The sequence below is a fragment of the Sphaerodactylus townsendi genome, linkage group LG04 (genome assembly GCF_021028975.2).
Source record: "Sphaerodactylus townsendi isolate TG3544 linkage group LG04, MPM_Stown_v2.3, whole genome shotgun sequence".
Lineage (NCBI taxonomy): Eukaryota > Metazoa > Chordata > Lepidosauria > Squamata > Sphaerodactylidae > Sphaerodactylus > Sphaerodactylus townsendi.
The window spans coordinates 181768-458797 of NC_059428.1; the positions used below are offsets into that span (position 1 = coordinate 181768).

The 277030-nt window shown below is 50.5% G+C and overlaps 5 protein-coding genes and 1 long non-coding RNA gene across 14 annotated transcripts; 4 read left to right on the top strand and 2 right to left on the bottom strand.

Moving 5' to 3' along the window:
• Positions 1-24971: 24971 nt before the first annotated feature.
• On the top strand, positions 24972-42675 carry COQ8B (coenzyme Q8B). Its single transcript, XM_048493972.1, has 14 exons — positions 24972-25208; positions 26956-27264; positions 29164-29230; positions 32239-32316; positions 32586-32708; positions 33075-33160; positions 33919-34059; positions 34202-34283; positions 34742-34835; positions 35688-35829; positions 36311-36418; positions 36531-36596; positions 36774-36860; positions 38722-42675. The coding sequence occupies exons 1-14, from the start codon at positions 25116-25118 to the stop codon at positions 39022-39024; spliced, it is 1779 nt and encodes a 592-aa protein (XP_048349929.1). The 5' UTR covers positions 24972-25115; the 3' UTR covers positions 39025-42675.
• Positions 42676-83872: 41197 nt separating this feature from the next.
• On the top strand, positions 83873-96560 carry NUMBL (NUMB like endocytic adaptor protein). 3 transcript variants are annotated; one of them, XM_048493678.1, is made up of 10 exons: positions 83873-84032; positions 85745-86975; positions 89961-90108; positions 90363-90437; positions 91525-91599; positions 91876-92016; positions 92686-92890; positions 93272-93553; positions 94345-94506; positions 94597-96560. In XM_048493678.1, exons 2-10 carry the CDS (start codon positions 86902-86904, stop codon positions 95178-95180), a joined length of 1746 nt encoding a protein of 581 aa, XP_048349635.1. In that variant the 5' UTR covers positions 83873-84032; positions 85745-86901; the 3' UTR covers positions 95181-96560. The 3 variants fall into 3 exon arrangements, with proteins under 3 accessions (XP_048349635.1, XP_048349637.1, XP_048349638.1); XM_048493680.1 differs by lacking the exon at positions 85745-86975 and having other exon boundaries at positions 83875-84032; XM_048493681.1 differs by lacking the exon at positions 83873-84032 and having other exon boundaries at positions 85024-85905.
• Positions 96561-98422: 1862 nt separating this feature from the next.
• DPF1 (double PHD fingers 1) lies at positions 98423-111043 on the top strand. Of its 6 annotated transcripts, none has more exons than XM_048493939.1 (13): positions 98434-98715; positions 98844-98912; positions 102589-102749; positions 103133-103240; positions 103690-103817; positions 104199-104288; positions 105402-105480; positions 105709-105840; positions 108030-108080; positions 108796-108858; positions 109182-109294; positions 109996-110077; positions 110182-111043. In XM_048493939.1, exons 1-13 carry the CDS (start codon positions 98684-98686, stop codon positions 110250-110252), a joined length of 1179 nt encoding a protein of 392 aa, XP_048349896.1. In that variant the 5' UTR covers positions 98434-98683; the 3' UTR covers positions 110253-111043. The 6 variants fall into 6 exon arrangements, 5 of the variants coding, with proteins under 5 accessions (XP_048349896.1, XP_048349894.1, XP_048349895.1 ...); XM_048493937.1 differs by having other exon boundaries at positions 98440-98715; positions 108739-108858; XM_048493938.1 differs by having other exon boundaries at positions 98441-98715; positions 103133-103225; positions 108739-108858.
• Positions 111044-111353: 310 nt separating this feature from the next.
• SIPA1L3 (signal induced proliferation associated 1 like 3) lies at positions 111354-206639 on the bottom strand. Of its 2 annotated transcripts, XM_048492634.1 has the most exons (23): positions 206529-206639; positions 201161-201278; positions 139028-140705; positions 138491-138618; positions 127931-128119; positions 127463-127637; positions 127194-127297; positions 126650-126807; positions 125321-125897; positions 124938-125212; positions 123979-124236; positions 123477-123626; positions 121945-122069; positions 120976-121094; positions 120526-120890; positions 120245-120278; positions 120072-120136; positions 119043-119199; positions 118654-118825; positions 116944-117087; positions 113900-114023; positions 113460-113541; positions 111354-113296 (listed from the first exon to the last, which is right to left on the bottom strand). In XM_048492634.1, the coding sequence occupies exons 3-23, from the start codon at positions 140421-140423 to the stop codon at positions 113147-113149; spliced, it is 4947 nt and encodes a 1648-aa protein (XP_048348591.1). In that variant the 5' UTR covers positions 140424-140705; positions 201161-201278; positions 206529-206639; the 3' UTR covers positions 111354-113146. The 2 variants fall into 2 exon arrangements, with proteins under 2 accessions (XP_048348591.1, XP_048348590.1); XM_048492633.1 differs by having other exon boundaries at positions 120072-120278.
• On the top strand, positions 164485-164991 carry LDOC1 (LDOC1 regulator of NFKB signaling). The gene has a single exon (XM_048492845.1). It carries the CDS (start codon positions 164485-164487, stop codon positions 164989-164991), a length of 507 nt encoding a protein of 168 aa, XP_048348802.1.
• A 34098-nt stretch (positions 206640-240737) lies between the features above and the next one.
• On the bottom strand, positions 240738-243353 carry LOC125430435. Its single transcript, XR_007244167.1, has 2 exons — positions 243199-243353; positions 240738-241730 (listed from the first exon to the last, which is right to left on the bottom strand). It is a non-coding gene; the product is annotated as an uncharacterized LOC125430435 (long non-coding RNA).
• Between the last annotated feature and the right edge of the window lie 33677 nt (positions 243354-277030).

Genomic DNA, 277030 nt, shown 5'->3' on the forward strand with positions numbered 1-277030 from the left:
ACAAGTGAGATATGTGTGATAACCAATTGGGTTATATATTAGGATATCATCAGTGTACACCATCACAAAAGCTTGGCACTGGCTAAAGGCTGTGTTTACCGGTCATTGGAAGGTAGCCACGGCCCCGTGTAGCCTGAAGGGCATTACCTTGAATTGAAAGAGCCCCTGGGCGGGGGGAGGGGGGGTGACGAAGGCCATCTTTTCCTTGTCTTGCTCCTCATGAGTACCTGCCAGTAGCCTTTAGTGAGGCCCAGGGCCAACAGGAAGTGAGCAGTGCCCAACTGGCGCACCAACTTGTGCACCAAGGAGCAGCAGTGGCGTGGTGGTTAAGAGCAGGTGTACTCTAATCTGGATAACCCGGTTTGATTCCTCGCTCTGCCACAAGAGCTGTGGAGGCTTATCTAGGGAATTCAGATTAGCTTGTGCACTCCAACACACGCCAGCTGGGTGACCTTGGGCTAGTCACAGTTCTTCAGAGCTCTGTCAGCCCCACCCACCACAAAGGGTGTTTGTTGTGGGGGGGGAAGGGAAAGGAGTTTGTAAGCCCCTTTGAGTCTCCTACATGAGAGAAGGGGGGATATAAATCCAACTCTTCTTCTTCTTCAAGTGATTGGCTCGGGACATTGAATATGCATCAAACTGGGCTACTGCATTAACCTCCTGGTAATCTATACAAAATCTGGTTTGGGGACCAAGGCTATTGGGCTCCTCCAGGGACTCTGAGGAGGCTCAATCACTCCGATCTTCCTTCCTTCTTGGTCTATGACCTCCCAGCACTGTTGCAGGAGGGGCCACCACCTGCTCCGGGCTACCTGACTGGGGATTGACCTGATCTCATGCTGGATGATGCTGGTACACCTTGGTGTTTTCGAGAACAGCCCCGGGAGCATCGCCAGCATCGCCAGCAACCCAGAATTGGTCGTCTACCTTGGGTGGGTCCCCGGGTGCCGCTTCTCCTGACCAGGGCAAGTTCAGGCTATAAGCTTTCAAGGGTATAAGGGTATAAGCTTTCAAGCTTTCACAGCTCCCTTCAAATACAGGAAAGAGCTGTGCATGGCAACAGTGCACACTGGCGCTAGGGGCCACCCAGGGAAAGCCCTGCCATTCTTCATGTGAAGCCAACCAAAGAGCTGCTCACAGCTCACACATGGAGCAAGCAGGAAGGGACTATGGTTCTGGAGAGACCCCTCATAAGCTCATGCACTGCTTAACCCCCAGCAGAAGTTCTCCTGAGTACCCTCCTCTGGCTCACAAATACACTGTGGGCAGCAACCAACAGCCCTGGAGGAGCTTTCAGCAGCAGAGACACCAGACGTGCCTGATGCAGAGTTTCCACTGTGGGCTGAGGTCAGCTTTGAAGCTGCTGTGAAGGACACTCCTCTTCTCCCCCATGCAAGGCCTTCTTGGAAATCAAGCCATCTGTCCCAGTAGCACAGGAACAGTACGCTGCACACGTGCAAAAGCACCAGCATTTTCATGACAAAGAAGAGAAGAAGAAGAGGAGTTTGGATTTATATCCCCCCTTTCTCTCCAGCTGGAGACTCAAAGGGGCTGACAATCTCCTTGCCCTTCCCCCCTCACAACAAACACCCTGTGAGGTGGGTGGGGCTGAGAGAGCTCCGAGAAGCTGTGACTAGCCCAAGGTCACCCAGCTGGCATGTGCTGGAGTGCACAGGCTAATCTGAATCCCCCAGAGAAGCCTCCACAGCTCAGGCGGCAGAGCTGGGAATCAAACCCGGTTCCTCCAGATTAGATACACGAGCTCTTAAACTCCTACGCCGCTGCTGCTCCAGAAGAGGAAAGAGGAGCAGGATGAGGTGGAGCAAAACAGTGACCCAGCCGGGGATCAGCCCCTTCCTATGTATGCTTGCACACTGAGTGAGGGATGGGGACCAAAGCCCACCCACCAATTAAGGCACAGTGTTTCCGAGCATATACAGGTTGCCTTTCTTTCACTATCGGGAATAGAGCCAGAGAGCTGGGAATGGAGCTCCCCTCCTAGTTCTGAAGGTTCGAACTCCATAAAAGTGCCCCTTTGCTCTCCTTCTGAAAAGGACCCCAATGCAAACGTCAGGCCTGTGACTTCCAAAATCGCCCGCCCCCCCAAGAGCAGCAGGTGCCAGGCACTTACCCTGGACCCCACCCCCACCACTCAGCACCTCCAGCTCCTGGGCGCCTCCATCACAGCAGGGCTTGGCTTGGGAGGGGGCAGGAGCCGGCAAAGCTTTTCACGGGAAATGACAGCCCCCAAAGCCTCAGGACAGCCTCCTGCGGGTGGCAGCAGGAAGTTTGCCACCTGTCCATCGTAAACAAGCAGCCCTTTATTACCTATGGAGAAGAACCAGAGGAGACGCTGAGGCACACCCAAGCCGCCATCTTCTGGCAGCAGCAGGCTGAGCCTTGGGCACAATGGGTGCAGCAGTGGCGTAGTGGTTAAGAGCAGGTGTACTCTAATCTGGAGGAACTGGGTTTGATTCCCCGCTCTGCCACTTGAGCTGTGGAGGCTTATCTGGGGAACTAGATTAGCCTGTGCACTCCAACACACGCCAGCTGTGTGACCTTGGGCATGTCACAGTTCTTCTGAGCTCTCTCAGCCCCACCTACCTCACAGGGTGTTTGTTGTGAGGGGGGAAGGGAAAGGAGTTTGTAAGCTCCTTTTGAATTTCCCACAGGAGAGAAAGGGGGGATATAAATCCAACTCTCCTCCTCCTCTTCCTCCTCTTCTTCTTCCTCTTCCTCTTCCTCTTCCTCCTTCTTCTTCTTGGACCCTGTTCTGGGACAAAACTGCCTGCAGGAATATCCAACAGAGTTTAACTGGAAGCAAGGCTTAGCCCCTGAGCCTACGTCAAGTGCCTGGCTGACTCTCATAACATAGTATCAATATCTACAATGATGCAGCGTTTTACAACACAATCAATGACAATTCACGCTGCATCAACCGCTCTTTATGCGAACCAAAGTGCATACATAACTGTGAATAAAGTGCGATAATAAAATAATTACAAAACAGTTGTGCAATTTTTTCAGGTTGGGAATCTATCCTCGTATCCTTAAAGAGACAAAGTCTTTTCATTTTCTAAAAAGTCTATAAATATAAATGTTAGTCTGTACAAAGTTAAAGTATAATGTGGATCTTCTGGATGTGTAGGCTTTATCCCACATAACAAACATATTGGTTTTGCATAGACCCCAGAAATGGCTGATGATAAATATGAGAATCGTATCTGATGAAGAATGATCAAAAACGGTGTACTCTGTTCATCAATTCCGTGCAGACGGGTTCGCAGGATTCTCTAGATATTGATAGACTTTTCAGAAAACGAAAAGACTTTCTGATCTAAGGGGGGGGGGGGATCCATGCCCTGCCCTTGCAAAGAAGCCAGGGGGACACGTTGCCACCAGCTGCTAAGCAGGCCTTATTGGAACCAAACCACAGCCCCAGAACCAGTTTGCACTGCCAAAGATCTGCTCAAGAACATGTGAAGCATAACACAATACACTGGGTCTCTGAACACATGCAGAGTGCATTTCCTGCATCACTCATTATGGCTCTAAAAGCAGAAACCCACAGAGAGATCTCAAGGATCCACTCACCCTAATCCTACAATACAGAGATGCAGACTCCCAGGAGACAGGAGTGCCCAAAATCACACCACTCTGCTTTTGTGACGATTTCCAGTGGCTTCATATCCCATTTTGCCTCTCTCCACAGGACAAGTGGCCCGAGAGACTGACAGGAAGCCATGGGGGCGGGGGGGGGGGCGGTACTTACCCGGCCAGGGCTCCTGTCTGGCTTTCGCATGGCCTCCCCAGGGCCTCGAGTATCCAGCAGTCCCAGCTGCTGTGCCAGAGAAAACGTGCACATAACAACCTCTGGCTATGTGCCTGCATCACTTTTATGTGCTTCCCCTTCTCCACCCCACATAATATTTACAAGATGGGATGCCCCTCCCTTTTGCAGAGAGGAAGGAGGGAGAAAAGTGTGCAGCGATGATGCCAGCAAATTGCCAAGCAACCCGGGATCTTGCCAGTAATTTTCCATGACAGCAAAACCAGACAGAAAGAAAACATGAGAGAACAGGGCCGGTGCATTGTCAAGACTGAAAGCCTTGAGTCACTGCTCCTACATGCAAGATAGAGTAGACCCACACACCCTCAAAAGGGATGGCTAGGTTAGACCCTAGCGTGCCCCTGCAGGACTTGGGGAAGGAGAGATTATACCAATTCTCAGAGAGGTGTCCAAAGTCAGACATATGAATGCTGGTGTTGGTGATCTGGTAAATCAAATCCAACAAAACCTTTGGGTGCAACGTGCTGACCAGGCAAGGAAAGAAAGAAGACGCGTTGCATGCCAACTGCTGTCTAAATTGAATATGTGTGTCAGGGCAAAACCTATACTATAAATAGAAATAAACTATCTAAACATCATGCAAGAATACATATATTCAAGGTACAAACAATAACATGTGAAACAAGCGTGATAACTATAAGTTATATCCATGCAACCGCAATATTTGCGAAATGGAACATAAGTCTTTAAATACAAAGAAGTATTCCGTGGAAGATCCTACAAATACTGGTTCATATTATGAAAGATGGATATAGGAGAGAGTCTAATATCCATATTTTGGATATGTTCCAACACCTACTTTGAGCACAAACATAGAGGAGACTCCCAGAGGCCAGCACATCTCAAATCTGTTCACAAAACTTGACCAGAGCCAGTCCCGTGCAGAGAAGGGCAGCAGGCCACCTCATCTTGTCTTGAGGGCTACCACGTTCTCAGCCAAACACGCTCACTCCTAAAATCACAGACAGGCACAGCCTCGAAGACTCTGGGACTTTCCACATCCAGCCCTTCAGTGACAAAGCTGGAAAAACATATTCCACAGCTCAGGAATTCACAGCTCAGACACCACCTCAGCCAGCAACGGCAAAAGGCTTGCAAAAGATCCTCTCTTTAAACACCCCAGGTTCTCCCTGCCCTGCATCCTGAAGAAGTTGAGTGGGGTGCAGCAGCTTCTAGGATACTCCCCCCCCCCCATACAATTGCTTCTAGAAAGTAACTAGATGGTAAATTCCCAGGTTGGCAGCAGTCACAAGCCAGGCCTGGCCATTCCCGTTTTTCTTCCCATGAGGGAAGTGCTTAACCATTCTTCCTCCCATCAGCACAGCTTAGCAAGACAAAACGTCAACACCCATTTTGGACATACCAAAGACCCTCCAATTTTCTCTGCAAATGGACTGCGTAACTATTCTAAAACATGTGCTGTCGAAGGCTTTTACAGCTGGAGTTACTGGGGTGTTGTCGGGTTTCTGGGCTGCATGGCCATGTTCCAGTAGCATTTTCTCCTGACGTTTCACCTGCGTCTGTGGCTGGCATCTTCAGAGGAGCCGCAGATGCAGGCGAAACATCAGGAGAAAATGCTACTGGAACACGGCCATACAGCTGGAAACCCCACAACACCCCACATTCTAACACATTTTATAGTGGAGCTGGTCGAGTATTTTGACAATAAGGGGAAAGTCTGCATTCAAAATTGCACAGAACATTTTTCCTCATTCAAACCTCACATGATGTTCTGGCACAGTCTGCTTCAGCTCTCTTCGTGCAAGTCACACAAAGAGTATGGTGGCACCCACTGGATGTCTATCCACCAGATGTGGCCCACTGTTGTGGACATGAGCATGTGACAAAGGCCTATTCACGTTTCTAAAAAACATTCTTGTACCACGTGTTCCTTCCAGCCATGTTTGTGCAATGCCACACTAGAAATGGACCCGAGGTTTTTGCACAGTCCCTTCAGTCCAAATATGACCTAACAGAACACACCTGGGCTGAGACATTGACTGGCTATGTCACCAGCCAGGTCCCACCCTCTTCCAGGGCGTGGTGAGTCAGCCAAGCCTCACAGACCCATCACATGGACCTGGTTTCGGAGCAAAGAATTAAAGCCTGAACTGGGCAGGACCAAGTCTGAACCATGGCTCACTTGGCAGGAAGTGGGCATGGCTCACCTGGCAGGAAATGAGTGCCAAGCAAACAGAGACTCTGGGAGTATCAGCCACGCCTTGTGGCATGCTGCAACCTAGAGACCCCTGCTCCTTAGCACCACCTTTGCAGAGAGTGGGCGTGAGGGCTACCAAGCAGATTAGGAAGGCCACTGGACACGTTCTCAAGAGGACTGGGCAGGACATCCCCCAGTGGATCATTCGCTGAAGATTCCCTCAGCCCACAAATCATTCCAGCAAGGGACACCTTGGAACAACAACAACAAAAGCAAAAAAAAAAGTGCTTCTCTCTCAAATCCACCTGACCTTATCTAGCAACTAGACAAGTCACTCCCCCACCACCAGGAATAACAACACCCCCATCTTGACTGGGGACCCCCACAGGTTCAGGCTGTGGAAGGAAATGCTGCGTGTAGGCCAAAAACTGAAAACCCACTAAAATATCAAAAAACCCACAAATGAACCCTGCATTTTTGGCGTCCACCACAAGGGGGGGCCCTGGGCAACTGCCCACTTTGCCTAATGGGCATTACGCAACAGCAGCTGCCAGTTGAATCTGCTGCAAGGGAGAGAGCAAGAGGGGCAGGGTGGGGGCGGCTCCTCGCACGGTGGGTGTAAGGTTGCAGTTCAACATTGGAAAAGTTCCCTCTGGAGTTTCTGGCAGAACACCCGGGAAGGGGAGTTTCGCTGCTGTGGTTTCTTGCTGTGCTTTTGGTTGCTTGCCTGTGTGAAACTGTCTGTGTGAGATTCTGTGTGAGAACCTGAGTTGTTTATCTTCTTTTGGCGGGAGCTTGTCTGAAGCCCGTATAAGCGGCTGTTTGAGATCTGGGGGTTAGTTCTCGCATTGCCTGTATCTGACTAAGAATGCCAGCTCAATAAAGAACTTAACATGGTTGCTTTTGACTGGACTTTACTCGTTCGTTACGGTGGGCCCAGCAGCCAGCCAGCTTTCCCGGTGGCAGCTCCAAGCTCAACCAGGGCCAGCAGGAAACCTCCCCACGGAAAACACGCGGCGGCACGAAATGGGGCGAGTTCGATGCGATTCAGAAACTGACTGGGTTTTGCAGGGGTGTGTGTGTGTAACAAACGACTTTTTATGGGAGGGGGAAAGGCAGCGAGCCTGGTGGGAGCCAGAAGGCCCACTGGCTGCCCTCGTGCCCTAGGGGGGAGGGGTCCAGAGCGGGGCTCCCCCCTGGGCGAAGAGGCTGTGATGGTGGGCGCCTCCGCCTCGCTTTGCCCCCTCCTCTTCCTCCCGGCCCTCGCCACGCCCGCCCCCTGGTCACAGAAGCCCCTGCGGGCAGCCCGGCGTCACCCACCCGCAGTTGGAGCCCGGCTGATGCCCCCGGCTGGACCTTGCTTCCGGGAGCCTCGCCACTATCTGAGGGTGGGGGTCACTGATGGGCCGGTCTGCCTCGGGCGCGCGCTCCTCCTTTCCAGCGGCCAAGCACTGGACGGCGCAGTTACCGCAACACAGACGGACCTGCTCGCCACAAGCATTTCCGCGGCCAGCGCAACAGCCCTGCATCTTTGAGCACAGATGCTCTCGATGAACTCCAGTTGAGTGACAGTCTAAGGCCATTAGGGGGCGTCTGGATGCATCTGTCTCCTTTGAGAGCCAGACTTTTTAATAATATTCTAGTGCATAACAAAAACATTACTGGACATTCTGGGGGTCTGTATTGTATCGCACTGTGGAGTTTGCTACTCTTTCCCGCCTGTTGTGGTGTATGCATATGTATGTATATACATATGCACATATTTAAATAATTTAAAAAAATTTTAATAGATCTAATGATTTAATAATTAGATAGATCTAATGGGAGGGTATTAGCAGTATAGCCAGGATTAGTTAATGGGTAGACTGTAAAATTGAGGCCTGCTTGTTGTAAGAATTAGTGATTAGATGAAGGTTAGTTGAGTGGCGAGGAGCCGGAGTCCACCCAAAGTGGAGAGTTTTTTTTTAGCCCGGGGTTGTTTTACTAGAGGGAACGGCGAATGGGGGGCACCCCTTTTGGGGTTAGGGGATCCCAGTTTTGATGGGGCCGGGGCTTGTATGGACCGGTAGGCCCGGAGGCCTATGAGAGAAGGTGGGTGAGATATGGCTATGCTTTCGCACACCTTCTGACCTCCTGAAGCTATCCAGCGGAGATCCGAAGGTGGTTGGGTTCAAGAAGTTACCCTGTTTTCGTCCTTTTTTTGGTGTTGATCAATGCCAGGTCCATAAATAATAAGACCTCAGTTCTCCTCGGAGATTTTCTCGGAGGTTCAGCCAGATGGACCTGCAAGAGTTTGTATCACTGCGAAAACCTGGAGTGCGAAGAGAGGTGAGACCCCGTTGCCTTGGGCGAGGAATTCAGCACCACCAGGTTTCCTCAAGGCGTGTCTCCACCGATCACGAACACGGGGCCGGGGGGGGTGGCGTGGCAATGTTCATCCGTGATTCCATCCCTTTTAGAGCGATCCTGTCACGGAGATCACTGGCATGGAGTGTGTTGGCTTGGAGTGGTTGGCTTTGGAGAGATTGGCTATCCTCCTGGTGTACCGGACGCCTAGCGCCCCAGGGGATAGCTGTAAGGGTGGGAGGTTAGTCGCGATTCAGCCCGCTTCCGACTCGAGTCCTATGGCACGTTCAGCTTGTATTAGCTGGGCTTGCTGCCCGAGTACTGACCTTGCTATGCTCATGCTTATCATATCTGTTTTGAAACTTACTTTTCGCTTTTCCTGTGTGAAACTATGCTTGGGAACTATACCAGGGGGAGGGGCAGTGCTCTCGTCTGTAAAAACGACGATTCTAGCCGAGGGGGGCCAGTTCTCGCATGGCGTGTATTGTGTTCATTGAAGTTTATGGAATAAACGAGCTGTCCTAAGTCGTTTTGTTTCGAGTCCTTCGAGTTCCTTACAATAGCCTGCCGTGGCTGCTGGAGGTGGTGGCAGACTGGGCGCTGCGGTTCCCCAAGCTTATTGTTTTGGGGGACTTCAACGTCCATGTCGACACCGCCTCATGTACGGGGGCCGCGGACCTGGTGTCATCCATGGCGACGCTGGGTCTCTCCCTGGTAAATTCTGGCCCCACTCATGAAGCTGGTCACACACTGGACCTGATCTTCGGGTCAGGTGTTGACGTGGTCATATCCTCCAATGATAGAGTGCCATGGTCTGACCACCACGCCCTGAAGGTTCGCCACAGATCGCGATGCCGCAATACCTCGTCTAGGCGACAGAAAGTGGATTTATATGCTTTCGCCCGAGGAGATTCTATCGATTCCTGCCGGATTCCTGACTGCTCTCGCGGGATCCTGAACCCACCGGCACCCTATTGATGGACTTGGTGGCAGATTGGAATACCCGCCTTTTCCAATGCCATCGAGGCTGTTGCTCCCCGACGCCCTCTACTGACCCGTTCTGCGGCTTTAGCTCCATGGTATACCGAGGGAGCTGGCATGCTGATTTGTTTTGAAAGCCCGGGGAGCTTAGACTGACTAGAGCGCAGTGTGGAGGAAGTCTCGTGATGGCGAGGCGGCGAGGAACGCATCTTATGGGGCGTTTATGAAGGCCTATGAGATGATGCCGATGAAGGAAGGCCCGAAGAGAGCATTCTTCTCCTCCTCTCTCGCATCTGCTAGCTCTCGCCCAGCACAACTGTTTTGCATTATTCAGTCTCTCACCTCAATATCTGAGGGTTCAAAAAATGACCAATTGAAAACAATGTAGCTGTGAGGCTTTTATGAGCTATTTTGCAGATAAGAGTTCGGCGATGCGCTCCGCCATGGGACCTCCCCTATTGCCACCTTAGAGACAATTGGCCGAACTGGAAACTCCCTTGCCGTCTTCTGGCCCTTGCTTCGGCCCAGTTTTTCCCTGCTCTCTGGAAGTCGCTGTTGACAGAATCCTGGCTGCTGTTAGACCTACTACCTGTCCTCTGGATCCAGAGCGCCTCTTGGCTTATTAAAACATGACCGAGGAAGGAGGTTACAACTCCCCACCTGTTGAATATCATCAACGAGCTCCCTTGAGCAAGGAGTTTTCGGGTGGGGTTGGAAGGAGGTAGTGGTCCCGCCCACTCTTTCTAAAAAAAAGACCGCTGGTAGATCCCTAGTGATCCGGCCAATTACCACCCGTCAAGCTCCGAATCTTTACCGTTTCTGGGGAAGCGTAATTGAGAGAGTGCGGTGTTAGAGCAGCTTCAAGGTTTTCTGGAGGATGCATCGGCGCTTTGATCCCCTTCCAGTCGGCTTCCGTGCTGGGCATGGGAGACGAGGATGACGGTTCGTCAAATTAAGCTGTCACAGATATGCTCGATATGCAGCTTGACCGAGAAAGGATCGGCGCTGCTGGAAGTATTATTGGATACTTACGCGAAGCGTTTGATGTGTAGTGCGCACCATGACCTTTTGACCCACCGCCTGGCGCTTCCCGAGATGCGCAGGCACTGTCCTTCAATGGATTGCCTCGATTCCTCGGGACCTGAGGTCAGCAAGTGTGGTGTGGGGACCGGGCCTCTCCGGGCGGTGCCCGCACTTCATTTGTGGGGTGCCCCAGGGAGCACTGCTGTCCCCGCTGTTGTTTAATATCTACATCGACCCCTTGCTCAGCTGGTACGGAACTTTTGGGCTGGTGTGCCATGAATATGCTGATGACACCCAGCTCATTCTGTCGATGGAGGGAGCGGTCACCGCCCCTGCAGCTCTACAGCATTGTTTGGAGGCCCCGGTAGCTGGATTTGGTTGAAGCAGAGCAGGTTAAAGCTGAATCCAGCGAAGACGGAGATTCTCTTGAGCTGGAGGCCGTGGGGAGTGGGGGATTTCCAGCCGCCCGGTGTGGGAGGGGGTCTCATTGGGCACCGACCCTCCGTCCGCAGCCTGGGGGGGTCCACCTGGATTCGTCTCTTTCAATGGAGACCCAGGTGGCCCATGTAACCCGGGTTGCACCTTCTTCCATCTTCGACAGGCCCGGGCGGCTGGCCCCCCTTCACTCTCCTGCAGGCGGACCTGGCCACTGTAATCCGCCAATGCAGCGGTCACCTCCAGGCTGGACTATTGCAACTCGCTCTCTGTGGGCCTTCCCTTGCGGCTGATCCGAGGAAGTGAAACTGGTCCAGCATGCAGCGGCACAGCGTCTGCTCACGGGAGGTGCAACTTTAGAGATCACATCATGCCCGTGTTGCATCGCTTGCACTGGCTCCCAGTTGAGTTCCGGATTGTCTTCAAGGTGTTGGTGTTAACATTTAAGCGCCCTACTGGCGGTCTGGGACAGCCGTGCCTAAGAGACCGATCTGGCCCCATATGTCCCCACGTCGATCTCTGGCGTTCGGCAGGCTGGCCAATCTGCTTGAGATCGCCCGCCCCTGGCGCGATGCGCGGCTGGCCTCCACTAGGGCCAGGGCATTTACGGCCCTGGCCCCTGCCTGGTGGAATGCTGTCCCACCAACTGTCCGGGCCCTGCGGGACCTTAATGAATTCCGCAGGGCCTGTAAGACTGAGTTATTCTGCCGGGCTTTTGGAGAGTCCAGCCACTGATAGGGGTGCCCGGAAAGAGCTACAACCCGCTGTTCCCTTTGTAGGAGTTTTAATAGCGGTACGCCATCTTTATTTTAATTGATACAGAAATTGGATGCTGCTTTTAAATTGTTTTAATATTTATTGTTTTATCACTGTTGTAAACCGCCCTGAGCCCTTCGGGGGAGGGCGGTATAGAAGTAGAATAATAAATAAATAAATAAATAAATAAATAAATAAATAAATAAATAAATAAATAAATAAATAAATAAATAAATAAAGGCAGGCTCCCCTCGAGCCGCCACCGGCAACAACCACTTCCTCGCTGGGAGAGCCTGGCTCGCAGCCCCCCATGCGCCTCTGTGCGCCCCGCCCGCAGCTCCACAGGTCCGAGCGACGACCCGCCGCTGCCCACTGTCGCCAGGGGAGCCTCCCTCCTTTTGTGCCCACCCACAGCTCGTTGATGCCCCGACCCTAGGAAGCTACCTTGGCAGAAAGACAGCAGGCCTCCTTGCTGCCAGCCGGATGGATGGATGCCCGCATCGCGCCCAGCTGTGGCCTGTGGGGCTGGATCTGGCCAGCTGCCTCCAGCCCCATCGCTGCTCGCTGTCCGCGCTGGAGGGAGGAATAGAAGCCCCCCCTGCAGGGTGCTTCAAGCGGAATTGGGACCAGCCAGCCCCTCTGAGCACGTGCAGAGCGCTTCCCCCAAAGCAGCGTTGCCTGCTTGGTGGTTATCATGAAAGCAAGCCTGGGAGAGCCACGCTTGTTTCAGTAAAATCCTTTGAGTCCTTTCCTCCAACCAGCTGAGGTCTCAACGATTTTTATTGAAAAAAAGAAATCAAAGAAATAAAACATAAATACAGTTAAGGAATTGCTTAGCTGGTTACATTCCTTTTGGTTCTTTGTCCCCCCTTCCGGGAACCCATGGTCCAGAGATGCTTCTCTGACCACATCTCAAGATGGAATCCAAAAACCCTTGTTTTCCTCTTCTCAGGAAAACTCTGTTCTGGCCACGAGGTAACTTAGGCCTTTGAAGTTTCATCCTGGCACCTTTGTATGGCTTTCTGTCCTCCCTCCAGGAGATCGAAAGGCAAAGATGCTTTTCACAGTCATGTGTGATTTTGCTAGTTTTACAGTACTATTCCATCACAGTGGTGTGTCGTGCAAGGGGTGGGTGCTGAGATTCAAATAATTTAACAACTGGTTGTTTTCAAGCACCATTTTAACAACGGGTTCTGCTGAATCCCATCGCTGGGTCTGTGTCAGGGGGATCCTATCTAGGTGAGATGCATTCCTACCTCATTGGAGCTGCTGAAATGCTACAAAGCAAATGCTGCTATAAGAGACATGTAGCCAGCCTGCTACATGTTACCACTGCCATTTGGGGCATTCATTTCTTGATCCTTATGGCTTCACACACTATGTAGATTACTTAAGCTTTCCCCTGACACCCTGATCCCATGAGAAAGGGTATCCATTATCTCACAGGGGCAGGAAGCCAGCCAGGTGGCTTTCTCTGACTATCTGCCACAGACCTTGGGGCGCCTCAACTTTGGGACTGTTTTTCACAACTTCTTGGGAATTCAGGAGGGGAGCTCACCAGGGATAAAGAGGGGGGCAAAAGCCAGGGTTGTCAGAACTGGCTTTGCCAAGCTTTGGTGCTCTGACGCTTCTCAATAAACGCTTCTGATCAACTATACAGAATCCGTTTATTGGCTTGTGGTTCGAGACCTGACAGTCCGCAGGCTCAGACCAAGGAAGACCCCCGCAGCCCAGCCTCCCATTTCCACGGGCAGTCAGCCAGAAGCTTGCAAGTGGGGTGAACCGACCCCAGAGGCCACTGCGACCGCTAGTCAACTGAAAGGCCACTTTAGTCCCTGAGCATCAGCACTTCATGGGGTAGTGAGCTTCACTGGCCAACTACCCTCACATGGAGTCCTTTTGTGTGTCTTAAGTCAACCCCCCACCATTCTCATAGGGGGACCCAAGTTCTAGAGAGGGAGTACAGCTTCTCTCTCCCTCTTTGCAGTCCAGTCTCAGGTGACTTCAGGCCACCCCATAGCTTTTTAAAGGCAAGAGACATTGGAAGACAAGTTTGCCATAACCCATGCATGCAGTGGCATAGTGCCCACAGGGAGGGGGGCATGATGCCCTGGGCAGAGCCACGGAGGAGGCGTGGCTGGGCAGTGGAGGGGGCATTCCGGGGCAGGGTACGCGCTGCAACTGGGGCGCAGGGTGTGCACACATTCCAAGAGCAGTTTCCCCTTGCTCTGCCTCTGCATGTATGGTCTGCACCCCTGTTGAAACACTCCTTGGTGGCCTCCCATCCAAATACTAATCAGGGATGACCCTGCTAAGTAGCTTCCAAGATCAGGCTGTCTTGGACCATCCGGGTCAGTATCTGCTATCTCTACACCAGGCAAAAATGTACAGTCCTGTGTCTTATCTCTTTTTTCTTTGGGGCTGTTTTTCACAACTCTTAACCTCCCTCTTTGGGACTGTTTTTCACAACTCCTATCCTTCCTATGGAGCCTGTAACCTGGTATAACAGCATCCCACTGGTTCTCCTCATTCCACCATGTCTCTGTAATGCCCGCTATATCAAAGTCCTCCTTCAAAACTCTGTACTCCAGCTCCCCCATTTTAGGTCGAAGGCTTCTACTATTAGCATAGAGACACTTGTATACTATGTCTCTGTCCCTAACCTGGGATTTATGTGTTTTGCCCTCTAGCCTTTTGTAGACACTATCACTTATCACATTGCTATGCTCCTCGCTTGTATGTGGTTGATTTAGAAAAACCTCCCTCTCTGTCTGCATCCCCATGGACTCTGTATTCCAAACCGAAGTCACCTCAACTCCTGTCGGCTTTCCCCCAGGGATCAGTTTAAAAGCTGTTCTGCCACCTTTTTAATGTTGAGCGCCAGCAGCCTATGGTTCCTCTTTTGTGGTTAAGATGAAGCTCCGCCCCTTTTGTACAGGCCTCCTGCCTTGTCCCAAAAAGGTTCCCCAATTCCTGACTTAGATCTGAAACTCTCTGCCTTAATAACCCACCTTCTCATCCATGCATTGAGACCTCTGTATCTCGGCACTTGCCTAGCTCCGGGCCTCTACCAAGGCTTGGCTGGATGGAACAGGTAGCATTTCGGAGAATGCCACCTTGGGGGTCCTGGATTTTAACCTTTTTCCTAGCAGCCTAAATTTAGCTTCCAGAACCTCCCGGCTACATTTCCCAATGTCATTGGTGCCAATGTGGACCACAACTGCTGACTCCACCCCAGCACTGTCTAAAAGCTTATCTAGACAAAGCGTGACATCTGCAACCTTCACACCAGGCAGGCAAGTCACCATGCGGTCATCATGCCTCTCACAAACCCAACTCTACATTTCTAATGATCGCATCACCCATTACGAGGAGCCCCCCACCTCCCCGAGGGGTATTCTCAGTGCGAGAGGATATCTGATCACCAGCTAAGGAAGGGGTCCCATCTAAAGGAGCATCTTCCCCCACCTCAGACTGGCACCCTCTGTCCCCAAGACCTTCATTCTCCATGACATATGAAGAGATGTCACCTTGGGAGTGGGATCCGGCTGCTAGGTCCCTGAAAGCCTCATTTGTTGCCCTCTCTGCCTCTTTCAGCTTCTCCAGGTCTGCCACCTTGGCTTCAAGAGAACGCACATGTTCCTTGAGTGCCAGGAGCTCATTGCAGCGAGGGCACACCCATAACTTCTGTCCTAGTGGCAGATAGTCATACATGTGACACTCAGTGCAAAACACTGGAAAGCCCCCATCCCCCTGCTGGCTTCCTGCCTTCATATCTGGTTTTGTTTAGATATTTAAATATTAAACTTTTAGTCAGTGCCCCCTGGAGCTATCTGTATCTACTATCCCTCAAGAAATCTCCTTATTTAAGAACAAAAAACAAAATTGCGCCTGTTAAGCTCCACCTCTCAGCAGCCTCAGCAGCCTCACCTCTCAGCAGCCTTACAAGGAGAAAAAGAGATAACCCCTGCTAACCCCTGCTAAAATACACTGTTTTAAAAGATGTGACTTCGAGAAAAGCCCTCCAAAATGAACACCAGAGCTCACTCTGCTCTTCCTGGCCCAGTCCTCTACTCCACTGCTACTTCTCTGTGCTGGTTCCAGAGACTGAACTCTGCTGGTTCCAGAGACATCAAGATACTGACAGGCATGGTCCTGACATTCCGCCCCCCTTAAGACCTCCCCCCTGTTTTGACCGATCGGGGTAAGCCTGGTGAAACGCCTTCACCAAGCGAGGGGCTCGGACATGTCCGGAATCGACCCATTCATTGTCCCCAGCCAGGAAATGGGTCCATTCGATCAAATACTATAGCCGTCCACGATGCACCCGGGAGTCTAACACCTCTTTCACCTCGTGGTGAGGCTTGCCCCTCATCGCAACAGGGGCAGGTGTCGCTGGATGGGGGTGCCAGTCATCCGGGGGAGGTGCCTTCTTGAGGAGGCTGCAATGAAAAACAGGATGTACAGACTTCAAGTTTTTAGGCAACTGTAACTCAGCTGTCACATCATTAATCACTCTGAGCACCTGAAAAGGTCCAATATATTTTTCCCCAGTTTTCTACACCCCTGCAGACCCTGCAAGTTCTTGGTGGACAAATATTATTATTATTATTATTATTATTATTATTATTATTATTATTATTATTATTATTATTATTATTATTATTATTATTAATTTGACTTTTATACCGCCCACCCCCGGAGGGTTCTATACATCCAATCCCCAACCGCAAGGGTGAATGGCTGCCGTTTTTTATCACCCTGCCGCTTGTAACCCTGCACTTCTCCAGGGCTTGCTGCATCGAGCCACACGCTTGCTGGATGGTCTGCACCCATTCCTGCAGTTCCATGGACCCCTGCTGGACCTTCCCCAGGAAAGGAAATGGCTTAGCCAACTGTCCTGAAACAACCTCAAAGGGGTTTTTTTCCCGTGCTGCTATGCACCGCATTGTTGTAGGCAAACTCAGCGAAAGGCACCAATCGTCCAGCTGGAAATTAATGTAGCACCGTAAGTATAGTTCAAGAGTCACGTTCGTATGTTCGCTCTGACCATCGGTTGTCACGTGAAATGCCGAGGAAAGAGCCTGTTTGGTGCCCAGCAACTTCAGAAAGTGCCGCCAGAACTGTGAAATAAACTGTCCACCGCTGTCCGATACGATCTTATCAGGGACAGCGTGCTGCCGGTAGACTAGGGTCACAGACGAGCCAACTTGCTCGCTGTCGGCAGCGATGCGCAAGGGACGAAGTGCGCCTGCTTCGAAAATAAGTCCAAGACCATCCAGATCACTGACTTCCCTCTGCTGGAAGGGAGATTGGTAATGAAATCCATGGATGGATGTGGGGTGGGGGGGTGCTGGCAGGGGCTGGAGGAGGCCAGGCAACTTCCCTTGCGCCCTCTTGGCCATTGCACATGTGGGGCAACCTTTAACATAAGCTTCCACATCCCCCCTCAACGTCCTCCACCAAAACTGTCTATGGGCCAAATGCAATGTTTTCACAAACCCAAAGTGTCCTGCCGATTTTACATCATGACACCCCTGCAATGCTAGAAGGCGCGCTGCTGGAGGCACATAAAGCCAATCCCCCTTCCACCAGAACTCTCCCCGTTTCTCCAGTTGGTCAGCACCCTTCTCCTGTGGCACTTCAGGGGCCCCCGCCCCCCTGAGGGCCTCCGCCAGCGATGAGGGCACGGCGGGGAGACTGGAGCAAAACGCCGCCTGACTATGGGTGATGACCGCCAAGCCCAGTTGGGACGGGGAGAACACTGTCCTGATCGGGGCGGGGTCCCCCAGGGAGGGATCAGGCAACCAAGACAGGGCGTCGACCAAGCAATTCGACTTCCCGGGGAGGAAGTGCAGCGTAAAGTTGAAATGGGAGAAAAAGTCAGCCCAACGAAGTTGCTTGGCGGACAATTTCCCTGGGGCACAAAGCACTGCCAAGTTCCTATGGTTAGTCCACCCCTTGAAAGGGAGGGCCGTGCCCTCCAACCAATGGCACCAGGCAGTCAAAGCGCACTTGATCACCCCCGTCTCCTGGTCCCAAACCGTCCAGTGATGCTCCGCCCCCAAAAACTTGCAGGAGAGATAGGCACAGGGATACAACCTCCCATCCTCCCCCCTTTGCAGCAGGGCCTTGTCTGAAGCATCAACATGAACAACAAAGGGCTTGGAAGGGTCGCCATGGCGTAGGATAGGTTCTGACGTGAAGATGCATTTAAGTGCCTGGAAGGCCGCCCCGTACTCCTGGGACCATGGCAGCTAAGGCTTGGTTGCCATTGGCCCCTTCTCCTTTGTGCGCAGCAAATCAGTGAGGGGGAGAGCCAGCCGGACAAAATTAGGAATGAAGTCCCAATAGAAATTGGCAAAGCCCAGGAACGACTGCAACTGACGCCTGGTTTGGAGCTCCTGCCACTGCAACACATCCTGCACCTTAGCCGGGTCCATCTCTAACCCCTGGCTGGAGATCCGGTAACCCAGAAAGTCCAGCCGCTCCTTATGAAAGTCACATTTGAAAAGTTTTACGAACAAGTCATTGTCGAGGAGCTGCTGTAGCACAGCCCGCACAGTCTTAACGTGCTCCTCCCCCATCTGGGAGTAAATAAGGACATCATCCAAATACACCACCACCCCCTTGAACAGAAAATCCTGGAGAACCTCATTTATCAAACACATGAAAGTCCCAGGAGCCCCAGATAACCCGAATGGGAGGACGCGGTAGGCAAACTGGCCCATCCTCATGTTGAAAGCCGTTAGGTGCTCGTAGCCCTTGGCGATCTGCACCCGATAGTAGGCTTCCCGCAAATCCAACTTAGTGAAAAATTTACCCGTCCCCAGACAACTCAGTAAGTCCTTGATCAGGGGCAACGGATATTTGTTGCACGCAGAGACTGCGTTCAGTCCCCGATAGTCAGTACACAGCCAAAGGGAGCCATCCTTCTTCTGCACAAACAGTACGGGAGCAGCAAAATCACTTGTTACCCTTTTTATGAAACCTCGTTTCAAGTTTTTGTCCAAAAACTCCTGAAGCGCCTGGGCTTCCAACAGGCACATGGGGTAGAGATGGCTTTTCGGGAGCTCAGCACCAGGCAGCAGTTCGATCTTACAGTCAGTCTTACGGTGGGGTGGCAGCTTGTCGCACTCCATTTCCTTGAACACCCTCCGGAGGTCCCGGTAGGGTTGAGGGATGGCCGAGACGTCCAGTGCGCTCCCAGCCACCTCGTGGGAATCCTCCGCCTGCAGCGGCAGAAGACTGGACATATGGTCGCCGCAAGGGGGGTCAACAAATCAGATAGAGTTGGATGACCAGGAGATATTGGGGTCGTGGTCCCATAGCCAAGGCACTTCCAGCACCAGGGAATATTTGGCCATCTCGGCAATGATGAACCGCCGCTCTTCCCAGTGCCCCATGTATTGGATAAGGACAGGTTCCGTCCGATGCATGGCTGATGCGCCCCCTAATGTACCCCCGTCCATCTGCTCAAACATGATGGGGCAGCATGGGGAACCCGCTGCAGCCCCAACTGGTCCACTAGGGATGACTGCATTAGGCAGCGGGTGCACCCTGAGTCAATGAGTGCCTGCGTCTGCACACTAGTCCCACAAGTCTGGTTTGACACAGTCACAGAAAGAAGGAACGGGCCGTTGGTTACACTCACCCACAGTTCCGCGCCCTTAGAAGGGACCTGGCATCGGGTGTGCTTCAGGCCAGGTCGCTGTCGTTTCCCGCTGACTCCTCACTGGTCTCGGGGCCACCCACCTCCTCGGAAGCTGAACTCGCCTCACGCGGCTCCACTTGTAGTCCCGAACCCTTCTTGAATGGGGACTTTCTCTCTGGACCCTTAGCCGTCCTGGCCTTCGTAGCGCTGCTGGCAGGGACTACCAAAGGGTCAGGTTTCTTGCTAGGGCACACGGTCGCTTTGTGCCCCTCGCCACCGCAACTCAGGCAAAGTCCTAACCATTGCCACTAGGCGTAAAGAGATCCCCCTGCCTCCTTGCCACCGCGAGCCAGAGAGGTGCCCCCTGACGGGGGACGGGGAAAAGCCAGTGGGAGATTGCCTCGCTGTTTCAGTAGCTGCACTCTGCACAGACGGACCCCTGATCGCCCGCCCGCGTGTACTACTCTGCCTGGGAGGTTGGCTCCATAGTCACCATGGCCCACTGTGCCACCTCTGGGTGAAGCCTCTCTCGGAAGAAGTGAATCTTCACCTGCTCCGGCCAATCCTGGACCACCCTGGCTACTGGTGGAACTCCGAGATGTACTCTCTCACGGATCAGGACCCTTGCTGATTTGCCGCAATCTTGCATGGACCTGCTCTTCCTCAAACAGATCCTCAATCTGCCGCCGCAGTGCCAACATGAAGTGGGGGAAGGAACGCAGCTCTGGCACCCGGCCTTTGTAAAGTCCCATGTACCAGCCGGCTGCCACCCCCTCTAGGAGGCCCCCCTCATGCACTTGCTCGATCTCATCCTCATAGTCACCACTGCACCTCTCCATATGTGCTTTCGACTTGCAAGAGGAAGTAGGGTAGCGTCTCCGTCATCCCATCAAAACAGGCCTTCAAGTGCCACCGCCGCTGCAGGGGTTGCGGTGGCTTTGGCCCAGGCAGCCCTGGCGGCCTGTCGTTGGGGGGCGCAGGCACCGGTTGCTCCCTTTCCAGAGGCAGCAGTGTTGGCAGCTGCAGTGGATCCTGGCGATCCCGCTCTGCCGCCTCGGCGCAGGCCAAGAGGAGTTCCATGTTGCGCCATAGGAAGTGTATCTTCTGCCGCATCTCATCTCACTCCTGCCGCCAGGCCACCGCGCCTTGCTCAGGGGCCCATGCCCCTGCCTGGACCTGGACCCGCGACCACTTGCTTTGTGCCACCGGGTCCCACTCCGAGTAGATGTCCTGGTTCATGGGTTGCGTGAGCCAAGTGGACTCATGCTGCCCAGCTGCCTTGGCTCCCCAGCACAGCCGCCGAGAGGGGGCCCAAGAGTAGGGCGATCCCATGCTCTCCTCACCACTGGTGCTTCACGCAGCACCCAAGTGAGGATCGTGTCGGTTGGGGACGGTAACATCCTTCTCCTCGTCTCCTAAGTCCAGGTCACGGGGCATCTCGTCCTTATCTGGGACTCGCCCCGTTCCCTCATCCAGGTTCGCCAGCCAGGGACCCGCCGGTAGCTCCATCCTTGCCAGCGATGGATCCGAGTGCAGGTCCAAATTTGAGATCCTGCTTAATGTCAGACTCTCGAACGTGGAAATAACAGAGACAGTAGGAAAGTCCAAAAGCAGTTTATTCCAGGTGATGTGAAGAGTAACAATGTAAAGCAGGATCTGAGCTAGAGATCTCAGATCCAGGACTTATATCCTTTAATCCCCTTCTCCCATTTCGCCCCACACCAAATGTCCACTACAGTTTCTACTACAAAGTTACAAAGGACCTGGGAACCTTTCACACCTCTTTGAAGATGGGCTGGCGCCAGGAGATTGCTAGGAAGGGAAGAGGGAAACAGGAAAACAATTGCAAATCACACACAGCGAGACATCAAGATACTGACAGGCATGGTCCTGACAACATTCCAACTGGGGAGTGACCCACCTGGGAGCTGGGCCAGGTGTCCCTGGGGGCTGGCAGCAACAGTGTGATTTGAATGAAACATCTTCAGTGCAGGCCCGGAAGTCACTGAGCTCTGCTCCCCACCCCCATGTGGCCTTATGGGAGCCCCAGTAAGGCAGCAGGCACAGCCACTGATGGGGTTCCTGATGCTCAGCCAGATACTCACCTGGAAGTCTCTCACAAGGCTGCTGCTTTGAGCTCCTTGGGTGTAACCAGGTGCTTTTGGATTGGCCCCACAGCAGGCCTCTCCCCCTTGACTGTGCCAGATCCCAGTATGACTCATCCTCCCAAGAAATCACATCAATCATCCTTCCTTGCCATGTGAGCTCTGGTGTCACAGCTCTCTTGTGCAACCCTCTCCAAAGTTTGCTCACGCTACATCACCCTCCCCAGAGGCAGCATGGAAAATCTATTGCACCTCCATGGCTTTCACAGGGTTGGGGGAGGGGGTCACTGTAGCATGGCACTGACCGAGCAAAATGTGTCCCAGACCTCCCCTCAAACACAAAACCAAGAAGACTTGAAATTTGTACAAGAATTCTTTTCTCTCTGGAATGTACCCATAGGAAATGGTCAATCTGTGTTTCGCAAATTGCCTGCTCATGATTCATTGCTTGAATATCTTCTTTTAGAAAATTCAGAAGTAGGAAACTTGCGGTTCTTGAGAATGGATATGTTCATGATGGCAACATCTGTGGCCAGGTGGACGTAGCTCACAAAAGCTGCTCTGCCAGAAGAAGTTGTTTAGGCTTTCAAGTGCCACTGTGCCCTGTCCGGGAGTCCAAGGAGGCCTCTTTGATGCCTGCCTGGTGTGTTTGTGTGTGTGTATGGGGGTGGGGGGTTTGCAAAGAAGGTCCCTCAACAGCCTTGGAAGAGTGGCTTAAAAGGCTGGGTGCTTTGTGGGGAGGTGATATTGCTGCATGTGCACCCATCAGAGACCACTTTGGGCAAACGAAGAAAAGGGTATCGGGAGGTGATTAGAAGAGGCATAGACAGCCATTTTTTTAAAGTGATTCAAACTGGTGAATGATGCATGGCCAGCAATGGGTGCTCCAGCTGTCTCCCTTTGCCCCAAGTACAGCGTGTCCTGCAGCCAGGAAGTGGCACACGTAGGCCTTGAGCAACTGGCTGTTGAACAGCTCTTGGGGGAAAAGTTCCTTCTTTCTACATCTAGAACCAACTCAAAGCTCACTCCAAATATCAGGAGGGAGGGGCCAGGGGTGAAGATACAATGGAGACATCCAGAGACAAATATCCCAGGCGCCTACCATTGGGAGTGCAGAAAAATTTGGGCTCATTTCTAATTTTTTTGGTATTTTTTAGTGTTTTTATATTGTTGGCCAGCAGGGGGCGCAGTTTTTAGGCTGGCAGCACCAAAATATAGGCTATCATCAGGTGACTCTCCTGATAATACCTGCCAGGTTTGGTGAAGTTTGGTTCAGGGGGTCCAAAGTTATGGACCCTTAAACTAAGGATTGAAGTCTACAAAATTATGCATGGGGTAGAAAATGTTGACAGAGAGAATTTTTTCTCTCTTTCTCACAATACTAGAACCAGGGGGCATTCATTGAAAATGCTGGGGGGAAGAATTAGGACTAATAAAAGGAAACACTTCTTCACGCAACGTGTGATTGGTGTTTGGAATATGCTGCCACAGGAGGTGGTGATGGCCACTAACCTGGATAGCTTTAAAAGGGGCTTGGACAGATTTATGGAGGAGAAGTTGATTTATGGCTACCAATCTTGATCCTCTTTGATCTGAGATTGCAAATGCCTTAACAGACCAGGTGATCGGGAGCAACAGCCGCAGAAGGCCATTGCGTTCACATCCTGCATGTGAGCTCCCAAAGGCACCTGGTGGGCCACTGCGAGTAGCAGAGAGCTGGACTAGATGGACTTTGGTCTGATCCAGCTGGCTTGTTCTTATGTTCTTATGTTCTAAAAGGGGTACCCCGTCCCGCATTGTTTCCAATGGGAGTTAATAGTAGATGGAGCTACCCTTTTGAGGGTCCATACCTTTGGACCCCCTGAACCAAACTTCACTAAATCTGGGTGGTATCATCAGCAGAGTCTCCTGAAGGTAGCCTAAAATTTTGGTACTGTTAACTTAAACATTGCTCCCCTGACAGGCACCCTCAAATTTTCCCCAGGTTTTCTCTTTAAATTCATCTCCTTTAGAGTGGATTTAAAGCAGGGGTAGGGAACCTGCGGCTCTCCAGATGTTCAGGAACTACAATTCCCATCAGCCTCTGTCAGCATGGCCAATTGGCCATGATGGTAGGGGCTGATGGGAATTGTAGTTCCTGAACATCTGGAGAGCCGCAGGTTCCCTACCCCTGATTTAAAGAAAGAATCTGGGCTCCCTAGATTAAAAAAAAATATTGAAAGTATTGTTGAAGGCTTTCACAACCAGATTCAACTGGTTGTTGTGGGTTTTTCAGGCTGCGTGACCATGGTCTGGTAGATCTTGTCCCCAATGTTTCACCTGCATCTGTGGCTGGCATCTTCAGAGGTGTATCACAGAGAGAAGTCTGTTATAAGAGAAGTCTGGACACAGTGTATAACAGACTTCTCTCTGCCATACACCTCTGAAGATACCAGCCACAGATGCAGGTGAAACATTAGGAACAAGATCTACCAGACCAGGGCCATGTAGCCTGGAAAACCCACAACAACCAACATAGGAAGTTATGCTGTTTCTGGGGTGGTTGGGGAATCTACCCTGAAACAGCATCAATTCCAATGTTGTTTAAACTAGGGAGGCCAGAGCCTCCCTTTAAGGTGAATCTGGGCTCCTTAGTTTAAGCAATATTGAAAGTGATCCAGTTTGGGGGTAGATTCTCCCCTTAAGCGGGATTTGAAAGGAGAATCTGAGCTCCCTAGTTTAAACAACATTGACAATTATGCTGTTTCAGGGTGGACCCCCCCCCCCACGTTGAACAGCATTTCATTCAATGTTGTTTAAACTAGGGAGCCCAGAGCCTCCCTTTAAGGTGGATTTAAAAGGAAAATCTAGGCTGTCTAGTTTGAACATTAAAAGTGATGCTGATTCAGGGTGGATTCCACGGGGCTGCTGCTGCTGCCTCTCCGGAGAGGCTTTTGAGGCCACTCCTCAGGCCCCCCACAAAGCTTCATTCGTCCCCATAGTGTAAGCCTCCTCCGCTCAGGACACACTTCAGGGCCGCACTCGATCCAGAAGGGCTGAGTCCATTTGGGCTCCTTTCGAGAAGCGCCCCCGACCACGCATCTAAGGGGCAAGGCTAACCCTGAACGGTCTTCTTTATTGTTTATTTACGTCCTTTCTAAACCTGCCATTCTCCCCACTGGGGGCACAATGCAGCTCACAGGGGCCTCTCCTCCACTTTAGCCTCATGAGAACCCTGTGAGGTAGGCTAGGCTCAAAGTCATCCAGCAACTTTCCACCATTTCATCCTCCCATCACAGAACTATATCACAGAGAGATATCTCTCTGTGATACACCAACCCCGCTAGGTAGGCCAGGCCGGGCACCCAGCCAGCTGCTTCCATGGCCGAGTCGCAGCAGAAGGTGGTTCTGGGACCAGCTGAGCCCCTACGGGTGCGCGGAAGGTCAACGGGGGTGGGGGAGGACGTGCGGCGGCGGCACCTCCCTCCCCTCCCTTCGCTCGCACCGCCGCAGGGGGCGCCACGGGGGTGCGGCGTGGAGGACGGGCGCGCCCGGCCGTGGACGGAGTGCGCGCGCACCGCGGGAAAGTAGCGTGGGCGGAGCCTCCGCGGCTGCAGGCGACCTGGTTGGCTCTCCCTTCCGGCGCTCCTCGCGCTCGTCTTCCGGAGAGCGGAAGTGGGAGGCCGGACCGCGGTGGGGACTGCTCGCCGGCTCCTTTTCCGTTTCCCGCCGAGTGACCCTTGACCTCGGCATCTGCGGCGCTGGAGGGCCGTGTGTCCAGGGGCGTTTAGGGCCGCAGCGCCCTCCTAGGCCCCCCCCGAGGCGGGGATGCGGTGGAGGGCGGCGGGGAGGGTCTGGGGGAGCCGCCCCCTGCCCGGGGCAGCCGGGCCTTCGGGACCGCAGGGAGGCCGCCGGATTAGGGTGAGTTTCAGGCGGGGGCGAGGGTGGTGGGGTCGCCAATTGGAGGACTCTCCGCATGGCCGCTCCCCTCCAGGCCATAGAGATCAGCTGCTCTCCTGGAGAGAGCGGCCGCTTCGGAGGGCGGGCTGCATGCATGGCCGTCTCCCCTCCCCAGGCAAACCCTCAGGAAAGCCCAACCCAGAGTGGGTCGCTCCAAGGAGGGGGTTGCCTCGAACCCCTTCCTCTTCCCTTCGAGGCTGCGTTGGCTGACAGGTGGGAGTCCTGAGGGACTGGTCGTTGTGGGCTGTCCTGGCCGCGTGGCCGTGGTCTGGTAGATCTTGTTCCTGCATCTGTGGCTGGCATCTTCAGAGGTGTATCACAGAGAGAGATACCTCTGTGATACACCTCTGTGTGTATCTCTCTGTGAGACACCCCTGAAGATGCCAGCCACAGATGCAGATGAAACGTTAGGAACAAGATCCACCAGACCACAGCCCAGAAAACCCACCACAACCAGTTGAACCCGGCCATGAAAGCCTTTGACAATACATAGTCCCGAGGGACGTTGCTGTGGGCGGTGTGGGAAGAAGGGCGCCTTTCATCCCCTTTGCCACCTGCTGCAGGAACTGCAGAAATAAAACACTGCCGCCCAGCCTTACTACTGAAATTGGGCCCAGTAGATAACTTAAGCCACCAGGCTGACTGAAGCTTTACTTGGAATGCTGCTCTTGCTCAATTGAGTTTGCAAAATGCTGCTGCCCTGAGAGCAACGCAAGAAGGCTCCTGTTGTCTTCAGCACCCAGAGGAGAAAATGTGGGTGATCTGCCAAGGGTGTGAGTGAGATGAACCGGGGCCTGTTGAATTCTGAGGGCAGCTCTTTCTTCTGTGACCTGTTCTTCTGGGGGGAAGAGAAGAGATTTTGCTCTTCCAATCTGTAGACACCTATGTCAGCAGTAGAAGAAGAAGAGTTGGATTTATATCCCCCCTTTCTCTCCTGTAAGGATACTCAAAGGGGCTGACAATCTCCTTGCCCTTCCCCCCTCACAACAAACACCCTGTGCGGTGGGTGGGGCTGAGAGAGCTCCTAAAAGCTGTGACTAGCCCCAGGTCACCCAGCTGGCGTGTGTTGAAGTGTACAGGCTAATTTAGTTTCCCAGATAAGCCTCCGCAGCTCAAGTGGCAGAGTGGGGAATCAAACCCATTTCTCCAGATTAGAGTGCACCCACTCTTAACCACTACACCATGCTGGCTCTCACAGTACCTGGTTTAATGCTTTGTGTTGTGTTTCTTGAATAGAAGGGGATGAAAATCAGATTTTCTAGTTTGCTGCTTCTGTAAAAGATGGGATAAAATGGGGAAACCAACTCTCAGTAAACTTCACTTTCTGTTGGAAATCCTACTGCACTGAGTTGTCCCCATTCTAGTGCATATTTTAAAGGAGGAGAAAATCAGGGAACACCCCCACCTTTTGTTTTCCAGCACCCTTAAGGTATTTCAGAGAGCTCTTCCTGCGATCCTTCCAAATCCTGTTTTCTTTTCTTTAGTATTAATAGTAACTATCTTGTATGCTGTCTTTCATTGCAAACAGCTGACTGTCCAAATGATTTTGTTAGTCCTGGTATTCACAAATTTGCTAGTGGTTTGTAGATGGCTGCTGTGTGCCTCAGATTAAAGCATCTTGGCTCCAAAAGTTGCTGCTAGAGCTGGGCTTGGTATGCAGGCTACAATTAAAACTAAGGAAGATCCACTGGTTTTCCTTTTCCTCCAGGGCATCGCAGAGCCAGCATCTCTACAAAAAGAGCAGCAGAATGTGTCTTACCAAGAAATATCCTCTCAGTGGGGAGCAAATGCTGGCCACATCATAAATCCTTTTAGGTGGACAGTGTGTCCTCTTGGAACCCAGCCATTTCCCTTTTTCAAAGGGAGCTTCCAGCTTCTGAAGGATGCCAGGTTTGGCTGTCTGCAGTTGATACATCAGTCTGCATCATTTAGGGGCCTCACAATAGAAGACATCCAGAAAGCAAGGGCATCTCGATCAAAAACCAAGCAGGAGAGCCAGGGTAAAGTAAGGCAGAAGGTAAGAACTGTCTGGTATACGAGATAAGTGGGTATTGGAGCACCTCACATGCCATCTTTGGGAAGGAAGTGGAATCTCTTGAGTGAGAAACCTGGGGTCAGCAATGCTGTATGGAAGTGATAACACTGATCCTGAGTGACACTGAGGGAGGGAAAAAGTGGTCTAGAATTTCTCCTGCACTGCCTAAGCACATGAAGTTGCCTTGATGAGTTGCACCACAGCCAAGTAGTCTTAGAGTTCTGGAGCAATAGAAAAGCCCAAGAGTCCAGTAGCTCCTTAAACACTAACAGAATTTCTGGCTGGGTATGAGCTTTTGTGAGCCATATGTCACTTCTTCAGAGGGAGCTAGAATGTGAGTCCATCTGTCCCTAAGTAGAGAAGAGAGAATTCAGGTACCCCGTGGCAATAGCATGTAAGTGGCTACAGTAGGCATGATTGGATCAAGTGTGATATGCTGAGGGTCATCTATACTTTACCCCCACCGAGCTCATTTTACCAGTCTCGGAAGGATGGAAGACTGAGTCAGACTTGAGCCAGCTACTGGAAACTGACTTCCATCAGGATCAAACTCAGGTCATGAGCAGAGCTTGGACTGCAGTACTGTGGCTTCTCACTGTGTTCCATGGGGCTCCTTGGAGTAATAGTAGGCATGGAGAAATCTGCTTTGGTAATGATGCCTCTGTCCAGTCCGGGAGAATACATTGTCCTTGTGCTTCATTATTAATTGTAATTCAGCAGCCTCTTTCTAACCTCCCTTCAAAATACCTTTGGAAGAGAACTGCTACTCGTCGATAAGATTTTTATCCCACTCTCCCTGACACAGAGAACACCGATTCAGAGCAGCTTCCAACATTGTTTTAATGAAACCATACACAATCCATCATGATGCCTTAAAGACCCAACCAAAGGCTCTTTAAACTGAAAACATTCCCCCAATCCCCATGCCACACAATTTAAACCCCATTGCTGCTTTCAGCAATTGGCCTGGTGGAACAGCTCCGTCTTACAGGCCCTGTGGAATTGAGATAGATCCCACAGGGCCCTGATCTCATTAGACAGAGTTCCATCGGGCTGGGGCCAATGCTGAGAAGACCCTGGCTCTAGTCAAAAGACTAGAGCCAGGGTCTGGCTGGACACTTTGCAGGCCAGGGATCACCTGTAAATTGTTCTTTGCAGAGTATAATGCTCTTTTGGGGAGATATTGAGAAACATGTTCTCACAAGTACCATGCTCCCAGACCATTTAGGGCTTTAAATGATAATACTGAAACCTTGAACCTGAGTCAGTATTCCACCTGGAGCCAATTTAGCTGATGGAGCAATGGTGTCCACAGTGCCCCCATAAGGACCCACGCAGCCTCATTTTGTACCAGTGGAAGTTTCCAGATCTGTCTCAAGGGAAGCCCCGCACAGAGTGAATTACTGTAATCCAGTCTGGAGGTAACCATTGCATGGATCACTGTGACTAGGTCAGAGCAAGACAGGTAGGGTGCCAGACCTGGCCTAGATGGAAAAATGCCACACTGGCCACATTCCCAGCAGATGAAGTCTTCCAGCAAGGGACAGCTGCCACTTATCCATTTTGAAAGCACTTTTTCTGCTGGAAAGGCCCCTTCCACCATTAGGAAGATTCTTCTAACATTCAGCCAACTGTCCCCTCCTGCAAGCAAAGCCTGCTAGATCTAGCCTTGCCCTATGCAGCAATAGAGAGCCAGACTTTGTTGTCTTGCATGAGGTGGTCCTTCAGGGAGTTGAGAAGCACAGCAGTGTCTCCCCTTGGGGAAGTCCCTCTGATCCAGCATCCTGTTTCCAATGGTGGTCAGCCACTCGCAAGCAAACCCTGAAGGAGACAGGCTCCCCAGCCCTTGGTGGTTTCTCTGACTTCTGCTTTGTTCTTCAGCTTAGCGAGCGAGCTCGAGAGAGGAAAGTGCCCGTGACACGAGTTGGACGGTTTGCAAACTTTGGGGGTAAGATTCATTGTGCTCTTTAAACTGAAAACATGAGAGAGGGAGGAACAGCCAGGGTGAGTCATAGTGGGGGTTGTACTTTGGTGCGTAGAAGCGGACTGATTGTGTATCAACCACAGGCTTTCTCACTGTTGGCATGGAGGGGTCCAAATGTAGGAGGCAGCAGTGCAAAGTGAAGTCTGCCTCTAAGGCAGCCCTGTTCAGGCTTCCCCAGCGCTGTCCTGAGGCAGACTATAAATAATGTAAATAAGTAAATGTAGTGTCAAACTGGGTACTACCTCATGTGTGCAAGTCTCCCTGCCATTGTCTCAGCTGCACCCATGGGAAAGAGTCTTCCCAAAATAAAAGCAGATGAGGGAAGCAGAATAAAATAAAAGCAGATGAGGCCCTGTACCATTCTGGTACAGGGCCCAGACTCCCACTTTTACAGGGGTTCAAAATCTTATAGGCACACATGCAGAACTAAACAGACATTTAAATTTATTTATTAAAATATTTATATCCCAGTTTTGCTCATAATTTGAGGCAGCTTCCAAGTCACGTTTAAAACCAACAGATCAAAGCCACAGTGAATTCCGTCCTGCCATAAGAAGCTGGCCATTTATGCTGCCTTAAAAGCCTTGTAAATAATAACATGTGCTTAAGGTGCTTGTTGGAGATCTTGTCAAATCAAGTCACAAGTTAGAAGAGGCCTAAAGACATTCCAGCCCAGTCCCCTGCGCCATGCAGGATGATCTAAAAGCATCCCTGACAAATAATCACCCAGTCAATGCTTAAAAACCTCCCAAGGCGGGAAAACCCACAACATCCTTGAGCAGCTGATTAGACCACTTTATCATTAAAAGATTTTCCTGATGTTCCATCATTCTCATGCATAACCCATTATTAGGAGTCCTGTCTTTCACTACCAGCTGGAGTAGTGCCCTTCCCTCCTCTAAATGATGGTCCTCAAAGTACTTCAAGAATGCTCATATCCCCTCTCAGCCTCTTTTTCTCTAGGCTGAACATTTCCAATTGCCCAGCCTTTCTATGTAAGTCTCCAAACCCCTAATCATCTGTGTTGCTGTCCTTTGCTATTTATTCCTAGAAGAAGCCCTCCAGACCTGGACTCAGTACTCCATAGAGTCATAGAGTTGGAAGAGGCCCCAAGGGCCATCAAGTCCAACCCCCTGTCATGCAGGAATACACAATGAAAGCACTCCCGACACATGATCATCCAGCCTGTCTTTAAAAACCCCCAAAGAAGGAGACTCCACCACTCTCCAAGGCAGTGCATTCCACTGTCAAACAGCCCTTACTGTTAGAAAATTCTTCCTAATGTTTAGGTGGAATCTCTTTTCCTGCACCTTAAATTCATTACTCCATGTCCTAGTCTCTGAGGCAGCAGAAAACAAGCTTGCTCCCTCTTTGACATGGCATCCCTTCAAATATTTAAGCATAGTTGTCATGTCCCCCCTTAACCTTCACTTCTCCAGACTAAACATCCCCAGCTCCCTCTCTTCGTAGGGTATGGATTCCAGACCTTTTACCATTTTGGTTGCCCTCCTCTGGACACGTTCCAGCTTGTCAGTATCCTTCTTAAATTGCGGTGCCCAGAACTGTAGGTGAGGTCTGACCAATGTGGAGTGGAGTGGTATAATTACTTCCCTCTATCTAGCCACTTTACTCTTATTGATGCATCCCAGAATTGCATTGGCTTTCTTGGCTGCCATATCACACTGCTGACTCCCATTCAGTTTGTGGTCTACTAAGACTCCCAGATCCCTTTTGTTTGCACTGTTGTCAAGCCAGGTGTTCCCCATCCTATATCTGTGGATTTCATTTTTTCTGCCTAAGTGTAGAATCTTACATTTATCTCTGTTGAAATTCATTTTGTTAATTTGGGCCCAGCTCTCTGTCCAGATCGTTTTGAATCCTACCTTTGTCCTCCAGCGTATTAGCTACCCCTAATTTGGTATCATCTACAGATTTGATTAACATGCCGTCTATTTCATTATCCAGGTCATTGATAAAAATATTGAATAGTACTGGGCCCAGGACAGAACCCTGGGAAGAGCTGCTCAAAAACAATTTCACATGCTTGCTTGAATGAATGTCAGAATACGCAGCAAGGGATTGGGGGGAGTGAGGATCACAATTTCATGTAAAATAAAAACGGAGGCATTAAAGAAGATCCCTTTTTCCCAAGTCCTTTTTTTGGGGGGAAGGGTGGGGGAGGTGTAGGTTGGGGCTGTAGTTGGGAGACGAGTGTTGCCTGGGGGGCTTGATTCCCCCGCTGTGCTGACGGAGGTGCCCTGCTGGACTCCAAATGGAATCTGACCAGTTACAGTGTTACTACCACATCTCTTATATTGTAAGATTGAATTGCTTAGCTGCCATATTGTACTTGATAAGTATGCTCAATTTGCAGTCTGTGAAACCCCAACATCCCGTTTACACATGCTGCTATTCAGAGGGCTGCACAAACAGGGTCTTGAGGTTTTGGTGGACTTCAAATTGAGTGTGAGTCGCCCTTTTGAAAGATAGTTGTCCTTATCCGACCTCAGGGAGCATTTTCCACAAAGTGGGTAAGGCCTGGGCTCTGGTTGATGCCAGACAGACCACCTTAAGTGGGGGACCAGCCAGCAGGGGGCAGGCTTTAGTTGACGCATGGGGCACATTGAAGAAGATGGTGCTTTATGAGAATCTTTGGTTGCAAACATGTTTAGCAAAAAAAAAAATCAAACACTTGCGCACAGCCTGAGGAACTGTAATTTGTGTTGGGCTAAGAAACTGCTGCAGGCAAATGTTGACCAGCACACCAATTGACCGTTCTGAGGGTTATATCCAAGTTACCATGACATGGTTGAGGATCATAGGGTAGACTTGCCGAGAGCTACCAGTGCTTAGTGGAGTTGGCCAGAGATGGCTGAGAGTTGGCCATCATACAGTTGCTGTGTTTTCCTTGCCACACCTTCTTTGGCCTCCTGATTCAGATAGCAAAACCCTCACAAATTCTTTCCTTCTAGGTCTGGCTGTGGGTCTGGCCCTTGGAGCCTTGGCAGAGGTGGCGAGGAGTTCCCTGAATGGACAGTCAAAGCCCAAGAGTAAGCAGCAGGATGGAGGGGACTGGGAAGAGTTGCTCATACGCAATTTCACATGCTTGCTTGAATGAATGTCGGAATACGCAGCAAGGGACTGGGGGTGGTGGTGGGGGAGGATCGCAATTCCATGTAAAAGAAAAATGAAGCCATGAAAGAAGATCCCCCTTTCCTTTGTTTTTGGTTGTGGGGGGAGGGGAGGTGCAGGTTGGGGCTTTAGTTGGGAGATGAGTGTTGCCGGGGGGCTTGATTCCTTCTCCCGGCCCTCTCTGCAGACGGAGGCCCCCTGCTGGACTCCAACCCCTTCCTGTCTGAGGCCAATGCTGAGCGGATTGTCGACACCCTTTGCAAGATGCGTGGGGCAGCCCTCAAAATTGGTCAGATGCTCAGCATTCAAGGTAAGGATAAGGAGGGCGGGGCGGGGCTGGCTGTCAGTCTGACTCTTGGGAGCTCTAGCGTTGAAAGGCTACCCCTTAGAAGACCAATTGGGTGGGTTCTGAAGTCACTCTGTGTCTCCCTCCCTCCCTCCCTCCCTCCCTGTGTCTCTCCTCTGGGTGCTCAGCATGGCCTGCGGTTCTGTACTGTGAGTTCCCAGGATTGGGCAGCCAGAAGCCGGAGCTTACAAGATTATGCTCTTAAAGCGAGCAAGCACTGGTTTCCCCACTGGCCTAATGAATTTGCTTCCTCGGAGCCTTCAGTATTGCTTGGGGGCAGCCATGGGGCCCATTGCGTGTGAAGCCCCCCACTAACCACTCTCTCCACAGACAACAGCTTCCTGAGCCCACAGTTGCAAGAGATCTTTGAGCGTGTCCGCCAGAGTGCAGACTTCATGCCTCCGACTCAGATGAAGGTGAGCAGCAGTGTTTTCAGAGGAAAGACGGTGTGGGGTGGTGTTTTCTATGGCATAAGCTGTTTGATGTGGGTGCTGAAGGCCAAGCACTTGTGGGTCTCATGATTCTGTTGACTTCCCAGCGAATCATAGAGTTGGAAGAGACCCCCAAGGGCCATCCAGTCCAACCCCCTGCAATGCAGGAACACACAATCCAAGCACTCCTGACAGATGGTCACCCAGCCTCGCTTTAAAACCTCCCAAGAAGGAGACTCCACCCCACTCTGAGGCAGCAAATTCCACTGTCAAGCAGCCCTGACTGTCAGCAAGTTCTTCCTGATGTTCAGGTGGAGTCTCGTTTCCTTCCCCTTGAACCCACGACTCCTGGTCCCGGTCTCTGGAGCAGCAGAAAACAAGCTTGCTCCCTCACCAACATGATATCCCTTTAGATATTTGAAGGGATATCATGTTGGTGAGGGAGCAAGCTTGGTGAGGGAGCAAGCTATCAACTCCATGGGCATTCAGACCCAGGTCTTGTTGGACTTCATCAGACATGCTAAGCACTATTCCTCAAGGTTTTTTGGAGTTTTTTAGTTCTGGGTCAGGAAGAAGAGGTTTTTGTGGGCCCTAGTTTGTGCCTCCATCCTGTGAACTGTTGCTGGGCAGCTGTGCGCCCCTCCCCTTCTACCCAACGCTGCCCCACAGCTTTCCTGCCTGTTGTGCAGTCAGCAGGTTTGTGCTGGCCCTGTCTGATTCTCCCTTTGTTGCTGGCCTTACAGGGTGTCCTGGTGGAAGAGCTGGGCAGTCACTGGTGGGAGAAAGTGGCCTCGCTTGAGGAGACACCGTTTGCAGCCGCCTCCATTGGCCAGGTGCACCAAGGAGTGCTGATGGATGGCAGAGTGGTGGCTCTGAAGATCCAGGTAGAGTGTGGGGGGGGGGCCTCGCAGAGGGGCACAAGGAGGTGTCATTGTTACTGGCGCACAGAGCGGGTGAGACTGGGCATCCTGGGGCAGGAGGCCTGGCTGGTGCCCTCCGATGGCCCCTCTCCTTCCTCCTCTACAGTACCCTGGCATTGCTCAAAGCATCCGCAGTGACGTAGACAACTTTCTCTCCGTGCTGAAGATGAGTGTGGTGCTGCCCGAAGGTGATTGGCAGGAGTGGGCAGGCGAAGGGGTGTGAGGGGACCCTGGAACAGATTGCAGCCTCTTAACTGGCTGGCCAGATGCCCTTGAAGCCAGGGCAATTGCGGGAGGAGTGAGAAGTCATGAGCCCAGGTTGACATCCTCCTCCACTGGAGCTGGGAAAGAAGCCGTCTGTCCTCTGTGTGCCACAGAGGCTGAGCAGCTGCGGGTGGCAAGAGGTTGACTGGGGGCTGGGATGTTGGTGGTCCAGAGTGGCCGGGCATCCAGCAGTCTGGGTGGGCTCGCAGATTTTGGAAAGAAGGAGGAGGTCCTCTGTGTGTGGGATGGCCCAGCTTTCCACGCAGCCTTGATGGGCCTTGGAAGGAGGGTGCTGAGCCCGATGCCTCCTTGCCAGTCCTGCAGATGCTCGTGGTGCAGCTGGGCTCACTCAGCATCTCTCTTCTACCCACCCCACCCCCAGGCCTCTTCGCAGACAAAACCCTGCAGGTCCTGCAGAAGGAGCTGGGCTGGGAATGCGATTATCTGCGGGAAGCTGACTGCGCCAGGAGGTTCAGGTGGGGGACGTTCTTGACTGGGTCGGTCCTTCTTTGTGTGCTGTTGGGCACTCTTCCATTGGTTGTGTGGTTGTGCACTGTTCCATAATGTCGGGCTGAGAGAGGGCATTGCAGGCTGAGTGGGGATTTGAAACGAGATCTCTCCCCCTGTGCCTGCCATGCCAGGTTGCGCCAGGCTGCCTTCAGCACCTCTGAAGCCCAGCGCAACAAGAGGCACAACCCTGCCCCCCTTTCACCTGAGGTGAAAAAAAGCAACTTGATTCTCCGCTGCTTTCCAGCAAAGTTCTCATGAGAGAGACGCCCACCCTTGCAAAGCAGGGCTGCTGCTGGAAAAAGAGGGCACGTGCCTGTTGTTTAAGTTTCTCCTTTGAGGGACAGGTTCCAAAATCTGTTTGTGATTGGCCAGACAGCACATTTCTTTGGATACCCACGAATTCCTTTCTCCCTCTTGGGACATGATCTGGCCCTTTCATTGCATCCCCAGATTGGGTACCTGGAGCTTTGGCAGTCGATGGCCTTTTTCTGCCAGCTGTGGAAATCCTCAACATTCTGGTTTCTGTCTCAAGTGTCCATCTAAAAACAAACTAGCTAAAAAGGGAGCATCCCTCCAGCCTTTCCCCTTGGGTTTCCAGCAATTAGTCCCAGAATCCAAACCGAAGAGGGGAAAAAACCCACCCAGGCCAGAACAGTGCAGCAGTTTTGTTAGTGATCTTCCCTTCCATTTGCAGCCTACCTCTTCCACAAGTGTTTTCTGTGGAGTGGGTGGGCTTACTCAGCAGTGTAAACCCAGTGGGTGTGGCAAGACCCTCCACCTCACAGCAAGCCTTCCTCTGTCACCTCCCCCTTTCTCAGGCAGCTCCTGGAAGGAGACCCGTTCTTTGAGGTGCCAGCAGTGGTGGATGAGCTGTCCACAAGGAGAGTCCTGTCTATGGAGCTGGTGGGTGGCGTCCCTCTGGACCAGTGCCAGACGCTGGACCAAGAGATCCGCAACGAGGTGAGGAGGAGCAATAGTTTGGATTTATATCCCCCCTTTCTCTCCTGTAGGAGATTCAAAGGGCCTTGCCCTTCCCCCCTCACAACAAACACCCTGTGAGGTAGGTGGGGCTGAGAGAGCTCTGAGAAGCTGTGACTAGCCCAAGGTCACCCAGCTGGCGTGTGTGGGAGTGCACAGGCTAATCTGAATTCCCCAGATAAGCCTCCACAGCTCAAGAGGCAGAGCAGGGAACTGAACCCGGTTCCTTCAGATTAGAATGCACCTGCTCTTAACCACTACGTCACTGCTGAGAGGCAGAACTGCTCGCCCTGCCTTCTGATAGAAACGTTCTTAGAAGGAGGTTTTTCCCATGGCTGGTTAGTCGCGGCTGGAGGGAGAGCCCCCCATTCTGGGGCAGGAGGGCTCCCCCACCAGGAGGACAGATGACCCCTCTTCCCGCCCACACTGCCTCTGGCTAACTCTCCCTCTGGCTTCTCCTCAGATCTGCTCCCACATTCTTCGCCTTTGCCTGCGTGAGCTCTTTGAATTCCGCTTCATGCAAACAGATCCAAACTGGTCCAATTTCTTCTACGACGCCCAGAAACACAAGGTGTGAAATTCTTGTGCTTCCTGTGAACCTTGTAGTGGAGGGTCTGAGGGACCGTGTCCCCTTCCTGTTGCAGCCCCCCTGTCTGTCTCACACACCTGTCTGCTTTTTCCAGGTGAGTCTGCTAGACTTTGGAGCCAGCCGAGGTTTCAGCAAGGAGTTTACTGACCATTACATTGAGGTAAGGGATGCGCTTCTGTCCAGAACTGGCTGCTGGTTTGGGAACAGAAAGCCTTTGCTGGCCAGGACCCAAACCTGCCCTATGGATGCCCTCCCTTGGGCGCTAGAGGAATCTGCAAGCCCCTGAGGTGGAGTGGGCTTTATCACGCAAACAAGTCCTTTTTCTGTGCCTGGCCAGGTGGTGAGAGCAGCTGCTGATGGCAACAGGGCCAAAGTGCTTCAGAAATCCAAGGACCTCAAGTTCATGACAGGGTTTGAGACCAAGGTGAGGACGTAAAGGCTTCCCCATGTGGGCTGTTTTTGGCCCTTCAGGGATCCTGACACCCTGGGGGTTGCAGGTGGGCACTGGGGAGTCATTTCAAAAGTTTGCAGGTTCTCGCTCTTTTGTCTTGGTAAGTCTTGCAAAGGCTGTACATATAACAGGGACCCCTGGAAATTGTGCTCCTTGGAAATGCATTGCCTTTTTGTCATCTTCCCAGAGCTACAGTTCCTAGCATGCCTTAGGAAAAGCCCTGGCCAATGAAACTAGTCTGAAATGTTCTAGGGCAGGACTGTCAAACTCATTGGTTACAATGACCAGGTATAACATAAATGTCCTTTTGTTATACCATAAAATGTCATGCAACATACCGGTGATGCAAACTTTATAGAAGATACAGGCAAAGTCAATTATATTTTTTACTTAAAATATAAACATGCTTAAAACAATAACACTCTCACAGTATTTTATTTAATAGTCTTTGATAATGAGCACCTCTTGCTGTGAACTACTGCATCTAAATCTGGAGTTGAAAGTCTCTGCTGCAGTAGTTTTGAGTGTGCCGTTCAGGTGTCTCTGTAAACTGAGATATTGCTTTAGATTTAGGGTTGGATTGCAAGAGAAGATCTGTTCACATACATATGTTGCCCAACATAGACAAAATTTTAGCAGCAAAAGCCTTAGGCTAGGAGTAATTTAGACTCCAAAATTGGTAAAATTTGTTACAACCAACTTCAGAAAATTTATGCTTCATCACGGTATCACAGTGCAGATCAATTATTTCCGTTTGGAGCTCCTTTGGAACCTCATAAAGAAAATGGATTACCAAAAACTCCAAACTCTCTATGTAGGTTGAGAGCCAGCGTGGTGTAGTGGTTAAGAGCAGGTGCACTCTAATATGGAGAACCTGAAGCTTATTTGGTGAACTAGATTAGTTTGTGCACCCAAAAACCAGCTGGGTAACTTGGGCTAGTCACAGTTCTTGCGTAGATCTGATCCTTCCTAGGGCTTCTCTGGAGGTGAGTGATTCTGCAGAATAAATATCCTTTTTTGAGGCACATCATGGAGTGGATTCACTCCATTCTTTCTCCAGGAAAACACATAGTTGTTGGATGCAAGTTGCAATATTTATTTTATTGGGGAAATGTCATTTTTCTCCTCCCAAATTAGCAATTCTATTGTAGTTACTGATAGTGTTTTTTTAACAAGCATTTAATTGGTTTTAGAAATTATATAAAAGTGGGCCAAGAGGAGGCTGATCACACGCGTGCACACACACACACACACACACAGACAGAGAGAGAGAGAGAACTGAGCAGGCATGCAAACTGTCTAGAGAGGCCCAAATTTCGTGCCTGCCTCATAAAACCACTCCCCAGCGACCCACAGAGATTTGCCGTAGGGGTTAATGTAGAAAATGTTTGGATACTCAGATAATCTGAGGGAAAAAAAACCCTAGTGCAGTGGTGGCGAACCTATGGCACTCCAGATGTTGATGGACTACAATTCCCATCAGTCCCTGCCAGCATGGACTACAATTCCCATCAGTCCCTGCCAGGGGCTGATGGGAAATGTAGTCCATCAACATCTGGAGTGCCATAGGTTTGCTACCACTGCCCTAGTGGTATGGGCATTAAGCTTTTTGTGGGCGGAGAGAGGGATTTTCTGGAAAAAAAATGTCTAGGCCAGGACAGACAATCAAGAGTCATGCCAAATTGCAACCCAGGAATACTCCCCTATTAGTCATTTGTACACATGATCTAGGAAGTGAGCGGCAGCAATACTTGGGGGTGGAGGTGGGGAGATGTAGGCTGGGGGCGGGTTGGATTGCGAGGCCTGAATCCCTTCTCCCTACTTTTTCTGCCAGGCATTTGAGGAGGCACACGTAGACATGGTGATGATCCTGGGTGAGGCCTTCTCTGCTGCTGGCCCCTTCAACTTCCGCACCCAGAACACAACCCGCAGTATCCAGAAGCTCATCCCTGTGATGCTGAAGCATCGCCTGTGCTCCCCTCCAGAAGAGAGCTATTCTCTCCACCGCAAGATGGCAGGCTGCTTCCTCATCTGTGCCCACCTGGGTGCAGTCATTCCCTGCCGGGAGATATTTGAGGATGCTTATACGCAGTACGCAGTGCGGGAGCAGGACGCAGAGTTGGCAAAGGGCACTTAATTCAAGGAAATGGCATGAGCCAGAACTGGAGAGTGGGATCTGTCCTTCCTGCAGCCAAACTGGGGCACTGTTGATTTGTGGTGCAGGATCTTCTTTGCAGCGGCCACTGTCTGGGATCACCAGAAGTGCTCCCAAGGAATGGACATCATGTTGGTGCTTTGCATCTTGCCATCTGCCCTCCACTGGGGCAAGGCTGGCCAGCACCTGCTGTGCCTCTCTCACCTGTAGCCACCTGAATTGTGAGAGACCAGCCCCACCCCCACCCCCAATGTTCCTGTCATTTGAGAGAGCCTTGTAGGAATGCAGTGGGAAGGTTCTCCCTGCTGCAATCCAAGGCCTCTGCCTCTCATCACCGCGTGATGTGTGCTGCTGCTCCCTCTGGAGAGGAAATCACCTTCCTGGGGCAAAGTTGTTCAGATATTGAACTGGCCCTGGCCCTCATGCTCCCAGTGGCTGTCAGCTGCCTTGTGCTCCCTTGTACACTTGACCTGTTTGTGTCCTGTATGGTGGAAACTGTTGCTGTAAACAACACAGGAATGGGGTAAAGAAAATAGGTGCCTTTTGGGAAGGCATGGCAGGGCTCTATTGGCCAGCCTGCCAGAACCAATTGAGGAACAAAAGCTGGTCAGGCTGGTGTGGGCATGGCCAATCCAAGCTCCTCCCTCTTACCTCTATATGGAAGGCAGAAGCATCGCTTGGAGGCTTCTGGGACCCAGGAACCAGATTTCTAGTCTGCTGCCTCTCATTTGGGACTGGAGAAGATAGGACAACATCCTGCTCTGGGGCTAGGGCTACTGATCTATATCTCCCTTTCCTTTTAAATGGGGTGGGAGGAGAACCAGAGCCAAGCCCTAAAGGGGAGCATAGAGGGGAGGTGCTGAAAGCCCCATCTGCCCTTTCCCAGCCTTTGCAGAGTGGATGGACTGTGCCTGTTCTGGCAGACCTGGGGGTGTGCCTCTGTTGACAGCAGTTGTTGTGTTTTTTTAAATGGGGGTTTGTGGGGGGACAGGTGATGAAGACAATTGCAGTTTGAAATGTTGGTGTGTGGGTGTTTCTTCACTGAGTCTGTGATCTCATTGGGTGCTAGATGAGGATCAGTGTCTGAATCAGCAGGACCACCTCCCCTCCATCCCCTCTGGCCGTGGGCCTGTTTCTGCTCAGCTTCTCTGAACAGTCAGGGACATCCAGGATTTTCAGTGTGGTTGTGAATTTGCTTGGATTGTATCGGGACTGCTGACGTTCAGCCATCAGCCTGCTTACATCCAAAATGAAAACAGAATATTTTAATAATTCAACTCATGTGACAGATCCAAAACCAGAAAAAGAAATTGGGCTGCAGTGCACATGGAATTAGGAGGGCATGTTGGAAAATGCTTGATCCGTCTGAATTTCAGCTAGCTGGATTGTTGACTCCTTTCAAAAAAGCTTTAGAAAGTCCCTTTCCCAGCAAAGTCACCATAGCAGGGGCCCTGCTGCCTGTACTCAGGGCTGATGTACCCCGGGCGGGGGGGGGGGGGTTGCTTCCTCCTTTCCCAGCCTCTGACAAGATCCTCTCCCACCACCCACTGACCCTGGCCCCAAATCTCCTTCTGCTTGGCTGTGCCTGAGACTTTGCCAATATTCTTGTGCCCGTCTTCCACAGCACTGGGCAGGAGATTGCTGATCATCTCTGGGGCCGAGTTCCAGGGCTCCTGTTTCTGCCCATTCCCCTTCCCTCCTGTGTGGGCTGTTGGCTGGCTTGTCAGAGGCAGCTGGACTTTGCTGTGCAGGACTTTGCTGTTCTTTGACCGTATCGTTCTAGTTGGCAGGTCCTTTATGCAGACTCCACTAAGGCAGCCTGTTTCAAGTGCCTCATAATATGGCAGTAAAACCACAGAATAATCATACAGAAGAAAACAAGCAAAGAGCTCTCAAAAAGTTGTATAAACCTGAATAAAAAATCTGCATAAAACTGAATAAAATTCTAGGGCCATAAAAATATGAAAGAAAGTGTGACTCTGTCACTCCAGGCCAGGGTCAAGAGAAATGTTTTGGGGAAGGGTGTTCCTAAGGTGAAGCCCCTCGTTCACCTGCCACATGGAGCTCCCGCTTCCTAAAAATTACTGCTTTAGAAAAAAGAACAAGGAAGGGGAACCAAAAATTCAGTAACTTAATTAAAAACGGGTGGGTGGGGAGTTGAAGCAAAAATATAACACCAGCTATGCCAGATTTCCATTTGTTTCTATGAAAATTTTCCAAATATCTAAAGATAAGGCCATGAGCAATTGTTGTCTATATGCCATGAGTTCAAATGCTGATAAAGATTGATTCATGAGAAGAGGGCATTTATCTCTCCCAACAGTTTTTTAGCTGTGGTAAGGGCATGGAGGGTCTATTTCCTTTGACCATCAGTTAGCCTCCAAGAGATGGGCAGATAGTTTAAAAGTACACTGGCATCCTCAAAAATCAATGAACACTTTAATATAGAATTGATATGAGCTATAACTTCCTCCCAGAAAAACTACATGACACACCCAAGTCACATCCATGTTTAAGGACTGCATCCTTACAGCGCCAACAGTTAGACTCTACTCAGTCTTTATTAAACTTGCTGTGGTGTCCAGAATGTCCTAAACATAATTTCTTTGCTGAATACATCTCAATTTATAATCTGTGGAGAGAGCAAGTCTGAACTTTCAGGCCCGATCGGATTGTACTGGCAAAACAGAACAAACTGGCTCCTATTCCATTCATTCCTGGGACCTGCTGCCTTAGGTTGGGGTTGGAGTTGCTACCTTTGGAAGTTTTTAGAGAAAGGTTGGGTAGCCATCTGTCAGAAGTGCTTTGCTTGTGCGTTCCTGCAAAGCAGGGGATTGGACTGGATGGTCCTTGTGGTCTCTTCCAGCTGTATGGTTCTATGATTCCGGAGACTGCATATTTATTAATTAAAAATTTATAAACAAATATTGACCGTTTTGTTTCTACATTGCTTCAATTAGAGTTTCCCAGCGCAAAGGGGGCTCTGAGGCGCTTGAAGGCATGGGGTCATATTTAGAGAGCAACAGATGCCATTGGGCTGACACTGCAAGTCCTGTCTAGGCCTCAGCTGAGACGGTGGCAGCAATGCACCGCTTCTGCCCTTGGCTGCCAGCTCATTCAGAGACCCTTGGGGAAGCCGTGGTTTTCATGACTTCAAGTACCCTTCCCACATCTGACATGGGGCTAATTATCTGCTCTACCTTTAAGAGCTGTTGCAGCGATTATGGTACAGTTCTGGAGCAGTGGGGGTGGGGGTGCTGTTTCTGCCTGGTTTGATACCCTCAGTACATCAGATTCTCTGTTCAGCTTGTGCATTTGGGTGACCTGAGGACTAAGATTTTTCCCACACACACTGTTAGGATGCCGTTGCTAGGTCGGGGGGGGGGGGGGGGGGCAGGAGCTGGGGAATGGCTTTGTTCTGTGCTTGTTGCATTTTGCAGGTGTTAATCTCATCGTCCTTGAAGATCTGAGATGGAGAAGTGTTCCCAGCCTCTGCCTTTGGACACACTGGTGACTGTATTCTCATGGGGGGTGGGGAATGCTACATTATATTATCACTGGTTTTGGCGCCCTTTTAACAGAACTCTCTTTGCTGATGCTCTTCTGTCAAGAATAAATTCCTTGGAACTTTAAGTGAGTTGTTAAGAGTCTGACATTAATCTGAGAGTCTGTCATTAATAAGACCATAGTACAATAATAAGACCATAGTACTCCGGGATTTTCTCGGAGAGCTACAGATGGACCTGGCTTGTGTCACCGAAACCTGGGTGCGTGAAGGCGAGACGGTTGCATACTTTCGGCGCCAGCATGACACCCCCAGGTTTAGCAAGTGCTCTCCCGCCCCTTTCAGCGTCTCAACACAGGGCCGGGGCGGTGTCAGCGTTAGTCTCTCGTCCGAGATTCTATCCCCTTTAGGGCTGCCCCTGTCCCAGAGATCACTGGCATGGAGTGTGTCGGCCTAGAGTGGATTTGGCCCCGGAGAGGTTGGCTGTTCTTCCTGGTGTACCGGTACGCCCTATAGCCGCATCGGAAGCCTGCCCGGTCAGAGATTGCTGGAGTGTAGTGGCGATCTGGGCATTGGGCGGGTTTCCCAGACTTATTGTCTTGGGTGATTCTCAATGTCCATGCCATTCGACACTGCCTCTTGTATGGTAGCTAAAGGCTTGACCTGGTGGTCATCCATGGCGGCATCTCCAGGCCTCTCCTTGAAACTCTGGCCCCCGCACTCATGAGGCCGGTCACACTCCGGGATTTGGTCTTTGGTTCAGGGGTTGATATGGCTGTATCCTTCTATTGATAGAGTGCCATGGTCCCACCATTATGCCCTGGAAGGTTCCCGGATATGGACATGCTCCCCATCCCACACCTCTGTCTTGAGGGGCGAGCATTGTGACTGATTTATGTCCTCCCGCGAAAGACTTATGGATCCACCCTTGGTTTCACCTGAATGCTTTGCGGGAACCTGAACCTGCCGGCACGCTTTGATGAGGCAGGTGGCAGATTGGAATTCTGCCGTCTTGCCGATGCCATCGAAACAGTGGCTCCCCGGCGACCTCTGCGCTCCACGTTCTCGGCTGGCCTCTGGTATACCGGAGAGGAGCTACGCCAGATGAAACGAGAACTCAGACGCCTTAGGAGCGAAAGTGGAGTGGAAGTCTCATGACGGAGTGGCGCGAACGCATCTTATAGGGACGTTTATGAAGGCCTCATAGAGTTGTAGCTGGTATGAAGGAGGCGAAGAGAGTTTTCTTCTCCTCTCTCGCGTCTGCGAAGCTCTCGCCTGGCACAATGTGTTCTCAAGGTGATTCGTCCTTAACCTTCTTTACCTCAGGGGGTCTAGGCAAAACGATCAATTGGCTATTAGCTGTGGGAGGCATTTATGGAGCTTTTCGCAGATAAAGTCACGTCACTCCGGGCCAGACCTTCCCGCTTACTTCGACGATACAATTAGTGGAACTGGAGGCTCCCTTATCGCCTTCTGGCCCTTTGTTTGCTGTCGGGTTTGCCCTGCTCTCTGAAGTCAGCTGAAAGTTGACAGGGCCCTGGCTGCTGTTAGACCTACTACCTGTCCTTCTGGATCCGTGCCTCTTCCTGGCTTGTTAAAGCTCTTTTGCCGGGAGGGAGCTACCACCCCACCTTGTTGAACATTATCAATGGCTCCCTTGGAGCAAGGAGTCTTTCCGGGTGGGTTGAAGGGAGGCAGTGGTCCGCTTCCACTCTTAAAAAGCACCATCGCTAGATCCCTGGAGATCTGGCCAATTACCGCTCGCCTCGAATCTTTCGTTTCTGGGGAAGGTAATTGAGAGAGTGGTGCTGGAGCAGCTTCAGGGTTTCCTGGAGGAGACATTGGCTTTTGACCTTTCTCAGTCCGGCATCCGTGCTGCAAGCATGGACGGAGACCAGTTCTCGTCGCCGCCACAGATACCGGTTTTTCTCGGTATGCAGCTCTGACCGTAGAGGCGGATCGGCGCTTCTGCTGGTATTATTAGATCTTTACCGCATGCGTTTGATGTGATCGATCATGACCTTTTGGCCCACCCGCCTGGCCAAGCTTTCCGGAGTAGCGGGGCACAGTCCTTCCGTGGATTGGTCTCGAACTTTCTCCGGGACCGGAGTCAGCAAGTGTGAAGATGCCCGAGAGATCCAGGCTGCCTCCTGAAGGTGCCCGCTTCATTGCGCGTGATGCCCCAGGGTGCGCTTCTTATCCCCGCCAGCGTTATTTTCTATCATCTATATGCGACCCTTTGCTCAGTTGGTACCGGAGCTTTGGGCTGGATCTCTGTCACTTCAATGCACGCCGGGATTGACACTCAGCTCATTCTGTTGATGGAGGGGGGAGCTGCCGCCGCCCTGCAGCTCTACAGCATTGTTTTGGGAGGCGGTTGCTGGTTGGTTCGCGACAGAGCAGGCTAAAACTAAACCCTATCAAAGACGGAGATCCTCTCCTGCTAGGGGCGTAGGAGGGAGAAGGTTGGGGATTTCCAGCCGCCGGAGTGAAGGGCAAGGGGCCTCTATTGGCACCGACCACATCCTCGCCCAGAGCCTGGGGGGTCCACTCTTGGATTCGATCTTCTTTCGGATGGAGCACTCCAGGTGGGCCCTTGGCTACAACCCGTGGAATTGGCGTTTTTCCACCTCCATCAGGCCCGATGGCTGGCCCCCTTCACTCTCCCAAGCGGACCTGGCCACTGTGATCCAGCCGCAACGGTCACCTCCAGGCCTAGGACTATTGTAATTCGCTTACGCTTGGCCTGCTCCTTGCGCTTTGATTCCGGAAGTTAAAGCTGGTCCAGCATGCAGCAGCGCATTTACTGGTACAGGAGGGTGCCTCTACTGTGATCATATATTCAGCTCTGGTATTACGCCAGCTGCACTGGCTGGCTCCAGTGGAATACCTCCTAATCATCCACAAGGCATGGGTGTTAACCCTCAAGGCCTTGCGCAGCTCTGGGGCCTCGTACCTTCCACCAGGACCTGCCTTACTCCCATATGTTCCTACACGGCCTTCCTGCACTTTCGGCAGGAGGCCAAGTTTACTGGTTGGTTCCCTGCCCCTCAATGACAGTATGCTCTGCTGGCCTCCTACCCGGGCCAGGGCTTTTACGACCCTGGTCTCCTGCCTGGTGGGACAACACTCTTCCTCCCAACTGTCTGGGTCTCTGCGGGATCTTGGAGAGTTCCGCAAGAGGGGCACTGTAAGACCGAAGGATTGTTCCAATCGAGCTTTTGGGAGGAGCCCGGCGCTGTTGTTGAGGGTGAGCGCCCTCTTTGCTTGCCTCCCTTTTTAACATCTGTGTGGAGCTGCCCCTTTTAACATCTGGGGAGTTGTGACACCTGGTAGGCCTGACCCCCGTCCCCCTCTCTGGGAGGGGTTTTATTTATAGTTCTAAGCACTTTCGACGCCAAGTACGGTATGCTGCTTAATTTTATGTTTTAATGACGCTTGTATTTTATATTACCTTATTCTAAGCATACGAAGCATAAGCATAAGCATTTTATTGTCCATTGTGCACGACAAATAGAAATTTACAGCAGCATTCCCTCGATGGCTACACAATTTCAGACTCATACATCATCATCCTCCACCCATCCCTACTACAGCCCCAAATACATCAATATGAAGCTTGGCCGGAGTTTAGCATAGCCACAGCCTCTAGAGTGAGAAGAGCTGGGTTCTCTAAACCTCTTTGGTCCGTAGTTCTGAGGGGTCCCTGTAATCGTCTGCCAGATGGTTCTGCAGCAGCGCTTAAAAAAGAGAGTGTGCTGGATGAGACGGGTCCCTCAGAATATTTTTTGGGGCTTTTATTTAGAAACTCTGGAAAGCACTTATAGATTTTCTCTCCAAGGAGGGGAGAGGGCAGAGCCGATAATCCTTTGTGCAGTGGGTGATGCACCCTTTGGAGCGCCTTTTCCTATTCGGGCCACTGTGCAACTGGGGAGGAACCATAGGGCACAGATGCAGTGGTGTTAGGGACACTCTCTATAGCACAGCGGTAAAAGCGACACCGGGAGTCTTTCCATCCAAGTTGCTGCTTCCTTAAAAGTCTCCCTAGATAGATACAGTCTTTGCTGGGCTTTCTGCCCAAATTCACCAGCGGCAGTCTGTACATACCCAGGTCAAATCCTCTTTAATCATAACGCCTGTAGAAATTTAAAAACTAGCCACCCGCTCACTTTCTGATCTCCATTTATAATCGAGGAGCTGAAATTTCTGAGCTATTCCTTCTATAGTCCACGATGAGCTCCTTTGTCTTGTTAGTGTTAAGAACCAGTGTTATTTTCCCTGCACCATGAGAGCAGTTCCCCGGTCCACTTCATTCCGACATAGGCAGACTCATCCCCTCCAGAGGATGAAGTTTCCTACGCACCGTTCGTGTCATCAGTCAAGCGGGCGTTTGATAATGGTATAAGTTAGCTATGATAGACAGGAGTACAACTTTCATTATGTATAAGCAGGGAATTGAACAGTAAAGTTGACTCCAACACACAGCCTGTGAAGGCGACCCGCATATTTAGAGTAGAAGAACTGAGGAAACCCGATTTCCCAGTCTAACCTTCTGGGAACGTCCAGACAAGAAGTCCCTAATCCACAAACAGATTGAATGTGAGAGTCCAAGGTCCACAAGTTTTGTCACCAGTTCTTTGTGGCGCAGATTGGTAAATGCGGAACTAAAGTCCGGGCAAAGAGCATTCGCGACATGGTAATTCCCCTGTTGAACTTCCAGATGCGTCAAAAGCTGTGTTGGAGGCTTAATGGCGTGCAGCAATGGCATTCCTCCGTAGATCTCATATTAGTCCTGGAGTTATGCGCGAACTGATGTTTATCAAATGTATCTGGAAGGCAAGAACTAATATGCCTATGGACCAGTTTAATATGCCTATGGACCAGTTTATTTTTACCTATTTATTGTTACGATTATTTATGTAACATTCTGTTGTTCGCCGCCCAGAGCCCTCAGGGGATGGGGCGGTATATAAATACGATAATAAATAAATAAAATAAATAAATAAATATAAGAGAGTTCTGCAATAAAGTGTCCTACTTCATGCTCCCATCGCTGGCTGAAGTAGCGCATGTTTCAGCATTTTAACAAGGACTAGTTGGGCCCCCTTTCAGGATGGAACAGTGCTCAACACGGGTGGACATTGCTACGCAGCAGATGGAGGATACAGCCTCAGCAGCCCCCCAGCTCAACACTCCTTGGAGTTTCAGGGGAGTATGTTTGATTCGGGCAAAGGGGCCTCATTCGGACCATTAAGTGGAGAATCGCGCGGCCTTGGAAAATGTCATGATATATAAAAAAGAGTGAAAAGTTCACATAAAGGTGATCTTCTAAGTTAGCAGAAAGTTTGCAAAAACCCAGAGGACAGAGACAGTCTAGGGGCAAAAAGTAGCAATGGTTGACCTTTAACATGATTGGTGAATTCAACTGAGATTCTAGACCAATGAGAGGCTGTTGCATGGGCGGGGGAAAGTATCCTAATGTATGCTTTGTATATGTTGAGATAGTTGAGTCAGAGTTAAGTTCTGTGTGTGTTGAACTTTGTTATTGCTGAAGAGTTCTGTATAGTCATATAGTCTTGTATAGCTTAAGGTAAAAGCCTTCCTATGGAAAGAAAATCTTGCGTGGAGAGTATTCTTTTCCAAGGTTGCAGTGAGTGCAAGAAGACTACAGATTTCTCATTTTACCAGAGTGACTCTGCTTTAAACTCTGCTGTAGTCCCCTTGGATTACAAATATGTGTCCCAGAGTGATACCGGAGGGGGATTGTGCGGCAATCACAATCCCTGGGTTACTCAGTGGGAGTTGAAAGTGGAACGGCACAAAAGTGCTGTGGCTGACCAAACCCCTCGCTACCATCAGAGAAGACGACCCGGGGGGGGGGGGTGTGTGAAGAAAGGACTGGGACCAAGAAAACCTTTGATAGCTGGGATTGTGAGGTGGGATTACCAGTCTGAAATTCGCCAACTCCGTCGGGACATGGCATTGATGGAGGTACAACGCAAGCAGCAGAGGCCGACAGGGACATACTCCTGGCCAGGACCCATGCGGCAGAGGCAGCTTGTGACCAGGCACCAGTGGCAACACCCCATCACAGCCGGGGACCCTGGCAGCAGCAGTGCCAGGGGGTACGCAGGCAGGTGGTGACCTGTTCAACCAAATCAGCCAGTCCCCCCAAATCAGCCCTCGCTGCCCAGGCAACCAGCGGCTCCGCTGCCCATAGTACCACCTGTGCCACCAATTCAGCCACCATTACCCCGCAGGCAGCTGAACGTTCAGTTCGATGGCACCCCCAACTGTCTACCCTACTTCCTGGTGCAGGTTGATGCCTATTTGCAGGATTATGGATGACAATATAACAGTTAGGTGGAACGAGTCCATGATGTTGGGGCCCTGCTGGGAAGGAATTGCTGTGGATTGGTATGTGGATTAATTCCACAGGCAGGCTCCAGAACTACATTCCCTGCAACAGTTCAGTGCCACTCTCAGAACCTTTTCCTTGGAGAACAAGTAAAATGGGAGATCATGCGGATGAGACAAGGCAGTAAACCATTCATGGAATTCTCTGACCGCTTCCGTGCTTTGGGCAGTACAATCCCTGACTGGCCAGAACAAGGACTCCTGTATGTGTTCAGTGAAGCTCTTAACCCCGAGCTTCGTAGATGGTCCTTGGTGTTGGGTGATCCTGATACTCTGATGGAATGGATCGCGCTGGCAGGGGCGTCCTGACAGCAGGGGGACCGAGATCAGAATGGTGGATGCACAAAACTATGACAACAAATCTCCATTCAGCCGTCATGCAGGACCCCCACAACCGTCCGGCGCCCATAAAGGAACCAGCCGTCAATCCACTGAACCCGAAGAAACACCCTATGCCAGATGCCACTGGTTGGGCTTGCGGCTGTATTGTGGGGAGAGTGGGCACATGGCCGCAGTCTTCCCAGCCAAAGCACATACTAAAAGTTCTACTCTTCAGCAGCCCACTAAATCAGGGCTTCCTAAAAGTGATTGTTCCGGCCACCCAGGACCCCACCAATTCTGATGAGGAGGCTGCTGGGATTGGATTTGTAGCAGAGCCTCGCCAATCGGGACAGCCGGGCGCTCCCATGGGATGGGTTACTGTTGGGCCCCTAGTACTACTCATGATAGTTAGAAATCAGCCCAAAGGAACCCAGATGTTGGTTCAGGCCCTATTGGCCCTGGTCGCACTGCTTAATGCATCCCATCCCCTTACAATCTACTGGCAACACCCCATCACAGCCGGGAACTCTGGCAGCAGCAGTGCCAGGGGGTACGGAGGCAGGTGGTGACCTGTTCAACCTACTGTTGTAGGTTGTAAGATCTACTGTTCAATTCTTGCAGATGGATGGCCGTCCAATGAAGGGGCCGTCTGCTGCTTTCAAAACAGAGAAAGTGTTGATACAGTGGGCTGAGCATTGGGACTTCTGGTGGTGTACGAGAGCAGGCAAGCAGCACCAAGGGTGCGTTTTCTCTCTATTTGCATGCAAATAGGGTTTGCAAATTCGAGCAAATCCCATCTTCTCTCATCAGAGAGAAGAGAAGCAAGCAGAGATAAGGGGGAGTCAGAGACTGAAAAGTCAAATATTAAAATGGTGAGAAAAGGAAATGACATCCCTTGCGGCTATAGAGAAGAGGAAGGTGTGTGTTTCAACCATGGCTTCCAGTGCCTGAGACTACACTACAACTCAAAGTTTGAGAGATACCAAGGTAACTCTCAAAATCAAATATTTTAACGAGAGCAGGCTCCAAAAGTGGTTGCAACTATCACGTAGAACCAGAAATATTCAGGAAGAAACGGAAAAAAGCAAAGACCCAGGTTATATTCAACTAACAGTGAGTAATGGGGAGTCGGGAGAACAAGCGGGCATAAGAATCAGAAATAGCACAAGAATAATTATGTATTAATAATGAACAAATAGTAAGTTACCTTTTAGAGAAAAATTGCAGACTCAGAAAGGGGAGGGAAGAATGAAAGCAAAAGAGAGAATGGTTCTGTTTGAGGCAACTTTCCAAGTGGTGGAGATTGTGAGAGTGTGAGACGACTGCGGACGGGGTGGAAACTTAAAAGGGAACGGGAAAAAGTGGCAGAAGGCGTTCGTGGGGGGGGGGGTTGAAAGCAATAGTGTGGTAGAGTGTAACAAGGCTAATAAATAAACGTGTTAAAAAGAACAAACGTTAACAAAATGTCTCTTCCCTAACTCCAATTACAGCAGGGGTGGAGATTAAAACCAGAAGCTTCCCCCCCCCCCCTACTACTGAAGGCAGGTTGGCAACACCACCACTTAAACAGCTAATTAAAAATAATTAGTTGAGATGGCATCAAAAAGAAACAATGCAAATGCCAGATCTGGGAATGGGGAAAACAAAACTCCAGATAAAAATGGAATGGAAGGCACCTCAAGAATAAAACAGATGCTAGAAAAAATTATGATGAACCAGGAAGGTACAAAGGAACGCCTATCTAAGATAGAAGAAGACCTCAGCACAGTTAAAAAAATTGAAGAATCAATCCTTCAAGTAAGTGCAGAGCTGAAAAATACAAAAGTGCAGTTAGAAGAAGTCAAGGAATATGTATACCAACATGACAAACATTTACATGAAATAGATCATAAAATGGCTTACTTAGAAATCAAACAAAAAGAAAAAACCCTAAGGCTGAAAGGAATAGATGAAAGGGAGAAAGAAAACCTAAGGGAACTACTGCTACCTGTATTGGCAAACTATGTAAACATGAAGGAAGAAGAATTGGAGCCTGAAATAGATGAGGTCTTCAGAGTAAACACAAGGTATGCAAAGGAAAAAACAACGACCTAGAGATGTAGTAGTTACTTTTGTCAAAAAAGCGTTAAGTAATGAGTTTTTGCATATAAAGGCAAAGCAAAATTTATATATGGATGGGCAAGAAATACAATTGCAAAGAGAACTTCCTGGAATGATTTTGAAACGGCGCCAAGACTGCCGCCCCCTGACAGACACCTTAAAGAAGAAAGGGATTCGGTTCAGATGGAACCTCATAGAGGGAGCAACATTTACATGGAAAGGAAAGGAAGTAATAATGGACACCCTGATAAAAATGGATGACTTTTTGAAAAAGAACAAAACAGATCTTGGGCAAATATAGGTAAGGAGGTGATGCTGGTAAGTGGTTAGATTAATTTATATATGAAAAGTTTCTGAAAAAAAGGTTTGTTGGTAAATACTGTAGAAAATGATGATTAAAATATATATTAAGACATTTATGTAGTAAAAGCTTAATAATGAAATAATATTTCTGGGCTTTGCCAACTTTTATCGTGATTTTATCCTGAACTTTGCCGAACTGGCGCTCCCCCTCCCCGACCTCCTACGTGCCAAAGGGAGGGGCTCCTCTGCTTCACGTCCCACCACAGTGCTGCCGTGGGTGTGTCAAACTGCTTTTGATTGCCTTTACTTCGGAGCCCATTCCGAGGCATGTGGATCCTACACTACCTTTTGTGGTCCACGTGATTCCTCTGATAAAGCTCTGGGGGCGACCCTGCTCCAGAGGGGGTTGGATGGGGTACTTCATCCCTATACTTATCTATCCAAAAAGTTTACTGGCTCCGAGGTGAATTGGACTGTGGGTGATAAGGAAATGGGGGCCATTAAAGCAGCTCTTTCCATTTGGAGGCACTGGTTGGAAGGAGCAGAAACTCCACTCAAAGTCTGGACCAATCACAAGAATCTGGCTGCACTGAGTACTCCTGGGCGCCTGCCTCCAAAACAACTCTGCTGGGCTGATTTTTCCCCCGCTTTCAGTTTACTGTTCACTTTTTCCCAGGCAAATCTAACCGCTTAGCTGATGCCCTTTCCTGCCTTCTGAAGTGGACTGTGGAAGGAGTGGACTTACGGGTGCCTCAGACCATCCTTTTCTCCAAACAATTGGGCATGGTCATCACCTGGTCACAGACCCGACTTACAAACCCACCAGTGACCACCCTTCTCGCTCCTTCTCCCAGCAAACTGCTCTGCATTTCTGGAGGCGGGGAAACACCTCCTTGATTCAGATTAGGGTGGGGACTCCCTGACGTTGCAAGATGGGCTGTGGAGGGGGGGATTTGCTGTTCGTACCACCTAATCGTCGTCAAACAATCATCCAGCAGGGGCATGATTCTAAAACTGCTGGACATTTTGGCTTTGTGAAAACATTGCACCTTTTATGCAGGCAGTTCTGGTGGTGTTCGATGCATAAGGATGTCGATGCATATATTAGGTGCTGCCCCACATATGCCATGGCTAAATCGAATCCAGGGAAACCACAGGATCTGCTGCATCCGATATCGGCTCCTGATGGTCCCTGGAAGGTAATTTCTATGGACTTTATCACTAATCTCCTAGCCAGCCATGGCAAGACTGTAATTTGGATGGTAGTGAATTTATTTTCGAAACAGGCATATTTCATTCCTTGTTCATCGATCCCTAGTGCCACCAAGCTGGCGAAACTGTTTATCCAGCATATTTATCATTTACATTCTGCCCCTGACAAAAATAATCTCAGGTTGGGGTAGTCAGTTTGTGTCTAAATCCGGAGGGTGTTCCTGAAACTGTTGGGAGTGGAGCAAGCCTTATCTTCATCTTATCACTCTCAATCTGACGTCCAGTCGGAACGCGCCAACCAAACATTGGAACCATACCTTAGATGCTATAGCAATTACCACCAGGACAACTGGGTGGATCTGCTACCCTATGCCGAATATGCTTACAATAATGCCATGCATAGTAGTACAAGAAAAAAACCTAGTGGATGGCTGGGATCCCATTCTATGTGCTCTTCAAAAGGTCAAAGATTCCCAAAAGAAACAAGTGGAAAAACACAGGTGCCCTCTAGTGCTCACTGTGGGAGTGCTCACTTTGCGTACTGCTATGAACGGCATTGTTATAGGCATATTCCGCAAACGGAATTAAATCGCACCAGTTGTCTTGGTGATAGTTGGTGTAACAACGTAAATATTGTTCAAGAGTTCTGTTCGTTCTCTCCGACTCACCGTCACTTTGAACGTGGTAGGGGGCGGCAACTGCCGGGGTAGCCCCCAACAAGCCCAGGAAAGCTTTCCAAAATTTTGAAATGAATTGGGGCCCGCGGTCGGACACCACCTTGAGGGGGGAGGAGTGTAGACGATATATATGTTGAATGAACAGTCGCGCCTTAATTCTAGGAGGCTTTGAAGGAATGGAGGGTGCAGGGATGAAATGGGCTTGTTTGGAGAATAGGTCCACTCACTACCCACAAGGCTGTCAGAGGTTCTCCCACAATGGTAAACTCCGTAATAAAATCCATTGAGATAACTTCCCAGGGACGGGAGGCAACCGGGAGAGGTCTTTAACACAGTCCATGGGCTTTCCCGGAATGGATTTGTGGCCTCCACTTTTACAAACAGAGCACCCTTTGATACAAGCCTCAATGTACTTTGAAAAGCATGGCGCGTACCAGAAAATTGGCCATGGCTAGCCGCAGTGTCTTGAGAAAGTTTAAAGAAATGTCCAGCGGCGGGCATCATGACAGGCTTCGAGAACCTGCGTTCGCTATGAAGGGGAAAGCACGTGCCAACAACTTCCCCCCGCTTCCGTTAACACCATTCACTAAAGCGTAGCTTGAAGTCGCCTTCCCTCAGCCGGCAGCTCGCGAAGACCCGCCTCCTCGAGTTCTTCTGCAGGAAGGGGGAGACAAAGGCTGGGAAGCGAGAAGCTGCATGGAGGAGAGAAGCCCGGATGTTCAATTCTGGGATCGAGTGACGGCCAGCCCCAGTTGGGAGGGGAGAGGATATTCGCGCCAGGATGTCTCGTAAAGCAGCTCCGCCCCCCCTCCCGGGGAAGTTTTGCGCGATTGTCAGTTCGCATCAGCTACGGATTTGTTGGTTTTCGGGGGAAAAATGGACGAGTGAAAGAAAGCGGGGAAAAGAAATCTGCACGTAGTTATTTTGCGAACATAATCTCCCGAGGGGGGTGGAGATGCTCGCCAAGTTCTTGTGATCCGACCAAACCCTGGAAGGGGTGTTTAGCCCCCTGAAGCCAGTTTAAAGGGTTTCGCCAAGTGGAAAGCGCTACCTTCGATGGCAGCAGTCTCTTTATCCCCTACGGTCCAAAGTTTGAGTTCTCGCCGGAGAATTTTTTTTGGATAAATAAAGCAATACGCAGGAACATGCCTACGCACTTTATCTTTTATTTCTCTCTGCAATGAGGACTGCGCCCAAAGCGTTTTCGTCCGAAGCATCCATTTTGAACCACGAAAGGAAGGTCCTGGAGTCGGGGTGTTTTGAACAGGCCTCCGGTGAGTGAAAGCCGATTTCAAAAGCTGGAAGGCTGTTTGACATTCCTGAAGAGAATTCCAATGGCGAGGTAAGCCCCGGGCTTCCGGCGAAGCTCTGTGAAGGTCTTTACCCCTTAGTGCGTAATAGGGTCTGTGAGTGCGAAGGGTCAATTCCATGCCAAAATGGGGTATAAAATCAGCCATGAAAAATGAAGCAAACCCTAGGAAAGATTAGCTAGCTCTTTCCGGTTGGTGGGGGCTGGCCATTTCGGAGTGACTGCTTCAAATTCTTTGCAGGATCCGCATTTGTAAACCCTCGGATGGAGATCCTGTGAGCCCAAATAGTCTAGTGGAGGATTGATGGAAAGCAGCACTTAGACAGTTGGTGCTCTCGCTACTTGAAGAGGGGAGTTGGCGAGCAAGCAGTTGTAATGCTATCAGACAAAGGCCTCATGCTCCTCCATGGTTTGTGAATAGAATTAAAAACATCATCGCATAAGTTACACAACTACTCCTTTAGAGTATAATAAGTCATACCAAAACTTCAGTTGATGAGGGCCATGGCGAATGCGCCGGCAGATTGCTAGCTTAACCCGGAATGGCATAATGGTTAGTATTCATACTGTCGAATTTCGAAGTATTAAATGCTGTCAAATGTTTGTAGCCTTCTGCAATCCTGCGACTCTGGCCAGTATTAGCTTCTCTCAAAGTCCAACTTAGTAAAGAATCAAGTCCCCTTGCCCAATGCATCCCCTAAAGGTCCTTGATTAAGGGCAAGGGGGTATTTATTGGACATGGAAACAGCATTTTAATCCTCGGTAATCAGTTGCAGAAAGTCTTAAAGACCAGTCCTTTTCTTTACAAATAGGACAGGAGGCGGCGTGTGTATGTTTAGTAGCCCGTCGTATGAATCCTGTGAGCAAGCAGTTTCTTTTTTTATCTTAAGAAGGCACGTGAGTTCTTTCTCTCGTTACGAAATTGGGGCTAATGCTGATAAATTCTACCCTTAGGCGAGAAAGTTGAGGCAGACTGTAATATGATTTTTTGCAGTCAGTGTCTCTATGGGGGGAGGCAATTGATCCCACATTCCTGTTCTTGAAACACTCTGGCTAAAGTCCTGAAGGCGAAGCTGGTAGGGATGTGCCTGTGGAATTGAAAGCCATTGGGATGTGCACCGCTGAAGAAACCAAAGGATTTATGTCATTGGATGGTGGGTTCTCCCTCCAGATTCATATGCTCTCCACAGGGGGGATCAGTGAAAATTCTAGCAATCTCGTTTCCTTCCAAATAATATTTGGTTCAGCTGTAGCTTAATAACCATGGCATGCCCATCGGTGACAATAGAATGTTTGGCCACTGGAGCAAGAGTATGAAAACTAATCTTCTCCCAATGGTCAAGCGCAACGAAGGGGAGAACAGGTTGCGATTTTTTGAATCGCAGCCGGGACCCCTCGGCTCTGAGGTGTAAGGCTGCCGTCCATTTGTGTGGAGCGGTATGGAGCTTTGCTAGAGGAACTCGGTCTAAACCGAGCTCTTCAACCACTTAGGGGCGCATTTAAGCAATGGGAGCAGTTTCTGCAGAATCTACGAGGGGCTGAGGCTATAGAATCAAAGTGCGGTATGCTTAGCAGGGTTGGCCAGAATAATCGCTTGAACAGTAATGGGAAGCTGCCTTCACTCACCGCGCATCTGGAGTAGGACCCACATCCATGGGCGATGATGACGGAGGCAAAACCGCCACTTCCCCTCTCGGGGGGTCACCCTCGCCGGTAACAGCTTTAGAGCCCGAGCCCGTTGGAGGAGAGGACCCGGATCTCCGTGGTGGCTTGGCAGAGGGGAAGTAAAGCGCAAGTAGAGGGAATTACGAGTCTGCGGTGGACCTTCTGGTATTTTTTTTTTTTTTTTAGGACAGTTGGCTCTGCCAGATGAAAGCCTGGTCCCCACTTAATAAAGGGCACCAATCCTAAAAGCGTCGACGGCCCAGTTCGGAGGTAGTTTCGGTAGAGAACGGTTGGAGAAGCAGCTTGCGAGTCGCAGAGGTGGTCGTAGTAAGCCCCGGGTTTTAGTGGGCGCCTCGAGCTGGCGTGTTTTAGTCCAAACGAGCCGCTACTTTATGCGATCCTAATCTCGATCCATTCAGCTGTATAGTGCACGGGATCACGGATGAGAGAAACACCATTTTCTTGAAGTTTTCACGCCTTCGATGGCATCAGGAGAAGTATTCACATTTCATGCGTTCAAGGCTGGCCACTCAGGAGAGAAGTCGAGCAGCCGCCGCTCGTGACGAACTCCTGAATGGCGCAAATTGACAAAAAGAACGGTTGCCCTGCTGAATAGAATTTTTTTATGAGTACGGATGGCTTCATTTTCAGCCTAAAGTCCGGATCTTGGAGGCGGAGCTCTTAGGGCTTGAAGAAATGCAGCCACTGTAATGCAGTATCTATCGCCTGCAACTCAAAGCCTTAAGGGTCACAAACCAGTCAGCAGCCACCCCATCCAGGAGCAGGACCCGATGTCCCGTATTTTTTTTCACGTTCAGATGCGATATAAGTCATCATATACTCCTCCATATGTGCACCGAGTTGCAAGCATGAAGTAGGGAGTTTAGTAGCAGTCCCCATCAGCTTAAACGGGGATCTGGGGCCTGTAGTATCCTCTCTCCACGGCTCCTTGGATCTTCCAGCTGGGGCTCGCGGTTGCATTGCAGGTTGAGGCGGTGGGGGCAGGAGGAGCCAGCGGTAATCGGTGGAGGCACGGGCCTGGCGCCGCTTGGTCCCCGTTGAATAGCTTAAGGACCTTGGGAGGCTGACAGGAGCCGGTAGATGGCAGGACCCAGAAGCGTCAGCGCAATGATAGGGCGGGCAGTGGTGGCTCGGGCGCTCGGGTAGCGGTAGTAGGCCTAAACTCGGGGTCATCCTGTCCCGCTGCTTCTTCTAGCTCCTGTTCCAAGGTGGCTAACTCCCTCTCTTCATGCGAGTCAAGGCATCTTGATGCGCGATGCAAGCTGCTGCTACTTCTCCCCGGCTCCAGTTTGCTATCAAGTTCGGTCTCGTTGAATAGCTGCAGTCAATTTCACTTCGCGTCCGGATGGCCTTAATGCCTCAGCGTTGACGTTCCAGAGGTCCATTTTAGGAGTGTTCCTAGGACCTTATCATTGGCGGACCCGATAAATTCTGGCATATATTGCTGTTGCAACGCTGGGCTCTTGGCTCGGTCCAGTTCAAAGTTGGACGTCTTTGCGCTAAGTTGTTCCTGACGTTCTCCTTTGCAGGTTTTCATATGCTCCCTTTTGTACGCTGTTCTCGTTCACTCTTCCTCACATAGCTGGCGTTCACGGGCCCAATGCCTCTTGGGCATCCCTTGCAGTCCGGGCCACTTCCTCTATCCCAGCTTTCTTTGGACGGGAGGGGAATAAATCCGGATGGGGGTTTGAGGCTCTCCCTCGGATTCCCCTTCATCGGAGGGCAACTCCTGCAGGGCTCCACCGATGGCTCCCATTTGGAGCACTCTTGTGCATCAGTTACCCTTAGTCCGGGATCTGGAGGGCTACCAATTCGGGTGTCGGCAGGGAACTCCCCTCCCAATCATCAGATCCCTACATCTCGACAAAGTCCCGGTGTTAACTGCGGTTTTGGGACGGGCTCTACGGCAAGTGCCCACTGTGGATTCTTGGGAGCATCATCCAAATACGCAGTCCTCCAGGAATCGATTCTATTGATTCCTGGGTTGCCGCATGAAAAGTGGTCAGGGACCCATTCTCCTCCGTGACAGGTTTCTGCATCTGAGGTTTGCTTGAAATCCAGAATTTAAAACGAAGTGCAGAGACCCGATCCACAGGCTATTTGCACGATCCATAGACTGGCGCCCCAAACGACTTCCATGCAAATCCACATGGTCGTTTCCACGTCCCTCATCCCAACGAAGTAAGGGAAGACCTTTCGTGTTGAGATGCAGGGATCGGGAAGAGAATCACCAGCCCGAGACCGGTTCCCCCGCTGGTTCCTCTCCAAATCCAGAAGGGAAAGCTTCGGAACTCCTCTATGGGGGAAGCTACTGTGCCTTCTCTCACAGTTTCGGGAATATTCAACCTCTGCATGCCGGAACACCAGAGATCCACTGTTATTTAAAAAGAAGATGAAGTGGATTCCTGCCACAATGTAAGGAATTCCATAGAGCAGAAATAAAAGGCTTTTTTGGTGAAAGACCGTTTATTCAGACATCTTAGAAAGCTCACGTACACGACGTGGCAGGAATGAAGTCTCCCGCCAGAACCACAGGTTATAACCTTCTCCGTCCCATCCCCCTCCCGGTTTCCCCAGTCCCATTCTCATGGGAACGGCATTCTCATCTCTCTCTGTGAGATAAGGCCTCTACCAGAGTAATTGCTGCCGATTCTGGCCCATCACCCGAGCCCTGGAATCCAGTCAAGGCCAAGCGGCTGTGCTGAGAATCAACCCCATTGAAACCTTTACAATTACGTGTATTTGTCCACCAAGAATCTCAAAGACATTCACAAATACACTAAGTTGGGACATAAGTACATTGGTCTATTCAAAATAACCCGCATGATAAATGTGATGACTGCTCAACTTGACTTGCCTAAAGTGTTGCGTAAAATCCATCCTGTCTTTCATTGCAGTCTCCTCAAGAAAGCCGCTTCTCCAGACACCTGGCATCCGGCACAACCTCCCCCCCCCCCCAGTTCTGACTGATGGTGCCAAGCATTTTGAGTTGCAAGAGATTTTGAATTCCCGCATCTATCGTAACTGCTTGCAATATTTGGTGTCTTGGAAAGGTTATTTACCTTTACCTGAGTGGCTGAATGCCAATGACATCAGAGCCCCTCGACTCATTAAAGCGTTCGGTCATGCCTGTCCAAGCAAACCGGGGGGAGGGCCCTAAGGGAGACAGAAATGTCAGGATGCCATCGCTAGAGGAGGGAAAGGAGCTGGGGGATGGCTTTGTTCTGTGCTTGTTGCATTTTGAGGGGTTAATCTCATCGTCCTTGAAGATTTGAGCTGGAGAAGTGTTCCCAGCCTCTGCCTTTGGACATAAATATGACTCTGTTTTCCTGGGGGGGGTGTGTGTGAGGAATCCTACATTATATTATCACTGGTTTTGGTGCCCTTTCCTGCCTGCCTTGGCTGCACTAGCAACCCACAGATCAAACAACCTTGTTCCTCTTCCCTGGTTTCCAGAACAGGTATTTCCTGAGAGGTGGAGAAAGGGAAGACTTTTGTTATGACCTAATCAGTTGTCTGGAGGGAGGGGGGTTAGCAGGGTCCCAGCGGTTTTGGGTTCTATATTTGGATTTGCTGCTTTCCCAAGGGATTCAATTCCACCCAGCCCTTTATTTTCTCATTGAGTGCCCAGTGTGCCAAACCTACCCTGGCACATATTCTCTCTTGGGTTTTGGGGTTGGCATGGAGCCTACAGCTGAACCATGTTCCCCAGCCAAGCCCTGAATGCTACAGCGTTGCTGGCAAGAGTGCTCAGGAATGGACTTCGATAGATGAGAACCGCATTTAGGGCAAAAACCATTAATGCGAGACAATCAATAAAGCAACCAGCATTTGGAGTGCTCAGTTCTCTCCAGACTGCTGGCTTCAGGAGGGTGGTGAGAGTAGGAATTTGCTAGAGCAGCAGCTCTGCTTGAGAAGTTGTCTCCTCCACCCCCGCCATTACCTGGATAGGATTGGAAGAACACTCTTCCAAGTGACAAGGAGGCAGGATCTTTTCCCTTTCTTGCAAAGTGTTTTGGGCTTCAAAAGAAAAACAAAGGGAGCAATAGGGGGCCAGAAGTGCTTCAGAGGGGTTAGCAAAATATCCAGAGGTCGGGGCAGTGGTGTGGGGAGAAAGTCTGTGGCTTGCCCAGCCCAGAAGTAGCAGCGCCCCCTGCTCTGGCTGTTGAGATTCCAGCCAGTGCTTCCTGACACACATCCTCCAGGTCTGAAGGCAAAAAAAGGCCTCCTGTGACTGGCAATTTTCCTGACAATTTACCTTTCCACATACGGAGAGTCCTTGTCCATATGGAACAGATTGTCTGCAAAGAAGACAGAAATGTCCGAGGGGTTCATGGGTAGGATCAGTCAGAACTCCCCCCCCCCTCCCCAAACTGTGCACATGAACCAGGGTAGATCTTTTTGGAAATGCTGGCTGGCTTCCTTGCCCACAAAACATGGCCGACTCGCTGCTCCCCCAGAAGGGAAGCTGTCAAGAGAACTGCAGCGTTGCTGGTGGCAGCATTCTCATTGCTGTCAGATGTTTAATCTCTTCCGAAGGGCCCCTCAAAGGCTCTCAGTGGCTTTAGAGCAGGGGTCTTCAAACTATGGCCCTCCAGATGTTCATGAACTACAACTCCCATCAGCCCCTGCCAGCATGGCCAAGTGGTAGGGCTCATGGGAATTGTAGTCTATGAACATCTGGAGGGCCATAGTTTGAAGACCCCTGCTTTAGAGGTTTGAACAGCTGTCTGGGTGATGACTCTGCAGGCCCTTCGGGGTGTGCGGAAGTCCTGAGCCTCGGCATTGACATGCCAGCTCCCGTGCAGTTTGGCCCAGTCAGGCAAAGCCTCTCCTGGAGCAACTGCAGCCCCTTCCCAGCCTCCTCCTTGGCCAGGTGCCCTTCAGCACTTCACAGCTGAGTTTAATCTAGGCAGTCTTTCCCGGAAAAAGGAAGAACACGTGTAACCTCCTTCTGTGGGTTCTGTGGGGCAGAACCTGGAATGAGTTGCAAAGAACCAAATTTAAACAACAAAATGGTTTACTTTTCTTTACAATTAACACTTTTAAAACATCAACATTTAACGTTACAATTCAAGGTCCTGTTCAGGTTGCATTTCAAGTCCTTCTATTTACAGTCTACTGATATTGCCAAGTCCAAATCTTCTTTGCAAGTTGGCTGGCTCCTGAAGACTCCAAGGGCTTGATGAACAGGTTGCAACATGATGAAGGTCTCCAGGAGAACTCTCACCCATTACAACCACAAAAGAAGCCCTTAACAAGGTGTTAAGGGCTTATAGAAATCAAGGTCCGAGTCTGGTAGCCTTGTTCTTCTGCAAAAGAGCTCTTTCAGCCTCTCTGCTGCTCCGAGTCTCCACCCCTTACTGGGTCAACCCATTCTGGGCCAACCCATTCTGGGCATGGGGGTTACACACGCAGAAATGCAAGGACAGGCGATCCCTTTCCTGCTCCCTCTTCTACCCCGCCAGTTCTACTGCCTTAATAATCCTAGATAGTCTTAACCTGTTTTGCCCCAGATCCATGCAAAAATGGGACACAGCAACACGGATACACATGCCAGCTGCAACTTGGCCCTCTGGCTATGGTTCAGCCTCTGTGGAAAGGAGGGAGAGGTCAGCCCAAGGTCATTGGCCTTTGGCAGCACTGCCCCTGGACCCAGACTCAGACTTCTGGTCTCCAGGATCTAAAGAGCTGTGCTGTTGCTGGAGAACCCTCCTCCCCGCCGCCCACCCCTCCGCAATATGTCTTCCCACCAGTTATTCATATTGCACAGCTTGTTTATGAGTTTCTATCCTACTTCATGTACCATGATGGCACATAACAAGTGGCCAAGTTGCTGAGTCACATCAGCCACAGGGGAAGGCCAAGCTGCCCACTCTTGGAAACAGGGTGCTGGTCTTCTTAGTGGTCCAGGCAGTCCAATGCGCACAGCCTCACCTCTCCCAGAGCATCACAACACTTTGCTGGTGCCTTAGCTGCCTCTTTTTTAATAATATTTTTTTTATTTTCTCACATAAAAAGATAACACAGAGAACACGTGAACATATAAAAAGAAGAAAAGAAACAAACATTATCAATTATACATCATATAATGACTTCCAGCTATCTCATCTTTGACTACAGGTTAACTCTTGACTTCAATGTATATAATTAACATGTTCATTCAGTAATTCTTTTTTAAATGTCTTCTGGTAATTGTAATCTACTGTTTTCTTCAGATTTCAAACTCTTACGCTACTACTTCTCCATTTGAATAGCTTTTTGAAAGATATTCTGTAAAGGGTTTGCAGTTTTGTAAAAAAATGTCCAAACTGTTAATAATACAGTCAGTTTTTTGCCATTTCGGCATATTCTGTAACTTTTAGACTCCAGCCCTCTTTTGTTGGTATCTTATTGTCTATCCGTTTTTGTGCATATAGAGCCCTTGCTGCAGTTGTCACATACACAGAGTTCTGTAGTGCTTAGGGAGGTCTTCGTCCATTATTCCCAACAGAAAAGTCTTTGTTATTTTTCAAAAAGTTTGCAGTTCCTTGAATATCACATTCCAAAAGGTCATAACCTTTTTACATGTCCACCACTTTGGGGGAAAAAAGACCCCTCTAGGTGTTGAGACTTCCAGCATCTATTTGACACACTTCTTTGCCAATTTTTTTGGCATTAAATACCATCTATACATCATTTTGTAATAATTTTATTTCAAACTAGCGGGGCCCAGCCACGCGTTGCTGTCCTTCTCATCACAGTCCGCGACCCACACAGATGTCCATGCAGGTCCAATGATCCGCAGCATAGCCTTTTGCGGTGGTCACATGAAATCCCTCTTTCCCTTTTCAATTCACATTGTTATATGGTGGTGTCTTTTTTTTTTTTAGTATAAGGTAACCCTTCCCATTCCACAACGGAGCTGTCCAGAGTGCGAATGCCGCTGTCCATGAGGCTGGTTGACACGCACAGTCCTGGCTTGGGTAAGGCAGAACTGGGGCAAGCAGGCTATCCCAGTCAGGCAGCAGAGGCAGGGGGGTGAGGCGCTCAGATCGAGAGCCAGCTCCCCTGGGTTCCTCAAAGGGCGATGCAAAAGAAGCAGAGGCAGTAGTGTTGGTTCGCTTCCCCACTCCCATGGATTTTCTTAGAAGAAAAAGGCAAACTCCACACTTTTAGTAAAAGAGAGCTGTGGTGAATATGGGTGAGGAAGTGGGTAAGTGGTGGTTGGATGTGAGGGAGGGCAGAGTGAGGTGTGTGAGGATGAGCTGGATGTGTTGTGTGGTAGCAGTGGGTGAGGCACAGAGGGTGAAAGTTACTTGCGTGTGAGGGGGGAACCCCACCTGACGTCTCACACAGCAACGTGTGTATGTGCTTCACTTCCACTCCTATTACCTAATAGTATTACCTATTTACTGTTTTCACTGCTCATCTCTGCCCATCTCTGCACGAACATCCTAAGCCCTCATCCCAAGCCCTCAGGCCACAGACAGACAGGCTGCACGGACATTCTAAGGGTGACAGTTAAACACAGCCAGCTTCATGGCCTGGTGCGCCAGGAAAAAGATGTTTTGCCTGGCTCAGGTATGGACTTTCGGCAATTTGAAGGTCCGAGTACCTGCCCACAACGGGGAGGGACATCATGTGAAAATTTGGGGGCGATCTATCCAGCCGTTTCGGCGTTAGGGCGTGACTAACAAAGTCACTGTTCGCTTTTTATATATATATAGATTATAATGTGCTATAAATTTTAAACCATTCTTCCACAGTCTCATCCAGTGTTCCATCAAGATGTCTGACCAACATTTCCAGACCATTTAATAATTACCAAATTTTCTGTATCCCATTGTAATAACATCTGGTGGAGTGGTTAAGAGCAGGTGCACTCAAATCTGGAGAACTGGGTTTGATTCCCCGCTCTGCTACTTGGAGGCTTATCTGGTGAACCAGATTAGCCTGTGCACTCCAACACATGCCAGCCGGATGACCTTGGGCTAGTCACAGTTCTTCGGAGCTCTCTCAGCCCCACCCACCTCACAGGGTGTTTGTTGTGGGGGGGGGGGGTGGAAGGAAAAGGAGATTGTCAGCCCCTTTGAGTCTCCTTACAGGAGAGAAAGGGGGGATATAAATCTAGACTCTTTTTTAAAATACATTTTGGTAATCAGTTTGTCATCATTTATACATAGATTGCCTTCAGTCTATCATTTGTGGATTAAAACCAGCATTCCCGTCATCTTTAAATGTTTCTAACAGTTAGTAATAATGACATCAATTTTTAGTTATATCTTTTAAATCATTCATAGGTTTAACATCTTATTTATTATCTTGAAAAATCAACAGTTCTCTGTTCATAGGCAATTTTTCTTGCATATTCACTTCTTTTCTCGCAAATGTTTTAACCATAGACAACCACAAAGGTGTAACTCCTGCAACAAATCTCTTATATTTCAGCCAAATGAAAAAGAAGGTGCTTATAATGAGTGGAAAAATCTTTGTGTATTTTCCCCTTCTCATACCACAAATGTCCATGCCGACCAAAGCTGTTATTGCATCCTTCCAAATCCAAGTTTCTACTGTTCTTCAAAGTAACCCATTCCCTTACCCATACCTAACAAGCAGCTTCAAAACACAATTTAAAATTTAGTAATGAGAGACACACACACACCCCTCTTTTCTTTGCACCCTGGACATTTTTATATTTAATTCTTGGTTTCTTGCCCGGCCAAATGAAGTTACTCATATCTTTTGCCATTGTTTAAATTTTTTTTAAAAAATTTATTGTATAGTTTGAATTTTCCATTGTGTATATGTACATGTTGTCTTACATTTTCAAACAATACATTTTCCCTTTTTACTCCCTCCCACCATGATCTCTTCTTCTCAATTTTGTTTTAAACAAACAGCAGTAAGTTCATTCTTTGTAGCCTCTTCTCCCATATTTCTTCATTAACTCCAGCTTCTTTCATCCAGTCCACGTATGTTGTCCATATCTTCAAAATTTCACTCTGTTTATCTTGCCACAGCTTATTTTTTGATATTATGTTGAAAATATCCAGTGTCACTTGTTCTCAAATATATTCCAGCCATTTCTGAATTTTCCATTTTTTTCTTTTCTTTCCAGCCCAACGCTATTGTTGCGTGTGCTGTTTTAATCATTATTCTATACATATGACTATATTTTTATCCACGCTTCCAACCTCCATTACACCCATAAACATTAAATCATTGTTTAAAACAATATTAATCTTCACCAGTTTCTCAATATATAACAGTACGCTTACCCAAAATCTTTTTGCCTCTGTGCATTCAATCCACATATGACTATAATATGCCTCTTGTTCTCCACTAAGTCCCTTTATCATATGAACATAAGAACATAAGAACATAAGAACAAGCCAGCTGGATCAGACCAAAGTCCATCTAGTCCAGCATTCTGCTCCTCGCAGTGGCCCACCAGGTGCCTTGGGGAGCTCACATGTAGGATGTGAACGCAATGGCCTTCTGCGGCTGTTGCTCCCGATCACCTGGTCTGTTAAGGCATTTGCAATCTCAGATCAAGGAGGATCAAGATTGGTAGCCATAAATCGACTTCTCCTCCATAAATCTGTCCAAGCCCCTTTTAAAGCTATCCAGGTTAGTGGCCATCACCACCTCCTGTGGCAGCATATTCCAAACACCAATCACATTACGTGCGTGAAGAAGTGTTTCCTTTATTAGTCCTGAATTCTTCCCCCTGCTATTCTCAATGAATGCCCCTGGTTCTATGGTATTGCTGAGAAAGAGAGAAAAAATTCCTTCTCTGTCCCACATTTTCTACCTCTATGCATAATTTTGTAGAGCTTCTAATCATATCCCCCCCCTCAGCCGCCTCCTCTCCGCAAACTAAAGAGTCCCAAAGCGGCTGCAGCCTCTCCTCATAGGGAAGGTGCTCCCAGTCCCTCAATCATCCTTGTTGCCCTTCTCTGCACTCTTTTCTATCTCCTCAATATCCTTTTTTTTGAGATGCGGCTGACCAGAACTGGACACAGTTACTCCAAGTCGCGTAGTCGCACCACTTGCTTTCGGATAGTAAGGGCATTGCCAACCAATCTTTGCAGTTTTATTATCAATTCCTTTCCTAATTATCCCCAGCATAGAGTTTGCCTTTTTTACAGCTGCCATGCATTGAGTTGACATTCCCATGGAACTATCAACTACGACGCCTAAATCCCTTTCCTGGTCTGTGACTGATAGCACTGACCCCTGTATGTGAAGTTTGGATTTTTTGCCCCTATGTGCATCACTTTACATTTTGCTACATTGAACTGCATTTGCCATTTCTGAGCCCACTCACCTAATATGCTAATTGTTTTGGTGCTCTGTACCATTTTAATATCACTTTTCTTTCTAACTCCATATATTTCTCAATCTTTATAGTTTTCCATTAATTTTTCAATTTTTCCACTATCCAGAGAACCCTCCTTTTCCCTTTTTTGATTCAATGTTCTTATCATGAATTCCTTATGTCTATCATATATTTATATATAAGCCCCAATATTTTTCCTTTACATTTTTCATGAAGTTCAAGACACTTAACCATTATACATTCTCCTTTTATTCTTGAAACCTTTATCCTTCCCCATCTACCTCTCAATACCAACCAGTTCTCATTTCCTCCTAATTCTATAAAGTTTTGTAATGTCATAATTTCTCCCCCTTCTCTAATCAAGTTTGCCACAGTCTGAATTCCTTGTCTTTTCAATATTTTAATCTCTTTTTTCCTTCCTTTCCAGTCACACTTGCCAAAGGTGCCACATCCAGGGTGCCAGGCATACATTTTCCCCTCCATTTTCCCCATATGCCAAGTAGCACCTTTCTTGGCCCTATTACCTTTTGCTCACCTCTCGTCAGCTCTTTAGTAAATATGCCATGTTTTCCAACTCCTTCATTAATTTCATTTTCAAACTTAACCCATCCTTCCGCATTATCTTCTTTTATACTGATCGGATTCTTTATCTGGAATGCTTCATAATATTCTTGCATTTTCGGGATCCCCCAACCTAAATAATTTTTTGCCATATATATGACTTTATTCATTACTCTTGGATTTTTTTGGTTAAACACCCATGCCTTCAACTTTCTATCCTGTAATGTATTGTATTGTTTTAAGAGTCTGCAGCTGTTGCACTGTAATTGGTAATCAGTAAGTGTGTTATATTGAGCACAGCTGCAGAGTGATTTTAGGCTATGTGTGAGTAGCAGCTATGGAATAAAGTACTATGTTTTGTTCCTCCGACTCCTGTTTCTTGAGACATGACATATTGGCGACGAGGATGAACTTATGAAAGGTCTTGGAAGGTTTTTAGTGAAGCGTGGAATGTGAGTAAATTATGGCCTTTCAAGGGCAGCTGGAACAGTTTAATTTGGAGTTTCCTTTTGAAATTGGCAGAGTTATGAGGCCCGATTGGAATTTTTTATCTTCTGGCAAATGGCACTAACAGACCCAGAAAGGAAAAAGAGCTGTGTTTTGAGCCTCTGTGGTGAAGGGGTGTTTTCGACTCTCGCCTTCAGCATTGATAGCGCCAAGAGACTTATCAGCAACACCACTTGTAGAGATATTGACTGCATTAAGTGAACCATTTCATTCCCCAACCGTCAGAAATAGCCAGACGATTTGAGTGTTTTTTTTACAAACGTGATCAGGAGGGGTCTGAAAGCATTGCAGTGATTATGTTGCAGCTCTTGCTTGCCCGACCGGTTGGCACAACAATGCAATACCTTCTCCGCAATTTGGGAAGAAATGTTAAGGGGATCGTTTGGTCTGTGGCCTGAGAGAGGCATCATTGCAAAAGTTGCTGCTGGCAAAGACAGACTCTGATCTCTTCCAAACGGCATACCAAGAAGCGCTTGAGATTTTGGAACTTGCTGCAGCCTTCTACTCCGGGAGGTCACGACAAGCCAGGCAGCACACAGAGACTGCAAACAGCTGGCAGTGGGACTGTAGACCCTGGGCAACGTGGTGAAATTCAGAGACTGCAGCATGGTGTAATGAAGATGGGGAGACCACCACAACAGAGAGGGAGGATGTCAACAGAGAAATGTTTGAGTTGGTGGAAATTGGGCCCCATGAGAGAGAAAGGTGTAAATTTAAAGAGGCACAATGTTCTTCGCTGCTTGTAAAACATTAAAAGGGAAGCATATTGGGAGGAAGTGTGCAGAGAAAAAAAAGGCATCAAGGACCAAGAAGACATGTTCCCCAGCTCATCTGCTACACACTCTGTGAGGATGCACCTTGCTGTCCCCATGTAGCTGAAAGCTTGGCTGTGCCAACCCCCACTTTGAGCAGTGTGATGGTGGTGTTCATGCAGCTGATGTAATTTAACCACGTGCAACCCGAGATCCAGCATAAGTTGACCGGTGACTCGTGAGGATCCAGGATGTCCACTTGTGTGATGGAAGCTGGATTCTGGGTCAGCATTCTCCATCCGATTTCTGGCGTGACACTTATAAGAACATTTTGCCCTACAGGATGGTTTGGACATTACCAGATCTTGGTGACTCTACCACTTACGGATTATCAAGGACATTACAGAGTACCCGTGTGGTTGGCATGTGTAATGTGCATGTGAAATATCATTATGTTTGCGATGGATGTTCTGCAATTGTTAATAGTGGAAGGAAGGCGGACAAGCTCTCATTGTGGGGGCTGGCACTGGTTCGGAGGTTGGGAATTGCGAATTACTGGGAATCGCCATGAGGTTATGCAAAGTTAACATGGGAGGTGCTAGTGGAAGAATTTAATCCTGGAGTGTGTTTGCTGAGGGACTGGGGGCAGTATAAGGGTCACCACCTATATCATGGCTGTATCTTGATTCCTTCAGTACCCCAATACGTCTTCAAAAATCACGCCGTATTCCATTTGCTTTGCGCTCTAAAATTGGATGCAGAATTAGATGCGGTTATTGGAACAGGGAATACTACTGGAACCAGTGGTAGAAAATGCAAAATGGGAAACTCAATTGTGACCCCTGAAGGCCAATGGGGATGTGCGCATTTGTTGCTGATTATAAGTGCACAATTAACAAGGGTTGCATTGCAGAAACATCCGTGCTCCAGTGCCAGATTGTCCAGTCAGTTGTTGTTAGCTTAACATTGTGGCAGGGGGGGAAAGGTTTTTGCAAGAAAATTAGATCTAAGCGCAGGCATACGCAACAGCTGGAAGTGGATGATGCCACTGCAGAAGCCTAGGCGATAGTGACTCACAGGGGGGCATTCCAGAGTAAAAGCGGCTGCAATTTGGAGTGAGTGTAGCTCCTGGGATATTCCAGAGCTTGATGGAAGAAATATTAAGAAACTTGCCGGGGAGTCATACCGTATTTTGATGATGTCTTGATAGTGGAGTGCAACTGAAGGAGGAAACTGATGACACCGGTACGAGGAAAGTACTTCGCAGTGGCTTCTCCAGATGTAGAGATTTGCTTGGCGTCAAGCGTGAAAAATGTGTAGTTTGGAGTGGAAGCGCATAAAGTAAGAGTTTTAGGGATACATGGTAGATGCAAAGGGAATCCACCCGGTATCAGCAAGGTATTGAAGGCCATCCAGGATGCCCCAGCACCACAGTCAAAGCCAAAGAGCTACAGTGCATTTTTGGGAGTTGCGTTAAATTTTTACCATTCATTCTTCAAAGCATAAGGCCACAGTGGTGCAGAGCCACTGCACCTGGCTTTTCCAATTAGATGGCGTTTGCAGTGTGGCAGTGGACAGAGTCGGCATGAGAAGGCATTCCGGAAAGATGTCAAAGCATTGTTACGTCATCAGAAAGTGTATTGGTTCATTTTGATGAGAGGAAGCCATTAATTTTGGCGATGCGATGCCTCCCCGTATGGAGTTGGAGCAGTGTTGAGCCATCAATTGGAGGATATGCTTGGGAAGCTCTCCAATTCGCGTTATTATTCCTAGTGGACGTTGTTCATACAACAGAAGGCGTAATTAAGCGCCAAATAGATCAAGCGAAGGCATTAGCAATAGTGAGCTGGGGTTAAGAAGTTTCATTGATTACGTGTATGGGCGACCATTTGTGATTGTTACAGACCATAAGCCGCATGTTGGACAGATTTATTTTCCTCAGAAGCGCCAGACACCACAGATTATTGTCCCCTTAGAATGCTGCTGGTGGGCAATGTTCCTGAAATGCATATGATTATGTCTTGCAGCACCTAGTCGGGAAAGAAAATTGGGCATGTAGATAAAGCGCTTTGAGTCGCTTGCTTGAAGTTACAAAGCGTGAGTGAGGAGAAGATCACTCCCCACTTTTTTGGAGGTTTTGATGTTTGGAATCATTATCAAGAGCCTCCCAGTGCAAAAGCCGGCAGAAATAGCCTTAGAGAGGTCAGCTGAAGGACCCAGTGCTTGCACACCTGAGTCTTAGAAATTGGGGCATGGAAGGGTTGGCCATTGGGTAAGTGCCAAGAGGAAAAATTCAGCGAATTTCATTTGGAATGAGGCAGCACGAGATATCTGGTCCACAAAGGCGGTGCCGCCATTACTGTGGGGAAATAGAGTAGTGATCCCAGCAGATTTAAGGATTAGGCGTGCTGGAGGCCTTGCATGCTGAAGGGCACCCTGGATAATAGTGAGAATGAAGGCATTACAGCCTTCGTAGTTATGTGTGTGTGGCCAAAGATGGGATAGTGAAATATAGAAGCGAATGGGTGGCCAGGTGCAGGAGTGTCAGATAGCAGCGACCTGCCCACCGCCAGAGCCCCTACCGGCATCAATGGGAGTCCAAGCAAAAGCACCGTGGTCAAGGCGTACATATTGATTTTGCAGGCGCCTATTCTCCCAAGAGGCCAGGTGTTTCTCATCGTTAATTGGATTCCAGTATTCCAAATGGCTAGCGAAGTAGTGCCCAGTAATGTCAATGACATCACCATGAAACAGTAATTAGGGCACTTCGCGTGAGAAGTTATTTGCGTAAACCCATGGCCTCCCTGATACGATGGTATCGGATAATGGGACAGCGCTTTGTATCCAAGGAGTTTAGAGTATTCCTGGCCTAATGGTCAGTTGTCGCCCAGGTTGCACCTGCAACCCCTTTTCATCCGGGCTACGAATAACGCGCAGGCAGAAAAGGATGGATGCGCATTTACAACAAAAGGATGCATTCGCGGCCCGAGATAGTAGAGAGGATTGGCAACTTACGTCGGTTGGCGAATTTTTTGTTAACACAGCACCTAACACCGTGCACAGCCACCGTGGGGGGAGGAGTCCTCTTGCGCGAGTTGCTAATGAATGGCGGAAACTTCACATTGACGTTGCTGGACGAATGCCATCCCGATTCAGTTGATGATAGATCCACGAAAAAGAAGGATCAAGTTGTTAAGAAAGCACCTCGGGACATTTGATAGAGATGATACGGATTGTATGTCCGAAATTATGGAGCAAGAGTCCGTGTTGGGTCCCAGCAGTTGTAGAGGCATTGGCCAACAAGGGCCCTTGTCTTATAGGGTGGAAACTGAAGAAGAGGCGTCGGTTTGATCCGCCAGACATGTTGACCAAAGCTAAGAAAGAGAGTGCCAGGTCCAATAGGTAGATCCAAAGAACCCCCCGGGTCCTCGAGGAATCCTAGGAAGCGTTAAGGGCACAAGATGGAGATGGCGATGGATAAAGGAAACGGCAAAATAGTCCAAATTGTCCCCGAGGAATCTGGAAGTTAAGGGGAGCAGATGGAGGATGCAGTGATAAGGAAACAGCAAATGGTCCAATTGTTTTGCAGAACCAGGAACAAACACAGACTCAGGAGCCAGAGCGGGAGCTGAGACGATCGCAGCGAAAGAGAATCCCACCAGATTATTACAGGAGTTAGGGGGAAGGGTTGTAATGTATTGTATTGTTTTAAGAGTCTGCACTGGCTGTTGCACTGCTGGTGGTATTGTGGTTAATCAGTAAGAGGTGTGGTTATATTGAGCACAGCTGCAGAGTGATTTTAGGCTATGTGTGAGTAGCAGCTATGGAATAAAGTACTATGTTTTGTTCCTCCGACTCCTGTTTCTTGAGACATGACAATCCCATTCCTCAAATTGCTTCTTTTTAATTTCCAAAGGAAGAGTTTGAAATAAATAAAACATTTTTTGGCATTATGCACATTTTTAATGCTTTAATTTTCCGTTATCTGAACACAGCAATGGGCCATGCCACACAGCAGAAATATTCTTTTGAAAACGTTTTCAAAATGCTTTCAAAATGTTTTATTACTGCTAGGAAAACATTTTATGGTGTTGTATCCAGTCCCCCCAATTGGGGGAAACAGCATCACTTTCAATGTTATTTAAACAAGGGACCCCAGATTCTCCCTTTAAGGTAGATTTAAAAGGAGAATCTGGGCTCCCTAGTTTAAGCAAGTTGTAGAAATGAGCTGCTGATCCAGCAGCGCCGTAAGTAGAGCGCTGGCACACCGGCGCTCCTACGGTCTTCTGGTCGCACCGCTCCCCCACTCCTCACCCCCCGATGAGTCACGGGTCATGAACCACCTGGCTCACAACCACTTGAGGCGTCCCAGCAGACAAAGGGACAATGGTCTTGCCCCCAGGTGAGGATTAGGCCCAGACGCTGATGCTCCTCTCCGCACGTAGCAGCCAGGTGAGATCATGCATCACATGATGATCTCTCAGTCTCCCGCTCTCGGCTTCTCCCGGATTTCCCCCCATTCCGCCCTTCTACACGCCCCCGCTAGAATCATAATAAAAGGTGCCAGGAACCAGCACGCGGCAGAGTCGCTAGGAACACGGACACCCGCGCTCCCGCTGCTGGTGCTCTCCACCAGATGTTATCACCGCATCTCGTCTCGTTCTTGCGCTGACCTCGCGGTCACGACTACAGCAAGTGATGCTGGAATCCACCCCCAAAAGCATTATTTCCAATGGTGTTTAAACTAGGGAGCCCAGATTCTCCTTTTAAATCCACCTTAAAGGGAGAATCTGGGGTCCCCAGTTTAAACAACATTGAAAGTAATGCTATTTTGGGGTGGATTCTCCCCCACCCTGAAACAGCATCACTTTCAATGTTTAAATCCGAGACTTAAGGATTCCTTCTTCCTGAATCCATGCCAAAGGCCAAAATGAAAATCAGTGGAAATTCTGGGGCGTGCCTACTGGCCACCGAAGAACTAGTTGTTAGCAGCTCCAAACTTTTAGGGTATCTTGATAGACTCTCCTAATGCGATGCCCATCCAGGCTCTTAAGTTTGGTTCAGGGGATCAAAGTTATGGACCCTCAAAGGTGTAGCCCCCATGTCCTATTAGCTCCCATTGGAAACAATGGGAGATGGGGGCACTCCCTCTGGGGATTCCATAACCTTGGACTCGTTTAAACTAAACTCCTCACTCAAACCTGGGTGATATCACCACCAGAGTCTCCTGGGCAGTCCCTTGAAATTGCGGTAAGTGCCACTAGTCCAAAAAAACTGCACCCTCTGCAGGCCAAAAATGGAAAAACACTGAAAATACCAAAAAATCCCACAAACAAACTTGCAGAGTTCTTGCGTACCTAATAAGCAAGCCCCTGGGCACCTGCCCTCGGCTCCTTTAAATTTCTTGGGAGGAACACCTCCATTATATTTCCAACATGACCTTTACTCACAGGCAATATCTCTACCACTTACAAAACCATATTGATCTAGTCCTATTAACTTCGGGAGGATCTTTTTTAATCTATTTGCAAATATTCTTGCAAAGATCTTATAATCTTGGTTTAATAAACGTATTGGCCTATATGACTCCACTTGCTCTGGGTTCTATCCTAGTTTTAAAATTGTGATAATTTCCGTCTCTCTCCATGTCTCTGGAACCTTCTGCCCTTTCAAAATTTGGTTAAACAATGTCTGCAACTCCGGTATTAATACCTCCAACATTTCCTTGTAATATTTGGCAGTAAACCCATCTAATTCTGGGGATTTATTATTTTTCAATTCTTTAATAACTATAGCTATTTCTTCCTGTGTAATAATCTCTTCCATTTGGTCTCTTTCTTCCTGTGTTATAACTTTATTAGGTTTATCATCATACTTTTCATTCTGGACATGACTAAATAGTCCTTGGCAAAACTCTTCAAACTTCTTCCTTATTTGTTATCTGTTATGTATTGATTTTTTATCATCCTTTATCCTTTTTATTCTGTTTCTCCTTTTTCTTTTTAAAATAATTAGCCAGTCTTTTCATTGAATTTTTGTTTGCTCCTTGAAATTGATTTTTACCCATATTTCTTTCTTCCACATCTCAGCTTTGTCTATCTAACTGTGCTTGTAACATATTTAGTTCATTTTTCAGTTTCTATTTTCTTACTGCGCAGATTGCTCTGATTTTTAACAAAGATATAATCAATAAATGTCTATTAGAGAAGTAGGTTGGTTGATGAGGTACATTTAGTTCACTATACATATTAGAAATATTCCATTTCTTTAATATTACACTTTCCCCTAAATCCATATTACAGTCTCCCATAATTAACGTCTCTCCTGAGTATAAACTTTGAAGTCTGCCAAACTGTTTCTCTAAAAACCTTTTCTGTTTTTTATTCGGGGCATATACATTCATTATTGTTATTTGGAATCCATGTATTTTCCCTTTGACTATAATCCAGTGTCCATTCTGATCCCTAATTACATCTTCTAACTGGAAATCAAGACTCTCCTGTATCAAAAATGCTACACCATTCTTCTTTACATTACATCTGGATTCACCAATAATTTTCCACCCTGGCACTTTTATTAAATCCTTCCCATCAGACTTTTTTTTGGTGAGTCACCTGAAGACATAAAAAATCCATGTGTTCTTTTTTAATAAACCTGGCAAGTTTATATATCCTTGAATCAGAGTTTAAACCATTTATATTAATTGAGACTATTTTCACCTTACTGCTAGCCATGTATTTGCTGTACTTTTATTTTGTCTGAACTCTGCTGTTTGTATATTTTTAGTTCCCCTTTTCCCTTTTGTTCCCCTTTTTCCCCTCCCTTCCTCCAGCTGGTCACACGGAGGATTGCTCCTCCCTCCATGTTGGAGTCTTCTGTTGGCTTCTGTGCACCCCGATCCCTCCCAGCATTTTGATACATCATATTTTTATTCAGTACATTTCCAGCAAAAAAAACCTTTCTCCAGCTGTTTATTACCTAATACAGGCCCCTTATGCCATTTGTTATTATTTTTCCCCTTATAGTTTTTATCTACTGTCCATGTTATTCTTCTTATTGTGCCTTCTGGGCATCCGGCCAGTTCCTGTGTTTAAACCAAAACTAATGTTATTTTACCAATTAATTTGTTAATGAACATTACAAACCAAATTAGTCTATTAGACATTTCTGTTAATATAAAAACATAAGAACATAAGAACAAGCCAGCTGGATCAGACCAGAGTCCATCTAGTCCAGCTCTCTGCTACTCGCAGTGGCCCACCAGGTGCCATTGGGAGCTCACGTGCAGGAGGCAGCGGAATGGCCTCTCTGCAGGCTGGTGCCAGTTCCCAAGCAGCTGGTTTTATAAGCTGCTAGCAACAGTGTGACAAAGTCACATAGACATATATAGGTTTTATACTATGGAAGTAGTCTTTACCTGGCTATTCCTGCTTTCTTCTATCTTCATTTTATTCTTCTCAGCATAAAAGCCTTGATTTCCGTCGTCTAAGTGACTGCTCCAGCCTCCATGGAAATGTACTGCTTCTGGGTTGCTTGCACCAGAGTCTGCATTCCTAACTTCTGTAGGAATGTTTTTGCTTGCTCAGACATTTGGGCAATTGGCTTCATTTCTTCTTTGAAATGTTTAGATTCCTTCAGCTTCCCCCATTTTCTTTTATTATTTCTCAAAACAGCCAGTTCACTTTTTGTTTGGGAGGTTTCTTGGGAATCACATCTCATCTTATCTTCCATTGCTTTAGCTTTTTCCAGGATCTGTCCAAATTGATCCCTCTTCATTTCTGTATTTTGCCCAAACGCACTTAGATTCAGCATTACTGCCTTTATATAAACCTTAATTATCTCCTTTTTTGTGACCGGCTGGTCGTTCTGCGTCATGATCTTTCTTTCTGTTTATTTGGCTTTTTAATGAGTTAGAACTCACCTTTCACTGCTTCCTCTCTCCTCGGCCTTTACAGATTTTTCCAAAGTGCTCCTTTCTTTGGAATGGCTGTAAAGATTCTTTCTTTGATCCTCTATATTCTCAATTTCTCCTTGCTGATGGCTCTTTTTTTTTCTTTTGTCAGGAGCCTTGGTTATTTTATGACTTTCTATCTAAGAGCTCATGCATGTGCTTCCGCATTGTTTAAAAGTTATAGATATTCGGAGTTAATTACTAGAATGGCTTGGAACAAAAATAACATCCTTGGCAGAACATTCATTTTATCACAGATATTCTTTCCAAAAAGGATAAATCCAATCTGTTCCATCACAACAAATCTCTCTTGAGCTTTCTATACTTTAACATAATTGTTTTGATGTAACATACAATTCTTGTTAGTCGCTGTCAAAGATCTGACTTGATCTTTGGGTAATAGAAATGCCAAGGCCTGGGCCCTGAGCTAGTACTGAAACCTCAAAGTAATTTTTTAAATATTTTTTATTAAAAGTACGGTTGTAAAACAAAGGTTTTAAAAAATACAGTGAACAGAAAATTATAAGGTGCATTTCAAGTACACAATAAAACAACAAAGAGTATAACTTACTTACCAGAAAGAATACTGGCTGAAAAGTTGCTATAGAAGTCCTCAGTACATGTGCAAAGTTCTTTAAGCAAAAAATAAAGGCTGAGAATCAACAAAGGAAAGGAAAATGAAGGAATAATTGCTAATACTGAGTAACTAATTTATGCTCCTAGCTAGCCACATCAGATGACTATCAATAAACCAATCAGGTTACATATTGGTAACCTTCTTGCAACAAGCTTGCTCTTCCCATCCACCCTCCAAAACTGAAACCTATCCAATTAAGAAACCAGCCAGACCGGAAGAAAATAATGAGTAGGGAAGTAATACCACTTTCGACGTAAACACTAGCCTGAGTAATTTAAGCTGTGAACAATGGCGAGAAAGGAAAAAAGGACATTTGCTAGGCCTTTCAGTATTCAAGGTGGAGTCTCTCTGGATATAGTCATTCTCTTGACAGACGCCACACTCCAAGATATTTTATTTTTTCACCATCATAAATCCAGATATCTGAGTGATTTTTGCTCCAGGTTTTTGGATAATATTTTGGTTTTATCCTTATTCAGGATAAATCCAGCCAGCTCTCCAAATTCCCTTATTTTACTTAACAATCTTTCCACGTTTTTAATAGGATCTTCCAATATAATCACCACATCATCCACAAATGCCCTCAGCTTTATATATTGTTTCTCTCTAATTTCCATCCCCTAATCTTAGTAACATTTTGAGATATATTGCCCATAGCCTTTCTACGGCCAGAATGATCACTGGGATTTTCACGTGGTTTCCAGGTTGCATGGCTGTGTTCTAGTAGCATTTTCTCCTGATGTTTCACCTGCATCTGCGACTGACATCTTCAGAGGATCTAATGGTATATATACCTGTGGAATGTCCAGGGTTGGAGAAAGAACCATTTGCCTGTTAACAAGTGTAAAGGGTGCAATCGGCAAGCTTGATTTGCATGTGTTGGGTAATAAGGGATAAAATAAGGGAATCCACACATTTAAATACGTGAGCAACTAATGAAGAGAGCATGCAATCAACAGCGAGGGCATCTGCATTGCAGCAGCCTGGCTCTTTGATCCCTTTGACCGCTTACCGCCTAAAGAGGTAGGGCCAAAGAACCTTTAATAATCTAAAAGAGCCATTTGGACCAGTTTTCCACAGAAAAGAAAACACTTGGAGCCGCAAATACTTTTTGACATTTAAAATGAAGATAACGGGCCAGTGGTATTGTTTTTTTACCTCTACGCTTTGTATAAAACAATTATAGTAAAGCTGGCGGAACGGCGGGAAGTGCTGTAGAGAAAATTATATTTTATTTATGTAAAAGAACATATTCTGAATATTTTGAACTTCTGAAAAATGATAAAAAACACACTGAGCAATGGTCTCTTTCAAAATGAATCTTTAAAAGTTTGAACTTAAATTATCCATGTAGCAAACAAAAAATGCCGTGAGTCGTCATCGGTCATCCAAGCGGGATAGACAGTGGCGGCTACACCAATGACGGCAAGTTGCACTTGGGACACGGCGAGCACGCCTCCTTCCCCGGCCCCTTCTCCCTCCCTCCCTCCCTCCCTCAGGCGTCCTTTCCCCTTCTTCCCTCATCTGGTGCCTGGGAAGGAGGGGAAAGGACGGCAAGTTGCACTTGGGATGCGGCGAGCATGCCTCCTTCCTCCCTCCCTCCCTCCGGCATACTTTCCCTTCCTTCCTTCGTCTGGTGCCTGCTGTCTCCTGCCTGGCTGAGGGCGTCCTTCATAGACAGCCCGGGGTAGTTGTGTGCTTGCTTTTATAGCAAAGCGTGGTCCTCAGGTTGCTCAGGTCCCAAGCCACACGGAAACTCCGCGAGTATTGAGTAGATGAAAGAGTCGCATGCGGCTGAGTGGAGGCCTGGGTTCTCTTTGGTAAGGACCCCCCTGGGCCTAGAGGACATCCTTTCGTCCGGGGTGGTGTCTAGCTAGTCACTGTTCCTGATTCTAGCATTTTTTTCAGTACTGCATTTCAAATCCTTTGTCCATTCTCTCGCTTTGCCTCTCTTCCTTTCTGCTCTAAAACTGTCTGGCGTGCTTGTGGATTTCAATGGCTTCTCTGTGTTGTCTGACATAGTGGTTGCTAGAGTGGTCCAGAATTTCTGTGTTTTCAAATAATATTCTATGCCCAGCTTGGTTTATCATGCTGTTACAGGAACAGCTGAGGTGTAGTGGTTAAGAGCAGGTGCATTCTAATCTGGAGGAACCGAGTTTGATTCCCTCATTTGGTTGCCGAGCCGCCGTGGAGGCTTTCATCTGGGGAATCTAGATTAGCCTTTGCATCTTGATGTTGCCACTCACCTGGGTGACCTTGGGCTAGTCACAGCTTTTTGGAGTTCTCTCAGCCCCACCTACCTCACAGGGTGTTTGTTGTGAGGGGGGAAGGGCAAGGAGATTGTAAGCTCCTTCTCTCCTACAGGAGAGAAAGGAGGGGATAAAAATTCAAACTCCTCCTCCTCCTCCTCTTCTTCTTCCTCTTCTTCTAAGAGGGATGCCCATGGTTACCCCATCTCTCTGTTCATAGAATTCATTATGCTATTGGAAGTAGCTTGTAGTGAAGCAATGTTGAAACAGGGCTGTAATGTCTTTAGGGAAAATCCAGTTAATGAGTGCAATGAAAATTGCAATGGGGACTTGGATGAATAGTGTCCCATCAAAGATGATCAGTTTGTCACTGGGGTTGAGTTTAAGATTGCTGATTTTTTTCTATGAAGTGCGCCGAGTCCTTAATGCAGAGTGTGTGGTAAGTCCAATATGGCTTTGTAATTGTTAGTAAATTTCCACAAATCATATGTAGGGATCCTATTTATTGAAGAATGGGTCTGGTTACAGTGGAATCCTTGTGGGTTTTTGGAAGTCCATAAAGTCTAGGAGGGAGAGCTTCCAATTTGCAGAGATGTTGGCATATGTTAGGATTAATTGAGTTCTTAATCAAAGTGTTGGTTTTTATGGTGATTTTGTTGCAGAACCTGGAATTCATTTTTTTTGCATGCTGTGGTGATCCTGTGTTGTCTGATTTTTTCCTTCTTTGTATACTTCTAATGAAATTCTGGTGGTGGTAACAGCAAAGTTGCCTCCTTTGGTTAGAATGGATGTTTCGTCTTCAGAGAATTTCCTCTCAGTCAGATTGATGATGGTCATGTTTCAACTGATGTTTTTTATATCTCTGTTAAGTATCTCTAAAATCAGTATAAACAATAACTATGGAAGAGGGCATCCCTGCCTAGTTCCCTTTTGTATCTCACATTTTTCAGACATTTCACCATTATTTTAGCATACTGTTCAGAATAATTGCCTCTACGTGTTTCATAAAGTTCTTTCCAAACCCCATTTTTTCTAATGCTCTTAACATAAACAGCCAAGAAATGTTATCAAATGCTTTCTCAGCATACATAAAAACCAAGGTTTATTGTTTATTGTTATGTTTTTCATAGTAGTCCACTAATCCAAAAGTGATCCTATATTTTCTTTCAGTTTTCTTTTGGGCAAAAAGCCACTCTGGTCTTCATGTATAAAAGATCTGAGAACACTTTTTAACCTTCTCACCAGTAATGTTGCAAACAACTTATAGGCATTGTTCACAAGAGAGATGGGTCTGTAATTCTTGACTTCAATTAAGTCTTGTCCTTTTGGAATCAAGGTTATATTGGCTTCTCTCCCTGTGTTTGGCAGTTTTCCTTTTTGTGAAATCTCATTAATCGTTACTAAAGCTGGGTTCACCAATATGTCTGCAAACTTTTAATAATATAAAGCTGGTAGTACATCTGGGCCAGGAACCTTCTTTAATTTCACTTGCTTTATAGAGTTCAGCTAATTCTATTGTCGAGATTGAGTGGTCCATTTTGTCCTTTTGCCTTTGAGATAACTGTGGTGAGTTTTGTTTAAGTACTCTTCAGTATTGTTCTCTTTCAACCTGATTTTCTTTCATACAACTAAAAGTAGGTATTTAGGAAATGGCCTCATGCTCTTCTCATCCGACACCATACTGTTCTTCCACTGCTATCTTTTAAAGATAAATCTATGTTATTTTGCCTTTCTTAATTTAGCTGCTAACAACTGTCCTGGTTTGTTGGCAAATTCAGAAGTCTCATGTTTTGCAAAATTCAGATTCAATTCCATTTATGGTAATGTCAACATTGATACTTGTAAAATCCTAATGCTCTGCATAATCTCTTTCCTATTGGGGTCTGCTTTCGACTCCTGTCCCTTCGTTGCCATCAAGTCTAGAACATTTTGTAATTTCTGTTGAGACATGTTTTTATTTAATACATTCTGTTGCATTAGGAATCCCCTCAGAGATGTTTTACTGGCATCCCATCTCACATTTAGATCAGTTCCTTTTCCCAAGTTTAACTAAAAAACCCCCCAAAACTGGGGTGTTTTGGGGGTTTCTGGGCTGTATGGCCGTGTTCCAGTAGCATTTTCTCCTGACGTTTCACCTGCATCAGTGACTGGCATCTTCCTGAAGATGCCAGCCACAGATGCCAGCTACAGATGCAGGCAAAATGTCAGGAGAAAATGCTACTGGAACACGGCCATACAGCCCGGAAACCCCCCAAACACCCCAGTGATTCTGACAGTGAAAGCCTTTGACAAAACTATCATTTCTGCTCTCCCTTTTCACAATCTCTGTTTTTTAAAGCAGTGTCACATTTAATCTCCTTCTAAATGTATAATCTTTTCTTTTCCAAGAAAACACCACTGAGTCATAGTCTGCAAAGGTTCTAGGTAAGAGATGCCCATCTTTTGTATGTTTAACCCTAAGAGCTTAGCAATCCTCACCAGTGGTATATCTATGGGGGGCAAGGGTGCCACATGGGGGTGCAATTTGGCCCCCTTCCCCTCTCCCGCAGCCAAGCCCAGACCAAACTCCTTGCCCCCTCCCTGCCAACCCCGCCATGCCCCCACAACTACTTCAAGCTCCGGTCTGCTGGGCAAATGTGACCTCTCCTTCTTCCCCTGCACTTTGCGGCTCTGGCGATTCCAGTTGCGCTTTCCCTCCCTGCGGAGAAGAGGGGAGGTCACAAAGCTCAGCCTCCCTGCTTCCCAAGGATCCAGGCCAACCCTCCCTCTTTGCCCTGTTTTAGCTTGCCTTACCATGTTCTGAGAACAGGTGCACTCTAATCTGGAGAACTGGGTTTGACCCCCCTCTCTGTCACTTGAGCTGTGGAGGCTTATCTGGGGAACCAGATTAGCTTGTGCATCCCCAACACATGCAATCTGGATGACCGGCCAGTCACAGTTCTTACGCACTCTCTCAGCCCCACCCACCTCACAGGGTGTTTGTTGTGGGGGCGGGGGGCAGGGAAGGGAAAGGAGTTTGTCAGCCTCTTTGAGTCTCCTTACAGAACAGAAAGGGGGGATATAAATCCAACTATTCTTCTTCTCCTCCAGGTGTGCCTGGGTCGGTGTGCCCCCCCCCCCCCACCCCGTGTGTTGCAGGCTGTGCTGCTGCTCCGATGGAGGGAAAGGTTTGGGATTGTGTGTGTGTGTCCATGCGGCAGTGCGGGAGTTCAGTGGTGGCATGTCACTGCTTGAATGAGATTTGTATCTTTCTGAGTAGTATGTTGTCAAGTCTCTCTTTAGCATCTCCATAAATCCTGCAAACTCAGATTTTCCACCAGGTCCCCCCAAAAAATCTTGGTTGCCGCCTTAGCCTCTTTGGCCAGTGAATGATGTCCAGGGGCGATAAAATTCCCCACGTGGTATTTCGTGACAATCGGACAGTGTGGAGAAGAAGAGCATCCAGTTATTCTTGGCTCGGCCTATCAGGGAGGAGAGCTCAGGGGTGGTGGCACGTTTATTTTCCAAGCGTCGATGAAAATGCTCTTCAGCGTGTTGTGGGTTTCTGGGTTGTATGGCCATGTTCCTAAAGAAGAAAATGCTACTGGAACACGACCATACAACCCGGAAAACCCACAACACCCACTCTAGTGATTTCGTGAAAGCTTTGGACAATAAGATGTTCTTCCCTTCCTTCCACTCTTGAGGGGAACCAGCTGACCAGCTGCGCCGGAAACGCACGGGTGGGGGTGGGGGTGGGGTCCAGAGAGAAAGGCAGCAGCAGGAATACTGAAAATCGGGGGTGGAGGAGGGCAGCATTCTCACGGACGCACACTGTGTGGTCTAGGGCAGAATGTGTAATATGGGTTGCAATTCGGTGCTCTGAAGAAGAGACCACGCGTTGAGCTGGCATGAAAAGGAGCGCTGGAACTCCCCGCAGGGCAGGGCATGAAAGGTCGGCGCGGGCTCCCCGGGCTTTCGTGGGCAAGGGCTGCGGAATACAGAAAGCGCTGCACGGTGCTGCGTCGCCGGCGCCAGTATCGCTGTTCTCCAGATCCAGGAGGCGCTCTGGCCATGCGCAGAGGACCTCTCCTTCACGGCCGCCGCCGCCGAGCCCCGCTTTGCGCAGGCTAAACCAGCGGCCTGCCGGGGCGGGGCTGGGGGATTTTGTAAATAACGCTGTGCGGGGAGAGGGGCGTCGTTCTGTTTGCATATTCATGAGCACAGAACCAATAAGAGGCGGGGAGGCGTCGCCAGACTCCCGTCTGCGTTTAGCTGCATAATAATGGGGCGGGGCCACCATCCGCGGGCCGGCGGGCGGGCGGGCGGGGAAGCAACATAGTCACCCAGGCTCAGGGGGCGGCGGCGGCGGCGGCGGCGGCGTGGGGGGGGGGGCGGGGGGCGCGCTGTGCCGCGCATCAGGCTGGGCCGCCCGCCCGCCGCGCGTGGATGCAGAGCCGGGAGGAGGCGCCGCCCGAGCCGGACCCCCGCTGCTCCCGGGTAAGGGGGCGCGCCCAACCTGCCTCTTAGCGGAGGGGTGGGGGAGGAGGAAAGGGGAAGTTGCGCCACCTGCGATGATGCGCCCCCCCCCCCGTCTCTTTCTCTCAACAAAAGCCTCGTGCGGGGTCCCCCCCCCTCCCTCCCTCCCTCCCTCCCGCTGCGACGCCGGGTAGCCGAGGCCGGCGGGGCGCGTCGAGGGGCGGGGGGGGGGGAGCTGGGGAGGGGGGGGCGTCACCATGCCCCGCGCGCCGCTTGAGGAAATTTCGGACGGACCGGAGAAGGGAGAGGGCTCGTTTCCTCCTCCTCCCCCCCCCGACCTTCGTCCGGGGAGAGGGCTTTAGGAAAGAAGGGCGAGCAGGTTTCCAGGCGGCAGCAGCAGCAGCAGCACCCCCCGCGGGACCGGGCGAGCGCGGATCCGGTTCCCCGACTGGGCTGCGACCTGGGCGCGGCGCCCCCGGCCTGGCCTCGGCGGGGATGATGAAGAGCGACGGCCGCCCCCCGCCCTTCGGAGGCCAGCCGACCGGATCCTGCTTGCTCGGCGTCTCCTGCCTCCGGAGCCCGGGCAGAGGCTGGCGAGGGGCGGCCTTTGTTTCCCGGGCCTTGCCGGGGAGGCGGGGGGGAGGTTGGTGCTGCAGCGGCCTCTGTCGTCGGGGGCTCCGGCCGTGTCCGAAGAAGAAGGCGCTCGCGGCGCGCGTCCGCCTGCCGGCCTTCGAGGGGCGCGCCGGTCTCGCCGTCTTGAGGGGAGGGGGGAGTGCCGTTCAGGCCTAGACGGAGCCTGGATTCCTCGGGGGTGGGAGTGGGGCCACATCTTGTCCTTTGCGGCAGAGTAGGGAGGCTGTGGTGCTGGAGGGGGGGAAACTCCCCTGGACGTGCTTGGAGGCCCTCCAGAACTGAGGCTGCTCAGTTCTCCTGCACTCACAACCTCCTGCTGCTACAATCCCAGCTTTATCGCTCTGGGGTGGGCGGGCGGGCGGGCATTGGAGGTGGCCTGAAACTTCGGGGGGCGGGGGGGCTGGCTTGTGGCTGCTGGGCCCACTGGCACTTGCCCACCCAGAATTCTCTTCTGGTAAGTGCACTCTGGGTCTTCACCCCTCTGACTGGAGATGTCAAGGATGGGGCGCTGGCAGGATCGCCTTCAGCCCTGGGTGGCTTGTGCTTCTCCCAGTGGGGAAAAGGAGTGTGAGAGGAGCGCACTCTGCTTGTATTTAGGAGAACCTTCTTCACAGGCCTCCTGAGCAGAGCCACATAAAGCCTTTGGGCGGCTCCGGCTCCCTCCCGAGCTCTGCCCAGCCGGAGTTCACCAGCCCTTCAAGCCACTGCCAGGGCAGGAGCTGCCTATTCGCAAGCCCCAGTTAGCTCTGGAGCGGCTGTTCTCAGCTGCTGCTGCTGCTGCTGCTGCTTCCTGACGCCTTCCTGTGATTGGGGGTGTGTGTGTGTGTATTTCATGTAAAGTCTGCCTTTCTTGCTGAGCCGGGGTAGAAGAACTCCTGGGTTCTCTCCAGGGAAGGAAGTGGCTTCCGTTGGGTTAGATCCTGGAGGGGAAGGGAAGATCCAGCTCTCCTGCATTTCTGATTATGGAATTGGATGGACCCAGGAGTTGTGCGTTGGCCTGCTGAGTCATCCGTTGTTCAGCTTTTTCAATTTTTGCCAATAGCTGATTTGGGTCCCAGTCTTGTTCGTCCCGGCAGATCGCCCTTGTGCCCATTTTACAGGTGGAATGAGGTGACAGTGGCACGGCCAGTCTGCTGGTAGAGCTGGGAGCTGTCTTCTGCCTCCCAGTGTGGGGACCTTGAAGCAAGACCACATCAATGCCTGGCAAGGTCGAGGAGGTGCTTTCTCCAAACTGTCCAGGAGTCTAGATCTGGCACCGTCGGTGGGTGTCTCAGCATCCTCTGTTACCTGGCAGTGGCCACATCAGAGGCAGGAGTCTGCGGAGGGGGATGGGCCACTGTGGTCTCCTTCCTTTCCTAGCCCAGTCTGCTGGGGATGTGTCAGGCAGCGCAGCCGTGACTTCTCCTGCAGAGCTCCCGTGACCTTTGCGAAGCTAGGGTTGGAAATAGGCAAAAGTCCCCTGGGTCTCTTTGGGGAGAACTGTGGCTTACACAAACTACGTGGGGGAGCTGTTGTGGGTCAGAGTATCTTAAGTGAGCCGTGGGGGAGCATCTGGCCTTTGGGCGGAGGCTGTTTGGCAGGCTCAGCGTTGGCGTGGACCAGGTGGGGCAGGCTGGAGGTTGGGGAGAGGGGCTGTCCTAGCCTCAGTGTGTTCTGTGTTGCTCTCTTGGGGCCAGAAGAGCATCCCTGGGGCTGGGGAAAGCGCTCCCCTCACCTCGGGGTCTGCGTTGATTTGGGGCTTGGAGGAAGGAACGGGCTCCCTTCCAAGGCGCTGTGGGTGGCAGGCCTTCCGTTCCCCCCCCTCTCCTTGGCAATTGATATGGAGATGAGGGGAAGAATGGCTCTTGCTTGGGCCACTTGGCATGCTGGTGGCAGAGCAGGCAGGAGGGTGAGGCACTGCTCAGGGAGGAGAGGTTGTGGGTCAGAGCTAGGAGCAAGTTGTGGTGCCAGCTGTGTGCGTGTCTGTGGGGGGGGGGGGGAGCTAAGGAATACAATCCCGTCTCTCCAAGCCTTGCCTTTCAGGAGGTGCTTTGATGTAAATTGCGGGCTTTTCTCGCAGGTAGAAGAGGCTGGTGGGGCTCTTTTATTCTAGAGGGGGATCTACAGAACTTTGGGACCGGGTCTGACATTCTGGCAAGCAGCTGGAGCTGGATTTGGGCTCCTCCCTTTACCTTCTCTGGATAACAGCAAAAGATGCTGCAGCTCCCGAGATGCTAAATGCCCTGGGAAGCCTAGAACTGTTTTCACTTCCAAATGAATGCCTTGGAAGACAGGCTGGCTGGTGACGGACTGGAGCTCACCTGGATTAGACCTAAAACGCAAACCCTCTGGGTTAGTATTGTCAAAGGCTTTCACTGCTGGATTCAACTGGTTGTTGTGGGTGTTCCGGGCTATGTGGCCGTGGTCTGGTTGATCTTGTTCCTAATGTTTCGTCGGCATCTCTGTGGCCGGCATCTTCAGAGGTATATCATAGAGAGAAGTATGCTCTCTGTGATACACCTCTGAAGATCCCGGCCACAGAGATGCCGGCGAAACATTAGGAACAAGATCAACCAGACCACGGCCACATAGCCCGGAACACCCACAACAACCTCTGGGGTAGCTTGGGGTTTTTTTTTGGGGGGGGGTGCCTGAATGCCTATTCAGGGGAAGGTTCACTTGGGTTTCTTTGGCTCTGTCTGCCACCTTCATTCTGCTTTTAGGTTCAGTTATGATGATCCTTTTTCTGCAGCAGGGACTGGGAACTGGTCAGTGAACCTCGTGGGCCCCCATCACCTTGGAGACCTCTCCCCCCTCCCCAGTGTCTGCCCCTCTCGCCAAGTGGGTTGAGGTCCCATGAATTGACCCAGGGCTGGGGGTCGCTGTGCCTTCTCCTGGTGTACAAATGCTGGCTTGCCATTAGTTGTGTAACGGCAGCATGCATGAGCACCTCTGGCCTGTTGTAGGCCTCTGCACGTGAGACCACGCCTGAGTTGCAGGAGTCCCTGCCCCCCGCCCCCATCCTCAGGGGGCCACCTTCAGTAGCAATTCCCTCAGGCTGTGGCCTGTTTCGAAACCCAGAGCTTGGCCCTTGAAGAGGAGAAGCAAGTGGGCATTATCAGAGGGTCCATCTTGACTGTGCATAACCCCCCCCCCTCACTACTGGGACAGGCCAACCACTCCCTCCTCTGTGTGTGTGTGTGTGTGTGTGTGTGTGTGTGTGTGTGTGTGTGTGTGTGTGTGAGAGAGAGAGAGAGAGAGAGAGGTTGCTTGTAAATGAGTCATTCTTCAGTCACTTGGACTAGTGGAGCTCCTCAGTGGGTCTGGCTGGATTGCCACTCTTCTGGGAGCCATGGATTTGCCTGGGCTGAGCAGTCTTGGAGACATCATTGAGGGCCAGAACCTGGAAGAGGTACCACCCATCACCCACAAATCCTTTTGCCGGTGAGGGTTCCCAGAAGACTGGGTAGGGGCACCTTTCCTTTGCTATGTCCCCCCTTTTTGAGGAGTGGTTGAGGTCGGGCCCTCACCCCTCTGGCTGAGAAAAACTTCCATCTGCCACTGGGAGGGGATTTTGCTCAGGCAGCAGCTGAGGAAACAATTCCGCTTTGGCCAAATGTTTGCCTGACTCAACCCGAGTCCAGCTGGTGTGTTGGAAGACGGCTGGGCTGGGGGAAGGGGGCCGTCAGGAGAGACACAGCTGTTGGGGACTCCCTTCTAGTCGTTCACTGGCAGCTGTCTCTTCCTGCCACCCCCCCCCCTGGCCCCCGTGTTGGCGGCTGCCACATTGCCCTTTCATGCCCCCAAGCTCAGGGGCAGTCCTTGCAAAGGAACCTTTGACTGGGGTGAGAAGCCTTCAGCCTGGCCCTGGGGCATCTACTCCTGGGCCCCCATTCCCTCCTCCTGCCCCACGGACACAGGACACAGGTCTGGAGTGGATCGGTGAGGCGAGGCTTGCCTGGTGTCGGCCCCCTTTTGTGTGTTTCTGTCATGTGCCGGGGGTGTGTGGAGGGAGGGGCCCTGGCCTTTGTGGGCATTGTGCAGGGCGCAGAGCAGAGAGGCTCCCAATTTTTAATCTTTGGGGAGATCTAAGGGCCCAGGCCATCTGTGAGACGGGGGGGGGGGGCGGGGGGGGGGGGAGTAGACAAGCTGCACTTGGGCCTTGCCAGCGGGGTGGCTTGTGGGGGCTTTGCCAGCTTCCCACTAAGCACTCAGTCAGTGCATTTGTTACAACTTAGAGTAGACTCGGAGAGTAGCACAAGTTGGTCTGAAACTGAAAAGGGCTTTTTTGCAGGAAGGCTGGCCTGGAGGAGGCCTTGCCTGGGGCTGCTGAGGTGGATGGGCACATCTTTTGCTGGCCTGTGCGTGCGTGGGGAGGGCGGAGATGGAGCACAACTTGGCCCCTGCTAATATTGTGCGAAGTTGAGAGTTAAGGGACACTCCTTCAAAGGGGTGCCGTTTTTGTGCGATGGGTGTCTGGGCCCAGAACCAGTGGAGAAGTGTGGCAGGAGAGGGCAACGTTGCCTGCCGCATGCAGATGAGGTCAAGACTTCCACATTCCTGGCCTGCTCCAGTTATTGTGGCCTGTGGCTCTCTCTTGCCCTCCTGGCCGACTGGGAAGGGGAGGAAGAGCAACTGCCAGTGCTTGGGTGCCAGCTGGCCTCCTTCCTGGCCTTGGCAGAAACTTAAACGTGGCAGCGATGTGTGCGGGTGGGGGGCACATTTGCCTCTCTTTCCCTCCGAGGTTCTGTGAGCGTCCTCAGACAGAGAACTTAAATCAAATAGAGGTTTGACCAGGGGTTTATGAAGAGTGCTTCTGAGTGTGTGCAGAGTGCCTATGCTGTCAAGGGTTTGGGGGAGGCTTTTGGGCTTGGCTTGCATAGCTGCATCCTTACTTGCTTGTGTGTTTTGTTTATTTTAGATTGTGACACCCCAGTTATATTGGAAAGGGTGAGCTCAAAGTGGGGTGGGGGTGGAAGTTGGTAAAAATAACCCTTCTCCCCTGTATTGGCACCACTTTGATCTTAGCAGCGTGAAGCTTGCTTGAGGCAGAGGAAGGGGGTGGGTGGCAGTATGGGGGTGCCCCCCTATCACTCGTGCCTGTTTCCAATCTAGGCATGGGGGACATTCACAATCCAGAAAGATGTGCCACCCCTCCCTGAGTACTTCTGCCACCCCTGGAGACAGGCAGCAGCATTGCCCCCCCCCCTCCCCCAAGGCAGACAGAGGCTTGATCAGGAAGGTGGATTTGGGCTCCCGGAATCCTTCGCTCCTGCGTTGGGGTCTCTGCTTCTCTTGCCAGCGACCCCCAACTTTGCCCCTTCCTTTGCCCCACAGGACACGGGGGAGGGGGCCAGCAATGAACAAGCTGCGCCAGAGCCTGAGACGCAAGAAGCCGGCGCACGTCCCAGAGGCGAGCCGGCCACACCAGTGGCAGGCGGATGAGGAGGCCGTGCGCAAGGGGCGCTGCAGCTTCCCAGTGAGGGTGAGTGGCACAGGGCTTGCTCTGAGATGCTGAGGGGGGCCCCCCACATTGGAATGTTTTCTGGCCCAGAAAAAAATGTGCTGAATATGCTTTCCTTGTTCGTAAGCTCCAGCCCTCCACAGCCTTTTTTGGGGGAGAGCTGGAGTAGCCCCGGGGGCTCGGCAGCGACTGTGTGAGATTTGCACTTGCCTCTTGTTTCTGCTGGGGGTGGGTGAAGAGCGGGAGCTTGCACTAAACCCTCTTCCTCCGAACAGTATCTGGGGCACGCTGAGGTCGAGGAGTCCCGGGGCATGCACGTGTGCGAAGAAGCCGTGAAGAAGCTGAAAGTGGTGAGTGTGGATGTGGGGGCCGGTGATTGGAAGCTCTGGCGGTTTCCATGGCCCACCTGGCATCCCCCTGAGACAGACTGTGTTGCAGCCAGGAGCCCTGTGTGGATCTCTAGGTGCCCTACAGGCTGCAGGGGGACAGGGGCAGGGTCCCAAGGCAGAAAGCCTGGCAGCCTTTCTTGAGAGGGTCCCCACACTCAAATCAGGCACCCTCCATAATTTGATTTCCACCAAATGGGAAGGCTCCTGACCATGACTTGTGCATGGACAGGTGGAATTTATGTCGTCTCATTTCGGCTCAGGTGGGGCAGAGAGGGTCCGTGGGCGGGGTCTCAGGAGAGGCCTTCCCTGGCTATGTCAAACCAGGATCATTCCTTCCAGTCTATGGAGCCTCCCAGCAGACTGCTTCTTCTCGTTGGAGCCTCTGCTGAGGAGGACAGGCCTCCTGCTGCTGCTGCTGCTGCTGTTGTTGTTGTTGTGGCCTCACCAGCTTCCCGTCCTCCAAGCAAACATAAAGGCTGGCCGAGACGCAGCACTGCCGAAGAGGGATGGGAAGGGCTGCCAGCCAGGGGCCGGGGCCAGGTCCTTCCACCACTCCCAGTCTCTCTTAGCCTTCTCTCCCCTTGCCCCCCTTTTCTTCTCTTTGGCACTCCGTTCCTGCCTGCCCCCGGGTTGCCCTTCTGTGCCCAGGGGCTCAAGGGCTGCTGCCTTGCAGGCCTACCCTGGACAGGGAGGCGACTCTGGCTCTCCACGTGATGTTTCTCATCTGTCCAGATAGCCTTGTCTCATAGACGGATCAATGCCTGCATCAGCCCTGTGCAACCGGGCGGGGCCACGGGGCTCTCTGCTGGCCCCAGCAACAGCCAGCTCCGCCACATGCCACGTGCATCTGGGCAGGTTGACTGCCAGCATCCTGAGCCCAAACTGGAAGTGCTGGGAGCCCCCTCATCCTAGGAGCCTAGAATTTGGGCAGGGGCTGCAGTTAAGGGTCTGGGGAAAGGGTGCTGTGCTGTGTGACGAGGTCTGGGGGCTCCTCTGCTCCTGTCTCAGTTGGGGCTTTATGTCCCCCCCCCCATCCTTGTCCCTGCAGAGTGGCCGCAAGTCAGTGAAATCTGTGCTGTGGGTCTCAGCAGATGGGCTGCGCGTTGTGGATGACAAGACCAAGGTATGGGGGGGGGAGGGGAGGCAGGAAGGACTGAAATGGGGGGGGGAGGGGAGGCAGGAACACTCCTTTCAAGCCCCATCCCCTGGTCAGTGCCCTGTGCTGCCGTCAGGGCCCTAAAAGTGCCTTCCGCTCCGCACCCCTTTTGACTTCCCAGGGTGTGACGGAGTTGGTGGAAATGGCTGCTGCCTTGTCAGGGTGGCAGCAGAGCCCCCCCTTCTCCCACCAGAGATGAAGGGGCCGCCTCTCTCCTTCACTATCCCCCCCCCCCCCCCCCAGGATCTCATTGTGGACCAGACGATTGAGAAGGTTTCCTTCTGTGCTCCAGACCGGAATTTTGACAAGGCCTTTTCCTACATCTGCCGGGATGGCACCACACGGCGCTGGATTTGCCACTGCTTCCTGGCACTGAAAGATTCGGTGAGTGGCACTGGGAAGGTGCCTCTTGGTTCCCTCCCTGGCATGTGTAATGTTGAGGCTTGGAGCCTTGCCCCTTGGGGGGAACCGCATTCTGCCTCTGCTCAGACGGAGGGAATGCTCAGACAGACGGCATTCGGCCTGGCCATACCTGACCGTTGGCAGAGGTTGCCTGTTTTGAACTCACATGGCCACCTGAGACCCACCTTAAATACGGTAGAAGAAGAAGAGTTGGATTTATATCGCCCCTTTCTCTCATGTAAGGACACTCAAGGGGGCTTACAATCTCCTTTCCCTTGTGCCCCCCCACCACAACAAACACCCTGTGACTAGCCCAAGGTCACCCAGCTGGCGTGTGTGGGAGTGCACAGGCTAATCTGAATTCCCCAGAGAAGCCTCCACAGCTCAGGCGGCAGAGCTGGGAATCAAACCCGGTTCCTCCAGATCAGAGTGCCCCTGCTCCTAACACTGCGCCACTTCTGCTCCCAATGGCTGCTCTTTGCTCCAAAAGACCTCAAGCCCACCCAGTTCACACACCGTCCAAGCGCTTGGCCTCCTTTTCGAGCTGGTTGGGTTTTTGGGTGTTTCGAAGTGTCCTCATCCCCCTTTGGCTAGGGCACACCCTTGCACTGTTCTGTGGTGCCATCTGCCTGTGCCCTTTGCCCCCTCCAGGGTGAGCGCTTGAGCCATGCTGTGGGCTGTGCCTTTGCGGCTTGTCTTGAGCGCAAGCAGAAACGGGAGAAACAGTGTGGGGTAACAGCCTCTTTTGATGCCACTCGCACCAGCTTTGCGCGGGAGGGCTCCTTCCGTTTACCAGGCCCTCCGGCCTCCTCCACCCGTTCCTCAGGAGCACAACCCCCACACGACAGGAAGAAAGGTAGGTGTGGGGCACTGTTCCATCTGTCCTCTTAGAATTTTTGTAGCTGCCAGGGGGCTCCCCTTTTCCTCCTCCTTCACAATCCCATTGCTCTTCTGGCCCCTGGATTTCTACCTTGCTATATGCTTAAGCTATTAGATGCTGGGGGGCATATTCGGGGTGATTTGTAAATGCTCAAAGTAAGAAAACTTGACAAATGGGTGGGGGGAGGGCAGCAGCAACAGGGCTACGGCTCCAGGTTTGAACCTAGACATTGCAACCCATGGTTGCTGCACACTCAGTCCTGAGAATGAGCCTTAGCAGGATGGGGGCGGGGGGCACCAAGTTGGGCACTTGAGGCTGTGGGCAGTGACAGCTGGAGTTTCTGCCTCCCTCTTGCAGCTGAAACCACCGTGATACCTGTAGCCGCTGCCCCAGCTCCTGCCCAGCCTGGCAATACCTCCCCACCTCAAGGGGCCACCTCGCCAGAGGAAAAGGCAGAGGTGGGGGGCCCGCATGCCATCCCGCGCCGTCATGCGCCCCTGGAGCAGCTGGTGCGCCAGGGCTCTTTCCGGGGCTTCCCTACCCTGAGCCAGAAGAACTCTCCCTTCAAGCGGCAGCTCTCCTTGCGGCTGAGTGAGCTCCCATCCACGCTGCAGCGCAAGGCGCTTGCGGGCAACACAGGTGAGGATAAACATGGGGGTCAGATGCTGGGTTTGGGGATGGGAAGGCCCACCCCGCCCTTGGAAAGAGGGCTCTCCCGAGCCTTGTTCTCTGGGGCTGAGGTCTTTCCCCTCCCCCATTGCCTGATCCTTTCAACTGGAGATGTCGGGGTAAAACTTGGAATTTCCTGCATGCGAAGGAGATCCGCTCGACCCCTGGGCACGGCCTTGCCTTACTTTTGGGACCCCAACCATTCAGGAGTCAAACTGACCTCAAATGAGAAGCAGGGCCTTCTTAGTCACTGCCCCAATGATCTGGAATGCCCCCAGGGGGCTGCTTACCCAACAGGTGTCCCATAGAAAGCTGAAACTAAGGATAAACCCAAGTATGAAGAGGCTAAAGAGGCAAGTTTCATGACCTTTTAAAAACCAAGCGGTAAATATGTCAAGTAAATGAGACAAGGTCAGGGAGGAGGGGAGTGCTAGCTCTGGGGTGAGGCTTCTTACCTCTCGTGGTGGGTGGGAGCTCCTCTGCACGCCAGGATTGAGGGAGGCGTCATGCTGGGGGGGGGGGGGGGACACATCAGTTGTGTCCTTTGCTTCGGAGCTTCCATGGTCCTGCTTCGGGACCCGGATAAGATGGAGTTCTGTGGCCTGATCCAGCCAGGCGGTCCTGAAGAGCAAGTGCGAGGGGGGTCCCTTTCCAACCGCGCTGGGATTTGGCTGCTGGGGGAGGCCTGCAGCTGCTGCACCACAGGATGGGGAGGGGAGCCACCCACGGTCCTCCCCTGAGCCTGCCTTTCCCCTCCCTAGTATTGGAGCTGATCTCAGCTGCCAACGGAGACTCCGACAGCATCAGTGCTCAAGGTGACACAAGCTTCTCCCAACCAGCGGGAGAGCCCCCTGGTGCTGCCCCCACCAACGGGGCCGTGGGGCACGCCCCTGCTGCAGTGCCCACAGGAGGAGCCAGCACAGGTATGGTCGCCTTGGCGCCAGGGCCCCCCTCCCCCAGTGCCCCGATGGCTGGCTGATCTAACTGTCCTGGTCTCCTCTTCCTCTCCACAGGTCCCGCCGAGTGGCCAGACTCCTCCGTGGGAGCTCCCCCCAGCCCCCCGTTCCAGCCAGGGCACAAGCGGACGCCCTCCGAAGCTGAACGTTGGCTGGAGGAAGTGGCGAAGGCAGCCAAGGCCCAGCAGCAGGCAGCTGTTGCTGTAGCGGGGATGCCTGCGCCGCTGCCCACGTTCTCTCTAGGCTTCGACGCCCCTGCCCCGCCCCTGGACGTCTTTGTGCCCATGGGCCCCGCCTACACGCCAGCAGTGCCGTACGGTGCTGTGCCCAGTGTGCCGGTGGTGGGCATCACCCCCTCCCAGATGGTGGCCAATGCTTTCTGCTCTGCCACGCAGACCCCTGCTGCCGCCTTGGGGGCCAGAGCCAGCCCTTTCCAGCAGAATCTCTCGGGGCCAGCGCGGCCCAAGCCCAACGGGACAATGTGGCCCCCAGAGCAGAGCCAGCCGGTGGTACCAGCCCCATGCCGTGAACCCCCAGATTCTTTTGAAGTGCAGTGGGCGGCCCTGGAGGGCAGGGCCCCCTCGGCTGCCCCCAACCCCTTCTCTGGTGACCAGCAGAAGACCTTTGAGATTGAACTGTGACCCCCCCTCCCCCATAGTGGCTGGAGAAGGTAGGTAGACCCCTCCCACTTGTCCCTCTGACCCGCTCACCTGCTGCCCACAGAAGGGCCCAACTACAGCCCCTCTTTCTGCGGCCGAAGCCCTCTGAGCAGGGAAATGCTATGTGCAAAGCGGGCGGGGTGGGAGGAATGTTCGCAGGCCCAACACCAAGGGGTTGGTTATCCAGGGAGTGGGGGGGGGGGGTTCTGAAGGGTGGGGGCTGGACAGTGGGATGAGTGACTCTTCCCCCACAATGCATAGGGCCCTTTTGAGGTGTGTTCGGTGGGCGAGGAGAATAGGGGGGAGCGGGCACAAGGAGGTTCTCTGGCCCTAAGAGTTAAAATTCTTGGGAGGAAGTGGGGTGGGGGTGAGCCCAGCAGGTCTGGTGCCCCGTTCATCTGACACCCCCCACAACTGTGCCTCTCTGTTCGTTTGGGCTTTTTGTGCTACCTGAGAAAAGCTGAAGATTCTTATTTCGCGGACAGGGATTTAGGGTTATTCTGCTTGGGGGTTCCCCCTTCCCATTCGAAGTCCCTACCCCAGCAATAGCTTCACAACTGCCTGCAGGACCGTCCTGCCATCCCCTCCCACTGTCCCCAAGCAGCACTTGCAGGACTTCCTTCAGCATAGCCCAGTCCTTATGGCAGGGAGTTCTCTGGGCTGCCCACCTTTCCCTGTCCTATGGAGGACAACTCCCAGCCTCGGCCAGGGGAGGGGGGGGGCTGGGCCCCTGGCAGGAGTGCAAGGCTCCTTCCCGCCTGTCCTTTGCTCCCCACTCTTGTCCAAGGGGCTGAACTCCACTCTCAAAGGGGAGGCCTGTGGGGCAGGGCCAGAGGGGACTCTCCAGCAGAGAGATCAGGGCCACCCTGCCTGGGAAAAATGCCGCCTCGTTTCAGTGTTGCCCACACTTCCAAAGTTGGGTTGCTGCTGAATTTCAGGACAGAGAAGGGGATCTCCCCCACAAATAATTTGAAAAGTAAATTTAAATTTGTAATAAGTGAGTGCTTGAGTGTGGTTTTAGACAGAACTGACAGTATCAAAATGGGACAGTATCTCTGAAACCAGTGGAACCTTTGGAATTGAGATGTGGCCCGCTTGACTAGTTGCAAGTGGGGGCTGGGGGGAGGAAACAAGGCTGGCAAGATGTGGGGGGGAGGGAGACAAGGGGCTTTTGTGGCATTTGGCAACAGCTGCCCACACCCTAGAGAGGGGACATCGATTTCCTGTCCTACCCAAACTGCCTGGTTATTGAAAATGGGTGGGGAGATAGTATTTTCTATCTTATTTCCAATTTTTTTAATCAAAGATTCCCACATATTTGTATTATATAATAACTAATAAAGCTAATAATATAAGACCCCACTTTTGGAGGTTTCTTCTGGTTTGTTTGGGGGGCAGCAACTTCTTTGGGCAAATAAAAGCAGAGTAAGAGACTTCCGGGCTGACCTGTCTGCTTGGGACTTCTCTGAACAAACAGCTCTGCTCTTTCCCAGTCGCCCAAATGTCTGAACAGCTTCCAGTTTTTAAAGTGGGTTTTTAGAAGATGGACCCTTGACTGCAGTCCTGTGGTGCCAGAGGGGGAACCTGCCACAGAGAGGGCAGCAGCAGCAGCAGTGGAGCGAGGCAATCTGCTCATGTTCTGGGAGCCTCTTGGTCAAGAAACAAACCCTCAAATCATGACCTGCCCACCCCACAGAGTGGAGACTGCCCCGCTAGAAGCTTGTCTGTTCTGCTTGAGGGGGTGTGTGTGTGTCTCTCCTGCAAAGACCAGAGGGGGTCGGTATAGAGGGGTGGTGCTTCCCTCCCCCCTGGTGCTGCTGCCAACCTTTAGGGCTGGTCTGGAGCTCTCCTAGAATTACAACAGGTATCTAAGCAACAGAGAAAGAAGAATTGGCAGCGCCGTTGGGTGGGTGGTCACATTTCGGGCTTCCAACAGGACTGGAGAAAAATGTGTCAACAAAGGTGCAATATGTGGAAATGTGGAGCTGCTGCTTTTCCGGGCAGGAAGGCCAAGGACATCCCCTGGGAACTAAAAGCCTCTCGGTCCAGGGGCCCTGTTGGACAGCTGCAGTCCTAATGGCCAGCCCTGCCTAATGTGCACGGGGTACATCCTGCCCTTCAAGCGCCAGGCTGCTGGAATCTGGCCCCCTCCCACCTCCGCTGGCCTGTAGGGTGCTGCCCTCGGGGTTGGGGGTGCAGCAGGCTCCAAAGTTTCTGGGTCCTCCGCGGCAGCGGAAACTCCTCCCTCGGGCACCGCCCGCCCGCCCCCCACCCCCCCCCCCCGCCAATGTCAGGCCAGAGGAGACTGCCAGAATATTGGCATCTTATTAGACTGCCCAAGCCCAGCCTCAGTTTCCGGGGGCGGGGGGGGGGGCTTCACACGAGACAAGGAAATTTAAGTGGGGGGACACCTCAGCACCCCTCGTGTGAGTCAAGGCACCGTCAAGGGAGGAGGAAGTGGAGGTCTCTGGCCGACTGCAGAGTGCCCCACCGAGCTTGGCGGGCCTGGCCCTCTGCAAGTAGGGATCCAGGGAGGGCTCCCCTCCACCGGGAAGCCCCCTGACCAGTCGAAGAGGCCAACAGCCGGCTGTCCCCAAAGCCCCGCCAAGGAGGGGGGACAGGGACACGCGCTTGCCTCTCCTGCCCCGGCGGCAGCAGTCAGCGTGGCAGACGAGGGGCTGAGCCCAAGCCAGTGGGACACTCTGCACCTAGTCAGGAACACACTTTCCACAGCAGTAGCATTGCGGGGGGCGGGGGCGACTGTGCGGTCACCGGGAGCCAAGAGGCTGCTGCGGCCCCTTTCTTGCTTCTCAACCGGCTCCTCTCGAGACAGCTTTCTGATCGCCCCCCCCCCCCCTCGCCGATGTTAAGCCATTCTCGCCCCGCCCTAACGATTCAGCCGCCTTTGGACGAGGTCCTTCCGGACCCCCGAGATCCCTGCAGCACCTGGTCTGAAAGGGGGGCGGGGGGGGCGGTCTCCCCTCGAAATGCAACTGCACGAAAAGAGGCGTCGCTGCTTGCAAGGGGCCAGGGGCTCATTGCACAGAAATCTGTCTCGGGATTTACTCCCCAGCCCCCCTCCATTTTTTCTATCACACACCCTTTGGAGGCAGGCTCCTCAGCTGTCAAACGCAAAGCCCTCTGGGAGTTGTAGTCCCCTTGTGGCAGTTGCCAGGCATCCACCCTCGTTTTTAAAGAGCTTGCAAAGGAAGGGGGGATAATAATGGGGGAAAAAGAGGGGTGGCGGATTCTGTAAATCCAAGGGACTACATTCCCCATGGTGCACCGGAGCTCAAAGGAGCTAGTCTGTGATTGGCCCCCCTTCCTGCAGGCTGTTGGAGAATGAATAAAATTGTACAGTATATTCTGATGTGAGAGGTAAAGAAAAAAAAGGAAAAGGAAAAAAAGAAAGAAAGAAAAGAAAGAAAATCCTCAGCCTCCCCAACCAGCCCAGGCAGGCAGAGAGATATTCATACCGTATCAAAATGGCCACAGCTGTGCACAAGCCTATCAAATGGTGAGTGAGTACCCCACATCTAGGGGTGGCAGGCTCCCCGCAGCAAGCATGGGAGCAATGACGGAAAGGGGGGAATTAATGCATTTTCTTCCCTTCTCCTCCCTCCCTCCCTCCCTCCCTCCCCCCAGCATTGTCGATTGCGTGGCTGCAGAGGGGCTCCTCCGGTCTGGTATCTGGTTCTCGCAGGGGGTGGCCAGGTGGGTGGGTTGCAGGGGGGAGAGGCTGGATCTAGTTGTCTTGCAGCCAGCAAGGGTGGGGGTTGCTGCTAGGGGTATCGATGGTACCAGGGTGTGTGTGTGTGTGTCCATCCCCACGCCTGGCACTACGAGATGTGTGCGCTGCTGGGCAAAGGCGACGGCGCTGCCTGGAGAATGGGCGCTCGCTCGTGTGCTTGCATGTTATGTGTGCAGAACTCCGGTGTGTGCACAGAGCCCAGGCACCGTGCACAGGTGCGTCCATGCATGACTTCAAAACCAAACAGGTGCCCCCCAAAGAATGTTTTTGTGTGGGGGGAGGGGGATTGTGCAATTTGTGTTTTTAGGTGTCAAAGGGAATGGAGCATTCGGCAGAATCCCGGGGCAGAAGGGCTGGGGGGGGGGGGGGGTTTCCAATAATGGTCCTCTCTTCTCGCACTTCCAGAAGACTGAGGGGTACCTGGGCAGCAGGCTACGTCAACCTCCGGGGGGGGGGGGCTTCTCCCCTTCCAAATGCTACCAGTTCTCATGTTTCTAAAATCAAACTGGGGGGGGGGGGGGCGGTCAGCACTATATCTGGGACCAGGAGATGGCTTGGCAGACTGAGGCCCCTCTCCACCGCGCTGCTTAGTGGGCAAGGGAAGGCTACCCTCTGCACGTGGTTAGAGGCCCTCTGCACTTGGCCCGTGAGCACTTTGTGCCTGACATGGATTAACGCTTGGGCATCTGTCAGTCCCCGGCCAGGAAATGTGGTCGACGAGCACTTAGCAGTGTGTATTTCCTGACACTGCAGCTTACCTGCCCCCACCCCCCATCGCCCAGCACACACTCTGAATGCTACAAAGAGATTTCAACCTTAGATCAAAAAATTCTCACTTCCTTGGCTAGATTGCTAATTCTTTATGAGGGGAGTCTGCCTTGGCACTTCACATCTCACAACAGTGGTGGAGCTGCCAGATCATTTTGGCTGTGCCCCTTCTTCTTGCTGGTTTCTTCTTGGTCTTCCTGCCATCCCTGCTTTTGCTTGAATTCCAGCCCTAACTAACCCCCCCGGCATCTGTGGGCTCCAGCTGTCTTTTGGCAGCAGGTTGTTGCTTGCTGAGGAAAGAAGTGCTTCTTTTGGTTCGTGCTGAACAGACTGACTGACCCCACATTCCAGCTGCTGTGTCCACTCTCTCTGCCCTGGGCATGTCTAAGCTGCCTTTTCACAAACCTGAGAAATCCCACCAGACTCTCCCGCCTTCTGGTTCTTGTGGGTTTCCCAGCCTGCGTGTGGCTGTGGGATCTGGTAGTTTTTGCTCTGAACGTTTCGCCTGCATCTTTGGCTGGCAGGTCACGGTCAGACACAGTGTGGAGTGATTTTGCTGTAAAGTCTACATTTTGTCCACTCCGCAGGGGTGAGGCCCATTTGCATGTGTCTGGGTGGAGTTCCATTCTAGTTGCATGGCTTCAGCCTCTCTTCACGGGGAAAGGATCCCAACCCGCTCATCACCTTGGTTTCCCTCTTCTGTACTTTTCCTTGCTCTGCAATAACGTTTTTGACACCCAAAATAAACCAGGAGTCTGCGGGGTCTGTAGAGACAACCAGCCATTTAGCTTCCTTGATCTCAGCTCAACACCTGAGTGCGTTTCATGAAGAGGGTCCCGCAGAAGCATCTTTTGGGATAAACGGTGTGAGTTTGTCTGACGGCCGTTCTGTTTTGCTGCTGCAGGCTGAACACAGCGGCCCAACTGGACTCTTTTTGACATATGGCAGCCAGCCAGAACTAGCGACAGTGCTCCACCGGCAAGTGCACCACAGCTCTGCACATGGGCATGAAAATACTGGTTGTTTTATTCTCAGTTGCCTTCCTAACAATCACCAGCATGGAGTCTGCCTTTTCCCAACACTGCCCCATTTTCATCAAGATTTGATGAACATCTGCAAAGTCTCTCTCATCCTCCGTTTCCGCCAGCTCAGACCACAAAAGCAAGTCCCTTGCTTGACACTTCTCAGCACTGATCTTCATTCACCAATTGGGTGGTTTCAGTGGCAAACCTGGCCACGACGCTGCTCACCCGGTTCCAAATGAAACAGTTCATTCCCCAAGATGGATTCTTGTGGGAACCCACAGCCTCCCTAGAGCCCATGCTCCCTCTCTTTCCCTTCTTGGCTCCCAGTTCTGGAGCCAATTTCTCACCACTGCCCAGCGAGCTCAACCACTGCTCCCCCCCCACCCCCAGCTCTGCCCCCTAAGCTGGCTCATGAGTCTCTGGCGAGGGATTGTGTCGAAATCCTTCCAGAAGCCCAAGCCTGTGATCTGGGCTAGATGGGTCTGATCTTAACCTTCCCCAGGCAGAAGCCAGGCTGAGCGTCTGGTTGCGGGTTTTGTTCCTCAGAGGGCTGAAGCTCAGGGGATGCTGAGGGGCTTGGTATTCCAAGGATCTTTTCTACACCCCTTTTAGACAACCCTAACCCTTGCCTATTCCCAGCAAGTGACATAGACTAGTTAGCTATTACAGGTCTGTCTTCCTTCACAGCCTTTGGGTTTTTGCCATTTGCATCCAGAGACTCCTGAACTCTTCTCTTCCCAGAACTGGGAGAAGCATAAGCATTTAAGCATTTTTATTGTCATTGTGCACGCACAATGAAATTTACAAGCCCTATGGGAGAAGCCCTATGGGAGAAGCCCATGCTCCTGCACAGTTCGACATCCCACCCCAAAAGAGATATTATTTTTAGAAGTCCACTACATTGACAGAATGGGTCTTCAGAAAAGTAAACGCATTTAGCATGATGAGCCAACATCGCTGCCTTCAGATGGAAGCACAAGAAAACTCCACAGGCTCCTGAGCAACCAATTCAGCTGGTAGAATCTTCTGTGGCTGGAATTAAGATACGGAGGATAAGCTTTGCAGAGGTTCAGCTGCAAACAGATTGATCGTAGAAATGCCCTGCAGAGCCTTCCTATGCAGTAGTTGGAATATGGGGAGGAAAGGAAGGGAGGGGGGGCAAATGACGTTTGAGCAAGATTTAGAACAGGGGTCCCCAAACTACGGCCCGGGGGCCAAATGTGGCCCCCTGAAGGCATTTATCCGGCCCGCCAGGCATGATGGCGATGGCTCCATTCATGTGCAGTGGGGGCTTGAGGGAGAGGAGGAACCGGCCCCAACGGCTGTTGATTGCAGTTACATGATGGCACCCCCAAATCTCCATGAATTTTCTGACCCAGAGTTGGAAACCTTACATGTGGCAACGCCTGCTCCGCCCTTCCCTCTCAGCTACTCCATGTGTTGCTCTCAGGCTTTCTGTTCCCCTCACTCCCATTGGCATCAGCCAGGCTGGCGAATTGCTCGCTGGCTGCTAGGGAGGAAAGAACCCAGGAAGATACCTGATCCTGGGTTAGATGGAATGCTGCATTGGGAAAGTTCTGCTTTTTTTTTTTTTTACAGGGGAAGGTATTCCACAGCCTCCCCAACAATATTTGGAGCCCACCCTGTACTTGACATACTTTGGTCATTGTTCTAAAAATAGACCATGACAGAAAGGCTGAAAGGTGAAATCAAACATTTGTGCTTAGGAATTTGTTCATAGTTTTTTTTTAGTCCGGCCCTCCAACAGTCTGAGGGACAGTGAACTGGCCCCCTGTTTAAAAAATCTGGGGACCCCCGATTTAGAACCTTGGCTCTCTCCTTCCAGCCTGGGCGAGGACTTCTACCGGGAGGCCATTGAGCACTGCCGCAGCTACAACGCCCGGCTGTGTGCTGAGCGCAGCATGCGCCTGCCCTTCCTGGACTCACAGACAGGAGTGGCCCAGAACAACTGCTACATCTGGATGGAGAAGACCCACCGGGGCCCAGGTGGGACATTGTTGGGTGGGCCGTGAACTGTGCTCAGCCCTGCATGTTGAAGTTTTCCAGGTGAAGGGGAGGCCTTAGAGGGGAGGGATGGGGAGATGGAGACGTTCCTCTTCATAAGGAGAAGAGCCTTGATGGAGTCAAGCCCTGGCAACCATTCCCCCACCCTGGCAAGTGTGGCCTGGGCCCTCCCCCTTCCCAAGTCTGGGAAGGACCTTTTGCTGCTTGGAGGGCTCTGATGTTCCCCAGGGGCCCGGCCTGGGGTGGGATCCTTTCCTGGTTCCCGCCAGGACCAAATGTAGGCAGGCCCACCTGGTGCAGCCTGAGGAGGGCATGGGACGAGGGCATACACAGAACATCTGGAGAGCCTTGTGGACCTCCCTCAGGCCTGGCTCCGGGGCAGATCTACACTTATCCTGCTCGTTGCTGGCGGAAGAAACGTCGGCTGAACATCCTGGAGGATCCGCGGTTGCGGCCCTGTGAGTTCAAGATGGGTAAGAGTGGAGTGGGATGGGGGGTGGGGCGCGTGCCAGTGTGTGCAAAGGGTTAGGGCTGGGACCCCCCTGGGGCAAAGTGAGGTGGAGGCCACGGAAGGCCCAGCTCGAGTCTTCCCCTCTGGGAGCCACAATGCCCAGTGCGGGGGGCGGGGGGGGGGGCGGGAGTTGGCCCCAAGCAGCTGTCTCTGTCTGCATTGCTTCCAGGAGCTACCCCACCCCCCCTGCCAAGAGACGGGGAGGGGGGGGGGATTGGTCCAGAAGCAGCACTCTGCCCAGGCTGGGGCAGGAGACTCTCTCAGCAACGCCTTCCCACCCCATGGGGGTGGGGCTCCTTTTCTCCTACAGCGTCTTTCCCCTTTTGGTAATGGGGGGAGGGCGATGAAGTGAAAGCTGGGGGGAGGGAGGAGGAGGCAATTCCCCGTTTAAGGTGACCTCTCTCCCCCCAGATTGTGACCCCCCCCTGAAAAAGGAGGGGGGTCTGCCTGAGGGGCCAGTCCTGGAGGCCTTGCTTTGTGCAGAGTCTGGGGACAAGAAGCCAGAGCTGAAGGAGGAGGAACTGGCCTTGGACTGCCCGGTAAGAGCCCCCCCTCCCACTCATGTCCTCCTGCCCCTGGCGTGGGTGCCTGCTGGGCTGAGAGGTGGCGGAGACTGCCCTCTGCTGGGGAAGGGGCTAAAGGCTCTTGATGCTGTGTGTGTGTGCGTGGGGGTGGGGGGAGGCTGCTACTGCCTGCTTGAACTGAGTCAACTAAGCGGGGGGGGAACGAAGGTGAGAGCTGAAGGGGCCACCAGGGAAATTCTCCTTCCCAGCTCCTGTGCAACAGGGCACAGCTCTGGCCTCTGGCCTAGCTTCTAGGGCTGTTGTGAGGAGAATGTTTCTCTCTGGGTTGCTGGGGAGGGGGGAGACACCTCCTGCCTCCCCCACCCCCAGAGGTCGCTTTTTCTGCTTTTGCTGCAGAAGGTGCCGGTGGGGGAATTTCTCCATGATTTAGATCCAGAAGACCTGGAGGACGATGCACCTCGTCGGAAGAACAAAGCCAAAAGCAAGGTGAGAGATGGGGGCGCGCGGTGGGGGGTGATTATTTCCTGACACTTCCCCTCCTGCTGCGCAGCCAGAAAATGGACTTCCAGGTAGTGGGACAAAAAACAGGCAAACACAAGAAGTTAGAAGTTAAATTTACACACAAAAGAACGTCAGACAAGAGTTATACATGTACACCAACTACTGGTTCATGAACTGCTGACATATAAATCAGCAGTTCATGAGCCACAAGCTCTTGACCTAGCCTACCTCACAAGGTTGAGGGGATGACATGGAAGAGAGCAGCAGACGGATGTAAACCGGTTTGGCTTCTCGCTGGGGAGAAACGCAGCAGGTATGCATGAAGTACAGTAACAGAGATCAACGGCCAGCCTTTGGGTTGGGTCCTCCCCCCCACACCCAGCCGCGACCCCGACCCCTCGTAACTTTCCGAAGGGCCCCCCAGGGCGGGGGGGTAGGGGGCGCTCCCCGCGGGACTTGCTGGGATGGCAGCCGCTTTTCTCATTAGGCCCCGAAGCAGAATGGAGCTTCCCTTGGCAGAGGCACTCTACCGCTCCATGCTGCCGGAAGTACCGACCGGGTGGGGGCGCTCGTCCGCGTGTTGCTGGTCTGCTCCCGGGGGCGTGTGCGCGCCCGCCCTCCACTCCTGCGGGGCTGGGGGGAGGAGAGCCCCGCCTGGCACCCGGTGGCCGCTATGGGCCCAGACGATGGCCGGGGGGCTGTCTTGGGGCAGCCGCAGCAGCAAACCTGGCCCAGCCCCCCCCCCCGCCCCCCCGAGCACGCGGCAGGGATCCGGGCCGGCTGGTCGGCTGCGTGTCTTGCGGGGGGGTGTGTGTGTGAGTGTGTCCTGACTCCTCCTGACCCGATAACTCCCCCCCCCCCCCCGAAATCCCAGCCGGAGCCCACGTAGATCGCGGCGTCTCTTCGGCCGGCCACGTCGGAGCCATCGGCGGTCGAGGAGGGCGGGCGGGCTTTCCTTGGGATCGGCTGGCGGGGGCGGGGCTCGCCGGCCCAGGCGGCGGCGGCAGCAGGAGGAGTCGGAGTCGGGGGTCTTTCTGGAAGGCCCGGCTGGGGGCCTCCCCTCCCCCCCTCCGCCTAAGTGCCCCCCCCCCTCCGCAGGCCTACGGGATCGGGGGGCTGCGGAAGAGGCAAGAGGCGGCGCTGCTGGAAGACCGGGACAAGCCCTACGTGTGCGACAGTGAGTGGCCGCCGGGCCGGGGAGGGGGCTGCCCCGGGGAAGGGGGTCCCTCGCGCGTGTCCCCCCCACCCGGGCAAGGCCGCTTCCGGGCAGCAGCAGCAGCCGTGGGAAAGGCGGGCGTGGGGGGGGGGGCGTGGGGGCCCGGCGTCTGTCTCCCTCCCCCCCCCCCTCCGCTGCCCTGCCCTGCCCTGCCCTGCCCTCCTCTCCTCTCCTCTCCTCTCCGTGCAGTCTGCGGGAAGCGCTACAAGAACCGGCCTGGCCTGAGCTACCACTACACGCACACGCACCTGGCCGAGGAGGAGGGCGAGGAGGGCGCCGAGCGGCACACCCTCCCCTTCCACCGCAAGAGCAACCACAAACGTGAGTGCCGCTGCCACTCGCCCCAGGCCCCTGGGCGCCTCGCAGGGTTGCTGCAGGCTCTTCGGCGGCGGCGGCGGCGGCGGCGATCTGCAACTGCGCAGCGCCTGCTGGGGGGATGGTTGGGATGGGGGTGTGGGGTGGCCAGAGGGGCTCTTTCCTCTCCGTGTTTACTGAGCAAGGGATCAGTTCGGCTTCCTGTAGTCATTTTAGGCGGGTGGGTGGGTGGCTTGCGCTGCGTGAGCTTCCTCCTCCAGCTAACAAGTTCTCTCTAGCAATGTGGGGATAGTGCTGGCAGGTAAAAAGCTGGGGGGTGGGGGAGGGATGTAGAGAAGACTGTAGCGCCCCCCCCCCCCCACACACACCTTTTCTTGGGAAAGGGGGATGTTGTGGCACCACCATTCTTGGCTCAGGGGCGCTGATGAAGGCCAAGCCTGAATGGGAACCGGGAGGGGTGCGTGTGTGTCTGCACACAGCCTATGAAAGTGTCACGGGCTCACTGCCCACGTTAGGGTCTTGTGGTGACTCCGTCAAGCAAAGGGGCCCCGCCAGTGGGTGTAGGTGTGGGGGAGTCCCGCTCTGTTCCTCCCTAAGGACACACCCACCCTCTATCTAGTCTGTTACCATGGAGACCGGCACATGCTGATGTAGTGGAATGCGCACAAAGAGTCCCTTTGGGGGAAGGGATGCTGAGCGCCACAATGCTGGGCAGATCCTGAGGATCAGGCCGAGGCCCCTCTGGGTCCACATCCTGGTTCATCAAGGCCTGGGATGAGGGCACTGCGCGGCCAGACCTCCCCTGCTACTAGTGCCCTCTCGCCCCAGCTTTCAAAGGGTTACTGCCTCTGAATGGCGGGGGGGGGGGGTGTTCTGGCAGCTGCAGCTACTCCCCCTCCCCTGAAATAAAGAGTGAACAAGTGAAGGAGTCTAATGGTGCTCTTGGGTGCCTCTGGGTGCCAGCATTAGGGGAGGAAGAGGAAGAGGTCTTCTCCACCAGCCCCAGGCATAATTTGCTCCCGCCCCATAACCTGTGTGGGGCTGACCTCCACAAAATGAATCTTCTCTGAAGTGGGAAGCCTGTCCTTACAGGAAGGGTGCCCCGACCTCCACATCCTCCCCGGTTGCCGTCATTTCTCTGGGTCTGCAGCATCCGGCTTGAGACAGGCCACCAGAACTGCCTACTGGATTTCAGTTCTGGCTCTTACATTTTGCAGTTCAGTACCCATCCACACACACGAGTTCCTTATTTCCAGACCTTAGTTCAGGCTGGAAAAGTGGCCTGTTCCCTTCAGGCTGAAAACGACCTGGTGGGAACTATACTTCCCATGAGACCTTGGGGCTTGCAAGGTCTCCTGGAAAGTGTAGTTCCCACCAGGCCGTTTTCAGCCTGAAGGGAGCAGGCCGCTTCTCCAACCTGCACTGTTTCAATAAAGTGTGGGGGGCAGGGGGGAGTGGGGTGCTGTGGGGGGGATTTTCCGCCCCCCCCGGGTATGCGCCCCGTGCAACGCACACACACCCCCGCCAGTGGTGGCATTCAAATAATTTAACAACTAGTTGTTTACAAGCACCATTTTAACAACCGGTTCTGCTGAAGTGGTGCGAACTGGCTGAATCCCACCACTGCCCCCCCCCCCCGCCCCCTGGTAGCTCTGCCTCTGGGAGAGGGCAGTGGGTGGGCAGTGAATCCCTGCACTGAAGAGAAGTCCAGCTTTACTGTGACCCTCCAGAGATGGCCCCCCTGCCCGTGGAGGCGTCCATCCATGCTGCCCCTTCCCTCCGTGCCCTTCTGGCTGCTACCTTTGCCTCCCTGGCTGGTGGAATGTGAAAGCCGTGTCTTCACGAAGTGGTTTTTCTGAACTGGGCTGTCCTTTAGGGGAGGGAGGGGCACTGGTCCAGTTGTCAGTGGAGTGGCAATAATGGGTTTCAGTAGTCAAGGCAGTTCTGGGGTGGAATTGGTTGTCCCGGCGGACTGTCCACATGGGGGCTCAACCAGAGGCCGAGTGAATGTTTGTCAGGAGTCTTGCAGGAGGCCACCTGCAGGAGTCGTTCAGGGGGTTGGGCGACTGAAGGACCTTCATGCCCCTTCCAACTTTTTGATACTACTGTTTTCAGTATTACTTGCCCCTTCGGCTGGCCTAGGAGAGATTTTATTTTGCAACATTAGTTTAATTTCTTTCTCTTACTTTCCCCAGAGTTTTACAAAGAGTTGAACTGGGTCCCAGAGAACCATCGCAAGCACACAGGCAAGTGCCACAGGAGCTGCAGGGAAGGAGAGGAGGAGGAGGATTTTTCACTCTCCTGTTCTAGAGCGGGTTTCCTCAGGACTGTAGGAGCTGGTGAGGGGAACAGAGAGCTGCAAATTGAGCAGATGAAGCCTCATCTTAAGGGCAGCCACTCAGCCTGGCAGTGCTTTGACCCAAATGGAGGGAGTTACAGAGAATGGAGAGGGGCAAAATGTTGTAGGGGCATTTGAATGTCCTTTCCCCACAGCTAGGAGGCTGAGAAACTCAGCAAGTTTTCGTGCGTGAGGTTGCTTCCATGGAGGACATAGGAAAGGCAGACAGTCATGTGCCAAACTGTCTCAGTGGCCTTGTGCATGTGGCAGAGTAGAGATGGGGTTCATGTTATTTCCTGCAAGGAAAGAGGAAAGCCACAAGTGGTGTTTGTCATGTGTGAAAGGCGCCCCGTAGCCAACTGAAATGTTTCAGCTGCTCCAAAAGCCCGCTCGTGACAGCTCAGCATCAAAACTTGCCAGGGGATAGGGGGAGAGAGTGGGAACTTGTGGGCGGGGTGGGGGGAGAGGGCGGGTCTGGGCTCCTCCCAGAGGGGAGGGATATGTCAGGTGCGCAGGGCGTCTGCGTAACCCACCCTTGATTTTGGCCTCTCCTTGCTGTTTTGCAGCTAAGAAAGCTCCGGACGGCACAGTCATTCCAAACGGTTATTGTGATTTCTGTCTAGGCGGCTCCAAGAAGACCGGCTGCCCCGAGGATCTCATCTCCTGTGCAGATTGTGGGCGCTCAGGTGAGAAGTGAGGCAGCCTGGAAGAGGGGCTGTTCCCAAGCAGCATCCTGGGAGGGAGGGAGGGAGGGAGGGAGGGAGGGGTGTGGCCAGCGGGTGTTCCTGGGAGGGTCTTTGCCTGAAGCGCCGGCAGCCTGACATGAGAGTCAGCTCTAGGATGTGGGGCATGTCCACAGAATCAGTGCCCTAGCAGCAAAGACAAGAGTGTCTCTAAGCACATGCGAAGTGCCACCTTTCCCTCAGCAAAAGTGACTTTGGTCACAGGGACTCGGGGACAGAGGGAGCAGGCCCACACCTGGTGCTCCCTGCTCAATTCTGTCTTCCAGGGCACCCATCCTGTTTGCAGTTCACCGTGAACATGACAGCTGCTGTGCGCACGTATCGGTGGCAGTGCATTGAATGCAAGAGCTGTAGCCTCTGTGGCACTTCTGAGAACGATGTACGTGGCTCTGGCCTTGTGTGTGTGTGTGTGTGTGTGTGTGTAGGTCCTCTCTGCTGGCCCCCAAGGTGAGGGACTTTTCAGTGTTGTGGGATTTTAAGTGATAGGGCAAGTTTAAATGAAAACTGCATGAGCCCTCCCATGGCTGAGCCCCCTGAAGGTGAGGAAGACTCCAGAGAGAACATAGGAAAGAGCCTGCTGGATCAGACCAGAGTCCATCTAGTCCAGCTCTCTGCTATTCGCAGTAGCCCACCAAATGCCTTTGGGAGCTCCCATGCAGGATGTGAAAGCAAGGGCCTTCTGCGGCTGCGGCTGCTCCAGAGCACCTGGTCTGTTAAGGCATTTGCAATCTCAGATCAAGATTGGGAGCCATAGATCGACTTCTCCTCTATCAATCTGTCCAAGCCCCTTTTAAAGCTGGGTTAGCTGCCATCAACTGGGTTAGCTGCCATCAACTCCTCCTGTGGCAGCATATTCCAAACAAGATGTGCTGAGAGCCAGCCCCCCCTTCTCTACTTCCATGGGACCTGCTGAATCAGAGCCCGGGAGTGGAGTTGCCAGCATTCTTCTGTCCCGCGCTGTCATCAGAAGGGGGGGAGGTGCCCCCCCCCGGGTCTCCCCTGCATGTCCCTGGCCTCCTCGGAACCAAGCTGCCCCAGGGCCCCATCCCACCGGCCACTGACTTCTCTCCCTCCTTGCAGGATCAGCTGCTGTTCTGTGACGACTGTGACCGGGGCTACCACATGTACTGCCTGAGCCCTCCCATGGCTGAGCCCCCTGAAGGTGAGCAAGACCCCAGAGAGGTAGGGGAGGCAGAAGGGCACCCCACCTGGAGGGTGAGCGAGTGGGTCTGACACTGCCCCCCATTTCTCTCCCCCCTCCTGCAGGAAGCTGGAGTTGCCACCTGTGTTTGCGGCAGTTGAAAGAGAAGGCCTCTGCATACATCACCCTGACCTAGACTGGTCCCCAGCCCCCTCTTCCCCCCACTCGTATTCCTCCGCCCTGGGTTTGGCACTTGGCTCTCTCTGCCTGGGCCGTGAGGGGGGGTGGGGGGTGGCTTCAGTGGAGCTGTTGTGCTTTTCTCAAAAGGGGGGCAGGGCGCTGTCTGTGCCCTCCAAGCCACCCCCCCATCACCACAGGAGCCAGACCTGACTCAAAGCCATAAGGTGGGGGAGGGGGCTTAGGGGAGCTGGAAGAGGGCAGCAGGGCCTGTCCGGCCCCCTCCTCTGCTTTTTTTCTAGTTGCATGTGGAATTTCAGTGTCCCCTCCCCCCCACCCTTCCTGGCGTTCCGCTCCGCTCCTGTGAGGCAAAGGGCCACGCTCCATTCTGCCTTGCCACCTCTTCTTCCAGTCTACCCTCTCTGAAGGGTTGGGGGTCCATTCCTTTTCAGGTGCTGCAGCATGGGGCTGGGGAGGGAGGGGGACCAGCAGGGGTACACCTGAGGCCCTGGCAGGCCTGGAGCACAGCCTTGCGTTGGGTAGGTCCTCTCTGCTGGCCCCCAAGGTGAGGGACTTTTCAGTGTTGCGGGGTTTTAAGTGATAGGGCAAGTTTAAATGAAAACACAAAAAGGTGGGCCAGGGGTGGGAGAAGCTGGGAAAAGGCCGCTGGAGAGGAGGTGTCACTGCAAGTCAGCCAGCGCATTCCCCCCCCCCCCCCGCCCAGCTCCACCTTGTGTACATGGTGTTGTTCTGTTGCCTGCATCTTTAATGTGCTTGGATTGTTCTGTGCATTAAATGTGGTCTGAATTATTTCTTCTACTTTGCTGTTCTTTGATTCTAGCTTTCTGGGGGTGGGTGGTGGGTGGGTACCAGGCCCCTCTGCAATTGGCGAAGGAACAAGGGGGAAAGGCTCTTTTGCACACGCCCCCCCCCCCCCATACTTCAGGAAGCATCTTCTTGCAGCAGAGGACAGTTGCTATGACAACAGAATTGGAAGACATTTGGGCACCAGGCAGAAGCACCCGCCCCCCCGCCTGCAACCTGCCTATTCAGAGCCAGAAAGAAGCATCCGCCCAAAGTGCGGAGGGGAGGACTTGTACAGCCAAAGGAAACACAAGGGTTGTTCTAGGAAACATTTATTGCATTTCCCCCCTCCCAAGAGAGCCAAAAATTATTTCTGAGGATTAAGAGAACAGCCAGGGAGAACGTATTTTACAAAAGCAGCTCCTTTCTCCTATCAGCAATTTTAGGACCAGAAAACAATTAAATAAGACAGATTTGATCTGTAAAGATTCTTATAAAATTAAAACAGATAATGTTACACACCACACAACCAACAAAGAGTCACACACACCCCTTGGCAGGGTGTGGCACCGAGGGGGGTGTAGACTCTATGTCACAAAACAAACCCGAGTTCATCCGTACAAATCTTAGTGAGATCCTGATACAAAATCATTAAGAAGCAGGCTTTAGGACAAGGGGGAGCTTTTCAGTGCCTGGCGGGGGGGGGGGGGGGGGGGCATTTGATCTCGCCAGGCTTGACAGCCAACTGATCTTCCATTGGGGGGAGGGGGAGGCAACAATATCCACTTTCCATTGGGCACCCCCCCCAAAGCCCGGACAGAGTGCAGGCCCAGGAAGACGGCTGCAGTGCAGCGGCCCCAAGGTGCCTTCTTTGTCCGGGGGTGGGGGGGACGCAAGCCCATGTCTGGAAGTGTCTGTTTGCATAGGTCAGATGCTAGTTTTCAACACGAAGGCAAGGGTGTTTGGGGCTGGGAATTGCTCAGGCCCCTGCAGCCTGAATAAGCAAGCCCCCACCCAACCCCTGGGCAGACAGGGGACGTGGCTGGAAGAACAGGCCTTCCTGGGCAGCTAACCTGAGTGATGTTCCTCAGCTCCCCCTGTGGGCCTTGAGGGACTCCGCACCAACGTCCTCCCAAGGACTGGTCTGCAGGTACAAAAAAGGCAGCCAAGGTCTGCCGCTCGCCAGCTGCCATGAGGCCAGAGTAGCTGTAGACTGACATACCCACGATGGCCTCTTTTCCCTGACCAGCAGAGATGTCAAAGACTGCTTGAAGCAAAATTGTGAGCCATCTGGAGAGCTCATGCAAACTCAATACTGCTGCCACCCTGCCACTGCCAAGATACATGGAAGGCGGGAGGGAGCTACAGCCCCCCCCCCCAATGAATCTGGTGGGTTTGAGCCAAGGGAGGGGAGGGGCAGTCAGCAGAGAGGCACCAGGCCACGCAGGAGGCTGTGGCTCCTTCGCCAGAAGGGTGCCATGTGCCACTTGGCAAAATCAGGGAGGCGGCAGGTCTGTCTCCCCCTTTGCCCCACCCCACTCCAAAAGCGGGTCACTGCTCTGCTGTGGCCGGAAACAATCTAGACTCCAACTCATGCACAGACATCGCGTAGAAAATATTACAAACAGTCCCATTTCTACAAATATAGTGTTTTATAAAGAACATTTACATTTAAACTTTTTTTCTTTAACTTCCTGAGCCACTCCCAACCTGTCATTCTCTAGAAAATAATTTAGCTGTGAGAAAGTGCTCTTCTGAAGTTCCTGGATGCTCTCAGTCACATCTGACCCTGGGCGGCTCTTACGCAAAGTGCCTGCTCGTACCATGCTGGTCTCAGCGCTGTTTGGGCCGCAGGAGACTTTTGACTCCAAAGGCCGCAGGTGGACTGAGAGGCGGCTGAGGGGGCCGTGGGCCGTGATTTGCGAAGGAGAAACTAGAAGTCAGGCTGGGCGAGGGGGCTGAAAACAAAACCATGCCCCGTGGAGAAACAGGCGAGCCCTTTAGTACCTAGAAAGGGCCTGAGCCCAGCCCAGCCCACTGCGCCCACCCGTCCGAACTTCAAGCACCAGCAAGAAAGGACCCCCAGGCCCCACCCCACCAGGCGTTTGCTCACAGCTCCTTCTTCTCTACTGCACTGGAGAAGATTTCAGCAAACTTGCGCAGCCGTTCATTGGCCGAGTGCGATTCCTCTTGCAGCTGCTGGTTGTTCTGCCGGAGGCTGGCCACTTCCGCCTGCAGCACTGCCTTGTCTTGCTTCTCCTGCATCGCAGAGACACAAAAGGGAGGGAGGCCATGACCAGCCAGGATGCAGAAAGACCGGAAGAAGAAGAAGACTACAACCATCCCCTCTGGCCTCCTTCCCCGTCCCCCTTTTCGTCCTGCTAGCCCACCAGACATGCTCAGTGACAGGGCCGGCCCTTACCTTCTGGAGGTCACTATGCAGCTGCTTCAGCAGGGCCTCCAGCTGGTAGACTTTGCCAGTCAGATCTGCTGGGGGCTCCTCACTGCAAAGGAGAGAACAGAGAATGGGAATGAAGGGCCCCGAGGCAGCAGCTGATGCAAACAGACGGCCACCCGCTTCCAGCTTGGGCTGGACAAGCCCCATTGGCCACATGGCCTCAGAGGCATTGCCTGGCACTCCCCAATCCCTCCCCAAACAGATTTCCAGGTTCTAAGCAGCTGGCAGCGAATCCTCCCCACAACTCCCTTGCAGAAGAGGCATGTCTGATCCCAAAGGGTGGATCCAAAGGTGGGAGAGGAGCTACTGCCTGGGGGACTGTTTGCAAGGCAGTCTCCTCTTCCCAAGAGAGGGGGCAGCACTCAGAGATGCTGGAGGCAGGGGTCCTGAAAGCTGTTGGTCACCTCATGGTAGATGTGGAATGGGGCATCGGCTGCCTCTCCAGGCTCAGGTGCCCCCGGCTCGACCCCTCTGGGTTCACCTCGGACTCGGACTCGTTGAGGGAGAAGAGGGAGACGGCTCTCTGCACTGGAGGGAAGACAAGGGGAGGGGCTGGATCTCCGAGGGCCACGGAAAACAGCCTCGTTGGGCCCACAGCTGCTCCCTACCTGCACTTGCCCTCTGGCACTGAGTCACTAAGCGTGCCTCCCAGATGCCAGACCTTAAAGCAGCCTGCCGAACAATCCCTGGCCTCCTTTCCAGCAAGGCCAACACAACCCCTGGTCCTGGCTGCAGAACTCTGCTCTGGTGTGTCTGTAGGAGATGGTGGAGGGGAAGGAGTTGGTGCACCATTTCCCCTCCAGGCAGCATGGCAAGAGGGACCCCACACTGGAAGCACAATCTCTGCCTTCACATTTCAGAGAGCCGGCTAGGCCAGCAGGCTAAGAAAGGAACAGGGTCTGGAAGAAGCTAACGACAGCAGAGCAGGTGCCACCAGCCCCAGGGTCTGGCCAGCGCAGACAGAGGGGACACCTCCACACTCTAGGGACAGTGAATTGCAGCCTGCTCAGAAACAGGGGAAGGGGGTGCCGCCCCTCCCCCCACACCAAATGCAGCCAAGGGGGTGTGGTGGGGCTTTTTCAACGGATGGGCCCCAGGCCTGCCCCTGGCTCCCATCCCAAGCATGGCCCTGTGACGGACAGGCAACCCTGCCTGCTACCCACAGGGCAACCCACGCCCACAATGTCCCTGCCTCCATGTAGGATAATTTACCCCACCTTCCTGAAAAGTAGAGTAGGCAGAGCTTAGGAAGGCTGCAAACAACAACTGTAGGATACCTGACAGCACCAATGAAAACTTGGCAGATACCGAAAGGAGTGCAACTCACTTTCCACAGTGCAAGGGGGGGGGACTTTTGGGGCAGGGGGGAGTAACACTGTGGGATGGGAAGGGAGGGAAGGAGAGTTGCCCCTGCAGACAGAAGGGGGTCAGGATCCTGCCTTTCCAATCAGCCCCGATTGCCTGCCTGCCTGCCTGCCTGCCTTCCACCCCTGCAGAGCCAGGTGCATGGCACCTCAGAGGCTGGCTCCCAGCTCTCCAGGAGTGGGGAATGAAACCAGGGCTCAGAGGCTACCCACAGCCTCACTGCCCCCTCTGGCAACTCACCGGGGTGGCAGCTGTTTGCCCCTGGAAGAGGCTTCAGCTTTCGCTTGGTGCCAGCCGGTCCCAACTGAGGTGGCCACTCCAGAAACTGAGGCTGAAAAGACCCGGGGAAGGAAACACCAAACAAAGAGGGCAGGGGCGGCGCCAGCGGCAGCAGCAGCAGATCGGCGAGGGCCATGGAGAGCGCACAGGAATTTCCCTCCCACCGGCCTCCTACCTTTTGATTGCTCTGTTGCCAGCGGCCAAGCAGAGCAGAGCCCGGGCAGGGGTGGCTCAGTGTCCTCCAGGTGCCCCTCCTCCCCTCCCGAGAGCTTAGGCATCAAGAGGGAGGAGCCAAGCAAGACGCAGACGGCAAGCCTGAACAGGTCGCCTGCCGAGGGAGGAGGGAGGAGGGAGGGAGGGAGGCCGGCCGGCCGCCCTTGCCCAACCTGCCTCTGCCGGGCTGCTCTGCTCTGCTCAGAGCAGAGAAGAGGTTGGGCCTGCAGGACTTTCTCCCCTAACAGCAGGCAGGCAGGCAGGCAGGCAGGCAGGCAGGCAGGCAGGCAGGCAGGCAGGCAGGCAGGCAGGCAGGCAGGCAGGCAGGCAGGCAGGCAGGCAGGCAGGCAGGCAGGGCGGGGGCTTGGGGCAGGCACTGGAGAGGAAGACAGGCCAGCAGAACCGGGTCCTGGAGGGAGGGGCCGCGGCATCTTAAATCCCTGCCTTTGATGGGGGAAAGGAGGTAGTCGGCCCCCAGAGCCAGGGCCAGGCAATCCACAACCATTGGTCCGGGGCTCATTGGGCAAAGACTAGCCAGAGCGGCCCTCGGCAGGAGGAACTGGTCAGGTGGCCTATTCTGCAAAGGCAAACATCCCCCGGCTTCCCCTCCCACAACAGGGAGAAAGGAACCCCTCCCCAACACACCCTGCTGGAGGGATTCTTCCCCCCCTCTTGGAGCAGCAGTGGCATAGGAGGTTAAGAGCTCGTGTACCTAATCTGGAGGAACTGGGTTTGATTCCCAGCTCTTCCACCTGAGCTGTGGAGGCTTATCTGGGGAATTCAGATTAGCCTGTGCACTCCCACACATGCCAGCTGGGTGACCTTGGGCTAGTCACAGCTTCTCGGAGCTCTCTCTGCCCCACCCACCTCACAGGGTGTTTGTTGTGAGGGGGGAAGGGTAAGGAGATTGTAAGCCCCTTTGGCTTTGAGTCTCCTGCAGGAGAGAAAGGGGGGATATAAATCCAAACTCTTCTTCTTCTTCTTCTTGCTTTAAAGGAGGCACAAGACCCCATGTGCATCAGGATCATAATCACACAGCACAACCCCCCTGCTCAGAACTCTGGCCTGCAAGTCTGGGGAGCTGTAAAAGCCGGTGGGCTGGGTGGGCCTTCCTCCCCAAACCAATGGGAGGAAAAGAACGCCTGGGGACAACCATCTGCCTCCCAACATATCACCCCTCCCACCCCGCTTCAGCAACGTAGACTGGCAGGAGGAAGGGTGCGCGCGGGGGGGGGGGGGGGCTCTCACCATCACTCTTTCCCCAAGATGTGAGAAAAGTACCTTCTAAGATCCCAGAACCATCTTCACACAGTCCAAGATGCGACCCAGCCCCCCGCACTCCGCGGGGAAGCTGGCCGGGCCAGTTGTGCCCATCTCCTTGATTCTCTGCCCTGGATTCAACATCCCGCTGCCTCCCTAATCTCCCAAAGCCAGCTCTGGCTGGTCACGGCCCTCCTGCGTTTCACATCCCATGCTCATCAGTCCCGTGGATCAGAAATGCCGTGGCTTGAACCGGGGACCTTCTGCATGCAAACCGAACCGCAGCCACGACAATTCCCCATGCAAGAAGTTTTGCAGGCAGCCTCCTCACCTTCGTAGGCCTTGGCGGCATTGACCAAGCTGGACCACTCCAGGCCAGCAGCTGTGTCAGGCAGTGGCATCAGGCCTGGATCGATGCGTCGCAGTGGCTTGTCACGCGGCTCACTCAATGAGAGCTCAGAGGCAGAGACGGGATCTGCAGGAAAAGCGGACCCCCCCACCCCGTCAAGGGCCTGCAATGGTGGCAAAGGGCCACAAATCCACCTGGCCTGGCTGCTGCCTCCGCAGGGCAAGTCAGCAGCAAAGGGAGGCCCCGACTCCTGCAAAGAATCTCCTACTTCCCAGCCCACCCGGCCAGCCGCACCTGCAGCACTGGAGGCAGTTTCCAGAACAAGAGGGGCCAGCCCTGACTGCCAGGCAATCAAGGAAGCGGCAAGGACTGGGCCAAGCAGCCGTGGCGTAGGAGGTTAGGAGCAGGTGCACTCTGATCTGGAGGAACCGGGTTTGAGTCCCAGCTCTGCCGCTTGAGCTGTGGAGGCTTATCTGGGGAATCCAGATTAGCCTGTGCACTCCCACACACGCCAGCTGGGTGACCTTGGGCTAGTCACAGCTTCTCGGAGCTCTCTCAGCCCCACCCACCTCACAGGGTGTTTGTTGTGAGGGGGGAAGGGCAAGGAGATTGTAAGCCCCTTTGAGTCTCCTGCAGGAGAGAAAGGGGGATATAAATCCAAACTCTTCTTCTTCTTCACGCTCACCATGTGGTACCACAGGGTTCTGTCCTGGACCCAATGCTATTCAGTATTTTTATCAATGACTTGGATAATGGAATAGAGGGCATGCAAATCAAATCTGCAGATGACACCAAATGAGGAGGGGTAGCTCCTCAGAGGAAAGAGTCAGAATTCAAAATGACCTAGACAGATTAGACAGCTGGGCCAACAAAATGAGTTTCAACAGAGATAACTGTAAGATACTATACTTAGGCAGAAGAAATGCACAGATATAGGATGGGTGACACCTGGCTTGACAACACTACATGCGAAAGGGAGTCTTAGTAGATCATAAACTAAATATGAGTCAGCAGCGTGATGCAGCGGCCAAGAAAGCCAACACGATTCTGTGTTGTATCAATAGGAGTATAGTGTCAAGATCAAGGGATGTAACTGTACCTCTCTATTCTGCATTGATTAAACCTCACCAGGAATATTGTGTACAGTTCTGGGCACCGCAGTTCGGGAGGGATATTGACCAGGTGGAGCGGGTCTAGAGGGGGGCAACCAAAATGGTGAAAGGTTTGGAATCCATGCCCTATGAAGAGAGGCTTAGGGAGCTAGGGATGTTTAGTCTGGAGAAGCATAGGTTAAGGGGTGACATGATAACCATGTTTAAATATTTGAAGGGATGCCATGTCGAAGAGGGAGCAACCTTGTTTTCTGCTGCCTCAGAGACTAGAACATGGAGTAATGGGTTCAAGGTGAATGAAAAGAGATTCCACCTAAACATTAGGAAGAACTTCCTGACTGTCAGAGCTGTTCAACAGTGGAATTCACTGCCTTGGAGAGTGGTGGAGTCTCCTTCTTTGGAGGTCTTTAACCAGAGGCTGGATGAGCATATGTCGGGAGTGCTTTGACTGTGTGTTCCTGCATGGCAGGGGGCTGGACTTGACTGCCCTTGTGGTCTCTTCTAACTCTATGATTCTATGTACCCCACACCTCCCCTCCCCCCCACCCCCACCGCTGCAGGGCGGGCGAGAGAGACTCACTCTTCTTCTCCGAGAAGCTGCCCTGGGCGGGGGGCTGCTTCCGCACAGGCAGGGTGCTGGTGAAGAGGACGTCACTCGTCAGGGGCTGCTCAAAGCAGTAGGCACTGGCTTCCCGTCGGCCGCTGCACAGGCTCTCGTCCGACAGGGTCCGCTGCAGAGTTTTCTGGGGGGACTGGGAGCAAGAGGGGGTGAGATCCAGCAGTCAAAAGGTGCTCCCCAGCCAGGCAAGGTGGAGTCATCCTCACAGGCAGACTGCCTGCAGATTAGCTAAACTGACCCTCCTGAAGTTTCACCAGAAGCTGCCCCCGTTGCTCCCCCCTCTCACATCCGCACCCAGCCCTCTCCGCCTGAGCCCCCAGGAGGGCCGCTTCTCCCCAGCCCCTGCTCACCGGCTCCTGCTCCACCAGGCTGTTGTCCATAATGATCAGCTTCTTCAGGTCGTCCTCAATGGTAGACTTGTAGGATCTGCGTGGAGAACGAAGGTCGCGAAGAGATGCCCGCAGCCGTGGCTGGCCAAAGACGTTCTTGGTGCCCAAGTCGACTTGCCTGGTGAAGTGAGGGGACCCCGGTCACTCTCCTCCAAGGGATCGGCAGGGGGTGGGGGGTGCTTCACATTTCTGACCTCCAGCAAGGCATCAGCAGCCAGAAGCCGCCAGGCACTTGAGAGGCCTTTTTGACTCAGCCGCACTCTTTGTCCGGAGGGACCTTGGCCTGGGACACCTTTCTGGAGACGACAAGCCCCAACACGGCAACTCGTGCCCTGGCTTCACAGGGGGCAACCAAGCCACAGCCAGGGGCGCAGGGAGAGGCCCCCCAAGTCCAAGAACAGGCTGTTGCCCTTCGTCTCCTCTTGCCTGCTTCACTCCCACCACAGCACAGCCCCTGCCCCCCCGGAGCCCGCTTTTTCTCCATATCGATTTTCAAAACTGCAGATTGCTTCTACTCTCTAGTCAGAGTTCTCCTTTCTGAAGACATCTCACAATCACATGTATCAAAGGGCAGTAATAGGTATGAAAGCAAAGAACTGCTGAACGCTGCATTTGAGAAGACCTTTAAAAGCAAAATAAGAAAGGGGCGAGGGGCCCTTTGGGCATGGACTCCGGTGCCAGAGCTGGGGCTCAGCTTCTGCTCCCAAGAACTGATTCAAGTCCCCGAACAGGACAAGTCCCCTTTGCTTGGAGCAGCTCAGCCCACCCCGAAGCACGTGCCCCAAATAGCCACTGAGGTCATCCCATCCTTCCCTCCCACTCCCTGTTCACAAGCGCGCAGGTGAGGAGAGCAGGAGAGCAGCCGAGCAAGCGCCAGTCCCAGGCTCCCTTGCCACCCACCCCCACGTCAGGGCCCGGGTGCAGGAGAAACGTGTGCAGCCAGTGAATGCCCCGCCCCCTCCGCAGGCTCAGAGCCAGGTCAGGACTCACCTCTTTGGGTCTGTGGAGGGAGCAGGCCTGGGGGGGGGCTCCTCGCCCCGCCTGCTCCTGCCATTCTGCTTGGAGAAGAAGGACTTAGGCACAGAAGCTGAGAGCTGGGAGGGGCTGGGCTGAGGCGGGTGGGGGTGGGCCCGGGGGCCGTCCACTGCAGGCAGCTTGTATACCTGGGCAGGGTAAGTTGCCCGGGAGCTGTTATGGCTAAAAGGGGAAGAAAAAGGAAGAGCACCTCAGCCCAGAGGGAACTGGCCCTCCGAGAAGCACAAAGGGGCACAGAGACCAGGCCCAGACTGAAGGCTGCTGGAAACCACGAAGAAACCACCACTAACCGCTGCCAAGCGACGCCTGGCTCCCACAGCAGCCTTCTCCTGACCTCAGTCGGCAGGGCACCCCCACCCTGAGGAAGGCAGCAGGACCCGCGCTCGAAGGGAGAACAAAGCCGACCCACCTGGGCTGTCTGAGGTGGTGGTTGCTGCTGGTGGTGGTGGTGCTTCCCCGGCCAGCCACACAGGCGCCCACTCCAAGGGCCTTGGGGCGGTAGCTGAGTCCAGGCGACAGTTCCCTCTTCTGATCGCTGCCCTCATGTAGGGGGGCACCATACAGGGGCGAGACCACTAGTAGCTTGTCTCGGCGTCCAGACTTGGCACTGGTGGCCTCGATGCCGCTATCGCTGGAGCCCCCCTTGGCCAGGGGATCCAGCTCAGCCTCGGCGGGTTCAGGGGTGTCAAACCACCGCTCATCACTGTGGCTGCTGGAGGCGTTGCTGGACAGGGTGTTGCTGCTGGAATGGCTGCTGGAATACGGCCCCTCACCCTAGCAGGGAGAGAGAAGGGGGGCATCAAGGGTGTGGCAGGGAGGCCTGGCAAAGGAGGGGCGTCGATCAGCAGCCCCAACTCACTCTGAAGTGTCGGTTGGGAGACTCTTTGCCTGCTGGCTCCTGCCTGCTCGGCCGTTTGCTGGTGCTGCTCCCGGAAGCTGCAGAGAGTCGCGATTGGACCGGGATGTGCCAAAGTGGCTCTGAAAGGGCGGAGAAAGATCATGTGGTGGGAACCTTGGCGAGAGGCCACCTCGGAGCCACACGGAGCAGTCCTGGCTGCAGCCACCAAAAGGAGTCCCCTGGAGGCCCCTCCCCTGTGACCAGCCGAGTCAATTCATGTACAGTGGTGAACTCAGCCCCAATTCCTTCCTGCCAGACATGTGCACCAACACCCCCCTCCTCAAAATAAACACAGGATGAAAGCCAGAGAGAAGGCCACCATTCCCCCCCCCCCCCCAACCAGAGAGGCAGCATTTGCTGAGCAGTAAACTGGGACCCAGTTTCCAATAAGGGACAGGCCTCTAGAGCCCCAGAGAGGAGAGAGACTGGCAGGAGTTTGCCAATTTTGTCACCGGGGGAGGGGGGGACGGACCAGGGAGAGGCAGAAGGCGGGGAAAGGAGAATTCCCCGTGGCAAGCCATGGGATTTGCTTTCAGGTGGTGTTTGAGCAGGGCCTTTGTCACAAGAGGTTGGGGGCACGGGGGGCTCCTGGCAGCCCTAAGCAACCTCTCTGCCTGGGGTTGCACACCTGCTGGGAGTGCCCCAGGGAAGGGCTTCAGAGTGCTCATGCAGATCCTGAGCTCCCAAGAATGGCTGATGCCAAAAGCCCCCTCAAGGCAAGCCTGGTCCCTCCCACCCTGTGCCCTCACTGCCTCGGGCTTCTGCAAGGGGGTCGTAGACTGGAAAAGAGGCCTCCGGGTCAGGCCCACCCTTCTTACAGAAGCTCCTGGCTCCTTCCCCCACAAGGAGGACTTCTCAGGACCACTGGACTGGGCCACCACACCCTTGGCCAAACAGTGCCCTGCTCTACCCCTCACCCCCACTCCTTACCGGGCCTCTCCATGGTGTTCTCCTGACTGGCCGGCCCTCCTGAGGGAGCATCTCCGTTAGAGGTCACCTCGTGGCTGTACAGCGGGTCAAAGGACACCAGAGGCCGCGGGCAGGAGGCTGCATATCTGTGCGCAGAACAGACAGAATGTGACAGCTCAAGGGAAGCAAGCAAGACAGTGGGAAAGACCCCGCCCAGCTTGTGCTCATTAGCAGATTAAAAAAATACCAGGCTGGAAGGGGGAAGGGAAAGATGCGGGAGGCGAGCGCCAAGAACAGCATCAACCGGCAGAAGAGTCCTTTTTTGCTCGGGGGGGGGGGGGGGCATTCACCCTCAAGCCAGGCAGCGAAGGAGGCCTCAGCTCGCAGCTCTCGAGCCAGAAGCGCCTTTTCCTTCCCAAAGCAGACAGCCAAGGCCTTTCTGTCAGCCCCCAAAACCCTCTTCCATTCTGTGCCTCACCTGTCACATGGCTGGCAAGAGGGAAACACCCAAGAGAAGCCATGCCAGAAAACACCCCGCAGGACGAGAGTTAGGTGGGCTCACCCAGTCCAGCCCTGTGTCCCACAGATCAGATGCCCAGAAAGGCTGACCAGCTGGGCCCTTTTGGCCATTGCTCCCATGCCAATTTCCACACAGATGCCCCCTTTCACCATGGTGGCTTTCACCCCCCCCCGCCCCCACTCTATGAACCTCTTCCCACGCACTCCTGCAGTCATCATCGGGTCTCGCAGCTGTAGGTCTGCGCTGTCTGCACGGAATCCACTGCCCAGCTGTTTCATGGGTTACCCTGGATTCTAGCACCATGCAGGGGGGCGAAGCAGAGCTCGCTCTCCGCTTCTCCTCACTCCAGGCATCGTTTTCTACGCTTCCGTCACATCCTCTGTAGACTCTCTCCCCCTGCCCTTAAACTGGCCCCTTCTGTCTTTTATTTATTTATTTATTTATTTATTTATTTATTTATTTATTTATTATTTCGATTTTTATACCGCCCTGTCCCCTGTCGCCCTTTTCCAGTGGGAAGGCCCTCCTGAGGCTCTGCAGCTCTCCTGCACATTTGGACTGGGTGCAGCAACTGAGGTCATTGAGGGGTTGTCACCAGGAAAGTGAGAAAGTCAGAAGGCAGCGAGGCATCTTCCTCACCCCCACCCCGTCAGAGCACATGACAACATCACAGGCTCTTGCACCCTGCCCAGCACCTTGGGATCGACTCCAGGTTGGGCACTCAGTAAAGCCCAAATCCTGCACTGAATCCGGTTACTGAACAGGCCCCTTCTGACACCCTTCCTCAGACACAATTCTGCAGCTGCCCCCCATCCCCCAGCCAACTGAGTCTTGCTCTGACTTCTCTGACCATGCCTTTCTCTGCTGTCAGGAGTGCTTAGAACCAGAAGACTCTAATCCCCACACCAGCCTCTGAGGAAACCCACCTTCTGGATTCTCTGGACACCTCCCATGTGGGCTTCCCAATTCCCCACGTACAACTTGGGCCATACAGCAGGCAGCAAAGAGGTCAGGTGGCTCCACTTTTGCATACCTGTCTGGGGAATGCTTGTACTGGGCATAGGCTGTTCCAGAAGATGCTGGCATGGAAAAGCTGCCAGAGGGCTGCCGGTGAGCTTGTGTCCTCTCTGCTCCGGCTGCTGAGGACGATGCCACATGGGGGGTCTCTGGGAAGCTCACCGGCCTGTCAAGTGAGACAAGAAGGGGAGATAAAGAGAAGAACACCTCAAGTCTGTCTCCACCCCTGACAACCCCCTCAACCACATCATTTCAGGAGCCAGCAGTATCCCAGATTGAATCAAAGTCTGCCTTGAAAGGTGAGTGAGAATGTGGCAAAGTAGCCATCAAGGCCAGGAACAGTCACAGAAGGAGAGAAAGCACCTCTGTCGGCTGTGGCCCGTGACTGACTCTGGCTCAGGAGGGGGCAGGGCAGGCAGAGCGGCACGAGAAATGCTAAGTGGCTGTCAGCCCTGTCCAGATGCCAGCCACGCTGAGCGGGCAGCCGTGCCACACAAGCACTGGGCAGCCTGCCTTACCTCTTGCCATGCAGGGGCTGTGGCTCTCGGTATGGAGCCGCTGCATTCTGTTTTGGGGTCCTTGTGAGAGACTGGGAGTGGCCATGGCCAGAGGCTGGCTGCTCTCCCCACTTCGAGGCCAAAGAGGAACCGTGTGTGCCAGACCCACTCCACTGCCAAGCAGAGCTACTGCGGTTCGGGGGCCGGTAACCCACTGGCAGGCTCTCTGGCTCCAGGTTGGACTCCACGGTGCTCACTTTGAAGGACTCGGCCCAGCCCCTGGAAAAGAGGAAAGGTCGGGTGTCAGGATCTCCGTCTGCAAGCCCACTTCCCCTCCTCTGGGCTCACAGGCCTGACTCAGACCGGACAGGTGCCTACCTGCCTGCCTACCTGGGGGTAGAGGAAGTTGCCATGAAGGATGGAGAAGCTCTGTTTGACTGGCCTCCTCACTTCCCCTCACCTCGCCTAGTGTGTTAGTGGCAGCCTGTCTATGAACCAGGGTGCCTCTGTGTGTGTGTGTGTGTGTGTCTTTGCGTCCACATGTGGGACCAGACTGGATGACCGGGAGCTCCTCGCCCCCCCCCCCCCGCCACTGCAGTGCCCTCCTCTTCTGATTGACTGGCTCTCCCAACTGCCCTGCACTCACATGGCTGTCAACCGTTCTGGCAGCCTGAAGAGCATCTCTGCATTCTTCCCTTTCCTTTAAAAAACTTGGCTGCCTTTGCAGGACCTCCTTGCAAGCACAGCCCTCCTGTGACCAGCAGAAGCAACAGGAGCATTTGAATCCCCCGCCCTCCACCCCAGGAGCTGAGAGAGGACTCCAATTTATCCCCAAAGCAAATGACCAAGGCCTGCACTGAGACACGCAGGCACATGACCAGTACAATGCGTGCATCCTGCAGAGCCTTAAGGGATCACACTGCCCATTCCCTGCTGGCTGCCACAGTACATAATTCCAGGGAGAAGGGAAGGCAGGTTACCTGCGAGGAGTACCATCCTCATGAGGAGGGATGATGACCACTTTCACCGTCACCGAAGTGCGCAGCCAGTCGATCATCTGATCGTGGCTGAGCGTGACCACGGCCACCTTGCAGATCTCCACCAGCCGGCTGCCCTGCCGCAGCCCAGCTTGCCAGGCAAAGCCGTACTCCTCCACCTCTGCCACCGTCCCATCGAACTTCACGTGGAACCCCAGCTGGCCCAGCCCGTTCCTCCGCAGCGTCATCTCCACTGTCTCGCAGCCAGAGGTCATCACCTGCGAGAAGGAGAAGCCTTGGCGGCCAGGCCAGAAGAGACCCTTGGAAGCCCCCTCCCTGACCACGCTTGGGAAGGAAGACCGTGGCCGTAAGAGGGCCCCTCTCACCTTCAGCCTCTGCACAATCTCCTTGACGTCACCAGGATTGCTCTCCAGGACCCGGACAAAGATGTGGTCCCCACGGCCATAGAAGATCTTGAGGGCAAAAGAATCCGGTGTCCAACCGATCACATCTGCACAAAAGCAATTGAACACCACTTCTTTGGCAGCCGAGTCCAAGAGAGCAACGAATTCGTTGGAGATGCCCAGGATGGACTCCATCTCCACCCCCTGGGCATAATCCTGGGCCCAGACTCTCCAAGCAATAGCCCCGGTGCTGTATTGCTCTGCCCCCTCCCGGGCTTTAGTCTTTTCCTTCTTCTTAGAAGCCAGCGACATCAGGTTGAACTTCCCCGTGGAGTCGATGGGGGTGCTGGTGACGCAGTTCTCTGCTAGATCTTTCAAGTATTCTTGGCGTGTCCGAGTGGCCATTGTGTGGAACTTGTCTGACTTGTGGGCAGCATTCTCGGCGTTGATCACCTTGGCCAGCAGGAAGTCTCGGAAGACAGTTGATTTGCGGAATGTGGCTCTGCTTGGGATGGCTGGTCCAAAGGGCGGGACATCTTTGGAGCGGGTCACAGCCACACTACAGGCAGGAAGAGAGAAAAACACCTTGATATAACTACATCTGCCCCTCCAGAGCACCCCTCCCCCCAAAAGCAGCAACCAAGAGCCGAGAGACCACCTCCTCTCTTGCTATCTTTCAGCTCAACCGGAAAATCTTCTTGAAGATCCGCTCTAGAGAGCAGAGCTAAAGAAAGACCTCGCAATGGTGGAAATCAGTTTTGAAGATTTATCAAGGTCTTAATTTGGCCCCTCACTGGAAGTTTTGTTTTTTCTCGGCGTTTTCTTGAATGGAGCAACTTAAACTATGACCAGATCATCATCTGGCCCCAATCCTCGGGACTGGTGTGCATGTGAGAGAAATTTAAAAGGAACCAGTCCCCAGAACACAGCAAATGGCAGAAGGGTCGGCACACAAAGCCACGGTGTTCAGGCGGGGGAGGACCCAGCGTCTCTCATACAAACCGGCCCTCGCAGCAGCAGTGTTGTGCGAGGCCCCGCCCCTTGAAGCGGGGTGGGCAGCTGCATTTAACCAGGCTTTCCCGGCAGCAGCTCCCGAAAGCCGGCTTTGGCCCCCAGGGGACTGGCAGGCCTGTGGGTGCTTGAGATCCAACAGTGCAGTTTGATCCTGTTGCAGTCCACCACTTTCCATCCATCCACGTGGCTGCAAGGAAGCTGCCTTCAGCCTTATGGGGAGAGACTGATGGGATGGGAGAGGTGTCACTACTATCTGATGCGCTGTGTGTCCAGTGGGGCGGGCAAGACTTCCTTCACCTGTAGCAAACGTTCTCTGTGCAGGGACTCTGGGCGCAGACAATGACAAAAACATGCTGGAAATGGGAGCGGATGTTCTGGGGAGTGAAGGGCTGCGCCCCCGGCTCCTGGAAGATGATGGTGACGATGTCATTCCCAATGTGCCTCTTCCTAAGCAACTGGCAGGAAAAGAAAGACACGTGAGCAACCACTGTGGCTTGGGGTGCTGGGGAGGAAAGGAAGGCCACATCCTGGCTGGGCAGGTCCAGGTCCCTGTAATGTAGAAATGGGCAGAGCAGCAGGCTGACAACAAGACTACCGGGGGGGGGTGGGGGGTGGGCACACGGTCCAGAGTTTGTTACCTCACCCATTACTTTGCTTTGATTCCCAGCACCACCTTTCTCCTCTGCAGCAGGGCAGCCCACCAGAAGAGTCCCAGGAAATCAGGAGGGGGAGGTTGCGGACTAAGGGGGAGCTCCGGCACTTGCCTGGAATGACAGGGCCCAGGTCTGACACTCACTGAGTGCCACCAAAGGGGCAGGCTGAAGCCCACGGGGCCCGTTACCTGTTGCCTGTTGTTCGGGGTGTAAGGAAGCATCGTCGAGACGTGGAACATGATTTCGTAGCCGTGGTAGGTGGTGTAGAGGGAGTGGGTGCCCGTTGAGTCAGCTGCAAGGAAAAGCAGCCACAAAGAGGTGAGCAGAGCTTCTCTACAGCCTCCAGCCCACCCACACTGCGGGGCACTGAGGCTCCAGAGAGCAGCTGGGGACCCTCCTGCCAGCTAGCAAGCTGGCCGGCTGGCCTGCCTGCCTCCCTCCTGCAGCAGAGACCTACTTTTGGTGTCCAGCTGGGCAGCATACTTGCTGAAGCCCCGCAGGCACACTTTCTCCCCGAGCAGGTCCAGGAACTCCTCCAAGGCTGGCCCGGCTCCCTCGTTGTTGTACATTTCCTCTTCTGAGCTCTGGTTGGCTTTGCAGTACAAGATGCCCACCTTGTGCTTTTGGCACAGCTGCCAATGCAGGAGGAAGGGCCCTGTGAGAGAAGCGCCCAGCAGAAGGATCTCTGCCCCAAACCCCAACTAGTGACACCCAGGCCCCCCAAAGGACACATCCACTTCAGCCTCAGACCCCTGCCCCCCCCCCCTCCTGAGGAAGTGGCAGAAAAGGGGGAAGGGAGAGAAATATGACTGGGGATGTGCAATCCTCCCCCTCCTGGAAGGGGGGGGTACTGCCTGCTATTTCATCCGATGGCTAAGAGGTGCCCAACCCTAGCAAGGGGCACCTGCCCCCGCCCCCCACTCACCCCCTGCTCATCCAGCTTCCGCAGCTGCTCTGTAACTTTGGGCACGTTCAAGGCCAGCCGCAAGCAGTGGATGTTCAGCTCAGGCACCACGTACTCCAGCACATCCTTGAGAGGCAGCCCACGCACGGTGCCATGCTTGGTGGTGGTGGGCGTGGCATCCTCCAGAATGGACCCTCGGAGAGTTGTCAACTGCAAGAATGGTCCATTGGTCACTTACTGGGAAGGGGCCTTCTCTTGGCGGGTGATTTCCACCCCATCTCAGGGAGGCAGGAAAAGAAACCTTCACTTCCTGTTCAGGCAAGGACTCCATTTTCTCCAGTAGAAGAAGAAGAGTTTGGATTTATATCCCCCCTTTCTCTCCTGCAGGAGTCTCAAAGGGGCTTACAATCTCCTTGCCCTTCCCCCCTCACAACAAACACCCTGTGAGGTAGGTGGGGCTGAGAGAGCTCCGAAGAGCTGTGACTAGCCCAAGGTCACCCAGCTCGCGTGTGTGGGAGTGCACAGGCTAATCTGAATTTCCCAGATAAGCCTCCACAGCTCAGGCAGCAGAGCGGAGAATCAAACCCCGGTTCCTCCAGATTAGATACACGAGCTCTTAACCTCCTACGCCACTGCTGCTCCTGACCAAGCAGTAAAGGTAGAATAGCAGCGTGTAGTTATAGGGAATGAAAAAATAACATTGAACACATCATTCCTTAGAGGAATGGAAACGAAGCAACCAGATTACAGTTAAACGACGTTAACAAGAACAGTAACCAGAGACAACAAAGAGAAATGCTGGAAGAAGAGAGCGCAGTCCATTCTGGATGCCAGCGATGCCATGGGAGGGACAAGATGGCCTCCTTCCCACCAAGAGAAGGCCCCTTCACGGTAAGTGACCAATGGACCGTTCTCTTGGGGACGGAGGCCATCTTGGTGAGTGGGCTGTTGTTAAGCACCCAGTATATTCTCCAGCACCCTTCTTCGTCCGAAGACCGTTTCTGCAGCTCCCCAGGCCTGCAGTTTATAATGTCCAACGAATGAGGAAGGACCGGATCATGTGGCTGCTCTGAAGATCTGTTCCGCTGAGACACTATTCCGGAGGGCAGCATTAGCAGCCGCGCTTCGCGTTGAATGGGCAGTGATGCCCACAGGAATGGGAAGATTTTGTGTCCTGTGTGCCTCCACAATGCATGTTTTGAGTGTCGCACTGATGGCAGCCGTAGACATCTGTAAGCCGAGGTTAGGGGCAGACACATTAATGAAAAGACTCTGGGTCTGTTGAATGCTGTCTGTCCTTATAACGAAGGCATTGAGGGCCCTGCGAGCATCGAGAGTGTGCCATGCCCATTCCCTGGGGTGAGAAGGTTGTGGACAGAAACCAGGAAGAACAATGTCCTGCTGAAGATGAAAGGCGGAAGCGGCCTTCGGTTTGAAGGTAGGATTGGGATGTAGTAGTGGACCCTAGGAGAGAAGGTCCCGCGTCACTGTGAGATGAAGTGGTGGAGCTATTTCAAGTTCCCGTATAGCGGAGAACCAGGGTCTCCTCAGCCAGTACAGGGCGACTAGAATGACAGTGGCTTGTTCCATCAAAATTCTTCTTAGCAGTTTGGGCATCACTGGTGTTGGGGGAAAGGTGTAGAGTAGGGCGTTGGGCCAGGATGAGACCAATGTGTCCGTCGCCAGTGCCTTGGGATGAACAAACCGGGAGAAAAATCTGGGAACCTGGGTGTTGTTGGCTGTGGCAAAAAGATCCACTTCTGGGGACCTGAAGGAAAGGGTGATCTGGTTGAAGGCAATCTTGCTGCGGGTCCATTCCGCCGGGGAGACCGTCTGTCGGCTCAGCCAATCCGCACTGAGATTCAACGTCCCTTTGATGTGTTCGGCTTTCAGGTTGAGGACCTTCCCTTTGGCCCAGGAGAGGATCTGGGAGACCTCCTTGTGAAGACGTGAGAATCTGGAGCCGCCCTGGTGATTCAGGTATGTTTTGGCTGCCACATTGTCTGTACGGATCAACACATGCTTGTGAAGGATGACCCGGTGGAAGTGTTGAAGGGCCATGAATATAGCTTGAACCTCTAGAACACTTATCAGTAGTTTGGATTGTTGTTCTGTCCACTTGCCCTGGGTGAATTCTTCTTCCAGGGTGGCTCCCCACCCTTGGAAGACTCGCATTGGTAAAGATCTGTATCTGATGGTTGGTGAAGAACACTTTGCTTTGGGTCTGGCCGTCCACCATAGTAGGTCGGATTTCAGGGACCTTGGAATATTCAAGTTCCTGTCTCTTGTTGTGGATGTCCCACTGGAATGGCTGTAGGAACATTTGAAGAGCTCTTGAATGGAATCTGCCCCACTGTATCAAGTCGAATGTGGCTGTCATCCCACCAAGGAGTTTTGGCTAGGAAGAGGAGAGAAGCTGTCTTGGCTCAGATTGCTGTTGACATCATCTGGATGATTTTCAGAATTTTGTCTTCTAGCACAAACAAGGAGTTGTTTGTGGTGTCGATGCAGGCCCCTAGATGAACCATCTGTTGACTGGGGGATAGATTACTCTTTTTCCTGTTTTTCAGAAAGCCATGATCCTGAACAACCTGTATGGCGAGGTTCGGATTGCGATGTGCCTCCTCCTTCGATTTGGACCTGACCAAGATGTCATCCAGATAGGGGTGAATGTGTACCCCCTGCTGTCGAAGCAATGTGATTGGGCCCAGAAGAAGTTTTGAGAACATTCGTGGGGCTATTGATAGGCCGAATGGTAGAGCCTTGAATTGGTAGTGTTGTTCTCCCATGGTGAAACAGAGAAATTTGCGGTGGTTCTCTTAAGTGGGAATATGTAGATAGGCCTCGGTGAGGTCCAGGGAGGTCATAAAATCCCCGGGGTGAAGAGCTTCTGCGATGGACCTCACAGACTCCATTTTGAACCTGCGTAGTTTGATATGATAGTTCACTGTTAGTAGGTTCAGTATGGCCCTCCAGTCCCCGGTTTTCTCAGGAACTGTAAAGAAGTGAGAGTAGTGACCGCAGTACTTCTCCATGGTTGGAACTGCTTCTATCGCCTGTATGGAGAGAAGATGATGAACTGCAGCTCGGGTGCGAGAAGCCTTCTCTGGTCTGACGCTTATTGGAGAGGGTAGAAAGTTTGGTGGAGGAAGAGAGCGGAATTCTATGGCATACCCCGCCGAAACCACTTCTTGCGACCAAGCATCTACATGATCCCCTTCCCACGGAGCCCAAAAGTGGAGAAGGCGACGCCCTACGGGAAGATCTCTGGAGTCAGGACTGGGGAGGGGGGAGCATCCGTCCTGGAGGTTTTGTCAAATTTGGATTGTGGACGAAATCCTCCCCATTTGCGAAAGAAACCTCTTGATTGCCAATTGGAGGGTCTGTTATCTCTCCGAGCTCAAGGGAAGTATCTCTGAGGACGAGTGTTGGGTCTGAACCAGGAAAAGATATGGTCTATACGCACTGACTTGGGTAAAGCCTTCTTCTTATCTTTTGTTTCCACTAATACTTGCTCTAGATCTTTGCCAAATAACATGCCTCCAAAAAGGGGTATGTAGCAACCAGGGCCTTAGACTGGTTGTCCGCCTGCCAGGGCCAAAGCCAGGCATTGCGTCTGGCAACTACAGAGGAGACCATGGACCTATCAGAGAGAACTAATGTGTCTAATGTGCCATTGGCAATAAAGGATGAGGCGATCCTAATGCGTTCTAGACCATCTCTGATATCCCTGGCCTCAGGGGGGAGTAGTTCCATTACTCTTCCCAGCCAGACCAGTATAGCTCTAGCCACCATAGCTGCCGATGCCATTGTCTTCATGGCCAGGGCTAAACTTTCATGTGCACGTCTAAAGGCAGCATCTGACCTTTTGTCAATTGAGACCTTAAAATTGCCTTCCCCATCTTTGGACACAAGCCCCGTGGATTGAACTGCAACCACAGGGGCACACACCCTTCGGGGACGGGGCGGTATAGAAACCTAAAGTATAAATAAATAAAATAAATAAAAGTAGGAAGTCCATAAATTCGGGTACTGCATATTGTTTGCACGCTAGAGAGAAGGAATGTTCATCAGAAACCGGATTTTCCCATTTCTTTATCCTTTTGATAAAGTATTCAGGCAGGGGAAAGACTGACTGGGAAGATTCCTCCTGAAGAAAGTAAATCTTGCTACCCTTGGGGCAGCCTCTAATAGTGGGGGAAGATGATGAGGTGGAGGGTTGCAAACCTTCAGTATCCTGAAGCTCTAGAGCTGCAATGGTTTTGGTAATGAGAAAATCCAGGTCTTCTATTTTGAAGCACCTGAAGGATAGATCTGAAGAGGAGGCTTGTGTTTCTTCTGTATCTGAAAAACGCTCTAGAAACTCTCTTTCTAAATCCACTGATCCTCTCCTTCGGTGGGGGCAGCGGGGGGAGCCTGGTCTGGGAATCTAGGATAACCCCTAGTCTGCCCAGGCAAGGAGGCTGCGGCTGGTGCCTCATTCTGGGGAGGAAGACTTCCAGTAACCCTGGGTCTCCTCCCCTGTAAATATGCCTTGATGTGCTCCTCTATGGCACGCTGAAAGACAGAGGGAAACTCAAGAGGAGGGAATGGCCTGTCAGTCCATTAGGGAACCTGGCCTCAAAGGGGCCTGGGAGTCCCTATTGTGGAGTCCCACCCCCCACCGCCGGAACGCTCTTCCCTGCAATTTTGCTGAGAATAAGACATCTTCCTCTCTCTTTCATCGTTCCTGGCGTTTCCCACTGAAGCACTGTCTGAAGGAGCTCTCTGCTGTGTTGTCTCGTCCAGGGGGAGCGTGTTCCGTTCTTGCGTGTGTCCACCCTGCTTAGCGGGAGGCTCTGCATTGTTTTGTTTATTCTTCCTTTTGCCACCTATCTTCTGCCCTCCTTGCTGTGTCCATCATCTCTAACGGTGGTCTTGGGTCGCTGTTTCCCCCTCCATGAGTGTTAGAGCGGCTGGGGGCTGTAGGGGAACTTCCCCTTCAGGAGGAAGCTCTAGTAGCTTCAGCTGCCCCTCGGTGAAAGGTCTCCCTTAGCAGGGAGAATTGAGGTTCCGCCATTTTTGGAGGGCTCTTCTTGGTAGCAGAGGAAGGGGACTAAAGAAAAAGATCCTTAAAAACCCCAGACACACACAAACATACAATAAAAGATAAGAACAAGAAGGAGAAGAAATACACAATACAGAAGAAACAGGAAGGAGTCAGATTTAAAGGTAATTTTAAGGTTAGCTAAGGAGCCCTAAGGAATCTGTGCACTTCCTGTCGAGGCTGGAAAAGTACTGGAGAAAATGGAGTCCTTGCCTGAACAGGAATAATAATAATAAAGTGAAGGTTTCTTTTCCTGCCTCCCTGAGATGGGGTGGAAATCACCCACCAAGATGGCCTCCGCCCCCAAGAGAAAGTTCATCACAGGAGCCTATCGCAAGCAGAGGTGAGGCTGCTGTTCCTGACAGCTCGCCAGTTGCCCTTGGCACGGCCATTCTGCTTCTTCCCCTCTGCACCACTGCCTGCGCTGGCCCGACAGCAGACTCTGAGGCCAGGGCGGTTTTGTTTGGCTCAGGATCAGGGTTGAATATAAGATGCCTTTTTCGTAATCAGACCCTTGGTTAGTCAGACTGGGGGCAGGTCTCCAAAATCTCAGGCTGAGGTTCTCTGCATCACCTCCCCTGTCCTCTTAGCTAGAGATGCCAGGGACCTTCTGTATCAGAGGAAGACAGAGGGTCTACCACTGAGCAAGGCCCTGCCTTCCAAAAGACAGCCCAGGAGCAAATTCCAGCTCATTCGGCTGGCACAGCACCACTGCAGCTGGCACCCCCATGCCTGCCTTGTGTAACCTGAAGGGAGAACGTGGGTGGCCAGGTTTTACACTTTGGCCAGCTGGTGCAGAACAGAGAGTGGAAGAGCCGGAACTGGTGACGGGAGAGCCACTGCCAGGCAATACTGACCTGGGAGGACCCTCACTCCAAAGCGGCCTCACAGCCCTGCAGCCCGTCCCCACTACCCTGCTCTCCACAAAACCAGGCTCTTCTCTTCAGTTGCCACCTTGCTATGAACGTAATTTCTGCACTGCGCTGCCCTCTGCTGGGCTTGGGAAAGCTTCCAGCTCCACAGTCCAGGTGCAGGCAGCTGCTGCGGAATGGTTAAGGGAGCCCTGAAAGCCGAGACTGCCCGGGCAGAGCGGGCAGCTCTTTCCAGAGCACCACAACTCCCTGGCCAGGAGACTGCCCCGTGGCTTCCCTGCTGCGACAGAAGCAATGCAGGGCAGGGGCTCTCAAAATGCCCGTCAGAAGGGCAAATGCCCCCTCAAGGGCCTCCACCTGGTCAGAGATCATGCAGAGGGGCCACTGACCTGGGGCATGCAAATATGCAGCAAGTTGCCTGGCTCTTCCTGGGAGCAAGGCAAAATTCCAGAGTGGCACCTTTAGAGATGGGTGAGTGCCCACACCTGGGAGATCTTTTTTAAAAAAATTTTTTATTGTATAGAGTATTCATACATTTGTTACATTTAATATTTTTCTTTCATCTATACATTTTTTCCATTTTCACCCCCTCCCCCCCTTCGCTTTATTAATTTTTTTTCATGCTAGCAGCAGGAGGTTCATTCTTCTTATTCTCTTATTCCATGGCTCTTCGTTAAATCCGGCTTCTTCAATCCATTCTTTATACACTGTCCATATCTTCTTAATATCTTCTATTTTTTCTTTCCATAAAATATTTTTTGCCAGTCTTTCAAATATCTCTAGCTGTATTTGTTCCCATATATATTCCAACCATCTTGAAACTGTCCATTTTTTTTATCTTTCCAGCCCAACGCCAACACTGCGTGTGCTGCTCTAATCATTATTTTATACATTGGTTCCAACCTTCTATTCACTCTAATGTCGTCTATTATCCCCACAATTAATAGTTCTTTATTTACATCAATTTTTACTTTTACCAGTAGTTCTATATATTTTAAAATGTTCTCCCAAAACTTTTTCACTTCTTTGCATTCTATCCACATATGTATATAATATGCTCCTTTTTCTCCACAATGCCAACACTTTGGGCTTAATCCTTTAATCATATAGGCTAGCTGTGTTGGGGTTCTGTACCATTTTAGTATAACCTTTCTTTCTAATTCCACATATTTTTCAATCTTTATCCTCTTCATACTATCTATTATTCTTTCTATTTTTTCTTCATCTAAGAAATCATCTTTTTCCCATTTTTGTATCAACGTTCTTATCATGAATTCTTTATCCTCTACTATATATTTGTATACTGCTCCTATAATCTTCCCTTTCATTGTTTCATGGAGTCTTAACCATTGATTCATTATACATTCACCTTTTATTCTATATTTCCTTAACTTTTCCCATAGTCCTCTTATTGCCAGCCAATTCTCTCTCCCCCCCAATTCTATTAAGTTTTGTAATGGTATAATTTCTCCTTCATGAACCAAATCTGATACTTTATGTATCCCTTCTTCTTTCAATTTTCTTATAAGTTTTTCTCCTTCTATTCCAGTCACGCTCCCCACTGGGGCCCTATCCAGAATGCCAGGCATCCATTTACTTCTCCATTTTTCCCAAATATCCATATTTACTTTTCTTGGACCTATTACTTTATTTATAACATTTTTATAATCATTTATATAAATACCATGGTTACCTATTCCCTTATTTACTTCATTTTCAAATTTCAGCCATTTTGAGATATTATCTTCATTGATATCTAATAAACTTTTTATCTGGAATGCTTCATAATATTCCTGGGTTTTCGGTATTCCCCAACCTAAGAGATCATTTGGCATATATACTATTTTATTCATCACTCTCGCATTTTTTTTTATTAAATACCCATGCTTTTATTTTCCTATCCCATTCTTCAAATTGTTTTTTAGCAATTTCCATTGGTAGTGTTCTAAATAAGTATGAGATTTTAGGCAATATACACATCTTTACTGCTTTTATCTTCCCCGTTATAGATAGGGTTTTTGCTTCCCATCTTTTTATTTGATTTTGAATTCTTTTCCATCTATTTTCATAGTTATACTTATACATCCTATCTTTTCTGGTAGAAATTACAATTCCTAAATATTTGATTTTCTTCTTTAATATTTCTTTATTAAATTGTTTCTTTTCTATATTCACTCCTAATATTTCTGTCTTGTCCATATTCACTGTTAATCCTGAATATTTCTTAAAATCCTCTAAAATTACTTTTAACTCTTTCATTGTATCCTCAGGATTAGTTGTTATCAGTAATACATCATCTGCAAACATATTTATTTTAATTTCTTCCTTATTTATTCTATATCCTTGTATTCTTCCATTATTTCGTATTCTGTCTGCTAAATACTCCATGGCCATTACAAATAGAGCCGGAGACAGCGGACACCCCTGTTTTACACCTCTTCTTATATTAACTATTCCTGATAATCCTTCGTTTACTCTTATCTTGGCCTTAGCATTTCTATATACTTCTTTTAATACGTTTATGAATCTGTCTCCAAATCCAAAGTTTTTTATTATTTGGAAAAGAAATTCATGACTTACTGTATCAAATGCTTTATATACATCTAGTTTTATCATAGCATATTTATTTTTCTTTCCATGCTCTAATATATTTAAAACGTTTCGTATTGGATGACATATGTCTCTTCCTTTTACAAACCCGTATTGATCTTGTTCTATTATTTTGGGAAGTATATTTCTAATCCTATTTGATAATATTTTTGCAAATATCTTATAATCTTGATTTAATAAGCTTATTGGTCTATAGGATTCTACTGAAGTTGCATTTTTTCCTGGTTTCAGGATTGTCACTATCTCCGTCTCTCTCCATGTATCTGGGGCTTTCTGGCCACTTATTATTGAATTAAATAAATTTTGGAGTTCTGGAACTAAAATTTCCGCCATTTCTTTATAATATTCCGCTGTAAACCCATCTGTTCCGGGGGATTTATTATTTTTTAATTCCCTGATAACCTTTAGTATCTCCTCTTGTGTTATATTTTCTTCTATAGCTATTCTATCTTCCTGAGTAATCATTTTGTTCATTTTTTCCTCATATTGTATATTGCTCTCATAATCAAATAGTTTTTGGTAAAACTCCTCGAATTTTTTTCTAATTAATTTATTTTCAGTTATTATCTGATTCTTTTCATCTTTTAGCTTTTTTACTCGTTGTTTCTCCCTTTTTTTCTTCAAGTAATTTGCTAATCTTTTAACTGAATGTATATTATTTCTTTGAAACTGGTTTTTTACCCAAATCTCCTTTTTCCATAAATCCATCTTATCTATTTCCACACCTGGGAGATCTGTGCACATACGCAACAAAGCCACAAGATGCCCTCTGTAACCTTTATCTCTTTGGCTCTCCTGCCTTCTTAATGCTAAGCTACCTACAGGATTCCTAGGTGCCAGACTTCTCACACCCCAAAGATACCAACACTGGCACCCCCAAAAAGCTCAACGTGTACTGTCCAAGGCTTTCATGGCCAGAATCAACTGGCTGTCGTGGGTTTTCTGGGCTGTGTGGCAGCCACGGTCTAGTAACTCTTGCTCCTGTATCTATGGCTGACATCTTTGGAGCCAGGTCAACATGCCCAAGGGAAGCAGGAAGCTTCCCAGAGAAGCTCTTTGCAGTGGAGTTCTGCTCTGGCTGGGTGGGTGGGGGACCCACTGAGAAACCCTACATTTCTTGCCTCCCCATGTCAACCTCATCGTCCCAGTTCCCACTCCCATGTGGCTACAGGATCAGAAAACTCACAAGACCCTCTGGAAGGAATTCAGCTCAGCGAGGTAACCGGAGGGTCTCTGCACCTCCCTCTGAAGCAAGGAACCCCTTTCTCTGTTGGGTAGCCTGGTCCTCCAAGGCAAATTGGAAAAGGGGCTTGCAAGGGCAGCCCACGGCTTTGTGGACCCTGAGGTGTCTACCCTTGAAGTACCCCAGTGGCATGACTGCCACCTTGACCAGTCCTCGGAGGCCCCAGGGACTGCCGAGCACAACCACTGGCTTAAGCACAGGACTGAAACTCCTGGAGCACCAGGGCTGAACAGAAGGGGCGGGCCACACGCGAGCCAGCCTTCCAGGCAAGGACCCCAGGGCAGTCCAGCTCCTCCTGCCACAGGGTGGCAAGCAGCTTGTTTGGGGCCCCAGAACTTGCCACACACAGCCTCTACGAAGCCCTCCGCGTGCCGAACACCTCTGCCTTCTCACTGCTCTCCTGCACTGCACTGCTCAGAGGAAAGAGCACACTGCACAAGTGACGACAGTGGGGGGGGGGGGGAGCTTCCCAATAAAAGAATGCTACATTGAGGCATTCTTAATTGGGGGGAAAGTAATGTCCCCCACAGGATCCTTAACAAATTTGAATTAATCTGTCCCTAACAAGGTACTAAGGGGAGAGGAGAAGAATAACCAACCGAAGCTGGGCAACCGTCAGCACTGAGGAAGGATTTGGGCCATCCAAAGGAATCCTGTGGGACTTGGTTGAGGAAGTCAGAGAACCACAGAGCCAGGATCGTGGCCTCCCCGCAGGCTGGAGGCGACCCAAGGAGGGATTGGAATTGCTCGGTCCAGAAATGGTCACTTACCTCGCTGGTGCGGAAAATGATCCTGTATTGGTACTGAGGCCCATGCTCCTGGTCCTGCAGCTTCTCGCGCCTGATGCTGACGGCCACAGGCCCCAGCTTCTCATCCACCCCAAAGTAGTTGGAATGCTCTGGGGAGAGAGGAGGAGGGGCAGATGGCTCAGTCAAGGGGGCAGCAGGCAGCAGACCCACCTCTCAAGCACGCCGGACACCGCCTCCTGCACTTTAGCCCAGCTCCTTCTCCTCCTCCACCTCCTGGAGGTCTTGCTTCCGGGCCTTTCCTGAACTATCCTCTCCTAACCTGACTCTGCACCCGGTCCATTTACACAACTGCTTTACACTGAATCGAGTGCACAGCTGGAGACAACTGTATGCAGAGCCAGCAGCAGGAAGGCCTAGAAGCTGTGTCAGAGGCCCAGAGAAAGGAAAGGGGCCGGGAAGACTTGGGCAAGACCCTTCCCTCCCCACGCCCAGCAACCTCTTTACCTTCCACCAACCAGAACCCTGACCAGAGAGGATGGGAGACCCAAAGCCACTGACCTTTGCCCCAGAAATAATCCTGGTAGTAGCGGGCACCCAAGTCCACATGCTCAATGCTGTACTGTTTCAGCCTCCCGACATTTTGCTGCTGCTCCTTGGGGAATTCCAGCACGGAGATGCTGGCGTTGGTGCAGGAGGCAGCAGGACAAGCCTCCGCGGGGCCATCTTCCCTGCCTCCCAGGGAGCTGCCGGAGGCCCGAGAGAAGCTGACGTTGTGCTCTTGCTCACCGCCAATCTCGTTGCGGAAATGAGGGCAACTGAGCAGAAGGCTGTTGCTGCTGTCATCCCCGAGGTCAGGCTCCGGGTTCTCCTTGTAGCTCAGTTCCTCGGCGCTGAGGAAGGAGGTTGGGGTGAGCTGTAGACCACCCAGGCCGCAGGACCGGGAGACACCAGCAGAGACAGCAGATGCTGCAGAAGCCCCTGTGGCAGTGTTCCTCCTCTGTGCCACGTAGGCCCGCCTGGCCACCACTTCGTTGAGGTCGAAGAGCATGCTCTGGGCATCATAGTGAGCAAAACTCTTCTGACACAGCCAGGCTCGGCCCCCTTGCTGGCCCTTGCCCTCCTCGGGGTCAGAGAGGACCTTGCCTGCCTCCTGCTCACTCCACCCACCTCGCAGCTTCCTGAAGATGGTGTCCCCACTACCGGCCTCTGCCTTGGGACCCCTCCTGTGGGGCTTCTCCTTGTGCTGCAGGGAGCCATCATCCGCCAGCAGGGGCAGCCCTTGAGTGTTTCTGGTTCCGGCTTTGCTGCTCTGGGGAGCTCGGCAAGACTCCAGGGGTGGGGAGAGTGGGTGTCCGTTGCGGAACTCCTTCAGCATGTCATATAAGCTCTGCTCCGAGATGCCCTGCATGTCAATGGAGGAGGTGCTGCCATACTCGCGGAGGAAGGGCAGGCCACGAGGTAGCCTGGCCCCCCGGTGCTCAAAGGCTTCCTCTAGGTCACACTCGCTGAGAGTAATTTCGCTGCTGCTCTTCTTCCGCAGTGGCAGGAATCCCCTACCTGGGGACCGCGGCCAGCTGTCCTGGAACTCGGCATCTTTGGACCTCCTCCGGGACAGCCGCTGGAAACCTCTGAACCCTGAGGCGACGGCTTTGCTTGGAAGCTGGCCATTCTGGAAGCCCTGAGGCACATAGGCTGGGGTCTCCAGGTCCTGTGACAGGGTGGGTATGGTGGGATCCTTCAGCCCTTCTCTCTTGGGAGGCCAGTCGGCAATTCTGGCCCGGACGCCCATTTTGGGCATGACTGGGGTTGTGGTGGCTGGCCGTGAAGCAGCAGAGCTATCGAGGGGTCTTGTGCAGCCATTCTGAGCCCAGAATCCCAGAGAATAATAATCACCCCCTTTCAAGCCCGGTCCCCCCAGGTCTCCGCTCTCACGAACAGGTCGATACGAGGTCATAGTCCAAAGGCAACACTAACTCCTTCGCCCAGCAGGAAGGCCCTGCTCATCTCCATGGGGACATGCAGGCCTCAGCCACTGTTGGGGAGGAAAGCGCCATGTGCCACTGCCCTGCCAGAGTCTGTGGGAAGATTCACTGCAGGGTGCCTCCCTCTCACCATTGCCACAGACAGCCATGCTCGAGTGCCCACATTAGCAGGACAAAATCTGTGGCTTGGGTCTTCCCCCCATTCTCCTGGCTACTCCAGAGATGGACACTGCTGTGATGTTTTCTGGGACATCCTGAAAGAGAAAACAGGAAATGACACCTTAATCGGAGGAAGGCAGACAAGGAACTGAGTCAGAGAGGCAGCAGCTCTCCCATAGCCATGTGACGAACCCACGGTGGCAGAGGCTGCCTCGCAGCTGCTCGCCTCCTCTGTCCTCGTGGGCTGTCCTCTCGCCCCACTGGGCCTTTGCCTGCCCAAGATGCAGCTGCATTTGGAATCTTATGTGCGCTCAAAGTAGATTCTGAACAGCTGAAACAGCAGTCCTGTACTGATTGAATCAAGGAATTCCAGCAACGATCAATTGCCTCTTGTTGATTAGTCCGTAGTTGCAATGCTAATTGCGTTTTTAACGTAAAGTAAGATGTGGGCAGGATATCCCATTTTTGGCTTTTATAGTTTTTGTAAATTTCCCGCAGTGAGTGTTTTATGGCCATACTCCTAGAGCAGAATTCCAACCTGCGTGGAGATTTATTGGGCCAGGATACATTCTTGCGTTGGGACTGTTGGATTAAATCCTTAATTTTTTTTGGTGATGTCATCAAATTTTAAAACCATCTCATCCGGGGATGGAGCACTTAGCATATCCAACCTCAGTTGCTTCAGCTCTTGAGAGCTGAGAAGCTGTGTAATTTTGTACTCCAATGCCTCAGACCATCTAACTCTAGGAAGTAAGTGATTTGGCGAACTCACTTCAACTGTCGGCTGGGGATGGGGAGGAGTTTTATATTTTAATATAACTGAAAGAGGCAGATGGTCACTTAAATGGTGGAATAATACCTGGAATTCACCTACATATTCAAAAAGGTTGGGGGATATTAAAATATAATCAACCACACTACTCCCCTTCCTAATGGCAAAGGTGACCTCTCCAGAGCTACTAAATTGAGTAAGTCCATTTAATATGCATAGATTGTTCTGTATGGCAAAAGAAATTAGCTCTTTCCCATCTTTCTGTATAAAATCCTTGGCTTGCCCCATTCTGTTCCCTATGCGGCCCTGTGCTTAGAAACAGGCCAGCATCGGCTGGAAACTCTGGCCTGGTGCCGTACATTCAAGTTTTGGGCCAGGATTTGTTTTAATCGAGATGAACTGGACTATACATCCCAGGGACGCTCCATCCTCCACACAACCCAGTGGTGGGTTAAAATCGAAGCCAAACTTAATGAGTTGGGCATTTCCTTGGAGGACCTGCTAATGCTAACAGAGCAGGAGGTCTATGGGGCTATCAAGAAGAGACTTTTTTGACAGAGAGTTTCAACAGATGCTAGAGGAAGCTAATAAAACCTGTTCCCCGATCTCTCTGGGAATACCTATGGATAGACTAATTGCAGCCCAGTACCTTTATCTCCTGGTTGAGGCCCGGTGGCGTAGAGCAATCACCTTAGCTAGGTGTAATGCCCTGCCTTCTTCCTTTAGCCTTGGACGCCACCTTGGAATCCCACATAAAGAAAGGAAATGCCCGTGTGGCATGGGTTCTGTGGAAACAGTATCTCATATGCTGTTGGATTGTCCCTTTTATGAGATAGGTAGGAAGAAGCACATAATCCCCTTCCTGCATGGAAGTGAAGGCATTACAGATAAACAGAAGGTTATATATCTTTTAAACAGCCACAACTACGAGCTGTTGGAAGCGGTGGCTAAATTTTTAAATGGTGTTATTTTAACTCGTCAGAAATTGTAAAGTTGTAAAGGCTGTTATTATCTTGCTAAGCTAATCTTAAACAATCTATATGCCATTAAAGGTATTCGAAATCGAAATCGACTGAGCTGAAACAGCACAACAAAGTAAAGAGAGGACAGGGCTGGAGGATCTCCTCTACAAGGAAAAAGGGGGTGGACTTGATGGCCCTTGGGGTCTCTTCCAACTCTATGATTCTATGAAAGTGCTTGAGGATCTTTATAGAAAAGATGAGGACAGATGAGGATTTAATAGAACTTCATAAAATTATTTCTGGCGTGGAGCCAACAGGCAGGGAAACCTTTTCCCCCTTCTCCCATAATGCCAGTTATTGGGATGGTGGTAGATCCAGAAAGGATAAAAGGGAAGACCTCCTCACACATACAGGGAACTAATGGAACTCCCTGCTGCAGGAGGCCGTGGGGGCTGCTAGCTTAACAGATACCTTCGCAGGTGACATGGCAGAAGCAACCTGCCTTGGAAGAAGCAGCAGCCAGAGGCTACGCCTCCTGTCCACATGCCCTCCTTGGTCTGACCCAGTGTGAGCAAGGCGAGATGTGCCCACCTTGTGGAAAGCTGGAGCAGTTTTCTAGGTTAGACTCCACCTGCTCTTAACCACTACCCCACGCTGGCTCCCAAGAGCTTCCGCCCACCCGCCCCAAGTTTAAGATAACTTCACACCCACAGGAAGAACAGCCTTCAGGTTCCTTTGGGGCAGGACTTGTTGCTCTTCTCAGCCACTGAATTGCATTTCTGGCCTCACCCAAACAGGGTCTGGGGGGCTGGGACTGTGGCTGCCTGTAGGGGGTCCCTGTAGTCTGGGAGAAAGCCCAACATAAAAAACCTACCCAACAGATAAATAGAACTGTCCAGCAAGGAAGGTCCAGAGGAGCAAGCACAGAGGTGGGCATCAGCCAGCGCCCCAACAGGAGGTCAGCTCCATTCAATGACGCACAATGGCGCACTTTGTGAGCTAACCCCTGGGTTCCCTGAAGTCCAATCCCCACCCCAAGCCACTTATGGTTTATTGTTTCTGGAGGGGAACCCCAAGCCCTTCCTATCCTCTCTGCATCCAGGACAAAGGACCGCATGGCCTCCCAGGGGTTCAGAATCCCCAGGCCTTTCCCCAAGACACCCCGGGTCCAGCTTCTGGGGGGGGCGGGGAGAGAGAGAGAGAGAGAGAGAGAGAGAGAGAGAGAGAGAGAGAGAGACTCTAGAAAAGGAAGAGTTATTAAATATTGAAGGACATGACTGGTGTCTGGTTGGCATGAATATTTATGGCCTAACATTAAAGGGAAAATGAAATATTTTAAAAATCATATTATAAGGAAAGCCCTAATAACCATCTGGGAAAGGTATAAATTCAAATTTTATTCCAAAATACCTCAATGGATATCTAGACTAGAGAGCTGTCAGAAAATACAAAATGAACAAAATAAACCATGGTTAACATATAAAAATTTATTGATAGAGATAGAGTTTTTTTTTAAATAAGGAAGAGATTGTAACAGGGAATGATAATTGCCACTGATTTACGTAGCTACAGATAGAGCAGAAATTTCAATAAGATGTAGGAAAGTTTGGTATAAATAAGAAAAACATAGAAATAGATCTGATCTTAATAGAGGAACAATACAAGACATTAGGTAAATTATATGAACTGGTCCCAAACTTACAGACAGAGAAAGAACAAGTAAAAGAAGTAACGATTAAATGGGCAGCAGATTTTAAACACGAGGTATAGTTTCATAATTGGGAGGATTCCTTTAAATTGTACAGTAAATTTTCAGCTAGTATAGAATGAAGGGAAAACTTTCTAAAGATATTTCATGGTATTTAACTCCGTATCAGTTGGAAAAAATATATACAAATCAATCGGATTTATGTTGGAAATGTAACAAAGAAGTAGGAACGTTTCTACACACGCGGTGGACATGTTCTAAAATTTAAAAGCATAAGCATTTAAGCATAAGCATAAGCATTTTATTGTCATTGTGCACGCACAACGAAATTTACAGCGAAATTTACGCACAACGAAATATTGGAATGACATACATGAGATCATTAAAAGTATTTTGGAGATAGCTTTTGAGTTGAAACCAGAACTGTATTTACTGGATATAGGAATTAAAAGCATAACAAAGCTTAACATTAATTTATTTCTTTATATGACCATGACAGCAAAAATGATTATCGCCAAGGCTTGAAAATCATCAAATCAACCCCTGATAGAGGAATGGCTACAACTGATGACTGACTATGTTATATACATGTAAGTCTACTTTTTCAGCACATTTTTTGTGCTGAAAAAGGCCCCCCCCCCCTTAAACACGAGTGAACAGGTGGCGGGGTGAGGGTGGCAAGCGAAAAAAGGCTGGGAACTGAGGATGTTTTTCTGCACCTTCACCCAGCTATGTGGACACAAAGGCAGTTCCCAGGTAAGCCTTGGGCTGCGGTTTCGCTGCACTACAGGTGGCCAGTAGATTTATTCACAGCAAATATTCAGTGAATAGGTGTGAATTTTAAATATTAAATTTATATGTTACAGAATTTCTGTTCAGGCCAGGAAGCTCCATGAATGCTAGGGAGCCATACTCATTGGGAAATCTGCACCATTGGAGCCCATGGTGGCAGGAATCCCCCCCCCCCCACACACACACACAGGGTGCCCTGGGTGCAGTCGCTGCCAGCACCTTTCTTGGCCCCCACCCAGTATTTTTGGACAGCAGGTGGGACTTCTGTCCAGGTGAGCTTGCAGACCTGCAAAAAAGACTTGCTTTGGAGCAAGTAAAAACATTTTTATTGGTATCTATTTTTATTTTTGAAATTTACCAGTAGCTGCTACATTTCCCACCCTAGACTTATACATGAGTCAATAAGTTTTCCCAGTTTTTTGTGGTAAAATTAGGTGCCTCGACTTATATGCGGGTCGACTTATACACGAGTATATAGGTACTAGCAAGTGGACCAACTTTCAATAAGACTAAAAGATCTATCAATAGAAAAAATTCATTATACCTGGAGAAACTATATTACTTATCTAGAAAAGAACAATAAAACAAAAATAATTATGCAATATGTGTAACATATAAATGTTATAAAAGTTGGAATATTTATAGAAGTAGTTACAATATTGAGGGAAAGTTTAGAATTGTTTTTTGAGACAATAACCCTGTTGGACTACAATTTAGAATGTTCTAGTTTGAAACAAGGTACAGGCTTGGGGAAGTCATTGACATTAAATAAGCAAAATATTATAAAGGATATAGGATGATTAAGATATTACAAAGTTAAGTTGCTTATGTAAAATGAATGATTGGCCAATCACTATTTTGAGTTTATTGCTATATGACGACATGGTTGGGGGGGGGGGGGGTTGGATGATGGGATGGGAGAGGGTGGGGGATAGGATAAGTTGGGGGACTTATTAGGGAGTATATGTCTGTATGGAAAACTAATACAACTCTTGAGAGAGAGAGAGAGAGAGAGAGAGAGAGAGAGAGAGAGAGAGAGAGAGATTTCCAGAAGGGAGCAGCTCTGCAACCTCTGAGACCAGCAGTGAGTACCTGGAACCACTGGAACCGCTGGAAGCCCAACCCCAACCCCCTGCCTCCAAGCCCTGCCTGGGCAAATGTGAATCCAGCCCCACTCCTACAGAGGGGCACAGCATTCAAGGGACTCTGCTGGTGCCTCAAAAGCCAGGAAGGAGGGGGAGCAGGCCCAGTCTTGCTCCTGTGAGTTTGCAAAAGGGGTCAAAATTTCACTCTCCTGTGGGCAGGAGCTGGGCTGCAGGCTATTACAGGCCCAGGACAGAAAAGAAGTTGCAGGGGATGGGCCATGTCACCAGGGGAGGATCTGTTAACCCTTAAGCTGTTTCTTCACAGAAATCTCACTCATCAGCTGGGCAAGACTCCAAGCAAGTGTGACCCCCTCCCAGCACCACCTCACTTGTTTTGTGAACGGCACTTTAGCTGGATGTGGGGAAAGTCTTTGCAGCTGCCACAAGTCCAAATTGAGCAGGTTGCAAGGTGTGTGGGTGTGTGTGTGTGCATGCCAACCACACCTGTAACAGGGAGAATGGTGGTCATTCCATTCTGCATTCCATGTCATGTTTTGTTATGTGATGTGCTATCAGGTTGAGCCAGGAAACATAAGCCAACCACCTCCACAGCTGGCTGCAGAGAAATCAAATACCCTGCAAGAGCAGCAGCTGCTGTATGGAGCCTCCCCTTTCCCACACACACAATCAAAGACCCAGTGAGGGACTCCCGTGTTTCCAAAGTGTGCCTGCATTTCCATTGGCAGCAAGCTGTCCACACCAGCTCCGCGGATGCCCTTTTGCGGCTTTGTAATCGAATGCGCTTGGTTGCTTCTTCACAGCTTGCCTTCATCTCCACATGGGATAATTCTAGGGAGTAGGCTGTGCTTGTCCAGTGTAGCACCATAAAGCCCAAATCTGGGGGCACCTCACAGATTAGCAACATTTATTCCAGCACAACCTTTGGGGAGCTCTGATTCCCGAGAGCTCAAGCTGGAATAAAGGTTGTGTGCCTGCAATCTTTAAGGCCCTCCGGGCAGTGGGGGGATTCAAAAATTTTAACAACAGGTTCCGATGGTGGAGGGGCCAACGGGGCGGGTGGGGCGTAACGCGGTGGGGGAATGGCCTGGGCGTTCTGGGGGCGGGGCGTTCCAGAGCAGGGTGGGCAGCGCTGCGGCAGGGGTGCAGGTTCTGCACGCCCCAGGTGCAGTTCCCCCTCGCTCCGCCTCTGGATTTAAATAATGACCGTTTACAGTATTAAAAAAGCGATATACCGAAAGGTAGTGTATTATTTCTTTTTATATATATATATATATAATTATATTGATTGATTTTATATGATAACATAAGGAAAGAAACCAAAAACTGTTTACAATTGTTAACATATTACAAAAATATCTAATTGTCTATCTCTTTGAACTCCCCCAATTAAAACACCACCAAAAAATACAGTTGCCCTGCTATTTTGCCTCCCTCCTTCCCATATTTCCCTCCCTTGTACTTTCTACTCACCCTTCAGATTCCTATAACTACTTTATCTATTCCCCTTGAAAGAAAACTAACAGAGAGATCCAAAATCCTTAATCTAAAAGAGTAGTTTAAACTCCTCTCTTTCCAATCTATATTTCAAGAAAAAAAGAAAATGAAACATCTTTACCTAACAATACTTTCCCAATCTTTATAACAATGAACAAATAAACAAAAAAAAGAAAAACAGAATTATCAAACCCATTTCTCCAAACACTCCACCGCTCTTAACCACTACACCAGGGGTCCCCAAACTACGGCCCGGGGGCCAAATGTGGCCCCCTGAAGGCATTTATCCGGCCCGCCAGGCATGATGGCGATGGCTCCATTCATGTGCAGTGGGTGCTTGAGGGAGAGGAGGAACCAGCCCCAACGGCTGTTGATTGCAGTTACATGATGGCACCCCCAAATCTCCATGAATTTTCTGACCCAGAGTTGGAAACCTTACATGTGGCAACGCCTGCTCCGCCCTTCCCTCTCAGCTACTCCATGTGTTGCTCTCAGGCTTTCTGTTCCCCTCACTCCCATTGGCATCAGCCAGGCTGGCGAATCGCTCGCTGGCTGCTAGGGAGGAAAGAACCCAGGAAGATACCTGATCCTGGGTTAGATGGAATGCTTCATTGGGAAAGTTCTGCTTTTTTTTTTTTTTACAGGGGAAGGTATTCCACAGCCTCCCCAACAATATTTGGAGCCCACCCTGTACTTGACATACTTTGGTCATTGTTCTAAAAATAGACCATGACAGAAAGGTGAAATCAAACATTTGTGCTTAGGAATTTATTCATAGTTTTTTTTTAGTCCGGCCCTCCAACAGTCTGAGGGACAGTGAACTGGCCCCCTGTTTAAAAAGTCTGGGGACCCCCGCACTACACCATGCTGGCTCTCTTCATCAAGACACAGCCAACTTACGGCAACCAAGAGGACAGGACTAACAGATGCAGTTTGCCATAGAGTGTTTTCCCTGACCTTAGAAATAAAATGGCAAGTCTAGGCTTCTCTTGACACAAATTACTCTGGCTAGGCAGAGACCAGGAAAAATGAGCCTTAAAACAGAGAGTGGAAGATATTAAGAGACAGTTAGTGGGGTATACATTTTTTAACATAAAACATTCCCTTCTCACTGGACACAGTGTGTAACAGACTTCCCTCTGAGCCCTTCGGGGGAGGGCGGTTTATTATTATTATTATTATTATTATTATTATTATTATTATTATTATTATTATTATTATTATTATTATTATTATTATTATTATAATACACCTCTGAAGATGCCAGCCACAGATGCATGCAAAACATTAGGAACAAGATCCACCAGACCATGGCCACACAGCCCGGAAAACACACCACAACCAGTAGAAATTAACTGTTTTGCCAAGCTAATAGTTGAGGAGAATCTACCATATAAAGTTGCTATTTTCTCCTGGTGAACTGATCTCTGTGCTTGGAAATCAGCTGCAATTCCAGGAGATCTCCAGCCACCACCTGGAGGTTGGAACAATATATGACTTGTCAGTGGTGGGATCCAAAAATTTTAATAACAGGTTCCGATGGTGGTGGGATTCAAACAGTGGCGCCGCTGCACACACGCACCTCCAGGCCCTATTGGGCAGGGAGATTGCTTTAGTAACCCCTTCTCGGCACTCAGAAAAAATTAGTAACTACTTCTAGAGAAATGGTGAGAACTGGTTGGATCCCACCTCTGCTTGTGCTCCTTAGTTATCTATGAACTTATTTTAAGAGACAAAATATTGTAAAATTGTTACTGCCCAGGAAAATAAACAAAATATTTTCCTGAGTCAGGTTGCCTGACTACACTGGCTCCATGCTAGGACGCAGAGACTTGTGTGGTTCAGAAGCCTCCATAAGGCTCACAGAGAATGTATATGTATGATTGTGCCAATGCTATATGGTTTCCCTCTTGCTTATGCCCTTTTAAGATGTAATAAAAGCCCCTCTTTAGTTGAATTTATGATGTGCCCGCTGTTTAGGATTTTAGTTTGACTAGGTTCTCCAGTTAGTTTAAGGTTTTGTTATTGTTAATTTAGGAGAGCCTTGCCTATACGTATATGTATTTATCCCTTAAGGTTTCTCTAATGTTTAAGTTTAGAAATGTTATTTTTGAAATTTGTGTCTGTTAGCAAAAGCAGTAGCCTGTAGAGGCTGATATTAAGGGACAAGGCTCTGGAATGCAGCTTAGACCAACACCCAGCCGACTCCTTAGCAAAGACAAAGACCCCCTTTGGACTTGCAAATCAAATCTGTTGGTACCACCCAGAGGTTCCCAGCCATTGGAAGATGTGCAGGAACCATTGGACAGTTTGAACTTTTCTTTGTTGCAAAAATGAGAAGCGGGAGCCTCAGGGCATTACTGAAGGAAACAGCCATCTGATAAAGAAGATAGCTGGGTGCAGTAGCGAGCCCACCTGGATTTCCTGAATGGGCTGTTATCTGCTCTCCCTTCAGCACCATTGCAAGATCCCGCGAGAAGATGTTTGACAGCGGGATTTTGTAATCCCATTCAGAAGCTGTAACTGTATCTTGCTTTTGTATTGTTGTTTTCTTATTGGTGTTTGGTGAGGGACTTGCCCCCTCACCTCCCCTTTTACCTGCCCCTTTGCAGTTTGGGAATAAAAGTTCTTGCACTGGGTTGCAAGAGCGCGATTCTCCTGCCCGAGCTGTGACCATCACTTCCAAATAAAATCCTTTGCTTTGAAGAACGCCGGCTTCCTGCGCCTCATTACGTTGCTGAGCTGAGCTGAAATCACTTATTGTTACCCAAGCAGCAGCGGTAACAAATTGGGGGCTCGTTCGGGATACCCCCCCAAAAAATTGAGGTGCAACGAGGCGCAAAAGCAAGAAAACACAGAGAAACGAGCCACCATTTGAACTCGGAAGCAAAGAGCCATTGAACAGGTTGAATCGCCCGGGGAGTGACGCTTGATTGTTGAAGACAGGTGAGATCCCCGCAGCTTTGGGCTGGAGGAAGGAAAGTTAAGATTGGGTTGGCTTAGCTTAGTATCAGGTTTTGACTCAGGGTTAGAGGCCCGTGGAGTCTGGGTTCTTGGGTTTGGTTTTGGGTTTGTGATTTGATTGGGGTTAGAGTCCCCTGGAATTGGTTTGCATTAAGTTTGGGATTTGATTGGGGTTAGAGGCCCCCAGAATCCCGGATCTTGGGTTTGTTTGGGGTTAGAGTCCCCTGGAAGTGTAAGATCCGTTTCAGGCAGAGCGGATCCCTGTTTAGCATCAAGTCAGGTCTAGATTAGAATTAGGAATTAGGTCACTGAGATTCTAGGAACGAGATGGGTGTCACTGAATCAAAATTCCTAGAATCCCAGTCCCTGCCCATAAATGCCCCTCTCACATGCGTCCTATTTAACTGGGGAAAATTTAAGAAGAATCCCAAGGCTAGCCAGAAGCAGTTTTGCGCCTGGTGCCAGAATGAGTGGGTCAATTACGACCTGGCCGCAGGAGAGTGTCCGAAGGAGGGATCCTTCGAATGGCCCTCCTCCGAGAATTATATCTGACTCTGTTAAATGCAGGTAGAAAGCGAGAGGCGAAAAATTTTAAAAGGACTTCATGGAAATTTATAAGAATCCCGAAAGGTATACATGTCCGCCGGGGCCTGGTAGCATGATGCTTGGGCACCCATTAAAAGGGGGGATTGGTTGCGGTCCCACGAGATCTTTGGAGACCGTAGTCCCATCACCTGAGGATACCCCAAAACCCCCTTCTGTGTTGGTCGCCCAGCCAATTGCCACCCTCACCTCTGGCGGGGAGACAGGGGCTACCCTCCCCATGGTGCCCCCGTCAGATGTTAACTCCCCTGTTCTTAACACACCAACTGATACGGATCTGGTACTGGCTTTAAAGCAGCTTATGGCCCAGACTGCAGAGCAGATGAGTTCCCCGCCATTGTCTCAGCCTTCGCCCCAAGCCCCGACTGTTGAAACCCCATCCCTGGAAATGGAGGGAGCTCCCATATACCCCACCAATGAGAACTATGCCCCAGATGAGCCCCAGGTTGGTGTGGAGCCAGTGGCTCAAATCCCTGGAGCCGGCGTGTTTCCGCTCTGCACCCAGATGGATCCTCTGAAGCAGCCAGCTACAGATGCAGGTGAAACGTCAGGAGAAAATGCTGCTAGAACATGACCATACAGCCCGGAAAACACACAGCACCCCAGTAATTCCGGCCGTGAAAGCCTTCGACAATATACGTACGGTACTCTTTCATCTATATCATGCATCCGACTCAGGAGGAGTTGGATGAGTTTTTCCTTCAAGGATCTGCTTGTTCTCGGGACTCTTCAGAATATCATACCCTACCTCAATCTCTTACAGCCTCACGAGCTGGGAGTTATTTGAGGGGATTTTACCCATGGAGAATTTGGCAATACTTTTCAACGCTACCAAATTGGAATGGGACCGGTTACCAGACTGATACAGCAACCGGCCCTCCAGGCCAACCCCCCGTATTGCGGATGGCAAGCGGATTTGACTTTGGACCACAGTTGCATGGGCTACTGGTGGTGCATCGTACGATCCGCTAGCATGGTCAGATTCTGGCGAGGAAGGCTCTATGGACTGGCCTCCTCCCGTAAGTTGTGATCATCACTTGGTCATGCTCCCATCAGATTACTGTTTCCCAGACCTTGGAGGAGGGTCCGTCCTAGATTCGCTGGCGGTCATGGATCCCTCATTACTGAACCCAGGAGGGGGTCACTCCACACGGATTGTGGATTACAAACAAACCAGCATTAGTTTTTCCACTGACTACCCCAAAGGCGCTTTTGGGGGTGCTCGGCCTAAATCAACAGCTACCCGAATAAGAACATAAGAAAGAGCCTGCTGGATCAGACCAGAATCCATCTAGTCCAGGTCTCTGCTACTCACAGTGGCCCACCAGGTGCCTTTGGGAGCTCACATGCAGGAGGTGAAAGCAATGGCCTTCTGCTGCTGCTGCTCCCGAGCACCTGGACTGTTAAGGCATTTGCAATCTCAGATCAAAGAGGATCAAGATTGGTAGCCATAGATCCTCTATAAATCTGTCCAAGCCCTTTTTAAAGCTATCCAGGTTAGTGGCCATCACCCCCTCCTGTGGCAGCATATTCCAAACACCAATCACATGTTGCGTGAAGAAGTGTTTCCTTTTATTAGTCCTAATTCTTCCCCCCAGCATTTTCAATGGATGCCCCCTGGTTCTAGTATTGTGAGAAAGAGAGAAAAATTTATCTCTGTCAACATTTCTACCCCATGCATAATTTTATAGACTTCAATCATATCTCCCCTCAAACGTCTCCTCTCCAAACTAAAGAGCCCCAAACGCTGCAGCCTCTCCTCATAAGGAAGGTGCTCCAATCCTTCAATCATCCTCGTTGCCCTTCTCTGCACTTTTTCTATCTCTTCTATATCCTTTTTGAGATGTGGCGACCACTACTGAACACAGTACTCCAAGTGCGGTCGCACCACTGCTTTATATAAGGGCATGACAATCTTTGCAGTTTCATTATCAATTCGTTTCCTAATTATCCACAGCACAGAGTTTGCTTTTTTCACAGCTGCCATGCATTGAGTTGACATTCCCATGGAACTATCAGCTAAGACGCCCAAATCCCTTTCCTGGTCTGTGACTGATAGCACTGACCCCTGTAGAGTGTATGTGAAGTTTGGATTTTTTGCCCCTATGTGCATCACTTTGCATTTTGCTACATTGAACTGCATTTGCCGATTCTTAGCCCACTCACCTAATTTATCAAGGTCTGCATGGAGCTCTTCGCAATCTTTTGTGGTTCTCACTACCCTACATAATTTGGTATCATCTGCAAACTTGGCCACCACGCTACCCACCCCTACTTCCAGGTCATTTATGAATAGGTTAAAGAGCACTGGTCCCAAAACGGATCCTTGGGGGACACCACTCCCTACATCTCTCCATTGTGAGAACTTCCCATTTATACCCACCCTTTGTTTCCTGTTCCTCAACCAGTTTTTAATCCATATCTTGTAAACTGATTGGGCGACTGACTTAAATCTAACATTTACAAAAATAAAAAGTTTAAAAGGATTTGTAGACGTTTGTAACGAGGAAAACTACAATTCCCATCATCCTCCCAGCCCTGCTTTCAAGTGCATGCTGGAACTTGTAGTCCTTGCGGCTTCCTTCAAGACTACGTCAATGGGGGTTGCAGGCTTGAGGGGGCACATTTCTGAAGGCACAGTCTCAAAACTTTCAGGGTCTCATCAGGAGACTGCCCTGATGATACCCCCAGGTTTGGTGCAGTTTGGTTCGGGGGGCCAAAGTTATGGACCCTCAAAACTGTAGCCCCCATCTCCTATTAGCTCCCATTGGAAACAATAGGGGATGGGGCACCCCCTCTTGGAGTCCATAACTTTGGACTCCTTAAACCAAACCTCACCAAACTTGGGGGATAGCATAAGGACAATCTCCTAATGATGCGCTGAAATTTTGGTGGTGATAGGTCTAAAAAAGCACCCCCTGCAGGCACCAATGTCCTGGTGCAAAAAAAATTTGGTCGTGGTGGAGTGGCCACCCGGGGGGGGGGGGGCATCCAACGAGGTTTTGGTCCAGGGCTACAGTTTGCCTCGTTACGCCTCTGATAAGCGGTCCAGAGTAGGCTGGAGACCCTCCTTAACCCTATGGGACAGAAAGTATTGCCTCTGCTGAATTGGAAGAGCACCTGGCTTAAGGCGGACATGAACAGGAGGCACCTGGGGCACCTGCACGATATTTTCAGTATCCCACGTAGGGTCCCCCCCCCGCCTGTAGGACCGATTCAGGGATTGCAGCTGCAGGCGGCGGAGCGACCAGTGTCATGACTCCCTTCATTTCAGGGTCTAGGACCAACGAGCAGCCCGCATCCGTAAAGGAAATGGACGCATTCAGCTTGGAAAGGAGATCTCGACCTAAGAGGGAGACATGGCAGTCCTCCATGCTAAGGAAGGAGTGCACTGTCTCAATGGGACCCACAGAAACCTTAGTAGGGGCCAGATGCGGGACTAGTTCCGACTGACCACTAGCCCCAACCACCCGCACCCGTTCTCCCATAGGGGGAAGCGCAACCTTGGAATTTAGGACAGAGTAGGAGGCACCCAGTGTAAAGGTTTCAATGGTGTTGATGGGAAGGGCAGCCGCCTAACCTTGAGTACATTCCACAGCCCGGGCGATGGGCCAGCTTCATCGGCGGAGACTTTATCTCTGCGCGGGAGATGAGGTCTCCGTTCCCATGGGAAGCCGGGAGGGGGATGGGATGGATAGAGTTATAACCTGTGCTTCTGGCGGGAAGTGTCATTCCTGCCACTGCGTGTACTTGAGCTTTCTAAGATGTCTGAATAAACGGTCTTTTCACCAAAGAGCCTTTTATTTCTGCTTCTATGGAATTCCTTACATTGTGGCAGGAATCTTAATTCATCTATATCCCTAGTGCAGTGGACCTCTGGTGTCTCGGCATGGAGAGGTTGAATGTTTCTGGGGAAGGTGCGGTAGCCCCCAAAGAGGGCTCCAACCTTTCCCTTCTGGATCTGGAGGAACCGGCGGGAGAAGCGGGTCTCGGCTGGTGACTCTCTTCCCGAAATCCCCTCGTATCAGCACGAAGTCTTCGCCTTTACTCCGTTGGAGCGAGGGACGTGGCGCAGCGACCTTCATGAGGGATTTACATGGAGTCGCTTTGGGACATTTGGGTCTATGGATCGAGCGCCTGTGGATCGGATCTCTACCGTTTTAGAAGTTATGGATTACACAAACCTCAGATGCAACCTGTCATGGAGGAGACGGGCCTGACCACCTTTCATATGGCGACAACCCAGGAGTCCATTGAGCGATTCCTGGACTCAAGTATATTTGGTGATGCTCCCCAAAGAACCACCGTGGGCACAGCACTGGGGCCCGTCACGAAGGACACTGGGACTAAACCTGGGATTGGGAGGTGCTCATCCGCACCGTCTTCCGATCGGACCCCCCCCTGATCCGGGTCCCAGCGGCTGCACCTGCAGGTGCCCCAGGGGAGCCACCGTGGGTGGCTACGGTGTCCTCCGGGATGTCCTCAGCTTCCAGGCAGCGACGAAGAAGAGTCCGGGAAGAAAGCCTGCACTCCCAGGCGGATCTGTTCCCTCTCCCATCGAAAGAGAACTGGGATTGAGGAAGTGGGTCGACTTCTGCGTAGATGCCCAAGAAGCATGGACCGTGAGCGCCAGCTATGGAGGAGGGGAGGCGGAACTTTTGGCAATTTTAGCGCTGCACCCCGGCAAGAGCCTTGTGAAAACCTGGCAGAGAGGACCCGGGAACAGCAAGCGCAAAGAAGTCCAACTTCGAGTTGGACTGCCGTGCCAAAGATGCGCATCCAGCGACAATATGCGCCAGAATCTGTCAGTCCATGATAAGGTAACCTGGAACACTCCAAACTGGATTTACAGCCCGGGCAACGCTGAAAAGCTGCTTCAGGCGCTTAGGCGCGACGCAAAAGTGAGCTTACTGCAGCTATTAAATGGGACGAATTGGCTAAATTGGAACGAGAAAAAGCAGCTCTGCATGCGCACCAGGATGCATTGACCCGCAAGGAGAGAGAGCTGGCTGCCTTGGAGAGGAGGAACTGAGGAAGCAGCAGCAGACCAGGAAGCCCCAAGTTGGAGTCTATGCTGTCACTGATACTGCCCGGCGCTTCAGAGGGGCAACGCTGTTGGGCCCTGCCACCTTCCAAGGACCAGCTCCACCGGAACGCCAGCGGCACCAGGCATTAATACCGCTTTCACCGCATTCCGGCCCTCGCGTAACCGTTGCCCGCCCAACCTGCTCAGCTAACTCTAGCGCGATCCGCGCGCCCCTGCAGGCAGCCAAGAGCCATGGAAAGGGGTTACTACAGGCCCCCGATACCTGCCCGTTTCGATGGGACCGCTTCCAAACTCCCCTACTTCATCTTACAACTCGATGCCCACATGGAGGACTATGATGATTTTATACCGGTCCTGAAGGCAGCGAAAAAATCACGGGACATCGGCTCCAGTCCTGGATGGGAGCAGCAACCCGACTGGTTTGTGACTCTTTTGGATTTGCAAGATGAAGAAGACTCTCGCCTGACGGTGCCCGCCATTCCTCCAAGCCTTAAGAGCGCGCTTCAAGATCCGAGCGCCGAAAATGAAGCTTATCCGCACCATCAGAAATCCTATCCAGCAGAGACGGCAACCGCTTTCAGTTTTGCAGAATTTGCCTGTGAATTTACCGCATGCGGCGGCTGCTCGACTCCCTCCTATGGAAGTGGCCTTCCAAGCGCATGAAATCGCGAGGAATACTTCTCGGATGCGCTGTTGTGACGGCAAGCTCACCGGTGAAGCGGTGTTTTTAATTCGGGTTCCCTCGCGACTCATTGCTGATTGGATCCAGTTGGGATCCCCAGGTGGCGTCTCGCTTGGAGTCACGGCTACCGTGCCGGAGGCCGCCTTAACGCCAAAACCTACCACTTGCGCCCTACCAAAGCCAAGCCCAGCCGCCCCTACCGAGACCACCTCTTGAAGCGCCGTCGCCCGACTGGGATTGTGTCTTTACTGCGGAGGACCAGGTCATCCTAGCCGTAACTGTCGAAGAAACAAAAACCAACCGCCTCCAGCCACGCCGCACCTCCATCTGCCAAGCCACCACGCCAGAGTCGGGGCCGCCCCCGTAGCGGGCTCATCTTAAAAGCGGATCATCCCGAAGGCGCACCCGGAGGAGGGGAAGCAGCTGCTCTTGCCTTTCTTCAGCCCCACCATGGACATGGGTCCGACTCCTGACAGCGGTGGAGTGAAGGCAGCTCCCATTACTGTCAAAAGCGTTTCTGGCCAACCCGCTAAAGCATACTCGCGTTATAGCCTGCGGCCCTTGTGGATTCTGGCTGCTCCCATTGCTAACTAATGCGGCCCCAGGTGGCAACGTGAGGAGCTGGAGTCTGGACCAAATTCCCTTGGCTAAGCCCGTACCATTCACCCAAATGGGCGGCAGCTCCTCTCGGGAACGTAAGGACCGTGAGTTCAAAACACAACCCGGTTCTCCTCCGTTAGCCGAGCCATTGGGAGAAAATTAGTTTTATTTTGGTTACGCCAGTGGCCAAACGACTCCATAGTTCTGGAGCATGCCATGGTTATTGTTACATGAACCAAAGTTCATTTTGGAAAGAAAAGGATCTTAGAATTCACTGACCCTCCCTCGCGGTGAACACATACGAATTGGGGAAAAACTCAACTTCTCCTGACACACCCCCCCTCTCTGGCTTCATCAGCGATTGCTCCGATTCTATTGGCATCCCACCAGCGATGATTCTCAAGATCTAGCCAAGAGTTTTTTTCAGGAGCAAGAGATGCGATCAGTTGCCACCCCATAGAGACACTGACTGCAAAATCGTTATACAGCCGCAAGCAGCAACTGCCCAAAAGGTAGAATCTACCATTATGAGTCCCAATGAGGAGAAGGAACCGTGCCTTCTTGGACCACCCAAGAACTTGCTTGCGTCTACAGCCCGGGTTCATCACGCGTAGACTACCAAACACACACACGCTGCTCCCGTTTTGTTTGTAAAAGAAAGATGGAGTCTTTCACGGCTCTTGCACAGATTACTCGAGGTCTCAATGCAGTCTCCCTGTCCAATAAATATCCTTTTGCCTTTGAGTCAAGGACCTCTTAAGATGCATTGGGCAAAGGGCGCATCTTTACTAAATTGGACTTGAGAGAAGCTTACTACAGGAGGTCAGAATTGCTGAAGGCTATGAACACTTGACTCGTTTAACACAAAGTTTTGGACCAGTTTGAATACTTAATAATGCCATTCGAGGGTTAAGAAATGGGGCCCCCGGGGCTTTTTTGGCCCTATACTTGCGAAGTTCTCCATGATTTTATTATTGTACAAAGGGAGTTGTGAGTATGCTTAGATGGCGCTTTTTTAATTCTTATTCTACAAACCATGGAAGAGCACATAGAAGCATTGGTTCGGGAAGTATTGAAAGCGGCTTTGCTCCAACAACTCTCTCTTTGCCAAACTCTCAAATGCTGTTTCCACCAGACCTCTATTGACTATTTGGGTTACCGGATCTGCGCCCGAGGGCTTAAAATGGATCCTGCTAAAATTGACGCTTGGTCCTCCAATGGCCTGCCCCACCAACCGTAAAGAACTCCAATCTTTTCTGGGTTTTGCTTGCTAATTTCTATCGTGACTTTATACCCCAATTAAAGCCTGAACTGACTCTCCCTCTCACAGACCTCTTACAGCACTTAAGGGTAAAAGATCCACTGTCCGCCAAGCCCGGGGCCCCTTTCCTGGTCCGAAGAATGTCAAACAGCCTTTCCAGCTCTTAAAAGTCTGCTTTTACCACGAACCCATCCTAAAGCACCCTGACCCAGATCTCCCCGTTTGTAGTTCACGTGGATGCGCCTCTCGGACAAAGCGCTTGGGGCAGCCGCTGTTGCAGAAAAATAAAGATGGTAAGACTTCGGTTCCGTGCGGTGCTTTATTTCTGTCAAAAGAAATTACCTCCGGTGCTGAACTCAACTGGACTGTGGGAGATAAAGAGACTGCACGGCCATCAAAGTAGCACTCTCCACTTGGCGGCACTGGCTGGAGGGGGCTAAACACCCCTTTCAGGTTTGGTCGGATCACAAAACCTGGCCAGCGTATCTTTCCCACCCCCCTCAAGATGTCCGCAAAACAACTCCGTTGGGCCGATTTCATTTTCTCGTTTCTCTTTCACAGTCCATTTTTCCGGAAAACCAATAGAAGCTGGCTGATCGCGCTCTCAAGGCGCCTACCCGGGAGGAGGGTGGGTGGAAGCTGCCTTCACAGCAGACATTCCACGCACTGTTCTCTCCCCCTCCCAGTTGGGGCTGGCTGTCACCCGATCTCAGACGTACACTCCCCTTCACCGGCCCATTTCCCAGTCTCTGTCTCTCCTTTCCTCGCGGGAACTTCCGAGGAGGCGGGGCTGCATCGGAAGCCTCCAAGCCGAGGAGAGGAAGGTGACTCCCAATTGCGCTTTGGAGAATGGGAGTTTGGCGGAGGGGGGAGTGTTGAAACGCGGCTCCCCCCCTCCGCAAGCAGGTTCTTGAAGCCTGCCACGATGCCCGCTTCGGCTGGACATTTTGGCTTTCTGAAAACTCTGCATTTGGCCCGCCGTCAAGTTCTGGTGGCGGCGCAATCGCGCAAAAGGACATTGAGGCATATATTAAAAGGTTGCTCTGTTTGTGCAGAAGCCAAAAACATTCTCGGGAAAGCCCCATGGGCTGTTGAAACTCCTCTCTCGGTGGCAATTCTCCCGCCCTGGGAAGTCATCTCCATGGATTTTATTACAGATTTACGGGAAAGTCATGGCAACACGGTCTTATGGGTAGTGGGTTGACTTATTTTCTAGAAACAAGCCCATTTTATTCCATGTGCTTCCATCCCCTCCGGCCTCCTAAGTTAGGCACGGCTGTTCATTCAACATGTTTACCGTCTACACTCCGGCCCCAAGTATAAGGTGAAGTCTCCGACCGCGGCGGCCCCAATTCATTTCAAAGTTCTGGAAGGCTTTTTTTAGGGTTGTTAGGGGTCAGCCGCCCAAGCGGTCGCCGCCCCCTACCACGCCTTCCAAAGTGACGGATTGAGTCGGAGAGAAACGAACAGAACCCTAGAGCGAGTATTTACGTTGTTACACCAACTACCACCAAGACAATTGAGTGCGCGAGGCTCATTCCGTTATGCGGAGTACGCCTATAACAATCGCGGTTCATAGCGAGTACAAAGAAAACCCCCTTTGAAATTGTGTCTGGTCGCATCCTTCCGCCCGTTGCCAAGCAATAAGCTTCACCAAGAACAGCTTTGGATCCTCCTAGAGTTTCAACAATGGATTTCATCCCTAGCCGAGGGGTGGAAATCGGTCCAGACTTCCTTACAACAGGCTAAGGACTCGCAAAAGCTGCAGGCGGATAAGCACCGCTCGGATTTCCCTCTGCGTGGTGGGCTTTGGGTGTATTTGTCTACCAAAAAATCTCCAGAGACGTGCATAAATTTTTTCCAAACTATAGGCAAGATCTAAGTGGGACCTTTTCCAGATTACTAAAGGTGATTAATGATGTCACTGCCTGATTGACGATTTGCCTAACTCTCTTAGTAACATTCATCCTGGGGTACTTCCATTCCTTAGTTTACTCCTAAAGGAGGCTCCGGCTGGGCCCGGAAGTGCCTTGCTTGCGCACCTCACCGGAGAGACCCCCACCGACTAATATTATTGGATGGCCCACAAGCACTACGAAATTGGGACGCTTCTATCCTGGACTCCTCGCTTTAATCAAGCAAACGCTTTGCAATATTTAGTCTCTTGGGTGGGATATTCACTCTGGGTATAATCAATGGGTTTATTCCGAAAATATTGACGCCCCCACCCTTATTTCTGGCTTTCCCACTGCGCCTTTCAAGATGAAACCTGGGGGAGAGGGTCTTCTTTAAGGAGGCAGAGTGTAAAGCTGTTTCAATGAGTATTGTTGATGGGAAGGGCACGCCGCTTGAACGCTTTTGAGTACATTCCACAGCCCAAGGAGTGATGGGCCAGCTTCATCGGCGGAGACTTTATCTCTGCACGGGAGATGAGGTCTCCGTTCCCATGGGAAGCCGGGAGGGGGATGGGATGGATAGAGTTATAACCTGTGCTTCTGGCGGGAAGTGTCATTCCTGCCACTGCGTGTACTTGAGCTTTCTAAGATGTCTGAATAAACGGTCTTTTTCACCAAAGAGCCTTTTATTTCTGCTTCTATGGAATTCCTTACACCCGTATCCACAAGCATTGGGACCGGCAGCCCCCCTAGCGATACTGGGACCACTGGGTCAGAGGCAGGGAGAGAGAGAGATGTGACTGGGGCCACCACGGCGACCTCAGTCAGGCCCTTGGAGGGCAAAGCCGTCTCCTCAGGGTTCGGCAGTAAGAGGACCACCGGGGTGAGGGGTGCTTCTAGCAGGGAAACTGAAGGGGAGCTCGGAGGGGCTGAAATCCAGACTTCCTCCTGCAACCATAAGATATTTGCGAGAGACGGGATTTCTTCTAGGTCCGGGGGCGGGGAAGGGAGCGGGGAGGGGGTTTCAATGCCTTCCCCAGCAACATGGGCCGGGGATCCTGTCTGACGGGACTGTGGGGTTGGGGATGCTGGCGCGATGGAAAAAGGAGCTGTCCGCGGCCGGTGGTCAGGACCCCCCTTTCGACTGGGCGAACCGGGGTGACCGGGCTCAGTCAGATTGAAGCGGATCCGCCATCCCCGCAGCTTTGACTTGGGCGGAGAAGAGTCAGGGGCATGTGAGACGCCCATCGTCCTCTCAGCCATAAGCCAACTTGTGAGGAGGCAGGCATCCAAACGATCCTGAAGGTTACGGTTGTGTGAATACAGATCCTTGACCTCAGAGTTTCTGCGGCAAAGCAGGTTCTGAAGATCCTCCACCTTGACCTGCAGACGGCCAACCGGGTGTTGGAGGGGGAGGGGAGGCAGAGGATCTGCCCGAGAGGCGGTCACTAGAGCTGTACATGAGATAGGGTGTCCCATCTCCAGGCCGGCGCAAGGGCCAGGGGCCGGAAAGCTGCTTGGAGGGCAGGACAGGATCGTTTCCAGTGTCCCCTCTCATGACAATGCGAACATTGGTCCAGACTGATGAGTCCTTGACGGGGGCGGAAGGGGGGCTACATGATACCCAGCCACCATTTTGTCTCACCGGGGTTTTCCTAGTCCCACTCCTTGTTTTCTCCCGGACACCTTCCAAAACCCCCAACAGAGCTCCCACTGCTCCTTCAGGCCGTTCATAGAAAACGGAGGTGGCCATGTCAGTTTCCCGGGGTCTACAAGCATACTATCCTCCACTTTATTCAATTTCTTCCTAATGTCAGGAGCACTTCCCCCAATGAAGATACCATTTAGGAGGGGTTGGTGTCTAATATCATCTGGATCCATATCCGTACTCCTACATTCAGTACGGATACGTTCCATAAAGGCTATCAAGGATTCATCCTTTTCTTGCTCCATAAGGTGCAACTTAGACAAGTCGTTGCGGTGGGGGGCCCCTTTCCTAAGCCCAACCAATATGATCTGCCAATAGAGGACCAACCGCTCATTCCCCACTTCGGTGTTGGGGTCCCAGCTAGGGTCCTGGGATGGGAAGATCTGCTCTTTGGTGGGCAGATTTGCCCCTTGATTCCTGAGTTCTACCTGTTTCTCTGCCTCTTCCCTAGCTGCCAGCATAACCAGGAACTTCTCCTCTATTGTCAGGAACATCCTAAGCACCTGTTCAATATCAGCATAAGAGGGCATGTGGGTTTGAAAGATTGACTCCACCAACTGGCTTACTGCATGGGGGTTAGCAGAGCAAGGGCCAACTTCCCGCTTCCAATTATACAAATCTGAAGCTGTGAAGGGGATGTGCACATACGCCGATTGGGGTCCGCTCGCTCCCATCACCATCTGGGTGCGGAGCGGAAACACACCGGCTCCAGGGATTTGAGGACTTCCCCTCTTATTCCTTCATTGCTGAGTTTTCTCAATAGTCTCTGGTGAGGAACTTTGTCAAAAGCCTTTTGGACAAAGCCCTTGGGGGACACCACTCCTTACATCTCTCCATTGTGAGAACTTCCCATTTATACCTACCCTTTGTTTCCTGCTCCTCAACCAGTTTTTAATCCATAGGAGGACTTCCCCTCTTATTCCTTCATTGCTGAGTTTTCTCAACAGTCTCTGGTGAGGAACTTTGTCAAAAGCCTTTTGGAAATACAAGTAGACAATGTCCACTGGTTCCCCCTTATCCACATGTCTGTTTACACCCTCAAAGAACTCTAGTAAGTTTGTAAGACAGGACCTGCTTCTACAAAAGCCATGCTGACTCTTCCTCAGCAGGTCTTGCTTTTCTACATGTTTAATAATTTTATCTTTAATGATAGATTCTACTAATTTACCAGGAACAGATGTCAAACTGACTGGCCTGTAATTTCCTGGGTCCCCCCTAGACCACTTTCTTTTAAAGATTGGTGTGACATTGGCCATCTTCCAGTCTTCAGGGATGGAGCAGCCTGATTTCAGGGATAAGTTGCATATTAATGCTGTAGGAACATCATGCAATTTCGTAGCTTGAGCTCTTTAAGAACTCTTGGATGAATGCAATTATTGAAATCTGGGCCAGGGATTTGGTAGCATTTAAGTTTTATCAATGGCTGCCAGAACTTCTTCCTTGTCTACCACTATCTTCGCTAGTTCCTCGGATTCACCTCCTAAGAGGCATGGTTCAGGTGCAGGAATTTTCCTCACCTCCTCTTGGGTGAAGACAGATGCAGAGAATTCATTCAGCTTCTCTGCAATCTCCCTGTCATCTTTTAGCACACCTTTTGTTCCTTCGTCATCTTACGGGCCTACCGCTTCCCTAGCTGGCTTCCTACTTTTGATATACTTGAAGAACTGTTTGTTGCTGGTCTTGATGTTCGTAGCCATGCGTTCCTCATAATCCTTTTTTGCCTCCCTTACAGCTAACTTGCTTCTCCTTTGCCACAATTTGTGTTCCCTCTCATATTCTTCATCAGTCAAACTGGACTTCCATTTTCTAAAAGATATTTTCTTTTTTCTGATAATTTCCTCAACCTCTCTTGTTAACCATGGTGGCTTTCTTTTGGACTGGGTGCTGCCTTTCCTAACCTGCGGAACACATTCCAGCTGAGCTTTTATTACTGTGTTTTTAAATAACCTCCAAGCATCTTGGACAGTTTTGACTCTCTCCTTTCAGCTTCCTGTGCACTATCCCCCTCATCTTTGAGAAATTTCCCTTTCTGAAGGCGAATGTAACTACATTAGTAGGGTCCCACATAGAGTTAGATCTAGGATCACCTCTCCCCTTTACAGTCTCCCATCTGCTCTAAGTCACAACGTGGGTCAAGGAACCTCCAACGTGGGTCAAGGAACATGCTGTGAGGAAGCCACAGTATGACCACCATCTCGGTCAGACTCGGAGGGGACTGGCGGAACCAGTCGCAAAGTATTAGAACTTGATCTGCTTGATGTACAGATCTGGTTGGAGAAGATGGAAGCTAGAGCGCAACAGGCCGAGACCAAGTTATGGGAGTATCAGCAAATGAGTTCTGCCTCTCAGTCGGCTGGGTACACTATGATGAGTAGGCCACCTCCAATGCCTCCGCCACCCCCTGCGCCCCTCGCCCACCTCCAGCCACGTCCACGCATTCCTGCCCGGTTTGATGGAACAGCTTCCAAACTTCCTTACTTCATCTTGCAGCTGGATGCGCACATGCAGGAATATGATGACTTGTATCGTTCTGAAAGGGAGAAGGTGAGGGATATTGGGTCGGTACTTGACGGGGAGGCGGCTGAATGGTTCGTGGAATTGTTTGAATTAGAGGTGGACAAGCTGAATTCGGTAGCTGAACTTCTCCAAGGGCTTCGGCTTCGTTTTGAGGATCGTGACATGGTTGAGAAGGCGAGGAAAACCCTGAAAACCATTAAGCAAGGAGGCCGCCCTTTCGCCGACTTTGCACATCAATTTCGGGCAGCTGCCAGCAAAATACCTGACTAGCCCAATCGTATGAAATGTGAATATTTCTATGAAGCAGTGGATCCTGAAATCCATAAATGGGCTGTCATGTATAATGAACCCCAAACCGTCGCTGAATGGATCGAAAGGCCGGCTTATGCGATCTAAGGGCAGCCCAATAAAAACTCAACCAATTAAGCAGACCAGGGTTCCACCAAAGAAACCTACCGCAAGTGTAGCGACGATTGAATCAACCTCCGAACGGCGCCGTTGTCTGGGACTTTGCCTCTATTGCTGAGAACCAGGCCACATGGCCGCCACTTGTCCGAAAAAACCCAAACCGGCTGCGGGATCCACACCTAAGAAAACCACCGCAAAACCACCACAGAGATCAGCTACCACCAAGACAGGCCAGGGCACATCCAAAGCCTTGGCAGTGGAAGAATCCGAGGAGCATGAGGTGGAGGATGATTTCATGGCAGTTGGACTGTCTGCTGCTGCCCCGGAGGAATCCGGACCTCCCAAAGACGCGGTGAGTGAAGGGGGTGCCCCCATTACCCTTATGACTTCGTTAACCAACCCATCAAAAAATACCCGCATCACTGCCAGAGCCCTAGTAGATTCTGGATGCTCCCATTGCCTCATGCGGTCATAAATAGCGGAGGAATTGGGCTTAGAACGCATCCCCCTTGCTAAACCCATCCCATTTACTCAAATGGATGGTAGCCCATTGGGGGGGAGGGACCGGCTCGCTTTAAAACTGAGCCTGTCTTGTTGCGTTGTGCTGAACATTGGGAAAGGCATAGCTTCATTTTGGCTCCGGTGGCTTGCCACCCCATTGTTTTAGGGACGTCTTGGTTGGAAACTCACAATCCCACTGTTTGTTGGGCTCCACGCATTGTACGCTTCACGGATCCACCATGTGGGAGCCACATGCATGAAGGGGACCCGCCCAACGCTGAGGCAGATCCCTTGACTCTGGAGGTTGCTCCGCCTGAATTGCCTGGTGTCCCCAAGCCTTATTGGGATCTCTCCTGGGTGTTTGAAGAAGGGGAGTGTGACCAAGTGCCACCCCATAGAGACACTGATTGTAAAATCAACCTGGTTCCAGGGGCCAAACTCCCGAAAGGAAGGAGTTACAGAATAAGTCCCTCCGAAGAGGTTGAATTGCGCACATTCTTGGATAAGAATATAGCCAGAGGTTTCATTCGCAAGGCAACTAAGAGCACGTATGCTGCGCCCGTTCTTTTTGTGAAGAAGAAAGATGGTTCTTTAAGACTGTGTACCGATTATAGGGGATTAAATGCTGTTTCCATTTCAAATAAATATCCCCTACCCTTGATTAAGGATTTGCTCGACGCCCTGGGATCAGGTCGACTGTTCACAAAATTGGATTTGTGCAAAGCATACTATAAGGTGCAAATAGCAGATGGATTTGAACATCTCACTGCCTTTAATACTAAATTTGGTCAATATGAATACCTCGTAATGCCTTTCAGGTTAAATGGAGCCCCGGGGGCTTTTATGTCGTTAATCAATTATGTCCTTCAAGATTTCCTCTTCAAAGGTGTATACTTGGTGGTATACTTGGACGACGTGCTTATTTATTCTAAAACAGAGAAGGAACATGTCCAGTTAGTTTGCGCTGTGTTACAACGTCTCCTTGATAACTCGCTGTTTGTTAAATTGCCCAAATGTGCTTTCTATCAAACCAAACTAGACTATTTAGGCTATAGGATCTCTGCTGAGGGACTAGAAATGGATCCCGCCAAGATGGCAGCAGTAGTGGAGTGGCAGGGATTTACAGTCTTTTCTTGACTTTGCTAACTTTTATCGTGACTTCATTCCCCAATTTGCTCAAATCACCTTGCCTTTGACTGATCTGTTACGCACCAAAGGCAAGGGGACCATGGCTGCCAAACCAGGAGCCCCTGTTAATTGGTCTCCTGAATGCCAACATGCATTCCAACAGCTAAAAAAAGCCTTCACCACGGAGCCAATCCTGAGACATCCTGATCCCACACTCCCATTCGTGGTTCATGTGGATGCCTCCGACAAAGCCCTAGGGGCCGCACTCCTGCAGAAAAATAAAAATAAACTCGTTCCGTGTGCTTATTTATCAAAGAAATTGTCTGGCCCTGAATTGAATTGGACTGCAGGTGACAAAGAAACAGCAGCTATCAAAGAAGCCCTTAGTTCGTGGAGACATTGGCTTGAAGGGGCTGCTCACCCCTTCCAGGTATGGTCGGATCATAAAAATCTATCCGCCTTGTCCACCCCCACCAAGATGTCCGCAAAACAGTTACGGTGGGCGGACTTCTTCTTGAGGTTCAATTTCATCGTCCAATTTTTTCCCTGGGAAAACTAACAGACTGGCAGACGCGCTCTCCCACCTTCCGAAGGGGGAGGATCTATCTTTACGCACCATTCCACGCACAGTTTTCACACTGGCACAATTGGGATTGGCAGTCACTAGATCCCAAACGAAACCTGATCTCACTCCACCTCCCATACATCCCTCCACCCATCCTGACACTGTCACACCTTTCATGCAACTCCTCTAGGAGGCGGGGAGTCCAGGATGACGTTGATCCTAAGTTGGTTCTGAGGGATGGAGTTTGGAGGAGGGGTGACTGTTGGTACATTCCGCCCTCTCTCTGCAGGAATGTGCTGGTGGCGGGCCATGATGCCAAGCCGGCGGGACATTTCGGATTTTAAAAATCTCTACACCTTTTACGCAGACAGTTCTCGTGGCGCTCGATGCGCAAAGACATGGTGTCCTAAATGTGCGGAGGCCAAACCAATCGTGTCCTAAATGTGCGGAGGCCAAACCAATTGTGGGGAACAACATGGTCTGTTACAACCAATCCCTCCCGCTACCAACCCATGGCAAATCATATCAATGGACTCCATCACGGATCTCCGGAAGAGCCATGGCAACACGGTATTGTGGGTAGTTGTGGATCTGTTCTCCAAGCAAGCACATTTTATACCGTGCCCCACCATTCCACCAGCCCCCAAGTTGGCAAAATTGTTCGTGCAACATGTCTACCGTTTGCATTCCGCCCCAGCTAAAGTAATTTCAGACCGCGGGTCCCAGTTCATATCGAAGTTCTGGAAAGCGTTTTTGAGGTTGTTGGGAGTCGAACCTGCGGTGGCCGCCTCGTACCACGTGCAAACTGACGGCCAGTCGGAACGCACGAACAGAACATTGGAACAATATTTGCATTGCTACACAAACTACCACCAGAACAACTGGACTGACTTGTTGCCTTTTGCGGAATATGCCTATAATAATGCTGTTCATAGCAGCACAAAAAAAAGCCCTTTGAAGTGGTCACAGGACGTTCCTTTCCCCCATTTCCCCTGTTGGGGCCCCAGCCGCTTCAACCTCCGGAATTCAATGAATGGATACAAACGCTGATAAAGGGTTGGGACTCCATCAATTCCAGCCTTCGTCAAGCGCAGGAGTCCCAAAAAGCGCAAGCTGACAAATATCGTGTAGAGTTCCCCTTAAAAGTTGGGGAATGGGTTTATTTGTCCACTAAGAATCTTAGAGACGAGCACAAATATTCCAAGCAAGGCAAGAAATTCATTGGGCCTTTCAGGATTGTACAGGTTATCAATGATGTTAGCGCTAGACTTGAGTTGCCTAATTCATTAAGCAATATTCATCCCGTTTTTCATTCCAGCTTGCTCAAACGGGCTCCAGATTCCGATGCCTGGCACGGCCCTCCGGAACGCCACCCTCCAGTTCTGATTGATGGACACAAACATTATGAGATTGATGCTGTTCTGGATTCCCGCTTATCTCGGAATTGTCTGCAATACCTTGTGTCTTGGGTGGGATACCAATCAGGCCATAATCAATGGGTCAATGCCACTGATGTTATTGCTCCTTCTTTAATTTCATAAAGCTTTTCCTTTCAAACCGGGGCGGGGGGGGAAGGTTTCATAAGGGAGGCGGAGTGTAAGGTTGCTGCTTAACCTTGGAAGATTTCCTCTGCCAAGGCTGGCGCGCAGCCCAGATTTGGGGAGTGTTTTCGGTATCTATAGGTTCCAGCTTCTGTATCTTCTGTTTCTCCTGTGTGTCTATGTGAAACTGTTTCAATGTAGTTTTCGGCTGGGAATTACAGGTGTGTTTATCTAACTTTGGCGGGAACTGGGAGGGGAGCCCGTAAAAGCGGCTGCTCAAGTGCTGGGAGGCCAGTTCCCGCATTGCTTGTGATTGACTTAGAATGCCAGATCAATAAAGAACTCAAATGTTATTGTCGAAGGCTTTCACGGCCGGAATCACTTGGGTGCTGTGTGGTTTCCGGGCTGTATGGCCGTGTTCTAGCAGCATTCTCTCCTGACGTTTCGCCTGCATCTGTGGCTGGCACCTTCAGAGGATCTGATGTTGGGAAAGCAAGTGGAGTATATATCTGTTGGAGTGTCCAGGGTGGGTGGAGAAACCTTGTCTGTGAGTAACAAAGAAGGCAACCAGGTCAATAGTTGAGGGCATCTGAATAGAAGTATGAGTAACAATGAAGACTATAGCATCGGCGTAACACTGGAGATAGCAAGGTCACTGGTGGGAGCATCTGAATAGAAGTATCCTGGCCGCCAAAAAAAATACCTCGCAAAAAAAATAGTGCCCGGGGATAGTTCTAAAAACAAAAACTCCCCAAATTGCACCCCCAGGGAGGGGAGGAGGGAGAGGGTGCCCTTGTGTACCTCTCTAAGTGGGCGGGGTGAGTGAGCAGGCGGGCAGGCGGTCTGTGAGCAGTAGGAGGCTGGTGGGTGGGGCACAGGGGGGAACGGGCAGCGGGATGTGCCCCCCATGTCACCCCTCGTAAATGGCACTTGGGGCACCAGCTCTCTCTGCCCCCCATCCCACCCCAGCTTTGCCCCTGCCCTTCAATACTGAGACGAGGTTCACAGGCGGAGCTCTTGGCTAAGGTACAGATTCCAAGACTTTGTCTTCTTGTCCTTATGCCAAGTCAGCCTTCCCTGCACGGCTCGTGAGGGGGAAAAGTTTGCCATATGTCATCCCAATTACTCACACATGTTGCTGCTGGTGACTTTTCCAGTAGGAGTTGAGAAACAGTTGAAACGCAGGAAGAGCAAAAGGGGAGAGATGTTGCACAGACGGTCAGGGAAAGTTCTGTCCAGATGCTGGGAAAAGCGGGGGAGGCAGGTTTTAGATTGCACCTTGAGGGTGCTCCTTGGCCTTTACCATAACACTGAAGCTACTTGGCAGAAGAGAATCAGTGGCTTTTCAGACAAACGTTCCAGATCCAGGTGAGCGCAGCAGGGACTCAGAGGAGTCTGCAGGGAAAATGGAGGGGCCTTTGCTAGGGGAGCTCAATGGGGCCAAGCGGGGTGGGTGGGTGGGTGAGACCTCACTCTAGACTTTAGACTTGGGTGGATGGTCTGCTCCACCAGGCCGCCCACTCTTCAGGCAAATATTCCAGACTCTGAGGTGCCACATTCAAGTTTTCAGGAACTCCCTGAAAGAGCAAAAGGGTGGACCTTTGCTAGCCATTTCTGGCACACACAGATGGAGGCCAACCTGAAGATCCTTCCCGGCAGAGAGCCTGTATGCATTCCAGGAGAGGTGCTCCGGCTTTGCCTCCATGGGAAGATCCCTCCCGTACACCCCTACATCAACAGTGATGCCCCACCAGGGACCAGAAAGCAGCCACACTGCTCTGTTGCCAAAAGCCGTCAGCCTCCCAGCTCAAGCACAGGGCACAGCAGCAATAGTATCTCTTGGGCGGGGGGGGGGAGAGGAGAGGAGAGGAGGGGCTGGGTTCTCTGGCAAGGAAAGCAAGAAACCGGAACAGAACGAACACTTTGGGGCTGAGCAGCAGCAAGAGAGGCATCAGGGCTGGATCCTGCCAGGGGAGGGAGGGGGGAATTTGCTTCCCACACACAGCGGTTGAAGGAAGCAGATTAAGTGCCTGGCCAAGGACGGATTCAAGGAGCCAAGTGGAGGGGACAGAGAAAGCTGGGATGCCCAAACTCCTCAGGTGCTCTTGATGGGCTCTGTGAAGCAGGATTGTTTCCGCCACACTCATGGAGGCTGGTGGGGTTGTGGCTCTTTGCAGTACATTTTTGAGAGCAGAGATTTCAGTTGGTCACACAGATGGGAAAAAAGCAGGATGTAAACATTTCACATTAAACTAATTAACCAGCCTCCACTCACCCAGCAAAGAAGCCAGCTCCACACCCGGCATGCTGGAGGCAGCCCCCACAGGCAGGCACAGCCCCTCCTGCTCCGCAGTTCCCACACCAGGAGCCAGAGGCAGAAATGCAGTCAGCAACTGGCCCTGGAAGCCACAAGTGGACACACTGTTGGGAGAGCCAAGAGCAACCTCGGGGTGAGCAAGCAGGCAGCCCCTCCTCTGGCTGGCTGGCACCCCACCCCTCGCCCCAGCTCTCCCCCATCTTGCACCCTTTCTCCAAGGGTGGCTGGGCCATGATTCATATTGCTCACGGCAGCGCTGCAAGGAACTGGCTGCCCTACCCTACAAAGGCAAACAGGCATACCCTGCCTAGCAAGCGCGACTGTTCCCCAATTCTAGCCTCGGCCTGTGGTTTTCCTTGGCTTTCTCTTCAAGTGCTGAGGTCTCACTTCTGGAAACTGGAAGCTGGAAACAATGCCCTTCCCAGATCAACCCTGCTTCAGCACAACATGCCAAAGGAACAGGAGAGGAAAGTGGCTGGCCAGCCTTTTGCACATCAGCAGCAAAAGGACTGTTGTTAGCACAGCAGCTGCAAGGGTGGGGAGGAGAGGGCACCGCAAGAACCACCCTGGCTGAGAGAGGGGAAATGACGGGTGGCTCTCCCCACTACCAAGGAACGGCCCATGGGGCTGGAAAGCCAGGCTGCCCGTTACTCCAAAGAGGACCAACGAGAAGGCGGAAAACTGTCCCAGCTCTGACCAGTGATGCCTTGAGCTGCCCTTACAGGAAGCCAGCGGAATCTGACCGGCCAGGAGCCACCCCGCTCTGTAGACACGCTCCGCATCATGCCGGATCTTGCCTTCCTTTAAGGAGACTTAGGGTGTATATCTTGACTCTGGTAAGAGGCTAAACTCCTAGAAGAGTCACTCCAGGCCGAACAGCCACAGCAAAAACACAGCAAAAACACCACCCCCTTCAGGGATCAATGGCCACATCAGCAGAAGAGAGCAGACAGTCCACAGGTGACGAGGGAGGAGGAATCCTTAAAGGCCAGCTACTGGGCAGCAGCGGTCATGGAAGGTGACACTGGCGGCGCCACTTCAGCTAACCCTGGTTAGTATTGCACAGAAAAAGTGATAGTAAATCCTATGATGGACAATGTAAGATGGAAATATTAATTCACTTTCTGTTTTAATAGCATCTGTTGCCAGCCTTATTTTAATTTTGATCTGAAATTAGCTTTTATTCAATTTTAATTTAAATACATTTTAATTAGATCGGATTAGGTTTTAATTATTATAACTGTTAAACTGTTTGACCTGTTTTAACTGTTTGACTGTTTTTATTGTTTATGTTTTTTAATTGTTTACTCATTTATTAAACAGATTTTATGTACTGTTTATTGCTGTGAGCTGCGCTGAGTCCTTGTGGAGAGAGCGCTATACAAATTGAACTAAATAAATAAATATAATGCTAGAGGACGGAACCTCAGGTCAGAGGTCACCCAATCAGCTATTCTGTCAAGGAAGCCACAGCCCTCGGTTTGCACAACCTCTGTAAACGAGAGGATAAGAACATAAGAACAAAAGAACTAGCCTGCTGGATCAGACCAGAGTCCATCTAGTCCAGCATTCTGCTACTCGCAGTGGCCCACCAGGTGCCTTTGGGAGCTCACATGCAGGAGGTGAAAGCAATGGCCTTCTGCTGCTGCTGCTGCTCCTGAGCACACCTGGTCTGCTAAGGCATTTGCAATCCGAGATCAAGGAGGATCAAGATTGGTAGCCATAAATTGACTTCTCCTCCATAAATCTGTCCAAGCCCTTTTTAAAGCTATCCAGGTTAGTGGCCATCACCACCTCCTGTGGCAGCATATTCCAAACACCAATCACACGTTGCGTGAAGAAGTGTTTCCTTTTATTAGTCCTAATTCTTCCCCCCAGCATTTTCAATGAATGCCCCCTGGTTCTAGGGTATTGTGAGAAAGAGAGAAAAATTTCTCTCTGTCAACATTTTCTACTCCCATGCATAATTTTATAGACTTCCAATCATATCCCCCCCCTCAGGCGTCTCCTCTCCAAACTAAAGAGTCCCAAAGCGGCTGCAGCCTCTCCTCCATAAGGAAGGGGTGCTCCAATCCTTCAATCATCACTCCGTTGCCCTTCTCTGCACTTTTTTCTATCTCTTCTATATCGCTTTTTTTGAGATGTAGGCTTACTCAGGAACTGAACACAGTACTCCAAGTGCAGTCACACCACTGCTTTATATAAGGAGCACGACTAATCCCCTTGCAGTTTTATTATCAACTCCTCTTCCTAATGATCCCCAGCATAGAGTTTGCCTTTTTCACAGCTGCCATACATTGAGTTGACATTCCCATGGAACTATCAACTAAGACGCCTTTAAATCCCTTTCCATGGTCGCAGTGAGCTGATAGCACTGGACTCCCCTGTAAGCGTGTATGTGAAGTTTGGATTTTGTGCCCCTATGTGCATCACTTTACATTTTGCTACATTGAGACTGCATTTTGCCATTTCTTAGCCCACTCACCTAATTTATCAAGGTCCACTTGGAGCTCTTCAAGCAATCCTTTGTGGTTCTTACCAATCTCTACATAATTTGGTATCATCTGCAAACTTAGCCACCCACACTACTCCACCCCTACTTCCAGGTCATTTTATGAATAAGTTAAAGAGCACTGAGATTCCCAAAACGGATCCTTGGGGGACACCACTCCTTACATCTCTCCATTGTGAGAACTTCCCATTTATACCCACCCTTTGTTTCCTGTTCCTCAACCAGTTTTTAATCCATATCTTGTAAACTGATTGGGCGACTGACTTAAATCTAACATTTACAAAAATAAAAAGTTTAAAAGGATTTGTAGACGTTTGTAACGAGGAAAACTACAATTCCCATCATCCTCCCAGCCCTGCTTTCAAGTGCATGCTGGAACTTGTAGTCCTTGCGGCTTCCTTCAAGACTACGTCAATGGGGGTTGCAGGCTTGAGGGGGCACATTTCTGAAGGCACAGTCTCAAAACTTTCAGGGTCTCATCAGGAGACTGCCCTGATGATACCCCCCCAGGTTTGGTGCAGTTTGGTTCGGGGGGCCAAAGTTATGGATCCTCAAAACTGTAGCCCCCATCTCCTATTAGCTCCCATTGGAAACAATGGGGGATGGGGCACCCCCTTTTGGAGTCCATAACTTTGGACTCCTTGAACCAAACCTCACCAAACCTGGGGGCAGCATAAGGACAGTCTCCTGATGATACGCTGAAATTTTGGTGCTGATATGTCTAAAAATGCACCCCCTGCAGGCACCAATTTCCTGGTGCAAAAAAAAATTTGGTCGTGGTGGAGTGGCCACCCATGGGGGGGGGGGGGCATCCAACGCAGGTTTTGTCCAGGGCTACAGTTTGCCTCGTTACGCCTCTGATAAGCGGTCCAGAGTAGGCTGGAGACCCTCCTTAACCCTATGGGACAGAAAGTATTGCCTCTGCTGAATTGGAAGAGCACCTGGCTTAAGGCGGACATGAACAGGAGGCACCTGGGGCACCTGCACGATATTTTCAGTATCCCACACCGTAGGGTCCCCCGCCTGTAGGACCGATTCAGGGATTGCAGCTGCAGGCGGCGGAGCGACCAGTGTCATGACTCCCTTCATTTCAGGGTCTAGGACCAACGAGCAGCCCGCATCCGTAAAGGAAATGGACGCATTCAGCTTGGAAAGGAGATCTCGACCTAAGAGGGAGACATGGCAGTCCTCCATGCTAAGGAAGGAGTGCACTGTCTCAATGGGACCCACAGAAACCTTAGTAGGGGCCAGATGCGGGACTAGTTCCGACTGACCACTAGCCCCAACCACCCGCACCCGTTCTCCCATAGGGGGAAGCGCAACCTTGGAATTTAGGACAGAGTAGGAGGCACCCAGTGTAAAGGTTTCAATGGTGTTGATGGGAAGGGCAGCCGCCTAACCGCATTGTGGTTCAGCTGTTCCCCTATCGTAGCTCAACAACACTGACTTCCTCGCATTTCCAGGTCCCAATGGGTCCCACATAGAATTAGATCTAGGATCACCTCCTCCCCTGGTTGGTTCCACAACCACCATCTGCTCTAAGCCACAGTCATTTAGCATATCCAGGGAATGTTTCTCTCCTTACTATGACCTGAACATGCATTTTTCCAGTTTATGTGGGGATAGTTAAAATAAGCCCATGATACCAATGCATACATTTTGCTTTTGTTGGCCTCTCTAATTTCTTTTTCCATCTCAGAATCCTCTTGTAGCACTTTGGTCAGGGGAGACACATATTCCTACTGTTAAACTATGCTTCACCCTGGTATTGATATCCACAGTGCTTCTGTAGAGGAATCAGCCCCCCTGCATTGTCTATTTTATGTGACACTATGCTCTCTTTGATGTAGAGAGGGCCACCCACCCCCAATACCTTCTGTCCTATCCTTTCTATGTAGAGCCTGTAACCTGGGATAACAGCATCCCACTGGTTCTCCTCATTCCACCATGTCTCTGTGATGCCCACTATAATTTCCAATGTCCTCCTTCAAAACTCTGTACTCCAGCTCCCCATTTTAGGTGAATGCTTCTACTATTAGCATAGAGACATTCTGTATTACTCTGTCTCTGTCCCTAACCTGGGATTTATGTGTTTTGCCCTCTTAGCCTTTTGTAGACACTATCACTTATCACATTGCTATGCTCCTCGCTTGTATGTGGTTGATTTAGAAAAACCTCCCTCTCTGTCTGCATCCCCATGGACTCTGTATTCGGAATCAAGTCACCTCAGCTCCTGTCGGCTTTCCCCAAGGATCAGTTTAAAAGCTGTTCTGCCACCTTTTTAACATTGAGAGCCAGCAGCCTGGTTCCTCTTTGGTTAAGATGAAACCCGTCCCTTTTGTACAGGCCTGCCTTATCCCAAAAGGTTCCCCAGTTCCTGACAAAGCTGAAACCCTCTGCCTTACACCACCTTCTCATCCACATTGAGACCCTGTATCTTGCCTAGCTTTCCTGGCCTATGCTGTGGAACAGGTAGCACTTTGCGAGAATGCCACCTTGGGGGGTCCTGGATTTTAACCTTTTCCTAGCAGCCTAAATTTAGCTTCCAGAACCTCCGGCTACATTTCCCAATGTCATTGGTACCAATGTGGACCACAAACTGCTGACTCCACCCCAGCACTGTCTAACAGCCTATCTAGGCGGCGTGACATCCTCAAGAACCTTCACACCAGGCAGGCAAGTCACCAGCGGTCATCACTCACAAACCCAACTCTCTATATTCCTAATGATCGAATCACTCCACTACAAGCGAGCCCCACCTCCTCGAGGGCAGGGTATCCTCTAGCGCAGAGGATATCTGATCACCAGCTAAGGAAGGGGTCCCATCTAAGGGAGCATCTTCCACCACCTCAGACTGGCACCCTCCGTCCCCCAGACTCTCATTCTCCATGACATCTGAAGAGATGTCACCTTGGGAGTGGGACCCGGCTGTTAGGTCCCTGAAAGCCTCGTTTGTTGCCCTCTCTGCCTCTCTCAGCTTGCCAGGTCTGCCACCTTGGCTTCAAGAGAACGCACACGTTCCTTGAGTGCCAGGAGCTCATTGCAGCGAGGGCACACCCATGACTTCTGCCCTAGTGGCAGATAGTCATACATGTGACACTCAGTGCAAAACACTGGAAAGCCCCCATCCCCCTGCTGGCTTCCTGCCTTCATATCTAATTTTGTTTAGATGTTCAAATATTGATTTTAATTAGTGCCTCTCTGTTATGGTTTCTATACCTTCTACTATCCCTTAAAATATGTTCTTATTTAGTAAATGACTATACGCTAGGGCGCTACAACAATTGGTTCCAGAGACTAACTGAAAGATTTAAAAATGTGAGAAGCCCCACCCCTTCAGCACTAACTGAAAAGATTTACAAATGTGAGAAGCCCCACCCCTTCAGCAGCCTCTCCCAATCAGCAGCCCTAGGACAAGGAGAAAAAAAGAGAAACCCCCTGTTTAAAATACACTGTTTAAAAGATGTGGCTTTGAGAAAAGCCCTCTGTAAAGAAAAATCAGAGCTCCTCAGCCCTTTCTGGCCCACTTCTCAGCCCTTTCTGGCCCACTGCTGTTCTCCACTGCTCCTCTTCTCTGCTGGTTCCAGAGACTAACTGAAAAGATTTAAAAATGTGAGAAGCCCCACCCCTTCAGCACTAACTGAAAAGATTTACAAATGTGAGAAGCCCCACCCCTTCATGATGGCCTGGAGGATATTGGTTCACAGGGATGCCATGAGTGAGAGGTGGTTTGACATCACCCAGCACACACACACACACACACGCATGCACGCCACATGTGTGTGGGAAAGGCCCTTTGGCTGAGAGGCACTGCCAAGGCAATGTCAATCAAGGTATCTTCTGGCCTATCTGGGCTGGAAAACAAGAAACAGGGACACAAAAGGGCAGAAACTCAGACTGATGACAGCCGAGCCACGGCCCACTAGTCTCTTCTGACCACACAGTCAAGGAAACAACCCAGGGACCCAGAAAGATACTCCTTACAGGTCCCAGCTACCTCCGCAGGTGGCTTCCTAAGAGGCTCTCCCTCCACCACAGAGCCACAACAAGGAAATTGCTGGAATGCCAGGACCATAATGCCAAAGGTGCCCAGCAAGCCTGGCTCCTGTGTGACAAAGGGAAGCTCGGGATTCTACCTCCCCTGCCCCCAAATGCTCAGACTCCAACAGCGCCTTTTGAGGCAGGCCGGAATGTGGCTTCTGAGCCCAGAAAGAGTTGCCTCTGGAACGCCTTTCTTCTGACATGGTGTTTTTTCCAGGGCAACATCACAGGCCTCCCCTCAGACTCTGCCAGCCTTTCCCAGGCGGCCACATTTGCTGCACTCCCAACTGTGCCAAAAGACTTCTGGCTTAAGGGCAGAGGGAGCAGGACACAGATGACTTTCAGCTACCTCAAAAGATGGGCGTTTCAGCAATAAGCAGACTTTTTTGTTCACCCCAAAGTGAACTCTCAAGCAGGCTGTAGTGAGTGGCTTCCGGATCAGCAGAGAGAGAATCTGTGAAATGTTACGGTGCTCCAGGCTTTCTGAGCTGAGGCACACAGAGAGACCCCCATCCCCTTGCCCTGGCCCACTCTGGCTTCGGACAAAGTTCCTTGTCAGAATCCCAAAAACTGAGACAAAAGCATGTGTAGAACAGCAGTTTATTCAGTGTAGTGCAGTGTAGTGCAGTGGTGGCGAACCTTTGGCACTCCAGATGTTATGGACTACAATTCCCATCAGCCAATTGGCCATGCTGTCAGGGGCTGATGGGAATTGTAGTCCATAACATCTGGAGTGCCAAAGGTTCACCACCACGGGTGTAGTGGATCTTCTCTGGACAAAGCCAGAACTGACTTTGCCCGTGCAAAACCCAGTAATTAAAACGGCTTGCACCCCCCAGCCTGGGAAAGCATGCTCAAAGTAACTGTGAGGAAGATAACAGTGAAGATGCCCAGCCACTGACCTTGGTCAGCACCTGGAATGTGAAACTACATGCAGAAGACAGTTGAAAGTCAATTCCTCCACCCCCCAGCATATAGAAAGCAGCACAAGCAAACCCCAAAATCTAACAGGTCTCCTGACATTCCGCTCCCTCTAGGGTCCTCCACCCGGCTTGCTTGGACAGGACTGATGAAAAGTTTTAACGAGGCGGGGGGCCTTCACATTTTCAGCAAACACCCATTCGTTCTGCCCAGGTAAACACCCTGTCCAAGAGACCAAATACTGCAAGCAGTTATGATAGAAACGGGAGTCCAAAATAGCAGAGATCTCAAAGTGTTTTTCTCCATTAATCAGCACTGGAGGAGGAGCAGTCATCTCGGAATGCCAAACATCCAGGGAAGTCGTCTTCTTGAGCAGGCTGCAATGAAACACAGGGTGTATTTTATGCAATGCTTTAGGCAAATCCAGTTCAGCAGTGACCTGATTGATCACCCGGACAATTTTAAAAGGTCCAATATATTTCGCGTTTAATTTTGACAGTCTATGAATGTCCCGGAGATTCTTTGTAGACAAGTACACCATGTCTCCCACCACTAGAGGGAAGTCGCGTCTACATTTATTCGCCTGCCGTTTATAAGAGTCTCTAGCTTGCTGGAGAGCCTTCAAAATGGGTGGTCACTGATTAGCAATGGATTGCATCCAGGCCTTAACTTTGGGACCAGGGGCATCCCCAGTTTGCAACAGCCAAGCCACCATCCACCACCTCAAAGGGTGTTTTACCCGTGCTACTATGAACAAAATTGTTGTAAGCATACTTAGCATAGGGCAACAAATCCACCCAATTATCTTGCTGGTAATTCACAAAACATCGAAGGTACTGCTCCAGAGTCTGGTTAGACCTCTCAGATTCCCCATCAGATTGGGGGTGGTAGGCCGAAGAGAGTCCCTGTTCAATACCCAGGAGCTTCATAAATGCCCTCCAAACTTAGACACAAACTGGCTGCCCCGATCGGAAATTATTTTCTTCGGGGCAGAATGGTGCCTATAGATATGCAGCACAAACATACCTGCGAGCTTCTGAGCCATGGGAATGAAGGAACACGGAATGAAATGAGCCTGTTTGGAAAATAAATCCACAACTGTCCAGATCACAGTTTTTCCACGGCTCAGGGGCAAATCCATAATAAAGTCCATAGAAATGACTCTCCAGGGCCCGTCAGGTAATGCAATATCCTGAAGTAAACCGTGGGGCTTTCCTGGAATAGTTTTTGCCCTGGCACAGACAGGGCAACCTTTGATATAAGTCTCAATATCTTTGCACATGGACCGCCACCAAAACTGCCGGCGAAGAAGATGAAGAGTTTTCACAAAGCCAAAATGCCCGGCTGACTTGGAATCATGCCCCTGGTGGAAAATCTGAGAGCGCAGCTGGGGCGGGACATACAGTAATGAACCCCGATGCCAAACACCATCACGCAACTGTAAGCCCTCTCCTCCCTCAGCTGGTGGGACTGGAGACTTGCCCGCCTCTAAGAAGGCAGAGAGGAGGTGGGACGGAGGGGATGCAGGAGCTGGGGGTTCCGCCCCCGATTGCAAACGGGTGACTGCCAAGCCCAAGTGGGTGGGAGACAGAATAGTGCGAGAAAGTGGCAGCTCCACCTTCCGATCTGTCCCTTCTGGCAGGCGGGACAGGGTGTCAGCCAAACGGTTAGTTTTGCCTGGGGAAAAGTGTATAGTGAAACAAAACCGCACGAAAAAATCAGCCCAACCAATCTGCTTAGCAGACAAACGACTGGGGGAGCAAAGTGTGGCAAGTTCTTGTGATCAGTCCAGACCTTGATCAGGTGCTCTGCCCCCTCTAAAAAATGCCTCCAAACTGATAAGACAGTCTTAATGACACAGGTTTCCTTGTCCCACACTGTCCAGTTCAATTCTGCACCTGAAAACATGCGCGAAGCATCAACGTGCACCACAAATGGCAAGGACGGGTTGGGGTGGGCAAAGACAGGCTCAGAGGTGAACGCAGCCTTCAAAGAGTCAAAAGCGCTTTGGCATGCAGAGCTCCAGACCAATGGGGTGCCAGGACGGGCAGCAGCAGGACCCTGTCCCTTGGTGCATAACAAGTCGGTCAGCGGGAGGGACAATGAGGAAAAATGGGGTATAAAGTCACGGTAAAAATTAGCAAAGCCCAAAAATGACTGCAGTTGCTTACGAGTCAGCGGAGGGGGCCACGCCACCACATCAGCTACCTTAGCAGGATCCATTTCTAAACTAGCTGCCGAGACCTGATAACCTAAGAAATCTAATTGAGGTTTGTGGAATTCACACTTGGAGAGCTTTAGGGAGCCGCTGTAAAACCTCACACACCAAGGCAACATGGTACTCCTTGTCCCTGGGAATAAATCAATACGTCATCCAAATACACCACAACACCCTTGAACAGCAAGTCATCCAGAATTCCATTGATCAAACTCTGAAACATGGCAGGGGGCCCAGAGAGCCCAAAAGGCATAATTAAATAATATTGTCCATAACAGGTGTTGAATGCTGTCAGATGCTCATGCCCCTCAGCCATGCGCACTCTGTAATAGGCTTCTCGTAAATCCAGCTTAATAAGAATGCGACCGGTGCTCAAGTTCATCAGTAAGTCTTTAATGAGGGGTAGCAGATACTTATTTGAAGCTGAAACTGCATTCAGACCACGGTAATCAGTGCAGAGACGTAGGGAACCGTCTTTCTTCTTTACAAACAACACTGGGGCAGCGAAACTACTGCTGGCTTTCTGTACAAAGCCTCGGGCTAAGTTGTTATCCAGAAAATCACGCAACGCCGCATCCTCAGCCAGGCTCATGGGGTATAAATGCCCTTTAGGCAATTTAGCACCAGGGATCAACTCAACCTTACAATCGATGTCTCTGTGAGGAGGTATAGAGAATTACATTCCGTTTCCTCAAAGACTTGCCATAAATCCTGGTACAGCGGGGGAATGGTCGAAGCGCCCCCGGTGGTTACTAGCGCACAAGCGAGTCCTTCACCAGACTGCATTAAATGTTCAGGAGGGTCAGGCCCCATATGATCTCCGCAAAGGGGAACAGTAAATGTCAAAATTCGTTGAGACCATTTCACAGTGGGATCATGATCCATGAGCCAAGAGAGCCCCAAAATCACCAGATACTGTGAAATATTAGCGATAACAAAACTGCAACGCTCCCAATGCCCTTCCCAATTTACTAACAGTCTGGGCGTGCGGGATGTAATGGGGCCTCAGCTCATTGGACTACCATCCATCTGGTCAACGATAATGGTTTCCCACAGGAGAATGGGTGTAAGTTCTAACACCTTGACTACACAGGGATGAATCAGACAGTGGAAACAGCCGGTATCAACAAGAGCTTGTACAAACAATTTGGGACAACCAGGGCCACCAGACAGCACAAGAGGGATGACAATGGCCTCAATCACCCGCTCAGTCTTGGTAGCTTCCCAAGGGGTAGACGACACACACCCCTCCGCTCGAGGGATCACTGAACAGGTAACCCCCTTCAGCTGCTTCGCTGATTTAGCCACTGGCGTCTAAGTAGAAGTACTTCACAGGGCAGGCAGCTGCCATGTGCCCCTCGCTCCTGCAGTACAGGAACAGACCGAGACACTGGCGGCGGGCATTTTCCTTTGCCGAGAGTTGGGAGGAGTGGGGCGAGTGGACTTAGAACTGGCAGGGGTCCCCCGGTGAGGGTGGGAGATCAGGGAGTGACTTGACAACGCCCCTAAGGTGGCTTAGGGCAAACGCATCCGTCATCCCTGCAAGCATGATCCATTCCATCAGGGCGTGGGGGCTGTCCTGGACCAAAGCCCAATTAAGCAAGTCAGGGTGAAGGGCTTTTTTTTGAAGACAAAGATCTTAACAGGATCGTCCCAATCAGGTATTTTACTGGCCACTGTGCAGACCTTTTCCACAAATTCCAGGTAGGGCATTTTGCCCTGCCGCATCTCCATCAACTCCTGCTTGGCCTGCTCCCCAACCAACGGACTCTCCAACTGATGATGCAGGGCCATTATGAAATCTTGGAAATTGTGCAATTCACCAGCAGCGCGTTGGAAAAACGCCACATATCAGTTGGCCGCAGTACCATCCAGCATGGACCGCACTTTGTAGACACGTTCAATGTCCGTCAGATATTGTCGCCCATATTGCAGCATGTGGGTATTCACTTGGACCAGAAACACAGGGAGCAGTTCCTGAGACCCATCAAATCTCATGGCCAGTCGGACTCATGGCAAGAATGGGGGGGGAGCCCCATAAGGCACAACGTTCGGAGGGACTCCCCCAGGGGGCCACCAACCGGGGGGATGGTGGGATCAGAGGTGGAACTGGTAGTGGTGCCGGCTGAACTGGTGGCACGGGGGTCCCACTGGAGGCCTGCCAGGAGGGGGCACCGGCACTGGCTGAACTGGGACTGGAGGCACCGGCACTGGCTGTGCCGGCACAGGCAACACAGGTGTTGGAGGAGCCGGAGCTGGTGGAGCTGAAGGGGCCGGGGGAACCCCACCTGCCGGTGGAGTGGCTTGGTCGGGGGGTCCTTGTCCCTGGCGAGCTTGGGCAAGGGCCGCACGTAGGTGTTCCATATCTTGTTCCATGTGCCGCAGAGCCTGGCAGTATTCCTCTCTCTCTGCTTGCCAGGCCCCCTCCGATGCCTGGAGCATATGCCAAGCCTCAGCTTCAGATGCAGTGATCTCTTCCGAAGGGCGATCCCCAAACAACATGTTGCCGGCCAAAGGTGCGGTAGCCCACAAAGCACTGCCCGAATCCAGAGGCTGCAAGTCCCTCTGGCCTTGGCCCCGGCGACAGCACACTATCACTCCTTGTGAGCTGTCTAACAGGGCAGTCATGAAACGATTTATAGAGTCCAGAAAACCACCTGCGGCGGAGGCTCCTCCACCAGGTGGTGGATGGTCTCCCTCAGATGGTTCAGAAGGCTGAGTCAGACGTTCCTGTTAAGTCCGCAGGAATAAACTGCCCATTGTCCATGACTTCAGATGCACCCCCCAGTTGTTCCCCCGCCGAGAACATAGTTGCAAGAAAAGTTTTTGATAAAAGTTGCAAAAATGGAAGGTGAAATTCCAGCTAAGCACAGCAACATGGAATTTGACCAATGGGCAGTTCTGGCTTAATATCAGAATTCCAAAAACTGAGACAAACGCAAGTGTAGAACAGCAGTTTATTCAGTGTAGTGGATCTTCTCTGGACAAAGCCAGAACTGACTCTGCCCGAGCAAAACCCAGTAATTAAAATGGCTTGCACCCCCCAGCCTTGGAAAGCGCGCCCAAAGTAACTGTGTGGAAGATAACAGTGAAGATGCCCAGCCACTGACCTTGGTTAGCACCTGGAATGTGAAACTACATGCAGAAGACAGTTGAAAGTCAGACAGTAATGCATTAACCCATTCCTCCACCCCCCAGCATACAGAAAGCAGCACAAGCAAACCCCAAAATCTAACACGTCTCCTGACATTCCTTCACAATGTCTCACAGGCAAGACCGTCCAAGCCCAGGCAGGCACTGGGGCAACAGGGAGGACGCATCACCCAGGGCCCAGTCCAGGTCCAGCACACTTGCGGCTAGAAGTTCAAGGACCAAAACAGGAGGGCACATCCAGGAAACACCAGTCAGGTCACAGTCCAAGGTCAGAAGTAAATCCAAGAGGCAAAGTCCAAGTCTAGTCTGAAAGTCAAGCACACAAAGTTTGGAGGAGCAGAGCACAGCAGTGAACAAGGGCGGTGGGCAAGCTGCTTTCCCGCTGGTTCACTATGCTCTGGTCACTTTTATCAGAGAGACCCGGCCTGACTCAGCCAAGAGCATGTGCCTCTGCGGCTGCCAACCCTTTTCAAGTTTGATGTTCATTTATGCAACTGCTGCAACGCTGCTCCTCTTCTGAGGAATGAAAGGACCTCTTTTCTCGATGGTGGCAAACCCCAGCCTTTTCTGCTAACTTGCTGGGAATTCAAACAGTCCATTGGTAGACTTACCCTGAAGGGGCCTTCTCCTGGACGGCGACGAGGGCATCCTGATTGTGTGATTTCCCAATCCATACTCAGGGAGGCAGGACTAATTTTGTTGTCACTTCCTGCGTGGACCCATCTTGCTACAGTATTTGACTAGCACAGCAGTATGGAGAAAAAAGGAACTACAATGAGGTAAGTCAACAGGAAGTAACAACCGAAACACATAATCAGCAGTAACAAAACAGATAGAAACATGATAGGAAAACTATTGGCACCTTTCCTAGGAGGACTATGTTGGCTCAAAACGTATCTAAGTGTTCAATAGTCTACTATCTAAAAAAACTCCAAGGGGGGGCAGGATGCCCTCGTCGCTGTCCAGGAGAAGGCCCCTTCAGGGTAAGTCTACCAATGGACCATTCTCCTGGAGGCGACCTCGGGCATCCTGATTGGGACCTCCACGAGCAGTGTCCCGTGTAGGGTGGGTAATTATTCCCCAAAGATGTGTTCTAGTACTCGCCGCCCGAAGGCAGCTTCATTTGTGGCCATGGTATGGAGCCTATAATGTCTGATGGATGAGGTCAGTGAGGACCATGTGGCTGCTTTGCATATGTCTTCTACTGGTATCTGATGGCGGAAGGCCGCATTGGTGGCTGTGTTTCTGGTAGAGTGGGCTGTGATACCAGGGGGTACCGGTAGGTTGGATGCCTTATAGGCCTCTATTATACATGATCGAATGGTGCTACTTATAGCTGCTCAGGACATGGTGGTTCCTAAGTTGGGCATGGACACGTTGATAAAGAGGTTTTCTGTTTGTCTGATGGGCTCAGTTCTTATGATGTAGGCCCTAAGGGCCCTACGAACATCCAATTTGTGCCATAGGAACTCTTTCGGATGAGAGGGAGATGGGAAGAATATAGGTAGAATTACTTCTTGTTTTAGGTGAAACAAGGACCCTACTTTTGGGATGAAGGCGGGGTCCAAGCACATCACGACTCTGTCCTTGTGAAAAACACACAATTGAGAATTTATGGATAATGCATGTAACTCTGATACTCTCCTGGCCGATGTGAGGGCAACTAGGAGGAGAACCTTCATGCGTAGCCATTTCAGGTCGATGGTTTGAATAGGTTCAAATGGAGGCTTTGTGAGTGCATTTAGGACAGTGTTCAGTTTCCACGATGGAAATCTATGCACTACAGGTGCCTGCTTTTGTTTCGCTCCCTTAAGAAACCTTAGAATGTCCGGATGCCGTGATGCTGTCACTCCTTGGAGTCGAGGCCAGACCGTGGTCAAAGCAGCCACCTGACTTCTTAGGGTAGAGCTTCTCAGGCCCCTGTCGAAACCATCCTGCAGGAACTGGAGGATCTGGGAGATCCTAGGCCGAAGAGGGTCAGTTGCGTTCTTCTCTGCCCACTGAATGAAGTTTTTCCAGGATGAGTTATATATTCATATAGTAGATGGTCTTTGTGATGCAATGATAGTATCAGCTACCCGTCTTGAATATCCTTTCCTGGCTAGCAATTCGCATTCAATTTCCAGGCGGTTAGACAAAACCATTGAGGATCTTGGTGGAGAATTGGGCCCTGAAACAGCATGTCTGAAGGTGTGGGAAGAGGAAGAGGTGGGCCGATGGAGAGTTGCAGAATGGAAGAGAACCAGGGCTGTCTGGGCCACCCCAGTGCTACCAGGATGACCTCCGCTTTCTTCTTCCAAATCTTCCTCAAGAGTTTGGGGATTACCGGAATTGGAGGGAAGGCATACAACAGTTCTTTCGGCCATTGTGCAGTCAGGGTGTCGGTGTCCTGTGCCCGAGGGTGGAAGTACCTCGTGAAGAAACACGGAAGTTGGTGGTTCTTCTCCGAAGCGAACAGATCTATCATGGGCTGTGTTATCTGCTGGAAGATAGACAGATGCAACTTCCATTCGGCCTCCAATACTGTCTGGCGACTGAGCCAGTCTGCTTCTATGTTGAGGTTTCCGCTGATGTGCTCTGCTGTCTGAGATGACAGGTGAGACTCCACCCATGTTAGGATTTCTGTCGCTTCTTGATGTAGGTGGAGGGAGCAAGATCCTCCCTGGTTGTTGATGTGAGCATTTGCCGCCACATTGTCCTTATTAATACGTGTTGGTTCTGGACATACAGTTGCAGATGTTGTAGTGCCAAACGGATAGCCTTCATCTCCAGCAGACTGATGGGAAGATGAGCTTCATCTGGTGACCAGGTACCCTGGGCTAGTTGACCTTGACAAGACGCTTCCTACCCTCTCAGGCTGGCGTCTGTGAATACCTGAATCCGATTGTTGTGCAGGAATACTTTGCCCGTAGTCAGATTCTTTTGTTGTGACCACCAGATTACACTGTTCTTGAGTTGACCGGAGAGGATGACAGACCGTTCTTGTTTCCGCATGATTTGCTGTTGGTAGGGTCTCAGGAACCTCTGCAATGTCCTTGCATGGAACCTCCCCCATTGTAGCATGTCGATGACTGATATAAAGAGTCCCAACAGTCTGGCTAGTTGCAGGATAGAGGCCCTTAGTGCTGATATGAACATGGCTACCATCCTGCGAATCTTGGTGATCTTGTCATGGGGGACGAACAACGAATTGTGGATGGTGTCTACCACCGCTCCCAGGTGTTGCATGTGCATGGTAGGTGTTGGAGAACCCTTCTGGAAGTTGATCATGAAGCCACGACGCCTCAGAGTTGTAATAACCGAGGAGAGATCCTGGGAATTCTGTTGTTTGGACGCCGACCTCACGAGGATATCGTCATGGATGCCCTGTTGTCTGAGGGCCGTTAGAGGAGCTAGTAGAATCTTGGTGAAGACCCGGGGGGCTGTGGCCAGTCCAAACGAAAGAGCTTTGAATTGGAAATGTTCGTCCCCCATGGCGAATCTGAGGAGGCTCTGTGACACGGATTGACTGGAACATGTAGATAGGCCTCGGTCAGGTCCAGGGATGTCATATGGTTTCCTGGTCAAAGGTTCTCCACTATGGACTGAAGAGTCTCCATTTTGAACCGGCGCAGACGGATGCATTTGTTTACATGCTTGAGGTTCAGGATGGCTCTCCATTCCCCGTTCCGCTTTGGAACGGTAAAGAAGTGGGAGTAGACTCCGCAGGAGCGTTCCGAAGGCGGCACAGGTTCTATGGCTCGTATCTTGAGTAGATGTTGAATGGCCTTTTGAGTTCTCAGCTTCTTGACAGGATTGAACTGGAAACCGGTGGAAATGAGGTTTGGGAATGCGGAAGAATTCTATGAGGTAGCTCTCTGGTCCATCAGTCGATGTGTTTTCCTATTGTCAGAATCCCAAAAACTGAAACAAACTTTCAATGGAGACCCAGAAGATTGAAGGCCCATACAACCCGGGTTGCGTTTTTCCATCTTCGACAGGCCCGACGGCTGGCTCCCTTCCTCTCCAACGCTGACCTAGCCACTGTGATCCATGCAACGGTCACCTCCAGGCTAGACTATTGTAACTCGCTCTACGCGGGCCTTCCCTTGCGTCTGATTCGGAAGCTAAAACTGGTCCAAAATGCAGCTGCACGTCTGCTCACAGGCAGTGCCATCTGGGATCATATCCAGCCTGTGCTGCACCAGCTGCATTGGCTCCCAGTGGAGTTCCGAATCATCTTCAAAGGTGTTGATGGCCGTGACCTTTAAAGACTTACGCAGGACTGTGGGGACATTTTTACCTTCGGGACCGCATTACCCCAAATGTCCCGAGTGGAGCCTCTGCGCTCAGCAGAGGCCAATTTACTGGAGATCCCTGGCCCCTCAATGATAGAACTGGCCGCCACTTTCGGGCCAGGAGCCTTTGCGACTCGCTGACCCCTGCCTGGTGGAACACTCTACCACCAACTGTCCGGACCCTCTTGGGACATTGGAGAGTTCACGTGAGAGACACCATAAAGACCGAATTGTTCCACCGGACGCCTTCGGAGAGACCAGCAGCTGAGGGTGCCCTGCTTTCATCCTCCCCCTGCTGTATGAGGGTCCTAATAACATCATCGGGACCCATCACTCTTCTTAAGGAGGGTTGCATATAGGTTAGCGTGGGATACTGTTTTAGAATGAAAATTTTAAACTTTTATATATTTATGTTTATATATGCTTTTATATTGTTCACCGCCCTGAGCCCTTTGGGGATAGGGCGGTATACGAAATCAAATAATAAATAAATAAATAAAATAAATGTAAAAGATCAGTAGTTTATTGAGTATTGAGGATCTTCTCTGGTCATGCCAGAACTGAGGTTTGCCCACGCAAAACCCAGTAGTTAAAACAGACTGCACCCCCCCCCCAATCCTGGAAAAGCACGCCCAAAAAGAACTGTGAAAGAGATAATGGTAAAGACAGCCAGGCACTGACCTTGAGCAGCACCTGGTACAGTATAACATCACACAGAAGACAGTTGAAAGTCAGTTAGAAATGCATTTAACCCATTCCACCACCCCCAGCATACAGAAAGCAGAAATAGCAAAATCCCCATAATAACAGGCCTCCTGACATCTATCCAGTGATGTTGGGAGGATTGAAGACGACCGTGGACCAGCAGGTCCGGATTGTCAGGATCTAGGAGCCCAGTCCGATTGGAAGTTCTTACCTCCTCTGCCGGTAGCTTGAGGGACGAAAGGAGAAGTTGTTGGAGGTGTTGTAATTACGTTTACGAAAGGAGTTCTGGTTGGACCACCGTTAGCCATCTCAGAGTCCTGGCCAAGGTGCATTGGGACCGAAATGTAGTATAGGTTTTGAATAACAGTCCAGGTGCTCGGGAGCAACAGCCGCAGAAGGCCATTGCTTTCACATCCTGCATGTGAGCTCCCAATGGCACCTGGTGGGCCACTGCGAGTAGCAGAGAGCTGGACTAGATGGACTCTGGTCTGATCCAACTGGCTTGTTCTTATGTTCTTATGAATGTGAATAAACCCTGATCTGCTCTCACATACCGAGGCATGGACTTTTTGTTGCCCTTAGGCATCTAGGTCTTTGCTGTATGTGGAGACTACCTGCTTAGAGTGAAAATTTGCCTGCCGCTGGCATAGCCAGGCCTGTCACCGTACTATGACTCCTAGGCCTAAAATGCATGATACCAGCATGAGTGCGTCAAAGGTAGAATCAGCCCAGTATGAAACGGCCATGAGCATTCTCTCCACCCCCTCCCTGATGTCCTGGAATTCGGGAGGAATGATAGCTAGGATTCTGTGTGCCCAGACAATGGCGGCTTTTGCCATGGTGGAGGAAGGGGCTAGGGCTCTGATGGTTAAAGCTAAACGATCGTGAATTCTCTTTAGAAACACATGAGCTCTTCTGTCAACTGGGTCCCTAAGGGTTCCCTCCCCATCCTTGGTTACTAGGCCACCTGACTGGAGGGCCACTACTGGAGCGTCCATCATGGCATTAATGTGTTCAGGAAGCACGTACAGTTTTTTGAGGAAGTTTGGGCAGCTCCTGCTGGCTTCCAGGTTTAGCCACTCTTGTTTCATTCTTCTCTCAAAGTATTCAGGGAGAGGAAAGGCCTGAGGGGCATCCTCTGACTGCGGGAATATATCTTTTTTTTCCCTTTAGGGCACCCCTTAACAGGTTTTTTGGAGGCAGATGTTGCTAGGGGATCCTCTGTGTCAGCTGCAACCTGTAGTTCAAGGGCGGCAATGGTCTTGGCCATCATCAATGCGAGGTTCTCCTGTTTGAAAAATCTTACACTGTTCATTGGTTTCTATGGGAACATCCTCCCCTTCTGAAAAATAATCGGATGAATCTCCAATCTCCCCCTCGCTGGATTCCTCCCTCTCCCCAGGGAGATTAAGGGGATCCCTATACAGGGAGGTGGTTGAGCGAGGGCTCTTGGATCTAGAGGAGGAACTAGATCTAGGTCTCCTCCTCTGTTTTCTGCGGTGTGATCTGTGCCTGCCCCTGCAGCTTTTTTGCTTTTCCTTATCTCTATTGTCTATCTCTTCTCTGACGGCTTTTCTAAAGAGTTGCATTAATTGCGCTGGGGAGGCTGTAGCCCAGGAGGACATATCAGTGAGAGATGGGGTTGAACGAGGATCGCCATTCCCCCCCTCCCTTTCCCGATCTTGCCTTGGGCTGGATGTGTTGTCTGCATCAGAGGCTTCTCCGGATTCTGCCAAGTTGGATTCCTCAGCCCAAATATGGCTGGAACTGCAGCTGTTCCCGTCGTTGCTGTTATGGGACTGTTGGGAAAGCTGTGCAGCTGCACCCTCCGCTGCCCTATAGGGGGCGCTGGTGCTCCTGCCCTCCGGCGTCGCGGCAGGGGCTTCTGAGCTCTTGGTGCTCTGTGCAGAGCCTGCCTTCTTCCCTTTTGCCGCAGCTTTCTTGCCGGGCGCGGGGACCACTGCCACGATTGCTGCCGTTGCTGTGACGGATGCCTCCAAAGAGGTGTCAAGGGATTGGGGCATCCGCGACCCTGCTCAGGTCGCTGCCCTCATTCCCTCCGCAGCCGTTTTGCCAAAGGTCTCCGGAGGGGGGGAGAGAAAGAGCAAGTGGCAGCCATCTTGAGGCGGCCCTCTTTTGGTGGGGCGGGGGGGGGGGGAAAGAGGTGTAAAAATCCAGACAGAGAAGGAAAGAGGGTGGGAGAAAGAACACCCTCTACAAAAGCTACTCACAACACGTTAGACAATGAAGAAGATGAAGAAATGAAGGACAAAGATTAAGTTTTGCTTGGAGCTAGATCCAAGCCCTGCTCTGGCAGGAAACGAACTGGAGCAAGATGGGTGCCCAATCCCATGCAGAAAGTGACAACAAAATTAGTTCTGCCTCCCTGAGTATGGATTGGGAAATCACCCAATCAGGATGCCCCCAGGAGAACTTGAACAAGTGAACCATGACTGCCTTGCGTTCTTTCCCCCTCCTACCTACCTCTTCCCCTCTCACAGAGTGGTACATTCCTCCATTTCTCTGCCCAATCTTCACCCGCTCTGCTGCCAGCTCCCTCATTTCCATCCCAGATTTTCCCATTTGATGGCTGCTACCATGGCATCTATATAATGAGCAAACACACAATCGCAAAATCACAAATCTTGAATTTTAACCTTCTATGGCTGCCTGTGTGCTATTTTCTGTTCTCCATGTACACCATACCCCTGCCCACCCCCTGCCGTTTGCAAGGCTGGATCTTGGCTATGCAAGGGAGGGGGAGCCAGCAGGGTAACTGTGAAGATGGGGGAGTTCTCTCCATTTCCCTAGGCACCCCACCCCATTTGCAAGGCTGGATTCTGGCTTTGTAAAGGGCGGCGGGAGCTAGCAGAGTGCCTGTCAAGATGCGGAAGATGTAAAAGAGTACACACAGGATAATGGAACCTAGAAGATGTGATACCAAAATCTCAAATAAAAAGTTGACATACAAGGAAGACTCAGATCTCCGTGCACATGCGGCCACAGCCAACATGAGAATGTTGTTTCAGTGCTGTGCTGATGAACTGGTTCAGCTGCATGACATTTTTTTAAAAATGACCCTATGAACGTCTTGGGGGTGGTGGCATCCTAGGGCATCAAAATCTGAATTTTCTGCAGTGAGTAATTGAAGCCCTGCTGCAGATTTTTCTTTTTTTTGGGGGGGGGGGGGAGATGCAGTGGGGAAAGTACGGAAAAAGGAGTAATTGATCCCAGATGCCTCAGGAGAAAAAGCTTCAGGGGTGCAAATGGCCTAGGTTTCAAAGATGCCCCCAAGTTTTGACATTCTGAGAGGGCCACTTCCCTTGAGTGTTGGCCTTTAGATGTTTCAGGGCCTCAAAGCCAAGTCACTTTTGGGCAGCTGAGGCAGATGTGCTTCCAAAGGGATTCTGCAGCCAGGAAATTCACACAGGCTGGCCTGCCGTCCCTCGGGCGCTTCCAGTCCTGACCATCCAAGTGTGGCCCTCTGACGGCATGGAAGCACCGGGTGTTAATCTGCCTACAGCGCTTTGTCTTCTGAGGAGGACTGGGAAAGTGAAAGAAACTGGCACTTGTGGGGGGGTCCTCTTCCCAGGCAACCTGGCCATGCACCTGAGTTTACAAGAAGCCCAGAGAACAGAAGGGAAGCAATTTGACAAGTTTATGACTTGAGAGAAGACATGAAGCAAGCAAGGGGCTGCTAATGAAGACCGGTGGGAAAACAGACTTGCTAGCTGCCAGGAACATCCCCCCTCCCCCCCAGCAAAGATTCACTGGGCATTCATTTTTTTATCATTTAGGAGGGAGATGCTGTTCATATTCATGCAACACAGAAGCAGAGAAAGAAGCAGCCATTTTTCAGAAGATGCCAGGCTGATGTTGCCACCGGTGGAAGAGCGGAATCCCTTGGGAACCTGACGGTTAACTCAAGAGCCCCGAAAGGGAAACCCAGGGAGAGAGGCTGCATTCATATAAACAAGTATTTGCCCTCGTTTGGGTATCTTTGTCTTCAAAAATCGGGGGAAGGGGTCCATTCCAAGGGACTCCTCCTGTAAGCAGCTCAGGAACAAGACAGCCCCTTCTCACATCAAAAGGATGGAGATATTTATACCCAATTTGAAGGGAATCCTGCATAGAACATAAGAACAAGCCAGCTGGATCAGACCAGAGTCCATCTAGTCCAGCTCTCTGCTACTCGCAGTGGCCCAACAGGTGCCTTTGGGAGCTCACATGCAGGATGTGAAAGCAATGGCCTTCTGCTGCTGCTCCTGAGCACCTGGTCTACTAAGGCATTTGCAATCTGAGATCAAAGAGGATCAAGATTGGTAGCCATAAATCGACTTCTCCTCCATAAATCTGTCCAAGCCCCTTTTAAAGCTATCCAGGTTAGTGGCCATCACTTCCTCCTGTGGCAGCATATTCCAAACACCAATCACACGTTGCATGAAGAAGTGTCCTATGCAGGGAATCCTATGCAGTCAAGTCTTTATTCTAATGGCATTATTTATCAATTAACTAAGCCCCTTTACCTTCGGTCTCCTGAGAAATCTTGGGCAACAGCCCAGAACTAAGAGATGATGGCCCTGTGACAGCAGTAATGACATCATCAAGATCAACATATAGCTAATGACACATACTGATTACACATAGCAGCCAAACAAAAATCGCCCCCACCTCCAGGAGTGTAAAGGTAGCATGGGGCTGACCCCTCCCCCCATGGCACTGATAGTGCTCCTCACTAGTATGGAATCGAATATACCTCCTCCAAGCCCCTCTCACCAACACAACACTGCATTTCATGGCAGCAGATGGCAAACCACATCACCCTTCCACTGGGGACTATAAGGTGACCTCTCCCGACATCTTAGCAAGCAGCTAGCACACAAAGCAGATAGAGACATGAAAAGGACTGCCTTCGACAAAGGCTCATGCATAGATTTTGTGTGGATCCCTGCAAACCAAAGCAAGCATCTTGCCACCACAGGCCAAATTGATTGAGACTCAAACAGCCAGAGAGACCCGTCTGAAACGCGTTGAGGCCCGAAGGGGCAGATTCCTCCCCTGCTGCCAGGACCCATTCGAGAATGCCTTCCCTACAAACCAGCCATTGTACCAAGACAGGAGGCTTTTGTGTCAGCAGTAGCATCCGGGAGGTGGGAGGATATTCTGCAGGCTCACTGGCCTATCCCACAACAAAAAATACGCTGTGCTCAGGGGGAAACAGTTTAAACTTTTCAAGGTGTTATTATGAAGCATTTTGAGAAGTGACACCCAGGCCAGGGTGACTCGCATGAGACCCTGGAACTTTGGCCCTGCCCCAGGGATCCCTCTGCTGTTTGGACGGTGGGCACCCTGCCAGCCTTCAGAGCCCTCCATGCTCAACTAGAGGGAGAAGTTGTGGGAAGGTGGGGATTCCTCCCTCACTTCCAGATCATTGCAAGGCAAGCAGATGAGGTTTACCTGGCAAGTATGAGGCCTGAAGCATACCTGGGTATCAGGTAATTGGACTAGGCGCTCTGTTTGGCTTCGCTATCAAAGGACCCTGATCCTGCCCTCTCACTGAACTCAGGTGGCAGCAGACTTTGGAGTGCCCTGAAACTCACAAAGAGGCCCACAGTATCTTTGGCAGGTGGCCCAACCCAGAAGCAGCTGCTTTGCCTCCCTGTCGCCCGGCTGCAGAGCATTTGCATCTACCAGCCCACATAAAGACACCCTCCCAGCACTCACCAAAAGCAGGACTCTCCTCTGCGGAAGAGGGAATGCCACCCCTGCCTGCCTTGCCAAACTGGTAAACAGTCACCCACCCACAGGGGAGTCTGAAAACCCCAACCCGCACTTCTGCCTGCCAGAGAAGAGCTCTGCCGGATAACTGAAAGACACCCACCTGTTTCCCAATCCACTGGCCGCTCCATAGTCAGCAATGGCCCCCAGCAGTAGAAAGTTCAGGCTGAGTCGGGCCAGCCGGGTCTGAGGCCTTCAGGCACTACCTGCTGTGCCACCGGGATCAAGGGCACATTTCCCATCTGGCCAAAGCGCTGAGACTGGGCTAGGGGGAGGGGGAGAAGAGCCAAGCAGAAGAGCCCGATGACACCTTGACAGCACGCTGTCATGAGGGACTCTCTGGGCCAGCAGCCTCCTTCTCTGCAGGGATTCCACTTCCCTCGGCTGCCTGCTTGCAGCAACCCCCTGCCCCCTCCTCTGGCAGATCCTTCCACCCCAAAACCTTTGGCACTCAGCCGCCCAAGCAGCAGACCTCTGCAAGTTCCTGGGGTTCTGAGACATCAGGACAGTTCAGCCAAAGGCAGAAGGATAGACACAGACATTTACTTGCAGTTTTATTATTTGAGTGTACCCTCTGACCCTTTTTGGGAGAGAAAGTACTATTTGGCAGGATGCCCAAAGCCACTGCCATTGCTGACCACAAATCCAGCACAGGTTCTGCCTAGTCCGGGGGGGGGGGGGGCCTTCAAATGCCATCTTCAGTGTGCCCACCTGGAGGGGCAGCACAAGCAGCCACATTGTGAAGGCATGCCAGCCTGCACCCCAGCCAGAAAAGAACTACAGCGACTGGTCAGTCCACACCCAGCCTAAAGCAAGAAGTCCACACTCTTGCTTCTTGTTTTCCAAAGAAGTACTGTCTGCAGCATGCCGCTCAAGCTTCAGCCCTTGTGGGAGTGGAAGGGCAGGACCCCAGAAGTGGGGGTGGGCGGGGGAGGCACCCTAGCCTCCATTCCTCATTGGCCGAGGAAGTGAAGGGGGTTTGTAGTAGACCAAGCCCTTCCTCCCCCACATCCCCCTGCCCAGCTCCTCTGAGCCACCCGCTTCATCCCCTTTCCTCCTACCCCAAGGATGACATCTGTCTGGAACCACAGAAAAGAGGGAGACAAAAAAACACACCAACAAGATAATTTCCAGGCCAAGAGGGAAAGAAAAGAGCCTGGCCTTCCAGTTGCCAGCCCCAGCTGCACATCGTCATCCCACAGGAACCCAAGAGCAAGCCAGTTCTCACCGCCTTCGCCAGCAAGACCATGGCACATCAAGCAGGGAGACCGTGACCCAGACGATCCGGAAAGGCCCTGCCCCACACAGGGAGCAGAGCTTGGGAAATGCTCAGTCCATTTTCAAAGACAGAGGCAGCCGGGCCTTCTCAAGAGCTTCCTGAATCTGGTCCGGCAGAAGCAGCTCATGAGTCCCAAGGGGTCGCTCCAAGCCCCAGGCAGAAAGCCACGTTGGCCTCACTCACCTGCTGAATCGTAAGCAAAGAAATCCTTATGCCAGGGCCTTAAAGTCTCAGACAATCGACAGAGTGGTGAAAACCTACCAGATTAGCTGTAGATTTGGAACTGAAAAGCTAAAGCTGTGCGTGCTTGTCGGAGAGGAGCAGCTGCCACTCGGACAGCCAGACTCATGTCTGGAAGCACCTCCAAGACCAACAAGGGGCAGGGGTGAGCTTTTGCAACTCAAAGCTCCCTTCATCAGTTATTTAAACTTCCTTGTATCTGACAAAGGCAGCTCTGACTCTCAAAAACTCATGCCCCAGAAATCTGGTCAGTCTGAAAGCTGCCTAGTCTAGCGGTTCTATGGAAGACCAACCGGGCTGCCCTTTGAAACTACCTCCAGATAGGCTCATCCTGTTTGTTGCATAGTTCTCTGGGTGCTGATGCAGAGACTGCTGTTACTAGATTATGGCTGGACAGATGTGCTTGACGTTATCCAGCTGCTCAAGGATCAGACAGGATGGTGTGTGTTGGGGAAGGGGTGGGATTGCTGGCCCCAAACATCTCCTGCAGCCTGCAGAGCAGACCATGCTGGCCAGCCTCACCCACCACTAGGGAAGCGGCACACAAACTGGTACAGGGCCAGATGCGCTCTCGTGACCAGCAAAGCTGGGAGTTAGGGGTCTCAGGGGGTGCGCCCATGCCAGTTTCCAAGGGCATGGGCCCCCCCTGTGCTCAGTGCCACAGGGGCTCCCAGCAGATTCCCGCCTTATCACCTCCCAGCTCAGCGTTCCTCTGGCCTGCCCTTTCCTTTCCAGTCTGTTCAGCAGCTTTGAAGCCACAGGCTGTCTCCCGCTTCTGGGCAAATTTGCGAGTGGAGTGGAGCAAGGGAGGACAAGAGATGGTTCCCCAGTTGTTCCCTGGTGGTCACCTGGCATCTGAGGAAGGGCCCAGCAACCTGTCCTGAAGGAACTGCACTGGCTCCCTATTCGCTACTGACCTACACAGCCCTACACAGCCTGGGTTCTATATATCTGAGGGAACGCCTTCTTCCATACAGACCTACCTGAGTGCTGAGGTGGCTTCCTGGTGGCTCCAACACTTTCCAAGATTTGGGGATGGGAGCCACCCAGAGGCCCGCCACTTGCCGACTAGGCAAGAGTTTAGATGTCTGGCCAAGAAAGCCCTCTGTCCACCAGTGTGTGGATGACCCCCCCCCCTGGGCAGCGCCTCCCCCCATGCCCTTTTATTGTATGTGAACTGTACTGGTGCTCTATGGGCTCAGCCCAACTCAATTTGTTGAAGTTTGGGGGGGTGGGGGTGGATGGTTATAGTGGATGGTTATGTATGCATTATAGTAGATGGTTATGTACGCATTTTTAGGAGGGTGGACGCATGTACGCATTTTTAGGAGGGTGGAGTGGGGGAATGGTTTTTAAAGTAGTTTTATGATGGTTTTAAATATTGTTTTATGGTTTTATGATTACACCCCACCCAGGGATTTCAGTGATGAGCAGGAAATAAATATGCAGATGAACAATTAATTAATTAAATAACAGATATGAGAGAGGCAGGACGCAAGCCCAGGCTGCTGAAGAGTCCTCCAGAGGATCCTCGGAGAGGCCAAATAATGCAGAGGCTTAGGGGCTGGGGAAGAGGACCAGACAGCATTTTTCTGTGCCCCGAGGCCTTGTCATACACCAAAGACACCAGATCATGACTCCTTGGTGGGAAAAAGCTTCAGACACACAACAGAAACAGGTGGCCTCTCTATTGAATCCAATTCCCCACCAGATAGGACCTGGGCCCCTCCTATGGTATTGCTTACTGAACACCCCAAACTGTTGATTGCATATAAACAACATGAACAAACAAATAACTAGATGCTCTATATAAAAAGGAGAGAGTGAGACAAAAGAGGGCAGCAGGGTATCCATTTGTTGCCTTCTTAATCACAAATCCCAGGTAGCACAACAGCCTTCATTAGATGATGTGGAGCTGGGTGCAAAACAGATTTCTAGATGCAACAGATAAAAAAATGGCCACCCTTAGAATCACAGAGTTGGGAGAGACCCCAAGGGCCATCAAGTCCAACTCCCTGCCATGCAGGAACACACAATCAAAGCACTCCTCACAGGTGGCCATCCAGCCTCTGTTTAAAAACCCCCAAAGAAGGAGACTCCACCACACTCCAAGGCAATAAATCCCACTGTCGAACAGCCCTGATGGTCAGGAAGATTTTCCTAATGTTTAGGTGGAATCTCTTTTCCTTCACCTTGAACCCAGGACTCCTGGTCCCAGTCTCTGGAGCTGCAGAAAAAGTCCAGCTGTCTTTGGAGTGAATAAATAATCTAATGAACTGCTGACGTGTTCTCCAAGGGTCCAGAGGAAGGCAACCAAAATGGTCAAAGGTCTGGAGTCCATGCCCTGGGAGGAGAGATTTAGGAAGCTAGGCATGTTTAATGTATTGTAGAAGGCTTTCATGGCCAGAATCACTGGGGTGGTGTGTGGCTTCCAGGCTGTATGGCCTTGTCCTAGCAGCATTCTCTCCTGACGTTTCGCCTGCATCTGTGGCTGGCATCTTCAGAGGATCTGATAGTAGGAAAGCAAGTGGAGTATATAGACGCACAGATGCAGGAACAGCGTCAGGAGAGAATGCTGTAAGAACACGGCCATACAGCCCGGAAACCACACAGAACCCTAGGCATGTTTAGTTTGGTGAAGAGAAGGTTAAGGAGGGGCATGATAGTCATGTTCAGATATTTGAAGGGATGTCATGTTGATGAGGGAGCAAGATAGGTTTCCCAAATGGAAAGAACAAGAAGAGTTGGATTTATACCCCACCCTTCTCTCCTGTAAAGAGAGTCAAGGTGGCCTTCAAGCTCCTTTCCCTTTCTCTCCCCACAACAGACACCTTGTGAGGTAGGCAGGGCTAAGAGAGTTCCAAAGAACTGTGATTAGCCCAAGGTCACCCACAGGAATGTAGGAGTGCGGAAACACATACGGTTCACCAGATAAGTCTCTGCCACTTAGGTGGAGGAGATGGGGATCAAACCAGGTTCTCCAGATTAGAATCCACCTGCTCTTAACCACTATACTGTCAGACTCTCGAACGTGGAAATAACACATCCAAAAGCAGTTTATTCCAGGTGATACAAAGAGTAACAATGTAAAGCAGGATCTGAGCTAGAGAGCTCAGATCCAGGACTTATATCCTTCAATCCCCCCGCCCCCATTTCGCCCCACACCAAATGTCCACTACAGTTTCTACTACAAAGCTACAAAGAACCTGGGAACCTTTCACACCTCTTTGAAGATGGGCTGGCGCCAGGAGATTGCTAACAGGAGATTGCTAGGAAGGGAAAAGGGAAACAGGAAAACAATTGCAAATCACACACAGCGAGACATCAAGATACTGACAGGCATGGTCCTGACATATACCACATAGTTGGTTTTACACCTTGCTTTTCTCTACATTCAAGGAGTCTCAAAGCAGCTTATACCCGCCTTCCCCACAACAAACACCTTGTGAAGGGTAGGTGAGGCTGAGAGAATTCTGAGAGAACTGTGACTAGCCCAAGGTCACCCCTCAGGCTTCATGTGAAGGAGTGGGGAAATAAACCTTGTTCTCCAGATTAGAGTCCGCTACTCTTCACCACTACGCCAAGCTGGCTTTTACCAGACTGATTACACCAGCATGGAACCCACATCCACTGTTCTCCTCTCTTCTATGTTATTGGCACAACAACCATGCTCTGAAGTCAGGCTGAGTGGGTGCGACTAGCCTGAGATCACCCAGTAAGAGTGGTGATTTGAACCTGGGTCTTTCATATCCTAGTCCTAGACACTAAGCGCTAAACCATATGGGATCCTTCCAAGGACTCTGTCCAGCTAAACATCCAGTCTGAAAAGAACTCCTGGGAATGGAAACCCCCACTCATTTCCATCGCAATGAGGACACATCACCCACGTGTCAGTGGATTTCCCCCTAATGCATCAGTGTGCCTACCTACAGGGCGTGCCTCCCCCAGGAGATGTAACCTTCTTTCTGAGCATGTTGGACCCAGAAGACGGAGTCTTCTTGCATAAGTTGCAGAACAAAGACACAACACGACCAATAGCGTGCGCGGGGGGGGGGGGGGGGCCTGTTCGGAAGCTTCCCAAAGCAATGCAGCCCTCAACCCCGAAGGGAGACAGGAGTCTCCTCTGTGCAGGACACTGGCAAGCCAAGAGGTTCGAGCTGAAGCCCACATTCTCCTGCGCAGCGGAAAATGGACAAGCAGGGGCAGACCCTGCCACGAGAGAAGCAGTCTGCGGAATTCACATTCTAAGCAACTACAGCATCGGCCTCCACAGAAAAGCTGCAAAAGACACAGCTTTGACTTTCCCACTTTCACCTTTTCAAGGGAAAAAAACAGATTTACACACACACACAACTAACCACATTTCCTCCGAGTTAAACTATCACATGCACAAAGTCAATTTTTTTGCCAAGAACAAAAGGAGGAAAGCACAACAAGCTTTGGGGAGTCCTTGGGAGAAGGGGCCGGGGGCCCAGCATCCTGTCCTTGCCCCCAGCTCACTTCTCAGCAACCAACACACCTTCCTGCTTTTCCCAGCACGGCAACCAGAAGAAACATTTTTACAGCTAGAAATCCAATGAAACCTTAAAGATTAGCCATGTTATCATGACACCAGCTAGAGTCTATCTACGTGGTGGCGAACCTACGGCACTGCAGATGTTAGACTACAATTCCCATCAGCCCCTGCCAGCATGGCCAATTGGCCAAGCTGGCAGGGGCTGATGGGAATTGTAGTCCATGAACATCTGCAGTGCCATAGGTTCGCCACCACTGGCTATCTCAACCAAAACAACTCAAGTCTGTGCTTTTCTCCATTTCAAAAAGATAAGCGAGGGGAAACGAAGACATTCCTTACCGTACCACCATTCATCCAAACAGGGAGTTCTTTCAGTCAGCTTAACTTATTTCCCCAGTGCCCATCCCAGCGGCATCAAACTTCCTTCATACGCAGTGTCAGGACTGTATATAGCTCCCTGGATGAGGGCAGAAGAATGCAAAAAGTGAGACAAGGGTTGCTGTGAAGCCAGAATTTCTCCTAGGAGCAGCAGTGGCGTAGTGGCTAAGAGCCGGTGCACTCTGATCTGGAGGAACTGGGTTTGATTCCCAGCTCTGCCGCCTGAGCTGTGGAGGCTTATCTGAGGAATTCAGATTAGCCTGTACACTCCCACACACGCCAGCTGGGTGACCTTGGGCTAGTCACAGCTTCTTGGAGCTCTCTCAGCCCCGCCTACCTCACAGGGTGTTAGTTGTGAGGGGGGAGGGCAAGGAGATTGTCAGCCCCTTTGAGTCTCCTATAGGAGAGAAAGGGGGGATATAAATTCAAACTCTTCTTCTTCTTCCAGGAGGTAAGACTATTCCCTCAGCTGCTGGAGGACTCAGCTTGTGACCAAGCCCCTCTTTCCAGGAACGAATGGAGCAGCTAGCAGGACCAAGGAGACAACTCACAGTCCTGCCCTGAGGCAGCACATTACGCAGGCCTGCAAACTCCACCTGCTACACACAACCTTCTAGAGAGGTCCTCAGGGAGGGCAGACAAGGCAGCTGCAGGGATCTGGAAGGATAATGCTGGCTGGCAGCACACGGCTGTGGCAGGGCTCCAAACGCACTCGCCCAGCAAAAGTATTATGGGTATCCACAGTCCATGGATATACAAAAAAATTCCAAATGGGGAGGAGGCCTATCCGGTGAGTGCCAGAAGCTGGGACTGCCCCACCCGGTGCTCTGGGCAACTTGGAAGGGCCTGACATTCCGTAACAGCACGAACAGCTCCAACCAGAGGACACGCAGTTGGGGCCTGAATAGGGTAGACAACTGACCAATGATGGCTCCAGCAGACAATGCAGGTGTGCACAATCATGGCCCTGATGCCCTCCAGCAGCCAAAGGTTGAACTCCAAGTCACAGGCGTTATTCAGCATTAGGTCAGACCACCGGCAAGTCTGTAATCTCCTCCTGGGATGGCAAGATCTGAACTCTCCCCGGCCTTCACCCTCAAGCACAGCCCCCTCCTTGTGCAATTGCAACACCTGAGGCACCTTGCTAAGATGCCCAGCACGCTTCCTCACCACACCCTGTACCTGCTGGGTCAAACAGATTCTAGAAAGTCTCCACCCTATACGGCCCTACAAAAGGGACAGTGGTCTCTCCATGTGGGAAGTTTCTTCAAAGAGAACACCAAACCACAGTGCTCTGGAGGGAGGAGCGCAGTTCAAAGCCTCCACAGGGCCTCGCACATTGTGCTGTCGGTTGGCAACAGCCACGTGCAATGGAAACTCCACCCCTCCACCCCCCCCCCGGTGAGTCCTGTTGAAAGTCCGGCTCAGCCACAGCTCAGAGCCTGCCCAGCAGCCTCTGCCCGCCTCAGGCAGTGCCCACAACAGGAATGTTTGGGAGGCAAACATGGCAGGGAGTGGCTGTTTGCTCAAGGATGACTGTGCCTAGAGAGGCAGTGATGGCACCTGAGAACAAACAGAACTCTCTTGTCTGACAGGAGGGCCCGGGCTGCTGCCCACCAAACATACTGGACTGGGTCTGAGAAGAACATCGCCTGAGCCCTTCCCTGGGGCTATTTTTAAGCACAGGAATGACGGTCAAGTGGGACAAAGATCTCACTTTTCCAGGTTCACAACCAGGCACCTGAGAATTTTCCCAACTTGTTCTCAGAGAAGACCCATCCCCCTCAGCCAGGAGTGGAGGAAAGGCTGACGAGTCCCTGGGCACAGGACTCTCTCAGCAACTGTGCCCTGGTTCTCTTTCACACCAACGCCTCTGCCACACACGGCAGTTGGCTCCGCCATCACCTATTCTTTCATTGCTGTCAAATACTGCCAAGCGTTCCCGGAAGCCAGAGGTGACTTTTCTTCTTCCACTGCTTAGCCAAGCAATAAGCAAGGGCCACTTGCTCCCAAACCCTGCCACAGCTCTCCCCTGCACAAGGTACAATCGCAGCCACAAAGGACTCCACCTTGCGTGCTGTAAGAAGTTCAGAGTATTCCCGCTTATTTCTCACCCTTAATTTGGTGTAATTAAAAAAAATAGAAACTGTTGGCCAATCTGTACATTCCAGATTATGCACAAACAAGAATGGCTCAGTATTTTTGAAATCTCGTTCAGAGTTATAGTAACTCATTCCTATGGTTTTTTCTAAGCCAGTTCAGTTTTGTAACAAAGCTTCAGTTATTTTTATAATTACCATAAATCTCAAGCTTGTTCCTAATTTGGGTATCTTTGGGTCTTACTAACATTCCTGCTTTAAAATGTTTCTGTAGGGGGCACATCAATGGGTCAAATGGGCAGCTTTGGCCATCAGAAGAGGGGGAGTGCACGGCCTGGCTCGGTCACAGCCACTTTCAACCCAACAAGGACCTCCGCTCCGTTGCTGAGCCACGAAGGTCGAGGCGGAACCCCCACTCTGCCCTCTGCTTTTCATGACAGGATTACCGACTCAGCAGCAGCTTGCCAAACATGTAGCAAATGCTGCAAAGGCAACTTTTCCAGGGCTGGAGTTTTCACAGTTTGAAAATCTTCTTGGTCTTTAAGGTGCTACTGAGTTCAAGCAGGTCTCTACATACTTTCTACACTGTGGGCAGAACTCCTTCTCTGAACTGCACTCTCCTATTCTTTAGTTTCTCCCGGAACAAAGGGTGTCCCCAACGCTTGGATCATTTTTTTACTGTTATGTGAAATCACATCTGTTCTTTGAGGTCAGTGTCTCGTTATGTGAGGCAGGGCGGCAGGTATATTCGGAATGAGCATGAGGCTTAGGCAGGCTCAGTCAACACGCAAAATCATAATGTTCTGCCCACTGCGTATCACTGGCCATTTCATGCTTTTCAGAGAGACCTTTCCCAGTCCAGTGGGGGTTGCAACCCTACACAATTTACTGCTTATCTCGACTCCACATCACTCCTGAAAAACCATCAAATGGCGCTGACCTCAAAACAAGGCCCCGTTGTTTATTTTCCCACCACCCTTACAAACTATTCACTCATTTCCTATTAGCTAACCAGTTATCAAACCACCAGATAACCTGCCCTCTTATCTCCCAGCAGCCAAGTTTAATCAAAGGTTTTGGAAAGCTTTGTCCAAAGTCTTTGACAGCCCAAGTCCACAGACTCTGTTTACCCACCCTCAAAATATTTCACAAGTCTGATGAGGCAGAATTTGCAGCAAATTAACTAGAACAGGCCTTGCTCCAGAAAACCCCTCCCCATCCCTTTTGAAAATCAGTGTGGCATTTGCTGCTTTCCCTCATCTTCAAAAGTAAGAAATCTTAATGACAAATTGCACATTTTTCATAGAGTTGCAATTTCACTTTCGAGTTCTGTCCAAAACCTCAGGTGCCTGCCTGAGATCTTCTGCCCTATGAATGTTTAATGTGCCTGTGAACCACAGACATGCTCATCCCAGCAATTCTTTGGATGCCCTTACCTGAACTTGGTGTTGAGGCACTGATATCTCTCTCCAATGTTACAGTGACAACAAATGCAAAGAATTAATCCAGATCATGAGTGGCAGCAATCCATTCTCACCTTTGCCACTTAAAAGGCCTCTCTGGTTGCCTTGAAATACACTTTTATCATTCAGCTCAGCATTCTTGTTCCATTTGCCCAAGTGTCAGCGTTGGTAGTACAGTGGAACCTCGGTTTTCATCGGTTTTGGTTTTCATCGATTTTTTCAGTGAAAAAATTGTCTCGGTTTTCATCGATTTGCAGTAAGGTGCAGGGGTTTGTGGAGAAAAATCACCCAGACAAAGCTGTTTCAGGCCATGTCTGCAACTTGTTTAATGACCATGTCTTGCCCCATTTCAGACAAATCTTAAAGAGGCGTCAGAAACAGACCTCTTTGGACAGCTTTCTGGTGCGACATTGGTCCACTGGCTCTGAAGCTGGTCCTAGTGTTATTGTTTGTTACTGTTTTCAGCATTAAACACTATGTTTATTCACCAAAAAATGTGTTTTTGGCATGTCTTTTGGAGTGTCTAGAACGGATTAATTGGATTTACATTGATTCCTATGGAAAAGTTTGCCTCGGTTTTCATCGGTTTCAGTTTTCATCGATTCTTTTTGGACGGATTACCAATGAAAACCGAGGTTCCACTGTACTTTTTTCTTCTTCTTGTTTGGCCAATATTTCCATCTTTTAAAAAAGAAACCTGCTTTTCATGTTTTTTTCCAGACTGTCTTCATGTTTAGACTTCCTTCAAATCTCTGGTATAGACACTCTCTGGCCTCCAGTCTCAAAAGCATGGAGGGAGCCTAAGCCCTTCTTTTCAATTTACCTACACTCAATTTTCTCTTCTGAAGTCAAATTATGATCCTCCTCCCGTTAAGGTTCTGCTTATGTGCTTGCTGAGTTGGCCAGCCTTGTGGTCACTTTGGCCACACTCACACCTCTGCCAGACCCCTCACTAGCCAGTGCCCACCCCAAGGTCTCCCAGTGAAACCACCTCCTTCCACACCGCAAGGGTTGCCCTGCTGGCAGGAGGGAAACTCCTCCCCAGAATGTCCCCACCTCTGCCAGGTGACCTGCTGCACCTGGTTCGTGGGCGGGGGGGGGGGGGAGCCTGGTGTTTCCTCGGCCAGGGACCCTGCCTGTGGCTGGTGGGCAGGCCAGAGGAAACGCCGGGTCTCCTATTCTGCACCCTGCAGCACCTGCCTGACGCCTGCGCTCGGGGTCACGTCCTAGGCCCTGCAGATCCAGCCCGGCCCGGGGGGCTTGGGCCCTGCAGCCGGAGCAGCGGCTCATGCACCCGGCGGCAGCCCCCTCTCTCAACCCCCCCCCCCCCCGTGCCAGGCAGGCGCCAAACCCTCGATCCCGCGGGCAGACGCGGGGAAACTGGGCCCAGCCCCAGAAGCGCCGCCGCAGCAGGACCCGCTTCCCTCCACTGAGACAGAGTCGCGGCGGGAGACGCCCGGAGGGGCCCCCACACACCAGAGCGCCCACACGCCGCGGGGGGGGGGGGGGGCCCGTGGCCATCCTGACTCCCTGAAGGGCGAGGAGACTACAACTCCCACAACCACCCGCGCGTGAGGCGCTCCCCCCCCCCTGCCGCCTGCCTGCCTGTGGCGAGGGAGGGGGGGGCGGAAGCAGGCGCCGCGGTTGCTCTGGACTGGGCGGGGGGGGGGGCGGCGGGAGCTGCGCCCACCCACGACGGGGCTTCCCCCCCCTCTCCTGGGGAAGAATGGTCGCGCCCAACGGACGCTCGGAGCAGAAGCCACTCACCTGGCGGGCGGCGACTGGAGGAGCGGAGCACTGAGTGTGCGCGCGCAGCTGGCGCGGGAAGGGCGGAGCGACGGCCGGCGTCTCTCTCGCGAGCGGGGGAGGGGGAGGGCGAAGCAGGCTGCGACCGCCCCCTCCGCCCTGGCCGCACCCCCTCGCCAGGTTTAAAGGGCTGCGCGCCGCTTCCGGTGTTTACCGAGGCCGACGGGGGAGCCGGGTGGAAGCCGCTCCCCTTCCGTCCTCTCCCACGGTCAAAGGCAAAGGGCGACCTCCCCCCCCCTCTCCCCCCGGAGAGAGAGAGAGAGAGAGAGAGAGAGAGAGTGTGTGTGTGTGTGTGTGTGTGTGTGTGTCGTGCAGTAGCAGAGGCTGAGTTCTTGCTGTCCCAGCCTGTGGAGGAGGGCATGAGGGGCGCAAGGCAAGCCACACGCCACAAGGACCCCTGGCGGGTGGGCCCCTGAGGACGGCTGAGTAGGTCTGGCGACCCCCCCCCCCCCCATGACGAACTCCCTCATCCCGCTGCCTCCTGTCAGGGGCTTCCCCTTGGGGTAGGAATGTAGGCAGAGGTGGGATGCAGCCTATTCGCACCTATTCGGTAGAACCGGTTACTAATATTCGGTAGAACCGGTTACTAAAATTTTCTCAGTTCGGAGAACTTAGGGACAAGGGGGTAATCTCTCATCAAGTGGGGGATCCAATATCTTCCCCCAGGGCCCCCTGCAACCCTCCTGCCCCCCATGGCACCCCCCCATGTGTGTATGAACTGTATGAAATAATACAATATACAGTAATTCTGGTTTTTTTTTGTTCATTGGTATAAAGGTTGGGAAAGTATTATAGGTAAAGATTTTTCATTTTCTTTTTTCCCCTTGAAATTTATATTGGAAAGAGGGGAGTTTAAACAATTCTTTTAGATTAAGGATTTTGGATCTCTCCCTCTGTTAGTTTTCTTTCAAGTGGCATAGATAAAGTAGTTATAGGAATCTGAAGGGGGAGTAGAAAGTAGGGAGGGAGGGAAATATGGGGAGGAGGGAGGCAATATAGGATGTTTTAGTTGGGGGGGGTTGAAAGAGATAGACAATGAGATATGTTTGTAATATGCCTGGTCACGCCCCCGTCATGCCCCGCCCAGCCCCATTGGCGCTACGCCACTGTTTGAATCCCACCACCATCGGAACCGGTTACTAAAATTTTTGAATCCCAGCACTGGATGTAGGTATAGATTTTTTATGGGGGGGAGTTCAGGGGTTGGGGCCATGCCCCCACCTACCCCTGGGGTGTGGCCACACCCCAAGCCCCGCCCCTGGCCTCAGTGCTTATAAAAGCAGCTCTCCAGACCAGGGACAATAGACTGCCCTGCCTACCCTGCCCCCTGTGGCTGGGCTCCCAGCTGGCAGCCAGCAGTCCTTTGTGCCCTCCCCCCTGAGCAGAGGCGTATCTAGGGAAAATGGAGCCCAGAGCAAAATCTGAGTTTTGTGCCCCCACCCCATGGGTGGCCAACTGTGATGCTGGAATCTGTTGGAAGAGAAGGACTTTAAGCTGTTTCCTGCCTCAATCTACAGAGGGGGTTTTACTAGATAGCCAGTGGTTAGATAGGGACCTAGGAATTGTCACCTTTACTCTATCATGCTGGTTCCATCCCTTTGATGATGTTAGACTGATATTCTCAGGGACTTCCTTCCGCCTTCTTCTCGGACTTCTCCATCTTTCTTTCACCATGCCTAGAGGGAAGATGGGTGCTCCGTACATCCATCTCAATCCAGCTAGAATAGGATAGATTAGTGAACCTATCTACCTACCTTTCCATCCAGAATGGAGTTCACTAATAAATACTCTTTTTAATAGATTAGAAACTACAAATGACTCCAACTTTCTTTTGTGCCTAAGTTCTCTCGCAAGCTCACACACATGTGCACAGGTAAACTCCGCTGTATTTTAGCCTACAGTGCACTCCGCTCACATGAGCTGCTGTTTCTCCCAACAGAATCCACCCCCAAAAAGCATCACTTTCAATGGTGTTTAAACTTAGGAAGCCCAAATTCTCCTTTTAAATCCACCTTAAAGGGAGAATCTGGGGTCCCCAGTTAAAACATTGAAAGTGATTCTGTTTTGGGGTGGATTCTCCCGCATCCTGAAACAAGCATCACTTTCAATGTTTAAACTGGGACCTCAGGTTCTCCCTTTAAATCCATGCTGAAGGGGGTGGATTTAAAAGCAGAATCTGGGGAAATTTTGGGGGTGCCTGCTGTCAGGGGTGCAATTGTTAAACTAGCAGCACCAAAATTTCAGAGTATCTTTAGGAGAGTCTCCTGATGATACCACTCAGGTTTGGTGAAGTTTAGTTTGGGGGACCAAAGTTATGGACCCTCAAAGGTGTAGCCCCCAGTTCCTATTAGCTCTCATTGGAAACAATGGGGGAGGGGCACCCCTTTTGGAAGTCCATAGCTTTGGACCCCCTAGACCAAACTTCACAAAACCTGGGTGGTATCAGTAGGAGACGCCCCTGCTGATACCACCCAGGTATAGTGTAGTTTGCTTCAGGGCGGCCAAAGTTATGGACCCTCAAATGTGTAGCCCCCATCTCCTATTAGCTCCCATTGGAAACAATGGAGGATGGAGGCACCCCCTTTGGGAGCCCATAGCTTTGGACCCCCTGGACCAAACTTCACCAAACCTGGCTGGTATCCACAGGAGAGTCTCCTGAAGGTACCCTGAAGTTTTGGTGCTTCTAACCTAGAAATTGCACCTCCTGCAGGTCAAAAACGGAAATCACTGAAAAATTCAAAAAACCCACAAACGGGAGGCGGAGCTTTGGACATGTAATGGGGAGGTTTGAACCCGAGAAACCCCCTTACCTACGTCCTTGCCCTGGGGGGCGGGTGGGCAGGCAGGCTGCTGGGATGGGGGGGGCATCGTGGGTCCTGCCCTGGAGCTTGACTGACACTTGGGCTCAGACCACCCTGATTTGTGATGTGCAGAACCGGGGTCCTCCTTGAGAGGAGGAGGGGCTGCAGCTATTGCTGAGCTGGGGATTCCCACGTGCGGTGAATCCAGTTGGTTGAAGACTCGTTCCTGCTGGCACTGCATTGACATTCCAAAGAAACCAGCCCCGGGACTGGCCTCAGTCATGGCTTATGTCAGGAGTCAGCAACCCATGGCTCCGGAGCCACATGCGGCTCTTTCAGCCTTACACTACGGCTCCTCATTGCCTGGAGGTCGGAGGGTAGCGTGGGCGTGTCCCTCCAGAGCAGCCGCCGTCCCCCCTCTTCCCCACAGAGCAGGTGTCTGCCTGCTTCGTTGGGCAGAGGGGGTTTCTCTGCCCGCAGCGCGAGAGGCAGCGGCACCGGGCAGAACCTACAGAGCAGCACTGGAAGGAAAGGTGAGTGGAGTGGCCGAACTGGAGGTGGCTCCATGCAGAGCCGCCACTCCGGCTCTGTAGATCTTCGGGGTTGGAAAATGGTTCCAAATGGCTCTTTGGGTGATAAAAGTTGCCGACCCCTGGCTTATGTGATCAAATGGTGGTTCGTCCCTCAGCCCCCTTGTTCATAGTGACGTTTGTACACACGGTGAGAAGCTGCCTGGCTTCCTGCCACCACTTGTGCATCATCAGACCAGCCAAAGGCAGCCTTGGCCTGCACTTAGCAGCGTATTCTAATAACCGTGGGGCTCCTGAGTGGGACAGTTAGCTGGTGGCAAGGGGCAGTTAGCCCTCAACAGCCTAATGCCTGGGGGAAAACCTCTCTGGGAGTGTCAGGCCCTGCCCTCTGTGGGGATCCCTTCCTCATGTCCCTCTGTCAGAACAGATCTTGATGTTGAGCTCCCCATTCCCATCTCAGAGAGTTTACCCTCAGGACCAGTTGGACGAATGTCACCTCAATTCCGGGGGGTGGGGGTGGGGGAAGATAGCCCTAGTTGTGGAATTAATATTAGGTCTTGCCCATTGGCAGGCTGGCCTCCTTAAATGAATATCGGTCTTGCTGCCAGGAACGCTCCCTTTACCCCTGGCCAAGGCCCCAGCACCAGAGACACAGGTGTGCCCATGCAGGTGCACGACAGTAGCACACTGCTCCCTGACGTCAGTGTAAGTGCCCCTTGCATCAGCATAAGTGATAGTTGTGCTGCCGTTGGGGTAATTCTATCCCAGAATGTTTTCACACATGCATGCACACACACAACCAGTGGTTTGCACTCAAAATTATTAAGTGCCACCTGCAGGTCTGAGGTGTTCACAATGGTAAGAACACCAAGAAGCATCCCAGAAGTGCTGCATCAACCCAAGATTTAGCCAGTTACTGTTTTCTTTACTCTTTTAAGACAGTTTTATGTGACTTTTTCATATAATTCAAAGTAGCTCCCAAAAACATGATTGCTTGAAACAGTTCATCATCATCCCAAAAAATCCAAGCATCATGACAGAAGAAAGTCTTCCAGCCTTTGCTGAACAGGCAGGCCAGCGGTCAGGGGCCAGGACTCACTTCCACAGTCCCAGATATTTGTTCCAGTTGACATGTTATATCTCAACATATCCCTTTGCCATCCAGATGTCATCACTGAAGTCAGATGCCTAGCCTAATTTTTCTTGCTTACACACCAGCTTTTGTCTTGCCAACTCTGGAATGTGCCAGCTCTCACAGAGCATGAATGGATCCCCATTTGCTCCCTCTGATCTTCTCTCTCAACATTTGTTTTCCTTTGGGGCATTTTGTACCCTAATGCCACAGGGGCTGAGCTCAAGGGGCCTGTTCTCCTAGGGTTGGCCCAGGCTGGATGGCAGAGTTGAGGCCCACTGTGAGGCCTCTTGCAAGATGGTCATGTGGTGGCTTAGATCTGTTAGTGCTGTGAAGCGGGATGGAGTGGAGCCTGAGACATGATCTCCCTACCACTTTGAATGGATCTCAAGCTCGTATGGCTTTCATGATATACCCAACAAGGAAAATGGGCTACTTGATGGTGGGACAGCAGTTCCTCTTGGCCCTGCACTTCATTCTGGGTTACTTCCAGAATCAGCTGTGCCCAGGGCACAGAAGCACAGCTTGATTGATAAGTTTCTGCAACATGGACAAAATTGCAGATGGAGAGGAGGGGATGAGAGAAGAATCCCCTGAACTGTCAAAATGGTTCTCTTTGGGAAATCTAGAAGAACTTTTGTGTGGCCCATGAATCTCCTCACTGGCTGCTGGCTATGGAGAGTTAAAGGTGGGGTGGGGGGGGGGGAGTGTTTGGTATGTCAGTATCCCAGTTATGGCAACACATTCTGTGTGGTCACCCTCCGCAAATCAAATTGGACTGTCTGCTTTTGAACTCTTAACCTAAGCATTGGCTATTCATTACCTTAATGAGTAAACCATCTGGATCTCATCAACACCCCCAGCATAAGCTACCTATTAATGACAAAGATCCCTAATTAATGCCAAATCCACAGACTGGAAGGAGGGGCAGCACTAACTCAGAAGACAGCTACGGTAGCAGAAGCAGTTTTTTTAAAAGCCGCCTTTCCTGACCCCAGAGATTACTTCACCGACTCCCGTAGTGATAAATGGAGGCAACAGTAAGTAGCTAGTCCACCCCCACTCAGTCCTTGACAGAGCTAGAGTCCAAAGCAATGTGGCATTCGATTCAAAGCTGATCTCACCCCCCAACAGCTTGGAATGGCCACAAACAATGAAACCCCCGGAAGGGCCCCCAGAAAGGCTATGGAGGTGACATGATCCCTGGGCAGGTATTCAGCAGGGGCACTGATGCCAGCCGTGCAACACCCGCATGCAGGTGTGGTGGTAGCAGCCAGGAACCTTGGTGCTTCTTCGGCATAGGGACCTATGCTGGTACAAAAGGCGGCATTCTAAGGTGCAGATCTAAGGTTAGTTGGCATCCTGAGCAGTTTTGGTCTAGGACAGTGGTGGCGAACCTTTGGCACTCCAGATGTTATGGACTACAATTCCCATCAGCCCCTGCCAGCATGGCCAATTGTCTAGGAACACCCCTGCTTGCCTGAGTAAAGATATAAGAACATAAGAAAGAGCCTGCTGGATCAGACCAGAGTCCACCTAGTCCAGCACTCTGCTTCTCGCAGTGGCCCACCAGATACCTTTGGGAGCTCACATGCAGGATATGAAAGCAAGGGCCTTCTGCTGCTGCTGCTCCTGAGCACCTGGTCTGCTAAGGCATTTGCAGTCTCAGATCAAGGAGGATCAAGATTGGTAGCCATAGATCGACTTCTCCTCCATAAATCTGTCCAAGCCCTTTTTAAAGCTATCCAGGTTAGTGGCCATCACCACCTCCTGTGGCAGCCTATTCCAAACACCCATCACACATTGCGTGAAGTGAAAAGTACGGCACAACCCATAGGGTGGCATTGAAGGTTACAGAACCATTCCCTCCCCACCCTACATAGCCCAGCCAGCTCCCATGGCCATAGTTGGTTCTGGAAGCCCAGGTGTCTGAACTGTGGGAAGCCGGGGAATGCTGTCCCAACCCCCTCTACAGCAGCCAGTGGGGCCCCCTCCTCCTGGACACAACACATCTTGGCAGGTAGGCCATGCAGCCCAAGACACTGTCCAGCTTTCAGACTTCACAGTCAGCAAACAGAGAAAGGACTGTGCAATATAAGGCTGGCATTGAGCCCACCAGGTTGGTATTTGCACCTGGGTTTGCACCTCATGGTGTGGGGGTGGCAGTAAACACTAACACCCACCCAGGAGAACCATGTCCACCCCCCACCCCCCATGGTTGAATTCTCCCTCTGAAACAACTTTTCAGGTTAAACTGTCAGGACAGCAACTCCCAACATGCACCGGTTCCCGCCTTTTCCCAAAAAGTGTGGGAAAACAAACTGAGAAGCTACATTCCACCAGAGCTTCAGAGCCAACGGGAGACCAGGAGCTGGGAGGAGGGGAAGAGCTGATTGGTTGCTGCCTGTCTTTGTAAATAGTTTAAATACTGGAACTGAGGACAAGAATGCTCAGTTCCAGCACCCTATAGTTAGGGCAACATAAATCAATGCAGTTCCTTTTCTAAAGTTAGCTTTGTCTGAGTGTGTTCAGCCCCACATTGTGCTGGAGAGGATGTGCCATGACAGGTAAGGCCCCATTGAATGACCAGCATCCTTTGCAGCCTCCCACTGCCTCATTGTCAGGTCCCCAATGATTGAAACAACACCTTGTAGAGAACAGGGGTTTATTCATCCTGAGGACAGCTTGGGAAAGCCAGAATTGAGCTTTTCCTGCATATACAGCAGTAATATCTGAGAGGGGCCCCCCCCCCCCCCGCAAGTGAAACGTACAAGGAAATATGCAGACAGTATGATAAGAGCATTAGTCCATTGGAGCTGGCCTTGACCAGCACCCGGCAGTAGAAACAGTAACACACAGTACACCCATAGTCTATCATCCCATCCCCCCAAAGCCCAGAAAGATAAAGCAGCTCCCACTAGGCATCCTGACACTCACCTGAGCCAACTTAGCTATAGTCTACCAGGAGGCAGCAATGGCACGAGCAGATGGCTGACCTCCTCTCACCCAAAGAATCACAGAATGACAGAGTTGGAAGAGAAGAAGAAGATTTATAACCCCCTTTCTCTCCTGTAGGGAGTCTCAAAGGGGTTTACCAACTCCTTTCCCTTCCCCGCTCACAACAAACACCCTGTGAGGTGGGTGGGGCTGGGAGAGCTCAGAAGAACTGTGACTAGCCCAAGGTCACCCAGCTGGCGTGTGTTGGTGTGCACAAGCTAACCTAGTTCACCAGATAAGCCTCCACAACTCAAGTGGCAGAGTGGGGAATCAAACACAGTTCCTCCAGATTAGAGTACACCTGCTCTTAACCACTATGTCACTGCTGCTCCCGCAAGGGCCATTAAGTCCAACCCCTTACTATACAGGAGTACACAAACAAAGCACTCCTGACAGATGGCCATCCAACCTCTGTTTAAAAACCTCCAAGGAAGGAGACTCCACCACCTTCTGAGGCAGTTTATTCCACTGTTGGAACAGCCCTTAGTGTCAGGAAGTTCTTCTTAATGTTTAGGTGGAATCCATTACTCCTTGTCCTGGTCTCTTGAGCAGCAAAAAACAAGCTTGCTCCCTCTTCAACATGACATCCCTTCAAATATTTGAACATGGCTGTCATGTCACCCTTAACCTCTTCTCCGGAGGAAACATACCCAGCTACCCAAGTCTTTCCTTATAGGGGATTCCAGAGCTGTGACCATTTTTGGTCATCCTCCTCTGGGCCCATTCCAGCTTGTCAATGTCTGTAAGGTTGTGGTGAGTGTGTGTTTTCCGACATTGAGAGGTTCCCGCTGGAGGTTCTTGGCTTAATGCCTGGGAAGGGGAATTTTCCTGTTTTGGTTATCTTTCACTTGCTTGCTAGTCTGTGTGAAATCCTGTCTTGTTTATACTCTTTTGGCGGGAGCCTGTTTGATACCCTGTAAAAGCTGTTGATTGAGATCTGGGCTTCAGATCTCGCATCACCTGTTTCCGACTAAGAATGCCAGCTCAATAAAGAACTCATAATGGTTGCTTTTGCCTGGACTTTACTAGTTTGTTACAATGTCCTTCTTGAATTGCCGTGCACAGAACAGGCCACAATATTCCAGGTAAGGTCTGACCAATGCAGAATAGAGAGGTACAATTACATCTCTCTGTCTAGACGCTATACTCTTATTGATGCATCCCAGAATTGCATTGGCTTTCTTGGCTGCCACATCACATTGCTGATTCATGTTCAGTTTGTGGTCAACTATATTTCCCAGATCCCTTCCACATATACTTATGTCAAGCCAGGTGTCACCCATCCTATATCTCTGTGTTTCATTTTTTCTGCCTACAGTAAGTGTTGAATCTTAACTTCTCTATTGAAGTTATTTTTGTTTGTTTTGGCTCAACTCTCTAATCTGTTCAGGTCATTTTGTATTCTGACTCTGTCCTCTGGGGTACTAGCTACCCCTCCTAATTTGGTGTCATCTGCAAATTTGATTAGCATGCCCTCTATTCCATCACCCAAGTCATAGATAAAAATATTGAATAGCACTGGGCCCAGTGCAGAACCCTGTGGCACCCCACTAATAACTTCTCTTCAGAATGAAAATGAGCCATTGATGAACACTCTTTGGGTTCAGTCAGTCAACCAATTACAAATCAATTTAACAGTAGCATTGTCTGGTCCACATTTTACTAGCTTGCTTTGCCAGAATATCCTGTTCAAAGGCCTTACTAAAATCAAAATATGCTATGTGCACAGCATTCCCTTGGTCTACAAAGCTTGTCACTCTATCAGAGAGAGAGTGAAGATTAGTTTGGCATGATGTTTCTGAGAAAGCCATGTTGATTTGTAGTAATCACAGCATTCCCTTCTAACAGACTGTCTGTTTAATGATCTTCTGTGTCTGACAGTGTGGTAATTGTTTGGGTCCTCTTTTTCCCCCCTTTTTGAATGTGGGGACAATATTAGTCCTCCTCCAGTGTGCTGGGACTTCTGCAGTTCTCCAGGAGTTCTCAAAGAGTATAGCAAGTGGCTCTGAGATTACTTATGTCAGTTCTTTTAATACCCTGGGATGTAGTTCATCAGGCCCTGGAAATTTGAATTCGTTTAAAGTAGCCAGGTGTTCCCGCACGACCTCTTTATTCATTCTGTGCTGAATTTCTCCTACTGTGCCTTCTGTTTCATTTTCCCCTGGATGAGCACTGATTCCTTTTTGGAAAGGAAAAGACTGAAGAGCTTAAAGATGAGGTGTTCCCCGAAGTGAGATTCTGCCTTTTCTCCATCCCCTGTTAGCATTTTGCCATCTTCTCCATGCAGTGACTCCATCCGATCATTTTTCCTCCTATTGCTATGAACATAATCAAGCTTTTTTGTTTCGTTTTTGACCTCTCTGGCAAGCCTGAGCTCATTCTCAGCTTTAGCTTTTCTTTCTTCCTATACATCCTGGCCACTTGTATGAATTCCTCTCTGGTGATCCCCCCCCCCCCTTTTCATTTCTTGTACACATCCCTTTTAAATGTCAGCTCAGTTGAAAGTTCTTTAGACATCCATCCTGGTTTCCTTAGACACCTCCCATTTTTCCTCCTCAATGGAACTGTTTGAAATTGTGCCTTCAAGATCTCATTTTAAGGAAACTCCCATTCAACATGCACTCCTTTCTCTTTTAGTATTCTTAACCACAGGATCACTCCTAGTAGTTTCCTAAGTTTATTGAAATCAGCTTTCTTACAGTCTAGAACAGGGGTAGGGAACCTGCGGCTCTCCAGATGTTCAGGAACTACAATTCCCATCAGCCCCTACCAGCATGGCCAATTGGCCATGCTGACAGAAGCGACGATAGGGAATTCTCCCTAGTACATTCCTGAACCAGGCTGTCTGGAGAACTTCTCTGGACTATACTGTATAACAAATTCCTGGAGAACATGGTCCCTCCCACTGAAGGATCCTGCCACTTCCACCCTATTAACCAGGTCATCATTGTTGGTTAGAAGCAGCTCTAAAACAGTGGATCCCCTTGTTGCTTCTTCCACCACCTGGACCATGAAACTGTCTGCAAGGCAAGTGTCAGGCGGATGCTGTCTGCGGGATTCAGATGCATTCCTAATTCTATGAAACTGATTGAAATAAACCAATGCTGCTCAGTTTTGGGCCTGGGAACTTTATTGACCCATATGTGCCAGACTATAGCTGCACTTCATGGTGCCCCACCTGCTCTTGCATTTTTTGAGGGCTGCCTGTAGCAGGTAGGGATGCTCAACCCCTCTTGCCCTTGGGCAGTAATCCTAATGGGGCTGATCCACATGGGGGACCCTCAGCCTGAGTTCAGTCTTGTGATGGTTCCTCTTATCTATCAATCATGCCAAATCATTTCCACACTTCACAGTCTAAGAATAGAGAAGTAACTGGATCACTCCCAGCCAGTATGAGATACTCGGGTCAATTAGTTGGTGGTCTTTTTTTCCTTTCCATGACCAGCTGCAGATTTAATTAACAGAAAAGTCTTGTGAAAACCTTGTCAAAACGATGGCTGCTTTGAAACATGATTGCGACTTTGTGTTCTCAGTTCCTTGACTTGTAGACCACATGGGTTGCTATGCCTGCAGACCATTGGTCAGAATGTTTGACATCACGATTCAGTCTTTGCTTTGGGATTCCGAGGATCTCAGCAGGTAATCTGTGGCAGCCATCTTCCTCCCCGTTGTTCCTCTGGCTGCACTGTGCCCTGCTCTGCCCGCAGTGCCCGGGGACTACAATATGACCACCTATGGCAGAATGGGGAAATTTCTTTCATATCTACAGTAGAATGGGACTTCTGGAATATGAAGCTTCCCAAATGAGCCCGCTTGGTTCTACACAAGAGCACCTCTATGGGAGATGCCAGAGGAGGAGATAGCTGGGTCTGCCTGTCCTGTAGATGTGCAAATTTATTGTGCTGTGAAAGGGGGGTGGGGGTGGGGAGTGGAGGGCACAACACGGCCCCTCCTGCAAGTCACAAATGGGCTAATCCGAATAGCTTCTTTCAGGGGTGTAGAATGTGATGATTCACCAAAGGTAAAGTATGCACATTTCCCAGGCATACCTTGAGGGGATGTGGTCACTAGCAGAGCATATGATTTGGCATGTAGAGAGTATTGCAGCATCTTCACAGCTCTGGTTAAAGAAGGCCTTTCTGCCCCAGTGACTGTAGACAGGCACTGTTGGTCAGTGGAGATGAGACGGGGACAGAAGGAGCAAAAGGGCTCCCTTGTGGCAGAACAGCTAATTCTTTGGGGGTGAGAAGTGCCATCAAGTTACAGCCAACTTGTGATGACCCCTCATGTGGTTTTGAGGACAAGGGATATTCAGTGGTGATTTGCTATTGCCAGGACCCTGGACTTACTTTGTGGTCCCCCATCCAAAACCAGGGCCGACCCTGCTTGGCTTCTGAGATCTGAAGTGGAGCCTGGACCACACAGTTCAGGGCTCTCCTTCCTTAGGGGTAGTTTGTCACGGCCAAGTTAAGCTGCTCTGAGGTCATTTGGTTGAATTGTGTATGTTAGTGAAGATCTCCAGTTGTTTTTATCATTCCTTTTTTTGAATAATAATTTTTAATTTTTTCTCACATAAAAAACAATAGATGCCAACAACAGCAACAAAAAAGTTAAAATGTAACAAAATACAACCCATTGCACATCCTACAATGACTTCCACCTATCTCATATTTGATTGAAAGTTAACTTTAAATTCATGAATATAATTTAAAAAAATTAATTCAGTTATTTTTTGTTTTACTAATATTCTAATACATTCTGCTTTTTTAAAGATTTCAAATCCTATTATTGTTTCTCTGTTTAAATAGGTTTTCAAAAGGTATTCCATGAGAGGTTTCCAGTTTTCTGAAAAGTTGTCCATATAAAAGTTGTCCCTTAATAAAGAAGTGAGCTTTGCCATTTCAGAATATTCTGTGACTTTCAAAATCCAGTCCTCCTTTGTTGGTATTTCATTATCTCTCCATTTTTATGAATATAGAGTCCTTGCTGCAGCAGTCATATACATAGAGAGCGGTCTGTATTGATCTGGAATATCATCTCCCATGAGTCCCAACCAAAAAGCCTCAGTTTGTTAACACAATTATTGTCTTCAGAATCTTTTGTATTTCTTTTAATATCATGTCCAAAATAATTAGCTTCTTTACACAACTCTACATATGTAAGAAGGACCCCTCTTGTTGTTGGCATTTCTAGCATCTGTTAGACATACCTCTTTTTGGTGTCAAATACCATCTATACATTATTTTATAAAAATTTTCCTTCAAGTTTTAACATGCTGTGTGTGAACTTTAAATATTTCTTCCAGTTTCTCCCACTATTCCATATGTATGTTTCTACCAATATTTCTAGTCCATTTAATCATTACAGACTTAACCATCTCATCTGCTGTATCCCATTTCAGTAGTATCTTATGCATTTTAGTAATCAGTTTATCATAATTTGTACATAGGTTACACTCAAAATCTGTCATTTGTGGGGTAAAACCCATACTTTTGTAATCAGCTTTAAATGTTTCTAGAAGTTGATAGTAACGGAACAGGTTTTAAAACTTTGGCCCTTTCTGCACAGGCAGAAAGCAACGACTTCAGCCTGGTAAAACACCGTTTTGGCGGGGACCCTTCGCACAGGTGCTACTGCCAAATCAATGCAGCGGCGCTCTGTTCCCGCCAAAACAGTGTTTTCAAAACTCGCTCGGGGAGTGAGGTTTTCTGCAAACACCGGCTTCTATCTGCTGCCATGCAAATGGCAGCAGGTGGAAGTCAGCGCATTCCCCTCCCTGGCCCCAAACGCCTCCTTACCTCCTGCTGGCTGCTGTTGCTCTGAAGAGCCCAGAGGATACGCCCCCTGGCCTCTGTAGCTGCAGCCATCACTCTGGCCATGGGGGTGTGTCCCCTGGCCTCCTCAGAGCGACAGCAGAGTGACATGATTAATGCCGATGCAGGCTCTCTCCCTTGGCTGTGCGGAAAGGGCCTATGTCTTTAAATTGTTCATAGACCTCACATTTGTTATCTTGGAAACTCAGCAATTCTTTTCTCTCCCCCTCCCCTCTCCTCCCCTCCCCCCAGGGTGGATGAGCTATGACCAGATGATGGGCTCCCTCCCCCAGTAGCATTCCATCAGGTCATGGGGGGGGGGTACAAAATCACTCCCCACACACCAAAGCTTGCCATGGGTCCGCCAGGCGCCCCTCAACTTGAGGGGCACTTTGGCAGGCTTGTGGCAGGCTGCTGGCCAGGCGCAGGCTTTTGCTGGCCTTCCCACCTCTATCGGAGGCCGGCCTGTCACCGGGGAGGCCGGGAAGTGCAGGAGCCAGCGTTAGGCTCTCATCTCCTCCTGAGCCCACCCCCCCTCCCTGGCCTTCCTACAGGCTTGCAAAGGTAAGTGGGGCTGCAGGGGGCGGGCAAGGGAACAGGACTCATGGAGCAGGGGTGGCCCTCAGGTGCCATTCCCCCCCCCCATGTGCCTCTGCCCTCCCTGCAGGGTAGATGGAGCATGACCAGATGCTGGGCCCCTTTTCCTCTCCGCCTCAGGGTAGGCCATTTTTCTTGCATATTTACTTATTTTCTTCAATTGGAAATAAAGCTTCAATTGGAGACAACCATAATGGAGTTACACTTGCTATAAACCTTTTATGTTTCAACCATATTCAAAGAAGACCCCTTTCTAGCTTACTGAGTAAAAAAATTTAGTGCATTTTTCCCTTATCATCCCACAAATATCCATGTCATTCAAATCTCCTGTCAAAATCTTCCTGGTCCAAAATCTTTCAACTTCACCCATTCCCTTGTCCATACCAACGAGGCTGCTCCAAAATATACCGGTAGTTTTAAATTTGGCAGTGAGGAATCTCCTCTTTCCTTTGCATCCTGAATATTTTTATATTTAATTCTTCGTTTCTTACCTTGCCAAATAAAATTTCTTATATATTTTCACCATTGTTTAAAACATAATGCAGAGTTGTTTACTGGCATGGCTGGAAACAAAAATAGCATTTTTGACAATAGATTCATTTTTATCACTGATATTCTCCCCAGAAAAGATAAATTCATTCTATTCCATTGTAGTAATGCACTGCTGACCCAGCAGCACCGTGGTAGAACGTTGGGACGCCAACGGACCTACGGCCTTGCTGGTCGCACCGCACCCCCACTCCTCATCCCCCTATGAGTCACGGGTCATGAACTGTCTGGCTCAATCACCGGGCGCAGGGACAATGGTCTTGCCCCCAGGTGAGGATTAGGCTCAGACGCTTACGCTCCTCTCCGCACGTAGCCAGGTGAGATCATGCATCACATGATGATCTCCAGGTCTCCCGGTCTCCAGCTCATCTCCCTACCCACCTCCTTTACACGCCCACAATGAAACCCTAATAAAAGGTGCCAGAGACCAGCACAGGGCAGAGTTGTCAGGATCACGAAATCCCGCGCTTCCTGTTGCTGACGCTCTCCACCAGATGAAACCTCCTCCGCGTCTCGCCTATTCCTTAGCGACGACCCTGCGGGGATGACTACACGCTGGTGCCGAAACCCGGGAATCCTCGACCCTCCACCCTGCTCACCGTCGCCTGGGGGAAGGGCGGCGATGCGAAGTCCGCTGGATCCGACGCATCCAGGGACCACCGTTTCGGTATCGCCTGTCCTCTGGATCGGCATCCAGAGACACGCGTCCTAGGACACTCTCTCGTCCCGGCCGGAACACCGGTGAGTATGGGAGCTTGCAAAAGCAGGGCTTATGACAAGCCGTTGGCGAACTGAAAGCGTTAGCGAAATGCGGCAGGGTCCCGTAAAGAGAAGGGAGCTGCGCAAATTGGTTGAGGAGATTGAAGCTCAGTGTCCATGGTACCCAGAGGGGACGGTGAATCTTAAGGACTGGGAAAACATCGGGCGCACTCTTACGCTGCAGAGCCTCGCGCGCCGATGTCGCTGCTACTGACGTGGAGACAATGTTTTGTCGCCATCAGCCTGCAGACCTATGGCTCCCTTGCTGTAGGCCGCCCTCCTTTCGATCTTTCACCTTCAATTTCAACCCCGGAATTTTCTCTATCCACTAAATTGGTCGCCTGTCCTCCTTCTGCCCCCTTGCTCCTTCACCCAATTCAAACTCTCCCGCGGCTCAGCCGCCCCTCCTTGCTCCGCCTTCATTTTCCGAAGCCACTGCACCTCCGTCAGCGCCACGTAATGGCGCGGGTTTCAAAACTCTCGCCAGAGCGTATTAGCCCGCGATCTGCAAAAGAAAGAAACCCTGGCGGAAGGCGATGCCGATATTCTCGCATTGTGCCCCGTCCATTTCAGAGATACCGAGGGGATGGCATTGTTCGGCGGAATGTCTAATACCGCCCCTTTAGCTGTTATATCCTCACTGAGCTCCATAAAGCAATGCGGACGTAGGAATCACCAGCCTATGTAGAGGCATGTTGGAAGCAGTCGCCAGGAACCACCTAATGGTTCCAGACGACTGGAAAACCGCCTTTCGCATGCTTTTAAACCCCGCACAGTATGTGATCTGGGAAAGCGAGTACCGCCAGCAGTGCATAAGCAGAGGAGCAGCCTCTGGCGGCGCCTACACCACCGCGCAGCTTTATGGCTGCGAAGCTTTCGCTAGCCCCAATGCACAAGGGTGGCCACCCTTACGGTCGCCTCTGAATGCGCCTACAAGGCGTTTTTGAAAGTCCCCAATACCGGACAGCCAACCCAAAGTTTTTCTAGCACCCGGCAGAAGCCTCAAGAGCCCTATGCTGAGTTTGTGAACAGGCTCCAGGAGGCCCTCAAGAGGCAGGTTGACAACGAGGAGGCCCAGGGCGAACTCCTTAAGCGCCTTGCCAAGGAGAGCGCCTCCGCCGAGTGCCGCAAAGCGATCACAGGCCTAGGAAGGAACCCCGAGCTGGCCGACATGCTCAAAGCTCGCCAGGATATCGGGTCTTCCGCCCAGCAAGCCAGCCTTCTAGGCGCCGCCCGCTCCGCTGCCATGAGACAGCCCGAGACGAGTGTCTCAATTGCGGCAAGCCAGGACATTTCAGGAGGAATTGTAGGCTGCCGGCGGGGGGCCTACAACCCTGGCCGGAGGAGGGTCTCTCCCAGAGGGCGAAGACCCCCAGGAAAGTCCTAAGACCGGGCGCTCCCAATGCCCGCTGGGGAGGCCCGCGCCCGGGCATCTCCCAGCCCGGAACCAAGATCCGCACCTCAAAGCCCTTCCCCGGGCTCCCCATGAGATCTTCGCTGCCCCAGCTCAGTATAGTGATCCCATCCCCACGGAGACCATGGGGCTGGTCTTGCCAGCTTGCTCCCCTCGTCTATACTTCCTGCTCTGCTAGCCCTTCTACTTCCAAAGTCACCATGCCTCCGCCAGTGCCCCAGAATGGCACGCATTTCAAAATCTCTGCAGAGTCCACAGTCACTGAATTGCAACAGAAAGAAATGCTGACGGAAGAGGACTGCCGTTTTGAACCCTCCTCAGAATGCCCCATAGCCAATCTACAGGACAATGAGGCATGGAAAGGGGAAGATGCTCACACAATGGCCTTAAGCCAAAAGTCCTTCGTGAAGAAGAAGCCCCCTTGGCCCTCTCCAGCTGTAAGGTTCAAACCAGATCTCATAGCCTCTGCGCCTGTGCAAAGCCCTAAGCTCAAAGCTCCCAGTGGCAGCAAAATCGTCAGTACCTCAGAGAGAGCAAGATCTCAAATCAGAGTTGTAATCCTCCTTGTTACTTTATATGTGCTCTGTATGCCTATGTATGTTCTGTATGTCTTGCCCCCTTTCAAGAGACCCCTAAAGTTTTCCCCTCATAAGAGGGATTTTTCCATTGCTTCTAAGCTATGCTCTTGTGCTTCAATTAAAGTCTCTCTCCTTTTGACTATATGTGCCAATGCCTTGAAAGGTGTCACCCATTCTGCCTCAAGCCACCTCCATTTTAGTTTTAACCCTCAAAATTCTTCTTCAAGCCTTTTCTTGAGAACCTTTTCCTTTATCTACCTGAGCCTACACTGCCACATTGGCGTAGCACAGGCTTGTATGTGGAGCCAGAATTATTTCCGTGCTCCCACATTTTCTGCTGAGTGCCCTCCCTGGCTAGTCACAGTGCCTGGGGGCTCTCTCAGCCACACCCACCTTACACAGCCTCCGCTGTGAAGGTAGGAAGCAAGTTCAAACCGGCCAGAGTCTCCTTACAGGAGGGGAAGGTAGAGTTAACTTCCAAACCCCCCCCCCTCCTTTTCTTCTACGTACCCCTTGCATTCTCTCAAAATGGGCTGACTCACCACCTCAACACCCAGGATTTGAAAAGGGTTTCAAGTTGCTCGTGTGATCAAAACTCAAGCCCAGGAACTGTTTTCTTTGCATCTTCTCTACATCTTTCCTATAGATGCTATATTACGATATGACTATAATTGTGAATTGTTTAAGTTGCTTTGCAAAAAACCCACACCTTAGACGGTGATTGGGATCGTTTTACAAACAAACATCCGACCTGGATATGACCTCTCCCTTCTCCTAAGCCTTCCGGGCAATTCCTGCCTTGTATCTCTTAACGCCTTGAATGTTGCAGAAGTGATCGTTGTCGGAATGGGCCAACTAAGCCTAACGAAAGCTTGGCCAAAACAAACGAAAGAAAGGGGAGTAGTTCCCCTATTTACCCAATCAAGGTCTCATCCAGCAGACCATATCCAAAGTACTCTTCTCTATTGTCTATCAAAAATTGCCCGCCCCACTCAGGGGCTCGAGCTTTCCATTGTCACCTATAAGAATTAACTCAGCCCGCCCGCCAAAACCCCTGGGGAAAAGCGGCGCTTGTTTTTTCTCTTCTATACAGGGAGTCCAGCTCGCCATGCCAGGCCAGCCCCATCCCGGAGATGGCCCGGCGCCTCCCTGGAGGATCCGACCCGCCGCCCTGTTGAGAGGGCCCGGCCACCCCTTCGCCTGGGCCAAGATGGGAGGGCCCCCTCTGGAACCCGTACCCATTCTTCCACGGAGATCGCAGCCCTCGCTGGGCCCCTCCCCCCCAGGGGAATGGCAGCCTGGGCCAGCTATGGCTCAAAGGTTGACGCTGTGTGTCGCTGCTCCTCATCTACAGCCGCCATTCTCTCTCCCTCTCTGCCGCCCCCTGGCTGAAACTTGGAATTGCAGCCAGGAACATTCCTGATAGATTAACCCTTGGAACTCTCCGCTGTTTTCAGCCGCTTGAATAATTGTTGGGACACGCCTTCTCTCACAACCTTGCTCGTGAGAGTCACTGAACCTGCAATGCTAAAGACTATCAGTAGCTCTCCCTACGCTCTTGAGAAACCCATGGACTCTAACGCCATCGCTCTGTAGCTTTGGTAGTCAAACAGCAAGAGCCATGCATTGGACAATTATGCAACCACGGGTTGCCTTCCTTCCTACCTTACATCTAGCCTATGTACTGTTTAGCTATGTTTATTGTTTTCATTTATATGATGTCGCCTATCTACAAACATGCATGTCTTGTATATATTGTTGCCGATGCAATGTCTGATGCCTTGCCCCTTTATGCCCATTGGAGCCGACCTCCAAGGGAATTGTTGAGTACTATGACCCGACTGATTATTGAAGTTACTGCATGCCTTAATTGTAGAAGTTATCGTATTTGCTGTGGTTGCATTCCGCCTATCTGCCTGCGGGACTCTCTACTGCCGTCTCACCATTGTTTTGCATCAGGCTTCACCTCGGGGAGCCCAAGCACCGGTGCCAAGCCCCTCCCTCGACCCCCCCTTTGCCGGAGCGACGCAGCGGCTCTAGCCAAGGCGGAGTATGTTTCCCTTGCGACTCCCCTTGTGGGAGTCCCCGGACTTGTTTCATGTAACACTAAGACTATCGGCCCGTTCTGGCCTGTGTCCTTGCGAAGTCTACCAACTCTACCTCCACCGCTCTGGATGCCCTGGCCTCCGAGCAGCAGGAACTTCATCAGCGACCTTAGATAATCGTGCAGCTATTGATTACTTGCTGTTGTTGCATCACCAAGGTTGTGAGAATGTACATAATATGTGTAGCTTTAACCTCTCTGACAATTCCCAATTGATTCATATGAAAGTACGTGAGCTGCAAGAAGTTGTATCTAATCTGAAATATGATGTTTTGCCCCATTGGTGGTCAGCCCTCTGGAGCTGGCTGCCGGGAGGATGGTTGAGTGCTATTGTACAGCTCTGCATTGGTTTAATTGTATGCCTCGTTATCGGATCTTGTTTCGTTCAGTGTGTGTCTAATGTTGCCTGTAACATGTGTAAGAAGCCCCTCGAATTTCCCCTGCCCGCAACCAAGTTCTAATGCTACACAAGCAGCTCGGTCAGCTTGACCAGACGGCGGAGGAGACAAGCGTCCCTTTAAATCGCCCCTTAGCATTTCGGTCCCCCTTTTCTAAAATCTAAAAAGGGAGGGGAGGTAGTAATGCACTGCTGACCCAGCAGCACCGTGGTAGAACGTTGGGGCGCCAACGGACCTACGGCCTTGCTGGTCGCACCGCACCCCCACTCCTCATCCCCCTATGAGTCACGGGTCATGAACTGTCTGGCTCAATCACCGGGCGCAGGGACAATGGTCTTGCCCCCAGGTGAGGATTAGGCTCAGACGCTTACGCTCCTCTCCGCACGTAGCCAGGTGAGATCATGCATCACATGATGATCTCCAGGTCTCCCGGTCTCCCGCTCATCTCCCTACCCACCTCCTTTACACGCCCACAATGAAACCCTAATAAAAGGTGCCAGAGACCAGCACAGGGCAGAGTTGTCAGGATCACGAAATCCCGCGCTTCCTGTTGCTGACGCTCTCCACCAGATGAAACCTCCTCCGCGTCTCGCCTATTCCTTAGCGACGACCCTGCGGGGATGACTACATTCCATCTCAACAAATCCTTCTTCGCACCATTCCAGACTTAAACTTAGTTATTTTGGTATAACATACAATTTTTGTTGGTCAGCCACACTCCTAAATATTTTTTTTACCACCACTAATCCAAATACCTGTTTTGTTTGGGTTGGTTGATTTATATTTTTAGCTAATATTTTGGTTTTAGTTTTGTTCAGTTTAAATCCCGCTAGATCTCCAAACTTTTTTATTTTATGTAACAGTTTTTCCACATTTTGAATTGGCTCTTCCAATATAATCACCGCATCATCCACAAAAGCCCTCAATTTGTATGACTACCTAAATTCAGACTCCTTATTTGGTCATCACTTCTTATATTTCTGTTGTATTTCCCTAAATTTCTGTTGTATTTCTGTTATATTTCAGTTATATTTCTCTAAAATCAATATGAAAAACAATGGTGAGAGAGGGCCTCATCATCTGGTTCTCTTTTGTATTTTACACTTCTCAAACAAATCACCATTTTAGCATACTGTTTAGCATAAATTGCCTCTCTACCTTTCAGAAAATTATTTCCAAAGTTCATTTTTTCTAATCATATAACACAAACGGTCAAGAGACGTTGTCAAATGCCTTCTCAGCATCCAAAAAGATAAAGGCTGCTTGTTTGTCACTATGGCCCTTTCCGCACTGCGGAAAGGGCGCTCCTCCACCGGCAGGAATTCTGCTGGTAAAGGGGTGGGGGCCGTTCGCACGGGAGCATGCGAGCGGCCCCCACAGAGGCCGGCGCGGGAGAGGCAGCTCTGCACGGAGCCACCTCTTCCCCGTCCCTCTCCCACTCACCTTGTCGCCTTCATCGCTCTACTGGACTGCTGAGACCCGCCCACGCTGCCCTCCGACCTCCAGGGGTCGGAGGACAGCGAGGGAGGGTCTCAGCAGTCCAGTAGAGCGACGAAGGCGACGAGGTGAGTGGGAGAGGGACGGGGAAAACAGCGTGTTCCCGGCGGTGCTGTTCGCACTGCGCCGGCGGGAACGCGCTGTTTTCCCAAAAACCTCCCTCCAGGAGGGAGGTTTTTGGAGGCGGCCTGACGCCACCCTGGGGGTGGGGGAGGGGAGCCAGGTCGGCGCTGCTGTGTTTTAGCAGCGCCGCCTGTGCGAACGGCTCCCTGGGGACAACGTTTTTGCCGTCCCCAGGGCGCTGTTTATGGCCCGTGCAGAAAGGGCCTGTGTTTCTCATAATATTCCACCACATCTAAAATTGTTGTGACGCTGCCTCTCAATTGTCTTTTGGGCAAGAGGCCTCGTCGGTCCTCATGCATGGTGGGACTCAACTTGCTCCAGCGCCACGCACGCTGCCGGATCTGCAGGGGGCCAGCCAGCCACATATACGGCCGCGCACATGGCATGGCGTGGCCTGCTGCCGTGGGGATTCAGCCAGTTAGCTACCAGTTTGGGAGATCTAGTGCGAACCGGCTGAACACCACCTCTGTCATCATGTATAAGAGTTCTTAAGACACTTTTAATCTTCTTGCCAAAAATCACTGCAAACAACTTGTAGCCATTATTCAAAAGTGAAATTTGTCTATAGTTCTTAACTTCTGTTAAGTCTTGCTCTTCTTTTGGAATCAAAGTTATATTAGCCTCTCTCCATGTGTCTCGTAACGTCCCTTTCATTGCTGTCCTATTCATTGTTGTCAGGTAACCCATCTGGTCCTGGAGTTTTATTCAACTTTACTTGCGTTATAGTTTCTACTAGTTCCATTGTTGAAATTGGGCTATTCATTATATCCTTTTGGACTTGAGACAGTTGCAGCAAATTTTGTTTACTTAGATACTCCTCAGTATTGTTCTCCCCTGACATATTGCTTTCAAACAATTCTGAGTAATAATTTTCCCCATTCCTATCATTGCTTTTAAAATGTTGCTAGTCACAATCAGCCCAGACCTGGATAGCTGTCAGGATGATTGCATCTATGTGATTGAGATGCATTCCTAAACGTAACTGCTTAAGCTACAAATCAATGCTTCTAAAAGATATATGTAACCAGCCTGCTATATGTTACCACTGCCATCTGGAGCATTCTTTCCTTGATCTCTATTTTATGGCTTCACACACATTGTAGATAACCAGGCTTCCCCTGACACCCTGGTCCCATTAAAAATTGAGCTGCATACATTAACTCGTGGGGCAGGAAGCCAAGTGGCTTTCTCTTACTATCTGCCACTGACCTTGGGGCGCCTCAGCTCTGGAGGCTGTTTTTCACAACTACTTGGGAAAGCAGGAGTGGGGACTTGCAATGGGATAAAGGGGATGGCAAAAGCCAGGGTTGTCAGAACTGGCTTTGCCAAACTTTGGTGCTTCCAAAGAATACTGGACCATGACATGGAGGCAGCCAATGACAAACCACCTTTGAACCATCTCGTGCCTTAAAACCTCCACCAGGGGTCTATATAAGTCAGATGTGACCTACGAGTGTTATGTGGAGGAGGGAGTCATGATCAGCCCTGCTTCCTTGGGTTGGGGAAGGCAAGGAACTTGAACAGCTGAGTAAACCATCATGGGACCTTCCTATGGGTGAAAAGGGCACAAGAATGGAGTGGTGGTTGATTGCCCCACAGGCCCCTCCCCCTCCAGAGCATGGTGGCCAGTTCTAACCCTGATGGTTTCTCTTTGGACAGCAGTTGCGTTTGGATCCCTTTGTTCTGCATCAGTATGTTGGAACCAGTTCGCATTGCACCCCAATGGAAGGAGCTCAAAAGCCAGCTGAAAGCTAAGCAGGAAACACAAAAGGTAGTGTAGAAGCTGGAGGTTGTCTGATGTTTTGTGAGTGTGTGGGTGCAAGTGCATGTCTCTGTGTGTGTGTGTCCTCACAAATGCCCTATTCTCATGTCCTCCCTCTTAGAATCATAAAGTTGGAAGAGACCCCAAGGGCCATCAAGTCCAACCCCCTGCCATGCAGGAATACACAGTCAAAGCACTCCTGACATGATCATCCAGCCTCTCTTAAGAAACCTCCAAAGAAGGAGACTCCACCACTCTCTGAGGTAGTGAATTCCACCATCGAACAGCCTTGATGGTCAGGAAGTTCTTCCTAATGTTTAGGTGGAATGTCTTTTCCATCACCTTGAATCCATTACTCCTGGTCCTAGTCTCTGAGGCAGCAGAAAACAAGCTTGCTCCCTCTTTGACATGACATCCCTTCAGATATTTAAACATAGTGATCATGTCCCGCCTTAACCTTCACTTCTCCAGACTTAGCATCCCCAGATCCCTAAGTCTTTCTTCATAGGGCATGGATTCCAGATCTTTTACTATTTTGGTTGCCCTCTTCTGGACAAGTTCCAGCTTGTCAATATCCTTCTTAAATTGCAGTGCCCAGAACTGAACACAGTACTCTTAAGTGAGGTCTGACCAATGCAGAGTACAGAGTACTTCCCTTGGTCTAGACACTATACTCTTATTGATGCATCCCAGAATTGCATTGGCTCTCTTGGCTGCCATATCACACTGCTGACTCATGTTCAGTTTGTGGTCTACTAGGACTCCCAGATCCCTTTCACATGTAGTGTGGTCAAGCCAGATGTCCCCCATCCTATATCTGTGCATTTCATTTTTTCTGCCTAAGTGTAGAATCTTACATTCACTTTGTTAGTTTTGGCCGAGCTCTCTAATCTGTCCAGATCATTTTGAATCCTGCCCCTGTCCTTCAGCTGCCCCTCCTGATTTAGTATTGTCACGAGATCAAGGCTGAGGGCTCCAGCCTTGCCTCTACAAATCTGGGTTCTTTTCCAACCAGGCACTTCAACTGCTGAGTTTTTAAAGTCTTTATTTCAAACGATAAAATAAAAAAGATTGCTTTTACATAGTTTCCTCAGCATAGTACATTCTCATAGGATTCCTTTGTTTCAAAACTCAGAGCCATGGCAGGGAGTTGGTTCCGTTAGCCTTTGTCTCTCATGGCTCAGGAAAACTCTGTCCACCCACGAGGTAATTTAGGCCTTTTGAAGTTTACTCTGGTACATTTGCATAAGATTCCCAGATCTCTCTCCTGAGATCAAAGCTACTTCTCATGCCTATGTTACCTTTTGGTTTCTGAATCTCTCCATCACAGGCATCATCTGCAAATGTTATTAACATGCTCTCTATTTCATTATCCAAGTCCCTGTCTGTTTAATGATCTGCTCTAGAATCTTTCCTGATATTGATGTCAAGCTGACTGGGTGGTAGTTGTTTGGGTTCTCTTTTTTCCCCCTTTTTGAAGATGGTGACAACATTAGCTCTCCTCCAGTCTGCTGGGACTTCTCCTGTTCTCCAGGAGTTCTCAAAGATTATAGAAAGTGTTTCAGAGATTACTTCTGCCAGTTCTTTTAATACCCTAGGACAGTGATGGCGAACCTATGACATGCGTGTCAGAACTGACACAGGGCCGCATGCGGCCGCATACAGAGAAGTATGGGGCCGCATGCCAAGAAGGACGTGCCACTATGAACAGGAAATTTGGAGTGCCTGGAAACGATTACCAGACACTTTTAGTACCCTGAAAAATATAGCAATGGCTTTACTCACAATTTTTCCCTCAACGTACTTTTGTGAGACCTTATTCTCAACATTAAATAATATCAAAAACAACAAAAGAAACAGATTGACAGATGAAGTTAGTAGTGCTTGCTTGAGCTTGAAGTGTACAAAATATCAACCTTCAATTGAAGATTTAGCCAATGAAATTCAGCAACAAAAAAGTCACTAATAGGCAGGTTAGTTAAAGAATTCCCCCTCCACTGATCTTAGTTCATAGCACCCCACACAAGTTAAATAATATCAAGACCAACAAAAGAAACCAACTGATGGATGAACAAAGAAGTCGCTAAGCAGGTCAGTTAAATAATTAGTTTTTGGGTTATTAAATACAGTTATATATTACAATTATACATTTTTGTTATTGAAACTATAAATATCGCAAAATTATGTTTTTTTTCTTGAAGTGACACACCACCCGAGTTATGCTCAGTTTTCTGGCGAATTTTGACACACCAGGCTCAAAAGGTTGCCCATCACTGCCCTAGGATGCCCATCACTGCCCTAGGATGTAGTTCATCAGGCCCTGAAGATTTGAATTCATTTAAATTATTTGGGTATTCCTGTGCTAGCACTTTATCCATTCTGTGCTGAATTTCCCCTACTGTATCTTCTGATGCATTTCCCCCCACTTTTCCATGTTAGAATTTTACCATCTTTTTTACTCAGTGACCCTACATATCCTTTTTCTTCCTTTTGCTATGGATATAACCAAAAAAGCCCTTTTATTGTTTTTAACATCTCTTGCAAGTCAGAGCTCATTGTGAGCTTTAGCTTTTCTGACTTTCTCCCTACATGTTTTGGCTATTTGTTTGAATTCTTCTTTAGTAATTTACTCCCTTTTCCATTGTCCCTTTTATAGCTCACTTGAGAGTTCTTTAGACATCCATCCTGGTTTCTTTATACACCTCCCATTTTTTCTCCTCATTGGACCTGTCTGAAATTGTGCCTTCACAATCTCACTTTTAAAAAACTCCCATCCATCTTGTACCCCCTTCTTTTTTAGTATTCTTAGCCCTGGGATCACACCCAGTAGTTTCTTAAGTTTACTGAAATCAGCTTTCTTAAAGTCAGAGAACATTCAAAATAGCCAACCCCTTGTTGCAGCTGTTCACAGGAAACAAACCCTTTCTGCTTCATGGGGCGAGTTAGTGCACTTGGCTCTGCCCCTGGTCACCAGGCTCACTTGTGGTCTTCTGCCTCCTTGGACAGGGCTTGCCAGAGGTGACTGAAGACATCATGTTGAGTGACAGGCCAAGCATCCTGTTCCGGGAGAGCTGCTTCCCCAGCCTCATGCTGCCAATCTGCTGGTATTCCTTCGGCTCAACCAGCTATTTTGCATCCTTCACCTGCAGAGGTACCAAAGGAAGGAAGAGCCAGGTAAGACATGAGCAGCAGGAAAAACTGCCCAGAACTCCCTCCCCAGATCCTTCTCCTCTGTACTGCCCCATTCCAGCTAGACCCCATTTCTGTCCTAGAATAGGGGTGAGATCCCAGCCCCCCTTCCTCCAAGGCACTGGACCATGCCCCTGCCCCTCTTGGGGGATCCAGTAGGGGTCCAGATTCCTAGGCTTTGTTGTGTCCATTCCCTCTGGCACTTGGGACATAATCTCTGCACTGGCATGGCCAGCCTTTCCTAACCTCTCTCATGGCCCCAGGAGTTCTTTTTCTCCTACAGGTGCGTCTCTGGATGTACAGTGTGGAGAGTGAGACTCCCGTGACTCAGAAAGACTACACCATGGAAGAAGACCCAAAGGTCCTTCTCATCACCCATGTCGCCCGCCGGAACCTCCTTGTGGCCTACTGCAGTGACATCCACTTGCGAGTATTCGGGGACCACACCCAGGACTTCCACTTGCTCTCAGACAAAAGCTCACCCTGTTCAATCAGCAGCATGTGCTATAACCCGGAGATGTGTGAACTGGTGACAGGGGCCATTGGCATGCTGGCCTTCTGGTCCTTTGGCATGGAGGAAGACCCCTCTCTGAGTGTCACACAGACGGTGTCCATCTCAAGTGGCGAATTTGTTCACTTCCTCAGTGTGGAGAGGGAGCGCAGAGTGCTGGTGGCTCTGTGTGAGAACATTATCCTGGTTTTTGACTACCAGAACAAAGTCAAGATACGGGCCCTTCAGGTGAGCCCAGGTGTGTCCCTCACCTGCTGTTCTGCCTATTGGCCCCAGAGTTTTCTTTATGCGGGAGACCTTGCTGGCGATGTCAAAGTGTGGAACTTCAGTACGGGCATCCAAACCAATGAGTTCAAGGCCCACCTGAGTGCCATTGTCAGTGTAGTCAGCCGAGTCTCGGTGCACACCCTTGTGACCGCCTCACTAGATGGGCTGATGAAGGAGTGGAATCTGAGCACCTGCGAACTCCTCCGGCGGGTGGACATTGGTGAGCCGGTCTTCCAGATGCAGTTCACCAGTGAGCAGACCTTCTTCCTCCGCACCCAGTACACTTTCTCCATCCGTACCATCAACAATTTCTATCAGCTCTTCAACAGGTCAAACTCCGTTCTCAAGAAGCTGGTGCGGATCCAGTGTGGCCCGGACAAGGCCCGCATACTGGCAGCCACTGAAGATGGGGTCCTCCGCTTCCTGTCTCCGGTTACAGGGGAGATGCTCTTTGTCACTTGGCCCTTTCAGCTGGTGGAGAAAGCCCTTGACTACGTCTATGACCCAGACCAGGAGGAACTGTTGGTGACCATGGGCACGACTGACATCTATGTGCTGGACACCACCAAGAACCCTTGTCCCTGCAAGTACATCTTGCGCACCACTGATTCAATGGATGACAAGGTGTTGTGCCTTACTTACAGCCGCCTGGACCTGGATGGCCGCACCTTCAGCTTCATCTTCAGTGGGTACAAAAGCGGGCGGGTGCGATCTGTCACCCAGCACCTCTATCGGATGGGAAGTTGCCGGATACATGATGGCAACGTGGTGGCACTCAGCAGCATCTCGGCCTCAGGGAACCTATCCTATCGCTCGCGGGAGTCCTCTTACCTGTGCTCCTACGGCTCTGATGAATACATCATCCTGTCTGACGTGATATTAAAAAAGAGCAGCTTCCTGGATTTGGAGCCTTTGGTCTGCATCCCCAGTTTCCATTGCAGGATTGACCGCCTCCTGCTGATCCCAGGCTACATCTGTGTGCTGACAGAGCAAAACCGAGTGCGGTTGTGGCGCCAGGCCTCTCTGGTCCCTGGCAAGAAGAACCCCTTCTGGAAGGAGACAAGCACCATGCACTCTTCTTCCATCACTTCCTTTGACTATTGCCACACTTTGCACATGCTGGTCACTGGGGGCTCCGATGGCTCCGTGCGCCTCTGGGACATCCTGGGACAGATGCTGGTGGAGTTTGACACCAGCCTCAGATTCAGCCGGGTCTGCTTTGCCAACCAGCGCGGAGACCTAGTTGTGGGCGGCAGCAGGAACATTTACTTTATCTCATGCGTCAACTACCTGCCTAGCAGGCATCTTAGCAAACTGGCAGCTCAGCAAGTGAGGGATGATGTGATTGAATGCCCGCTGCCCTTTCTGCCCCATTTCCTTCTCCGCTTTGATATTGTTTTTGTGCCCAAGTAAGTGGGGGAAGGAAAAGGAGAAGGGAGACAAAGAGCACAAATGGAAACAGTGAGCCCAGTCCTATCTTCCACCTCAGGGTGTCGTTGCCACTCATTTTGCATCAGTGGAGGTCATCATTGCAGCAGGGGCAGGGGCGGGGGTGGGGGTGACGCCCCGGGCAGAGCCTTGGCAGAGGCATGGCTGGGCTGTGGTGGGCATGGTGGGGGCATGACGAGGGAGTTTTGGGGCGGGGCGGGGCAGACAGCGCCACGGGAAGGCGTGCGTGGCCTGGACAGTTTCCCCTGGCTTTGCCTCTGCATCACAGGGTGGAATGAAATTGTCTGAAAAAGTTGAACACCCAATGGCCACTTTGATAGTGATGGAAAGTGCCATCAGTTTGCACAACACTTGTGACAACCCTGTAGGATTTTCAAGGCAAGAGAGGAACAGTGGTGGTGGGGGTTTACCATTCCCTGCCTTGGCAGTTTCCCAAGCTGGTTCCCAAGGACGTAGGTAATGGGGGGGTTCTCAGGTTCAAAACCCCCCCATTCATGTCCGAAGCGAAGCCCCGCCCACCCGTTTGTGGGTTTTTAAAACATTTTTAGTGTTTTTTTGTTCTTGGCCTGCAGGGGGCGCATTGTTTAGGCTAGCAGCACCAAACTTTCAGGGATTGTTTGGAGGAATGTCCTGATGATACCTGACAGGTTTGGTGAGGTTTGGTTTAGGGGGTCCAAAGTTATGGACTCCCAAAGGGGGTGCCCCATCCTCCATTGTTTCCAATGGGAGCTAATAGAAGATGGGGGCTACACCTTTCAGGGTCCATAACTTTGGACATCCTGAACTAAATTTCACCAAACCTGGGAGGTATCATCAGGAGAGTCTCTTACTGATACCACCCAGGTTTTGTGAAGTTTGGTCCAGGGGGTCCAAAGCTATGGACTTCCAAAGGGGTGCTCCCATCCCCCATTGTTTCCAAGGAGATGGGGCTACACCTTTGAGGGTCCATAACTTTGGACCCCCTGAACCAAACTTCACCAAACCTGGGCGGTATCATTAGGAGAGTCTCCTAAAGATACCCTAAAAGTTTGGTGCTGCTAGCTTAACAATTGCCCCTCTGACAGCAGGCACCCCCCCAAATTTCCCCAGATTCTCCTTTTAAATCCACCCCCTTCGGCATGGATTTAAAGGGAGAATCTGAGGTCCTCAGTTTAGAAGAAGAAGAAGAGGAGTTTGGATTTATATCCCCCCTTTCTCTCCTGTAGGAGACTCAAAGGAGTTTACAATCTCCTTGACCCTCCCCCCTCACAACAAACACCCTGTGAAGTGGGTGGGGCTGAGAGAGCTCCGAAAAGCTGTGACTAACTCAAGGTCACCCAGCTGGCTTGTGGAAGTGCACAGGCTAATCTGAATTCCCCAGATAAGCCTCCACAGCTCAAGCAGCAGAGCAGAGAATCAAACCCGGTTCCTCCAGATTAGAATGCACCTGCTCTTAACCACTACGTCACATTTAAAGTGATGCTGTTTCAGGGTGGGTGATAATCCACTCCAAAACAGCATCACTTTCAATGTTGTTTAACTGGGGACCCCAGATTCTCCCTTTAAGGTGGATTTAAAAGGAGAATTTGGGCTCTTTAGTTTAAACACCATTGAAAGTGATTCTGTTTGGGGGTGGATTCCAGCATCACAACGGCTGCTGGGGGGGGGGGGTGGCGGCGCAAAACCCAGATTTTGCACTGGGCTCCATTTTTCCTCTATGCCTCTGCCCAGAGGGGAGGGCAGAAGGAATTGCCAGCTGCCGGCTGGGGGCCCAGCTGGTGGGGGGCAGGGGAGGGATGGGCGGGGGAGTCTGCCGCCCCTGGCCTTGGAGAGCTGCTTTTATAAGCGCTAGGCTGGGGGTGGGGCTTGGGGAAGTGTGGTCATGCTCTAGGGGCGGGTTGGGGTGTGACCCCACCCCCCCACCCCCCCTAAAAAATCTATACCTACGTCCCTGACAGTTTCCCTTCCATGTGCTAACCAAGGATGACCCTGCTTAGCTTCTGAGATTTGTCAAGGTTGGGCCAACCTGGGCCATCTAGGTTAAGGACAATGGCCGCTATAGCCAAAGTTTATTCGGCAACCTAGAATGTCAGAAGTTGACCATTGAACATTGGTCAACTGCCTCTGGGACAAACAAATTTCTACTTTGTTCCCACCCGTTGATATCTAAGAAGACCACCACTTAGAAAGAAGAAGAGTTGGATTTATATCCCCCTTTCTCTCCTATAGGAGATCAAAGGGGCTTACAAACTCCTTACCCTTCCCCCCTCTCAATAAACACCCTGTGGGGTAGGTGGGGCTGAGAGAGCTAAGAAGACTAGCTTAAGGTCACCCAGCTGGCACGTGTTGGAATGTACAGGCTAATCTGAATTCCCCAGATACGCCTCCGCAGCTCAGGCGGCAGAGCAGGGAATCAAACCTGGTTCCTCCAGATTAGAGTGCACCTGATCTTTTTTAAAAATATAATTTTAATTGATATTTTGAATCATTTTTACATACACTTTGCAACATTATATTACATCCTTAATATCATTTTACCACTTTCCCCCCCTCTACCCCCCAGATTTCTTCTTCTTTTCTTCAAATGTGCAGCAGCAGGTTCATTCTTTCAACTCTTCTTTTCCCATTTTCTTCTGTAATTCCAACTTCATTTAACCAATCTATGAATTCAGTCCAAATCGTCAGCATGTCCATTTGTTTTTCTAGCCATATTTGGTTTCTTGACATTATTCCAAATATTTCTAATTGTACTTGTTCCCATACATATTCCAACCATTTCTGTATAGTCAATGTACTTTTATCTTTCCTTCCCAATACTATTAAAGCATGGACTGCTCTTATCATTAATTTAAATAATGGCCTCTGTCTTTATTCTATTACTTTATTATCAATTATGCCTATAAATAATAGGTCTATATTTACACATTTTTACTTTTACATATTTTTCTATATACAATATAACATGTTTCCTTAATTGTTTAACCTCTTCACATTCCAACCATGTATGCATATAAATTGCATCCCCCCCCCACACACACACACAAAGCCAACACTTTGGACTGAGTCCTCTTATCATATATTCCAGTTGCTTCGGGGTTCTATACCATTTTAACATTAATTTCTTCTCTAGTTCTGTATATTTCTCTATTTTTATCTAATTTATATTGTCTATTATTTTTCGGATAGACTCTTTATCTTTTACACCATCTTGTTTCCATTTTTCCATGATCGCTCTTATAATAAACTCTTTATCCTCAACCATATCTTTATATAGATCCCCCCAAATTCTCCCTCGCATCTTGTCATATTTTAATGCAGTTCTCCATTATACTTTCCTCTTTCATCCTTGAGACTTTTATCTTCTTCCATATGCCTCTTCACCAACCAGTTCTTGGTTCCAATTCTGTAAATTTTGTCAAAGTTATTAATTCTCCCCTTTCATTATACAAATTTGCTACTATATTTATACCTTTTCTTTGTAGAGATCTTATCGCATTTCTCCCCTCTTTACCAACCATGCTTCATAGCGGCACCTTATCCAGAATCCCTGGCATCCATAAACCTTTCAATTTCTTCCATATTTCTAACGTCACTTTTCAAGGTTCAGTTAGTTTTTGCTTTTCTGTTTTTGAACAATTTGTATGAATCCCAAAGCTACCTACATTCTCATTTATCTCATTTTCAAAATTAATCCATCTATTGCTTTTATCATCTTGAATTCCCATCAAACTCTTTATTTGGAATGCCTCATAGTATTTGTAATTTCGGAATCCCCCAGCGGCCCAGCCCATAAGTTTCTTTGACATATATACTATTTTGTTCATTACTCTTGGTCTCTTGATTAAACACCCATAATTTAATTTTCTTATCCCATTCCTCAAACTGCTTCTTTTTAATCTCTAATGGTAGAGTATGGAATAGGTAAAACTTTTTTGGCATTATACACATTTTTAATGCCATTATTCTCCTTGTGATGGATAGGTTCTTCTCCTGCCACTCTTTTAATTGCTTTGCAATTTTCTTCCACATCACTTCATAGTTATATTTAAACATCTTCTTTCTATTTGTTAATGTTATACCTAAATATTTAATTCTCTTCTTCACCATTTCCTTTCCTAATATTATCTTTTCTATATTTATTCCCAAAATTTCTGTTTTTTCCATATTTGCCATCAACCCAAAGCACTTTTGAAAATTGTTTAATATTATCTTTAATTCTCTCAATGTTTCAACCGGGTTAGTCGTTATTAATAATAGATCATCAGCAAATAAATTTAACCTTATTTCTTCTTGATTAATATTATAACCTTTAATTCTACCATTATTCCTCATTCTATCTGCTAAAAATTCCATTGCAACAACAAATAGTGATGGTGAAAGAAGGCATCCTAGTTTCACTCCTCTTTCTATCTTTATTTTTTATTTTTATTTATTTATTATTAGGTATATAGACCGCCCTCCCCCTTCACAAATTTTTCTCTCTTTCTCACAATACTAGAACCAGGGGGCATTCATTGAAAATGCTGGGGGGAAGAATTAGGACTAATAAAAGGAAACACTTCTTCACGCAACGTGTGATTGGTGTTTGGAATATGCTGCCACAGGAGGTGGTGATGGCCACTAACCTGGATAGCTTTAAAAAGGGCTTGGACAGATTTATGGAGGAGAAGTCGATTTATGGCTACCAATCTTGATCCTCTTTGATCTGAGATTGCAAATGCCTTAACAGACCAGGTGATCGGGAGCAACAGCCGCAGAAGGCCATTGCGTTCACATCCTACATGTGAGCTCCCAAAGGCACCTGGTGGGCCACTGCGAGTAGCAGAGAGCTGGACTAGATGGACTTTGGTCTGATCCAGCTGGCTTGTTCTTATGTTCTTATGTTCTTATGTTCACTGCCTCTGACCATCCATCATTTATTCTAATCTTTGCTTTACTATTCCTATACATTTCTTTTAATACCCCTATTAAACCATTTCCGAACACATACTTTCCCATTATTTGAAATTAATAGTTATGACTTACTGTATCAAATGCTTTGTACACATCTAACTTTACTATAGCATATTTTTTTATTTTTCCCATGTTCCATCACATTTAAGACATTCCTTAATGGATAACTAATATCCCTCCCTCTGACAAACCCATATTGGGCTTGTCCTATCATCTTGGGTAATACCATCTTTATTCTGTTTGATAATATTTTAGCAAATATTTTATAATTCTGATTTAATAAACTTATTGGTCCGTAGGACTCCATTTATTGTGGTTTACGCCCTGTTTTTAGAATAGTTATTATTTCCATATCTCTCCATGTTTCCGGCACTTTCTGTCCTTTTAATATATTATTAAATAATATTTGTAATTCAGGAATTAACACTTCTGCCATTTCCTTATAATACTCAGCTGTGAACCCATCCAAACCAGGAGATTTATTATTTTTTAATTCTTTTATTACCAACCCTATTTCTTCTTGTGTTATTTCTTCCTCAATACATTACCTTTCCTCCTGGGTCAACACTTTATTCTATATTTCTTCTATATTTTCTGTATATTCCAGTGGTGGCGAACCTTTGGCACTCCAGATGTTATGGACTACAATTCCCATCAGCCCCTGCCAGCAATTGGCCATGCTGGCAATCGGCCATGCTGGTAGGGGCTGATGGGAATTGTAGTCCATAACATCTGGAGTACCAAAGGTTCGCCACCACGGGTATATACCTTTCCAAAAAGTGTTTGATAAAATTCTTCAAATTTCTGTCTAATTCTCTTATTACAATGTTATTTTTACATTGTTTTCATCTCTTATTACTTTGATGCTTTGTTTTTCCTTCTTTTTTAAAAATTGCTTGCAAGTTGTTTCATTGACTTTATATTGGTTCTTTGAAATTGATTTTTTACCCAGATATCCTTTTTCCACATTTCTAACTGGTCTAGGTCATCTAATTGATCTTTCAATACCTTTCAATTTATTCTTATCCCTAATATCAAACCGGGTCTGTAGTTTGTCTCTAATCACTTTAATTTTCTCCAACAGTTCCTGTCGTTCCTTATTCATTACATTTTTTTGCCTGTTTTGAATATCTATACAATATCCTCTTATTACTGCTTTGGATGCATCCCATAAAATTTCATCATCACTGTTCCCCTATTCTCTAAAAAATAGTATTTCATTTTTTCTTGTAACCCCTTCTTTTCTTTACCATTCTTCATTATGATATTATCATATCTCCATCTGAATTGTTTCTCTTCTTTTGCCAGTCTGAACTTAGCTACCAAAGGAGCATGGTCAGAAATCCACTCTTTATGTGTTTGGATCTCTAAACTTTGTAATGTTTCCAATTTTTTTGTAAAAATGTAATCTATATATGTAAATTTTTTACGTCTACTCGAGTAAAAGGTTGGCTGTTGTGGCATATTTAGCTCATCATACATATTTACTATATTCCATTTCTTGAACCCCTCATAGTTTCTCAAATCTAAATTATAGTCTCCTATTATCAGTGTATCACCTTTATATTTCTTTTGTATTCTTTTAAACTGTTTCTGTAAAAAACTTTTCTGTCTTCTGTTAGGAGCATATATATTCATCAATGTTATTTGTGCGTCATTAAACCTTCCCTTAACCAAAATCCATCTCCCATTTTGATCTTTTAATGTCTCCTCTACTTGTAAATTTATACTATTTTTCACCAAAATAGCCACTCCATTTTTCTTTGCTTCTGCTCTAGACTCACCTATAATCTTCCAACCTGGTATCTTTATTAAAGGCTCAATATCCATTTTTCTTTTATGAGTCTCCTGGACACAAATTACATCCATATTTTCTTTCCTAAAAAATCTGGCCAGTTTAAATCTGTTGAAGTTAGAATTCAAACCGTTTATATTTACAGATACAATTTTTAAGTAGTTACCTGCCATGAGCTTTCTTTTCTAACATTTTCTTTCAACCCTGCTGCTTTTGCACTTTTCAACCCTTTTATCCCCCCTTCCCCCATTCCAATTTTTCTGAGAAAGGATTCCTCCTCCCCACATCTTGGAAAGTTTAGGCTCCTGCATTTCTCCTCCCCCCTCCCGGCTCTGTTTACATACTACCACTCTGTTAATTAATGACAAACATTCACATGAAGCCCTATTTCCCATCATTCACACCAGTATCAATGTTGTTATGTCACCTTGCTTCTTTCCATCTTCCCCCTTATCTAGTTACTATAATTTCTCCATCTCTAATCCAGTTAGCCCCTTCTATGTTGCATATGCTGAAAAACTCTATCTACTTCAAATTAATACAGTTATTACCTTATAGACTACATCAAGATCCTTGACTATAACATTTGAAACTTTATAAACCTTAATTTAAATCTTATCCCTTATTTTTAATGAACAACAGTCTTAACTCAGCCCTTCCCCCCTTCTGCCGTTTCACTTATCTGTTTACATTAGGCGGTTTCCGCACGGGGAAACAACGGTACTACAGGGATGGAAAAAAACGGTCCCTGGGGCACTGTTCGCACAGAAGGTGCTGCTGCATTGCAGCAGCACCATCCTGGCTCCCCTGAAGTGGCCCAAAGACGCCACTTCTGAAACTCACTTGAGGGGCAAGTTTTTTGGAATACGCCGGTTGTCACCCGTTGCCAAGTGAACAGCAGCGGGTGGAAGCCGGAACAGCTGCCTACCTTTCCCCTGCTGCCTACCTTTCCCCTGCGTTTTGTCGCTCTGAGGAGGGAAGGGGACATGCCTCCTTGCCTCCGTTGCTTCAGCTGTTGCTCTGGCCAGGGGGCGTGTCCCCTTCCCTCCTCAGAGCGACAAAACGCAGGGAAAAGGCAGGCTGCTGTTCGGGGGCTGCGCAGCTGTGCAGAGCATGCTCTGCCAGCCGCGCAGCCTGTGGGGCCGTTCGTGTGAATGGCCCCAGGGCTTGCATCGGCATCAATCATGCCAATGCAAGCCCGCAAACCTGCATGTGCAGAAACCGCCTCTGTTTCTGGGCTCTGAGCCCAGTTCCGCCAAATTAGACTAAATAATGTTAGTACAAATTAATGTTGTTAAAGCTTTTCTAACATACTACAGACAACATTTAGTTTAATTATTTGTTATTATTCAGGTAAAGACTATTAATTTTAAAGTGTGAAATAGTAAAAAAAAGAAATTCAAAAGTGATTTTATTTTCAGAAGGAGTCTTGACCAAGATCATTCATGTTCTCTTCCTCTGTCTTTTGGATCTTCTGGGTTGCTGGGATGTCGTAGCCTCATCCATTTCAGTATCTTCTTCTTCTTCTTCTTCTTCTTCTTCTTCTTCTTCTTCTTCTTCTTCTTCTTCTTCTTCTTCTTCTTCTTCTTCTTCTTCTTCTTCTTCTTCTTCTTCTTCTTCTTCATGCAATCAGATTAACCTGCACAGTTTTTATTAAATCAACAAAGAAAGCTTTGATTTGAGCCGAGAAATCTACCATATCTTGTCTTGTTGCCAGAACGTCTTTCAGCGCCATTTTTTCTCTGCACCTTATCTTTTAATTAGTTCAAATGCACTCAATGCACATTTTGTTTTTCTTCTCTTCCAAGCAGCCCAATAATTTCCTCTTTCAAGTTCTTTGTTTTGAGCTGTTTTAATCCAATTATCTTCTGTTTTATTCCATTAATTTTTATTTATTGCCAGGAGGTTGTCAGAGAGCGACCTACTCCTCGTCGCCCATGCGCAAAAGCCCAAGTACACCTGCTCTTAGCCACTATGTCACTGCTGCTGCAAGCTGGCCATGTGGTTCCCCCTCTAATCTCTGAACATTTGCCAGAAAGGATAGGGGGCAAAGAAATACAACTTGTAAGTGAGGGAAATTACACCCAGGACCAAGTCTGGTTTAGCTGCAGAGGAAGAAGGTGAAGACAGGGCAGTAGAACAATTGAGGGTTGCGGGAAACTTCAGCAGTTGGCTAGCAGGTGATCTGAGGTGGCCCCTTTTCGCACCGTTTTTGGGGCTTCTTGCCATTTATCATCATCATTTGCACAATCTCCTTTTTCCAGCTTGTGACAGGGGAAGTGTATGGGTACAGCCCCCTCCATGGAGGAGAGAGACTGAAAAAGAGGCTAAAGGGTGAACTGCAGGAGAGGCTCTGTCTGCCTCTCTGGGTTCCCACTGGGGAGAAAGAAATAAAGATGTGTGATAAAAGGGAGTTTTGTAGGACTCAGTTAAAGGAGGAAGTGATGCTGCTACTCTGAAGTAGGAACTTGGAATTAGTAGTTTAGAACAGGGGTCCCTAACCTTTTTTGAGCCTCTGGGCACCTTTGGCCATTCTGTGGTGCGTGCAGGTACAGAATGGCTGCCCTAAATTAATGTCAGTCACACAGTGAAGATCCTTCTGCTGTGGAGAAAATAGCTGCCAAAGTAACATTTTAAACAATCTGCTGATCAGATCTCCAGTGGCTGATCAGAAGCCTTGCTGGGCCCATCTTGCCACATCGACTTTGTGAAAAACACCTGGTCAGCACCAGAAAAGGTGTTAGTGGGTGCCCATGGGCACTGTGTTGGGGGCCCCGGTCTAGAACAGCTGTTTATTGGTGTGCATTTGTGCATAGTATTCTTCAGAATGTGGTACCTCTGGGGTGGAATAGCAAACTGGTAGTGCAAAATGACAGTATATTTAATGTCTACATAAACATGTACCCAATAACTATTAGCCACAGAAGTCTTGCAAGAAGACAATACATATCCAATATTGGTGCTCAGATAAAAAAAATCATTAATCCAAACAGAGCCCCCTAGTATCTGCTCCTTTTGTGGAGTGAATTACTGTCCACTTCCCCAGTATGCATCCAAATTCATTACCATCTCTTATAAAAGGAGATGTCCCGTCTGGCACACAGCTAACCAGTCTTGGCCAAGTTTTTGCACATGGCATTATGCACATTGAACACCAGACAGCAAAGTTTAGGTATACCTGGGCACATCTATGGCAATGTAGTTGCTGATGTCTGGAGATTCAGTTTTGGTGATTGATCTGTGTACAGGATTATTGCAGCTTTCAGGATGTGCTCTATCTTTCAATCCGACAATGCAATCCAGATTGCCTCCGTCCCCCCGCTCCCCCGACAGTAGTTTCATGCAATTACATACCACACTTCTTCACTACACTCTTCAAGAAAATAACTGTAGTCCTCGGAAACTGATGCTACCATGAATTTATTTATCTACAATTTAGATGCTGTTAATGGGAAGGTGACCTTATAGAGAAGCAAGCAAGACTAATGATACTATACTGAGGAAGTGGACAATAATTCATTCTGGTTGTGGTAGGTTTTCCAGGCTGTGTGGCCGTGGTCTGGTGGATCTTGTTCCTAATGTTTCGCCTGCATATGTGGCTGGCATCTTCAGAGGTGTATCACAGAGGGAAGTCTGTTACACACTGTGACCAGAGAGAAGGAAATGTTTAGGGTATAGATTGCCCATGTCCCAGGGTGGGGAACCAATCAGTAAGTGTTTGGGTGGAACTTGTTATGCAAAGATGTGGTTGTATTGCGGGTGGGGCTTATCAGTCCAGGGAGTGATTCACATTTTCATGCCCTGCAGCAGCAGTAGTATTGGTGAATGCAAATCCTGTGTTTGGGTGGAGTCCATTGTTCATGAACTTAGCATGCCCTTGAGGTTTGCTTTTGGTGTTTTTAAGTACTGGTAGCCAAGCTTTGCTAATTTTCAAAGTCTCTTCTTTCCTGTTGAAATTGTCTTGGTAAAGTCTGAAATTGTCTGACAAAGTAACCTTCTGAATTGTCCAGAATTTCAGTGTTTTCAAATAAAATGTTATGCCCAGTTTTGTTTAAGACATGTTCTGCAACTGCAGATTTTTCAGGATGGTTAAGCCGACAGTGTCTTTTGTGCTCCTTAATACGAGTCTGAATGCTGCGTTTTGTGGTTCTTATGTAGACCTTTCCACAGCTGCAGGGTATGTGATAGACTCAGTGGTGGGATTCAAATCATTTAACAACCGGTTCCAGTGATGGGATTGAAATAATTTAACAACTGGTTGTTTACAAGCACCATTTTAACAACCGGTTCTGCCGAAGTGGTGCGAACCTGCTGAATCCCACCACTGGATAGACTCCTGCAGAAGTTAGGGGATCTCTCTTGTCCTTTGCTGAACGTAGCATCTGCTGTATTTCCCTGGTAGGTTTGAAGATGGTTTGTAGGTTATGTTTTTTCATCAGTTTCCCTATTTGATCTGTGATTCCCTTGATGTATGGTAGAAATATTTTTCCTGTGGTGGGCTGTTTCTCCTCAGTCCTCTGAGTTTCTCTTGGTTTTAAAGCTCTTCTGATTTCCGTTGTGGAGTAGCCATTAGCCTGCAGAGCCCAGTCTAGATGATTGATTTAATCAGGGAGGAGGTGAGGTTCACAAATTCTTTTTGCACGATCTGTTAGAGTTTTGATCATGCCCCTTTTCTGTTGTGGATGGTGATTTGAGTTTTTATGTAGATACCAGTCTCTGTGTGTCGGTTTTCTGTATACTGTGTGGCCCAATTAGTGATTGGGTCTGCAAAAGACCAAGACATCTAGAAAAGGCAGTTTTCCTTCTTTTTCAGTTTCCATGGTAAATTGGATGTTTGGGTGGATGCTGTTAAGGTGGTCCAGAAAGTTCAGCAGTTCCTCCTCACCATGGCTCCAGATTGTAAAAGTGTCATCCACAAATTGGAACCAAGTTGCGGGTTTCCTGGGTGCTGTTTCGAGGGCTTGTTTCTCAAAATGTTCCATGTAAAAATTGGCTATCACTGGGCTGAGGAGGCTTCCCATGGCTATGCCATCTGTCTGCTCATAGTAATTATTGTCCCATTGGAAGTAGCTGGTTGTTTGTTTATTTATTTATTTATTAAACTTATAGGCCGCCTCATCCTCGAAGGGCTCGAGGCGGCTCACAACATGGCTGTTCCAATGAGCAGCAATCAGGTAGTGTTAGGTAGTGTTGAAATAAAGCTGTGTTGTCATCTGGAAACATCTGGCCGATGAGTGCAAGTGTGTCTTTCACTGGAACTTTGGTGAACAGTGAGACAACATCAAAGCTGATAAGTCTGTCACTAGGGTTGAGATGGAGATTGCTATTTTTTTCGATGAAGTGGGCTGAGTCTTTAACATAATGCGTTGTGTATCCAATGTGACTTTGTAACTGTGAAGTCAAAATTTTTGCCAGTTCATATGTGGGGGAACCAATTGCACTCACAATAGGTCTGAGTGGGATGGAGTCCTTGTGGATTTTAGGGTGTCCATATAACTGGGGTGGAAGAGCTTCTGACTTGCAGAGTCGTTGGCGTGTGTCTGGTTGAATGGAGGAGCTCTTAATCAGTGTGATGGTTTGGTGAGTGATTTTCTTGGTTGTATCTTGTTTCAGTTTTTTGTGTGTTGTGGGATCCAGGAATTCTCTGATTTTTTCTTTATATCGTTCAGTCTTCATGATTACTGTCGCATTCCCCTTGTCTGCTGGAAGTATGATGATTTCTGGATCTGAGCTGATATCCTTAATGGCAATTCTTTCCTTTTGTGTAATGTTGCTGGAGGGAAGTTTTGCTTTTTGTAATATCTGTGCTGTTTCTCCTCTTAGTTCCTCTGCTTCCTCTTCTGGAAGATACCAGATGGCTGATTCTATGTTGGCAATGATGTCTTCCACGGGAACTCTGGTGGGAGTAACAGCAAAATTGCCTCCCTTGGCCAGGATGGATGTTTCATCACTGGAAAGTTCAGTCAAATTTATAATGATTCTTGAAGTGTCCAATGAGGGTTTCTGTTGGTGCTGATGTTTTTGGATTTTGCTGAATTTCTGCTTCTGTCTTTTTGTGTGGCTGGCAATGTGTCTTTCTCTGTTTTTCTGTAGGTGAGGTTGTCAATTTTGTCCCAGTCCTGGCTTCTCATTTTTTGACTGATGTGGATGTGGAGTAGTAGCAACCCCACCCACAATACAATACTATCAACCACATCTTTGCATAACAAGTTCCACCCAAACACTTACTGATTGGTTCCCCACCCTGGGACATGGACAATATATACCCCAAACATTTCCTTCTCTCTGGACACAGTGTGAAACAGACTTCCCTCTGTGATACACCTCTGAAGATGCCAGCCACAGATGCAGGCGAAACGCTAGGAACAAGATCCACCAGACCACAGCCACACAGCCCAGAAAACCCACCAGAACCAGTTGAATCCAACTGTGAACGCCTTCGACAATACAAATAATTCATTCCACAAAATGAGCAAACACCAGGAGGTTCCTGTAAAGGATTCAATGGTGTTGATGGTGAAGTAACCTTGAGTGCATTCCACAGCCCGGGCGATGGGCCAGATGCATCGGCGAAGACTTTATCTTTGCGCGGGAGATGAAGCCTCTGTTCCCATGGGAAGCAGGAAGGGGGGATGGGGTGCCTGGTATTATAACCTGTGCTTCTGGCGGGAAGTGTCATTCCTGCCACTGCGTGTACTTGAGCTTTCTAAGATGTCTTAATAAATGGACTTTTACTACCAAAGCCTTTTATTTCTGCGTCTATGGAATTCCTTACATTGTGGCAGGAATCTTAATTCATCTATATTCCTGTGCAGTGGACCTCTTGTCTTGCGATGGAGAGGTTGAATTTTACTGCGGAAGGTGCGGTAGCCCCCAAAGAGGGCTCCGACCTTTCCCTTCTGGATCTGGAGGAACCAGCAGGAGAACGGGCCTCAGCTGGTGGCTCTTTCCCGTCCTCGTATCAGCACGAGTCTTCCCTTTACTCCGTTGGAGCGAGGGGCGTGGCGGCGACCATGGGGACTTCCGGTGAGTCGTTTGGGGCGCTGTCTATGGATCGGCCTGTGGATCGGATTTCTACCCGTTCTCGTGTAGATTACAAACCTCAGATGCAACCTGTCATGGAGGAGACGGGCTTGACCACCTTTCATGCGGCAACCCAGGAATCCATTGACCGATTCCTGGACTCGTATTTTGGTGATGCTCCCAAAGAACCACCGTGGCGCACAGCACTGGGGCCCGTCCAAAGGACACCGGGACTCAACCTGGAATTGGGAGGGTATCCGTGCAGCTTCCCAATCGGACCCCATCCCGGTCCGGCGACCGCACCTGGGAGGTGCCTCGAGGGGGGGAGCCACCGGTGGCTCACGGGCGACTCACGGTGTCTCGAGGGCTCGCTTCCTGATGACGAAGAGTCTGAAGAAAGCCTGCATTCCCAGCGGACGGTTTCCTCTCCCCATCGAGAAGACTGGGATGAGGAAGTAGAGGCGACTTCGAGATGCCCAAGCGGCATGGAACCGTGAACGCCAGCTATGGGAGGAGGAGCGGGCACAGTTGCAGCAAGAGCGCGAAACCCTGCAGCGGGACGGGAACAGCAACGCATAAAGAAGTCCAGGCTCGAGTTGGACCGTGCCAAAGGCAGCTCAAGCGGCAATATGCCCCAGAATCTGTCAGTCCATGATAAAGTCCTGGAACAGTCCAGACTGGATTTACAACGGCAGCAGCGTTCAGGCTCTCGCGCACGAAAGTGAACTCACTGAAGCCCTTAAAGCGGAATGAGAACTGCTTAAATTAGAGGCGAGAAAAAAGCTGCTTTGCATGCGCACCAAAGATGCATTGACTTCGCAAGGAGAGGCTGGCTGCTTTGGAGAGGAACTAAGGAGGCAGCAGACCAGGGGCCGCAAGTTGGAACCTATGCTGTTACTGATCATGCCGGTGCCAGGGGCCGCGTACCTGGGTCCTGCCACCCAAAGCGCCAGCGTACCGCCAGCGCCCGATTCCAGCCCCTGTACAACAGCCGCCTGCCCAACCTGCTCCGCCAGCGCCAACCACCTCCCCAGCGAAGCCAAGAGCCGTCGAGCGGGGCTACTTCCGGCCCCCCGATACCAGCCCGTTTTGATGGGACCGCTTCCAAACTTCCCTACTTCATCTTGCAACTCAATGCCCACTTGGAAGACTATGATGATCTATACCCGGTCTGAGCGAAAAATCACGGGACATCGGCTCAGTCCTAGATGGGGCGGCAGCCGACTGGTTCGTTGACTGTTTTTTGGATTTGCAGGATGAGGACTCTCGCACAGTGCCGCATTCCTCCAAGCTTTGAGAGCGCTTTCAAAGATCCAGGCGCCGAGAATGAAGCTATCCGCACCATCAAAACCATCCAGCAAGGCAACATGCCGTTTGCAGATTTTGTCCGTGAATTTCGTGCGGCGGCTGCTCGACTTCCTCCTGAGTGGCCTGAACGCATGAAATGCGAATACTTCTCGGATGCTGTGGATAGCAAGCTACGTGAAAGCGGTGTTTTAATTAGGGTTCCTCGTACCATTGCAGATTGGATCCAGTTGGGGTCTCAGAGTGGCGTCTGCGTTTGGAATCGCTTTCGTCAAGGAGGCCATGCGCCGAAAACCACTACTGTGTCCACCAAGTCAAGCCCAGCCGCTCCTACCGAAACCACCTCTGAGCGCCGTCGCCGACTTGGGTTGTGTCTTTACTGCGGAGGGGCCAGGTCATCTAGCCGCCAACTGTCCCAAGAAACAAAACCAACAGCTTCCAGCTCCGCGTACTCCGTCTGCCAAACCACCACGCAGGTCAGGGCGCCTCCCACTGGCTCGTCTAAAGCGGTGACGAAGGCGACCCAGAGGAGGGGAAGCAGCTGTCTGTCTTTCTTCAGCCCCCATGGACATGGGCCCGACTCCTGACGCGGTGAGTGAAGGCAGCGCTCCCATTACTGTTCAAGCATTTCTGGCCAACCCAGCTAAACACACTTTCGCATTATAGCCTCGGCCCTTGTGGATTCGGCTGCTCCCACTGCTTAATGCGGCCCCAGGTGGCAGAAGGAGCTAGGTCTGGACGAATTCCCCTGGCTAAGCCCATACCATTCACCCAAATGGACGGCAGCCCCTCGGAAACGAAGGACCGGCCCAATACAAAACACAGCGGTTCTCCTCCGTTCGCCCGACCATTGGGAGAAAATTAGATTTCATTTTGGCGCCAGTGGCCAAACACTCCATAGTTTTGGGCATGCCTTGGTTATTGTTACATGAACCAAAATTCATTTGGAAAGAAAGGATCCTAGAATTCACTGACCCTCCCTGCGGTGAACACATGAATTGGGAAGAAAACCCAACGTCTCCTGACACTCCCCCCTCTCTGGCTTCCTCAGTGATTGCTCCCGATTCTATTGACATCCCACCTGCATATCAGGATCTAGCCAGAGTTTTTCAGGAGCAGGAATGCGATCAATTGCCACCCCACAGAGACACCGACTGTAAAATTGTCATACAACCAGGCCAGCAACTGGCCAAGGGTAGAATCTACCGCATGAGTCCCAATGAGGAGCAGGAACTTCGTGCTTTCTTAGACAAGAACCTTGCTCGCGGTTTCATACGGCGGGCTACCAAACACACACACGCTGCTCCCGTTTTGTTTGTCAAAAAGAAAGATGGGTCTTTACGGCTTTGCACAGATTATCGAGGTCTCAATGCGGTCTCCCTGTCCAATAAATATCCTTTGCCTTTGATCAAGGACCTTTTAGATGCACTCGGCAAAGGGCGCATTTTTACTAAATTAGACTTGAGAGAAGCTTACTACAGAGTCAGAATTGCTGAAGGATATGAACACCTGACTGCGTTTAATACAAAGTTTGGACAGTTTGAATATTTAATAATGCCATTCGGGTTAAGTGGGGCCCCCGGAGCTTTCATGGCCCTTATCAACGAAGTTCTCCATGATTTACTGTACAAGGGAGTTGTTGTATATTTAGATGACGTTTTAATTTACTCGCAAACTATAGAAGAGCATGAAATATTGGTCCGAGAGGTATTGAAACGCTTGCTTGACAACTCTCTCTTTGCCAAACTCTCCAAATGCTGTTTTCATCAGACCTCCATTGACTATTTGGGCTACCGGATCTCGCCCGAGGGCTTAAAAATGGATCCTGCTAAAATTGACGCAGTCCTCCAATGGCCTGCCCCCACCAACCGCAAAGAACTCCAATCTTTTCTGGGTTTTGCTAATTTCTATCGTGATTTTATACCCCAATTTGCTGAACTGACTCTCCCTCTCACAGACCTCTTACGCACTAAGGGTAAAGATTCACTGTCCGCCAAGCCCGGGGCCCCCCTTGTCTGGTCTGAGGAATGTCAAACAGCCTTTCAACTGTTAAAATCTGCGTTTACCACCGAACCTATCCTAAAGCACCCCAACCCAGATCTCCCGTTTGTGGTTCACGTGGACGCCTCGGACAAAGCACTCGGGGCAGCCCTGTTGCAGAAAAATAAAGATGGTAGACTGGTTCCGGGTGCCTATTTGCCTAAAAAATTCTCTGGTGCCGACCCCAACTGGACTGTGGGAACAAAGGAGACTGCGGCCATCAAAGCAGCACTCTCCACTTGGCGCCACTGGCTGGAGGGCTAAGCACCCTTTTCAAGTTTGGTCGGATCATAAAAACCTGGCAGCTCTTTCCACCCCTCAAGATGTCCGCAAAACAACCCGTTGGGCCGATTTCTTTTCTCGTTTCTCTTTTACAGTCCATTTTTTCCCTGGGAAAACCAACAAACTGGCTGACGCGCTCTCGCCAGCTTCTACCCGGGGAGGGTGGAGCTGCCTTACGAGACATTCCACGCACTGTTCTTTCCCCTCCCAGTTGGGGTTGGCTGTCACCCGATCTCAAGCGTCCGCCTCCCCTCCACGTTCCCAGTCTCGTCTCTCCTTTCCTACGGGAATTGGAGGAGGCGGGGCTGCATGAGCCTCCAGCGACTGAAGGGGACTCCCAATTGCGTTTGGAGAATGGAGTTTGGCGGAGGGGAATGTTAATGCGTGCCTCCCCTCCGCAGCAAGTTCTTGAAGCTTGCCCACGATGCCCGGTCGGCTGGACATTTTGGCTTTTGAAAACTCTGCACTTAGCCCGCCGGCAGTTCTGGTGGCGCAATGCGCAAAGACATTGAGGCTTTTATTAAAGGCTGCTCGGTTTGTGCAGAAGCCAAAACCATCCCGAAAGCCCCATGGACTGTTGAAACCTCTCCCGGTAGCTTCCGCCCTTGGGAAGTCATCTCCATGGATTTCATTACAGATTTGCCCGAAAGTCATGGCAACACGGTTTTATGGGTGGTGGTAGACTTATTCTCTAAGCAAGCCCATTTTATTCCATGTGCTTCCATCCCTCCGCTCCTAAGTTACACGGCTGTTTATTCAACATGCTTTACCGTCTCCATTCCTCGGGCCTCGTCTCCATCACGTGACCCCAATTCATCTCAAAGTTCTGGAAAGCGTTTTTTGGGGTTGTTGGATACCGCATCGCCGCCCTACCACGTTCAAAGTGGCGAGGCGGAGAGAACTTAACAGAACCCTAGAGCAGTATTTACGTTGTTACACCAACTACCACCAAGACAATTGGTGCGAGCTTATTCCGTTTTATGATAATTTCTTTACAACAATGCGGTTCATAGTAGCACAAAGAAAACCCCTTTGAAATTGTGTCTGGTCGCTCCTTCCGCCGTTGCCACAACTACCCCGCAGCAGCTTTGGACCCCCCAGAATTTCAACAATGGATTTCTATCCCTAGCCGAGGGATGGAAGTCGGTCCAGACCGCCTTACAGCAAGCAAAGGACTCCCAAAACTGCAGAAAGCGGATAAACACTCCTCAGATTTCCCTCTGCGTGTGGGCTCCTGGGTGTATTTATCTACAAAAATCTCAGAAGGCGTGCATAAATTTTCCAAACTTGGCAAGAGATTTGTGGGACCTTTTCAGATTACTAAAGTGATTAATGATGTCACTGCCCGGCTTAGATTTGCCTTAACTCTCTTTAGTAACATCCATCCTGTCTTCCATTCCAGCTTGCTCAAGGAGGCTCCTCAGCTTCCGATGCGACGCATCTACCGGAGAGGCCCCTCCGACTATTATTGATGGCCACAAGCACTACGAAATTGACGGCTATCCTGGACTCTCGCTTTAATCGCAACCGCTTGCAATATTTAGTTTCTTGGGTGGGATATTCCTCTGGGTATAATCAATGGGTTTATTCCGAAAACATTGAAGCCCCCACCCTTATTGCTGCTTTCCACCGCGCCTTTCCGCACAAACCTGGGGGGAAGGGGTTTTCTTTAGGGGAGGCAGAGTGTAAAGGATTCAATGGTGTTGATGGTGAAGTAACCTTGAGTGCATTCCACAGCCCGGGCGATGGGCCAGATGCATCGGCGAAGACTTTATCTTTGCGCGGGAGATGAAGCCTCTGTTCCCATGGGAAGCAGGAAGGGGGGATGGGGTGCCTGGTATTATAACCTGTGCTTCTGGCGGGAAGTGTCATTCCTGCCACTGCGTGTACTTGAGCTTTCTAAGATGTCTTAATAAATGGACTTTTACTACCAAAGCCTTTTATTTCTGCGTCTATGGAATTCCTTACAGTTCCTCAGTTTGCATTGATAAACTGATTTGTTTTGTATTTGAGCACCAATATTGAGCACATGTATTTGTATTCTGCAAGACTTCTGTGGTTAATAGTTATTGTGTACATATTTATGTAGACCTTAGACATACTGTCATTTTGCACTACCAGTTTGCTATTCCTACAGAGTGTAGCCTATGTCTAGAATTTTTTTGATGGTGGCTTTGACTTATCTATACCCTGTCAAATATTTCTGTTTACCTCTGGGATGGAGATAACAGGATGGCAATTTATGAACTTTCCTTATCCAATGCTTGGCCTGATTGCTTTTTCTTCTAAGGTACTATCAGGTGGGCAAACATGCCAAGAAGTATGAGAGACTGGAGCCAATCACCAACCACAAAGAAGTGGTGATTGAGAAGAGTTTGGTCAAAGTGGTAGAGTGTGCTGGCGTGGATGCCAGCGCCCTTCCTCAGCCAGACTTTTATGGAGTCCCCCCAGCCATGAAAGAGGCATCGCCAGCATTTGCCATGAAATATCAACTCCTGTCGCAGTCAACCCACCGTAAAGCTCAAGAAAGTAGGTCAATTTCTATGGATCATCACCTTCTGCAGCCTTATCCTGAACTGCCACCGCTGCGTGAGAGCGTCCCACTGGTTCGCAGAATGCCTTTCTGGACTGGGCACTCGTGGCCCATTGCACCGGACGGCTACATCCCCAATTCAGTGATCCGAGCCCAGCTGTTTCCAAAGGGGACACCTGCAGCCCTGCAGTGTGCTTTGCAGATGACCAGGTCCCGCCTGCCCCGGCGGAAGGTGCTCAAGGTCCATTTGGGAGAGAGTAAAAAGGCAGAGCCTACCCCACTAGAGAAAGGACAGAAGAAGAAGGTCCAGAGGAAGAGGCGTGCCCCAACCACACCTGAAGGAATGCGCCGCAGGGATTTGCTGGCCGATATCGTGTCCAAACCTTGGCTGCGGCACAAGCCCAGCGAAATCAACGTGACAAGCGTCACCAGGGCCATCGTGGAGCTGATGGACGATGTGCCCTTCTCCACCTACCTGATGTGCACAGCCGCCATGGTCCAGATAGCCGAGTCCTATACGCTGCCCGCAGAGACCAAGGAGCAAGCCTTTGAGCGGCTCATGCAGGACACCAACCACAAGGAGGTCAGCACAGGGGTCCTGGGGTAGAGTCCAAGGGTGGGCCACCAAGTCCCCTCGTTTGGAAGGGTTTCAGATCTTCCTGGACTTACTCTTTCTGCCTTCACTGGTCATATGTTCTTCAAGAAAAATAGCAGGCAGGCAGGGGATGCTGAGGAGGAGGCCACCACTGGATGTAAACAAAGGGAAAGCACAAGATCGAAGGAGGAGGAAAATCCCAGGGAGCTCCAATTGGTGAGGGTTGAAATTGAAAGATAGGAAATGGGGACTGGTGGTCATTTGTTGAGCAAATGCATGTCCCTCCAATAGAACTGCCCCATTAATTTGGTCACAGAAGTTCTCCTGTGAAGCTCTTCACTCTGCAAGCTTGTGCGGAGTCTTCTTCAGTCATATTTCTCTGAATAGTCTAATATCTGGAGTGTGCATGACACTGCCTGTGTTGGCATTTTACTGCACAGAGAAGTGTTTAACACGCTCATTAAGGTCAATTCCCCACTGACAGAATCGACCTAGGATAGTCCCTGCAGTTGTCCTAAAACTCCCCACGGCTCCCTCTCAAACTCCTGTCTGGTCCAACTCTGTCCCTTCTTCCCATTATTTTTTTAAATCCACCAAGGAGGTACAGCTTTTTCTGCTGTTCTAGGGCGAACACAGGATGAACCTGGTATCATGGGGAATCCTAACCCGCCATGATTCTCCCGTTCATGCCGTCAGCCAATCACGGCTAAGTGAATTGGGTATGCGCAGAACAGGAGACTCACGGCAGGCAGAAATGCACCTTTTTAAAATTCTTGCATATGAAACCACAACCATACAACTGATAGGCCCACGTTTACACTCTGTTTCTAGCTACGTAGAGCACTGCTTTGTGACGACGTTGCTACATAACCGTTATGTAAAAAAAAAGGAACGTGCGTTCATGTTCTCACCCTAAAGCAACAGCCAATCAGGAATGAGGAGCAGAAGAGGTGCCAAGCCGTGGTGGGATCCAAAAATGTTAGTAACAGGTTCCCATGGTGGTGGGATTCAAACAGTGGCGTAGCACCAATGGGGCTGGGCGGGGCATTCCAGGGGCATTCCTGGGTGGGGCTGTGGCAAGGATGCAGGGCATGTGCACCCCAGGTGCAGTTCGTTTTCCCCCACCTCCTCTCTGTCGCAAAGGCCTCTGGGAAATGTAGTTTGTTCTAAGCATCACTGTGGCGGGCAGTTGCAGGGGAAGGTTAGTGCCGAGCGTCCGCGCGCGCTCCGAGCAGACGAACATTTACTCACTCAAGTGAAAAAGCCACCTAGGGAAAACCTCCAACTCTGTCTTTCTCCCCCCTGAGCGGAAGAAGAAGCGACCTGAGCGAGGAGGGTACCAGAACGCGAGGCCATGGAAGGTTGGCCCCAATGTGCATGCGTTCCTCCCGGACGAGCCACGAGCCCACTCTTCTTCTGTCCCCTCCCTATTGCTGAGATAGTGGGATCCATCATCCGTGCACGTGGGGGGAAGGCTTCCCTCGGCGATTTGGGCATGCGTGGCTCACTCGCTCGCCCAGAGTGGCGGAGGGGAGTGATACTCCGGTAACGGTTCCGTTCCTTGTTGCGCTTGCGGGCTGTGGGCGGGGCCGGGCAGGGGAAGAGTGACTCGTCAGCCTGCAGGATGCTCGGCAGCCTCGGCTTGTGCCGGCCAGTGGCCACACCGACCAGAGTGGGTGGGTGTGGGTGGGACCGCTCAGAAATTGTCGCCCCCCACGTGACGTACAATTTCTTCGCCCAAGGCAGCTGCCTCTGAGCGGACCCAATTAGTAACCTCCTCTCGGCACACACAAATAATTACTAACCCACTCTTGGGAACCTGTGAGAACCGGCTGGATCCCACCTCTGGCGCCAAGGTGATCCCACCCTCTGAGCATGGTTCCAACACGAGACCTCGGCTGCCGTTGGGAGTGACTCTGGAATCAACTAGGTACTGTAATTTAATGGTCCCAGTTCAATTCCAGAATGATTCTGCCAGTGGGGAATCAACCTAAAAGGGTTTATTGTGAAACTACATTTAGGATAAGAAAGGGGGGAAAGATAGCATGCTGCTCCCTTGCTGGTTAGGAAAAGTCTCTCACACTGTAACTACTGAGAAGAAGAAGAAGACTGTTAGACCTGGGAGTATCAGTCTCAGGATGAGAAGGAAGTGACACAAAAGGATGGAGGCATCACAAACCGCACAGTCCTCTCTAGCTAACCACTTTCCTGCCTCCTGCTGGGTCTTATTCTCAGTCCCTTGGCACACAAGACACAGCTACTTCCAGCAGTCAGTTTGGGGGGCCTGAATGCCAAATATCCGGTGCTGTTTCTCGAGTAATTCAACTGGCAGTATATTTTTAGAAAGAAAAAGCAGACCTGTCAATCCTGCCTCCCCATGTTTGCCTGTACTCTACCTATACCGCTTCTTACTGTTTTAAGGGGTTTGCAGAAAAAGGCACCGGACCACAGTGGGCCTCTCCACTCACTCCCCTTCCCCCTGTGCAGCCTCCAATGCCTCCAGATGCTGCTCTTTGGGGATGGAGGATCCCCTCAGACAACTCCGGGGAGGGTTTTCTGCCAAAGGAGGGGGAAATGGGCAAAATCTGTCAATGGGCGATCCAGCCTGCCCCACCCCCACCCTGTCACTTTCTGTAAAGTGCCATTGTCACAGCTGACTTAGGGCAACTGTATAGGGTCTTCAAGGCTAGAGATGTTCCCTTTTACCCCTTGCAACTCAAAATGCAAACTGACTGTATTTAACAAGGGCCCCCCGAAAAAAACAGGCATTGCACACAGACTAAAGGCAGACTTACTGGAGCAACAACTAGAAAATAAGGCTGTAGTTTTCACACTATGTACAATGAGAAAACTTAAATTGCTCTTTATTTGGATTTATATCCTGCCCAATCCCCGAAGGGCTTTAGAGCTCCCTTGAAAAGTAATACTACACTAATTTCTCCCTCCCCACCATGAAGTGCAGAATTTCACATCGAATATCCCTGGCCCTCCTCTTCCTTCCTGGCCATGGGTTCTGAGCCACACTGAGAGAACTAGTATAGTAGGGGCTATGCAATCTGGGTTGCATGTCTCTATCAGGTAGCTGGGGCATGCAGGTCCAGTGGTAAAAGTTCCAAGCCCTCTGTGCGTGTGTGTGTGTGTGTGTGTGTGTCCCTCAGTAAGACTCTCCATCAGCAGCCATTCTGTGTGCAAAATAGTACACATTTTTCATCTTCATCCTTACACAACTGTGCAAAGCAGACTGCTGCTACTTTCAAGTTGCAGGAGGGAAGCTGATACTGAGGGTTGCCCAATGCCAGGCCAGGCACAATGAATGACTCCACGGCAGAAGCAGGGCTTGAACCAGGCTCTGTGACAGCCTCGACAGCCCGTGGGCTCCTAGGAGAACGAATCAGGATGCTGCCACTTGCTCTGCAGGTGAGGATGCGCGTGGCGGCGTGGGAGGCCCTGGGCAAGATGGACCTCCTGCAAGGTAAAGACATCCTCCCACTAGCCAAAGCCCTCATGGATGACCACCCTCGAGTGCGCGACTTGGCCCGGTCCTTGCTGGACTCTGTCGCTGGCATCACAGACAAGTTTGCTTTGAAGAAGGAGATGCGGCGGTTGGCCCAATCCAGCTTGAAGGATATGTAAGGTTTTTGTTTGGGCTGTGAGTGGGGTGGGGTGGGTGGATATTTGTGTCTTACACTGCAGCCATGGGGAGCATTTTGGGGGAGCCATCTGTCTCCCTAAAAGGAGATTTGTCTTCGCTGCTTTGGATAAGGCTCCAGGGAGAGGGGGCATTATAAGCTGTCAACAGACTTATCAACAGAATGTCAACAGAGGACAATCTTGTAAAATCTGGTCACAGAGTTCTCCTAATGCCATTCTATGCTGGGTTAAGGCTCAGAAAATGAGTTGTTCAGAGCTGCTTAAAGATGGGGGCCACACACATGGCTAATTAATTGATAATATTTATTAGCTGCCTTTCTTCCTTACAGTGCTCAAGGTGACTTAAGCATAGATAAAACAGATAAAATACATTTAAAAATACACACCAAAATTTAAAACATACAAAAATTACAACTCTAGTTAAACTTAATTAAATGTGTATTGTTGAAGGCTTTCATGGCTGGGCTCAACTGGGTGTTGTGGGCTTTCTGGGCTGCGTGGCCGTGGTCTGGTGGATCTTGTTCCTAACGTTTCGCCCCCATCTGTGACTGGCATCTTCAGAGGTGTATCACAGAGAGAAGTGTAGCACACCTCTCTCTGTGATACACCTCTGAAGACGACAGTCACAGATGCAGGCAAAAGGTTAGGAACAAGATCCACCAGACCACGGCCATGCAGCCCAGAAAGCCCACAACACCCAGTTAATTAAATGTGATCCTAAATAAAACCTTCTCCAGTTGCCTCCCAAAGACGGAAGGCGAGGGGGCCAGGCCAACAGACGCACCTTCCTGCGCAGGTGGTGATTGTGATTGTGGCACTGCAGCTGAAAAGGCCATCTCTCTCCACAGCCCACCAAGTGAGCTCTTTACATTGATGGGGGAGTCAAGAAGGGCTGTGGTGTAGCCACCACGGGGCAGGGGGTGCATGTTGCATCGGGCGCACGCCTGGGGGGGAGGCAGCAAAATGTATTTTTGATATTTTTTGTGTTTTACTTTGTTGGTTGGCAGGGGACACAGTTTTTAGGATAGCAGCACCAAAATTTCAGGATATCGTCCGGCAACACTCCTGCTGATATCAGCCAAGTTTGGTGAAGTTTGGTTCAGGGGGTCCAAAGTTATGGACTCCCAAAGAAGGTGTCCCATCCCCCATTGTTTCCAATGGGAGCTAATAGTAGATGGGGCTACCTTTTGAGGGTCCATAACTTTGGACCCCCTGAACCAAACTTCACTAAACTTAGGTGGTATCAGCAGGATAGTCTCCTGCTGATACCAGACAGGTTTGGTGGTTTGGGGAGTCCAAAGTTATGGACCCTCAAAAGGTCCATAACTTTGAATCCCCTGAACCAAACTTCACAAAACCTGAGAGATATCATCAGGAGAGTCTCCTAAAGATACCCTGAAATTTTGATGCTGCTAGCTTAAAAACTACATTCCCTGAAAGCTGAAAAACACACTAAAAATACACAAAACACAAATTAACATTGGGGGGAGTAGCAAAACTCCGATTTTGCACTGGGCTCCATTTCCCCTAGCTACGCCTCTGGGCTGAACCCTGCAAACTTCATTCTCAGGCAGCAGAAACATAAGGGAGAAGACACAAGACAGTCCTTCCCAGAGGTGTACCAGGGGTAAATGGCGCCCAGAGACAAATTATCTCCGGGACGCCCCCAGGCTCCATCCCCTGCTGTTGGGTGCCCTCGACCCTGCCCATGTCACCATGGACATGGGCAAGGTCTAGGGTGCCCAACGCCCCCCTCCAGACTCCCCCTGCCAGCTGGGCTCCTAGCTGGCAGCCTGCAGTCTCTTCTGACCTCCTCTCTGGGCAGGCCAGAAGAGACTGCAGTCCCCGGCCTCAGAGACCTGCTTTTGTAAGCATTGAGGCCGGGGGTGGGGCTTGGGGAGCAGGAAGGGGTGGGACTGCAGTGCCTTCTGGCCTGCCCAGAGGGGAGGTCAGAAGAGACTGCAGGCTGGGACTCCAGCTGGCAGGGGGGAAGGGAGGGGGAGTCCATGGCGACATGGGTGGGGTTGAGGGTGCTTGGACTTTCTGCTGCCTCATCATTTTCACGTGCCTCGACCCTGCCCATGTCGGTGACACATGGACGGGGTTGAGGCACATGAAAACGACAAGGCAGCAGGACTTCCTGGTCACGTGGGGGGCCAATTTTGTGCCCCCATGTGACCAGAAGAGTGGTGCCTGGGGTACCCCTTGTCCCCTAGGTAAATACGCCACTGGTCCTTCTGGCCCACTGGTTCCAAGCCATGGGACTTGGCTTCCTGGCGTCCTGCCCTGAGTGCTTTTCTGACAACCCCATCCCTTCCCAGCCAGTCCAGAGCCCCCTGCTCAGTTGCAGCAGGGATGGGGCGGCGTGCAGCTAGAGTCCGGGGGTCAGCAGCACTCTGGGCGGAGGAGGAGGAAGCAGCTGCTGAGGGAGCCCACCCCTGCCTGCCCCCAGCCTTCCTGCGGGGGGCTGCCTTGGTGGTCCAGCTGAGCTGGCCTGTCTTTTCCTAATGCTGTGTCTTTGCCCCTCCCAGAGCGGAAACTCCGCAGACGCCCATGAAGGCCCCCCTGCCCAGGCTGCGTGTGCCTGACCTGGCCGCCGAATCGGCGGGCGATGCGCTCCGCGCACTGATGGAGGCGTCGCAGAAGCTGGTGAACCGTGTGGAGAAGCAGCTGACGGCCAACCTCTTCCTCATGGCTGAGCGGCCCCTGGAGGAGAGCCCCCCCGAGCAGGACCCCCGCGCAGCCCCTGGGCGCCGCAGGCTGGAGTCTGCGGCTCAGGCGGCCGAAGAGGGGCTGCTGGAAGAGGCGGCAGCCGAGGCGCACCTGGAGGCCCAAGCGCGGTGGCTGGGCCTCTTCGACTCTGCTGCTCCTGAGCAGCAGAGCGTTTCCACGAAGCCCGCAGGCACCAGTAAGGGTCATTTCGAGAAACACGGCCCCCTTCTGACCATCCCCACCCCACGCGGGGCATGAAGTCATTTGGCCCCGGATCAGAACGCAGGGAAATACTCACCACCACCCACCCAAGAGCCCCCCTGCCTGAGGAGCAGTCAGGGCATTGGAGCTCCACTGCACTCTCCCTGAGCACAGGGCCCGTTGTGGCAAACCAACTTTGTGGCTCTCTAGAGGCCCCTTCCGCACATGCAGAATAACACACTTTGCAGCTGTGCAGAATAGCAAAATCCACTTGCAAACAATTGTGAAAGTGGATTGAAAGTGCATTATTCTGCATGTGCGGAAGGAAGGGGCCTCAGAGAGGGCAGGAAAAGGCAAGTGATGCTGGCCTGCTGAATTGACCTGTTGTTCAAGGACTGAGTGCCATTAAGAGCAGCAGGAAGGGAGAGGGGGCTGCGGCTGGGTGTGTCCCCCCATTTTGGAGGGTCATGAATTAGACTCATGTTTTCAGCACCCATCTCAGGCCCAGATGTGGGCCTCAGGATGAAACATTTGCCCACCCCGTTCTAGAGAGTTCTTGGATCGAGATAGCTGCCTTGGGGATGCTGTCCCCAAACACACTGCTACTCCTGCCCACTGGTGCCCTGCAGCTCCACATCCTGTCACTGAGTCACAGCAATTTCTCTTGTCCCCCACAGTTGCCATTGAAGCAGCTAAGAGGCAGTTGGCGCAGAGAGTTCCCAAGGTCCAGTCACTGTTGAAGGAGAGAGTTTCTGCAGAGACGCTGAACAGGGAGCTTTCATCTGGGAGCAGCTCTACCACCAGCGCCAGCAGTGCCAGCAGCTCAGCGTGGCAGGAGGGGCAGAGAGAAAGGAAGGTGACGAAGGAGAAGAGGCAGCTGCTGCCACCACTACCAGGAGCCAAGGTCGCTCGTGCCCCTCCCCAGGAAGCCCCCAAGCTTGCCAAGCTGCCCAAATGGATCCAGCCCATCCTCCTACAGAGGCGCAACACCCGCACACAACTGTACAGCGAGATGCTGAAGCACCAGGACTTCAAGAAGGAACACGGGGCCATCCCCCTTCCAGAACCCAAGCAGGACGGCAGCATCAGCCAAGAGAAAGCCAGCCAGGCTGCCTCTCCTGCCACCCCGCAGGTGGGCCCCAGAGGCAGCCTCATCGACCCCAACCAGGAGTATAGCCCAGACAAGTCCAAGTGGCGCAGTGACCTCTACAAACTGCTGATGCTGCGCATTGCCCCCTCTGTGGAGGGCCTCAGCACTGAGGAAGACTTGCTGGCCTCCGCACGCGTGGCCCTGGGGGGGCGGGCCATGTCCTGGGAGCTCTTCACAGCCATTGGCCAGTCCATCCTTACTGCCCAGGACAAGGTAGCCCCTGAGCCAAGCCAAGTGAAGAAATACATGGCACAGCTGCTCAAAAGTTCTCCTTGGGAACTCTGGCCCGAGCAAGCCCGGGAGAGTAAGGAGATGGTGGTGGCCGTCAAGATGGGGAGGGAAATCCGTGGTGGCTCTGAGAGTGGATCTGAGGGCAGCACCTTGGAGGAGATTCCTGCAATAAAAAAAGAGGAAGCCAAAGCGGAAGGTGTCAAGTCTGTGAGGGCAGCAGTGGAGAAGAAGGCAAAGGCTGAGATCCAAGGAAGGAGGAAAAAAGCAGCAACTTCTGTGGCATTGAGAAGGAAGGTGGCCAGAGAGGAAAAGACGGAGGCCCAAGATGAAGGGAAAGAAGACACAGAGGAAATCAGTGAAAAGGACTGGGAGGTAGTCAGAAGGAAAGAGCAAAGGCTGATCAGGGGAAAAGAGAGGGAGCTGGCCACAGAGAAAGAGTGGGAACGAGCCAAGGAAAAAGAGTGGGAACGAGCCAAAGAAAAAGAGCAGGAGCTGGCCAAAGAAAAAGAGCAGGAAGCAGTGAAGCAGAGGCAGCGGGAGAAAGCTGAAAGGAAAGAGAGAGAGAGAGCTCAAAGGAGAGTAGCAGGGAGGCGGGCTGAGAGGAGAAGAACAGGGCGCCTGGAGAGCATGGAAGAGCTGGACCAAGAGGACTCTGAAGAGCAGATATTGGCTGATGCAGCACCAAGTGGGGCGTCAGTGGGGCCACTGGCTGTAGCCCAAGAAAGCAGTATGGGGGAACTGAAGGAAAGAATCTTAGCTGAGGCAGAAGAGATAGCTCTAGCTGAGCTGAGGGAAAAGGCCCTGGCTGAAGCCCAAGAGAGAGAGCTGGCAGAGATGAGAGAGAAGGCCCTGGCCAAAGCACGGAAGAATATGTTGGCTGAGCTGAGGGAGAAGGCCCTGGCTGAAGCCCGACAGCGGGTGCTGGCAGAGATGAGGGAGAGTGCCCTGACTGAAGCCCAGGCAAGGGTGCTGGCCGAGGTGATGGAGAGGGCCTTGACTGAGGCACAAGAGATGGCACTGGCTGAAGGGACAGAGGGGGAGCTGTATGAGGCCAGAGTGAAGGAGCTGGCTGAGCAGAGGATGAGGGAGTTGTATGAGGAGAGGATGAGGGAGCTGGCTGACACATGGGCCAAGGAGGTAGACAAGATGAGGGTTGCAGAGCTGGCCGAGGCAAGGGTCGTAGAGGAAGCTGATGCAAGGATAAGGGAGCAGCCTGAGGCAAGCATAAGGGAGCAGCCTGAGGCAATGATTAAGGAGCAGCCTAAGACAGTGATAAGGGAGCAAGCTGAGGCAGGGAAAAGGGAGCAGGTCAAGGCAACGGAAAGGGAGCTGGCTGAGGTGAAAATAGCAGAGCAGGCTGAGGCAAGAGTATGGGAGCTGGCTGGGGCCTGGTTAAAAAAACTGGCCAAGGCAAGAACTACAACACTAGCTGAGGCAAAAATGAGGGAAATGGCCATGAGGGGAGAAGGCCAAAGGGATGATGAGAGCAAGGAACCCTTCTCTGAGGAGGAAGAGGCTGAAATGTGGGAGAACATCACAGAGAATGAAGTGAAGATCTTCTCCGAGGAGGAGATGGAGGCACTCATGGCAGCATTGCTGGAGGAACGTGCCAGTCGTGGAGAATGCGGCTGCTTGGAACATGCTGTTTTGCTCCTCGACATCCTGACTAAGCCAGAGGCGCTGGGGGGCTCTGATTCCAAAGTGTTTCAGCGTCTTTTCCAAGTGGTGTCCCTGCTCCAGATACCTTCTGGACTCCAGTATAAGGAGCTTGCCAAATATTTGCTCCAGAGAGCAGATCAAGTTGCAAAGGCAGGCGAAGAGGAGGACAAGCGTTTGGCCCAAGAGACCTCTCCCATTTATGTGAAGCTGAGGAAAGCAGTGGAGGCCCACCAGCTCCAGCACACTGATCCAAGGGAGTTTGCTGTCAGGATCCAGGCCCTCATGAGGGTGGCCCGGCTCATCATGCGAGCCAGGATCCTGAAGGAGCAGCTGGAGAGAGGCTTCCAGCAGCACGAGTGGTGGGCAAAAGCCGAGGAGGAGTGGCTGGCAGATGAAGGCAGGGTCAGTGGAAAGAAGGCCAGGGTGGACCAGAGGCTGAAGGAGGCCATCCAGAAGTGGAAGGCTGAGCAGCAAAGGGTTGAATGTGAAAAGCAAGAGCAACAGCAAAAAGCCAGGCACCTCCGGTTCAGGTTGCAGCCTGTCCAGTTAAGTGAGGTTAAGTGGGGAGCGAGTGGATGGGGAAGGGAGGAGGAGCAGGTGGAGAAGGAAGAGGAGATCCTGGAGAGGATGGAGCAGCCCCCCTCCCAACTGCTGCCCCAAAGAATCACGTGGTCCCTGGCCAGATGGCGCCATAGTGCTCGGGAGGCCATTTTGAGGCGGGAGGAGCCACCCCCAGGTGATAAGGAGCACTCTCCGGCCATCGGGCAAAAGATGAAGCGGCGGCTTCCCAAGGGCTCACTGTACTTGCCCATAAATCTGCCACAAATCTGCCGCCCCAAAATCAGGAGGAGAACCAAGCAGCACATCTTACGTCCGCTGGAGAAAGCTGTCGACTGGGAGATGTTTTCAACACTCTACCAATCCCTAATGATGCTGAGGGAGAAGGAAGGGGGGATCATGTCACCCACCTGGCAGGAACGACTCGATACACTGCTGGACCTCTTTGGCCTGAACAACCAACTCATCCGGGCCTTAGTGCTGCAGCTGATGGTGGGGGATGGGGCCCCCCGCAAGGCCTTCCGAGGCAGGTATGTGTCAGCGAGCCAGGTGAAGTCTAATTTGGGTGAACGGATCCTCTATCAAGTGGTCCACCGCTCGACCTGTGTCCTTCCCGAGCCCCCCACCTTGCATGGGGTCATCCCTCTCAGCTACCAAAACAATGTGCATTCCTTCAGGCTGGTGGGTGCCACCGACTTTGGCACCCTGTCTCTCAAATGGAAGACCTCCTTCCCCAAGGACCAGCTGCTCAAGCTGCGCTTGTGTGTCCAGGTGCAGCAGCACCCCAAATAGCCCTTCTTTCTGAAATCCAGATATAAATATAATTGCTGTCTTTTACACTGACCTCTGTCGAGATTTTACACTGACCTCTCTGCTGACATATCAGCTTCAAGGAGCAAACAGTTGACAGATATTTCTTGGCCAAAGCTTCTGGCAAAAACTTGTGGCCTAAAGCAGAGGTGGCAAAACAACAGTGGTGTTCATTGTTGCTGCCAGGGGTGTCCAACAACCAGAGGGGAGAGGTGGCAGTTTACATGGTCAGCTTGACCAGAGACTGACCAAGAGCTCTACTTTGCTGGAGTGCACCTCTGGGCTGTAATCTCCCATACACGTGAGCAGAAGGAATCATGGGTAGAACACCAATGCAAATTTCATCATGCCCTCGTCTCAGATTTTTAGAGGCTGCCTTTAGTCAAGAGAAGAAGAAAAGTTCACTGGGTGTGGCCCAGCCCTCCCCTCCCCCCCACTGAATTTCTAGCTAGGGGCAGGCTCAGACTGGGCCCGTGGGCAGCTTCCTGTTCTGTGACATCATCATGCAACTGGCTGAAAGTGCTGTCAAGTGCAGTCAACCTGTAGGGTTTTTAAGGTAAGGGACATTCAGAGGCCGTTTGCTGAAGCCGACCTTTGCACAGGGACACTGGAATTTCTTAGTAGTCTCCCTTCCAAATACTAACCAGGGCCAATCTTGCTTAGCTCTTGAGGTCTAAAAAGATTAAACTAGCCTGGAGCATCCATTCAGAGGCATGGGGGGTGGGGGGTGGCGCCCGGGGCAACACCTGTTCCGGCTGCCCCATCCCCCCCCCCGCCCCGTGCTCCATGCCCCACTTTCCTTAGCCTGGCTGGGCCGCCACTGGGCACCCCTCGGCCCCACCCCACCAGGCTGCTCCTTCAGCCAGCAGAGCCTCCGCTAGCCAAAGGAGCAGCCTGGAGGGGTGGGGCCGAGGGGTGTGGGGTGATTCTCTGCCCCCACATGACCAGACGGGGTGCGCCTGGGGACATGTCACCCCACATGTACCCGCCTCTGCATCCAGGGCAGAGCAGGCAACTCCCTCAAACGTACCCTGGCTTTCGTTAACTTCTGAATCTTGGAGGGAATGATGCCATCTGTTTCAGCCCTGAACTGCAGCATCCCCCCCCCCCCCGAAGTTTCCTTGAAAGTACTAAAGGAGGACTCCAAAGCAGGCGAATTGTAGCCCAGGGAGCCTTTGGAGGAACAGTCGACATCTCTGAAGTCGTGAAGCCAGAGGTCCAGGAGGAAGACCAAGTAAAAAGGAAGGGGATCAATGTCATTCAGTGAAAACAGGGGAGGAAAAACGTCTAAGTATATTAACATGCATCACTGCTTTGGACTACCTTACCATGGGTGGGGGGGCGCGTGGGAGGGGACAGGCTGTGATGAGCCTCCTGCAGTTACTTGCCTGGCATGAAGGGAGCTGATCAGGTGGGGAAAAGATCCAGTGGAGGGTCTCCCAAGCTAGTAAGGTGAGATGAAAATGAAAGCCTCCACTGATTTGCCCCTTTACCAGGGGCGTACCTAGGCAAACTTGAGCCCTGGGCAAAACCTGAGTTTGATGCCCCCCCCCCCACGGGTGGCCCCCACCATGACCAAACAATGATTTTTTTCCACCAGGTCATTTCAAAGTCACCATCACATTATAGAACATCCCCCAACTCACAAATCTGAACATAGCAATGGGCCATGCCACACAGCCGAAATAATATTTGGAAAACATTTTCAAAATGCTTTCAAAATGTTTTATTACTGCTATGAAAACATTTTATGGTGTTGTATCCAGTCCCCCCAATTGGGGGAAACAGCATCACTTTCAATGTTATTTAAACTGGGGGGGGGGGGCAGACTCTCCCTTTAAGGTGGATTTAAAAGGAGAATCTGGGCTCCCTGGTTTAAACAAGTGATGCTGGAATCCACCCCCAAACAGCATCATTTTAAATGGTGTTTAAACTGGGGACCTCAGATTCTCCCTTGAAATCCATGCCGAAGGGGGTAGATTTAACAACAACAACAACAACAACAACAACAACAACAACAACAACAACAACAACAACAACAACAACAACCTTTATTAGGCACTGAGAGAATAAAAGAAAGAAAGAAAACAAGCATTGGTGGGAAGGGAGTGAATTTAAAAAGAGAATCTGGGTAAATTTAGGGGGTGCCTGTTGTCAGGGGTGCAATTATTAAGATAGCAGCACCAAAATTTCAGAGTATCTTTGTGAGACCCTACTGATGATACCACCCAGATTTGGTGAAGTTTGGTTCAGGGGGTCCAAAGTTATGGACCCTCAAAGGTGTAGCCCCCATCTCCTATTAGCTCCCATTGGAAACAATGGGGGATGGGGGCACTCCCTTTGGGAGTCCATAACTTTGGACTCCCTAAACCAAACCTCACCAAACCTGGGTGACATCATCAGGAGAGTCTCCCAAAAAATCCCTGAAATTTTGGTGCTGCTAGCCTAAAATCTGCGCCCCCTGCAGGCCAAAAACGGAAAAACGCTGAAAATACAAAATCCCTCACAAACCTGCAATTTTGTCGCCCACCACAAGGTGGCGCCCAGGGCAGCTGCCCACTTTGCCCAATGGGAGGTACGCCTCTGCCCTTTACCCAGGGCTGAAGGGCGGGGGAGGGGACATTTGCCCAGGCAGAAATCAGCAGGGGCGGGGGCTCATGTGTGTATAGGTTGTGTTGGGGGAAGAACTCATCTCCGATCTGTGCAGGGACCACCCAGTCCTGGCTCTAGATCGCGTGGTGTCTTGGGGTGGGGGTTTTGGCAGCGGAAACTCTCCCAGTGCCCCTTTGCCCACCTCCTACTGGGTTTGGGACCAGGTGGGATTTCCTTGGGCATCTGAAATCAGTGCAGTTCAGTTTTCTGCCGACCTCTCTGAGCCCTTCTTCCTCCGCCATACTGTTCTCCCTGCAGCTGCCTTTGATGAGAAAGCTCTGGGGTCTCCACGCATCCTTCCCCGCTTTAGATGTGATGCTTTGGTTGCCTTCCATATTCGCCAGCTTCAGTGTTGGTCTGGAGAGATTGCAAGCCCAGGACAGACATAGAGGGCTGCTTTCTGAAGATGGAAAGACTGAAATAGTTCAATTGTCATTAAAGAAAAAATACATAATTTGGGGGGGGGGGGACATCATTTTGTACTTATGGCCCCCTTAAAAAACATGTGGACCCTGATATGGAATTGTCAGTGTTCCATTTCCCTGCCAACTGGAAAACTCTTGATGATGTTCCCTTTTGCTTGCCGGTCATGAATTGTTTTCTGCTATTAGGTCCACACAGAGCAGACAGGCATGTTTGGAACAGCAGGAAATTGAGGGATGGGAGCAACTAGTCTAGTGTTAGGTCCTGGTACAACGGTCAATAATTTAGACTCTAGATATCGAATCAGAAGTCTTTATTGGGTTGTCAGCAGAGACTCCAACGGCAAGAAACCAGAACTGACGCCCTTGGGCCTTGACTGGTGTGATGCCAAGGGGGGGGGGGTTGGGGGGCCATACCTGACAACTAGGGAGCTCAAGCAGGTCTAACAAACAAACTGAACTAACTGAGCAGGGATTCCACCCCAGGTTTGGCTTTAGATTCACACAGCAGAGACATGTGTGAATTTATTAACAAGAAGATACAGGGATGGGAACTAGGGTTGCCAATCTCCAGGTGGAACCTGGATATCTTCAGGCAACAGAGATCAGTTTCCCCTGGAGCCAATGGCTGCTTTTGGAGGGTGGTTTCTGTGGCATTACATCCCCCTGAGGTCTCTCCCCTCTTCACATTCTGCCCTTCACCCTCCTGTTCAGAGTTGGCAACCCTAAAATCAGGAACAACAGAACTGACTGAGCAGAGACCCCACCCAGTGGGAATAAATCCGCTCACACAAATATCAGAGAAGTGAAACAAACTGTTCCATAGTAACACATAGACTAAGCATACCACCCCCTTTCTTTAAATGCTCCCCACAGGCTGTCCCTACTAACAGCAAGATGAAGAGGGCCAGCCATGCAGACGCATCGCTGGAATATTTTTATTGGAGGGCAGGAATGAGTATATCAGGGGGCATCCATCACTATTTGATTTATAGACCCATTTTCTACTTGAGACTCAAAGTGGATTACATAGTATACATAATGTAATCAAACAGCCTGGGAGAGCTCTAAGCAATGCAACAAAACTAGGGTTAAACAGTGCAAGAAGTATCCGATGTGCTCAGCCCTGGCCCTCCACAAAGGTCCCGACCACACCAAGAAGGCACTGGTGACCGTTGCACCCCTGCCCTTCATCCATCGATCAGCACATGCGCTGAATTGCAGCCACTCACAATACCCCTCCAGCCATTTGTGCTCAGTAGTTGCCTACATAGAGGAGAGGGTGGAAGGGGATGTGTTGGCCCAGCCACAGGGCATGGCCATGGCCACGGAAAGCAGCCTCCTGTCCCCAGGGGCTGGAGCGGGGAGGACGGGGCAGGGCCATCTGCAGGGCTGCTGGGAGAATCAGGGTCCCCAGGACCCTAGGGAGGGATGGGGGGAAAGGGGTGCTTGTTGCCACAGGCACTGGCTGGGGCAGAGGTGTCGCCCAGTGTCAAGGACCGGCAGAACAATGTTCCCACCAGTGATGCTGCCAAGATGCTGGATGACCGCACGCTTCACTGCGAGGAGATGCAGGCCACAGAGCCAGCACAGTGTAGTGGTGGGGGGGTTTTGGTACCCTTTCGCCAGAGCTGTCTTCTCCTGTCTTTCTCATGTCTTCATAAGAACATAAGAACAAGCCAGCTGGATCAGACCAAAGTCCATCTAGTCCAGCTCTCTGCTACTCGCAGTGGCCTGGTGCAGGGAGCTCACATGTAGGATGAGAACGCGACTGGACTTCTCTAGGCTGTTAGCAAAATCACTTGGTCTATTCGGCATTTGCAATCTCAGATCAAAGAGGATCAAGATTGGTAGCCATAAATCGACTTCTCCTCCATAAATCTGTATTTGCCCCTTTTGCAGCTATCCGGAGTTGGTGGCCATCACCACCTCCTGCGGCAGCATATTCCAAACACCAATCACACATTGCATGAAGAAGTGTTTCCTTTTATTAGTCCTAATTCTTCCCCCCAGCATTTTCAATGTATGCCTCCTGGTTCTAGTATTGTGAGAAAGAGAGAAAAATTTCTCTCTGTCCACATTCACCTTCCTACCCCATGCATAATTTTGTGAACTTCAATCATATCCCCCTCAGCCGCCTCCTCCTCCCGACTAAAGAGTCCCAAACGCAGCAGCCTCTCCTCGCCGGAAGGTGCTCCAGTCCCTCGAAGTATCGCATTGCCCTTCTCTGCACCTTTTCTATCTCCTCAACATCCTTTTTGAGATGCGGCGACCAGAACTGGACATAGTACTCCAAGTGCGGTCGCACCACTGCTTTATATAAGGGCATGACAATCTTTGCAGTTTTATTCTCAATTCCTTTTCTAATGATCCCCAGCATAGAGTTTGCCTTTGGCTGCCATGCATTGAGTTGACATTCCCATGGAACTATCAACTGAGACGCCTAAATCCCTTTCCTGGTCTGTGACTGATAGCACTGACCCCTGTAGCGTGTATGTGAAGTTTGGATTTTTTGCCCCTATGTGCATCACTTTACATTTTGCTACATTGAACTGCATTTGCCATTTCTGCGCCCACTCACCTAATTTATCAAGGTCTGCTTGGAGCTCTTCAATAAAATCCTTGAACCCATCAAGTGAGTTATGGTCTGAACGGGGAAATTGAAACCCTCCTATTTTGGTGTCATCTGCAAATTTGATTAGCATGCCCTCTATTCCATCATCCAAGTCATTGATAAAAATATTGAATAGTACTGGGTCCAGGACAGAACCCTGTGGCACCCCACTAGTCACTTCTCTCCAGGTTGAAGATGAGCCATTGACGAGCACCCTTTGAGTTTGGCCAGTCAACCAATTACAAATCCATCTAATAGTAGCATTGTCTAGTCCACATTTCACTAATTTACTTGCAAGAACATTATGGGTCACCCTGTCAAAAGCTGTACTAAAATCAAGGTATGCTTCGTCCACAGCATTCCCTTCTTCTACCAAGCTTATCACTGCCAAAAAAAGAGATAAGATTAGTCTGGCATGACTTGCTTTTCAGAAACCTATGCTGATTTTTTGTGATCACAGTATTCCCTTCTAAGTGCTGGCAGACCGTCTGTCTAATGATCTGCTCCAGAATCTTCCCAAGTATTGATGACAGTCTGACTGGGCAGTAATTATTAGGGTCCTCCTTTTTTCCCCTTTTGAAGATGGAAATAACATTAGCCCTCCTCCAGTCTACTGGGACTTCTCCTGTTCTCCTCTGTATTTGGTGAATTATTTTTTGGACGATGGGTTTGACTGCTGGCGGATAAATGTGTAGAATGTGGGTGGCTGAGGTTGCGATGTACATGTTAGAGTGTTGTGCTCTGGCTAGCATGGCTGTTGGTTTCTGCCAGGTTTTCCATTCTGGTATTTTTTCCTCTGTTTTTTTCCCGCTCACTCTTCCCAATTGCTTTGCTATCCATGTGGCTCTGGGTTGAACTGCACTCCCAATATTTTGATGTGCTTTACTTGGGACCCTTCTGTTGCTGCTACTGCTGCTGCCACCACCACTTGAGTGGTCGTCTGTTGTAATGTTGTTACTGAAATGGTGGTGGTAGTGGGTTTCTCTTTGTTTTCTTCTTCTTCAGTTGTCGCTGTTGTGGTGACCATGTGGAACACTTTGCTTTTTTCTGTGTTGAGTTTTGTTATGTTAAACAACATAACATAACTTAACAAAAGATGCATATTATCTGCAAGGGTGTTGATCTTTAGGTGGTGATGGTGATGCCACTGCCGCCGGCTATTGTCCCTGTAACTTTCTATGGGCATTCCTTGTATTTTTGGGTCTTTCTCGATCTTCCACAGGAATGGATCTAGGGCCAACACGTATAGCAGTGGGCTGTGGGGGAATCCTTGACACAGTCCTCACCCATGCATACTGATGTTGAACTGCTGCTGCCGCCGCTGCCGCTACCGCGCCTCTATTTTCCCACTGATTTGTGGCTGAATGTTGACATGTTGGTAGTCCTGGAGCTGCCTGATGGTGGTATTGGGGACTCCTCTCCTTCGCATGGTTGCTCATAGATGTTTGTGGTTGACTCTGTTGAATGCCTTCTCCTGATCTAATTTGACCAGGATCCATTCCTGTTACTGTTGTTGTATGTAGCAGAAGGCGCTTTCTGTGGTTCGTAGCATGCTAATGAGAGTCCTTTTTGGGACTGCACTGGTCTGCTAGGGGTATATGATGCTGTTTGCCAAAATTCTTTTGTTGATGATCTTGGTGTAGATTTTGTAATCGACGTTGGTGAGAATGATGGGTCACCAGATTTCAAGATCCGCTGTGTTGCCTTTTGCTTTGAAGAAGATCATGACTGCCTGGTAGAAACTTTCTGGCAGTCTCTATGCGGTCCACAGTTTGTTCAGCAGTTCGGTGAGGATGGACACCAGTATGTCTCTCAGCTTGGTGTAGAATGCGTATGAGAGTCCATCTGGTCCTGGGGTGGCTTCTTTTCTCCCGGTCGTAATGGTCCACTGTACTTCGTCTTCCTCTATGGTTTGTTTAGTGTTTCTTGTTGGGTGGGTGTCAGGGTCATATTCCCCGCCTTCCTCCTCCGTGGGTGTTGCTGCATACATTTCTGTGTATATTTTTGTATGATTTTCCTCATGGCGGGTTCATCTGTTTGTATGGTGTCCGTCTTTGTTTCTCTCAGGCCTGTTATGGCTTGGGGAGGTCTCATAATAGCCTACTCCCCTTTCTGTTTCTCTCCATTGTCTTTGCTGCTGCTGTTTTGGATGTTTCATTTCTTCCATCCCTTGTTGTCTTTCCCATTGTGTCCTCAGGTTTTTCGCCCATTGGCACTTCAGCATGATGGGTCCTGTTGTGCTGTATGTTTTGTGTGTCTTTTTCTGCTGCCATTTGTTCTGCATGTGTCTGTAGTGATGGTCCTCAACCAACTGTCAGGTGTTTGCGGCATTTCTCCCAGTCGAAGGGTCGTCCTCGATTAATGCGTTTCTGGGCTTGGAAGAGTTCTTTGAGCACGTAGTGGTATTTGTACTTCGCGTCTTCCTTGAGGTAGCATCTGGTGTTTTCTGCAATGTGCAGGATGTGTTTTTGTGTGTGTTAAGGTGACACCCAGCTCGTGTTCACAGTGGCAGCCCACCCGATCTCTGACCCTGGGGCTCTCCAGTGTTGTTTAGAGGCCATGGCTGGATGGTTGAGAGCGAGCCAACTAAAGCTGAATCCAGTGAAGACAGAGGTTCTGTGTGTGGGTCAGGGGGAGAGACCGGTTGACTTCTGCCTGCCTGCGCTGGACGGTGAAGCCTTGCACTTGGCCTCATCTGTCAGAAGCCGAAGGGTAACCTTGGACTCACCCAGGCTGCCAAGACTACTCAGGTGACTTTTTACCAACTGTGTCAGGCACAGCAACTGGCTCTGTTTCTCTCTTGTTTCAACCTGGCCACAGTAATCCATGCAACATTCACCTCCAGACTGGATTATTGTAACTTGCTTTACTCTGGCCTTCCTCTGTCTGTGATCCAGAAACTAAACTCATTCAACATGTGGCAGCCAGGCTCCTTTCAGGAGTATCAAGCACAGACTGTATTACTCCTTCACTGGCTGCCAATCGAGTACTGAATCATATTCAAAGTGTTGGTCCTAACCTTTAAGGCTGTGAGTGATCTTGGACCTGAATCCTTACGGATTCCCCCACTCTGCTCATCGGGAATCCCATATTCCCCCACTCTGCTCATCGGAGGGAAATTTACTGGATATCCCTGGCTCAAAGGAGATCCATCTAGCTTCCACAAGGTCCAGGGCTTTCTCAGCCCTGGCCACTACCTGGTGGAATAAGTTCCATAATGAGATCAGGGCCCTGCAGGACTTGAATGATTTCCGCAGGACCTTAAGACACGGAGCTTTTCCAACAGGCATTTCCATCTAACCAGCCAGCCTAATCAGTACTAACACTGGCCTCCCATGGGTGCATGGTGTGTGTGTGTGTGTGTGTGTGTGTGTGTGTGTGTGTGTGTGTGTGTGTGTGTGTGTGTGTATTTTCACCATCTGTGGTTGTTTTTAACTGTTTTTAACCATTATTTTACTGGCTGTTTTATCTGTGTTAAATTTACTGTAGTGCTGCCCTGAGCCCTTCTTGGGAAGGGCAAGATACAAATTAAAACTATCAGAGCCCCTTGGGGATGGGGCGGTATAGAAATCGAAATAATAAACAAACAAACAAACAAACAAATAAATAAATAATATTCTTTTTGTCTGTTGGTGTTCCACCACTCCCTGCCCATATTCCGCGTGATAGCTGTGATATGTTCCTGTTGTTGTTGTTGTGGAATTTTTTTACTTATTATTTTTGTATGGTGTTGTCTGCTGCGGCACCTCCATTTTTCCTCCTCTTCCTCCTTCTGCTTTGGCCATCCCTTGGTCTGTTCCTTCTGGGGAGTGTAGATGGTAATGGTGGCGGGAGGGTGATGATGGCATTGTTCACACTCTGGTGTCTCTTCGACCATTGAGATGTTGGCATCATGATGATGATGATGATGATGATGGTGGTGGTGGTGGTGGTGGTGGTGGTGGTGGTAGATTTCACAGCTGCCAGATCTTTAACTGGTTATTGGCCATTCATTACAATTCGAGCCTCACCCAGAGGCCTGGGAAGTTGTAATGTATCGACGTAGTATTCGTGCAGATCCCAGTGGGGCTGCCTTCTGAATTTGCCAATGTTAATTTTGTCAATTTGAAGATGTTTCAAGAGCTGCCCTAGTGTTTTTGGGATGGCGCTCAACGTGCATATTAGCTGCTCAATTTTCATATCTTGACCTTCTCATGTTGTTTTTCAATGACCCTGCTGTCAGCAGGGACTGCTATGTCAATGATGGTCACTTTCTTGTCCTTGATCACGGTGGTGCTTCCTAGGATCTTCTTTTGCCGATGTTTTAATTGTTCTACATATGCATACATAAGCCTTTATTGGCATAGTCAGAAAGAAATACATAAATCAGGAGCAAATGCATGAATACATGATAGATAAAAAGGCCCCACGGGGAGCACAACTAAGTCACGATTCTACTAGAGAACTCTCAACTATCTCATAATGAGGTAGTGGTGATCTCCACAAAGACCAGGGTCCGAGTTGTTTAACAATAGAGATAACCTAATCAGACCAGGCAGCCCAGATTGGAAGAAAAAAAAATGTAAGCTGGGTATATTTAGATCTGATGTTCATCAAATCTGGTGCAGAATGCAAGGATTGGTGAGTCAGGTTTCAAACCCACATTAAAGTTTGCAACTGCACAGCCTTGTGCCCAGATTTTTCTAAATTGCTGAACCACCCTTTAATAGGGCAGAGGGCATAACATTAAATCAGCGCCAATGGTAGTAGGAGCTCCTCCTTGCAGGCGTGGGTTGGATTAAAGAGGTATATGGTAGTAGGCCATCGTCTCTGCTCAAATGGAATTAAG

Coding starts and splice junctions, on each gene's coding strand:
- COQ8B (XM_048493972.1), top strand. CDS start 25,116: ATGCGGTGGAGGGCGGCGGGGAGGGTCTGGGGGAGCCGCCCCCTGCCC. Junction 29,231..32,238: donor ACGGTTTGCAAACTTTGGGG/GTAAGATTCATT, acceptor CTTTCCTTCTAG/GTCTGGCTGTGGGTCTGGCC. Junction 35,830..36,310: donor ACCAAGAGATCCGCAACGAG/GTGAGGAGGAGC, acceptor GCTTCTCCTCAG/ATCTGCTCCCACATTCTTCG.
- LDOC1 (XM_048492845.1), top strand. CDS start 164,485: ATGGAAGCTAGAGCGCAACAGGCCGAGACCAAGTTATGGGAGTATCAG.
- SIPA1L3 (XM_048492633.1), bottom strand. CDS start 140,423: ATGACCTCGTATCGACCTGTTCGTGAGAGCGGAGACCTGGGGGGACCG. Junction 121,095..121,944: donor GAACACCATGGAGAGGCCCG/GTAAGGAGTGGG, acceptor CCGCCCTTTCAG/AGCCACTTTGGCACATCCCG. Junction 113,542..113,899: donor CATTCCACATCTACCATGAG/GTGACCAACAGC, acceptor TCTCCTTTGCAG/TGAGGAGCCCCCAGCAGATC.
- DPF1 (XM_048493937.1), top strand. CDS start 98,684: ATGGCCACAGCTGTGCACAAGCCTATCAAATG. Junction 104,289..105,401: donor AGAACAAAGCCAAAAGCAAG/GTGAGAGATGGG, acceptor CCCCCTCCGCAG/GCCTACGGGATCGGGGGGCT. Junction 108,859..109,181: donor TGCAGATTGTGGGCGCTCAG/GTGAGAAGTGAG, acceptor TCTGTCTTCCAG/GGCACCCATCCTGTTTGCAG.
- NUMBL (XM_048493678.1), top strand. CDS start 86,902: ATGCCTTGGAAGACAGGCTGGCTGGTGACGGACTGGAGCTCACCTGGA. Junction 90,438..91,524: donor CCGTGAAGAAGCTGAAAGTG/GTGAGTGTGGAT, acceptor TTGTCCCTGCAG/AGTGGCCGCAAGTCAGTGAA. Junction 93,554..94,344: donor GGCGCTTGCGGGCAACACAG/GTGAGGATAAAC, acceptor TCCCCTCCCTAG/TATTGGAGCTGATCTCAGCT.